The sequence below is a fragment of the Anomalospiza imberbis genome, chromosome 5 (genome assembly GCF_031753505.1).
Source record: "Anomalospiza imberbis isolate Cuckoo-Finch-1a 21T00152 chromosome 5, ASM3175350v1, whole genome shotgun sequence".
Taxonomy (NCBI): Eukaryota; Metazoa; Chordata; class Aves; order Passeriformes; family Viduidae; genus Anomalospiza; species Anomalospiza imberbis.
In genome coordinates, this window is record NC_089685.1 from 36,748,328 (window position 1) to 36,995,890 (window position 247,563).

At 40.5% G+C, this 247,563-nt stretch overlaps 4 protein-coding genes and 3 long non-coding RNA genes across 15 annotated transcripts; 1 reads left to right on the forward strand and 6 right to left on the reverse strand.

The window, feature by feature from the left end:
• Positions 1–14,329: 14,329 nt before the first annotated feature.
• On the reverse strand, positions 14,330–17,671 carry PHLDA1 (pleckstrin homology like domain family A member 1). Its single transcript, XM_068190254.1, has 2 exons — positions 17,056–17,671; positions 14,330–16,952 (listed from the first exon to the last, which is right to left on the reverse strand). Exon 1 carries the CDS (start codon positions 17,517–17,519, stop codon positions 17,061–17,063), a length of 459 nt encoding a protein of 152 aa, XP_068046355.1. The 5' UTR covers positions 17,520–17,671; the 3' UTR covers positions 14,330–16,952; positions 17,056–17,060.
• A 4,894-nt stretch (positions 17,672–22,565) lies between these two features.
• NAP1L1 (nucleosome assembly protein 1 like 1) lies at positions 22,566–92,899 on the reverse strand. Of its 2 annotated transcripts, XM_068190261.1 has the most exons (15): positions 92,891–92,899; positions 37,588–37,613; positions 36,822–36,910; positions 35,620–35,722; positions 34,333–34,474; positions 33,795–33,875; positions 33,436–33,564; positions 32,863–32,934; positions 32,102–32,241; positions 30,230–30,375; positions 30,126–30,145; positions 28,835–28,957; positions 27,571–27,603; positions 27,090–27,140; positions 22,566–25,358 (listed from the first exon to the last, which is right to left on the reverse strand). In XM_068190261.1, exons 2-15 carry the CDS (start codon positions 37,602–37,604, stop codon positions 25,323–25,325), a joined length of 1,182 nt encoding a protein of 393 aa, XP_068046362.1. In that variant the 5' UTR covers positions 37,605–37,613; positions 92,891–92,899; the 3' UTR covers positions 22,566–25,322. The 2 variants fall into 2 exon arrangements, with proteins under 2 accessions (XP_068046362.1, XP_068046363.1); XM_068190262.1 differs by lacking the exons at positions 27,090–27,140; positions 92,891–92,899 and having other exon boundaries at positions 37,588–37,729.
• On the forward strand, positions 57,191–61,870 carry LOC137474022 (uncharacterized). 2 transcript variants are annotated; one of them, XR_010999111.1, is made up of 3 exons: positions 57,191–59,555; positions 60,274–60,472; positions 61,628–61,870. It is a non-coding gene; the product is annotated as an uncharacterized lncRNA (long non-coding RNA). The 2 variants fall into 2 exon arrangements; XR_010999110.1 differs by having other exon boundaries at positions 57,196–59,555; positions 60,309–60,472.
• LOC137474023 (uncharacterized) lies at positions 85,296–89,312 on the reverse strand. Its single transcript, XR_010999112.1, has 2 exons — positions 86,128–89,312; positions 85,296–85,998 (listed from the first exon to the last, which is right to left on the reverse strand). It is a non-coding gene; the product is annotated as an uncharacterized lncRNA (long non-coding RNA).
• A 23,976-nt stretch (positions 92,900–116,875) lies between the features above and the next one.
• On the reverse strand, positions 116,876–118,975 carry BBS10 (Bardet-Biedl syndrome 10). Of its 2 annotated transcripts, XM_068190253.1 has the most exons (3): positions 118,745–118,972; positions 117,624–118,676; positions 116,876–117,563 (listed from the first exon to the last, which is right to left on the reverse strand). In XM_068190253.1, the coding sequence occupies exons 1-3, from the start codon at positions 118,933–118,935 to the stop codon at positions 116,903–116,905; spliced, it is 1,905 nt and encodes a 634-aa protein (XP_068046354.1). In that variant the 5' UTR covers positions 118,936–118,972; the 3' UTR covers positions 116,876–116,902. The 2 variants fall into 2 exon arrangements, with proteins under 2 accessions (XP_068046354.1, XP_068046353.1); XM_068190252.1 differs by having other exon boundaries at positions 116,876–118,676; positions 118,745–118,975.
• A 535-nt stretch (positions 118,976–119,510) lies between these two features.
• OSBPL8 (oxysterol binding protein like 8) lies at positions 119,511–201,817 on the reverse strand. Of its 6 annotated transcripts, none has more exons than XM_068190256.1 (24): positions 201,674–201,817; positions 172,863–172,966; positions 167,491–167,527; positions 163,576–163,707; positions 147,572–147,639; positions 144,163–144,243; positions 143,262–143,363; positions 142,371–142,574; positions 138,582–138,666; positions 137,301–137,472; positions 133,934–134,168; positions 132,384–132,568; positions 131,624–131,705; positions 130,832–130,930; positions 130,298–130,394; positions 129,855–129,953; positions 129,018–129,115; positions 128,253–128,342; positions 127,559–127,695; positions 127,045–127,230; positions 124,676–124,763; positions 124,141–124,243; positions 123,477–123,582; positions 119,511–123,249 (listed from the first exon to the last, which is right to left on the reverse strand). In XM_068190256.1, exons 2-24 carry the CDS (start codon positions 172,902–172,904, stop codon positions 123,114–123,116), a joined length of 2,664 nt encoding a protein of 887 aa, XP_068046357.1. In that variant the 5' UTR covers positions 172,905–172,966; positions 201,674–201,817; the 3' UTR covers positions 119,511–123,113. The 6 variants fall into 6 exon arrangements, with proteins under 6 accessions (XP_068046357.1, XP_068046356.1, XP_068046360.1 ...); XM_068190255.1 differs by having other exon boundaries at positions 163,576–163,710; XM_068190259.1 differs by lacking the exon at positions 201,674–201,817 and adding an exon at positions 164,459–164,551 and having other exon boundaries at positions 172,863–172,957.
• Positions 201,818–225,591: 23,774 nt separating this feature from the next.
• LOC137474992 (uncharacterized) lies at positions 225,592–226,908 on the reverse strand. The gene is made up of 2 exons (XR_010999614.1): positions 226,726–226,908; positions 225,592–226,107 (listed from the first exon to the last, which is right to left on the reverse strand). It is a non-coding gene; the product is annotated as an uncharacterized lncRNA (long non-coding RNA).
• Positions 226,909–247,563: the final 20,655 nt, after the last annotated feature.

A 247,563-nucleotide genomic window follows, 5' to 3' on the forward strand; every position in this document is an offset into this window, starting at 1 on the left:
GAATGGAGGGATTATATTTGTTAATACTGTTCCACAGTGCCCTGAATCCCTGAGGATGAACAATACCTGCTTGCATATGTGACAATCACTGTTGTGATTTGGGATTGACAATTGAAAATTACTGTGCCTCTTTGCTAATCACGGTGCAGCCATCAGCACTAAAAGCACTCAGCACTGCACCTTGCATTATTAAGACAACCATTGTGTTTCTGTGGTGATCAGAGGTGGCTATGGATTGTTTTCAGAGAAAACGATCGGGCCTTCAGATGTGTGAAATGCTGAGACTTCATGCTGCCAGTGTCAGTCACAACCAGCATGATGGCAGCAAGACCATCTCAGCTGCCCAAGCCACAGTGGCATCATTTGCAGGAGGCCAGAGGTGGGTACCCCATTTTGTGCTTTCCATTCTTAAATAAAGTCTCATTTCTCACTACTCTGGAGGCTCTCTGGAGGCTCCCATAGGCAGGGCTGTAGTGCCAATAGCCCATCACCCAGCCAAGACTGCCAGCAGCCACACTGCCCTTGTGGCCATGGTGGGTTGGTGGGCACAGTCCCTGCGCAGAGATGTGCCACAGAAGATGTCCAGCCAAGCCCTGCTGCAGGGGGAAAGCCATAATGCACAATCACAACTGTTTCCTGGCAGCCTCCAGCACTGCCAGCTGACAAGAGAGGTAGGATCCTCAAACAGGTTCAGCTTGTGTCATCCCATCAGTAGCAGTGCAGACCTTCAGCTGCCAGGGTCCTCCTCCTGCCTGAGGGCCCTCAAGGTCACGGTAAATGGAAGCTCTTTAGCTAAAGATAAGTTATTCCTGGAAGGAATGTATTCCTACACAGTGCAAGGGCAGCCAGAGGTGCCAGAGGTTTCTCCTATGCTCAGTGCAGCAAGCACTGTGCTTGGAAGCAGCTTGGCAGGAGGTGTGAGCCTCCCAGCCCTTGCACACCTCAGCCCGAGCCCTCCCCTAGGGAGCACACCATATGTTATCCCCTTGTAGCTCATCTCCCCTTTAATTAGATTTCCTGTCTTCAGCTAACAATTATTGCTGTAGGGCCATGGCCTTAGGTGGGAATGCAAAAGGCCGAGCAGAAGGTCCTGTGTGGCTCCAGGATGATGTTCAGATGGTTGCCCTGTCAGGGAAAGAGCTGGGAATATTATTTGGAAGTGGCTCACCCAGGAACCACCACCAGCTGACATGCTCCCCTTCTGCTTTTAGCCCCTCAAACCTCTGCCCTCTGACCGGACAAGCAGGGAGATATTGACTCCAGGTTTGGCAGGAGCACTCCCACACCAGGGTGGGGATGGGATGGACCTGCTTCCCTCTCAGATGTCTGACAGCCAAGAGGGACCAGGCATCTGTTCTAGGACTGGCCAGGCTCTCTTCCACCAAATGTGTCCGGATCCTGATGAACACTGGAGAAAACTCAGGCCTGCTCTCTGCACCTGTCCTGGCACTGCCAGCCCCACATATGCCCAGACAAAAGGGCATGATAGAAACCTCTAAAGGATCTGGTGAAGAAGGAGCCTGACTCGCCACTGCAGCTCCAAATAGTCCTAATGGCAGCAATAGAGAACACGGGGGAAACAGGGCAGCAAAAATAAACAGCTCTGCTCTGGAGGAAGTTCTGAACATTTTAGAGCTTGCAGCTGGGCAACTCTTCTGGAAAACATTTTAATACAGGGAACTAAATGTTTTCCCTGGAAGTCTGCACTAAAACTGGATCTCTTGAGTGAGAGGATGCATCCTTTAGGCAGTAATTTGCTGCCTAAAGGATGTTAGGCAGCAAATTTTTCAAAAGTGTTGAGGTGGATCATGTAAAACTTCTCTCAGCATCTCAGTCATTCCATTTTTTATGCTCTGCATTGAAGGGATGGGCTTGTTCCAAGTTTTTGCAGCCTATAACACAGCAGTACTATTCTGGCTTCTCAATGTTAATACAAAGATAAAACCCTGCAGCAGAATCACTTTTGCACTAACATGGAAACTTCATTCCAAGGGCTAATCAATCCAGTCTCATCTGTTTCATCAGGTCACTTCCCTTTGGAAAACCTCTCCCTCTCCACAACAAACGTAGCAAAGGCATTTCAAACACAAGTCCAACTTTATAACAGAGGAATGTGTGATAGGCTTCCCTCTGTCTTTTTGCCATGTGATAATTGATTAGCCATCAGGCAGTGATCTATTTGAGTCCTTGCAATACTTCTGGAAGAAGCAAGATTTCTCACAGACATGGTAGATGATACCTATAGAGCGTTTTAAGTAACTAAAGGTATTTGTGACTGGGGATGTGAAATGATGATGGTAACTTGGCTGCAATGTTCAAGGGTCACTAAGGATCTGAAGGTCTTTTGCTCGTAGATCGTTGCCTCTCCAGGCCGCTCTTCCATGACTCAGTCTGCAAACCAACCTCATTGCCACAGCCAGGAGGAAATGATTCATAAATACTGACCTTTCCCCTTGCCACCCCTGCAAAATGAGGTCTGTGTATAAGCACACACAGAGCTGGAGCCATGGGAATTACAACTAGATAAACCATCCACTGACGGCAACATCACGCAACCACTTCCTTGCCTGTGCTAATGGTGGAGATGTTTGCTGTGAGCCAGGCACACTCACAGGAGAACATAACAGGGGCAAAACAGACAAATTAGGCAAGGAGAAGGTGACTCAGACTAGGGGAGGTTGAAAAAGAAGGGTCAGAGGTGGATGGAATCCTTTGGAATCCTCTTTGCAATCCTCTTGGAATCCTCTTTGCAGATATTTAAAGTCAATGTCTCATTGAAAAATAGACATACTTAATAAAACTGATGTCCCTCATGCCACACACAGTCTATGGGATTCACAGTGTCAAGTCAGCAGTCATTAAAGAATAATATTTCTTTGTTATTATTTGCAACTTCCTCAGGACACAGGATGCCCAGCCTTGAGTTTGCAGCCTGTCATCGACCTGCTGCACAATCATGAAGTGATGAGGGGTTGGGACCCCAAAGCACTCTAAGCTCAAGCTCCTGTCTCAGGAGTGGGTGCAGCAGATGGGAGGCAAATGCAAGAGGGAAGGACAGATACCTCTTTGTCTCCCTTGCGAACTACCCTCATGACCTAGGAGGTCCTCCCCACTTCTAGGCAGACCGCTCATTGAAACTTCCCAGTTTAAGCATCCCAGAATTTATTTTGGTCTAAATACAAAGACAACCAAAAGGACCAAGGGTTTTCATTTCTTTATCACACTGTTTTGGGCTTCAAATCTGTTCAGCAGAGCATTATTCCAGGTCCTGCAGCATGCCTCATACAGCCATCACCAGAAATGCCTAATTAAACTAGTAGGAATGTCACCAGGACCTGGTAAAAGAGACTTGCTCCATAGTTTTAAGTCCATACTTCTGTGAGGAGTTGCCACAGAAAAAGACAGTGATGGCAAACTGTTCACTGTCCTTTAGTGAGTATGGTATCTAGGTACAAGTTGCTCTTCACGTACCAGATATAACAGAACCTCCACCTGTGGACACAGTGAGTGTGTACAGGGCATAACAGCCAGTGTGTACTCACAGGGAAAGCCACAGTCTTCAGAGGTGGGACTTCTCTTCAAGTTGAAGCATTAGGGTGGCCTCAGCTGCAGCACATAGTTGTGGCCAGCCTGCAGTGGGGTTGGCAGCCAGTCCCCAGTGTAGCAGGCTGCCATGGGCACTGCTGTGCTGGAATTCAGGGCGCCAGCCCCCAGGCAGCCAGCTCCCTGACCACCCAGTCCTACGCGTGACAGCATGAGGGCACAGACTTGCAGCTAGGGTGGGGCATGTAGGACCATGCAAAGGCTGATTAAGGACCTGCTCCTGCTTCCAGCACCCTGTGATGAATTTGGACTTCCACGTTTCTCCCCCAGCAGTGGCAATGTTTTTGCAAAGGAGGCAGCAGCTGTGAATCCACCCCAAGTGTGGGGTGCACAGGGTGCTGGCTGCCCAGGAGCAGGTAGCTGCCTGGCAGAGTATCCTCAGGCAGTTGTGTGGGTGGGACAGTGCCACCTCCTCCTTGGCCCTCCTTGTGGCAAGCACCCCCCCCTGCACAGCTTTCCTTGCAGGCTGCGTGGGACAGCGTGTCAGGGCTTGCAGGCAGACTCAGCCATAGCATAAATACAACTCTGGTTGCAAGGGCTGGCTCAGAGGCAGGGTGAGCAACAGAGGAGAAGACAGCTCAGTAATTATTTATGCTGCGCAAAGAATTATTAGGCAGCCGTTGGTAAGCAGGCAGAGGTACTGAGATAAGCCGGGTTTCATAGTTTAAGAGTTCTGGGGAACCAGTGACCAAGAGCAGCATTTCAGCTGCTTGGTGCCATTTAGACCCATCTCTGCCAGTATGACAGAGGTTTACCTTCCTCTCTGATGTTGTCAAAGCGTATTCTCAACTGCAGCATCCTGCAGAGAAATGTAAGTAAAGAGAAAGATAGCAAACTTCCATCATTATTTGAACAATACCTATTTTGTTGCCACTGACAAATGTTGAATTCCCAGAGACAATTGGGAAACTGGAACTGTGTTGAAATGGCTGCTAAAGACTTGGACCCAGGCCAGTTGTCCCTTCAAGGGTATACAACTGGGTACCACGTGCCAATTAAGCTCTTTCTTCATTGTCTAAACAAGCACTGGGGCTTCTTCTGGGACCAACAGGACTCATTTCTCAGAAATCATCTTATCAGAGGGTGAATACTCGAATATTTGGTACCTTTCCCTTTGGGTGCCTATATCTCCTCCCAATACCTGAGTAGCTAAAGCAAACTATGACAAATGCAACTGATTTTTTTAAAACATCTTTTTCATATCAAATATAAATTTAATAGGATTCTAAGCTTCCCATTTTGATCTCAGATTTCCTAAAGGGGCAAGTCCTTCAGAGAAGTCAGTGAAATTCTGTCACAGATTTCAGCAGTGCCATAATTACACCTCTAGAGCTTTATTCTTTATTTTCCTGAATGCCCCATTCACTGTAGCTGTTCTAAATTTTTGGAAGAGTTTAATCACTGCTGTTAGCATGGCAAAGGTGGCTGCACCAGAAACATGTTCACCTGGGGTTGAAGAGATCTCCATGGGTGGGGCCTACCTGAGGAAAGCCAGGTCTGGTCTTCACTAAAGTTTCCACCAGTGTGTTTTGAAGTCTCTTAGAAAGGCTCCCTCAGATATGGGCACTATCTGATTACGAGGCCAGGGAGAGGCCTTGGTGTCCCATACCCTCAAGACCTTTCATGGAGCTGCTGTGTTTGAGGTCACTGTTTCTTAAGCCATTTCACTAATGTGTCGCTCCCACCAAAGGACCGAGGCTCTCCCTGTTCCCCTGAGTAATGCTTAGGCTGAAGGGCAAATGTTAAAGTGTGGTGTGTCCTTCCCTCTGGGCCAGCCTGAGATCAAATTGCCAAGGAGGCCAAGCTGTAAGTCAGAGGAAGGAGGGTGAGTTATGCAGCCCCCTCCACCATCCACTTTCCATCAACATGTCAACTACAAACCCGCCCTCTGCAGAATAGCCTTGCAGGGTGCCAGGAGACCAGAGAGGAGGAATCCTGATGTGTCTATCAGAGACTCACCTCCTCTGTGGGCAGCTGGGCTCTGGCACCTGCCGTGGAGTCCTCTGTGTTCCATCACGCCCACGAGCAACCCTGGGGGTGCACGCATTTCCACTCCTGTGCACGCCTCCATGCACACTGAAGTACAGGCGTTAATTTCTCCACCAGAATAGACCCAAAAGCTTTGAAATCATCCAATATGAAAAATTCAAGCATTTCCTATGTCTTGAGCTGCAAGATGTAGAAATACGACAGCTTGTCAAGGGTGGGCAGTTACTGAACATCTCTGTCTGCTGAATAGACTATTTTTCCTCATTCCTAGCACTGCACTTGCACATGTTCTGCAAACGTGAAGGAACTGAACACCCTGAGTAGGTTGTGTGCAAACCTGGGGGCTGGAGATCTTTTTGAAGCTGCTGACAAATTTAAGAGCAAGGTTTCTTGGAGAAGGGAGGCAAAGTATACAAAAACTGAGCTTTCCTCTTCAAAAAACTAGTACAGGATATAAAGGGCTGGAGAAAAAGAGACAGTTTATAAAAGCTGAGGATTTTATGGGTTGAGAGTGGGCAGCAACTAATATAGTTCACTGCAGTTCTGAGATATTTAGCCCACTGGCATTGTAGCATCTAGCAACACTGCTAAATAGACCAGCAGTAGTAAATTTAAGATACAGCTTTCCCGTGTCATGTAGTCAACATCTGGGAGCTGAAAATAGCTGTATCCTGGTATGTCTTTGTGCACAGGAACAGGGTAGCCCCATGAGCAGCCCTAAATCTGGGCTAACCCTGCTAGCTCCAGAGAATGCTGTGCTATCAGAAGTTAGGTACCTGCATAAGAATCACACTGAACAAGACCTGGCTTGCATTGCATGACAAACTGGGAATTCTATCTTATAAAAGCATTTTTCTTTTCCAAATGGTACATACAAACCTTGCCACCCTGACCTTTCCCAGGCTACAGGTCAGTGAGGTACTGGATTTACAGCAGTTCTGTGAGGTCTAGGCTAAAGAAAGGCCACACACAGAGTATTGGAAGACCCATTAAGAGTATCACATAAATACCCTGTGCTTTTAGACCATTCCTGCCTTTCAGAGCACCATAACTCTTGCCTGCAGCAGTGATGGCAGCAAAGGCAAACCAGCTTTCACCTTAATCAATCACATGTGGAAAGCAATGCTAGCAGCTGTGAGAGGGGGAGCACCATCCCATCTCCTTAATGTCTGTGAAGGCTTTTCAGTGACTGCAACAAAGGTGTGGTAATAAAAAAGACCTTCTTGAAGGACACTGGTGCAGCAGTGCTGCTGTAGGTCTTTGCCTACCAAGTACCCCTGGGCCAGTTCGGTGCAGACTGTGACAGCTGAATTAAAAGCAAGCTCTAGCTATGCCATAATTTCATTTTACAAGGGCAAATCTAATGGAGAATGGCTGCGTACAGACTGAGCAGAGGACAACAGCTGCGGCTGCTCCAGGGCTACCATACCTTTAGGAGACACTAGCCTCATCAGTAAGGCGCACAGAGGGGGTGGGGGAGCAGCTGCTGTCATAGCTGGTCCCACTAAACGCTCATGCTCAACTCAGAGATTAGGAAAAGAAAAAAGAGGGCTGAAGAAAGACAAAGCATATCCAGAGCTCAGCAAAAGTAAATTACTTCTCCCAAATTCAGTTTGATTTAAGGTTTCAAATTTGAGTGAAAAAAATCCTTAAGTGAATATTCTGAAAATTAACCATTAAATCTGCTTAGATTCAGTTAAATTAAAACATTAGGGAATCAAAGGCAGCAGAATGATCTTTGTAGCCATGGCAGATTTGCCAATACATATAATCTTTACTTTTATGCAAGCTTTGCATTGTGCTAGATCTCTGCCATTGCCCAGACAAAAATGAAATACTACATTAAGGTTACCTGCATAAGCAGTCACCCTTTTGCACCCTTTTGTGTTTCAAAAGAGATTGCTGAGGATTTTCTACTGTCAGGAAAATTGACCAAGTTATTTAGAATTTCCTTTGAAAAGAAAATACCCTTTGGTAGATGGCTCTATGGCTGAAACCAGCAGAATTAGGGACAAACTAGGAAGACCCCAACCCTGCAAGTGAAGGATGGATGCTACAGTCCCACCCCTGGGATGACTAGGACCCAGCCCACTGGGCTAGGGGACCTCTGTCTTCAAGGTATGTTTACCTTGCACCTTCAGCTCAGAGTACCAATTTCCCCCAGCCCAATTCAAGACATGTCACTGGAGCAGTTTCTGAGGTTATTAGCAGCAGAACTGCAGGGTTAAAGGTGTTCTGAAGAGCCCTGTGAAGCTTTCAGACCTCATCCAGCTGCTCATTGCAGTGTTAGAGCTCACAGAACCCTGGTGAGGAATGGCAGCACTGGTGAAGCTGCCAGCAAGCCAGGGGCATGACACAGCCCAGGGGGGCTAGCTAGTGCCTTCAGTGTCATTTATGACAAAGCTTGTTTTGTGGGGCAGAAGCCTTTGGAGAGAGTGTGGCCCAGGAAGACTTCTCTGATCAGATGTACCTAGCAGAAGGACAGAGGTGAGTCCAGAGCCCATGCATGTGGCTGCCCCGAGTCACTCTGAGAGGCAGCTCCTGTCTGGGGAGCCCCTTCTCAGCCTCCCTCCCTGATGACTAAAGGATGATGCTCAGGGTGGCAGGCAGCTGATTGCCCCGTGGCTGCAGTTTCACAACTCTAGCCATCTGTGGGCCAGGCCTGCAAGCTTCTTAAGCCCTCAGGAAAACACATAGGAACACTTTCCAAATTGCTTGGGAGTGACTGTAGCGGCTTCCCTGGGGCAGCAGAAACTAAGTGCTCCTTTGCAGCTGCTGCTCTCAACTGTCTGGACTAAATCTTCAGCACAGGAACAGGCTCACCTGTCATCCTCTCCACTTATGCAAGCTACACTTTTATCTTAATGAGGAGGGGGTGGAAGGGGGAATGGCTAATTGTTCATAATTGTCATTATGTTATGGTGTCTTACTGCCATCTGAGCCACCAGATACCCCTTTCTCTTTGCACCCAACCATTCAGCTTGTGCCTGCAGAATCATAGTGTTTGCTTTGGGTTCTGCAGATGCCCAAGTCTGACTCCCTCTGACCAGAAAGAGGTCATCTGACCATCCCTCTCCATCCTCCTCAGTTCTGGAAGGACAGTCAGTTTATTTTAGAGGCCCAACCCCCACCCCCAAAACAGCAGCCTTTCCCCACGCCAGCTGGGTGCCCTGGTGAGGAATGCTGACAATCTGCTGTCCTGGAGCAGAGCTGTCAGCATTACTTCCCTACTGCTGAGCCCTCAGTCAACACTCACATAAAGGATAAGTATGCAGCCCACTGCCTTGTGACAAGAGCTGTAACTTTGTTTAGGAGCCAAGCACTAGGAAAGAGTACTAGGGAAACGTGGCTTAGTGGAACAGGAAATATTAACAATCTGTGATAAAAATGAAAGAAGCAGCCAGTACACATTTAACTCAGCTGGAGGCACAGCTCTATGACTGGCTGCGAGTAGCAGCAGGCTCTGAAAAAAGCAATAAAGAATAGCTTTTCCAGTTCAAGGCTAACTTTTAAAAGAACAGTAATTTTTCATGTGTTCATCTATATACAAGAAAAGCCCCTAAGCAAAGTCATCTGCATATTGCAGTAGCTGCTGGCACAGGAAAGGATATGGAGTTTTCAGGTCCACAGATGGTTGAAGGAACTGTTGTGAAAGCCCACAAAGATACAGTCACACAGCCCCATCGTGCTCCAGCAGCAAGTTAGGATAAGTGGGTTGGCTACTACAGCTTTGTCCACCAGTCAGTTTTGGTTTTTCCTGCTAGAAAAAAAATGGGATCAGTGTCTCTGACTAAAAGGATTTCTCTCAAAGCTCCTTCTTTCTCAGTGAAATGGTTAAGTGACAGCAGAATAGTAGAGAGAAGAAAAATTTTCCCCTCCCCTTTATTTTCTTTTGTGTGTTTTAGTCAAAGCAGGTATCAGGCTGAAAAGCTGTGTTAAAACTGGATTCATATCTAGAGTCCTTTCAAGTTATTATGGGGCTGATAACCTCTCTTTGTCCTTGTAATCCACAGTAAATAGAGGAGCTTAATCACTCAGGAAATAGGGAACAACTCACAGATCCCTTCTTTCCTAGTATGCTGTTTGCACAATGCCTGGTGCTGGGAATAGCCAGAAGCTGATTTTATAATCTGAAGTCATCCAAGACTCTGCTAAATCCCAAGTGAAGCCCAAGTGTTTCTGCCTTGCTCTTGTCTCCAAGGAGCAAGTAACTGCAACACAATAAATCTTTAAGGCTGGAACTTAAATGGCAAGGCAGTCACCCATTTAGGTCTCCATCCAAGGAGCCGTGGCACTGGCAGGGTGATTGGACACTGCATGTGTAGGTGACTGCAAGGAAGGTCTCTACCAAGCACAGCAAATGAAGCAGGCTCTGCTGTGAGAGGCAGCACTTCTCACACAGGGACAGGGACCCTGGCTATGGATGGCACACTGCTCTCTGGCTCCCAAAGCATGACCTTGGGCAGGCAGCATGGGCTCTCTGGTCCCGAGTTTCCTCTTCTCCAAAACAGAGATATGATATACAAGTGGGCTGAGAGCCTTGCAGAGAGGTGCTATCGCTGGTACGAATTATCTTCCCAGGCCCAGGTCCAAAGCACACAGCAACATGGAGAGCCATTTCCTCAAAGGACCCTGGCTCTGGCACCCAACCCAACAACAGGCCATATGTGTTCTCCAAGCTGCAGGTTCACGGCTATACTTTTACCTTGTAAATGACAGTAGGTGCCAAAGGTCCTAAAGGCTGAGTCTCAAAACCCAACAAAAATTACCAATAGTGAAATAATTTCCTCCTAGATGGTATATGACCCAGCTCTTGAGCCTCCTGCGAGTTACAATCAAAGCCATATGTACAGTCATAAATATCACAAATATTTACAAAACACAGACAAGATCTTAAAAACAAAAGCAGTCATTTCTTCATCTCACTGGAAGCCTTACAAAACATGGGGTAAATTGTCTCAATTGAAATATTCTGCTGACCACAGAGGGCTGTATGCTTCATTGTAATGGTTAGTCATTCTATACATATTTTCTGGTTCACTTAATCTACTACGGCTGCTCACAAACTATATCAAGGCAAATGTTAGGAAGTAGGGTCATTAGAAATTTTGTTTATGCAAAATCCACTGTGGTCATAGCACAATACAACACAAAAGGTAAATCCAACCCCCATTTGAACAGTAATTTCCCCTGCACTGGTGGCTGGCATAGCCAGAGACATCTAGGAGAAGACCAGGAAAGGCTGCAAAAGTGGCTAATTTAAATTTCCCGTGATGAGCCTCTACTGGGATACATATCTCTGCTTTCATATTTTTCTGAAAGCCTAAACAAAACCAAAAAAACCAAACACTTAAGCACAGAAACCTCACCCCCGGCTTTTTCTACAAGTCTGCTAAGGAAAACTTGTAGGTGCTGCAATCCAACCAGGCTGTTGAGGCAGAGCACAAGCTTCATGCAGATGCCAGCTGGCACTACAGCCTCACTTCTCAGTGCTTCATACAGGAGCTGATACCCCTTTCCTTGTAAATTCGGTGTGTACTATTAGGCCAAGACTCCAGAAGTAATCAAGCCCCATGCTGAGGTCCCAGGCAGCTCCCAGGTCCTTTGGGTGCCAGGACACCTTGAGGATGTTCAGCTCTTAGCAGGCCCAAAAGGCACCTCTGCTCATCTTCAGCACAGAAGGCATGAAGCAACACTGCGAGAAGTGTGTACCAGGGTCCTTACCTTACACATCAAGAATCCCACACTGCAAAGACAGAAAAAAACATAACAAACACCCATGGCACTATTCATAACTTTTTTTTTTTTTAACAATTATTTCAAATTTATAAAAGACAAGCTGGAAGTCTTTACGATGGTTGATTTTCTTTAAAAAAAATACGGGTAGGTGTGAAAAGAAATTTGGCACTTTCTAAAAAGAACTGAGATGCTCCTGATAGAAACAAGCACAGGAGTAAAGGCTTTCATTGAATTCTGGTTAGGGTTCAATTACAAAGCAAATTGTTCAGTTTCAGCTGTGCTGTGAATTCAGTGAAATTGCATTCTGGTCTAGATTTCATCTGGGGGAAGAGGGACACACACACACACATTTAGATGGGTCTTCTCTTGTATTTTGTTTTGCTCAAAAAGCATAGATATTATTTCATCTTCCTCTTCCTCTCCTCGTCATTTACTTGCGAAATATGAAAGGACAGAATGTCAGCGTTACCCTAATCACACCAATATTAATACTGACACAGATCATGGGCAAAGGTCTTGCTTTGGGGTTCCATTCCTGGGTTTTCTAAATCAAAAGAGAAGCAGCCACCATTTGTGAGAAAGGTCAACATCTGTCCCAGTCTGGAAAAATTCTAGTTGATTTCGATGCACTTTGAGTCAGATCCAGATTTTCTCTCTGTACCCCACATTGTACTTCAGATGAGAGAAAACGTAAGAGAAAACACTAGTAAGACAACATTCCCTGTCAGGAAAATAATGGCCTATTTCTAGGACCATTTCATATGGACCATAAATACATAAGCAGTCTTATTTCATATCCTCTTAATCAGAAGTTAAAGCAGAGAAGCATGTATTGATGCCCTTTTGTAAAGATATCACCATTTATGCTGGAGCAGAAACAACCACAAATTATAAAACTCTTGTTCTACTATATTTATGTCCTTACAAAGACACCACTGTTACTAAAAGCTTATAAGGGATACCTCTAACAGCTGTAAGCAACAGTGGGTCCTTGAATAGATAATAAATTTAGAAATGTTTAACTGACTTTTCAAAGCTGCTGAGCACCAGCACTTGTGAGAGGTCACATCTTTAAGCTATAATTTACATATCAATATTAAGTCCAAATGCCTATATTCTGGGGTGTTTGCTATTGAAAAGAGAATTTGTACTTGTTACAATAAAAACCTTCTTTTGGAAGAGGTTACTGACATTTCTCCAGTGAAGGCAAACAGCAACAACAAGTCTAGGTCAATGCATGATGTCACTGAAAGTAATACACCTTCAGCAGATGCTTGCAAAAGAGGACCTGCTGCAGTACAAATGCATATCAGGGGAGTCCAAGACATCTGAGCAGCTGCAGCTCTACAGAGAGCCCAAAGCAGCACATTTTTCTTGTTATACCTCATTTCTTTTCCCATGAAGCTAGAAAAGAACAGGTCAGAGTTTATGCCAGATGGTGGAAGTGGTTTTTTCTGGATTAATTTCAGGTTACTTGAAATTCAATCACAGTGTTTAAGATCTATGAAAAAGAGAAATAAGGCACATTTAATGCTACAGTTTAGACTCCTAATGTCACACAGAGCAAGGCATTTACAGGTAACAGTGATGAGCCTGAATTCTGTGTCCCAAAGACCTGCTCTACATGAACTGTGACACTGAGTGTTACAGAAATCAGCTCCTCTTGGTGTGGGTGCTCACACATCACACACTGCAAGAAGCAAAACTGAGAACTCTGAGTCTCATAATTGTGCTATATACAGAGAGATTAATTGGAGCATCTGAGTGGGTCTTCAGAGAGTACCTACCCAGGTTCAAAGTGCTCCTTTTAGGCTCTTAGATTGAGTTTAAGACATTGGAAAAGCTTAGACCAGGCTTTAATCACCACAAATAGCCCACCAAACAACCATTCTTCGAACATACTGAGAGCTCTTTCAATAGATACCTCTTTATTTGAAATGGAATGTATCTTGAAAAATATGAAAAATAAATTACATCTCTCAGAAATCATTTATGAGTCATATTTACACACAAATTTTTTTGGACAACACTGGTATTTCTGCTAACAAGAGGATATCTTTGTACATCACTGCAGCTATAATTCAGAAGCTGGCATTTGAATATTGTGAACCTTAAAAAAGAGGAATTATTTCAGGATGTCACAGCAACAACATCCATTTGATCTTCCTTTTCCCCCCAGTTCCTAAATTGTCTTGGTCACCACAGCTTGGATTTTCTTGCTGAATCTGCCCCTTGATTACTTTTTTTTAATTACAATAAGTAATCTTGACCTCTTTATGAACACTGTCCCCACTTTAGCTATCTATACCAAGCATTTGCCTGTATGTGTTTTACCAGCATTTTTATTTATTCTGTAATGAATTTATTTCAGCCATGTGCTGTCAGATTTCTTTTTGGGGTTTTTTTTTGAAGAGGAAGGACAACTTAATTTATTTACCTGCAAAGCTCCAATAAGATGGAGCATGATGTGCTGAACCTATTTTCATATCCATTGCTTACAAGGTAGTAACAGACAGTATTAAATCCAGATGTTCAAATGAAGACTATGCAGTAATAGAGGGCCAAGATGAAAAAAAAACCCAGAAGTACCTCTTATAACATGAAACAATTTTTTGGTCTAAAATTATTATCAGTCAAGAAAAAACAAAAAACAAACAAACAAACAAAACCCACCAAATTAAAAAAAAAAAAAAAAAAAAAACAAGACAACAAAACAAAAACAAAAAACCCCAAAGCCCAAGAAACCCCACACGCCATGGAATTCAGAGCGTGAGAAAGATGTCAGACTGTCCCCATCAGACAATTTAGCCTTATTTATACTGACAGGGCATGAGCCACATGGTCCAACTGTCCCCAGGGGACCCCAGCCAATTTGTTCCCATTCAGTTTCCAGGAGACAGTTCAGAGACACGACGAAAAAAGTTTGATCCTTACACCCATCCCACCCACTCAGGCTGGAGATATCAAGGTAGATTTTGTAATGTGACCACCTCTCACACTAAGAGGCTGGCTGACACCAAATTTTTTAAACAGGTAACACAGCAGGCAATGACAAGCAACAAATGTTTGTTGAACTACATCAGTCCAAAAGGTTTTCAGATCATCCTTCGGACCAACTTAAAACAAGAAAGATGAAAGTGGGGTATTGACCTTGAACCAGTGAAAAGAAATAGCAGATTCAAAATGAAAGTAGTTTCCTCATACCTTCATGTCAATTTTCTCACTAAAATTATCATCTTTAGCTTTCAAAGTACAAGTACTTCCAGAAGAACAGTAAAATTTCAGCTTTAGACTACATCCATAGACTTTTGTGGCATATAGAGGCTTGCATCCACTGAGGACAAGAATAACTGCCTCTCTCAGAGAAATACATGTGTCTCTGATCAAATAGAAATTAATTCTCATCAGTTACATTTATCCTTCAGTAGGCTAAAATGTATTTTAGTAGGTGACATTAGCAATACATCTGTACACCTGAAAAGGTGGATTAGTTTCTCAGTAAACTGTAGTTAATCACTCTAAAGAGAGGAACCAAATTACAAATTACAGTCTCTTTTGTGAGTCTTTGACTAGCTTATTAGAGAATCCCCTTGCAGCTCTAACATCCAAGCATTAGCAGAATGATAATGGCAGATGTACAGAGACGTGGAAATTGAGTATTATGATTGCCAAGCCAGCGAACCTAATTCTAGAAGATGCAGGGTACCTTCAATTTCAATTAATCGCAAAATAACAACTCTGTTAGGACAGCTGTAATCTACCACCCCAAGCTCTTCACACAGCCTTGTCGAAGGCCAGGTCGAAAAGAAGCGCTCAGAAGTAACTCCAGAGGATCGTCAGGGCTTTGATTCTGCACCATAACACGCTTTGCTTGTCTAGGTATGTGACCCTGACACCTGGGGGAAGGAACAAAAGACAAGGGCTAACACAGACCTCAACTTACTCCTTACAGGACTGAGCTTAATCTTAAGAGTGCAGAGGAAGGGACTGACGTACATAGTAGTGAATTCTACAATCTCCCTTTGAGTATCACTTCAGCTTTTTGCTTTAAATGCTTACAGAAATAAGCTTGCACCGAGAATGTAAGGCTCCTGCTGTCAAGTTACACCTCATTTACACAAAAAGCCTTGGATGTGTAGCTTTAAAAGATTTGTTTATATTAATGTAAATTGTAAAGGGGCCAAAAGCCATTTTCCTCAGCACACTAGCTAAAATAAATATCTCCATGGCTTTGACATTTTACCTTGGACCAGAGATAATGGACTACATCGCTCTGTCCCACTTGCAGCCTCCCCCTTTCATTTAAACCAGAGAACCTGGGTGGTAGCAGCACCCAACGTGAAGCCAGCCATCGTCAGAAGGGCCCTGTCCTAGAAAGCTCCCTGCCCATGCCCGCCTCCCCCTCTGCACTGGGCAAGGAGCTCTGACCTGCTCCCACCAGCATCAGCAGCCCAACTCCACTGACTTTTAAGAGGCAGAGAAACACACACCAGCTGTGCAATTAGCCCTTTGTTTTCCAACTTCACGGCTTCATCAATGTTTTTAGAGGGAAGATGGCACGCCTCTCTCAACATCTGACAGTGCTAAACACCAAAATTAATCTAGTTCATCTCAGCTAGAGAGCAACTTTCAGCTTATAAAAACTGTGACCAAAATAATCCATTTGCACACTGAAACATACATGAAGTTTTAAAGTATGGACTGCTTTAATGCAAGACATTAAAAAACTGCCATGAAAATGCAACACAGGTTGAGAGTCCAGTTCACTTGAAAACTGAGTGTGCAGAGGGAGCCCTGAACTAGGATGCTAAGAAACATTCATGAACACTTCCCAGCTCTGGCCCACCAGCCTAGGAGCAAGCACACCACACAGATAGCTGGAATCCAACTCAGATTCCTGTACCACAAAAGAAGTTGGTCAGATTCCTTCTGCTCATACACTAAACAGATTGGTTTTAATCTCAGAATAACAAGCAACATTGCTTTTTTGAATAGCCAAGCATGAATAACTTTTTATCATCTTCCACCACGTTTAATATTTAAAAAAAAATTAAATTAAGCCCCAGACTCTAATTGTTGTTCTCATTAGAGAAAATATGTTTCATATGCAGTACGGGTTTCGGGCAAATATTGAAACACACATCACATTTTCCATGCTGGTGGAATATAGAGTATTTTGGTAAAAAATTAATAACTTTTTTTGTCAAATTGGACACAGTCAGAGTACCCAGAACTTTTCCAATCTTTCAGGGAGCTAACATGCATATTGTTTTTTCCTTTACCTTTTTGATAGGGCCTACATTCAGAAATGTCTTGCAAATAATCCTTAAAAAATAAAAAGGAAAAAAAAAACCTAATAAATAAAATACATTAAAATAAAGTTACAGTACATCATGTCTCCTAGAAGTCCCATCGCACCAAAGGATCCTTTCCAAGGTTCATAAATAATGGATTTGAAATGCTTCTCGGCACCGAGGGCGGCAAACCAGCAGCAGCAGCTGGCTGAGGTTCAGGCTATTGAGCCGCTTCTCTCCGGTCTTTGCCCAGTTCCTGAGCCCCGGGAGCAGGTCCGCCACGAACGCGCTCTGTCCCTCTTCTCGGAAGCGCTCCGCGAACGTAACCTGCAGTGAGACAGAGAGCACAGAGGGCAGCCCGTCAGGCGAAGAGGCGGCGGCCGGGAGCCCCGCGGGTGCCGGTGCGGCGGGCGCGGTGCGGGGTCCGTACCTGCGCTAGGCGGAGTTGGAAGTGCCGCGGAGCCGCGACCCGTGGGGCGCCGCCAGGTGCTGCTGCTTCTGCCGGGTGGAGCGCACGGCCAGGATGGCCTGGCGGTTCTTGTACTGCACCATCTGCAGCGTGATCGCCGCGTTCCAGCCCTGCTCCTGTGCGCACCGAAAGTCGATCTCCTTCCCCTCGGCCATCACCACCGTGAAGTACACGTACTTGCCCTTCCGCTCCACGCAGTCCACCGTCTTCATGTTGGAGAAGTGAAGCTCCTTGATCTTGGCCGCCGGCTCGGCCGGCTGTGCCGGCTGCTGCTGCGGCGGCGGCGGGGGGGGGTGCTTGGGGGGGATGAGGAGCAGCCCCTCCTCGGTGAGGATACAGCGCTTCTTCTTCCAGAGCTGCAGCAGCCCGTCGCTCCTCTTCTCCAGCATGCCCTCCTTCACCGCCTTACAGCCGCTCTCAAGCATCCTTCTGGAAGGGTTAGACGGCCTCCGCCCGCAGGGACTGGGCTCGGGGTGCAAGCGGCACCAGCCGAGCACTCTCCGCCGGGCGCCGGCTCCGAGGCGGAGGGCCGGGAGCGCCCCGGCCCGCAGGAAGCGGAGCGGCTGCCGCCCGTGCCGCGGCGTGGCGAGCGGCGGGCGCTGCCGGAGCGGACGGCCGGGGTTGTCGGCGGGCTTTTCCCTCCCCTCCCGCTTTTGAACGCGCCTCTCCCACCCCAGAGTGACACCCAGCGGAAACAGCGGCTCCTCCCGCCCGCCGGCCGCGGGGAAGCCCAGCGCGGTGAGAGGAGCGGAGCCGGAGGCGCGGCGGGGCGGGGCGGGGGCTGCGCTCCCCGGCGGCAGCGAGCCCAGCCCGCCTCCCCGCCCCTCGCCCAAGGCTACGGCACAGCACGGCGGAGCTGCGGAGGGAAGGGGTTCCCCGCCGTAGTTAGCCAGCACTAGACTAATACAGAGAGATTACCAGGGCACAGCAAATGCCCGAAAGCGCTTCTTTGCCTTCCTCGGGGCGTTCCCGCACTATTTAGTTGAAATGTATTTCCCCAGCCTGCCTCCTTGGGCAAGAGCAGTAAAGTGCCCTCTTCTGCGTGTTTTCGATTCAAGCCCAGTAAAAGGGTGCCCGTTTCCAGTGGAACCCTGATATTTAAGAGATCATGGCTCCAATTAAAGAAAGCCTGAAAGAACTTGGTACCAGAGCTTGATCCCTATGCTGACGTGGGAAGCAGCAGCTTCAAGTGTATATATAAAATAAATCTTTGCCTTTTGCAGCAGTTTGAGTAATGTCTAAAAAGACATGTGTACCACTTCCCTAAGGAAACAGTAGGACTTCAGTACATGGAAATTGCAGAAGCAGACTAGGGAAAAAAAAAAAAAAAAAACAAAACAAAACCAAAAAAAAAAAAAAAAAAAAAAACAAACCAAAAACCAAACTGGTAAGCAGCTAGGAGCATTTTTATCACTCTGTTTTGCTGCCACACTTTTGCTTATTGTTTGGATTATCCCCCGAGGTTAGCTTTAGAATAAATTTGAGTAGAAAAGTAAAGTGACCTAAGGTTAATATGAAACTATTTAATTCTTAATTCTCTGATGTATTAGATGTAAATCAAAATCCCACATAGCTGAATTTGGCTGACAAAGCCAATGTAAACTGAATGCTAGAAGTTCCATACTATGTCTGAGAGCACTGTTTTTAAACATACATTTAACATGGCCATTAAAAAATCCTCCTCACATCAATCTTGGCAGCTAGGAAGCAGATCATGCTGCAGCATGTGCTGTGTTCTAACAGATTAGAGAAAAAAAAACATGAATAATGATACCTTCACTGGAGTTTATCTCTGATAACATATAATAAAGGATTTCCTCTTATAATGTTTCCTCTTGAAGTTCAAAGCTAATTTTGATAAATTGCTGAGGGGTAAACAATTTAAAGGCAGTAAAAGCAATTAAAATTTAGCTGGTTTACCCTTTTCGAGGTAACTGGAAAACACTCAGTAACAAAGGCAACATGACTAGCCATAAGATAGATGGAAAAGGAAATCAATATCCTAAACCATCTATTTATATAAAGAATAGTCCCTTCTCCTTAGAGCTGAATGGATACTGCAAGATAAAGGTTGTTCTCACAACCATTTCATGCCTATTTTAACAGAGACGCTAATTTTCGAAAGATATGAACACCATTCACCAATTGCCTCCACCAGCAGTTCACTGCTATTTGAACCTAAATTTCCTCACACAAATATCTCCAGCTGACTGTGCAAATATAAGGTGTCTCAAATATAGCTTAAGCAACGTAATAGAATTCCTGCCTTTCACCTGTGTTTTGCACCTATTTCTTTGCCTCTGATGAGGTCTCTGCTCATGTGACACACAATTTTGAAACTCTCCTACTAAAGCAAACTGGTTAAAATGCATTCACCTATACAGAACAGCTTAATAAAACACTGAGTTTATGTAAGGCATAGGACACTAGGCTAAACCTACAGAAGACCAATTTCTAACAATTCACCTGTTCAGTTTTGGTTGCTGCTCACTGCTGTAAGCTAACAGCTACTTGACTCCAGGTAAATGCACTTAACCAGTAGTGTGAAAACTCACATTAGATTTGAGAGTGCTACATGTTACACTGTAACAGCATTCAAAAAACTCTCCCCCCACTCCACCATTCTGCACTGTAACACTTAAATTATACAGATACAGGTTGTATTTTAATATCCTTAAGGTGAGCTTTTTCTCTTGTTCACAATACTGGCAGTAAACTGCAATTAATCATATGAAAAAACCGAGACTAGTGTGGAAGGCCAAATATTTTCAAACATACAGGAGAAAGAGACTAAGTTCATTCTATTTCGCCTTTCCATGACAAAGCACTGAAAGTCAGATTTTGAACCCAACTCCAAACACTGATGGACATACTCTTATATACAGCAGACTCACAGCACTCTTTATTCCTGGTGAAATTCACCTAAACATGTGGTCAGAAGCAAATACGCAAAACATCAATTTAAATTTGTACTATATAAGCCAACAAATATTAACAGCCATTTAAAACACACTGTTTGCCCAAAAATCCAGATCAGTCAAAAGCTACAAGACTAGTGCAAGATGAAATACTGGCAGTTCCATGATAAAAAGAACAAAATATTGTGCAGAATTTGCCAGTAAAGGATAACAAACTTTGTTTTCCTAGATGCAAGTCAAAACTGAACTTCTGCAAATGTTTCTTACATTAATATTTCGAGAAACCCCATTCAACAGTTAGGCACACTACAATATCACAATGAGATTTTACTTGATTTTTCTTGAAATATATATTTAAACCACTGCATTTATATTAAATGTTTCACATCTGCTACCATTATTGAAGTTCCAGTAAATACTAGGCAGGTTCTGCAGCCATTCCAGAAATAGCTGATGTGAAGATGCCTCCTACTGTCAAACCTGAAATACTACAGTCTGAAGATGTGACCTTGGGTGCAGACTTTTCCCGTCAGCAACTCCATCTCACAGATACCTGTGTATACCCCTCAGTAAATGAAGCATAAATGAAACATTTACCATGACAAACAACCACACTGCCCCAGGCCTTAGCATTCCCTAAAACCCTGGCAGTACCAAATAAACAAACTCTGGACAATTCACCTGCTATTGGCATAGCAGCTTCTCCAGCCTGGTTTTTTCAAAGTCCTTTGCACTTTCAAGGCACTGGTGGTTTTCCAAAAATATTCCAACTTAAGTTCACACGTTGTAGATAAAAACTAGGTGGGGTAAAGGAGCTTTTAAGATTCTCAGATTTGACCACTGCAGTAAAACATGCACTCAGAACAGTTTCTCCACTAGAGGGCAAATGTAAATCTGAGAAATTACTTCCCAACACTTGAGCACACTGAGACAAAGCTCATAACAGCAAATTCAGGACTCAAGCCCCTCCTGAGCTGCAGAGCCAACTTGTGTTGTCAATTCACAGGCTTTAGACACCTGTGAACACAAAAGCCCTTCTGCCATAGCCTCTCAAACCTTGTGTGCCTATCCCTGGTATACACAGGCACAGAAAAATATGAAATAATTAGCTTACCTGTGCTTGGTGTACCCTGTCTTGTCTGCTTTACTTGCTCTTATTTTCCTACAAAAACTGAGACACAGGCCACCTGTGGAAGACTACCAGGCCTGAGCAAAGGTCTGACAAGAGGATTTTAAGAGCAATGAGACAAATGCTGCGTAGAAAAACTTCTACCTCCTGTTGTTAGTGTACAGAAGTAAGACTTTACTATTTTCAGTAGATAATTTATGCTCAATTTAGGCAAAAGTCAATTATTTCAAAATCCTCTTGAAATCCTGTGGGGAACCTCACACACATTACTGAGCAGCTATTAAGAAATGAAACTGGAGATGTGGTTGCAACAACTGCTCAACTTCTCTGACCTGTAAAAGTCTTGGATTAGAGAAGATCACATCTGTACAGAAAAAAGGAGAAAGCGCTGTAGAGCTAAGTCTACCTACTCCAACATCCATGTGGCTCTAGACCTGACCAAGCAGACCATCAAGGCTGTTCATGCTTCCATTATCAGGCTGTCCCTTTTGTACTGAGGGGTGTAGCATTTTGTTTCCTTAAGCTGCTGAGAGACACAGCACAACAGAAGGCATTTGATAACAACTGCTGCACAGACAGCTTTGGAAATAGGAAACCTTTAGTGGAAAGGTTAATTGCTCATCTGCATATAAGTTTCTTACCAATTTCCAAATCAGGTTGACAACAATGGGCCTTGAAACAGGGAAAGTTTTGAGTACCAGCTTGAAGATGAACACATTAATTTTCTGCATTTTTCTATATTCTGCTGGCTTTTTCCATTTAAAAAGCAAAACATGTCAGAATTACAGTATCAGTTATTAGTTTCAGAAACATCAGTTTCAATAACCCAGAAGAGAAACTAAACCTATGAAGCTAGGAGACATTGGTAAGCAGTGTCGCTATGCCCAGTATTCAAATAATCCAAGGTAATACTTCTAACTGCACCTGACATCACTCTTCTCCAAAAAGTAAAACTTTGGAATGCTAAGCTTAAATCTGGGCTCCTTTATTTCAGGATGCTGTAATTTTATTTTTAACATGAACAGTTATATCAGACAGGCAAACTCTTCAGTTCTAATCTAGATTGCTAAAAACAACTATGAAAGAATTGCAAAGAAGCCTCCCTCTCCATCAAGCATAAACCCCAAAAACCCTTCCCTGTCATCCAAAGTCTCACTTAATTCTCTTCTTTCCTCCCACTTTCCCCCCCCCCCCGAAATAATTCTTCCTTCAATATAGCAAACAAAATTGGACACTATTTACACAGGTGTTAAATTATGGTGCATTTCTGCAACTGCTGTCAAAGACAGCAGTTTCTATTTCAGTGACATATTTTCCCAGCCAGAACCTGTTAAAAAGACAGCTTACCCTCCTCAAATACTGAAAGAGATTCTCTACACCTGGTACAAATGAAAGTGAAAAAAATGAGTCACAACACTCCAATTAATGTTGAAAGTTTAATGTTCCTGCTACATACTGCCTTTCAGAACTGCTAAACAAGAGTGTCATTGATAACAAAACTACAGTAAGCACCAGAGCAGTTTTAATTTAACCAATGCCATAAGAACTGGCACCTCATTTATATTCTTCTTTTTGCTGCAGTCTGGATAGCACAAGAACTGTTGATTTAGAACTAGCACATCAATCTGGAGAGAAGCTCACCAAAATCTGTCAATAGGATGTACTCATGACCCTGGATCTTGCAGGCTGCAGGTGTGCTCTGACATCTAACAACTCCCCTTTTCAAACATTGTATCCTATTTTGTGTAATGAAGGTGTCAAATGAGAAAGTAATCAAAGAGAAAGCCAAATTTGTCAAGTAGTGAATTTTGAAACTTACAACTTTTAACACTTAATTTTCTTTCTAAAATACAATTACCAGATGCTGTTAGCAAAAATGGGCTAGATCTAAGTAAGGACTTCAGAAGCTTCCCATATCCAGAGGTATGAACCCCAAAGCCCCATCTTAATGACTTTTCAAGCTCAGAACATACTGTCACCTTTTGGTCTCTACACGTTCTCAAGTTTAAACTTAATCCTGGGAGATGTTTAGAGAAGGGACCATGTGAAACCCAAACATCTGGCAGGGTCAGGGATAAAGGATAAGCATAAGCATATTCTGATACCACAAAAAACACAACCACATCAACTTTAACACATAGCTACTGAGAGTGCTTGTTAGCCTTTTGTAACTGCTTTTTCTATGCTATGATCTGTGTTACCTAAAAAACACCCAAGATCACAGCTTCAATGGTCCTACTTTACATACAGCTAAAGACAATGAGCTCCTTCTCCCAAATCCACGGATACCTGGAGAGGAGACAGATGAAGCCTGACAGGGATTCTGAAATAAAGCAGTATGGTATTTAGGCCTTCAAGGAATTAAAAAGAAAAATCAATAACAAAACTAAAACAGTTTACTCAGAGGACTAGACCCATATCTTCTTGAGGGGGGCTGAGGATTTAGAAGGGCACTTGGGATAAGCTTAATTCTGTATTACTTACCCTCCAGGCAAGAGACATGCTACAGAAACTCTTCCAGCAGCCCTATCCTCATGTGGTCATTGCCTCCTCCTTGCCCTGCTCTTTTCAAACCTTTATGGCTAAGTGTGTAAGTGGCACAAACAAGAAGTAGCTACTGCAGAAATAGATCCATGACTAACTGGACATTTCTTTCCAACACTACAAGGACTCTTCCATCCCTGAAAAAGCTATCTACTTGCTTAGAAGATCAGAATATATATATATATATAGTTGTGTGAAGGACAAGACAGCATGGTGTATGGTAGCATGCTACTGACTGGAAAAACTCACAATACATCAGTTCATAGCCTGTTTCAGCTCGGTGTGTTTAAATTTACATCTCACCAAGTACCTCCATTGCTAGGCTAAAGGCAAGGTAAGAACGAGACACGACAGATCTTCTAAGCCCATGTGTTTCAACTGACAAAAATATCCAATATGGACAAAGTATGAACCAGAATGTGCAAACACAAGCACAGTGAACAGAACATTAGGTGAAGAAAGCAGAATTCCTTTGGATTTGTTTCCTCATAGATGCTTGATACAGTGAGGACAAACTAGAACACAGCCATGTGTTTCCAGCACTCCCTTCAGCTGCAGGGCATGTTTTGACCTAGCTCCATCTGCACAGACTTAAAATCCAAGGCACTTCGCTCCAGATTTCATACTAATAGGCAATGCCTTAGAGTCAGGCACAGCAATACTGAAGTCCTTTATCAGATCTAGCCCCACTTCTAAGAACTTGTCTTCTCTAAAATGGCAGTGTGGACCCAATCATGGAAACATCAAGCTCAGATTCACAAGTATCACACTGCAAGTGCAAAGTACAGATCAAACTTTCCAAACTATTGTGTTTGTTTTTCAAATGCTATATAATTTACTTTTCAGTAATTATCAGCTTTTGTTTCTAGTAAAACATGAACTGCAGCATGTAAGATATGCATTACCAGTTTACACATGCAGATACACAAGTAATAAAACAAGACTAGCTTCTGAAAATACTAGGCTTTATTCACACCCCTGTGGTAAACAATAACCTTAATATGATGACTAGGTTTCATTTGTAGATCACTATGTCACATAAAATACAAAACCATAGCATAAACAAGCTGACAGTTATGAATGTTTAATGTGGTCTTGTTGGGAAATTAAAGAAGTTGTACTAGTCTTCTCAAGTAGTCAAATTCAAAATGCATCATCATCTCCTAGTTAGTACAAGTCACTGCCATTTCTATAACAGAGTAATGAAGGCACAGCTAGTGCAAGCAGACTTAAACCCGTTCAGACTACTGGGCTGAAAAAATACTTTGGTTGGTTCTTTAGGAGAGAGTTTTCTCTAAACAAATATTGGTCTCAGTTAACAGTTCTGATCATCTTCACAGCTGCAGTCTAATAGCTACATGACAAAGACTTCACAAGAACCAAACTATGTAGCAATGAATTAACATTCATGCTTTAGGGCATTTACTGCATTCTACATATTGGCAGAAAATTATACTGTTAAAATGCTAGGTAGATTGAACCTACATTTTAAACTGGTTCTTAAGTGTTCGATTTCTTTTTTTAACAAATTGGTTACTTAATTCTACCAAGATACAAAACATAAGGCTGTAAGTAACTAATAGTTGTGTTTAGGCTATTACAGTGCAGGTAATCCTCAAGGCCACAGACACACTGCTTCACTGCTGCTTGCATTCTGCTGGATTTTGATCCTTCTGTTGAGAAAAAAGGAAATACCAGTTTACAGAAGCAGTATTTAAGAACTATCAATATTGCTAAGCATGCTTTCTCAAGCTGCAATATTCTTCCAAAGTTCTTCCATTTTTTCCCTTGCATTAATTGTCTAGCATTAGCAACACTACTGTCTTTGGATGCAGCAATATCCACACTGCATTTATTTTGGCTTTGTTGGCACATAAGGATACAATCCAGAATAAAAACCTGTTCAGAACTAAGTGTGGTGAAGTACTCTAAAAGACACTGTAACTGGAAAAAGGAGAAGTGAGGTGCAGTAACAAACAACCCAGCTCAGAAGAAGCATGCAGACCCTCTTCACAGTTTCAGACAAAAGAAACTTCCTATGAGCAGTAACAAGAGCATGGCCTTATGGCAGAAGACACTGTAGAGCAATGCAATGAAATGCCAAATCACAGTTCCTAATGCTCTTTTGTAGTAAATTCCAGTTGTTAAAAAATTATAGCATGGAAAATTTCTCTGGTCTCGAAACAGCCAGCCAGTAATATGTCACAGTAATATGGGAATTCAAGAAAGTTTTTTGGAGGTGGGGGCAGAGTTCAGTTGCAGGTTTTGCTCTACCACCTTCCTTGGTCTGAACAGCTATTCTAGGACGACAGTGCTCCGATAAATTCAGCTGAGATTAGCTTGCACCACTACAGTACCACTACTATCTCTAGACTTTGAGCAGCTCTCTGAAACTGAGTATAGTTTAGCCCTTTCTCAGTTCTGTTTCACTGAGAAAAGCAATCTGAAATGGTGGAAATAAGTCCAACTTGCAGCTGTTTCATTTGGATTTCAAAACTTTCTTGACTAGAAACCAATTTGAACACACTACAGCAGATCTAACACCACCAAGATGGCTGTACATTTTGATCACAAGTTTGCACCCTGCCTTTCTATGTACAATGCTAAGATTATGTAATTTTCTCAACAGTTCTTTGACAGTAGCTCAAACCATTCCTACTGAAAAACACTCATTTGAAATGACAAGCTTTTTTAACAGCAGGTGTTTTGGAATGCTTCAGAGACTTCATGACTGCAACTTTCACCTACCACATCAGATGCTTTCAGGTGGCCAGATGTACCTTTCCCTCAGCTATTAAAAAGCTATGAATTGAGTGGCTCACAATTGTTTTTCCAGCCTGATTAGTGATTTTTCCCTTCCCAAGGAGTAAGAAAGCTCCCAGTTGCTCTTGGCTGTTCACATTTTAGGACTTGGCTGTAGATGCATTGCTGAACCTTGACTTCTGCTAACTCAAACAATGAAAGACTTGCCATTTACCTAACACAAAAGAGCATATTTTGTATTCTGCTGCGAAAACCTGTGCCAGAGCCAGCTTGTAGCAAGTTCCCCATAGCTAAAGCTGGATGACACAGTTCTCTCCATGTCCTTACAACCATTTTGCAATTTTAATCATTAGGCAGCAAATTGGTGCAAGACAAGTTTATAGAAAACCAAGCCTGACTAACCTCAGTGCTCAAAGCCAAAAGTTACTTTTACAAAATGACTCCTGGAGAAAGAACTTTGTAAAAGTTTCTCTACCAATTCTACTCTGTCATAATTAGGCCTGAAACAGCCTCAAAACATAACATGCTCACCCAGAGGAACTATTGGTTTAATACTTAAATAAAATCAAGATTCAACATACATAAAATGTTATATGTCTGTATGCATACACAAACTTTAAATATTCATTTTAATTCCTTACTTTTGGATCATAATCAGGATCATTTTCTTCATCTGCTTCTTCTTCTCCCTCCTGAAAGAAAACACTTAATATTTCTCTAGCTTATCCACATTCAGCTTCCGGAGCCATTTTCATGAAAATTAAGATTAAATTGTACTCAGAAATACATTCATTACCACTTTAAGTTATACATATTGTATTAGTTAATCCTCCATAATGCCCATCTTTTGACATCAGTGGCAGCTTAATTTTTTTAAGATACCTTAAAGGTTGTCTTAGCTTGGTTTGGGTTTTTTTGTTGTTGTTGTTGTCTTGCTGGTTGGTTGTTTTGTTTTTATGGGTTTTTAAATTATTCATCTGAAATCCACCAAACAATATGTTCTATCTTATTTCATAAGCAATTCTTAGTGTCCAGAGCACTCAAAAACTAAAGGAACTCTTAATTCTAGATAACAAACTACAACAGGTAAACTATTTGAATCAAGGGCATCTGTCATCTTACCTCATCATCTGCCTCTTCACCTTCTTCATCATACTAGAAAAGAAAATAAATAGTTTTGATAGCATCATAAATGAAGTCATCTATAGCTCAAGTAGATGTCAGAGACCACTCCATACTGTGATCTTAAGAGAATCATACAATGGTTTGGGTTGGATGGGGCCTTGAGGGTCATCTAGCTCTAACAACTCTGCCATGGGCAGGGAAACCTTCCACTAGACCAAGCTGCCCAGAATCTCATCCAACCTGGCCTTGAATATCTGCAGGGATGAGACAACACCCACAGTTTTTCTGGGCAACCTCTTCCAGTGTCTCACAACCCCCACAGTAAAGAATTTCTTCCTAATATCTAATCTAAACCTAGTCTCTTTTAATTTGAACCAAGAAGCTCCCGTATCTGTCAGATTTAAAAATACCTTTTGCATCAGCACGAGCAATGTTCAACTTCCCCTGGTGAGCTCTGTCAGAGCAGACTGTCCCCATTCCATGCAGCCCGGGAGGAGCTGATTACATTGCGGTACCACTTGGGGACGGCAGGGGACAGCGGCAACCCATCCTGTCAGTATCTCCCTCCTCCACAGCCCTAGCCAAGCCTTTGCAACAAGGGCCAACAATTCTAAAAATTTAGAAGACAGGATGTATCTAAGCCATTTTAACAGTCAAACTGTCCTTGTTAATGGAGGCAGCGACAGAAAAGAATTTTTTTATACCTATATATACCTGTATAAAGTTCTGAGGCTTCATGGTTTGACAATTTCAAGCTTAGCTCTTTTAAAACACTTAAGATTTTGCAGAACTTGCTTTGATTATTTTGGCATGCTTTGAATGTGCTTATCTAGCTTTTTTTTTTTTTTTTAATAAGAGTACTTTTAAAAAGGATGAGGCTCAAATCTCATAAAACTTCATAGCCCAATATCACGGTAAGTACAAAGAACAGGCTCAGCAGCTAGATAAAGTCTTATTTTTTTCTCTGGCAACTCATTACCGTTCCACAAAGTACTGGGTACACTTCCCTAGAAACGCCTTGTACACAAAATACTATTATGACATCCTCCAGATGATTAGATTCTACCACTGCTTTTGCCACAAAACTCTGAAGTCATTACTCCAAAGAAGAATTCTTTTTATGCTGCCTTTCCTGAATGATCTAGGAACCTCTACTGCAACTAATATCCCATTCTAAAGATACCAATGTAAGAAATTACCCAAGGTCTTTAAACAGCATTATTTCAAGGTTTTTAGTGTTCTGAATGAAGATTATACTTACATCATCATCATCATCTTCAATAGCTTCTCCAGTGAAGTACAGTACTGACCGGGGGACTATACGTTCACGCAAGAAATGACCTATTTCAAAGTCTGCAGCAAGGATTGCCTCGGAATCATCATCCTGTATAAAACAATATTATTTTCTGAACTATAGGATGCTAACTACTTTTGACACACACACACACAAGTTACATAGATTTTGATGTGGTCAGACTTACACAAATCCCATTACTGATTTTTTTGTTCCAGGAGCTGCTTTACAGAACTGAAACTGAGGGGCCAAGTTTGACACTTTGAATAGCCCATCTATATATATATATATACAGTGAGGAGCTGCTGCTTCAGTAAGCCAAATTATATACAATTCTGGAGTTTCTTTTGTTCCAAGTATAAAGATTATTTCATGTGTCCCATAGACTTTCAGTTCATCTGCACAATACTCTTAAATTCTTAAATAACTGAACAATAGCCTGGTGAGCCTATCACAATAAAGACTTTACAACGTACTTCTGATTCCTACAGGGCACCTCCGTCTTCATTCCCATTAGACAAAGACACTATTGAAGCACCTGAACACCTAAAAATGCTCTCTGAGCCAATCCTAGACTTTCACTCCTCTTGTTTTCATACCAAGTGTTCTGCTGTCTCCCATGTGAGCAATTACTTTCTTTTTAGGTTTTTTTTTTATCTAAATGTTATGAACATACAGCTTTTGGTGTCCATGCCAACTAGAGCCCTAACACCATGCTTCTGGAAGCTTTAATTTTGTATTTCTCACTCAAACTACATATTATATTCCTTACTGTTAAGTATTTTTGGTAGTTTTTCTCCTTACAAAAACATGGCTATTTGCCATAGTGAGCACACAGAAAAGCAGGCTCTTGCAATTTTCTGTTCTTGTTTTATTACTTTTAAGAGTTAACAGCTTGAGAAATTTTTAACAGCATAAAACACAAACTGGATACATTCAGCCATTAGATAAAATCATCCAAAGAACACCTGAAGGGAGAGACTTATACCACCCATTAGATCAAAGACTAATAATGTAGATCACTACATTTCTACAACTGTTAACAATCCACAAGGTACCTTTCAAGAAGCATCAACTATTAAAATTGACTGAACTAAACTCTACCATCCAACTCTAACACTCTTCCTAAAAGAAAACTCACATACTAGTCTTCGTAAGTACTCTCAGTTAAAGACAGAAGCAGTTGAAGCTGAAGCTGTTTAACAAATTCTAAAATTCCATAAACACTCCATCATAATTTTTAAATAAGCCAACTTACCAGGTCTCCACTTTCAGGAACTGTAAAGAAAGAACAGAAGAAACAAGTGAGTAAGATACATTCTACATCTTAAGTTAATACATGTAAACTAGTGTTCAGCTTACCTTCAGGAGGACTGAAGAAGTTGAAGAAAGAGTCATTGGAAACAGTTTTTGTCACCGTCCTGACTGTTCCACGGCCCTTATGTTTTTGCTTCTTCTTAATGGTTTTCAAAGTAACATTCTTTCCTTTTTTCCAGTCTATTTGGCAACTAAAGAATAAATAAAAAACAAATGACAGGGGAAAAAACCCACAACCACCTGCAGCTTAACACCATTCCCCCTTGTTACAAGTATCTACTAAGACCTTCACAACAGCAAGAGACACAGGGAAGAAAAATATTAAGCTAGTATTTATTCTCTTAAAATTCTTCTTTGAAAAGTCCTATCCTTTCATGAGTTTGTAGGTTGAGAACAAGAGTAACAGGTTCATTTTAGGATTATTTTCATCCAGAAGTTTTTTCTTTTCCACTCAATCTCTGAAATGCTAATTTTCATTAGCTACCAAGTACTGCCTAGTTTTCTATCAACAACTAGTATTGCACCATTTTTAGAGCCACCCATCCATTATAAAGCAATGTCATATTTGGGCATATTAGTAATATGCCAAAGTTCACCACACCTATCATTATAACCAATAAGTCCTTAAAGCAATACATCAAGCAGGCATGTAGTTTTTGGCTGCTTTTGTGTTGTTTGTGAGGGTTTTGTCTTCTTGTCTGGGTTTTGTTGTTTTGGGTTTTTTAAATTCTATCCTGCTTACAGAGCAAAATCATGCCTACAGATTTCCCTAACAGTCAAAGCATTCTGGCAACAAGTAAATGAAAAAGTCACATCAGTGAAACTAACTGCATTTGCCGAAGCTTCTGATTAGATTCTTTTACAGACTCAAAGAAATTGAGTGAGTTACTTTGGAACAAGAAGGGGCTGTCCTAGCTACAAGAGTAAACAAGGACTAGGAGTTAGTAATTTTAATGGAAGCAGTGGCATCTCACACCAAACTCTGCCAAGATTCCTGATTTTACAATCAGTCCAAACTGGGGAAAAAAAAAACAGTTTAATCAAAGCTACCCAAGCACTTAAAACTAGATCTTACAGGACTTTGCAAAATATGGTAAGTGACTGAGAAATAAAGAGGTAAATAAGTCAGTATGAGCAACTGGAGATTAAGTTAAGAGTAAAACCAACACTGACAGGCTGTAACTTAGTTGTTCTCACTCAGAAGAGCAGTCAGAACACTGGAAACTTGAACAGAAAAAACTATTGAACAGGCCCAAGTGTACTCATAAGAATAATTATGTATAACATAGTTTTCTCTCATCCCCCTGTTCACAAAGAAAGGGACATGGAGAAGAAATTACTTAACGAATTTAAAACAGAAGATTTCACTAAGAAAGGAGTGTGACAGCTATTTAAAAAGAGTAACCTGGAATTGTGATGACTATTCTCCATTTCTCAAATGGACAAACATTCAAAGGCAAATACTCAACGCTTATAAAACAAAAAGGACAACTGCAATATAAAAAGTATATCTGGAATAAACTGTGTGTCAGAAATACAAAAAGATTAAAAGAAGCAATCAAACAAATTCTAGCAAAAGCTATTCAGGCCTACTAAAAGATACCACCATCCACCTTTCAATTCACCTTTAGTGATTGCAGAACAGTATTTCTAAACAAATACTGACTACATTTTTAATTTCTATGCCTATATTATATATATGCTTATAAACTATGCTATAAAAATAATGGGTTTTTTTCTATATTGTATTAAAGTTATTGGTAACAACTAAAAAACTCATGTCAAACCTAGTTGCTCCCAAGTTACTAGAGGAAGTATCTTTTCCAGCATCTCCACAAGATGCTGTAAAACTCTACAGCTGGATAATGCTAAGGAAAAAACTGTTATATTGCCTTAAATCTATTTATTAGCACTTACCCTGTACAACCCATGATTTCTGGTCCATCAAAGGAAAAGGGATCAGAATCATCTGGCTCTGACCTCATTCTATACGTCTTTGTCAACACTTCATTTGTGAAGTAGTCATTTGGTTCAAAGTGAAATTCTAATGTGAAACTCTTAAAAAGAATTGCAGAACAGTAACTTTAGTTATTTACAAACACCTCTAGCTTCTTAACACCTAAATCCAAACAATACACATGCAACAGAATACAACTTTTTCCTATACACCCATAACTTATTCTAGAATTTGCTATCCAAGTTGTACAATAAATCTTCAAATATTTTCATTTACTTGATCTTGCACTTTCAGGTTATTATACTGCTTGCAATAATGACAGATCTCCCAGCACACAGATTTCCTGCTACTAATGTAGAGGGAGAATTTCTAAATTTAAAAATATTACAATTTAGAAAACTCTGATTTCTGCCAGGGAAATACATGAAATTACAGCAGTTACACAAAAAGTACCCAAAGGTATCAAAATGCAATGGTGAAGCCTAAGTTATCAGCTATTAAGGCAAATCTCATCAGAAGTTGAAGGTTAAATTTAGCATATGTTCATTCACAGGGTGATGCAAGACTAGCACTAGACCTTGTACTGCTTTGTCAGAAACAGCAGCTGTATTTTTTCTCATGATTTCCACGAGACAATTGGCTATCACAGACCATGTTGCTAAAATACAACTAATTCTTAAGATAACAAAAAAAGTCATCTTGTTTAATAAGTCAAACTAACCATAGGTTGTCCAACTTCTGAAAATTTCACTTTTATATCTTTTAAGTATTTCAGGATAGGTTCATCATGTTCCTGTAGAGAAAACACAGTCTATTTAATTTTCATAACATTCAATATCACACACATTTAAGGTCTCTCAGAGATAAAAAGCCACGTTAAGAAAAAGTTTTACTTAGAAAAAAAACCTTGTTACAACATTGAAATAGTTCCATGAACATGACCAGCAGATGGCAACAATGGCTTTTACAGAGTTCCCAATACAGTACACAACCAAAACACATGCAAACACCATGTAGAGTTTTTAGTTATGTCTAATACACTTTTCAAACACACTTCTGTAAGTACCTAAAACTTATTAGTATCGTAGAATACATTCAAGAAACAAAACAGCACGGAGGTTATTTCAGTGCTCCGTACTCTCACTTGAAAAGTTACCAGAGATGACATCCAAGTAACAGTTCCATTATTGCTCTCCAACAGATATATCAAGTATCATAGTGTTTCCACTGCTTTCTTAAAGACGCGTGGATTAATTACCAATGCAACTTTAAACAAAGCCAGACCACTGCCTACCTGAACCATATCACTGAGCAAGTCCACATTCTTGAATACTGTCAGCCAAAACTCAGGGATTCCTTTAGGGTCTTCTTTTTCTTCATCTTTTTTTTCTTCTTCAAGCTTAGCTTTCTCTTTCATTTCATCCTTGTGAGAAAATAAAAATATTGGGTTTCCTTAATTTTAAGAGTGCCCGTAAGGTTCATCAGTTCTTTGCTGATACCAGAGTCATGTGGATGTTTAAGCAACCATTAAGAATTATCATCATTATTAATAGCAAGTAATCATTACAAACTTTTTTTTTTAAACTTCAGCTTAATGAATCTTGTTTCATGCTAAAGCTTGAGATATTTATGACAGTTGATTAAGATACTCACTGAAATTTCTTCGTCAGCATCTGCTTTCCATTCACATTCTTCTTCTGTAGGTTCATAAATGGCATTGATGATTTCACTTCGCTGGAAGATTAAACCAAGAATATTTTCTAATTTCCTAGTCATTGCATTCAGCAATGCTCTAACCAATAAATTCCTAATCCTAAATTACACAATTAGTAATACATTAACTATCTACCTTTTCTTCTGGCTCTAGAAGATTGATTCAGCAGTTAGGAGGTTTTCAACACACTAAAATAAACACCAAAGTCCCAGAAAAGTTACAGTATCATCTGACATTTGCTTAATTAAAATGAGGTTTGATATACTTAAGTCATTTTGGTAACTATGGAAGAGACTTAACTTTTCACTCTCAATCTTAGTTGATATTAACTTGGATGGCAAAATTGTATCAATTGAATTAAAGGGCACATATGAGACCAAAGTCATTTGGAACATGAATAAGTTTTCTGGTTTTTTTATTCCCTTGTTGTATTTTAGATGAAGCTTTAAAGTACAAATCAGAATAGCACTAAAATACCTTGTCAAATAAGGGCTGATAGAGAGCAGCATACTTTCTTTCCAGCTCATGAACTTCCTCATAGAACTTTGCTTCTATCTGTGCACACTGAACTTGAAGGTTCTTGAGAGCATTCACACGTCTTTTAACAACTTTAGGCAAGCTGAAAAATTCAGTGACAGAACTGTTATTAACACTTTGCATTTTAAGCACATATTGATCTCTCCTTAACCAGTACCACAACACATTTTACACTCCCTTTCTTAAGCTTAAGAAAGTTTAAATCAAAGCTGCAACCAATTTCACCAACGAGACTGAAATCCTTAGCACAAGCTCTTAAACTGAGGCTCACAGTTAGAACCAGAGTATTCCAAATACCCGGGTAAATCATGAGAGAAATTTGTGCAATAAATCTTTCTCCTAAAAATAAGTTCTATATTATATATATTATATATATATATAATATAGAATATATAATAATAATATATAATATATACAATATATATATTATATATTCTATATATATATCTAAGTATCTATATCTCCTAAAAATAAGTTCTATAATGAGTAACAAAGTAAAATCATAGTATTGAGTACAACTAAGAAGCGTCTCACCATTCATTTCCTTGGTGTTATGAAAAAGTTCAAGATACTTGTGTTATTCTTTGTTTAGAAATTTAATCTTCAAAATTTGCTGCTTTGTTTCACTGAGCACAGCAGCTGATAGCACTGTCTTTAAACACACTGTCTGACCCAAAGTGAGCCAGAACTGATGTGCTAAATGTGCCACTGTATTAGAAATGTGTAAACGGAAAGCAATTACTGCATGCCTCATAAATGCAGATCAACTATGGAAAATTCTGGCAAGAATTCATAGCAAGTTTTGATACATGAGAAAACCACATGAAGTCCTGCTAATAGCATTCCTGTATCAGCTAATGCTTACAGTCTAAGCATAAAATGACTATATTAAGAGACACCAGGCCTCCAAGTCTATAGTTTAAATAACTGATGTTTCATGACCAAGGCAAAGCTACAAGAGATTCCAAGGAGCAGGAAAGTAGATCCTAAGAAGTGTGCCATACTGTAACTGCAGAGGAAAACATCAGCCACTGTAAATATTACCATTCTTTTCTCCATGAAACCTCAAATAAAAACTCTTCAATTCTGAGATGCACTACAGACAGACTATATTAGTTTTTCTGCTATCTGAGCAGCACAGTGCTTTATGAGTACTAATGCCATAGACAACATTGCTCAGAAAACGAACCATTTTAACACTCTGCTCATACTAAACAAATGCTGTACCTTTCTACATATCCTGCAGATGTTCCTACCAGACCGTCAAGTCTTTCCTGAAGGGCTGCAAGAATCTGAGGATTTTGCATCATCTGCACAGTCAACTGCCGAGCTAAATTAAAAAATAAGATTATGTAAGCACAAAGTGCATCTTTTGGACCAATCTTTAAAGAAAGAATTGTGCATAAAAAAAATTAGACAAGCAAGAATTACAGATGCAGAACAACTGTTTAGTCTCCCTACTACTAAAACATCTTTCTGATTTATAAAATCCGATTTCCCTCCAGGATTCCTAGAGTATAATTTCCCCTCTGATACTCACCTAAAATAGCTGGGAAATCACTGAAAATACACATTATTCATCTCTAGGTTCCTGTGGGACACCTGAATACTTACCATTTAATTACTATATACCATTTAATTACTTCAGGTAATGAATGTGTTCCCCAAAATTTTGCAATCTAGTTTTGAAAACACTTCTTTCAATAGATTAGCAAAGCATACCATCTTGAGCAAAATGTTTTATTTTAATGTTATTATTCTGTTCAAGCCAACATGTAGCATGGCATTATTAGAAGTCCAAGTAATTTTATTGCAGAGGTTATTAGTTATTTCTCTTTTGGCTAATTGCTCTTTAGATTCCATCTGTGTCCCCACACTTTAAATACAAAGCATGAGTAAGACTGTTCAGCACTGACAAAACAAGTATTTTAGTATGTGCTTATGTTTTTTGTTGAGGGGGAATAAAAAAGGATTTATTAATTTCAAGAGTAGTTAACACTAAAAGCATGATTTGTTCTGTTCACTGTCAACTCAGCAGCAAATTATTAGCAACTAATCAAAAGAAAGAGATACACGCACATATACGCACATTAATTTTTTATACCCAAAGCTTCACATGTGTGACGTTTTTAACTGTTTTCAGTTTTGAAATAATCCTGTTACATATCCACAATAATCCTGTCTTTTCCAATGATACAGGTGGCCAGTAGTGCCTGAACCTGGTATTAACCATGACTACAATGAGTAACTGCAAAAAACTAAAAAAATCAAACTATTTGAAAAAAAAACCCTTGCTTCAGAACTTAAACACAATTGCACATCTGAAATTGTTTTACCACTTCCTATTTTTTTTCAGTAAAAGCTTTTTAAAACGCTAACTAGAAAGTACATATCCTTAGAGGTTTAGAAACTCTTGGTCTCAACATTACCTTTGCTGTTGGCATCTTCACCAGTTTCTTCTTCTTCTACTTCTTCAACATCTTCCATGTCCTGCTGATCAAGTTCAGACTGCTCTTTGCTATTAGAAATATTCAATAACAGCACCAAGAAGTTAATTTTTTACTATAAGGAGCTTAAAGAGCTCAAACTAGATATTATGTGGGTAGAAACAAACTGTTGCATCTTTTGACCTATGACAAACAAGTCTTAATAGCCAAACAAAGCTAAATTTGTCTTCAAAGAATTTCATGTTTGACAATCCCAGAGCAGTTTAAAGAATTAGCAACTTTCCAGAATTACAAAGTTTTCTTTTATAAAAAATTCCTTTATCTCCTGCTCTTATCAACCAGTCAAAGCTTCTTTCTGCTCCACATATCTTCCTTAAGATATGCAGGCCTCGAGAACTGTGGGTAGGATCACCTACACTATACTTCTAATGCCACAAAATAAGAGCACTTGAAGTATACAAACCTACACGGAGTGAAACAATAGGAATGGGCAATCTTATCTTCTTTTCCCCTCCAGAATTCCAGCTAACATAGGAAGATGACTCATTCCTTCTTCCACTTTTTTGTTTACTTACAATTAAGATCACAAACCCATTTGTCATGAGCAACATACTGTAAACCTCAGATCTTGCCACAGTGCTCAAGGTCAGTATCTAGACCCTGCCTATCCAGTATCTGGAGAGCCCAGCCATGTCAAGTACAGCACAGAACACACTCAGAGCCTCAGTAACCTCCAGATTTTACTTACTTGTCTATGTCTGCCATTCTGCTAGATTTTGAACACTAGGAAAAAAAAAAAAGAAAAAACACATAAGAACAGCAGCACTAGATTTCAGTTATAACTCTATGGTCACATGCCATAATACTAAAAGAAACACAAACCATGTCAGTTTTATGAAACATGATAAATACATATTACAGTCTGAAGTGTGGCACATCTCCCTTGCACATTTTGAGCTCTCAGTCTAAAACACACAGAATTTTGAGACACTTTGTTCTGGTTTAGAACCTATAGATCTACTCCCATAAACTGAAGTACCAAGCACCAGCAAAATGCCATGTTGAGTTTTGGCTCTTAGGACTGTACTAATCACTGACTGAAAATTAGTCCAAAGTATAAAAGTTGAATACAACCTGAAAAAAATTGAAGCAAAATGGGTGCTGGTAACTGTTTACTCATTTCCAGCATGTGACTGCCAACAGAACATACAACTAAAACAATTTAAGAATGAAGATGCCTTTTTGTGGCTTTACTTTCAATCCCAACTTTACAAAACCAATCCAAGTCGTTCCTCAGAATAGCCACAATATTGTAACATTTTACCAAAAAAAAAATTATGCCAGATGCCAGGCTATTTAATGTGACTAATTCCCATGTTTAGAATGATCACAATTTTTTTAAATATCTCAGTAAAATCATAAAAATATTCCATACACAGTAACTAGAAACATTTAATATTGAGACTTATTGCAAAACTTGCATACCAAGAACCTATGTTCTCAAATATATTATAAAATGAGCAACATTTTCTACCAGCAAAACAGTACTTGGGAGCCTCTTCTCCAAAAAGATGTTTTAGGTAACTTGAAGCCTAATACTATGCACAAGAAAACACTGTCCCTTTATTACCATCTGCCAGTAATTCAGGAGGCTTCAACTACCAGGAATAATTTGCTGGTCCAGAAAGCAAGGACACCAATGCTTTAGAGTCTCCATTTTAGCTGCTCTCTTGTAAGCTAAACAAATTCAAGTTTCCTTCAGGAATTTCAACTCCTTACAATGCATTCAAATGGGAATTTTAGCTAAGTGTTGGATGGATGTGTTCCAGAAAAAGAGAAAACTGCATTTGATCTATCTGAAGTGTAACACAAAAACACAATCCCAGTAAGATCCGGATATTAACAGTCAATATGAAGAAACACCTTAGAATCTAAACTTCAGAAATAAACACCCACATTTTATGTAAATATAATCTAAATATGTTTTTTGTGGTTTCATAAGTACTTCCCAAGAATTACATGGAAAGAAGGTATCTGATATCCTCATTTAGGACAACAACTTCATAGTGCCAAATAAAGATCTAGAATGTAATCAAAAAGATTCAATTCCCTATATGCAGAAAAACTAGAGAACCAAGTCCATCTAGTTCAGAAAAATAATACAGTATTTGCTAATAAATAGGATGGCAGCACTGCTAAAAACCAAAGAACATCTAACAATTCAGTAAGAGGAATTACAGCAAAATTCTTGACTCATTTTATTTGGATCACATCTGCTTGTCTTGTGATTTCAGTTTTACCCATGTAACAATTCAGAAGACTCTCCTTTGCATACCATTCTCAAAGATAGCATGCACTGAAGACCTACAGAAACAAAGCACATTACAATTACAACTCTCACATCCAGGTCCCCATTTTACTTGAGCAATGTAACAATTAGCATTATTTTTGATGTACACAACATTGTATCCATGAAAAATATACTACTTTTTCCTTACACACTTCCTCTTAACCTGCTTTTTATGCAGGACCATTTCAAGGAGACTGACAGTACTGCTGTGCAAAAGAGCACAAGATGCATAGCTCATCTGCCTTTCATACGTTTTTCTGCAAGTGCAACACAGTGATGCTCCTTGCAGAGACCAGCATTTCCCTTCTCTGTTCTCCCTATCAAAAAAAGCTTTAATTTCCATAAAACAGAAGGTAGTCCTTTCAACAAACATGTGACCAGTGGCAGCACAAACCCTGTGGTCTCTCCAATTCAGTGGGCTAGATGAAACAATAGCTGAAACACCTTAGAGGTTTTCTGAAAGAGACCAACTTCCACAGTTCATTTAAACAATTTTTCCCAAATGAAGATTAGCTGAGACCAAATGATGCCGAAAAACTTTAAGAAGCATCCATCCCATCTCCAAAAAGGGCCATTAGCCAATACCTTGGAAAAAAGCAATGACATGGTAAGAATTCTCCCAGAAACACTTGTAGCTTTCAGTCAGAAAAAACACACTGTGTCAGAAGTGCAGGTATTTGACAATGTCATAACTTCTGAAATTAAAATTTGTTAAGTCTTCATTTTCCCCAAAACCCTACAGGTAAACTGATGATATCACTCAAGTTTCCCAGTTGTAATATTCAGATCAGAAATCAGTTTCAAGATTTTTCTACACTATGCAACTTTGTAGCAGAGAAAGTTTCACCAGCAGTCTCCTGTTATTGAATTCCTCACTGGGCCCTTGTTTTCACCTCTGAACAACTACCTGCCATCACAAACTTTCATCCACCCTTTCACTGTTCATCCTCTTTCCAAGATAATTTCTGATCATGCTAAAGGCATCAATCTCACTACAGCACCCTGTGGGACTCCAGCATCTGCCTCTCTCTCCTCATTGCAATGGGCAGTTATCACTCTCTGCTTCCTGGCTCTTAAAACAATCCCTGCAAGCACTGTATGGTTTCAAATTATGGCCCAGTTTACTCAAAGACTTTGAATAACATTCTTCAAAGATTTTTTTAAAATTAAAATAGACTGTATCAAGCAGCTGTCAGCTTCAGAGCCTCCCTCTGGTGTGTTTCTCTCTCTCATCCAATTTTTCCTATTCTCCTTGCAGCAGTCTTTTTCATGTCCCATCCTTTAATCTTCCCTCTATTTTTTACACAACTCAGTATCAGAATGTACACAGTTGGAAGAATTCTTCTGCAGACTGAGGAGATACCAGTGTCTGTCATGACAATTATCTGCCAGCTCTAGACAACTGTTCTTGAGTAAGGAGACTACAAGGCACTGCCAAGAAAACTACACTGGCAGACATTTAGGCTAATCTGTGCAACCCACTAGCATGGAAGAGATATAGTTGCATCACATTTTGTTTACTGTCATTTTCTTAAACCATAAGTTTCTCTGCAAACACAGCTCTACTGGCTAAAAAAACCCTAACAGAAACAAAAGTACTGCAGAAAAGCACTGAGAAAATGCATTCCTTAAGCCACTATCTCTGCACAATGCCCAGTTCAAGGTCCTAGTCTAGTCTTCAGAGTTTCAAATACACTACGTACCACAATCAATAACATTAGATCACTATAGTATTTATTTTGCAGTATCTCCCCAGCACTAAATATTTAAATGTAAAACTCATATCACTCCCCTCTCCATAAGACACAGCTGTCCTTCCCAGTTCATTCATAGGTTCATTTAGGTTCATTAACAGCAGCTACACCTTGGCATGTGAGCAACAAAACCATTAGCATCACTCCCTGAAGTAGTGCCAGGGAGATATCAGTTTACCAGTTGTCAGTGCAGGATTATAACAAACCAGGATACACCTGGTGTATTACTTCAAGCCTCAGTGTCCAGGTGACAGTTTTGGACTAAGATACTGCTTGGAATCTAGGCCTCCTGACTGCATGAAGAGGCTTATGAGCACTAATAAAGGGTAGTCTACATCCCTGTATAAAACCGGCATGCAAAAACCTTACTAGTAAAATATTTTATTTCCCTGTTACTTGAACAGCTACAGCCACTAACTGTTTGAATGCAGGAGATGGCATTATGGTCAAATACAGAGAAGCCTACAGGCTTTACTTACAATGTTTTGCTGCTCATTGTAAAAATATGCAGAAGAAAAGCAACAGTTATATTTTCAGGGCTTGAAAGAGAATGTGTAGGAAGTTCATGCTACAAAAAGAAGGCAAAATTACAAAAAAGCAAGCTACAGTGCAAGTTTCCTGTAAGTTAAATTTAAAACCTCTTCCATACAGGTACCTTAAGTCTGCCTGCCATCAAAAGAAAGCAGGTTCTTTATCAAAATGGAAAGGTTGGAAGACTTAATCCAGCACTAGCTTACCCACTGTTTTGAGTGCATCCTGCAGAATTACTAAAAATTAGCAAAACCCCCCTAAAATTTAAAACTTATCAAAACTGTGTGACAATTTGCTATTTTCATTAGGCTTAAAGGACACTTGATCTTGTCGTGTTTTTCAAGAAATGAAGTTTGATACAAGCAGTGTGTTCATGTGTTCATCCTCAAGTAAGTCATTAGTGAGCTTTCAGTTTTCAAGGGTTATCGTTTCTTCACTAAATGATTTTGCATAAGTGAAGACAGAAATACAAACTCCAAGTGTTCAGTGCCTCCTAATCTTTCCTTTATTCACACAGGAATGAACCAGATCTTGCACAGAGGCACCAGCCGTGTTACAGCTAGGACACAGGTTTGGTGAGAAGCCTTTTCTTTCTCAGATCAGCTTTACAGGTCCCAAGTAAGCACACCACTATTAGATTACCCGGACATCCGCTCGCCCTCAGGAAGACAGGTCACAGCGAGGTGAACTACAAGTCAGCTGAGGCAGCAAGACATTCCTGAGACACAGTTCCTCCAGCAAAACAACAGCATTTCTGCACAAGCCCCAAGGCTGGCAGGCTGAACACATCTCAGCTGTTCAGCATCTCTGAGCATACCACAAACAGTACCCATATCCTCCTTTTCAGGAAACACCTCTTCCCCTTCTCTAGACAAATTGCTCACACAGGAGGACAGCTAGTTGTATTAAAAAAATCATCAGGATTAAGTCTGGTAAACTATTGCAATATATGCAGAAACCAAAGGTACCAGACAAATGACATCATACCAGCCAAGTTCAACTCTCACTAAAGACTGGGAAACTCAAGAACAATACATTCACTAGAAGTTACTTCTAACTGATGTTCTTGCCTAGAATTCCAGGACAACTTGTAAGATTTCTCCTTACATAATCATCATTAAATACAGGAAACAAAAATTAAAATAGCGCAGACATCCATTAGCAAACACTCTTTGACTGCAGATGTTCAAAGTAATTGTCTGAGGTAGTTTGCTCAAAACCTCTAACAGAGGTTTGTAACTTTAAGGAGCTCAGATGCTCTGCACAGTGATCTTAAAGGTCTTTTCCAACCTAAACAATTATGTGAGAACTGAGTGAACTGTTTAAAAAGTGCACAGTACATGAGTTTCACACTTCAAATGTCTTGGTACTACAACCCCAAAAATGCATCACTCATTCCAAAACTGTTAGTAAAAGCTATGGTAGCAATCACTGGATAGGGAAATTGCTATGAGATAGAAGATCATACAGTTCAGTAGTAACTAAGAAAATTTAGCTCTTCTTCAAAAAGAAGCAACTCAATAATGTATCAGGTTAAAAATATCATTTTGAAAGGGAACAAAGCAGAAGACCGAGTGTTTCCTTTATACTTATGAGATCAAATTCATGCATCCATTACCACTAGCATGAAAACTGGTTATAAAACAAGGGGCTATTCTATCTATTATCATCCTGAGGGGACACCTCATCACTCCCTGCTAAAACCCAAAAGGAGGCTGCAGCTGGGTGGGGAGTGGTCTCTTCTCCCAGGTAAACAAGCAACAGGATAATAGGAAATGGCCTCAAGTTATGGCAGGGCATGTTTAGATGGGATATTATGAAAACTTTCTTCATTGAAAAGGTTGTCAGGCATTGAAACAAGCAGCCTAAGGAAGTGCTGCAATCACCATCCCTGGAACACATCAAAAGATGTGTTGATGTGGCACTTGGGGACACAGTTCAGCAGTGAACACAGCAGTGCTGAGTTAACAGCTGGACTCAGTCTTAGAGGAGAGGCCTTTTTCAACCTAAACAACTCCATGTTTCTATGATTAACACAGCAGCTAAACATGTTAAACAGATTATATCATTCATCTTAGGGAAAAAATATGCCTTCTTAGGAAAGCTGAAGGTCCAAAAAGAAAATCAATCTCAATCAAATGAGCAGATAAATGCAGTGCTAGAACATCAAAATACCTCATCTGTGTGATGAAAGACTTTATCAGCCATTGAACTCTCCAGAGACAATACCTTTATTAGTGCCCCAAAGTTATTCTGTTAACAAAAGATTTCTAACTGTTAATGTAGGAACAGAAATTGACAAAACTGATTTAAATTCGCAAATCTAGAAGAGATAATTAAAACTGTCTGCCCAAATACAAGCACAGAATACAGGAGTATGATATAATAAAGAATACAGTACTAATATAAAAGCTATTAAGTTCTGCATAAAGAGACTAAGGAGCTAATGGTCAGTGGAAGCAAGGAATTCAGGTGCCTCAATACAGCCACAAGAAGGTGACACTGGACCCTTGCAGTAACTCAAATCCCTTCATTTTGACACAACTTGCTGTGCTAGCACCAATTCATCCACTATGTGCAAAAGACACACACAGTTAACAGCAGAAATGCTAACTGGCATGACAACATATAGGAATCTTTAGCAGAAGCTGAAGTAAGGTGTCCTGACAAAGCAGAAAAGGGTAAGAAATTCAGACAAGAAGCGGCATTTCACGAAACACACTCAGAACAACTTCTAGCTATGCACATGAGCCTAAATATCTGAGATGGGAAGCACTCATATCATCACATGAGAGATGCATTCCTTTAATAAAGGGAACACCCAGGTTTTTTTTCTGAATGATCTTCAAGTCAGAGAAAGTAACCCTGCTGGAGAAGCTCATTGTAGTTCATCCTTAGCTATGCATAACCTTATAGCCCCTTCCTTTTATCAATGTTTGAATGATAGTAAAGTTAAAAAATGTTCAAAGCACTTCTTTGTACACTGTTAGACCTTCAGTTATACAAGTCACAGCAGGGTCAAGAGACAGAGGCTGTCACAGGCAAGTACCTTTTATAACACCTCATGGAAAGGGTTAGGCAAGTTTGAAGTTACTGTGAAACTGTACTGCTACATCTAGCTTATGGTAATACAGCAAAATTCAGAATCTGACTGTAGAGAACAAATAAACATGATAAAAACATTAGCATGCTGAACCAAGCAACACAACACAATTGAAACTGCTCTTTCCCCTTCAAGTGATATTATTTTGCACTCCCTATTAACTCCTGAGGTAAAGGCATCAACTTCAGCCACTTGCCAATGCAACCACTTCACTAGTGCTTGCAGGCCTCTGCACATTACATTTATACATGTTACAGCATGAAAACACATTTTCTGCCCTTTCAACTTAGAAGTGCTCTACACTTCTATGAGAATGTCAGTTGATAGGAAAAAGTCAAATTCTGCAAAACAAAACAGAGGGATAATATATGTAAGTAATATTATTACTTAGCTATTAGTAACTACAGGATTTGTTTTCATTCATGTGGAAACCCATTGTAAGCTTTCCCTTGAACTAATTTTTCAATCAGGAAATGAGGATTGATTCAACCAACAAATACTGAATTCCTCTCTTTGTAGTATTTTTACTGCATTTTAGACAGTGCCTGTTTACTCCTTCAGCAGAAAAGCGCCTCCATACAGAGGAGATGGACTACAAAATTACAAATTAAAATCAGGACTATTATCAAACTATATCTGCATGCTTGTCTATGCTACTGACCTGAGCTCCATGATCATGTTCTAAAAATAGAGTAATTAGCACACAATGTTGCCTTTGTTCTGAATGCCAAGATCCTGTAGCAGAAAACCTAACAATTTCTATTTAGAACAATCTTTTATTATTAGAGAAGTAACAAGTTTAAATCCAAACCTGGAAAAATTAACATGGATCTTTTTTGGTTTTTTTTTTAAACAACTACTCACTGTAGCTTTTTATGGTTTTACTTCCCATCATGATGATGGGAAGAACAGCAGCCATCCTAGAAGGCTGAAATTTAAAGTCTTCATGTTTAAAGAAATACTTGAAATTTCCTAAGACAGTGTTTCTCAGTATGGTTCATGTTGGTACAGGTATTCAGTTTGTTAAAAATGGCAAAGTAATAAAAAAAAATTGTGTTTTAACAAAATTCTTCAGGTAGCAGGGTGCACTGTAACAGCTTAAAAAAACCAAACTTGTGCATACCACAACATCAAACAATGGGAAAGAGAGCATTAATTGGCTGCCTAGATCACCACATAATCAAACACGACCATATTGGCAATTACATTGCTATCTGCAAAACTCACATGCTGCAGCATTTAAGTTTTTATCCAATTTGACTTCAAAAACATCTAAGCATCCTTATATGAAAAGAAAGTTACAAAATACTGAAAAATATGTACAGGTTTCAGAAGTGTGCTCCTTGCTAGAACATATGATGAATGCAATTTTAAATTCATTGACTAACCAAGAAGCCACTGAAATTCCTAAAATGTACTTAGCAACTTCTTTGTTAGCTTCCATTCAGTATTTTTACCATGGAAGCCAGGTCACTACTAGACTACCAATTTTAAAACGCAGTTTTCAATTAACAAGTTAGTATGCACAAAAAAAAGAATACAACCACAACTTTAACACATTTTGGAGGCTATTGGGATGAGATGTTACAACTGGCAGTAAAGACCCAACAGAAGAATGCCCATGGTTATGGTTTCAGCCAGTCACTTTCAAAAGAATACAGGTGCAGTTTAAAAAATAATTGTAAACATGTAGCGGGGCTACAGAGAACTTGATCCATGGAACTTGAGCACTGTTTGCAAAGTTATCTTCAGAAATACTCTCTTGTGAATTTCACTCAATCTTGCCTTTGGCACCAACATAGAAATATGTGATACCTCCAAAACACTGAAGATGGTGGTAAAAGAATCAAGAGGCTGTGTCATGATGATCTCACCAGTTCAAACATAGCAAGCATGTTTCTGACAAAGCCACCTTGCACACACAAGAACCAGCATAAAGCACTATACCAGTTCACACTTCAACATTCAAAGATGAGTTATTTCCAAAACAATAGTATCACAACTTAACAACTGCTTAAAAGGGTGACTCAAGTGAGGCAAAATAAATAGTATTGAAATCTGAAGTAACAAATAAAAAGATGCAATTCCAACTACTTTAGAATTCAAAAGGTCAAAAACCTGCTATGTAAAGACAAATATAATGGCATGCAGACCACTGAAGACTTCTACTCAACAAGCAGAAGTGGCAAGATCTGAAATAAATGCATGGTGACTAAAACATACAATTACAAAATATGATCATCCTGTACTTCAGTAATGTATCCTTAATGAAAATATTATATCCACTGCTCAACATTGAAGAGAGGAACTAGCTCAGTTAAGGGCCTAGCAACATGAATACCTGATCAACAGAAGCAGTTCACATTTTATATTAATAGTACTTGAAAGGAGAGTAACAAGAAATGACACAAAAATACATACATAAACAAGAAGTTCAAAAATAACTGATTCAAACTTGGTTTCAATATGAACAATTTTTTTCCATGTACCCTCTCTGTGCTCCTCAGCTCTTCAATGTCTGTCAGGTTTTTAACTAGAGCCTGAACTAAACCAAAACTTTCCTTCATGGGCAAGTCATCCCACAAGAAATCTGAAAGAACTGCTTCTCCTTCCTTTGAAACACTGCATATTAAACAATACCTAAATAAAGTAGTGGATTGAACCAATCATAGTGCAGATAGTCAGAAAAGATAACAAGCATTTTTGTTTCTATCCTGGGTCTTAGAAGTCAAGGAGTTTGTCCATTCCAGATTTCAGGCACCCATTTAGTCAAATCTCATAACAAGAATCCTCAACACTTGGTTAATTCTAGTATCTCTTATGTTTTGGGTGAAGTTTTCTTTGTTCGTTTGTTATTTGGTAGTGGTAGTGATAGTTTTTTACAGAATAAATGTAAAATCGTCAATTGAATGCTTCAAAGCTACAGCTAAATCCAAACCCCAGTTTTGCATCTAAAATTTGCTTTCACCTTTTGAACATAAAAACCTACCAAGGAGCAACTGGTAGTACTTTGTTCTATAGTCCTCAATGACCAATTGAAACAGTTGATGTGCAAACTGTCTGTTCATTATGGCAAGTTAAGATTTAAACTGAGACATCATCATTTCAAGCCATCTGTGCAGATGTACATTTAAGCACACAGCCTTCAAATGCATCTGTATTTTCCAGTACTAAAATCTAAACAGCTTTCCATCTAGGAAAGACCTGCAGTTTAACCTTTGACAAATAGTTAGGATGCAGATAATGTCTTCATTTAAGCAGATGATACAAATTCATTTAGAAGATTAATCTCATCAAGAAAATACAACTTACTTCATATCTTAAATAATTTATATTTTTAAGTAACTCTAGAGTACCAAAGGTAAATTAGCAAACTTTTTTTATCAACTGCAACTAAAGTTTTAATCTGCAATATGTGAAGTCTTCCTGAAAAATTAAGGTCAAAAGTTATGACTAAATACACAAGGCCACATCAGTAATTAGGATTTTTACTTCTGCATTAACTTTGCTGATTCAGAAAATAATATAATCATTTAGTGTAGGAAGCCCTCAAAGCCTCACACGTTGCTTCTAAATAGCTTAATTTTTCAGAAGGTCATCAAATGAATCCCCAAGCAACTTCTGTGATGCCTTCCAGGCGTGTCTGGTTTTCTAAACAAATACATTATGACACCAGACCTACTCTCCAGATTAACAATGTTGGGTGATGAGGAAATGCACTAACATCTGAGCTGAGTGAGAATCAGCTACATTGAATTAGCTTTAATTATAATCACTTTTGAACACTAAGTAATTTACAAATGAAAACTTGACCTATAAGCCTTAAACCCATCATCACAACCCTGCCTTGGATTAAACACATACTATGAAGTTCCACTCTATTATTTACTAGCCACCTCCCTAAGGAGAAGCTCAAAGGAATGCTGTTGTCCAGACCAGTTGAGAAGACTTCTCAGCTGTACTAAAATAAAACCAGCATTAAAAAGTCTCATTTCTGTCTGTAAAGTTCTGCCTTCTGTGTAAATGGCCATTAGTACCTCACAAATACCAAAGCACTCCCAGCTCATGGAAAATCGCAGAGCTTAAGTTGCACTGAATGTATATACGGACACAGAAAAACAAACAGGCATTGAAAGAGCACCTGCATCTCCATTTTCTGTAACCTGTCCAATTCCTGCAGTTTCCTTTAGAATCAGGTCCTTAGTTAGAGATATGCCATGTTTGCAGCTGTTTCACAAGAACCTGAATATGAACTGCATTACAACTACCTTAGTAAAAAGGTGAAGATATCAGAGACATGTTCATCATACCTGTTGTTCTACTGGAATAAACTGGCTTTCACCAAAGGATTGAACCAAAATTCCAAACAGATGATGTCTTATTCCCCTCCTAAGATTTTGCACTATTGAAATTAATACCCTCAAGCTATTTTATTCCCTGAAGGAATACAATTTCTGCCATGATTAAGTCAAGCTCTTCGTGTTACCATTGCTTTAACTTTTAGGAGCCTAGTGAATAAACAGGTTTTTATCAAATGTACAGGGTAAGCCAATGTTTCCTCATAGATGTGGAGCTCTGTATTAGAGGACACAGCCTCAGCCTGGAAGATCCAGGTCTCACTCAAGGTTGTGAAAACAAAGATTCATAACATCATGCTCACAGTGCCTTAGTTTCAGTTTCGCTTGTGCACACATGCTCAAAGCTAAGAAAAAAACCACACCACCCCTTTGCAGGGTGTTCAGTAAGCAGGTCACCCTAAGTTCCTCACCTGCTCCTAGGAATAGTTTGTGAGTGAGGTAGGGGGTAGATGATGCACAAGGATGGTGAGAGCATCACTGTGTATATGTAAACAGCGCTGCAGCAGATCTGGCACTTCTTCCAACACTGGGAGGGCAGTACAGATGCTGCACAGTACTGCTAAGTGCTTTCAACACTCACTTCCTAGCCTGGCCAAAGTCAGAGAAAGACCAGGAGCTCTGAAAAACACTAATCTACCACCTGTGCACAGGAGCAACATTCCACAATACTCAGTCCTGAGAAATCAAGAGTAAACGATATCCAAGACACAGAAAAGTGGAGGGCAATAAGACTGCTAACATCTATCACTCACAGGATTAAGAGGGACACACACACAAGCTCAGGCGTCAGTGGCCTGTTCTAAACACTTCTATCAATGTTTCAGGTACCCAAAGCCTGAGCAGCCTCAACTTCTGTCTGGTATAGAAGCATCCAAGTCACTTAAATTTCCATGTATGTATATTTTAAATGCTATCTTCCCCTACGGATTAATATAATTTCTGGATTTACAAGAGACTGGAAACAACTCAGCTTGCTTCAAAGTACAGTGCTTCTCTCATTCTTTAAAGAGTACCACTGTAAAATGGGCTCAGCAGGAAGGCTGCTAAAAAGCTACTAACATTTTTGTCAAGAACCACCTTCAGCAGTTCACAGCTTTAGGCCTTAACTCTTCCCTCAAGTTTAATTTCATGACTGTAATTAAAATTATCAGGCCCTATCTCCTGCCTGATTAATGTAGCATCTACCAGCAGATGTTAAAATCCCAAGAGGCACCGAGCAGAGGAGAGTATTTGTCATACCTTGCAGACACCATGCCCACTTCTCTTACCTGCCACAAATGAGCTAGAACGTGAAATGTTAAGTGTATCTCAACAGGACTTGAAACATACACCTAACTGCAGAGAGCTTGGAGATAAAGTGTGGAAGGTGCTGCTGTATTATTACTACACCAGTTGTTTGAAAAAAGGTTTGCGTTTTTTTTCTGCAAGCAAATGCAGAATTATTAATTTAATATTGAAAATCTCACAAGTATTGGCAGTGTAAGGACCCTAAACAGTCCATATAGAACAGACAGATTATGTTTTATATGTATATAGCTCTAGATGAATGCTGAACACAAGATAATATTTCCACTTGTAGTTACTAAATCCTCCAGGTAGTTTCTCAGCCTTCCGCGGGGACACTACTTAGGGTGATACCAGCTAACAGGCACCCAGAGAAGCGACATGTTGAACTCCCGGACACCACTCTGCCCTGAGGCAGGACGCGGGAGCTGCCCGTCTGCTGGCTGAATCTCTGGGTCCCCCTGCCAGCAGCACAGCACAGCACACCCGCGCCGCGGCTCCGCACGGGAGCGGGAACAAGGCGCGGGAGGCGGCACAAGGCCACGGCGCGCTGCCATCCGCCGCTGCCCGCTCCGCCATGTGCGCACACACCGCGCCGAGCCCCGCGCCGGACCGGCACCGAGCCCCTCCCGCGCCCTCCCCTTGGCCGGCCGGACGCTCAACCGCTCCTCCCCGCGCCGCTTTCCGGCCCCGCCACCCTCCCGGTCCCCGGCCGCGCCGGGCGCGGCCCCGTTCGGGCGCCCACGTGTTGCGGGGCCGACCCGCCTCCCCCCAGCGCCGGCCACGCCACGGGCCCCGGCCTAGCGCGGCCCGGGCGCTCCGCGGGGCGCAGCGGAGGGACGCGCCGGAGGCGGCGAGCAGCGCTGCTCGCTGCGGGCCCGGGGGGCGAGCAGCGGCGCAGCCGCCCCGCGGGCCGCGCGGGGGGGTATCCGGCGCGGCAAGGGCACCGCCGGCCCCCCGCGTCCCGCCAGCCCAGGGGCCCCGCTAGGCCGGGCCGGCATCCACGGCCTCCCCGCGAAGGGAGCGGGGGCCCGGCGCCCCCCGCCCGCCCCCCGTGCCCCCCACACCCCCGGCCCGGGGTGGCGGCGGCGGCCGCGCTCCGGCGGTACCTGCGCGGCCGGCGGGCGGCGGTGACTCAGGAGCAGCGAGGCGGAGGCGCCGCGCGGCCGGCGGTGAAAGGACCCGCGCTCCCGCCGCTCGCGCTCATATAGAATTAACGTCACCACGTAACCCCCCTCCCCCGCCGCCCGCGTCTCATGGCAACGCGAGCGCGCGCCCTCGCGCCGCCCGCCCGCCCCGCGAGCGCGCGCCGGCCGTTGGCCGAGGGCGGTTGGGCCCGAGCGGCGGCGCGCGCGGAGCCGCCCCCGGGGCGCGTGCCCAGGGCAACGCGCCCCGCGCCGCGGAGCGCCCCGCCGCTCGGGCCCAGCCGCCCGGTGCGGCCCGGCAGGAGCGGGGCGAGGGCGGACCCGCCCGCCCGTCGGCGTGTGATGCTGCCCCGACTGCTTCGGTGCTGCCGAAAGACCGAACTCGAGAGTTTCTGAAGGCACCTGAGCATAAATAGAAGTTGCTCGGACAGGTAAACTCTATTCACACAGGCCGCAGGTACCACAAAACCACAGTCAGTACTAGCTTACCTTGAAAAACCAAGCTGAGCACCGTGGTGGTTCATCAGTTTCGACCATTTCTGCCTTGGCTGGGGTGGACGGCCAAAGGCAGCAACAGCTCCAACCCTCCCATTTTCACTTGCCGTACTTGCCCGCCAGACTTGCTTTCCTGCAAATGCCTGTCGTGCCTGACTTCGAGCTCCAAGTAAAAGCCGTTCCTAAAACGGATTCCTTTCTAGCGTTTCTCTCCATGCTCATGGTCTTGAGTAATAGCACGTGGCACACTTGGAGAAGACATCTGTGATCTACACTAAACTTAGAGAAATGTAAATGTCTTTGAGACTTCTAACTCCCCTTGGCTGGAAGGAGCCAATGATTCCAAATACAATTAGGTGAGATGGCCGGGCGCATAGTGTGATGGCATAAGAGCTGTTTGCTGAGGATATATTGCCAAATACTTAATGTGTATTCTTTGGAATTTACCAAATTCTTCCATCTATTTGCCTGAATGTATCTATTTAAATAATGCAAATGACAACAGAAAGCAGAAGTAGTAAAAGTGGTGGATCTGCCAAGTATCTGCAATGCATTCTATATTAAGAACAAGGAAACTATAAAGGATTCTATTCCTTATGGTGCCACACCAGCTTTGTTCCAGTGTTTGGCAGTAAAATCTCGGCCCCCAAAACCAGATGTCTTTGTGGCAAATAAATCCCATCTGCAAGTCAGAAGTTTGTGGAGAGAACTTAAGGATGCCCTCCTATTCCCCAGCACACTGAATTTTTAAAGGTGGGCTTCTTTCTATCATTCAATTTTAAATAGTTTGAGACCACAAAGCTGTAAGGATGAAAGAGAAGGATCCAGGACAAGGATTGCACAGCATAGTCCAAGTGATAGGAATTAGGGAGAAACAGAGATGGAGATACCACATGATTCTAAGATAAAAATACCTGTACCCCCACTTGCAACCCTTTTAAAATTGTACTGGATACTAATGTCTTATTTATCCGAGGTGTTTGGTGCTTGGGAATATGAAGAGGGCAGAGGTGTACAGAAGGCATTTGGTAAAAATGAGCAGTCGATTGCTATTACTGCAACAACAATTATCTGCCATTGCAGGCGTTCCCTTTATTCAATCAGCTAAAGTGGCAATCAACTGTAAACAAGTGAGTCACAAGGCAGTGGCTCACCTTGCTTGTCTTTCTGAGATCTGCCACCTTGTGACATGCAGAACCCTGAGGTGACACCCAGCGACCCCTGTGAAGGGGTACAGAAGAAATGAGACACACAGAAGCCAGCAGTGTGGAGTAGAGAGCCTAAGGTAGTCAACAGCCACAGTTAAAGGCTGGGCACAAGTCTAACTGTGTCTAAGCTGGAAGCGTACCTCTAGGTTGGAGGGAAATGCCTTTTCAACCAGAATTCAGAAATGTCTTTTGGGGGTTTAAGTTAGTCAAGCAAGTCAGCCCCTTCTCATAAGACAAAATAAAACCAAAGTCCTTAACCAAGGGTTTTTCAGGAGTTTTTGAAGAACAATTAGGGAAACATTTTTCAATACGAAGCAGCTTCTGTGAACAGCTAGAAAGGAACAAATGACAGGATGTAAGGACACTGCTCCTGCTTCCACATGGCACCTGCCATCACAGATGTGTGGAAAGAGGAAAAGACAAACTTACTTCTTACCTGAATTGTATGCACATGCAAGCTCTATAGTTTGACTTGTTTTGCTGTCAAATGGTTTAACTTATCCTGACATTTGTACAGTCATGAAAATGACATAAAGAAACTTTTGTCAAATAGAGTTTTAATGGCTAATATATTTTTCTTTGCTTTTTGTCTGTTTCCCATGAGCATGCTCTGTAACTTGTAGTTTCGGTCTGTCTGGAGAGTTGAAGTACTGCCTTGGAATTGCACAGAGCATCATACTAATGCCATTTTTTGAATACTGGGAATAAAATCACTAGAGAATACCTTAGATATTGACATAGATATATTTTCCTTGTAAATGTGGTTTGTATTTTTTTAATATTACATCTTGACTCTTTTTTAAAAGACTCAGAACATGTGAGTAAGAAACATTCAGGTGTGGTTGCTGTGTGCACAGAGACACACCGTTTTCTCCCAGCTGGGTCAAAGAGCCTTGATAAGAGACACTAGGAGAACAGCCCTATGGCATAGAAGCTGGGATGTGTCTTCTGGGGACAGTGACTTGAGGTCAAATTGCTGCTCCAAATCAGCAGCAGAAGAGTTAGAATCAGGTCCCTCACGTGCTAGTTGAGTCTTACACATGGAGCTATGCAATAGCAGGGAATCTGACCTCTCCCTCAGTGCCTAGCACTATCAGGAATGCTCCCTTCTGCATCCTGCCCCCCAGAGCTTGCATCACTGACTCAGTCATTGCCTGTGGAGGGGGGCTCAAGCAGAGGCTGTGTCCAGAAGCCTGGAGGGCACTCAGGGACAGCGCACAGCTCTGGGTTTGTACATGGAGGGCCCTGAAGAAGGTCAAGCACCGATTCTGTTGTAGGAGGCTAAACCAGTATTTCTGTAACATGCTGTTGCAACAGATGAGTTTGGCACTGAGATCCAGGATCAGTCTTGCTAAGCACAGCATTCATCGTGCTTGTGCTGCATTCAGGCTACAGCCAAGCTAAAGCAGCACTGCCTTAGCTTAGAAAAATGTGTTGGTCATGAAGCTTAGTACGCTTACTTCAGATCAAGAACTCCACTGTGGCAGGTGATTCATTGAACATTAAAGCTGCTAATTTCATTCTCTTTTGTTCTACTAGAAAAATGCAGAAGGTCCTTAGTACAAACATGGATGTGATTACCTGAACACCTAGACACCCCTTCAGACTAGTAGGCACAGGTCTGGCACCTAAAAAAGGCTCAGTTTTACAGGATTTATGTCCTGCGCAGCACTACAAACCTGCAATGCATGAAAAGCTACAACTACACATTCTCTTCTGATCATGGCAGATTTCAGAACAGCTCGCCCTGAGTGTTTTCCAAAGGACCAATTGCCCAAGGTTACCCTCTCCTGAAATTCTGTTGGCAGATGTGAGCACTGAGTTACAGCAATGGATGATATGAGCACTCCTTGTGTACTTGTGTCTCTGGTAGCTGGCTGAACTACAATCACCATGGAAGTTATCATCAGTCACTGGAAATGAGAACGCTCACTGAACTATTTACAGAGCAAAAACTCCAAGTGTCACAAAGAAATGCCTTTTCCTCGGTACAATTTCAAACAGCACTGAAACCCTGTGCGGAACTATTAGGTTTATCAGTTCACCCTGAAAACAGAGAATTTCTTTAAAAAGATGAGATTGCTTTCTTGTGGCTAAAAGCAATTCTTTCAACTCTTACTGGACAATTATTCCAAATTAAATGGCTAGACAATGAATGACAGAGCACAGAGCTGGTTTGTTTTTCCATGTATTGTTTACTTTTTGCAGAGCTACTTGTTTTATAAAGGAAAACATCATCCCAGAAAGCAAGTCATAGTTTAGAAACAGTGCCACAGGCAGCATAGAAAGTTCTGCTGAGCTAACACATGGCAAATCATGCAAATCCCCCTGTAGAGCTGAATGAACAGCTCTCATAGGTTTCTGGTTTGCACTTCTGCTTTTGTGAGATGAGTGCAAATTTTCCCTCAGGGAACACAGGGGTAGCAGCAAACTAAAGAAATACAGTGTGTGTAACCTTTGACATACTGTAATAAAAGACAAAGAAAAATTACATTGTTTGAAAAAAAGTGAAATGCTGAAATAAGACTATATACTTTTTGATACAATAAACCTTTAACATCTTTCATTTTTCAATATTTTTTACTGTCCAGGGACCAAATTATGACTTTTCCTTACATTAGAGGGATTGCTCATAGATACAGAAGGTATAAATGAAAACTAACAGAAAGGAAAAAAAAAACCAAAAAAACAACCCAGACCTAGAGGAGAGATAGAGAAAATAGGGTATTGGTGTGTAGTGAAAAACTGGAGCTAAAGAAGTAAATTATTCAGGTGTATTGAAAACAATGAAGAAATGTATGTACTATTACTTTAGAGGTAGTACAGAAGTTAAAATCTCAAGTACAGCACACTTGATGTTTTTAGAGTCATTTCTAGGGGCTAGCATTCACTGCAAGTTTGAGTTTTTTTAAATATTGTACTTACTATGAAATAATTTTATTGGGAAAAATCAACAGAGCTAACTGAAATGTCACTGTAGAATAGATTTTTTAAAACAGCTGTATGTGAAAACTGATGAATTATTAACTCATTACATTAGAAAAAAAATTATAATATATATAAATTAAGTAATAAGAGGAAAAGAAGCTGTATCTCTTGTAGTGCCTGCGATTGGTGCTGATGTATCTAAACCTAAGACAGTATCTAACACTAACAGTAAAACTTTGTCCAGAGGGGTTCTTGTTTCTTGTATTATTGGTCACTTCACTTGATAAAATAAATGCCATGAAAATGGATAGCTATAGTCAAGGGGTTTGCTTTGGTCTCATAAGGATGTAAGTAATATATTGCTTAAAGGGTGTCCAATACCTTATACATAAAAGAAGGAAGCTCATTCCATTAAACTACTCATGTTCTTTGACCTTCTCAGGTTTAATGGTTTGGAGTTGGATTTGATTTGGTTTGGTTTTTATACAGTAAGAGAGTACACTAGCCATGCCAGAACTCTCTGTTATTAAAGTGCCCACAGTAGCACCCCTGGATATATATTCAGCCTCACAGTGAGGGAGGAAATGGTTTGGAACCATATGAAAAAAAAAAAAAAGCATCCCAAATAAGGGTGAAAAAACAATAGCCCATTCTTAAGGGCAGAATTCCCTCCCTGCTGTGTCCCCCTCTAAAAAAATCACAGATAGAGCAATTACAAACATTCCATTCAGATAATGTTCAATTGTTTAGTGTTATTCTTACTATTTCACTATCTCTTTATTACCGTTAATTTCAATGTTTGGAATTAAAAATCATAATAAAGCCAAATCCTACATTTTATAATCAAAAATATCAAAATAAAACTTTGACAATTTTAGCACTTTTGTCCCATACACACCTCAAATTGAAACATTTGTTTGTCCTTTTGGACAAGCAATTTATTTTCAATGAATTGACAATTGCAAATTTAATCTATGGCATTGATCTTTAAAATAAAAATTCTCAGCATCTCTAGTCAGAGCATGACCTGACACAAGACAGCTACTTCCTTCCCCTTTTATAGCCTGATTTCTCAAAAGATGATGAACCTTCAATGAGCACAGACACAGACACTACTTGCTTTGCTCAATGCATTTTTCTAAATGTCTGTTTTCTTCAGCAACATGAGCAAAACTTTTTTTTCCCCTGAAGGCAGGTGTCTTGGCACCACATAGCAGTAGAGAATACATGTGGAAAGAATTGTACCTACTCCAGTCAGCAAAAAAATTAAGGGTGCCTCAAAATTACAGTTCAAAACACAGCACTTGAAGTAGATGACATTCAAAGGCTGCTCTGCTGCATGGCAAAAGCCACATGTCAACTTAGGGATATTAACAAGCTTTATTAGGTAAATTTGTAAGAAATGGTGCATATTTAAAACTTTTGTATAAGGCTCATTTTCTCTCTTTGCTCCTGTACTGCTTCCTCTGTAGCTTTGGCTTGGGGCTAGAGTTGAGAGGAGTTAAAAGGAAAGGTAAGGATATTCCACTGAAGATCTTTGAGTTTGGGTCAATGGCTGCAGTATCTTGCATACAGATTCTTAGGACAGTCTGTCAGGGGCTGACACCAGTTCTGTCCCAGAGGGTGTCTGGAAGAGTTTGTACCAATGGGGTTCTCAGATGTTTAAATCCTGTTTACTGCAATAGCCAAAGCACACTTTTGACTGAAACCAGCAGTGCAGGACTGAAGGGAACCTTGAGCATATACACCCAAATAAGATAGTGCTAAGATAACAACATTATGAGGGAAACTCTCACACTTTTCGTGGTAAAAGACCTGCTTAGGGACCTACTTAGATGAATACCATAGAAGATAGGCCTGCAGAGAAGAGACATCCAGGTGAGTTTACTGATTTTTCAAGGACTCCCTCCTTGAAGCTTAAGAGCAGTCCATCCTGATTGCAGAAAGCCAAACAAAGGTGGCAGGAGGTCTTCATGGACAATGAGCTCCTCAAAAAACACTGTCATATAAAGGAAGCCTCACAAGAGGTGGGAGTAGGGATAGGAAACCTGTGAGGAATATAGAGATGCTGTCTCAGCATGCAAGAATAGCATTAGAAAAGGCAAAGCCTACCAGGACTTGAATCTGTTAAGGGACATGAAAGGCCACCAGAAGGACTTCTACAAGTGCCTCAGCAGGAAGGGCCCTGTGTTGAATAGGACAAACAAATGACACAAAAATGGCCAAGATGCACAATGCTGCCTTTGCCTCAATTTGCACAGATAAGATTTGCCTTCAGGAGTTCTAGGTCCCTGAAGACAGGGTGAAATTTTGGACCCAACAGCCTCCTGGGTTTCATCAGGTCTAGGGAGGTGTTCCTTCCCCTCTGGTCTGCCCTGATGAGATGCATCAGTAGTGCTGAGTCCTGTCCTGGGCTCTTTAGTAAGACAGTATACATACCAGCTCTGGAAAAGAGCTGTTCTGATTAGGTGACTGGGGCATCTGTCCTATGAGAAAAGGCTGAGAGAGCTGAGACTCTTTAGTCTTGAGAAGGGAAGGCTAAGAGCAATTTTATCAATATTTATGCACACCTGCCTGGGGGTAATAAAGAAGACAGAGCCAGACTCTTCTCAGTGGTGCCCAGTGAAAAGACAACAGGCAACAGACACAAATTGAAATATGGTAAATCTCATTTAAACATATAAGAAAAGTTATTCACTCTAAAAGTGAATGGCACAGCAGACCAGTTTGAATCCTTGGAGATACTCAAACCCCAACTGAGTACAGCCCACAGCAACCTGCTCTAGCTGTTCCTGCTTTGAGCAGGAGTTTAGACTAGATGACTATTCTGTGATTCTATGATATTTACATAAAAGCCTTGTTGACATTTGATGTTCAAGGATGTTAGATGGAAAAGCTGGGAAAAAACCTCTCAGCTTAAGTTTTCATTATGAAAAATGCAGTTTAATACCTTTAGTTTAAAACCACCAGAACAGTAGCACAGCATGCCTAACATACACAATGCTCACATGTCATCTGATTAATTCCAAAATGTCCATGAAGAAGGCAAATCAAAATCATTCACTGGAGTTTGCATGACAGATTTGCCTAGGGAAAGAAAGCACTCATACCTGGGGAAGTGGAAGTTGGCTATATTCTCTTATTTATTAGGTCACTTTCTAAAAAGCCACCCTGAGTCCCAGTTATAAATATCACATTTTAGTGTTCTGCAGGAAAGCAGACTGCTTCTGCATCATTTGGCCTTGTAATCTCTATACATTTCAAATCATATTTGTAGCCTAATTTAGGCTGTTTTCTTAAAAAAAAATACTGGTATTTAAAAGCTGATGGTACTGCTAAAACTGCTTTGACTTTTTTGCTTGTCATTCTGTTTTGTTGCTTTATTTTGATGCTTTTGCTTTTCATCTTTCTATATCTCCCACTGCAATAAGCAGACTTGGGAATCTTAAGAACTCTGTGGTATTGCTACATCAGCTGAAAAAGGATGCAGGGCAGAAACTAGGCAGAAAAATAAAGGGAAGTTGCAAAGTATGAGAGAAGAACAAAGGAGAGGAAGTTTGGTGAGTGAAGTAACCAAGTCTTTAAAAATAAGGTGGAATTAATTCCACCTGACTTCAGGTGTTCTCAACTTCACTCTTCTTTCCTGTGTTGCATTAATAATGGAGAAAGATAAGCCTTCATACAGTATAATTCACCTGGGCTGTTTTAATTGTTGGAGGGTGGGAGGACTTATACTCTAGAAATGCCTCTTTCTGCCTGTTGACAATACGAGGTCTAAAGGATGACCTCAAACATAAGTGTGTGCATTTAATGAATCCACATAAATTCTCTGGCACTATTTTCAACACCTAAAGTGAAGAACAGAAAGCTGAACATTAGAAGCAGTCTGGGCAGCTTGCACTGCCAAAGTTGAGTGCCCTAGAACACCTGGAACACAAATTGCCCAGGATATTTATTTTGCAAGATTAGTATTATTTTTCCTTTCTGTTTTGCACAGTGGTGTCTGGGTCTGAAATGCAGAGAGTATACTTACAGTCAGTAGGTTGTTTGGCTTGTGTTTGGATCTGTAAGCATAACATCTCTGCCCAATTTCACCTGGCTCCCTAAGTCCCTTTTCCTCAGGTGCTCCAGAATTATTCTGCTTTATGAGGTAGGTGTGGGCAGATGTGCAAATATTACATGATGTGTTTCTCTGTTCCCTTAGCACAGCTTTGTTGTTTTGGGGCAGATGTGGTGTTTGTCCTCAAGACACCTTTTCTTATTAATTTGCTTCTCCAGGAAGCAACATATCTTAATATTATTACTGATGCCAGAAGGACACTAAGGATGGTCAAGATTCCTGGAACGTCTAGATGATAGCCTAGAACTACTATGTGTATTTGTCCCTTGGGTGAACAAATCTGCATTGAGGTAGAAATACCTGTTTATAAAGCAGCATTTAAGCCTGGGGAATTAATCCAAACAAGACATCATACAGGTAAAGAGGCAATCTTCTGATGCAATAGTGAAGCTATGCAGCGAGAAAAGACAGAAAGCAGACTTGTTAATCCAAAAGCGCATCCGTTATGTAAACAACTTCTTGAAAAAACATCAATGTGGAATAGCTTTCTTTTTTTTTTTTTTTTTTTGTTTAGCTCAAAAGGAATAATAAATGATAGATAAAATAACAAGGAACTCAGAAGACATGGTGAAAAGAGCCTTTCTGCAAATCCCTTAAGGGATTCTGAAAAAAAAGTTACCCCACATGTCAAAGGCAAGATTTCTTCGATTTCTTCTTAACAGCTGATCATCCAGTCATTAATTCACTGCTAATGCACAATGAAAAATAATATGATTACAACATAAATAATTTATAAGGATTAGCCATCACTGAAAATACAGACATAGTTAAAAAAGATTCCCACCTTTTATTTAGGAATGGACAAGCATAATTACATTTGTTCTGTAAAAATCAGGTGTCCTATGTAAACGCAACAGTATACAATTAAATTTTATGACAAGTCTTAAGTAAATTCTAGAATTCAGATATTTCTAGGGAAGATTTGTCTGTTCACAAAGTAAATTTTACCTTGGAGTTCTTGTGATTTCTCTGCCAAACCAGTTTTACATTTAGGGTAACATATTGGTTTTAAATTATCCATAGCTACCCAAGCAGTGGAATTTCACATATCAATACATTATGTACCATAAAATACTAATATAAATATTTACTCCTATAAAGTAGTACATTTTATTTATTATGTAGTCCATCAGTAAAGCACTTTTTAAAAATATTGTTCCTTATTAGATATTCAGACATTAATATATTCATTAAAATATCATGGTATTTAAAAATACCTTGCATCTTATGTGGCATTTTATAACATTAAAGTGGAATTACTTGTATTAGAGGAATAGGAATACAATAATTAAGTAATTTGTAAATGGGATATAAATTCATAGGCAAGCAGTGCTCCAAATATTTATGAATGTCTAGCATGCTCAAAGCTCTAGTTTTTTTTTTTTTTGTAAATGGTAAAATATGAGTTGATGAAATACTGCTTTGCAAATATATGCTCTTGACAGTCAATGAACTGGAGGAATCCTGCTTCATTAAATTGATTGCTTACTCCAAAAATATCTCCATCTACAGCTCTTCCTCCCAAATCCCATGAGGCAGACGGCAGCAGCCAGCCACCCGAATGCTTTTCAGACTCACAGGATCGCATTAGATGCTGAGTATTCCAGCCATTCTTCTGTTCCTGCTGCCCTCATTCCTGCTGCCAAACAATCAGTCTAATCCCAGTCCTACTGACTCCTTGTCCTGTGCCAGAATGGGCAGTATTGCTGTGCTGCCCTCTGAACTCAGCCTCTTGCATTACTCTTCATTCTGGTGTGTGTGCCCTGCAGGCAGCTCAACTCTCCCTCCTGTGCGGTTCCCCTTGGTGCTGTACTGCAGCTCAGTGGGGTTTCTACCCCTGGCTCCTGGCTCCAGTTTTAGCCTTTGGTTCCTGTAATCAGTAACTGTGACTGATAATTGTTGTCTAAGATCTCACTAGCATTACACCTATTTGTTTCTGTACTCCCACCAAGGAACTGAAAACATCTCCTAGGTGGTGGCTGGGAAAGCAGGTACAGCAAAGTGCAGCTGCATGGACTTGAGGGTTCTGTGGGGAAAGATATACAAGTTTTTCAAACCATTAAACAATAACTATTTTCTATTTGAACTTTGGCACCTTAATAAAAGGCACTTTTGACATAGCTAAAATGAAAGAACAGCTTCAAAGGAAATAAGAATGTGTGGCCTCCTGAATTTTAATTCATTTGCTTCAGCTAATTAACTACACTGTCTATGTGTATAAATATGCTCTTTACTCTCTAGTTTACTTACCACTGTGGATTTTGGAGTTTTTGTTTGTTGTTTTTGTTGTGGGGTTTTTATTTGTTGGGTTTTTTTTTGCTGCCAGAGTGTTCTAGGAAAAAAATTGAAGCAGATGCACTGATAGATGATTGCAGGCCTAATTTTCTTCATGTATTACTCAGCAAGAAAAATAAAGAAGTTGGTTTATAGTCTGTGAAATGCTCACTTGTTGCTTTGGAATTAGATGGATATTGTCAAGACTGGTTGAAGTGTTTGAATAAGAGTCTGTACACTGCCAGAAATCTGTGGAAAAAAGCAAGTATTGAAAGTCCTGCATAGCCATTGGAAAAGGATTAAAAATCCCCCAGGATAAGCAGCAGCAGGAGAGACCTACACATCTTTGCAGTGGTCCTTGGAAGTACTCCTCTATAGATCCCAACCTGAACAGCTTGGCATCTTTCAGCCATACCTACAATTGCTTCTTGCTTTGATTTTTCATCCTGTTGGTGTGCAACTTTTGTTTAATGGGATTATTGCACTGGAACAGTATAATTGAAGTTATTTTCTTCCTTGGAATGAGCATGTGCATTCCATCTGCCTCATCTGCATTAGTCATGTTTGCTGGGAATATGCAGCCGTTAAGTGGGTCACTTGGAGCTGGATGGCATGCCATCAACCACACACAGTCCTTCCCAGTTCCCTCCCACATGCTGCTTTGATGCATTTGCCCTCATGGGTAGGACAGAGCACTTACTACTCTGTTCCAGTACTCCTGAGAACAGAGAGACATTATTCTGTACTATTTCTTATCTTGACAAATTAGTTTCTTCCTCCTGGAAACAGATATTTATGCTTGCAGCCCCACAAACTGCAGCTTGATGCTCCTTCTCCTTCTGTTCCCTCATCCTTTCCACAGGAGCCCAGAGCACTTCAGAAGTCCCTCCAGTAGGCACATGGCTACTAATGGCCACTGTGTAATTTTAGGGGAAAATCTTAGATTTGCAGGCTGTGTATCCTTTTCTTAACTTCATGGTTGTGGCATACATTTAGAACACTTTTCAGGGTTCTAGAGATTCCATTTGATCTGTGTGTTGCATTCAGAATAATCCCTATCAAGCATAGGTGGCATTTTGCAGGTGTCATAAATGAAATGTAGAGTTGCAAAAAACAAAAACCAATGCAAATTCTAATTTGAAGTATCTCTTATAAAGCACCAAACACATTTATGTAGGAAGAATGTAATTTTGAAATGATTTTGCAAAGGGAAGAGATGAGGCAGCTGGGAAAATGAGGCTACTTACTTGTTCTTGCTTCTCCTTTGCCCTGTCATTCCCTATCCTGCAGTTCACCAACAAGAGGTGACCCCTAGGGCAGGTCTTTTCTGTTCCCCACAGAGTCAATCTGAGAAGCAGGAGCTCCCCTATGCAGGAGAGTCATTTCATTAAGACCCCAACCAGCCCAGAGCCTTCAGCAGAGCAAAACCATTAAGAGCATCAGCCTGAGCATCTGGCAAGGATTTCCTGGATTACAGCTCAAACTGGTTTTACATCAAAGATGGCAGATGAACCTAGAGATTAAGATTTTCCTCTGTTTCTGGTGGATCTTACTGGAGGCTGTGCAAGCACTGTAAAGGGCCTAACCAGGTAGGATTGCTCATCCTGAAGGGTGAAGACAGACATGTACAGGGAATGTGTAGTCACCACCCCTCTTTGATGGCTTGTATATTTGACAGATAAAGTAATACACAGAACAAAGATAATCTCAGGTCCCTAAATTACCAGACTACATGGAACTTCAAAAGATAAGCACAGATTGCAGGATTTTAATGGCCAGAAATCTACTTGCAGTCATAGTATCATCAAAGACAATTCCATTTATAAAGGATAGTCAGGCCTTATAAGGAGACAAACTCCATTCTTTGCTCAGCACATGGTGTAAAACGATCAAAAAGAGGCAAAAATATTATGAGTAAGAAATGCGTAAGAAATTTCTGACTCTGCTGACGTCATCAATGCACTCATTAGCACCTTTTCAATTATTAATTGCTCTGGCTGCTGCTGTTATTACTGATCCATATTAATCCTCCAAGGAAGATGAGATGACAACACCGAGTCATGATGACCTTGTCTTTCCATATGCTACTGCTGGTCAGGAATTTTCCAGTGAAACAGCTGTTCACTGGAAAGTGTGAATTTTCAAAAAATATTCGTTTTTGTTGGAAATAAACACATTTCGTTGATTTCTGTTGGGAAAGTGGTTTTTGAGCTGACATGGCCTTTCTACAGCTGATATTTATGAAGAGGGTTTTTCCTGAGGACGTTTGATAAGTAGGTTCTCTTTCTTCCTGGCAATTCATAGAGTGAATGAGAGGAGACTGAAGAACACCTAGCACAGACTGCGTTCTAGGCTGGCCTACCTTCAAGACCAATTTTGCTTACACAGGCTTCACACAATATAGCAGATTAAAAAAATCCCAAACCTTAACAAAACAATAGGAAAATGATATCAACCTTTGTTATTTTCCTCATGAGTGCTTCAGACGTTCTGTAAGAGTCACTGCTGTGTGAGAAGGAAACATCAGAGATTAACCTTCAGACGCCATCAGTTCAACCAAATATAAAATTAAATCTGTTGTATTCTGAAAGAAATAGATTCTTCTTTTTTAATATACTTTAAAATGATTCAATTTATTTTTAATATATTTTAAAATACAGCTGTGTCATTTGGTTCAATATCTTCTTCTCGAAGTCCAACCAAGCTCCAGTAAACCGTGGAACAATACATAGATCTGTGTGCATTGAAATGCTTTATAGTATTTTAGTATAATTATAGGATTTTTGCCTTTCCTTTTCTTTTTTCCATACTCCTGCATGGTTCAGTGCTCTTTCTGTGTATTTAGCTGGGTAGTGGTTCTGAGCAACAAAGAATTATAAGTATGTGATTAATGGTTATATTGAAATGAACACATTTATCCAATTGGGAAAGTCTGCTGGAAGCCAACAGATCCAAGAAGATATTAACTCAGGCTTTGTTATCATCAAAGTTTTTATTCATCTTTGCATGTGAGATGAGTAGTGGTCTTTAGAAGGTTCCAGAGAAACAAAAGAGGTGTTCTTTTTAGTGTGAGAAACAAAGATCAGGAACAGCACGTTAATGGCCAGTGTGTGAGTTACAAGGTCAGAGTAGAGTCAGGCAAAAAATTGCTAGAAAAGGGAATGAATGGGATAGTAGATTCATGAAAGAAGAAGAAGATAGAAGGAAAACCAGAATAGAAATTGAGTGAAGATAAAAAGAGAAGGCTGAAATCTGGTTTTATAGACTGAAAGATGTAAGACATCATAATTTTATTAATTATTATTACTTTTTTTATTATTACAATTATTATGATTGCTAATGTTTCCTTTTCTTTAGCAATAATAGTACTAACAGAAATGTGAGGAGTTAGGACAAAAATCCCATAAAAATTGCAAAAGGCTCTTAAAGAGGGACAGGAATCTGCATAGGTGTTAATCAGTTTGGTTGTTGGGTAAAGTTTCTCCCACTTTCTATTCAAAAATTAGTGGAAAGTCAATATTTGTGCAGTGACCTGGAGGCAGGTGTTGTCTTGAATGAAATAAAACTAGGGCTGATCAAATAAATGTGAAAATTCTTCAAAAAATAGTTACCTGGCTCTGAGAAGGAAACCATTCAAGGTGTTACATTTTTCTGGATGCCAGAGATGTTTAATTTCCATTCCCAAGTCAGTAGCAGAGATGCTCAGGAGAGGATGCTCACATGCCAAAACTCTCCCTTTGCTCTCCAGAGTAGCATGGTTCTTAGGGAAAGGGTGTTCATGGTCTGAAAAATCTCCCAACCCAAAGCCACAAAGATGCTTGCAGGTTGGTCTGGAGTGGATTGCCTCCCAGGCACATTAAGAGACAGTGAAAGAACTAAGCTCAAGGCAAAAACTTGCATTTTGTATTTTTTGGAGGAGGAGACGATGCGTTGTCCTCATTTTGAATTTAGATATTTTTTAGAATGTAATTTTAATTTAATTTTATTTAAGCAGCTCCTAAATCACTTAAATAAATGAAATTTGAATTAAATAGACAATGACAAGAACAAGGGTGGTAGGAAGGAAACATGCTACCTACTTGTTTTCAGAGGAGTATCCTTTTTCATGGGAAGGACAAAGGAATCAGAATCCCTCTAAGAATGCTACTGAGCTCATAGCAGCTTAGAAGATCTAAAAAAAATTGCAGTAGAATTGTGTAAGAAAAAATATGGAGCAGCTGAAATAAAATGGGTACTTAGTCCTTAAAATCAGAATATCATCAGACAGAGCCTCTGTTTCATTTCAGCTCTCACAGGACACTGCTTTTGTTATTCACTCACGTTTTTTCAAGTCTCTTTTATTCCCCATCAAGGCAATTTAATAAAGCTGCATTGCCTGATAGGCCACAACTATGTTTCCTGAGCATTAAGTACAAGGAAATTCCCTGGACTTCCAGGTTTTGTTTACGTTCCTTTTTCTACAGCTTTATATCCACATGGGTAAGCACTTCAGTGCTGGAATTCACATTGCAAGTGTCCTGCACAAATGATCCCTCGTTATAAGAGAAATCTTAGCAAAGTACGTCCATTCAGTAATAATTTTGCTTCTCTGAAGAAGCACCAAATAATCCTAAGTAATAAAGAATTTTGCCTTTAGCTCTTTTCACCCTCATGGTTTCTTATGGGAAGAAGGAAGGAAGGAAGGAAGGAAGGAAAAGTGTGTTTTTCCCTTATTCATGTGAGTTTCAGTTCATGCTAAATGAGCAGAGATGATGTGCAGGTAGAGTGGATTTTTAGCAGTCAAGCAATTTGTCTGGGTAAGGTTTTCCCTCCTTAGTGCCATTTGGCACCATTATTTTTGGATGAGACATGTTAAAGAGAGAAGAAATGGGCTGTGTGAAAATATGCAGTACCAATGGCCTAGATGCCATTTCCATGTGAATTATATTAAATCTTCACTTCCAGGATGTCAAGCATTAGGGAACAAATGCAGACAATCCTAGTTTCTTCTCTGAAGGAGATAGTAAGTAAGAGCTCACACTTTTTGGAAGGTCAGATGGTGCATTAAAATCCCATAATTCCAACTTTGAGTAGGCAGTCCTTGCAGCAGCTGTAGAGATCATTCTGTACTTGTTCCCTTTTAGGTTGTTGTTTCTATATACACTCTTGGAAAGGAAAAAGATGTTCACAATACCTTGATCTGTTTATTTATAAATTGCCAGATCTTTGGCTGGAAGCATCCCAAGCACAAGGGAAAAAAACCACAACAAACTTAATATGGAATGCTATTGTTTAATTAAATGGGTTTGTGTTATCTTAGAATTTCTTTGCTAGTTTATTTTCTTTCCAGATTATAAAAAATATTCCATTAGCAGCAACATACTTGTGTTTCATAGTTGAAATTAATCTTCAAAAGAATGGAAGTTCTTACTAAAAATTATTTAATTTTATAAAATTTATGCAAAAAAATGACACCACTTTTGCATTTAGCTCTCATCCTCACAGTCTCCATTTACATTTTCAAGAGAATTTGGAGCTCAGAAAGGTGCCAGACTCACGGCACTGGAAGCCAAGGGCATTTCTTTCTGCTTTCATACTGCCATGCTGGTGAGGAGACTGAGGGTGTGTGGGAGGTTGGGAGGAGACACAGCCAGGGCAGGTGACCCCAGCTGACCAAAGGGATACTCCAGACCACCTGACATCATGCTCAGTGTATAAAGTGGGGGGAAGAAGGAGAAAGGGAGGGTCATTTGGAGTCATAGTTTTTGAAGCTTTTGTCTTCCCAAGTCACTGGTATACCTGATGGGACTCTCCTGGAGATGGCTGAACACCTGCCTGCCCATGGGAAGCAGTGAATTAATTCCTTGTTGTGCTTTGCTTCTGTGTGTGGCTTTTGCTTTCTCCAGTAAAAGTTCTTCATCTCAACCCACAAGTTCTCCTGTTTTTACTCTACTGATTCTCTCCCCAGTCCCGCTGGTGGGGGAGTGAATGAGCGGCTGTGAGGGTCTTGGCTGCTGGCTGGGCTTAAACCACAACAGCTGACAACTACAGCAAGTTACTGGGCTTGAAACTATTCCTGCAGGTGTGAGGAAGAGGACTGTCTTCCATCGGGGAGTTGCTATGTAATCTGACATTTCTGTAGTGCATCTCAAATTAAAGGTCCTCTTGAAAAATTCTGACTGGCAGTCCCAAAGAGGCATACTGGGGAGAAGGGAAAGAAACTAATAATCCATCCTGAAACTCCACCCTGAGACTGAATGAGGCTACCTGAGATGTGACAAGGGGCTTCCAAAGTCAGAGGGCATTCAGAGCCATTCATTTTTGCCATGTCTTGGCATGTGTACAAGAATTGAGTGTGGGGCATTGGTAGGTGAGAATGAAAAAAATTAAAGGCTCAATCTGCAGTTTGAGGAGAGGAACACGCTGAGAGGCACAGGGACATCAGCATGTGCATGTCTTGCTGGATTATTTGGCACTGTTTGTATTGGTTTCACGTGGCAGGGTCTTGATGTGAACTGAACAAAGCCCCCATTCCCCATCTCCCTGCACTGCTGGAGGGGAGAAGGAATCAGGAGTGAAGTTAAGCCTGGGAAGAAGGTGGGAAATGTGATTTATGATTTGGTTTTATTTCTCATTATCCTACTCTGATCTGATTGGCAATAAATTCAATCAACTTCCCCAAGCCAAGTCTGTTTTGCCTGTGACAGTAACAGGTGAGTGGTCTCTCCCTGTCCTTATTGCTAGCCAGCAGTCTTTGACTGTTTTCTGTCCAGCTGGAGAGAGGAGGGGAAGAGCAGCTTTGGAGGGCACACAGCAGCCAGCCAAGGTCAATCTACCACACTGTTACAACATTTCTACAAAGAAAAAGCCACTGCATTTCTTAGAAAGTGTCAAATTTTTATTGTTACTTTTTAAGGTAGCGTACTATATAGAGAATCTGTGTTGTAATTTGCTGTAATCCTTGCTGCATTAAAAGTTGTGTCTTGCTCAGCTGCACATATGCAATTTATGATGTGAAACACAATAACCCAGCTGACAGGATGTCACCAGTGTAATCCACGTAATCTATCTCAGACATTGGTTCCAATGGCAAATTTCTGATATAAATCTATGGCAGTGAGTGCAAACAAATTCAAGACAGATAAGATGACAAACACTGTGGTTCAACAGCTCATCAAATTATTTTGAGGTATTTTGTGAAGGCTTTTTAGTGAAATTTTGTCCAATTTTCTAAACTATTTCACGGAAGAATTAGATTACAGGGTTTGGGCAGGGTGTGTCTTTTTTTGCTGGGACAGCTTTGCAGTTAGCTAAAATGAGATTATACAAATTACCTTCTTGTTTGTATTACCTAGCTGTTTAATCCAACTTTTAAAAACGGGATGGAACTCAAAAGCTGTCTGGTCAGGACACCAGAACATAAATTGTTTGGGACAGCCCTTCAGAAGGTGATCTAAAAGATTGCTACTAATGAGTTTCCATGAAAATGAAATGTTAATTGCCATTAAGTAATTAATGGTCATAATACTGTCTTTAACTACTACTATCTCCTTTTACTATCTTGGGGCTGTGCCTATGGATACTACATACAAAAATACAATATGGAAAATGAAAATAAAAATAGGAATAGAAGATTTGGCATTCACTTTAGCAGAATATTTAAATGTCTGGTTTTCAGAAATTATTTCTATCCCATAGGAGAAAAAATGCATCTTGACATTTCAGGAACAGGTGAGAATATTGTCATTTTGGGCAGCAGCATAGTGGGCACAGGAAGCCTTACAGGCAAGATCTTTTTAACAAGTCACATAACCCGGCAAGCAAGCAAATACAAAAGGCAAAGTGTGATGATCTGGCTACTCGGAAATGAGTACAACTTAGGATCAAAAAGCCTTTTTATGAAACATGTGGAACAAGTTACCCATGGACCTGGATTCTGAAAATCTCCTTTTCCCTGCTATTATCACTTTCTGGCAGATGAACTCTTACTTTTCCACACTGCTGACTGCTCTCTTCTTTACCACAGCCCTCAGCTTGGTACCAGGGGAAGTTACTGAGCCCATGAACACCAGTGAATCTGCAAATAACTCCAGTGTTACCAACCAAATTACCTTTTATTTCCCCCAGGGGGAAAAAAAAAAGAAAAATAAGATAATTTGTCCTGAATAAATAGGTGGTTTGTTTTTGACTCAGCCAGGTGTCACAGCACTCTTTCAGGTCTCTTGGCTTTTTTTTCCCAGGAGCTGGACTTCACCTGCAAAACTGGGATTTGAATCCATATGTCCTCACTTGTTTTTTACTCTCCAGACCACCAGCATCGTGCATCTTTGTCTACACCCCTTTTTTTTCTGGGCTGTTTTGAAGTACCCAGTTCTAATGCAGTGTCATCCTACAAAGCACCCCAAGTTGATTATTTATTTCTTTGTATCAAGATAATGTTAAGGTACAGACCTTCAATAACAGGCAAACTAAGTTTTTGTCCTTTCTTCACTGAATTTTCTTCCCTCTCTATTTCTGAACCCGGCAGAATACAAAAACATGAGACACACATTTGCCTGAATACATCTCAGAGGGCACTGCAGCAGCTCGGGTGGTAAACACAGCCTCTCTCTTCATATTGACAAAGTAAAATAGGCCAACACTCTCTCAGAAGCTGCATAATCTGCAAAAGCTGCTGACTGTGGGTAGCAGATGCTTGTGATTATCCTAGATACAAAGGGAATTGGACCAAGGAGGTAAATAGGGGTCATAGGATCCAGGTATGCAAATGTAACATTAAAGATGACAAAATTGTGCTAAGGCAGATGCATGACTGACCAGTGGAAGGATCTGGTAAGGAAATTTGTAACACCAGCTTCATTTTTACCAACAGGAAAAAACCTCAGAAAGCTACAGTGACATGCATAGAGCAGCCCAGTAAGGTATTGTATAGTACAAGAGAAAGTACTTGGTCTCTGTATTCCTTTCTTTTGCTCTCTCTGGGTTCTTTTGTAGCACTCTATTGGTCAAAGCCACAGTGTCCTAGCAGGATAGACTGCAGGACAAGGAGCTGTGCTTTTTCCAGGGTCTGTGAGCTCTGCTGAGGACAGGGTGAGAGATTCTCCTGGCTGTATATTATGCCTTGTTTTCACAAATGCATCCTGAAAAAAAACAGAGTGCTTTGACTGCTAAAGTGCTTTTCCTTTGAACCTGACCCAGATCTTTCTAAACCGTCTCAGCTACAGAGCTAAGTGGAATGTGGCAAAATCCCACTGCTTGCCCTGGCACACAGCACACCTCCTGCTGCACGGCTGGAGTGAGAGCTCAGGGCAGCGGAGGTGGGCTCTGTGCTGCACACAGTCTGCACAAGCACTGCCAGGCACGGTGGGCATCTGTCTTGTCCCACTGCTGGCAGTGTGTTCCTGTGTTTTTACAGTGGCAGACCGTGACAGACATCTTCAAAGAAATGTTGCATTTGTTAATATTTAATCTGCATTACTGTGAGGTGGGATTCTGTGTATGGCATCCTCATGAAAATCCAGTGATACACTTTGGCTCAAGGTTTCACTGCAGTGTACTGGTTGAAGACCAGAGGTTATCTTTGTACTCCAGTGCATTGTTAGAACAGGATTTCAGAAACACAAGAAACAATAAAATAGGTGGGTTGGAAGCTGCCAGTGACCTTTCCCAAGGACTGACCTCCCCGGAAGTGTGTGGCAAGGATCCAGTACTGAAAGATGTGTTTCAAAGAGACAGCCAGCTGAAATCCTAGCCTGGTATAAGTACATGGCAGTTCTGATCAGCAGATTTCCACCTGGTTTGTGTAATAGGAAGGCTGAAGTGGAGATAACATTTCAGTTTTAAACATTGGGTTTCAAACATGGTAGCCAAACAGTGAGCAAAGTCTAATAATAAAAGCAGGACTTTGAGGACAGCAGAGTCAAGGTCTGTGTCTACTCTTACTCCAGGCTGGTTGGACAACCTTGGCAAAAACTTGGCATCAAGACATTCCAAGGCTGCACCAGAGAAAAGTAAATGGAAAGATGGAGCTTGCAGGAGACAGCTGTTCAAGGGTGGAGACAGGGCCATGGCATTAGTGTGAGACCAGGTGGGGGAGAGATGGCTTTTGGGGAAAGAGAATCAAACACACTACTGTTTGAAGAGCTTAGCTAGAAAATGACAGGTATTGACAGGTGGGAGGAGGGGAGGCATAATTCTCTCCCCCATTATAGCAAAATCAGTGTTCATTAAGGGCTGCAAAACACTGTTGAATATGCAGAGCCCCACCCAGGCTGCTAACAAAAATGTGAGCATATGGCTAGGATTATCCTATTATTATTTTTCAACATTCCCAGAAGTAAGATCAAAGGAAGAATCACTGTTCCACTGTAGATAAAAGGTCATTTTCTTTCTTAAATAAGAAGAGTGACTTTTTGCTCAAAGAATGGTTCAGTAGAAATAATTCCTATATAAGTGTCTAGAGGGCAAGGCTGGAAGTGCTCAAGTGAAATCCTAAGTTTTCAGAAAACCACAGCAAAATCATATTCTTCGATTGGTCGCAAGAGAGTGAAAGGAAAGGAATAGCACAGGTCTGTCCTAACCAAGCACCAGAGAATCAAGAGATGCTTATTGAAAGAGGTTTCCTAGTGGTTATTATGCTCTCAGAATGTGGCAGGGGGTGGGAAGCCAAAGAAAAAATATTAGAAGAGGCTGAATAAAAATGCAGCTATTTCCATTTCCCTAATCGTTATGAATTTTGAAAAGATGTTTCATCTTTTGAGCTAGACTAAATTACAGACAGGATGACAGATGGAGTTTGGGCTGAGTACAAGCTCTGCTGACATCAGACTGCAGGAATGCTACCAGTTTAGGGATTTAGGAATGCTACCATTCAAATACCATTTATTGATTAGTTTGCATAAAATCATGCTTTTGTCCCTCTTATATGAACTATGTGTGATTTTCTGATCAATGCTGAGTAGTGTTTAAGCAAGTGAAATTAACCAAACCTTGCTACAGTGGTGCAGCCGCTCTGCTTCTTTCTGATGTGTTTATTGCCTAGCTCCAGCCCAATCTCCTGGTTCCCTGCCATGCCAGTGTCCTCTTTTCCACCGGGAAAGTATCACTGTGCTGGGCCATGCAGTGAACATGTGGGCTTATCTTACACATCAGACCTCATGTGTAGCACATTAAGTTCATGAGAGGCCACGGCACAGGGAAGAAGCCCTGTTGCTGAGTGGCATTGAGGAGCCCGGCCATCTGCAGTTTACCAGAGATTGCATGGGCAGGCAGACTGGCACATGAGGCTGTGGGCTGGGAGGTGAAACTCAAGGACGGCACATTCTTCTGCTTGCCAGGGACTGAGAGTCAAGAAACAACTGTGGGTGGTCAAGACTGAAGAGCTCAGTCTTCTCCACCCCAGCCTTAGTCTTATTTTTGGAAAGGTGATGTGCTAACAAGGTCATAGTGTCCTGCTGTCCTATTGCTCCCAGCAGCAGCAGCATGCCCCTGCCCCTTTTCCTGATAGCTTTTTCTTTCTTATAACAAGGCCTGGAAATTACCTTGTCTTGCGATTCATTCTAACGCTCCCACTGCTGTAGCACCTGGTTTTCACAATGACCTGTCAAGGTATTAATCCTGGGAGGTCAGAAGCATCACATTGCCAGTGGAGCAAGGCAGGAGAAGAGGCACATCTGCAACTTGGAGCACAGTGTGGCCCAGCAAGTGCTGTGCTCCTGTTGACCCTGGTCCAGAACTGGGACCTTCTCAGCTGTGCCTGGCACGGTGCTGAGCGGGCTGCAGGCAGCTGGCTGGCACAGCCACCTCCCTGGGAGGCTCCCAGGCATGAGACTGCATGTGGTGACAAGATGCTACATCTGTGCCTTGCTCCACTGCTTGGACGTGCCCAGTAATGTCCCAAAGTTCTATTTTAGGACATCAATTCATCACCATTTTCAGGGTTATAGATACTCCAAATGGAAAAGACCTGGTAGCTCTTTTGACCATCCTTCTTGCCTAAAAAGGCTTATGGGAGCCACTGATTCCCGAATTTGCATCAGTCTTTCCAGGTGTTTTCTTTGCAGAAGTGTAAGCACATTGGCTGCAGATTTTACCTTACTTGCAGCCTCTGAATCAGACACACCAGTAGTAGCAGTGCTTAGGGGGAAGCAGGGAGCATCTGGGTGAAGGACAGGGCAAATCTGCGGGCAGTAGTATTCATTCTTCCTAATCTGCCTCATGATATTGATAGAAGAGAATAAGAAAGGAAAATGGCCTAATGTGTGACAATGTCATGCTTCTCTTTCATGCTCTCACCCTCCTGGTGCCTGATCAGATTTCCCAATGTTGGGACTGGATATGTTAGGTTTAATTCCTGATTTTGTCAGTCAAGGCGAATATCTGGAACTATTAACTCCATCTCTGGAATGTGATGAGGAAGCAGCTATCTTGCCTTTACATGCTTCAATATCATTGCCTCCTGCGGATTAGAAGAGCCTGTTTGATGGCTCTTAATCTGGGTTCTTAATTGGTTTTAGGAAATACACAGGTACTGCTCCCATTGCCGAACCAAGCACTTGCTTTGTTATGCAAAGACTCAGATTAGAGGACAGAGAAACAAGAACCTACTTGAGAGCTCCTTTATACCACTTTGCATCAGGAGTATTTTATCTGAGCCTGCAAGGGTTAACCTGGCACAGAGCTGCTGGGAACGAGAAGAGAAACAGGCCCCAGTACCATTTTTTTCTTGCTAGCAGCTAATTTCTCTTTTGGATTCTTCTGTTTCCCTGCTTCAAGAAGTTCCTGGCTCCTGAGAGAAGTCACAGGGAAACTCATTAAAAGTACAGCCTCCTGCCACCTCCATAAAGGAACCAAAACTCACATTAATGCTGGTGGGCTGGGAAGGTTTATAAAATATCTTAATGTGATTCTGCTGTTTGTTAAACACTGAAGGCAGAATACATAAACTAGGAAACAGAGAGCCTGGCACTCCTTGCTGGACCTATAGGATGATGGATGAGTGTTTGTTCTCAGTGCACTCAGCATTTCCCGGCTCCCATGCTAATTCAGCATTTCTGTGGGGCTGCCTTTGCTGCTGTGAGCAGCTGACGGTGAGCACTGGCAGTGCCTGGCTCTGCAGGGTAGGTGTGGCATTGCAGGGGACACCCCGGACAGAAATCTGACAGTGCCACACTGATCCTGACAACTAATATGCTTGGACAAAGCAGCAATTGCAGCAAAACCAGAGAAATCGATGCTGTTATCCTGCCCAGCAGGAGCTCTAAATGGACTAGGAGACTACCAGAAGCTGACCAAAACCTCGAATTTTTTCAAAGAATAAAATCCCTTTTCTTTAATGCAATATTCCTTTAAATTGGTGTTTGATTTTTTTCAGACAACTGAACAAACACAATAGCCGATGGAGACCCTGTTTCTTCTCCTGGCATGTTCGCAGCTGGAATGTGCAAAGCCTTAATCTACATTTATAAGAATGTTAGGAAGTATATTTACATTCAGTGTTGCTATGGAGGCTGAATGGTAAATAATTATGATCTCAATATACTGAGATGGTTGGCTAGATGTTAGTAATTGGTACTACAATACTTTTGTGTCATATTGCAATACTGAAAGATTTCTATAGGAAAATACCTGTTTGATGCATTAACACATACAACAAATACAGAATTTTACTGGTATAATCTACAGAACACTGAAGTCATTTATATGGAATTTGTTTTTAAAAAGAACAATTAATAAAATTATTCTTTTAGTATGACAAGGCATAATTTGCCAGGGACTGTCTAAGAACTAGGATATTTTTAAGTTACAGTTTGGGAAAAAGAATCCAACAGCTTTTCTAAAACATGTGTTCTGGGGTCAGCCCTTCAGTTATCACCTCAGTATGTGAGGGTGCCAATTAAATTTGGTGTTGACACAAATTTATGAGGTTTTGTTGGTCTGGGGACAGATAGTGGGGTGATAATTAGATGACCCAGAGGGCTGAAGTAGCAGGAATCAAATTGCATCTAGCAGAGCAAGGTGGAGGACCAGGTATCAGGGGACTAATAAAGTGGTAAACTCAGAGCACATCAGCTGGAAACTGCAGAGGAGGAGAAACACTTGGGTACAGCAGCCAAACTCAGGGAGACTACGTGCTGACCTCAAATGATCCCTGGGGACGTATTTCCAGAGGCAGGGAAATATGAGACAGTGGCTAACTTAAGGCGCTATAATAGTTTGATACAATGAATTATTAATATAATAAATGTTAGACATTATCAATACATGGAGACCAAACATAGAGCAGCACAGCAAACTCTCCCCTTCCTTTGGTGTGGAGTTTGTCCTGTTTCTGGTACAGCCACACGCCACTGCAGTGGATTGGATATGAAGAGCCATCTTATTCCTGGCTGGAATCTGCCCCACCTGCCTTTAAGGACATCCCCTACATCATCCAGACTCCTTTGTCAGAGCCTGCCACCCAGGCTTGCTCCAAAGTTGAAAAGGAGCAGGTATTTTAGGAGCTGCAATATGTCTGATCTATTTTAGACAGCTGCTCTGGGATAAGGCATATCATGTCCTGGAAGTGCCTATTTCACTCTGTTGCTAGACATCTACATCTGCTCCGAGAGCTCCCACCCTGCCTGCCATCAGCAGGCTCAGCCGAGCCCAGGCAGCCCAGCTGACTGTGGGAAAGTTTTGCTAAACAGACAGATTCCTCTCTGTATATTACTATTTTATTTACTTTTCAGGAGGGTGTTATTTACTTTGTTTTATTTTTGTTAAGAATCTCTAAATAGTTCAAGGGGTGAACTCTGAGTTTGAATTTTGAACTGCAAGTATGAATTTAAATACTTACTTGCTTAAGAATAAGTATTTTTGCTGGAAGCTTCTTGCAAAGAGTTCTTTGAAAAAAATATTTTAATTACTGTGGAGTTTATGCACTTGCTTTTAGAAAACTGGATTTTTTTTTCAGAAAATATATGATAGTTAGGGATTTCTAGCCCTGATCTAATTTAAGTAAGCTGGCTCTGAGTGTTTGTGAGAATCCCAGCTGCAGATTTTGGACCTCATTTTGACTGACACATTCTTAATTTCAGTATGGCAACAACTGAGAAAAAGCAAGATTTTAACATCTGTTATCATGGTTTTACAGCAGCAGCAGAAAATTCAGTTGCTGTTTCAGTCGTGCCCCATAAGTGATTGAAGGCCTGTTTTGCAAAGCAGCACAATGCCTGTGTACATTCCTGGGCTGATGTTATCTATTTGTTCATAGACTCATAGAATACTGGAATCATCAAATGGTTTGGGTTGGGAAGGCCCTTCAAAACCATCTAGTTTCAACCCCACAGCCACAGGCAGGGACACCTTTCACTAGACCAGGTTACTCAAAGCCCCATCCAACGTGACCTTGAACATTTCCAGAGCTGGGAAATTCACTTTCCCACATTTCCCAGAACAAGTACATTTGGGAACATGGAGCCTGTATATTGAGGACCAGGGCCTGAAGATGTACCAGTGCTTCCAAGAGAAAGCCACTTTTTCTTGGAAAATAAAGGAAAAGAATGTATATTACAGGTTTCACATTTCTGACTGTAATTGTGCCCCTTCCTTCACCATTGCTGAGGCACCAGCTCTGTCCCCAGGCAGACAGCCATTACTCATTACATCTAAGCCTTGCCATTATTTTGAGGCTTCAACATTAATTTTTTTTTGGCTCTGTTACGTTGTTTGAGGTGCTTTGAGGCAGTTCAGGCATCCACAGCGACATCCAGGCAGTGCAGACCTGCCCTGTATTCCTGCAGGTGATTCCCACTCACTGAAGAAATCCTGCTCAAGTAAACATTAGCAGCAGCACAAGTACAGAGCTGTATAACCAGACTGAACACCCTGGAAAATTTTGCCATCAAAAGAAAGACAGCTCTCTAGAGCTCTCCTTTTCATATTCATGAAAGATGGCAGAACTGCAGAGGAGTGAAAGTAAACACCATGCATAATTTAACAAGTATTGGCTGCGAAAATATTTTTAAGATTACCTGCAGAAGACCCAGAAAAATGTGACTAATTCATGTTGTGTGGTGTGGAAAACAAGAGAGCCCTCATGCAGTTTGCCATGCTGCCTGCCCCATGATACTGCTGAGTGATGGTACAGCTGGCGGTGCTGCTCTGGTGCAGCTGTGCCTGTCTCTGGTAGCCCTATTCCTACAGAGTGGTGGTGGTGGTGGTGTTGTTCTCAGTGCCATGCTTGGGCTCATGAGTGCACCTGCACCCCATTTCTACTGGCAGGCAGTACATCTGCTTCCTGCCTGTCCTGAGAGCCCAGCTATGTGGTTAGGAGAGCTGGATTTTGGCTGGGTTTCCCTGGCATCTGCCTCAGTGTTATTTCCATTTAGCTGTTCCTTACCATAGCTGAGTAAATGTTGCTAAAGGCAACTTTTTGACAGTTTGGGATTTGGGGTGGAGAAAGGATGGGAAAGAGTGGAAGTCCTGTTGGGATTCCATGTCTACCTACATACACCTGCTTTGAAATAAAAAGGAAAAATACAGAAGAAGGAGTATAAAGCACCATTTACTAGCAAGAAGCAGAAGACTGGCATTCCCTCCTGAGCTATATCCTCTCTCTAAAAGCAGCTAGAACACCTGCTTTCAAGGAAGAACAAGAAACCTGGATATTACTATTATTGGGTAGTTTCCTCTGGGTAAAATGTCTTTTGAACCTGTATTAAATGAAGGGGATGTTATGGTCTGAGAAATGAGTATTTACAATTATGCAAAAACTCTAGTCTTTTTAACATTAGCAAATAATCACTTCCAGCAACATGAATAGAAATAGAAAGCCTTTCTTAAATAGGCAAGGATTCCTGCATTCCAGTCTGGGTATATGGTTGGATTTTCTTCCAGTTTCAAGTTAGTGAAAATAAAGACTCATAGTGAAATAAAGGCCAGGAAGAGCAAGCAAAGCTAGGCCAAAACAAGGCCAAAAATCTTAAGGAATTTAATTTCAGAAACCAAGGATGGGAGGCACTGTTAGATGTTGCAGAGTGCAGTAGAGAGGCCATTGTCATTCCAAGCTGGGTTAATGCAAAGCCTCACAGCCTTGAGAAGGTTTGTTTTCTTTCTTCTTTCTGTACCATATAGAGATGGCCTTTGGGTAACCTGGGTGTACAGCAGAAGAAATGTCGAGAAATCAAACTGAGCTTCTTTCTTGGGGAATACCCATCAAGCTGCAAGAAAGAAAAGGTCACTATCTCTTTACAGGGTTTAAAAACATTCCCCAGATGCTATGACTGGTACAAAAGCAAAGACTGTGTAATTCTGGGGGAGCAGCAGTGGTCCTAGTGGTGTTTCTTTCCCTGTTCTCTGGAGAGAGAAGCCAATTAGAAAAATTAGATACATCTTTTAAATTCTTCTAACTGCATGAAGTGTAGGCTTTTCTATTTGCTGTTTTCTGTTGCTGGCACTTCAGTTGTTGGATGAATGATAATCACTGTGGGATTTCTGGAAAATTTAACATTACAAGACACCTCTTTCAGGACTGGTTGCAGGTAAGCTCTCCAGAGCACCATTTAATCAAATGGCTGTAGCCATGAATTATTTTTTCACTGGAAACCAGATAAATTTAAAAGAGTGAGGTGCTGAATCTTGAACACTCCAAAAACAGTGAACAAAAACTCCCGAGCTTCTTGAAAATTGCCTTGAGTTACTCAGATGTAATTAAACTTTCATTTTAATTTAAAAAAAAAAAGGAAATAGTTACGCTTTTACAAAAAGCTATTTTAAAAATTGGAACAGGCTGTTTCTCCTTAGCATTTTTGTCTGTGTTGAATGAAGTGTTACGGATCCAAATACAGCATCGCTCCCCTCCCTGTTTCAGGGCTGGGTGGGCACTGGGTGCTGAAAATCACACTTATGCAGGGTCTTCCAGGCAGGCACTTGGGAGCCCTTTGGAAACACCAGTCAGTATCTGGAGGTGAGATCATTAGGTATTGATAGCCATGTTGGTTTGGAGATGGCACAGAGAGCCCAAGGGATTAAGGATTGCACCTCATGCCTCCTCTTTGTGTACTGGAGGAATGCAGTGCCCAAGCAATGAATCTCTATGTGTTTGCACAGCTATCAACTGCACTAGTTGTCCCCAGCTTCTTCTCCAGCCAGGGCCATGCTCCTTCCAAAGGGATAGTGGGCAGAGCCGAGTGCCTGAGCACTGGGAGCTGACAATAGCTCCAGGGGGGTGTGTGTGCATGGGGGAAGGTGGAGGCACCCCCAGCACCTCATCCCTTACTGGCATGAGGGCAGGGCAGGGGCCAAAGCTGGCACGAGAGGAATCGCCCAACAGCTGAGTCCAAGTCCAGATGCAAAGAACCACCACAGCTGGGTGATTCACAGCCCTGCTTGACTCCATAAGAAACACAGCTGATCAAAAAAAATTCCACCCACATTTTATACAGAATAGAAAAAGGCCTGTTTTTCAAAATATGTTCGGTTTCTGCAGATTTTGTCAATAAGCCCAACACATACTCGTGCTTTAGGTTCCCAGACACCCACAGGTTTCCTCTGTGCCCTTGAGACGGAGTCAGGGCCCTCCCTCCTGCTGCTCCCTCTCCATGCAATGAACGTCACCAGTTTCCTTATGTCACAGGTGTGTGGTCAGGCTAAGGGCACAGAAGGCCAGTCTGGTAGTAAAAATGCAGGCACATATCCACTCTCAAATCCAAACGGCAAAGAAGAACTCTTTCTCCAGAAAACCATTGGCTGCAAAGGAAACAGTCCTGCTGCAAGCCCCTGCATGGGAGGTGCAAGTGAGTTTCTGCATGCAAACAGCAGAGTTCCCCTGGGAAAAGACTTTTACTATAATTCCCACCTCATCCATGTTTTTCTTTCAGCCTCTGTTCACTGTTAATTATTTTTTCAGACTCTACCAATTTCTCCTGTCTTTTTTACCCAGGCAATAGCTTCAAGGTACCTCAGCATTAATGGGCCTTGTGTTTATTTTTAGCTCTGCATCTCTTTAGTGTAGGAGAACCTGGTGGATGGCAAAATAAGTACCTCTAGCCATCATGAACAGATTCTGCCTCCAGTGCCCTTCCTGATACTAATTTGTCTTTTTTTTCAGTGAAGTGACAGTAAATACATGGTGGCCTGCTGCACAAGATGCAACATGTGCATCTCTGTGACAGGCACCTGCAGGCAGACACTACCTGGAAGGGCAGAAATGCTTCCAGCAAACCTTGGGACACCAGCTTCACCTCTCTGCAAGTGCACAGAAACAGCAGAGAATGGAAGAACACTCCAAAAGGATAAAATTCCCCAGTTCAAATTGCAGTCTACCCCTTTCACCCCAGCTGGAAGGACTTCATGAAAGGCATGTCAGTGCTGAAACACCCCAGAAAACATGAAACTGTACTGAAGGTCTAATTGGTGGTGAGGAGGGTTGAGACAAAATGCTCAGACAGGCACAGGGACAGCCCACAATAAGCCCCTGGGGTTCTGAGTAGAATTTGCCAAACAAGTTCCTGGCTCCGGCTTGTTGTGTCTGAAGCAGCTGTGTGCCAGCGCTGCAGGTGGTGCAGAGCCCTCAGCACTATGGCAAGACCTAGAAACAGAGCTCAAAGATGACAGCCCTAAATGATATGCACACACACTCTCCAAGCCATGAGAATTCCCAAAACAGGGAGGGACCAACCTGAAATCAAAAGGTATCTTCAATATCTCCAGGTACCACAGAGCAGGGCCAAGTGCCAGAATTATTGTCATTGGGGCAGAAAGAAAATCCATGAGCAGTGGAAATGGATAAAACTCACTTTGTGTTGAAGTAACTACACAGGAGGGTATAAGATGTCAGGGTGCAAGTCATCAGAGGAACTGCAGATGTTTCTAGGGCATGATTAGTCTCACCCCAAAGGAGATGTCAGCAGTCAGTCAGAGGAACTGTACCATTTCTCCATCTCAAGACTGCAAAGGTGCCTCCTTTTGTCATCTTAAGTGAACACTACCAGAGTGGTTCAGTCACCAGTGATTGTTGGGAAAAAAAATAAAGCCCCCAAAAACAATGTCATTAACCACTGCCCTTGGGTAGAGACAGATCTGTTAGGCTACAATACAAGAAATATAATTCTGTATGATGGGCCACAGCCTTGTAAAATAATTGTTACAATGTTTAGCACTGTAAGGCCAAGGAGGATCCTTTCCAGACCCAGTTATGGCTATTTGAGAAAACTCTCTTTGCTATATATAGGAATTTTTTCAAAGACATCAGTGTTCATTCAAAGGAGCTACAGGAAAAAAATATTTAAAAGGTCAAATCTGGACTTTTTTATTTAATTTAATTCCTTTAGTTTCCTTAAGCAATTGAGAAGTCTAAGGAAAGAACCAGATATATTTTATAGGGGTCTTAAATGAACAAAATTACCGATACATTTCTAAGACTTACTGTGTGTGCACAAGAACCCGGGGAGGTAGAAGAGGCCTTTCTAGGCAGCATCTGGACAAACCACACATGTTCTGGCAAAAGGATACAGGGTCCAACAGCAGGAGCTTTTACCTCTCCTCTGAGCAAGTGCTGCTCACAGGCTGCTGTTTGGCCTTGGGAATTTTAATGCATTTTGATTCTTTTTGAGGGTCATTTGAGAAGAGGTGAGCACATACAGGGTACCTGGAGTGGCAGGTCTGACTCAGCAGTGGCTTGATCACTGAGGTACCAAAGAGGGAGAGGCACCTTCATCGCTGCACCTTTCCCTGGTGTTGCAAGGGGACGGAGCTCCTTGTTCTCCCATCCACCCTCGCTGCTCCACCACCTTGAGGACTACACTGCTGCATTGCAAAACATCCACAGCCTTGTGAGGGGTTGTGCAATGGGCTTAGGAGATTGCTTGTCCACAAGAAACTCAAAAAGCTCCATAAAGTCAATATACATCAACACTAGTTTTATCTCCTTGAAAGCACATGTGTGGGAAGGGCTCACCAGCTGCACAGTTTCCCTTACAACTGTTTAACACATGATTTTTTGACCAGTGCTGTGGCATCTTTTAGTGGCCATGTCTGCCATGGTCCATGCTTGAATATTCCATCTTGGAAGAAGCATGCAATCCTGGAGCATAATGGTGTGATGTCACATTATCCAAGGGGTTGTACCCACTCACACCAGAAAAATGAAGAACCTGTGTGGCTTAATTAACTGGAACAGGGCTTATTCCTGCAGTTTTTGGTTGATCTGTTCAATGTTGGGCATGACTTTTCACCAGTGGGACACTCTTCTTGGGCTGGCATTTATTTTATACTGTGGTGGTTTTAAAGATCAAGGCTTTTCCTGACCATTTCCTAGACTAGTTTTTCATATTGACACCTGGGATCTGCAATGCAGAAGTGACACCACCACAGTGTTCCCTAAAGAGCTTCCAAAAAACTTTACTCACCATGTGTGGTCCCCTGCCAACAACTTAATCCAGCAGCTGGGAGCAGCACTGTGGCTTTGCTGGGCTGCAGTATGGCAGCCCAATTACAAGGAATACACAGCTCCCATGACTGATTTCCCAGCCCTGGCACCTTGCTGATTGCACAAACAAAAACCTGTGGATGAAGGCTGTGCCTCACATGACCTCTTTGCAGGATGCTGACACAGCAGTGTCCTGTGCAAGCAGCAGGAAAAGCAGAGCCAGGACAGGTCACCCCAGGACTGGGCCATGTTTGCATGGAGAAATGCCTTCTGACGAGTTCCTCTTTTCAACAGGCAGGTCTGCATGCTTATCTCTGGGGCTGAAGGCTTTCTTCAAAGCAGGCGCCAGAGAAAAACACCACCTGTACTTTGAATGCTCCTGGCCTCCTTCTGACCTTTCCTCAGCCCCTCTCCAGGAGTGAAATCTGGATGAAGGGGAAGAGAAGATTACCTCTCTCCTTTCATATCAGTAATTAAGTGCAAAGGGATAAGGAGAAAACTCTGGGATTTCTTCCAAGAGAGGCCAGGACAGGGGACTGGGAACTTCATGTGGGTAAAAGTGTGGAGGTCAGGAGGTCACCCAAACTGACGTAGTGCTGGGCAAGGATGGGTGAGCAAGCCCCATTCATCTTTGTTCCTCCAGTTGCAGGATTTTAATCATGCACAATGCAGGAACGTGCTGCATAGAGCAATTACTCATAAAGTCCATCCAACTCATGTATGAATGAATTCCAAAATATTAAGTTTGCCCTTAGCCCTTAATAAAGAACATGTTGAATCCCATTTGGATCATTGATTTTAAGTGAGAGCTCAATATCAAAATGCTTTTGACATATTTGCCACCTCTGTAGGTTGTAGAAATTATTTGCTGTTGCTGCATTTTTTATTTGGTCTCCTGACTCTGGGAGCAGAGTTGGCAGATGTGATCTCAGAGAGATCTCTCTGGTTACCCGATGGCTGGTCGCTGGCTTACAGGATGACAAGGTAATGAGATGTGCTTGCAGAAGGTGTCAGGAGCCCCTGTGCCACAGCCAGCCTCTTTGGGGAAAGCACACGGACTGGGCAGGAGAAAGACAAGGATTTGTCCACTCCTGTCAGCTCCACCCCATTTCACATTACAGAGGTCAGCACACATGCTAGGAGGACATGTATGCAAGTTCATGATGGGACTTGAAATTGAATGTAAAGCTTTTTTCAGTCTGGGGGAAAATATCTCACTGAATTGGATGGCTTTTGAACCCATTTTGGGTCCACACCATGCCACTAAAGGGAAACCAGTAAACTCTGTGAAAACTGTTCTGCAAAATTTTATAGTGCATTTTATGTCTTTTTTCATTTTTTAACAGCAGAACTCCACACCAGATGTTATTTCATCTTCTTGCTTTCCTTCCCTACTGTTGACAGTGATTCAAATCCACTGAGGGCAGAAAAGCCACACAAATACTTAGATGACGAAACATAAAGCTTAATACTTAGATAAAAACTTGAACAAAGATTAGGCAATTTCTAGTAATTAATACAAATCTATAAGTTTTATTGATGAACATTTCAGCCAAGAAATAAATTTTCTATATCTATAAAGTATTTTATAGAGTTATTTTCCCAAATTCCTTCATAGTCTTATAATTATCAAAGCTTGATGTGTTTTTATCTCCATAATGTAACTGCCGGCTGGGATCAGGAAGAAATGTATCTGTGTGTCATACAGATATGCTCTACTTTCCCCAGTGCATTCCAGTGTGGATTTGGTGTTTTGGAGGTGGTTTTTTGTGTGTTCTGTGGCTTCATAAATAGGTCACTGCTGAAGAACCAAGAAACGAGACCATAGGCAAATCCTGGTGTCACAGTTTATTCACTCCTGTGCAACATGGGGATGTGGGGGCATTCTCATTGAAGGGGGGTTAGACCAGGTTTCCTTTAGAGGTCCCTTCCAGCTCTAACTCTTCTATGATTCTATCCTGGCCTCTGGGTTAGTGACATCTTGGTCTTTATTCCCAAATCCGGTCTATTTTGCTGAGGATTAGGATAACATGATGGAAGTTTTTGCAGGAGTGTATTTTTGTGCCATGAAGTTGCTTCTCAGAGTCAAAAAGAAAGCCCGTGCTGGTGCAGGATTTGACTGCTGGTGATGAAGTATGATGCCATCTCAGAAACAGGGAAATTGAAGGAAGACATTCACACATGAGGTGTTGGCCCACCTGTCAGTTAGGCCACAGCTCTTCTGGAGAGGGGCAAGAAGGTGTTTATCCCCTTGAAGCCATGTGAAGACAGGGAGGAGAGGGCACACAGTGCTACAGAGACCAGCACCCTGTTTCAGATGGGACCGAGATGGGAATTGGAAAAGGGCCACCTGCTTGTTGGAGTTACGAGTCAATAAATCAGACATCAGGCAGGGAGATGCATTGCCTGCTATTGCTCGCAGGCCCCTGCGTGTGAGTTTGTGCAAAGGAAGGAATGATGACTGTGAGGGAGGATGCAGTAGAGGCTCTGCCAGTCATGCTGGATGTCCTTTGCATTGGGTGACCAAGCCAGGCCACAGACATGGAGCTGTAAATCCATGTGTCAATGCTGGAGCCAAGCCTGGCTGCCCAAGCTGACATGTAGTCCTGGCTATGAGGGCAGCAGGCTGTTCTGCAGGCACGTGGTGCAGGCAGGGGTCAGTGGGGGATGCACCTCTGGGACATAGGTGAAAAGATGCTCTGAGGGATTCCTGCAGGGAAACAGAAGGGCAAAGCATGAGGAAGGGCCTTTCCCCACCCAAGTGGGGATCTGCACATGGTGTGCAGTGTTGCACCCACCTAAAACCCCTTGTTGCCTTTCAGAGGGAAATGAGCATTACTGAAATGCTTTAAAGATGCTGTGTCATAATTCCCCCAACCCAAAATATACAGATGCTAAAGAGCACTTTGTGATGAATAAATGATGTGACAAAAAGGAACAAGAGTGAGTATGCAAGTGCTTCCTCCCGTCACATGCATGGGTTGAGCTCTTCCCTGCTGCTTCCTCAAAACCTCTTTACCCTTTCTGTTTTGTACTTGTGCAAGCATGCACCCTGTACTCTAATATAACCTATAGCCTTGCTTTATAATCCTCTGTTATCACTTCATTTTCCAGCATTTGACCACAGCACACTGCACAGCCTGACCCACCTCTGAAATAACTCATTTGAACTCTCTTTGAGGGGCTGACTCACAGCATGCCACAGCTGCTCGGTGCCTTTGTGTCCCTCTGCACTGCAATGAAAGCAGGGCATGGCACCCAGTGGGCTTCCTCCCACGGGTGGGCTCCTTCCCACAGCCCCCAAATTCACAATTACTTCTGCTGCTGCTGTGTAAATGAAAACTGCAGGATCAGAGCCCCAAGGGCTAGAAAATATTGTAGTGTTAACATTTATTCACTCTCCTTGGGCAACTCAGCTGGCAGGTCGTTAAGTAACAGCTGAGAAGGAGGCAGCAGGCAGGAGTGCTTGAGAAGAGAGAGTGAGAGGCTGGCAGTGGGAAGGAGGGGACTGATGGGGCTCACAGCAGGAGCTCCTAATTCTAAACCCTGAGCAATATGTGCTACTTGTCAGAGGCAAGCAATAGACGGGGAGACAGTAGTGGTTTTCATTTAATAGGGAAACATAATTTCTGCAAAATGCTGCCTGCAATATTTTGCCTCTCTGCAGCATAAGTGGTATTTGAGGGAGAGCTCAAGTGTTTGCAAGTCATTGAGCAGGAATAAAACATCTCTCATGTTTCTCCAAGTGCTTGACTGCCTGGGGAGCAGCCACTGGACTCATTGAGCCAAAGTCAGTGGGAATTTGACACTGTGGATCTACCAGCACCCATTTTCCAGGCAGTGTTCTCTATTCCTAGCAGCTGGGGATGTGTTGTATGGAACCCAGAGCAGTGTGGTAGCACAGGGCAGTGCAAGACAACCCAGCTCGTTAGCCTCCACCCAGAGCCAGGTTCCAGGGGCTCTGCTCACCCTGCCAACATCAGAGACAGGGCACAGGCAGCACAAGTAAAAGGAGATTTGGACATCTCCCAACTCCCCATCTGATTTTCCCACTTGGATTGCAAACCCTTCAAGTAGGGGTCATCACTAGAACCCAACCCAGAAATGTTTGGGTTTGGAGATAATCCAGTAATAACAGGAGATATTAGTTCTTCAGAAGGTTTGTTGCTGGATGCTCATCTTCTTGGAGGATTCATTATTGATGGTCTCCACGTGACTTTTTTCAGCAGTCTCTTTTAAGTTCAGTTACATGTTTCTTCATTTGTAGAGAAAGGAACTGAATGAATATGTCACCAGTTTGTCACTTTTTCATTCCTCTTTCTGCCATGGCCCTTCCTTTAATAGTCTGAACCAATTTTGGAGAAGTCTCTGATGTCATTGATGATCCATGGCCTCTGAGAACTGGAGAGCCAGCTACCAGTCAATGTGGGCTCGCTGTCACTACCCAGCAAAGAACAGTACTAACACAGGCAGTGCTGGAGCAAAGCTGATGATGTGCTGTACGATCTCCATCTGCTTCAAAAAATCCATTTTTAGTCCTTTTATTGATTACACTGACAGATCCTACCCCTGTTCAAGAGACATTTTAGGCTGAATTGAATGCAGCTATCAGATATAGAGATACCAAATATGTTACAAGAGAAAAACAATGAATCTTTAAAGCACTGGTGCCCTGCAAAGACACAACTTGTGACCTACCTCAGTGCCCTTAACTCGTGCAGAACAGCACTGTGCTCGGCCCAAGCCCTCAGTCCAGGCATTGGCATACCTCATCCTCGTTGCAAGGAAGAATAAATGAGGGCTGGGCTCACCCACAGCTGAGCAGTGGGTCCTCATTCTGGCTAAACATGTCATTGCATGAATAAAGAGGCAAATCTAGTTCAGCTTTGTCTCAACCTCACTGCTTCATTAGTGCCATGGAGCCTGGGAGAGGCAGCTCCTGGCTGGACAGCAGGAGTTCCAGATGGCAGCTCGGCTTTGTGCCTATTTTGCCACAGTTGGAGCCAGAACTAATGAAGAAAAGCCACCCAAAACCTTTTCGATTTTCCTTGAAGTCATTCCTGAACTTCCCTGGTTGGGCAAGAACAGTATGAGTGGGGAAGGACAAAAAAAAAAAAAAAAAAAGTCTCTCTCCTCTGTCAGTGAGAGGGAGGAAAAAAGATGAGGGTGGAATCACAAGGGTGAAATTAGCACTCTGCCAAAAGCCAGTCAGGAGTCCTCCATGGATTTCAGAATATGACAGAGAGAGGAAAACCCAACACATTAAATCTAGCCACACTTGAAAACTCTAGCACAAAATCATTTCTACTCAGATGCCAAACCTAAACTGTGGTGAGAGACTTTGTTTGGCTGGAGGTTGGGCTAGCAACACACTTGGTACCAGCTGCTGTGCAAATTGTGTTAGTGACTTCTGCTCAAAACACATATTGAGAGATGTTGCTCAAGCCATATAACTGTAATTTCTTATTAATTCTGGGCAAAAAACTCACTCAATGAAGGTGTTTCAATAATATTGCTTATTGCTTGAGTTAGGAACAGCCTAACAAAGAGCTAAACAAAGAGCCTGTTTACAGCCTGGCATGCAGGAAAGGCCATTGGCAAGGTTATAGCTCACAAACCCAGCAAAGTCACCTGGTGACTGCACATGTCCCTAGGAGAGCCTTCATCCTGCAGGATCAAAAGAAGCCTGGTGTAAATGGCTCTGCACTGCTAGCCCTGGAAGCACTGGAGAAGAAACTTTGATGTATGGAGGCTCTGGGCTTCTGGGCCTTCTGCTTGTAGGAGCAAGACAAGTAAAGCCATACTGGCCACTCTCGCTGGCTGTGGCTGATACAGCAGCTGAGCATCTCAACACCACAGGGATGGCTCAGAGCAAATGTCCCTGTCAGGCTGGTGCATCAATGGCTGAGCAGCTCAGAGACATGAGGTCCTCAAACCCCTGATCTGAATGCTCCTTGGATGATGGCAGTAATTCAGCACACACACTGGCAACTTGTCAGAGCCAGGCTGGGTCCAGCCTTTGCAGGCTGTCCTGTGCCTGTAATGAGGATCTTCCACAGCAGAGGCAACTTTGACAAGGCAGTGGTTTATGCCACCATGATCACTGACCAGGTAGATGTTGCTCCATGCCTGGCGAGCAACAGGGGCCAAATCACACACTAGGCAAATTCTCCAGAAAGAGAGTCCTATGGTTATGCTAAATTGAATCTTCCCACATCCAGCTGAGGCTTTTTGTTTAAAGTATCCATATGCTTGGATTTGGAGGCAGAAGATAGCTCTGCTTGAAATACACCCATCATAAATTAGAGCTCTTTATTTTATGCTCTACTCTTCTGATTTTATGACCATGAATGGTAACTTATGTCTGAAGAGATTTATTGCTTTGCTGTCACTCTCCTGTCACAGTGCCACCCAGCACCCAATGCTGGCACTCAGAGGTGTGCTGAGGCGTGCAACAGCACTGGGCAAAAACAGGCTGGGCTGGTTTTATTCCTGTGCTCATTATCATTTTAGATTTGTTAGATAGGTGGCCCTTGTGTGATGAAGTCAGAGCCAGGTTCAAGCAATATAAATTCAAATCCAAGCCATGCCTAATGTTTCCTGTGTTCTCTTCCGGAAGTTACATAAACTCCTAAGCTACAGAATGGAGATAAACTCTTCTAAAACTTTGCTGCCCCTAATACATTGTCTGGATTATCTGCTTAGTTTAGTCCCTTTGGACTGTTAGCTGCTTCTGCAGAGGTGTTTGCACATCTGGCTGTGAATTTGGCTGAAAACTTGCTCTCCACATGTGACAAGTCCAAGTCAATGAATAGCATTTACTCCTTCTGGCCTTCAGTAAGGTGAGAGGCTCCACAAAAAGCCTCTGCAGGGCTCGGGATGCAACAGCCCCTCTGCCAAACAGGAAACAGCAGCCAGGCACCACAGGCAACAGCTCAGTACAACAGACAAGCCAATGAGTGCATTACCAATAAAACTATGCTTTGGTGTAGCTGGAGAGAAAATGGATGGATGCTGGACCTAGACTGCTATGACATGACAAGAAGATCCTGTTGGGAATTTGTCATTCCTTAGATCCGTGTTCCTGCCCTCATACATCCCCAATGCTGTTCAAAATCATTGCTGGAGGGGGATCTGCAGCTTGTGCCCATCAACTGTCAGCAAATCATGGGCAGTGCTTGTGCTGAGGAGGTCAGGGTAGCTTGTGCCAGCTAAAACTTTGTCCTTCTGGCAAAAGCCATGTCAGGCAGTCAGGACATCCTACCCCAAGAGCAGAAGAAGTGGCAAGGCTGTGCTCTCATAACAGAGAGCAGATGACAGATCAGGGATATTTTATTTGTTTTAATTTGTGGTATGCAAATTCAGATGCTGCAGCAGATGTTCTGTAGTCTTTAGTCAGAATATGTTTTCTGAATGTCACTTTAGTGATCTTTCCTGGGTTTTTTTTGGTCAGGTTGGTGATCCTCTGCATTACATTTCTTTTTAGTGCTTCTTTTTTATTTAGTGGCAAAATATCCCATAAAACAAGCATTTATTCTTCTAGAGGATAGTGTGATCTGAATATCATCTGGCCTATTTTATGTTTTTTGTGAAAATATCCACAACTATATGCAAAGCTGATGTGGAGAGACTTCTAACAGTCATCTAGCTATGCAAAAAAAATCTTAAATTATTCCATTTGGGGAATTTCTACCGGAAAGATGACATGGAGTGATGCACTTCACTCAAGTGTCCTTGAAAATACTTCTTATCACATCTCTTTCATGTCAAGAAAGTGCTGCAAGCACTGATGGAAAAAAAAATCAGTATTCAATGTGCTTTCTGAGAGCTTTCCAGCAAACATACAGGAGTACAGCAAAAGCCTCTATTTAAATTTTAATATTTGCCTACAACTCCTCATCAGAAATCCAGATGTGCTGGAACTAGCAAGCTCCAGAAGGGCTGTAGCCAGCTAGCAAAGGGGCAAACATTCCCCTGTGCAAAAAAATAAAAAAAACAGTTTTCAATCTTGCAAAAAACACAGTAGCCCCTTTAGCTGGTCAAAAACCCAGAAAAAGGGCTGGATGCTTTCCCAGTCTTTCTCCTGGGAAATCCATGAATCAAGGGCTGGGGCATCATGTGCAACATCTCCATGGGTTGTATGGGTTGTGAGCTTATGGTCACGTGGGGAAAATTTCCATCCAAAGATGAGTGGGATCTTCCTCTGTAGCTCTGTGGGGACGCTGCAAAGCTCCCCTGTGAATGTGTTTGAGGGTTTGGTTGCTTCAGCCTCTGCTCATTATGACCATTCTCAGGGCTGCTTCTTCCAACAGGCTGTTTTCCTTCCTTCTGTGATCTAGGCTTCATTTTGTGTCATTCCTGAGTCTCATCTGAGCAAGAGAAATGTAAAAATCTTCTTTGTCTAGAAAATTATTTTAATTAGCAGTAATTTACTAAAGAGTTCTCATGTGAACAATGAGAAAAATTAGCATTACACATTGAAAATACATCCAAGTGACAAATGTGTTTCTTTTACAAGACAACGTTTGACTCACTTCAGTTTCAGTGGGTACTGGGAGATTAGTCTCTAGTAAATATGGTCCTGATCCAAAGCTGTCTTGCTGAAGGGGGCAACTGTCTGTTCATCCAAGTGAAATGTTGTTTCCTCTGACAAATGCTAAGCTCATCTGAAATCTCAATTTGAACCGATTTCTACAGCAAAGTTAGTGTGACAAAGGTATGATGCATCCAGACCGAGGGACTAGATGTCCCATCTAGCTTCCATCTAGGCGTCTCTGAAGCCAAGCCACCACCCACTGGTTCTGCATAAAGCTAAAATGTGGGCATTTTCATCCTATTTTCTGTGGCAGTGATCACAAAAACTTGAAGAAATTTCTAGGAGTACTGCTTATAGTGAGGGGAGCACAGGGTCAAAAGCAGAGGTTGATGATTTTGATCAGCTATTTGCATGGGGTTTGTTTTCTGTAGATCAAAGCAGGTACTCAGGTGGTGTGCACAACTGTGCATATGTTAATGTGTGCTCTCATATATATAACCTATGGAGGAGTTTGGTTGTCTGTGTGAACAATTAGTTGGGGAGGGGTTAGGAGGGATAGCAGCAGATTGCAGAGCAGCTTCAAACAACAGTTTGTATATGATAGAAGGAGCTGCTGTGTCCCTTGAAGGCAGGGAGGCCCTGCAGAGACACCTTCACAAATCAGAAGGCTGGGCAATTACCAGACACATGAAGTTCAACATGGAAAAGTGCTGAATTCTGCACCTGGGACAGGACAACCCTGGATGTAAAGACAGGCTGGGAAGTGAGATGCTGGAGTGTGCCATGAAAAGTGCCATGGAAAGGGGTCCTGATCAATGGAAAGTTGAAGATGAGTCAGCAGTGCCCTGGAAGCCAGGAGGGCCAGCCCTGTCCTGGGGGACATCAGGCACAGCATCGCCAGCTGTGCTCTGCTCTGGAGCAGCCTCATCTTGAATATTGTGTGAAGTTTCGGTCACTGCCATATAAGAAAGATGTTAAAGTATAAGAGAGTGCCCAAAGGAGGACAAGGATGGTGAAGAGCTATGAGGTGAAGCTGTGTGAGGAGTGGCTGAGCAAGCAACCTTGTTCAGCCTGGAGGAGAGTGAGGGGAGACCACATTGCAGTCTACTACTTCCTTGTGAGGGGAAGAGGAGGGGCTCCTCTCCTCTCTTCTCTGTGGTGACCAGTGACAGGACCTGAGGGAATGGCCTGAAGTTGTGTCAGGGGAAGTAGGGAAAGTTAGGTTTAGGTTAGGTTAGGTTAGGTATTAGGGAAAGATTCTTCATCCAGAGGGTGATTGGGCACTGGAACAGGCTCCCTAGGGCAGTGATCACAGCACCAAACCTGACAGAGTTCAAGAAGCCTTTGGACAACACTCTTGGGCACATGGTATGATTCTTGACGATGGTCTTGTCCAGGGCCAGGAGCTGGACTAAGTGATCCTTGTGGGTCCCTTCCAATTCAGCATATTCTGTGATTCTGTGAATATCTGCTTGTCAGTGATTGAAGTCAAGGAGAACAAAATGCCACAGTCCTGAGCGAGGATATCCCAGTTGTTCAGGCTTAACACTGCTTACTGCAGGGCAGGACTGGAATCATCATTATGGACAAAAATAAACCCCAGTTGTTGTTGGAAGCTTTCAGAACAAAAGCAGGCTCGGAGTACAGCCAGTACCCTTCTTCTTGGCTGTGTCTCCCCCAAGATACAGTTGGAAAGGCACAAAAAACTGAGATTTTAATTTTTTTAATTAGTCACAATGGTGTTTCCCCTCCATCTCACTTGTCTTCTCTAGAGGACTTGTTGGTGCCCACCATTTTTTGTTCACTACTATATTTCTATGAAGAAGGACACAATGCTAAGAAGGTTGTTGCCACTGCCATGGTCTAAGGTCAGAAGACAAGCAAGATTTGCAAGGAGGAGTAATGTCTTTTAGACCAAACAATACACTCAGAAAAAAATGAAGACACCCAAATGCCCCAAAACTTGCCTGCTCTTTTCTCCTGCCTCTGTCTGATGGTCTAATAAAAGCTATGAGTTCTCCTGACAGAGCCTGTCTCCTGATGCCTAGGGATGTTCACTTTACTCTTACACTTCTGGTGAGCATAGAGATTGCAGGGTACTTTGTCCCTACGTTCAGGAGTCCCATGAGAGCGTTCTCACATCCTTTGGTGAGTGCAGACCAAGAATTCCCAAGCAGGAGAGACCTCCCTGTTGTGCAAAGCAGTCTTTTGCACAGTCAGACACACTGAGGGCACTGAGCCACCTGGTCAGCTAATTGTCTCCAAATGCCTTCCAGCATGTATAGGCAAACTCCGGAGCACAGAAGCACTGTATATATTTAGTCATGTGCTGTGAGAAACACACAACCAGCCAGCTGCCTTTGTCCCCACCAGCCAGCCATACCAGCTAATATCTCTAAGCTGAGCCTGTTTCACCCTTGATGGTATTTAATAAATGATCTCTCTCCCTGTCCTTATCTCAACTCATGAACCTTTCATTAAACTTTCTCTTCTCTGTCCAGCTGCAGAGGGGAGTGAGCGAGAAGCTTTCATGTGTGCTTGGATCTGGCCAGCATCAAACCACAACAGTCAAGTCCCAGGCATGAGAATTGCACTGTTGGCTGGAAGAACCCTCAGTACACAGGCTAGTTTAATTGCAGAGGACCAGGCCCGCAGGGAGCTGTGGTTTTTTTCCATCCCAAGGCTATCCTGATTTGGGCTGTGCAGGTCAAACTGGACCCTGGTGAACACGGGCTGGGGTTTCCTTGGCCAGGTGCTCCTAACCTGTGGTCCCTGGGAAACTTGCTGCACTGGGGAGAGGGGCCACCAGCAGGAGCAGCTAGATGCAGGGGACATGAGGGATGAGACAGTATCCTGCTTTGCACTTTTGGAGTCCCTGTGAGCCTGGGCCCTGCAACTGGGTTCTGAGTACTGATGAAAGAGTAATTTCTCCTTCTGCCCTAAAGAGAGGGCAGAATGATTTCAGGTCCCTGCTAGCACTGCTGACACACCTTGGAGCAGCCACAGCTGAAAATGCTTGTTTCCTTGAGCAAGGATTAAATAGCTCACCAGAATAAGATTGCTGTGGTTTCTGACTTATTTCAATTTTGCAAAAAATATCAAAAGAAAAACCAGGGAAAGAGTTCACTTCCTCTTATAGTCAGATTGCTCTTTGGAAGCAGTGGCTGCAATGACCACTTGTCCCTGAGCTCCCTTCCCTCTCTCTGTGTTCTGGCTGAACAGGGCTGGACATGGGCAGCAAGGCAGTTCCTTTTGTGTGCTCAATTTTCACACCCACACATAAGCAGTTTTCTTTCACCTGTGGTCACATGTAGCATCATTCCATTTTAGGACTGACCTGGTATTTTATCAAAATTATGCAACTGATGCCTCTCCTCCTCCAAGTCATTTGAACTCTGGAAACTCATTTGGTTACTTCTTTTAATGCATGATGTCTGCTTCAGTTCTGAATTCCAATAAAGATGAGTAAACTGCAGAGGTCTGCTATGCAGAAAGAGCTGAAGTTATCTTTTTTCCAACCTGACAGGGAAAGGCCAGTATAAGCAATCTTGGACGAGACATACTCCAAGGACAAGGACAAGAGCTGGCAGAGACAGTGGGTGGCCTTGGCAAACCCAAGAGAAACCACAGCTCTGCTTTCACCTCAGGACTGTTCACCCTTCAACCTTGGCTGAGGGGGGAGCCCACAAACACTCCACATACCCCCACACTCCCCTCCTCGTGGTCTATGTTTTTTTCTTTCCATGTGCTAAAGCGAAACAGGCAGCCAGCAACTCCCAGGGCCTTTCCTCTTACAGCCAGGGGATATTTTTGGAGGTGGATTAGGTGGACTTGTTTGGTTGGCTTTTGCTTGTCTCGCACTGGATCAGATACCGGCGGCTCATCTTCCCAGGAGCAGAAAGCCTGGCAGGGAGCGTGCTGGTAGACATGGGTTAGCTGGCTTCCCTCTCCTTGGGCAAATTGCCTCTCTGCATAATGCCATATCCTTGGGGCTGGCATGTGCCAGGTAATCCATACTGCAGGATGACTCTGCTCCAGAGGTCCTGAGAGCAGCACTAAAATCATCAGCACTTGGGCAGTCAGTCAGGAGATGCAGCAGCCTCATTAACCTCCTATCCCAGCCAGAAGATGTCCTGAAGGAACCTAACCTCCAGATACCTTTAATTTTAGTCTGCACTGAGCTTCAGAAGGGTAAAATGAGAATCACTGTGGGTGACTCACCACTTCAAGAGTGTGACAGACAGTACCTGTGGCCACTGCCCTTTGCTGTGGATGGTGCTGCATGATGTCTGGGGTGGACCTGGAGCCCCCTGGTCCTGGCCAAGCAGCTGTGAGCCATGCCAGCCACAACACCACGAGCCCCTGGAGCAGCCACTCCGGGTCAAGGGGCTGCATGCTGCAGGAGGTGATTGCTCCCCCTGATGGCAAGGACCCACAGCAGGCAAGGGCATACAGACAGGGAGCAGCAGCAGAGCTGAGACTGGAGCAGACACCCCTGTAGGTTCTGATGCTGCATCAACACCATCAGAGCACATCACAGGCTGTGATGCCAAAGAATAAGCCACTTGAAGCAGAAGATCCATATCCCTCCTGAAAGCCCAAAAGGCATAACAAGACTGGTGTGCCATTCCCATTTTCAAGTTCTGGAGGACACACACATCTTGATAGTGGAGGCCTCGTGCGGCACTAACAGCATGGGCAGCTGCTTTTGGCTGATATGGTTGGGACTAAAGGCAAACTGATGTCCTCTGGGCTCTTCTTTCCAGCAAATAACAAGGGTATTCAAGATGATTTTCAAGCATTTGGGCAGCAGCAACAGCACAAGAGTAATTCTTTAGAGATAAAGGAGAGAAAGAAACAAAAAAATTGGCAATGGCAAACACCATTGGGAGGGCATCTTGTCAAAACAAAGCAAGAGGCAGCTGGGGCTCAGGACAGATGGGCTGCTTTTGCTCAGCTGTGATTTTGTTGTTTACACAGCCTCTGAAGCCAGCCTAGGTCACTGATCTCAGCTGTCAAGCACCAAGAGCCCTTGCTCTGAGGAGTTCAGAGGAGACTGCTCTCAGGCCAGCACAGACACACTTCCACAACATGAGGCAGACAGAGATTTGGTGTTAGGTGTTATTTCTTCTAGACCAGCCTTCCAAGCAAGGGCTGAGCTGCCAAGTACCCCCATTTAGACACTCCACCTGTATCCCTCTGGCAGTCTCAGGGACCAGGTTGATAGCTCTCGCGGTTAGAGTCAAAGCTTCTGTGAAACTCTCGCTTACCAAGCTGGAGTCAGCAATGCTGAGGCTTTGCTGGAGCTTCACAACAGCCATGGTGCAGTGATAGCACTTACTAACTAAGCAGAAAGTGAATTAAGGAGTCTATGTGAGCCAAACCCCCTTTGGTCACCTGTGTGTCCTCACCTACAGAAGATGCAAAGTGAAAACTTCCCATGCAGCAGACCTCCCAAATCACTTTCCCAATGCCAGTTTCTAGTCTCCAACTGACCAATGGGAAATGAGAGATTAACAGTATTCAAATGGCTGTGTGGTACTCCTCACAACACCATGGCACTCCTGCTGTTTGTTTACAGTCCAAAATGAGTCACTAACCTAGTACAGGTCTTCAGATGCCTGCGCGGCCCTTGCTGAACATTTTCCTGTGCTGACCATCCATCTTTGCATCCCTACCTCGGCCCACCACGTACCAGCCTTCTCCCCAAACCTGACTCTGTGCAGCAGGCGAGCTGCTCATTGAGACTGAGGGCATTGACCTGCATAGCCAGTTGAGCTGCTATTACACGTGAGTGTACATACACATACCTGTATCTGTGCACATGTATGCGTACATGTACACAGGGGCACACGTGCACTCCTCCTGTGTGTGGTCCAGAGTGGGCACAGAACCTTGTGCCCAGGGGCAGGAGGCTTTGTGCACACACGCTGCTTGCACAGGACCTGTCAGACCCTGATGGGTGCCGAGCCTTTCCTATGCAAACATGGTGCTCCAGAGGTGCAGAAACAGGGAGAGCTCCACCACCAAGCCATGACACCCCCACAAGGTTCCCTTCCATTGCCTTGGGCAAACACGTCTGAGTCTGGGTGCAGCATCCCTGGGGACAGAAGGTGACATGCCTTTTGTGCCCCATGGACAAAGCATATGTGTTCTCTGGCTAATTTAGCAGTGCCCACTGAAATGGGGACTGCTCCCCCGGCGTGGGCTGCTCGGGCCTGCTGAGGTGTCCCAGGATGACCGCGCTGCCCATGAGCAAGGCTGAGCTGGCAGGGGCGACGCTGGCTGCCTGCCGGGGCACAGCGTGTCCTGCCCCCTGCCAGGCCCGCAGCTCCCTCCAGCAGCCAATTCTCCAGCAAAGCTGCGGTGACACAGCAGAAAGAGCAGTGTTCACTCACAGAATCATCGCACGGCTCAAGCTGGAAGGGACCTTAAAGATCATCTCGTGCCATGCCACTGCTATCAGCAGGAACACCTTGCACTAGACCCGGTTGCTCAAAAACCCCATCCAGCCTGGCCTTGAGCACTTTCAGATGAATCTCCTTCCCCTTCTGGAAGGCAGAAGCGAGGGCCAAGCTGGATGTTCAGCTGTGTGACCAGACACCCCAGAGCCATGCATGGGCACCATGCAGGCAGGACTGGCAGGCAGAGGTCTCCTGGAGCCTGCCTGAAACACTCCAGCCTTAAGGTCCGTTCTAGGGGAGGTGAACCAACCAGGAGCTCATTTGGATCAGGCACCCACGAGCTGTGCAGCAATTTCTGCCTGAGCACTCATGCTTGTGCCACACTGTGGCCTGAATTAGTAGGGGAAAGGAACTTTGCATAGTACATTGAAGCAATCCCACAAATTCACATTTCAGTGAATTCACCTGTGTTCTTCAGAAACTGTCTCAGGGAACAGATGCTTTTATTATGTGCAGATGGGTTCAGGTGTTAAAACTGACACAAGTACAGGGTAGGACAGGTCTGTACCCATGCACAAAGAACAGGAAAATTTACTGCAAAAGACTGCTGTGGGAGACTTCCCTTGCAGTTGTCCTTCCCAGGTGTAAATGACATGATTTACTCAAACCCAGCTGAATCAGGTTTCTCGGTACTTGCAGCAGCCTTCCTGTGGAGACCTGGTGCAGGTGGGTGGCCTCCCCCAACCCATCTGCACCTGCATTCCTCCTTTGAAATCAAAGCTGTTGCTTTGGGCCGTGTAAAATGTGAAAACACCACAGGAGGAGACACCAGTGAGCAAGCAGCCTATTCCAAGAACTGGGCAGCTGGCCCTGACCAGCCTGTGGTACTCTGGGCACGGAACCCTTTGCAAATGTGGAGGCAAGCACTGTCTGTGTAATGTACAGTTGCCCTGGGTTTGTTACAACCAAAACATGCCAGCAGGCAAGCTGAACTGAATGGATTTACCCCATCTGAGGCAGGCGAGTTGCTCTCTCCTGGGACCACCCCTGCATGGACTTTGCACATGCACTCCACTGGTGTCAGCTCCCCAAAGTTTTATTCCAGATTCAGTTTCTTGGGAGGAAAAAATTGTTGCAACAGATGAGCTGACAGTGCATAGTATCTGCTTGTCATCTTAGGGATGGGTGAGGGAAGGAGAGAGGAAGAGTTGTAGGTGCACAAGGCAGATAAAAGGGAAAGAGAAAAAACCAAAAGTAGCCAAGATGAAAACAAAATAAATCCAAAAATACCCAACCAACCCCCCCAGAATTAAGCCAGTCAATCTGCCTCTCTTTGAAGCCAGTAATTCCTCTCTTTCACAGCTGATTTCTCACTTGCTTGATGCCAATTGCTCAGGCAGGAATTACCTAATTATAGGTTGAGTTTTCCTGGAGTTTGCCTTACTACTCAACTGTGCATGATTCCCTGGCAGCATCTGTGCCAGCAGCTACTATCGGCAGTCTTTGTATCTGGTGAGTGTGTTGCCTCTCCACAGGAGAGGTATGAGTAGGTTGCTCCCACTTTTCAGGAAGATTTTTGGTTGCAGGCCACACATGGCTGATAGCTCATGATTCCTGCTGTTGTCTTACAGTCAGGAGAAAATGGATAGTGAGATTGACTTCTTTCACTTTGTTTTCTTAATTATTTTCTATTCACTTAACTTAGGCAACAGTGTTCATCCTATAGCAGTTATTAAAGGCAAGGGAGAAAAAGCATGATAATGATTCATTCACGCAGAGCAAATTTTATAGGAAGGTTTCGTATATTTGTTCAGAAAAGGATTAAATTAAAACTCGAAGGGAAAAAAGCCAAAATTAAGAAAAAAACAGGGGTAGGCTGGGAAGGGGTAGTCAGAAGACAGAGAACTGGGTGGGAAGGTGAGGCACAGCAAGGCATCTGCTGTCAGCCATCAAAGATAAATTGGATTACATCACTGGATTACATTGTTTACATCATTCACACATACCTGAGGAGGTTGCTGCTGTTTAATCCATGGCTTCACCAGAAGAAAGGCTGGAGATTTCAGCAGCAACCCTATCCTTGTGCTTTTCTAATGCCAAGGGTTATTGTGGCATAGCATAAGCCAAACGCCATCACACCAGCTGCTTTCTCACCAGTCCAGAGGGTGAAGCACAGAGGAAAGCAGCTTCAGTGTTTGGCAGGAGCAAGCAGTGCCAGCAGGGGTTGGTGGCCAGATTGCCAGCCTAACTCCTCCTTCAGGCCCAGCTCCTGATGGCAGCTGAGCCTAGGTGAGGTTTTCATCCTGCACTACTTCACTCAGTGGATTTACAGACACAGGATTATTACCAGAGTAGTGCACAAGTATTGTAAAGATTTTTTCCTAACAAGTTAAAAAAGGAAATGTGAAAACATGGCTTTAGCTTTCCAAAATTAAAGCTGCTGTCCTGGGTACATCAAGGACAAACCCACACTTTTTGGGTGGGAAAAGGTGCCCTTTTCATTTGTATTTGCGTGATAGGAGCTGGCCGATTAAGATGCAATAAACAAGCAAATGTATTTTCCTATGTTTCTGGTTTGGATCTCATCAGGAAAGTACCTCTTTTTGCAGTGAAGAAAAGGCCAGAGAGAAATATTTACTGCAATAACTTGCTTTATATGCTTGGACTGGGTAAAGAAAGGCCTAGTCTGTACCCTGCTGTTCAGTAACAGCTCATTTCTAGGTCTCTGACTCATTTGGAGCACAGCAGCCATGTACATTGTTTACTGAACTGTGGCAAAACTGTGTGCAGTGCTTACAGATAATGCCTGATGCTTTGTAGTGTAGCAGGCAGCAAATGCCTGCTGTGGGTGATTTATACCTGAAGCAAAGCAGAGGTACAAAATAAAACTCAGAGTTGCAAGGACTTGGGGCTACTTCTGTAAGGGGAGAGAAGGCAGCAAACACATGAACTCCTCCTATCCACATGCACTGGAGGTACAGCTGGACCAACTTCTTTTCCAGAAGCATGACTGGACAGGTATAAATAGCAGGTTGTGCTCACAGAAATCAGCTGGGGAGAACAAACCAAAGTGGTGTCAGGGAAAGGGCCAGTTCTGAGGATACAACATGCAATACTTTAAAACATGGTGAGTAGGAGCACTTTGGTTGGGTAATTCACGTTACCTCTGCTGAGAAGGACAGCAATTCCTGCTCAAGATACCATGTTACTTTATGACAATGCAGCAAAAACATGCCTTCAGTATGAGTTTCAAAACCTGGAGATATGCCAGTCATTTAAAGGCTATTTGATCCCATAGCTTACCCAATAATGTCTGGACATGTGAGGCTGGCTGCTCCTTTGCTGGCACTGCGGGAGTACTATACAGACAGCAAGACGTGAAGGTTGTTGCAGCACTTGAGTGCCTCCTGCCACGGTGGCATTTGCCTGGTATCCATTCACAGGGCTTTGGAATGTGCTTTGCCATCCTTGCTCAGAGCCACTGCCATCCCTCACCTCAATGGCCTGGAGCCCCTGCAGCTGCACAAGTGCACCTTCCTCTGCCGATAACACGGGACACAGCCTGCCTGGGAGCGCTGCTCTGCTCTGCTTTCCATGACTGCTCAGGGCATCGAGCCTAAAATCAAGCTCCCTTTCCAAATGAGTCCTGAGGAACTGGGACCCCTGCAACCCAATCCTGAGATCTATTTTAAAAGAAAACCCTGCAAAAATTATCAACTAAGAAACACCATAGTCTTGATGGGTTGCTTGTAGTCACAGTGTACCACCTCTCGGAATGGGCTGGCAGGGATTTAAAACACTGACAATTAAACACAATCCATGGGTTTTGGTAGGACTTTTGAAAAGTATTTTTTGAGCAAAGCCTTGTGACAGAATACAGCTTTATTTTCAGCAACTTCTAATACTTTTGGGATTTAATTAATTATTTTCAGCCTTTTAAAATACAGATTTCAGTTTATTTCTTAGATATTATTCAATGTTTTCATTACTGTTAACTAAATCCAGGGAGCTTTTGGAGTTTTAGTCGGAATTAAGCCTTTATTCCTCATTGTTTTAAATGCATGGAAGTCAACCGAGTTGTTTTGTTTGATATTCTCCATGCCACGGTGAATTCTGTGCTGGTAGGACTGTAAATGGGCCATGTTGTTCATGAATTACTAATCCCTGTCACTCACATTTTCTGGGGAACACATGCTATGTTTAGTCTTCATATGTGGAAAAATAAAGCTGGAGAACTCTGAGGCTTTTTTTCTCACTAGGAGTCTTTAGAATATTCCCTAAAAATGATAATTCAAGTCAGATAGTTCAGTCACCAAGTGTTCTTCATTAACCATGGTGGAAATTAGACCCTTGAATTGAGAGGCTAATTAAGATAATTATATCTAAAGCCTGAAAGGAAACTATACAGTCATTTCTTAAAATCTCATTTGTCCTTATGTAAATCTGGACCAACTCCACTGTCATTTTCTGGATTTACACCCAAGTAATTGAAAGCTCTATTGAGCTCTTCTAAGCTCTCAATATCAGCAAAAGGCATTAAAGTAAAACAATTAACAGTCAGGCTGTGTTTTTCTCTGTTACTTCTAGATGAACTCAATATCACAATGCTCTTCTTTCCAAAGGTATTTTGCCATTCTGATGGATTACTTATTTAAGAAAAAAACAAACCAAAACCAATGATGTATTTTAGAGGGCTGTCACCAATTTAAATAGCTGCCAACTTTTATAACATTAGCAAATGAAGAGAGTTCCAGTGTCAATGTCAATGAAAAGTTCCAGTGTCAACTACTGCCTCCTCCAGGGGCGATGTTATTTTTGATGTGTTTTTCCTGTGGAAGGAACTTTCTCCTCTGCTGTTTCTTGTGACTGCTAACTGCACACTTAGTGCAGAGACCGCCACTTAGTAAAAAACACTAAGCAAATGCTGTATATGAACCAAGTAGGAAAGTGGATAAAGTGAGTGAAGAACACCATTTAATCATACACAATTATGAATTTTAGCAGTGTGCATTCATGTGCAGTCATTCCATGCAGTCATCAGGAAGGTGAGCCTTTCTTGGCCTATATTTACTAGGAGGGCTGGACAGATTTCTGACCACATTACACCCCCAGCCCATCCCATCAGCGATATCAGCTGTAGACAGAGTTGTGCCAGTTTGTCCTACACAGAGCAAATGTGAACTGAAAGGCAGCCTGCTAGACAGCTATGAAACACCAAGCCCTGCCATCTGCTTATATCTAATATCCAAAACCTGTCATGAGAAATGAGGAGAGCTCACAGCTCTCTCTGACCCAGCTCACCTAAGACAATTCCAGGAGGCATATACCCTCACATCTAAATTGTGCAGTCAGGCAGACATTAAAAAAGCTGAAGATCCAAACCCTGTCCATCACCAAAACTACCATGTTATTCCATACTTTGGATCTGATTTTTCCTCTCAACCTCAAAGAACTGGAGGAACCAAGAGCAGGAAGCAGCCTGGAGGAGACTGGATACTTCAGTTGCATACAGTTTACAAAAACACATTAACAGGAAAGAAAGAAGGGGATGGAAAGAAGGGTGCTGTAAGATAACAGCAGGACTACCAGTTCAGTCCAAGGGGCTCTCCAGTCTTTTAACCTGCTGGATGACACCTACAAAGCAAATGCTAGCTAAGCTTCTTGGGATTCCTGGTTCTTCCATCATCATTTCAAGACCAACAATGGAGGAAGCATGCACAACCTTTACCTGTTTTCACAGGCAGTATCTGGGATAGGAGGAAGGCCTCCAGGCAAAGAGAAAAGAAAGAGGCTTCCTTTCATCTGGGTCAAAAAAGAGATAGAGGGGAGCCAGGTTCATTTAGTAGAAAAGTACCTAAACTGCTTTTGCATACAGCTCTGAAGAGTATCCAGGATACCTGAAGCAGATGTGGCATCTGAGGCCAACAGTTGTTCTCATTACTGATACAAAGTGTTGTTTCTTTTTAAAAATTCTCCTCTTTAGAAGATTTTTCTAGTGCCACACACAGCAGAGAGAGACTGCCAACCTCGGCATAGGAGGCTGCCGCATCTCAGGGAATGTTAGCTCGCCTCTGGAAGACGGCCAGTTCTGTCTCCTGCAGTTCTGGCACCTCAGCAGGAACTGAGAGTTATTGCCTTGCAGACAGCAGATATAAACATGCAGGATGCTCTCAATGAAACCGGACACAAATGTAAATAGGCCCCCTCCATCCAATCCCTGACTCCTATTCCCGCTTCACAGCACTTGCACTCTGAATTCAAATTTAGGGACTCCATGCAAGTATTCCATCTCTGGAGTTCAACATCAGCCATTCCCAAATGCCCCTTCCCTTATAAACCTAAAACCTTCAAGTTGCCATCCTGTGAGAACCCAGGTTCTATAAAGTATCTTGAATTTAGGAAACAGAGGAGGTCTCCATTTCACCAAATGCAAAGGGAGTTTAAGGTCCAGGACTGTACACTCTGGGGTTTTTTCCATTTGTACTTGGGAATTCGATTTTCATATATTAGGGTAAATGACTGCAAGTGACTTCTTTCAGCAGCAGTAAGGCAAGGCAGCTTTCCATGGCCCAGGGCATTAAACCAGTCTGCCCCTCTGTGGCACAGCAAAGACAAAAAACCTTCCCCCCCTTTCCCAGTTCCATCAGTACTCTGACATTTATTGTCACCTGTGCACTGGTGGGATTTGGCTTCTCCAGTCAATCTCCTCTGCAGCAGCAATCAGATTTTAATCAAAATCTGTTGCTTGTTTTATGAGCAACAATAGACATCAACCTTCTTTTTTTTAACATAAAAGTGGGGGTTCAGTTGCTAATGGCATATGAATCAGTTCTCTCTGACTTTCCCATATAACCTTGAGGATAATTAATCAGCTTTTTAACACAATCATGCCTCTCTGTCCTTGTCTTTGCTGCTAGGATGTTCTGTCAAGGTACCTGTGGAAGTTCAAGTTCAAAGTCAGAGCATCATAACAACCTGGCTACAATTAACATATGTAATTTTATGAATAAGTATCTAATACTCTACACATTCAGAGTACATGAATTGCTATAGAAATGTCATTCTGTAAATTAAGTATTATACAGTGGACTCCCAAGCAACCCAAATCATCTCTCATAACACCCAAAAATGTTGCTTTTGGTCCATTGGAACAAATCAGAACAAAATTATTTCTTTATCTTTTGTAGATTAGGTCTGAAGGATTGAAATGGGGACTGGGATCCCAGATAAGTACCTGATTTTGACCTAGAGGTTTGTGTTGGAGCTGTTATCAGTGTAAAGTTATAAATTATAACTTGTTAGTTATAAGTTTCTAATATTTTTTTTAATGAGCTCCAGTATCTGTGAGAAAGAAGCAAAAGGTAAATTTCCACAGGTAAATGATAAATATGTCGGCATTGGACTCACTATCTTAATGGCAGTAGTAAGTCTTCCAAAGCATAGATTATTTCATGAAGACTGTTAAATTTTAGTAGTGAAAAGAGAATTAATGGCAAAACATTTTTATTGTGCTGGTGATTAACAGAAGCAAATATTGGAATTATGTGATTAATATAACCCAATAAATAGTCTCCATCTCCACGTTTCATCTTAACCCAGTGTTACACGAGAAGTCTGCTGCACACTTAACACAGGCTCCTAGCAAACCAAGTGACACGCTACGTAACAATTTGTTGTTCCCTAAAAAGTTAGACCTGGACTTGGATTAATGAACAAATAAATGAAAGATCTGGCTGCAAGGGGAGAAGAGAAAGTTTCCCAGGCAGTGATTTTCCATACACCTTTCCTTCACTGCTTTTAGGAGGCAGAGCTGGTGCCAGGCAGTATGGCAATACCCCTGGTTGGCTGACCATGGAGAATGTCATATCATTGACCAGGACATCATTATACCACACACAGGCCATGCCAGCTCTAGAAGGGAGGCAGCTTGCCCTTCAAGGCTGGCTCAGCCAGGGATACCAGGGCTTCCTTTGCACATTTCGGAAGTCACTGCAACCGGTCCTCGCTGGGCTACACAGCACATACCCTGATTTTCACAGAATCACATTTTCACTTGTTCCAAGATGCTTGGAGTTCAAATCACAAGCAATGGCTCAGAGAAATACAAAATATGGAGCTGCAGTATGGGAAAGGGAAGGGCTCATTATAACCACTGTATTATAAACATTTCTCTGTACTGCATGCAGAAATCCTTTACATGTGAGGGAGATGTTTTTTTATTAGAAGGGAAAGGAAAGTAGGAAATGGTGCTTGCTTCCTTATGAGCAACTCAGTTTTCCTACAGCAGTCATGGGTAAAGGAATACAATATGCAATATCCACAATCCTGATAGAAACAGTTTTCCTTACTCTATAAAAAGATAATTGAGAAACTGAGAGAATATATAATACATTACTTTTTTTTTTTTTACTTTTTTCTTTTTTTTCAGACAGACAATGATTGCACTTGCATCTCTTCTTGAATTCCCCATGATTTAAAGCACGCTCTGAAATCTTTATGAATATGAAGCCCACTAGTATCTCATGATGAAAAATTAATCACATGGGCATTAACTGAGTTACTCCAGGCTATGCAGTAAATCAGTGGCAGCAATGATAAAACCCTGGGGTCTTAAACTCTGCCTCCTCCTCTAGCTGATTATTGTCACTCCATGGTATTTAATAGCTATTCCAGCAGAAGACCAACTGTTGGTTTGTTATTTTTACAATAAATGCCTGTTATTGTGGAAAGTTTGAAAAGTCCTCAGCATTTGCTTTAAATTGAATATTCATATCTGCTGTTCTCTATTGAATCATTCAATGACTCTTAATCATCATTTTTGAATAGGGTGATTAAAAATTGTGAACAGATAAATATTAAGTCAAGAGAAATTCTGGCATCTAAGATTTTAACAAAACATGACAACTTTCAGCTTTGAGGAAAGAATATGGATAAGGAATGGCCAGTGTCTCCTGGCACATAAAAACTGTGCCAGGGAGGAAAATTACAGAGGGAAAACACATGTCACATTATGGAAACTAAAGAAAGGTACATGCACACATTTCTTCCTACAGACGTGGGTGTTTTTACGAGTGGAGCAAATTTATTCCAAGTTCAAAAGTGGAGCATTTGGAAAGCTCACGATGACAAGTGCAACACCATTAGGAGCTGTAGAGGCAGCATTTCAAGGCACTAGCATTTATTCTACCTTCTGACGTGAACACCCACTCATTCTGACAACAGGAATCCAGAGGGAATAATGATGAGAAATATATTTCTCTGCATTTCAATATAAATTCAGACTTCATTATAAACCTGAGCAATGTCAAAATGTAAAGGTACAGTTGTTTAAAAGCTGCACACTTCATGAGATGCTGCTGGTTCAGGATCCAATCCTAACCTCAGGCACAAATTGTTATAAAACTCCAGAAGAAAAAATCCACTAGTTTCCCCCAATGGTTCATGGAGTCAGATTTCCAAGATATTCAGAGATGTTTCCTACATTTTTATTATAATTTGATCTTTGCTGTTAAAATGCTACAGCCAAAGACAGTCAGTTACTGAATCAATAAAAGGCTTTTGAAATCATATATTAATCATATTTACAAAGCCCTAGAAACACCACAGAATAAATGGTTAAAACTCAAATATGTTAAATACAATAACAAGAAAATGACTGATGATCTTGTTCATTAATTTTAATTCAACCATGTTTGGTTTTTTTTTCAGCAGGAAAAGCAATGTGAACTATTATTTTAAAAAATCTGGTATCAATTATCTTCTGCTCTAAAGTGCTAGGCAGTTCGTTCTACTGGTCTGGTACTCTGTCAATTCTGTATCTTCTGTTTATAATTACTTGAATACATTTGGATTAGAGGTCTGGGGTCTGAATATGCAGAGGCTGAAACCTGCTGTTTTCAGCAGGGACAGACATTTTTCATAAGTGCTAGCTATTAAACAAACAAGATGCTACCAATACTGGATTGGTATTGGAGATGCTGGAAACCTATGATTTTTACGAGAATTGTTTCTCTTAAAATGTTTCAGTCTTATGAGAAGTCAGAACTACACAAGAAAATTACTTTTTCCCCACAATTCAATGAGGAGGCTAAAAGCACTGAACTCCTGCTATATTTCACTATGAAAAATAAGCTTGGAGGTCCTAGACAGGCTTTCTATGCTCTAACACAAGTAAATTTAGATTCATTATCTAAGGCCTAGCAGATGGCAAATTTATCAGCTGATGATTTATGGCTTAAATAAGAGTTCATACAATTATTTTCAAAGCAGTAAACCCAACAACTTCCCACTTCAGCCCTGTTATTCACCGGGTGCCCTGAAACACAAACCTGTGCAGGTTCCCCAGGCACAAGGCACCTCTCAAGCTCAAGCCCTGAGCCCCTCATCGCTGAGGCTGGGGAGCCAAACTCTGCATTGCTGATACCAGCCTGTACCTTTGAAAGACCTAAGAATCAAAGCACATTCCAGAGGCTCAGGACAGTGAGGACAAGATGTGCTATCTAAATAAATGTAATCCACACCCAGTCATTTCTTACCCACTCCTAGACACTGAGCTTCAGGAACAGAAATGTGAATCTTTATCTCAGGCTGTTGCAAGTTTACAGCCCAGGACACCTTGAGATATGTAGACAGACTGTCTCCACAGCTCCTAACACTTTCCAAGGTAGCTACTCCCCTACACCAAGACAGGAGAAAATCAGTTTTATGGATTTTATCTTTTTACACTTGGCAACTACAATCTACCAGTCTTCCAAGGGGAGAGGAGAACTTAATGTCTTCCCTTTGCTATTGCTTCTCCAGGGAGAAAGGTGTGGAAGCTGGGGCTGCTTCTCCCCATTCACATATCTGAGAGTCTATATTCTTCCTTCTGCACGACAGTCCTTTTCTATGTTCTATTCATCAATCAGCCTTCATCTTTCCTCCCTCTTCTTTTTGAAATGGGCCTTCTTATCTCCTGTCTTCTCCTTCTTTCCACCCACACACCCATGGAGTTATTACCATATTTCACTGCCTCATGATCTCTATAGTCAAGCAGAAAGAAAAAGCAATGACACAGGAGGGGAAGATTCCTGCTTTCTGCATGATTACACATTGGCTCCTCTTGTAACTTCTGCAGCACTTAGGATTCTAGCCCAGGTGGCAAACTTTTTAACAGAGGGGAGTCCTAGAACAAAATGATCCTGATACTACTTGCTAATTACTGCAAAGGCTTAAAACACGTCTCACTGAAAAATTCTGCAAGGTGACAAAAATGTCTCAGATTACAGGGAGTGTAATTTCCGATACTTGCTGCATTATAAGCACTGGTTGTTTGGAAATGCCAAAAAAACCCTCTCTGCTTACCTACCCCACAGCTTGCAAGATTTACTGAGCTGCTGAAATTCAATCCTAAACACTCTGGTAAGGTGAACTGTACCACATCCAATCTTGGCACCATAGGTCCCGTCTTTGTGTGACTGCTGGAGAGCAAGGGCAGAGCTACCTCCAGTACCAACAGGAATGGCAGCAGCAGCCCTGCTGTGGGGCACTGCTCCTCAGAATTATACTCCTAACAATAGGACAGTAGAAAACACTCGTGCCAATAACATCTCCAGTACAGTTAGCACTGGTAACAGATTTAAATTGTTTCAGCACTTTGTGACTATTTTGTACATTTCAGAACTGCCTCAGTAATTTAAAGTCTCAGAGTAGTTCTGAGTTTAGGAAAAAATTCCTGAGCAGTTTATTTGCTTCATGAATATAATCCAGCACTTTCTACAATCACTTTCAGTGCTCCAAAAGCAGTGGCATATAAATATAAACATTACACATGATCCCAGACATGTACCAAATCTAAAGTTAGTATCTCAGTGGATGTTACTCCAATCTAGAGCTGCCTGTTCCCCCATGTAAACAGAGAAAGCCCTGCTATGTATTTCCTCTCTGCATTCCAATTTTAAGGTAATATTTAATCAGATGCCTAGCCTGCAAAATGAAGACATCCACTGGAAGTAGGTCATGATTCTTATCAAAAGCAAGATCACCATGCTGGATGGTTTTACTAAGAATCTCAAAATAAGAACAGATTAAAAAATCTGTTCAGTAAAACAGTACCTTTTTAAAAATACCTTTAATGGAAAAGTTATCTTTTATAGTGATTTCTATTGTTGATGGCTTAGGACACAGCCATGCACGACAGAGCATTACTGATGTGTCCTTAATCCTGCACTGGACCAAAGCCTCAGTGTAACAGCTCTTTTATCTGCTGATGATTTTGTGAGAAACAAGCTGTTTGCTGAACCAGCACAAATGGCGTCCCTATGGAAAACTGGTTTGTTTTCTTTTTGTCAGGACTGTTTTTAAAAAGAGTACACTGCTTGATCTATTACAGGAATGAGAATTGCTTACAAAGTCTGGTCCTTTATTGAACCATATAATAAAGAAGGAGCTACTATGTATTACATCTATTACATTTTTGCTATTGTTTTTAGTTTCGGAATGCAAAAATTAGAATTCATATTTCTTATGAATTAGCTTAATATTCTATTCTATTAAGGGAGAAGTAATTTGCATAATCCTGTGCAATCTATTTCTAGTGTCATTAACAGAATACAAACGACACAAAATGATACTGCAAAACTATAACTGTGTTAATTACAGCCAGTGCATTTCCAAAGTGACTGGTGTTAAATTCATTACTCTCTTGTTTTGTTTAGTTTTAATAGCAATAATGGGATAAGTACTATAGTAAATAGAATATTTAATATTTGGGTTTACCAGTGACAAAACCACATAATTTCTTAGATGTCAAGATCAGAATTAATCTAAACAGAATTTTGCAACTGAACACTGAAAGTTTCTCTCTTAACATGAGATTTAAAAGAACCTGACTAGAAAAAACATATGCAAGAGGATAGATCAACCTAAAAAAGTATAGAAATAATTCAGCAATGAAATCAGAAATTTCTAATAGCAGATCTGTCATGTAACAAAAAGGAAATTTAGAACAGATGAATACAATTCTAGTGAAGTCCAGGAGACATATGCAAGTGAAGAATTTAATCTTCCTCAATCTTCTCACAGGATGTGATTAATCCCCTTCCTTTGGGTTCTGGAAGATGACTTCTAGAGATAGCAACAGAAACAATATAATTTTTCTGCATATAAAATATACAGAAAAATATAAAATATGCCACTATACAGTTATGTTCCTAAACAAAATGTTGTATTCTCCTAGCCTCTCTTACAAATGGGATTCAGCAGCATGAGATTTGTGGCACAACAGAACAATATTCTTTGTTGTGCCTGGTTCCTATTTAATGATGCACTCTCTATAGCTGCCAAAAATGCAGAAGGTCAGCTAAGCATGGATGAAAATGTAAGGCCACACTCAAGTTGCATAACCTCCACTAAAGAAGTTAAGCAATACCTGTTTGGTAACCAGGGAGAGCAGCGAGCACGGCCAAGGAAGGTGCTGAACAGTGAGGAGCTGGCGGGGTCAGCAATGGGGACGGCGGCTCCAGGACAGCTGGGGAGCAGAGGCTGCCTCAGTGTGGTCCCAGCACCTGCAAACCTCTGTTCAAACTTGACCCCCATACAAATCAACAAATAAAATACAGTGTTGTCGGGGTCGGATTGGCAAGATCCCAACAGTGTGAAAGTCCTTTTTCCCTAGCCTGGCAGCCAAGGAAGACGTCTCGAAGGCGTGAAGCTGAGTTTTCAAGGTTGTTTATTTCTTCTTATCTAAAATATTTTCTTTCTGACCTGCTGAGGTCCAGCTTGTACAGAAGCCATGGCAGTCTGCTGCGAGCCCCAGGCATCTCCCACATTATATACTCAAAATTACGTGTATCATGTTTACAGTTCCCATACCAATACCTAAAATCTTTGTTGGACAGTGTGTCCCTATCCTAGACCGATAGAAAAGTGTCACTATCACACTGAGACATGGAGGACAAGAAGAAACAAGAAAAGGCTAGGGCATGCCCAGATTCCTCCATATTGTATCCCTGATTTACATTCTAAAAAACCCCAAAAGTATACTTTTTCACCCTGTGTCAATTCCCTTATTTCACTACTTGAGACCTTTTGGCTTGTAATTCCTCATATAAGGTTGGCAGCCTCTCCCATGGGCTAAAATCAAAACCACTGGGGTTTTTGACTTGTTGCCAAGGTCTCTGAGCCCCCTGCCAGGGTCTCGAGACATCCAGAGCAGCCAAAGGGATGTTCTGGACTCTGACACAGTGTGTTCCTGTCATGTAAATAGATTATTCCTATTCTCAAGAACTGCATGCAGGAGGCAGTTTCAACCTAGTCTCACTGCACATTACTAGACACATATATTAAACCTGGGGTTTTTAAAATTTAAGAAAAAAAGAGAAACTACCTGCCTGTATATGTGAATCTGCTACCTAACAAATAGGATTACCTTGCTTAAAATATACCTACAAATCCCTGTGGGTAGGGTGAATGCCTTCAAAATATTCTGATGAATTTCATGTGGGGCAGAATCTAAGTTTGCTAAGGGCTACAGTAAGGCGAGTTAAACATCAAGATTTTTTTAAAGCCATTCTTTTAATCTTAGGCTACTGATGCCTTGAGAGGCTACTTGGAACTGAGGCTAGACAGAGTTAAAGGAATAAAGTAGGTATTTATTAAAAGGCCTTCAAAGGATACACCTTGGGCAGTACAAGAGCCCAGCCATGTCTCTACCCAAGATGGATGCAAGATGGATGTTCAGTCACACGTTTTCACACTTTTGTAAGTTTTGGTCGATTAGCATATTGGGGTTAATTGTCCAATTACAGCTTTAGGTTATGAAGTCCCATCCTCCCAGATTGCTCGCCTCAATTTGCTGTTGTTTATACTTTTTGGGCCTGAAGCTGCATCGGTGTCCTTGGGTCTCAGGCTGGAAAAGGATTGTTTTGTCTAACTAAACTATGAAGAGAACCAGCTAACACTTTATATGAAATTCACAGTTACAAACTAAGGCAGTACAGAATCTGAAAAATATGAAAGCTAAAACTTAAGGCATGACTATTAGCATCTGTATCCCTGAACTTTATGTTGTATTTCAAGACTGGATCTGAGTTGAAACACATGTCCACATGTACATAACTTCCACTTTGCATGGAGGCCAACCCATATTTAGAAATATAAAAATAATAGAATAATGGTGAAAACCAGAAATCATCTGTGTGAAACAGTGTATGAAGTAAAAGCCATAGTCTGTTACAACCCCAGTGAATGCCCCAGGCACACTGGTCCCTGTGGTTTTGAGTGAGTAAACATGTTGTCCCAAGCTGTCCCAGGTAACCTCTTTGGTCCCTATCACTGTGTCAAGAGATCAACTGTCCCCCTGCCAGAAGGCAAGCTACAGCTAGGACAGCTTTAAAAATTGGGATAGATGTCATGAGCTATTGCATACCTAGGCCTTAGGCACCAAGGAACATTAACAGCCCAAGCAGCCTCTGCAATGCGGGGCTGCTGCTGAAGCAGGTCAGAAACATCAGCAGAGAGGAAATGGCAGTGACAGCACCCAAGCCAGAGCCCAGAAGACAGACCGAGCTGCTCCTCAGGGCTACCAGCAGCCTTCCTCTTAAGGGGTAGATAGGATAGCAGTGAACCCAAAATATTTTCTAAGACAGATCATGGTTACATCTAGGCTAATTACTGGAGAAGGCTCCTAAGGATAAGGAAGAGCTGAATCCAGCAGTAAATCTGTTTTTCTCTCCAAACACTAAGTTAATGCTGTTTTTTTTCCCTTGAGGTTGTGCACATCTTGTAATGAGCTTAGAATCCAGGACTGGAACCAAACAGCCAAATCCTGAGCAAGCATCCACTTCTGCAGACCAGGTCAAAGAACGAAGGGACATTCCTCTCCAAGGTAAAAGGCTGCCATGATCCCAGTTCTGCAGACAGAACAGGGAAAGAGTGGTTCAAATTGGAAAATGGATCATTCATAAAATATAAAAGGACAGAGAAGTCATAGAAATATAATTCCTGCCTCGATGAATCTTCAGACTCAAGAGGTTTCACCAAAAACAGGTCAGAAAAAAAGTTTTATATAACTGTCATTTTTAAATTCTCCTTTGTATCTCTGGTATGCAAAAGTCAAAGTTCTATATATGATAAAATTTCTGGACTTTCTTCTTCCCAGTAAGAATGACACAATTTAAATCAAATGACCAGAGGGCTGTTCATGTACCAAAATATTTTTAACCTTTCAAAGAAACTACAGTAGATCTGAAAGTAACCAGATGTGCAAATGGTATAAAGTAACGTGAAATGACACAGTACTTTATTTAGACAGCACCTTGATTTGGAATACAAAAGCTGCTTCTGCAGAGAACCCCCACTGCTGCCAGGCTTCACATGTTCTATGCCACAGTTGTTACACTACCACAGAGCAAATCACTCCTCTCTGGCCAGCAAGTTGGTCAGTGGTTTGAAGAGAGTATTGCAGAAACTTGTGCATGAGCAAAACTGTCTCATCAGCTCACTACAGCAGTAAGATGCAGACCCAAGTGGCTGCTGAAGTGCCAGGGCTGGTGGGAGCTCCCGACGTCACCCAGGCAGAACAGGGCACCAGCTCTGAAACCTTCCATAACGGAGATTTCTCTTGGCTCACACTAGACCTGTCATATTAAGCACCTTCCAAGAGCACATGGCAGCAACAAGAATGGGATTCTCTTTCCTCCCTGTTTAATTCTCCACCACCCCCACACCTGCCAAAAGATTCTAACAAACAGAATTACTGGCCTTAGTTCTTTAGTAATCACTTTAGTGAGCCCTGAGTTTCACTATTATACTTCTGCACACATCTTTAAGACTGTATTCGTCAGGAAAAAAAAAATTATTACTGTGTTTTATATTGCCATGAATATATGCAAAATGTCAATGGAAAGTTGCAGTCAAAAGAAGCATTGCTGACAAAACACCTGAAAGAACTTTGGTAGTTTGAGTCTTCTGAAGAAACTGAAAAAGGAAAAGCCTAAATTAATGGAGGGGAAAAATCTCTTTTCTAGTTGTAATCACCTCAGGTATAGCAGGTAAATATGATTTATGCCTATGGTTTTAAACAGCCCCACTAAATTTTATGTAATGGTAGATTAAAAAAAATTTAAAAAACCATTACTCTCAGTATTATGCAACACTGGGAAGTGCACAGAGAACTAATTTGGTACCATTATCAGCTTCAGCTGGTCAAGTTACTCAAAAACCTCCTCAATCAAATCTGTAGTTTTGAGGACCCAGCAGAAAGGGAGGTACACATGCAGGTGCTTCTGGGCTTAAAGCAAATATTATTAGAGTGAAAATTCTAGGGAAAAAAGCATTAGGGAAAAACAGAACCAACCAAAAAACAAACCCAGAATAAAATCCCTAATGATCAAAGACTGAACTATCTCAGATTTTTCTAAAAGAACTGCCCTAGCGCCTGGGTAAACTTCTCCCGTAAGTACACAGACTTTTATATCAGGATCACAACTCAAACCATTGTAGTTAAAATTAAGAGTTGTACTATGCAATGTCATATAAACTACTTTTCCAGAGAAACTGTCAAAAAGTCATGGTATGAAATTAATTCTTAACTCTTCTAGTTCAACTGAAATTAACTCAATGGAAGATAAACATGCTGCATCTCCTATAAGAAAATTCTTCATTGGCATACAACCCAGTGGTTTACTGCTGCCTGCCCCAGTGCTGAATAAGCTAACAAGTTATATTTTCCCCTTAACAGTCAAAATCATGATGTATACAAAATATTTTTATTTATAAAAACCATTTAATCTGGCTAATTATGAAGACTACAAAATCCACCCCTTGGTTTGTAACTTGAAAGTTCAGTGGCTTGTGTCATACTGGCAACTTTTAACATGCCAAGAAAACAAATTACATCAAATTACATCTTTTGCCACCAAAAGAGGCAAAGCTGACCCTTGGCTTGAATGTACACAGGATCCTCAGCATGTGGATGGAGACTGCACTACACATCTTCTGCAGTGGAAATCGGCTACACTTCCTGACGCTCAAAATGTCAAGCTCATATTGTTCACAACCCAGTTTTCCACAGTCTCAGCTGGTTAGCCTTTATCTTCTAAGAGAAGCAGCACCTTTTAGTCTCTAGCAAGGACTTCTGAGGGTGTCCATTTGACAAGAAGACACAAGGAAACAACACATATAAAAATCATTCTTTATTAATGATTTCAAGTGTCATCTTCTGAGTCACAATCCTCAGTTTTTTGGAGCGGCCGCCTAATACCAATTACTAAGTCTATAGAGAGAAGCTCTGTAACACAATGAAGAACTGAGGTGACTAACTGGTATTTGCAATACACTGACTCTAAGCCTTCATTGTTTACAGGCAGTGGCTGATTTTTTCGGAGTAAATTAATGGCTTCAAGATAGAATTTGGTAAAGTCATCTCGTTCCGCTGTCCTGTATAAGGCCTTGGGAATACTTAGCAAAGCATCAGCAACCACGTTAGATACAGTGGTTACCTCTGACTGCTGACAGTGTTTTGCATAATCCTGAATATAATAATGTAAAAGGATTTCAAAGTAACCTCCCACTGGCAAAACTGATCCTGCTTCTATGAGGCAGTTGGAGTAATCCTGTGTAACACCTGCACAACTCTTCTCCTGTTTAAATGGAACTATATGGCAAGACATCTTCTCTAGACCTTTGCCAACATCGAGGCATTCACATGTAGTGACTGTATCAGTGTTATGTGCCACTAACACAGGAATGCTGTGGTTCTTTTGATTGTGGACCAGCAGATCACTTCTATCAGGCTCAGAAATTTTCCTCTCTGTTTCATCACTAAGTGCTTTCAGCTGACATTCAGAAACCTGGTTAGTATTACAAGTATTTTCTATTACCAGTTGTTTCTGAGTAGCCGAAGAACGCCAAGTATAAACATCTGAGGCATTGCTCTGGCTTTCACCTTCCGCTTTCCAATCCTGCCTCTGATCAACTGTTTTAAACAGCTGCTGCAGCATTGTGAACGCCTCTTGTAAAGCAGCAGCATGCTGCTTATTAACGCCATCGACCGGCCCACACAGGATCAGGCAATGGGGCTGGAAGGCACACACACTGGCCAAGCCAATGTGGACGCATCTCTTGGAGACGAGTAGCAAGGGCTGGCAAAATGTTACCACTGCAGTTTCGATTATTTCTCTGTCCATGTTATCACCAACAGGTGTGTAAGGGGAGACACCACTGATTTCGCTGATTAGGGCCATTTCTTCCGACGATAAGCACTCTACCACAGACACACCATATAATTTGGCACAGCAGATAACTACTTCTTCTTGCTTCACACTCGACAGTAACAGCTTAACGTTGTTACTCTGCAAGTGTTTCATTAAGGCTTCTGTCCTCTTAGCGATCCAGCGCAGGGAAGCCTGATACTGACCTTCGGAGTCTACAACAAACTCGACACCGGGGGCCGTCAGGGCGGGCTGCAAGGGCTCGGTGACGAGCAGGGCCCGCAGCTCCCCGTCCGTCGGGCAGTAGGCAGCGAAGTCCCTGCGGAGGACGATGCCGGGCAGGACCCTGGAGCTCGCCAGGGGCAGGCCGGGCACGGCGGCGTGCAGCTCCGCGAACCGCCGGCCGAGGAGCCGCAGCACCTGCGGGCGTGCGGCGGCGGTCGGGGCGCAGCGGCGGCACATCTCGGCGCAGAGCTGCGCCAGGCGTCGCCGCTCGCCGGGGCCCAGCCGGCCGCCCAGGTACGGCTCCAGCAGCGGCTCCAGCAGCGGCTCCAGCGACCCGGGCGGCGCCGGCCGCAGGTGCCGCCGCAGCCCCCGCGCCGCCACCCGCTCCAGCACTTGCGTCTCGAAGTCCCGCAGGGCCCGCCGCAGCCCGGCGCCGGCGCTCGCCGCCCGCAGCCCGCCCAGCACGGCCGCCAGCAGCACCACGAAGCTCTTGGCGCCGTCCCCCGTCGCGGCGCGGTGGCTGCAGGCGCGGGCCGCCATCACCCTGCGGGGACACGGCCAGCGTTAGGGAGCCGCCCCCTCCGGCCTCGCCCGGCCCTCCCGCCGCGGTACCTGGCCGCGGGCGGCTCCACGCTCAGCGCCTCCAGCAGCCGCCGCCCGTCCCGCGTCGGCATCGCCTCGCCCGTGGGCCGCAGCAGCAGAGCCCGCCCGCCCCGCGGCCCCAGCGCGCCGCGCACCGCGCCCGCCAGCGCCGCCGCCTCCTGCCACAACCGCGGCTGCTCCGGCCCGGCCGCCACCGCCATGGCCGCCGCGAGCGGGCCGCCCCTTCCGCCCGCCCGCCGAGCGTCACGGCCGCTGCCCGGGCAGCGGAGGGGAGGGACAGGGGGGATGGGGGAGCAGGAGCCGCGCGGGAGAGACTGAGGAGCGGGAGAGGGAGAGGGAGCGGGGCTGGGGAGCGGCGGATAGAGCCCAGAGAGGCGGAGGTGCGACACATCTTTATTGGAGGCGGGCCGTAACAGTCCAGATCCCTCACACAAAGCGGTGATCGCGGGTGGCGGACAGGGCGGGACACGCGGGACGGAGAAGCGGGCGCTGTGTCCTGAGGGCTAATTTTCTCGCTTGGCAGAGCGAAAGGCCGGGGTAGGGCATAAAGGAGAAAAAGTTCAGGAGAAAAAGCCCAAATAATCTCACCCCGAAGTTACATCGTTGAAGCTATTTTCTGTATTACCACTAAGTAGTGCAGCTTCACTGTAAACATTCCAAATCCTCCACTTCCGGCTCACCAGCCACAAAGAAGAAATAGTGTAATGTTTTAAGAACTGATTTTTTTCCCCCAGAGACTGACTAAGCAGGAACATCGGTTCTCAAACACAACAGCCCTCACAAAAGATCTGATACTATATATGGCACAAATTTGACAAATCTTTACATGTCTCTGAACAGCAGAGAAACCCATCAAGAAGGCACTGTTTACAATACTTGAATATCTGCTAAATTTTCTGTGATTTGCGGGTACTCCTGAAATAAAAATAATTAAAACTTAGAGATGTACAGAATTTTTGTTACACATTATTTACACAAACAATGGTAATAGCTAAAAATAAAAGTCTTTAAGAAACACTGAATTACAAGTCGTTTTCATAAACATGAATCTAGGAAGGAAAAAAAATTGCCAAAGGCACAGAAGGGCAGCAAACAACAAACAAAAAAAGAAGAAACCATAACCATTACATTTTACAAGACAACCTTGCAAATAATATATGAGATTTCACAAGTGGGAAGAAGGATATGAAAACCGGACTATACACCCTCATCAAATAATATCAATTATTTAAAAGAAATCAACACATGAAATTCAAGAAACATCATCTACTGAAAATGATACTTGTTGTATTTCACATGGCATATTTACTTTTTCTTAGCTTAGATTATCTGTACCCAATTAGGCAACCTGTACCTAAATGGCAAATTAAAGGCATAGAGTGCATCTGAAAACAAACCAACCCAACAAAACCACATGGCAAATTCTGCAGATATTTCCTGTACAAGGAAAAAAACCCAAACAAAACAGGATTTGGAAATCAAAATGTGAAAACAAGTGTTGTTATAAACTTTAAAAACTAGAAGGCCACAGCCCTCAAGCATCTGAAAACTGTACAATCAATTTTTATATATGTGCAGAGCTCAGTCTTACGCAGGTAGTAGTCAAGATCTATACAGCATGGCTAAAGAGGACAATGGCAACACACTAAAGAAAAGGATCCATACCTGTCTGTGACCAATTGTACAGTAAAAATTAGGGAAGAAGTTTCTCTGCTCTATTCAAATGAGGGAACATGAAAAATCCAGCAAAATAAGAATTACTAGGTTTTCACTGTACTTTTCAGAATTTATCTAATCATAAAGTCTCACAGAAGTCTGCAATTTTACTTTTCAAGAAGTTTCATCACATATCCTTTACCTTTCCAGATCATAACTAAAAACCACTTTTTCAACAGAATTCAACTCTAAAAAATAAGCTGAAAAGGAAAATAAGCATAAGGATTTTGTTTTGCTCTGTTCAAGTCTTTCACTCATCTTGAGCTAAGCATGAACTTCAGCTATGGAATATCTTTTTAGTCTGACATTGATCAACACCAAGCTGCCAGCCAGCCAGCTGGCTGGGTCAAATCCTGTCACTGCCATGTGGTCCATGTAAAAATACATGCAGGCTGTGTTATTCACTGCTCTTGAACAGAAGCGATTGAAAAAAATCAGCATAAAAAGGCAAAAGGACATTTCTATTTACAAGGAAGATAAAAGCTTGAAACTATCACTCAAGACTTTCAGCACCACAAATTTAGCAGAGTATTATTTTAAGGGATTGAATTTATTGCCCAAATCTCACTTATTGGATTATTCTCACATTCAGAGTATGTTTAAAGGCTTGTAATGGATCTTAAGACAGGTGAAGCTTTGACATCTGAATGCAATAATGAACAGACAAATTCCAGGCTAAGAATGTTAAAGTGAATGCCGTAATACTCTGCTTTCTTAATGCCATTTCATAAATGGGTAACAACTTCAGTTTCCATTTAGAGACTGAGGCATTTGTAATTATTTTGTTTATTTATGAAGGGACTTTCTATGTTCATAAATTTTACCCCATCAGCTGTAGATTTAAGAGAAATCCAACCAGATTTGGTCTCGCCCATGGCTACAAGATCTGGTTAACGTAACACATTCCAGAAAAATTATTCAAGACCAAACCATGCTAATGTGAAGCTGTACGAAATATGCTGAAGTTCACCGCTTACACAATAGACTTCTACACAGCTGAGGCCCACAGAAGAGGAAAGGTAAAAGAGAAGGGGAGGTGCATGAAAGTGTCAGCCACGGAAATATATAAGCGGGACAGATAAACGAGTAAACAGTATTTTTACTGAAAACTAGTTAGACTGATGCAGAACAGAAAGGCAGATCACCTGGAGAGTCAGGCTGCCCCAGGCAGAGGCATAACCTGGCCATGGCAAAAAGCCAAACATGACTTTCAAACTGTTCCACCGCCCAGGATGGATTTGATTCCTGAGAGGATCCTCTGAAAACAAATTTGGCTGTCTTTTGCATGGTGCCATTCATCATCCTGTTGTCTCACCTGGGGTACTGAAAATACTTTTTCATTTCTACAGCCCCTTTTTACCTTGGCATGCTTGACTGGCACAGGGAACTCACCAGATAAATACCAGCACTACATTTTTTGATGGAATTTTCCAAAATCTACACATGCATATATTTCTTCAAATAAAAAATGTCAGAAACCCTGGTTTTGAATTTAAACTTAAGCTTTGCATGAATTTGTATGGCTACAGCATACTAAGAAGGTGCATCCACGTATTCTGGTAGGTAGTATATACTTGCAGTTCAGAGGGATTTCAAACACTTGCATTTTCCTCTTATTTGTTTTGAGATATGTGGTGTTAGCCATCACACAATTTCTGAGCTTTCCCTGTGTAAACACACACATTTTCATTTGCAAGTCTACTCATGACAGTGCCTGAATCCTGTTCCACACTGCCTTTTGGAGATTCAGCTCAAGCCACACACTAAGCACACCCCTTGACATTTTGTTTCAAAAATGAGTCCTGGAATCAGCAGTCTGCTTACCATGACATGACATACACAAATGTAAATCCAAAGCTGTAGATTTTTCAAGACTTACAAACATACCAGAAATCCTTGACATTTGCAATTCATGAGCGAGTAGACCAAAACAGTACCTCCCCTGCTACTGTACTGTTAAAAATGTGCTCTGTACAGTGGATGTGGGAATGTTTTTAAGATGAATCTAAAGTTTTAAAACTATAAAACAGCTGGCTTACAAGCATACAGTAATTCAGGATAAAAACCTCATACTTCCAAAACCAATCAAGGACAGACATTATGTTGCAGATTTCCCAAAGACTTTTAGCTTTTTACTTGCCATTTCCTAACACACAAAATTTTTCATATAATAATGTATTTGTTTGACCTTAAACAAAAGTTTACTTTCAAACACTCAATGCCATTTACAAAAGCTGTTGGCTACTTCAAAAGTTTTTGTTACAAAAATGGTAAGTTTCTATGTAATGAAGTATGCCTGTTTATCATTCTACCATAGTAGGAATTGTATCCTACCTAGGGGGTCTGACCTCGGTGTTTAACTTGATCTATTCTGTGGTGAAGATTCATCAGTGTGACACAATATAAACACAAGGCTGATGTCATATGACTGCAAGACGGAGGCACACACCAGAAGCAAGAGTGTACTGGCACTTACACAATTCTTACTGCAACTGGGTAGACACAAGTATGATTCTGAATCATGAATGCTGAGGCAAAGTTCTTTAAGTTGTTGCTACACAGTTCTTGTACATAATATTGCATCATTTAAAGTCCAGCTTAAAATATGGTCCCCAGTAACAGTTTGATCATTCCAGTTCAAGAAGGCCCTTGTTCACACTTCTTATTTGAACATGACATTAATGATAAGCTGTAGCAGAACCATGAGTACAATGAATACATAGTGCTTAAACTGCAAGGAATGGTAGTCCCAGGGTGATGAATTAGAAGTGACTCTATTTCGTAGTGCCATGATCTCCCTGTAAGACAGAAAACAATATCCTGTAAATTACAAACTAGACAATTTGACATTTTCTACTATGTTCGGGCTCCCTAGAGAAGGCAGCTTTAGAGAAAAACTATGAAACATCAATGTGCTATCAATATTTGAGAAGAGTAAAGATACATACCAACCTGTAAGGGGGAAAAAAAATCCTATGAGATTACTATTCTCTAAGCCACTTTAAAGCATTTTAATTAGTACTACCTCTTAATGTCTTCCTGTGTTTCCTTTATAGACTCAATGGCACTCTGCAGTTCACCAAGGTCTGCCCCTTTTTTCCTTATTCTTGTATTATGCTTCATAAGTTGTGCTAGAAGGATACAAAAGCCAGGTGAAATTGATTGAAGTGACTGCTGCCATAAAAGGAACAAAGTATGAATGACTAACTAAACCTGTAGTAAAAATGAGGAGAAAATTTTCTAACTAGCTTCTATGGAAAACTTTATTTCAGAGTCACCTTTACCACAGGACAGCAACTTAAGTGCTCGAAATCTCTTTTAAACACTCATCATATTGTTTAGCTCCTGCAAACATTATCAACAACAAAAATCGACCCTCTAGCCACATACTAATCCACAAATAAAAGCAATTAACCTTTTAAGAAAGAAAACAGTTTATGACCACCATTCTTTTTCCCTAGATATTAAACATGTGCAGCACTTAAGCCTACCGACACTGCATTTAAAAAGACAGGAAAATTTGCAATTAAAAACACGAGCCATTCTGCTTCTTTGTTTTCCAGAACATGCTTCACATTGGATAGAACTAAAGCATTGTAAAAACATTGTACTAAGAGTATGTGTGACACTGAACTCTTCAGTTGTCAAATAAATTTATTATTTCTGTAAGAAAATGTATCTTTTTGTACCTTCACTCCCAGAGGAATCCTGATTATCAGGCTCTGGGGATGAGAAACCACACTCTCCTTTCTTCAGACTGGATGGCTTTAGTTTGATTTTTGGAACAGTAACCTAAAATTGATAAATTTATGTGTTATTTCCAGAGAACCATAATGGCAGGAAAGCAGCACATTCCAACAATGGCAGTTAAAAGCACAGTATCTAAGAGAAGTTAAATTTTTTTATGTATTAGTGCATGAAATGTATTTTTAACTGAATGAACTGAATGATTGAACTGAATTTTGTGCACCTTCCCATTTAAGGGAAAACACACAAACTGCTGAGCTCAAGTTGGCATATTTTATATTCCTATCCAATCAAGTAATTTCTACCACTTAGGATGCAACACAGAAGTGAGAGACTTTGTATGGACTGTGTAAATAACATTTTTGTAGGATAATAGCATTTCCCATCAATCACAATGCTCTAATGATCTTTATACATATAATGTATAATACATACAAGTTCCTGGATCTTACAAGTGCTATCAGAACTGAAACATACCATTGGTGTCCGATGTCGAACTTTTGTCTGGATTGTGCCATCTTTTTCAAACTGGATCATATCATTCAAAGGGTCCCATGGTCTGGTACTAGACAAAGTAAATATTATTAACACTACAGCAATTTAAATAGGAAATATTTCCTTGCTCAGACACTACTCAGTATGAAGAGGCTAAAACTTTCCCTATATAGAAATCAGACATGGCATCATGATCTTATCTTCTGCTTATGGTCCAGTCTTAACCTGCAGGGCCAAGAGAGGTAAAAAATAAACTTCATGTCCAGATCAAACCCCCTACCAGCTGACAGGAGTACAAACTATTACATTAACAATACCATTATGATTTTTTTTCTGCCAATCATATGTATTTTCAAACATGAAAGATTTCCTGCTTCAGATACAGTTGTTATTTTAGAACTACACGGATATTGGGGGAATTTAAAAATAGACTGCTTTTTGCCGAGTTCTCTTTTTTCCTTTTAAAAGATGCCTATGAAGGAGAGTTTAAGAATCAGTTATCTCAAACCTGCTTTCATCCCAAAGCGTCTAATGGTAATCAAGACTGGTTTCATGAGACACTAACAAGCTATGCACAGCTTTCTTGTTCTGATTTTTTAAGAGTGCTTTACCAATTACAGTCTGATACGGAATTAAAAAAAAAAAAACACTCACTGGAGAACAACAAGCAGCCAAAGGAAAATACCAACGTCACCACTGATATTACAGAGTTTTCAGGACAGAAACTGCAAGAGAGCTGCAGAAAGGATGTTTTGACGCAGAGCTTTAGCGAGAGTACACTAAGCGTGGATTTCCTTTCATGTCCTTCTGCACGCCTTTTAAATAGCTGTAGCTGTTTCAGATGTTGTGAACACAGACCTGCACTTACATCTTTCCTTAACATGACGTGAATTAAATGTCATCTGAGGTAACTGGGTTAAGAACTAGGCATTGCTCTCTTCTCTATTTGTAATCCAGATGCCTAAATCCATAATCCAGATACCTTAACAAATGCTCCAGCTCACTGAACACATCTTTCACAGTTAGTGTAGGAGATTGCTCTCTACACGGACCAGGTGGTGAGCATTATATGCTTGAAAGGGGAGAGAGGCTTTTTCCAGGGAATGTGTCAGTGCAGATTGCTTTCTGGCACGTAGCAAAATTTCTGTGGCACATCCTTGAAACACAAAGCCTCAAGGACATTGGGATACTGGGAATAACAGAGATTAACAAGATAGGTCTTAAAGTCTAACAGATTTCAAGTACAGTTCTCTTCCTAATAGTTTTGCACAGGTTTCAAGAGTATGGGCAGCCCATTCAACTGGACTGTTCACAACTCTTCCAACAGGAAGAGGCATCAACAGCACTAGCCGATTCAAAGCAAGAGAGGGTGCTTCACTGAGCATCTAGTTGGGAATTTCCATGCTGCATGATGTTTTCAGTCGTGAAAGTCTGCACAAACTTAATAAGAAACCAATAAAATTCATGGAAAATTAATTTACTGAGAGTTGTTAAATACAAAGATTGCTTGTTTGGTTCCAGGAAACCTCCAAGTTGCAAATTTGCTGGAGATGTATAGAGTACTCAGGATTCTTGTATTCTTCCCTGTACATACACTTAGGCTATGACCTCAATACCACCATTCTTGTACAGAAAGGTAAGGGCCTCCCAGGCTTAGCCATGGGAATATGCTTCCAGCATCCATGGATTCAAAGTTACTTGACTTTGTGTGTATCATCGTTGGCTATTTTACTTTTACAGTCTCTACAATACAGAAGCATGCTGGGTACTGAAAAAAAGTCAGCAGAACATGGGTGCTCTCTGAAAACCATCTCTAGTAAAGGGCTCAGCTTCAAGTTGACTTTTGCAACACTGGTGAGGACACAGAATGTATCTTTCCAGCAGTCAGGAAGACAGCTACATCTTCAGCTTCTGACCCAGAGCATCACACAAAGAGATTCACAGACACTAATGTGCAGAACAGATTTGACAGCCAGGAAGAGCCACATGGTCCCAGCATTAACTACTGCTGTAAAGCTGCTATTCTGTGAGTTATTCTAATATATAACAAATTAAATGGCTCAATCCAGCTATGCACGGGCTTCTCTGATTTTCAGACACTAGATTTTCTGATTTCCAGCTGGTATGCTCATATGTACCATATTTTCCAGTTTGGGAAAACCTGTGTAGATGTTCTGGGTCAGTCTAGGGGGAAGAAAGGGAGGAAAATGCACCCCCAAACTGCCATGCCCCAAAAAATCTAGAACACAGCAGAGCTATATTGTTATATGTAAATAAGCTATATGTATCAGTTCTTTTGCTGCTGAAACCACAGGAAGAGGCTTAGCAATGTTACCAACTGCAGGACTCACTCAGCATATTTATAGTGCCATTCTCCTGTGACTGAATCCTGATCAAACAGCTTGCATGTCCACTCTTCATCCTTAAGTTTCCTCTCTTTGGCACTCTTTCTCTGAGCTTCTTCCAGAATATATTTCTCCTGAGTAGCTTCTGTTTGGTCTTTATTATTTATTGCTTTTGTCACTTGTTGCCAAAGCCTGACAAATGAATAATATACAGAATCACCAGAGTCACAATCCAATTGACAAATAACTGCAAACAATTTCCTCAATTACAGGCTAAGTAAATGGACCACCCTCCAAAGAGAATATTACCATTTTAATAGATGTTTTATCTATATTTCTATCAAGATTTCCCTGATTGTAAGGTATATAAATAATGATCTTATATTTAACAGTGTTACTTTCTATTATCATCAAAGGCTAGTATCATCAAATATGGGAAAGCAATGATAATTTGCTTCTATTTTGGAGATTATGAGTTTTATTTTGGGAAAATAAATACATGGTTCTAAAGTGAACTTACTTCTCTGACTCAAAGTCATCTTGCTCTTCAAGCTTCACAGTGTATCTATGTAATCTACGCTGCTTTATATCAGATGTTGGGTTCCAGAAGGTCTCTGAAATCCCTGTCTTCTTGTCACTAATAATAACTTCACTGTCCTGCAACAGATATGATTGGTTTCTTAATTGTAATCATCTCAAAGAGTGTCAAAATAACAAAAAAACAAGTAATAAGCCTTTTTTTATTGTAAAAAGAATTTATTTTCTTTAGAATGCATGTAGTTAAGAATAATTAGATACGCTAAACTGAAAATTTAATTTCCACCTTCTGTGCTAAGTTCTAGCTTGCAACAGAGATGCAATGGAATCATTACCACATTAAAAAACGAGTGATGCCATGTCACCTCACCAGAAATGAAACAATCTTAAATATTTCATGCTGGTGCCATAAATATTCTTCATAGTACTAATGTATATACCAAAACATTTCACAAGATTGTGAAGAAACATTTCATGTTCTTCATAAACTACTTAAACTTTTCCACCTTTTAAGAACTGGAAATAGAACAATTTTGATTCTATACTTTCTGGAATACTTTCTGCAAAAGCAGTATTTCACTTCTTTTAAAACATGAGTCTTTTTTGTGTTTAAGTGCTATTTTCACCTGTCTCAACTGTCAGCCAGAATTTATAAAAGAGCATCACTCACTACTTACCCAGTGACCCTCTAAAAAAGCCAGAACTTCTTTGCCAAGCTTAATTCTCCCTGATATTTGGTTAACACTGTCATTGTTACCCAAAAAAGGCTGCAAAAGAAAAACAAATGGTTTCATGTTTTATTTTAATAACACATTATTTCTGTTTATCTGTTTAGTCTTAAGGAAAAATGTGAATTTATGAAATGTGCTGTAAACAGCCCTGATATCTTTAATATTGTATCTTCTACTTATTAATCTTAAAGAAGTCTAAAACCAGAGTAAGTAGTTTCTTCTTTCCTTCTTCTCAAAAGATTTTCTGAGTAAAAGTGTTGTCTAACAGATGTGGAAAGAACCCAGAAAATAATGCAGAAAACAGTGCCACAATATCCCGAAGGACACAGTCATTTGCTACACTAATTTCATGGCTTTGCCAAGGACCATTTGTTACTAGAGATTATCTTTTGTAGAAACAGCAACAACGACTGCCAGGGATTTTCTTTGCCCTTTTGACAGGCTGCACATGTATCCTGTGGACTGACAAAGCAAATTGTCAGTTAACGCAGCTTCCCAACTTTAATGTTTCCCTATAATTTTAACTGAATACAGTTTCTCTCTCCAAGTGCACATTTCTTGAAAACTGTTTTTTTATCAGTTTCCACCTCAAGGACAGCAAATGCATTTTTCAGAAGCCATCTAGAAGTAGTTCAGAAATCTTTGTTTAGTTTATGTGAATGGACATTATGTTCATTCTCCTTCTTGTGCCCACTCACAGTGTTCACAAACCTTGAGTTTGAATTCAATTGTTGCACTGTAGCCAGTTTTCTCACAGGTGATGTTGACTATTCCTCCAAGCTCTAAGGTCATTGTTCCGTAAAGAATCCCTGCAAGAGCAAGAGAAAAGAAAACCAAAAATAAAACAAAAACCCCCAGCTAAAACAAATGTTTTTAATTGAACAAAACAAAACCCCTAAATTACTTGGGTAAAATTCCTAGGGTAAACATACTTGTGCCAGAGGAAAAATTGTATTTTCAGATGACCCTTCCTGTGTTATTCTGTGTATTCTGAAAGGGAATTCTAGAGAATATGGGCAGACAATACTGAGTAAGTTACAACTTAAAAATGAGCAATTCTGCAATCTATTTTGTGCTATTACTGACCTTGCAGAAAACTTTACAAAGCACTGACCCATTCCCCATAGTGAAACTAAGGATAAATGTTCGTGATTTATAATCAAATCACACGGTGTTGCCTTTCATGCTTACAAGAAGAAAACAGTGGAAAAGCTCAAAGCTGCTCTAATAAAAGGCAACTCAAATAGTAAATTAATGTCGTGTAGTGACAGATAACTATGTATATACGCTCTTACTATTTCTTACTAGTTATGAAAAACAATGTTTTCCTGTGTCAAAATAAAACATGGCTTAAGCAACAGATGTATTTTTCTCCTGATAAAATATGTAGAAGCCTAGAGCCACCAATGTTGCCAATGTTCAGAACACTCTCCTCCAGATGACAGGCTTGAATCCAACACAGCACATTATTTAGAATAATAAACTATTTAGAATAACAAACTTATTTTCTCATAACTTTGCCATCTAGAGAATGAAAAGAACCGCTACCTTTACAATGGGCATATGGCATTGTCATTACATAATCTTCTCCCCTGTTTAGAAATGTTAGCCGTCCTTCTCCGTCAAGTATGGCAGATAATGAATTCCCTGAAATTCAAAGACAGACAGTCACATTTCTCACCCTGCAAGACAACAGTCAACACTCCCTAATAATTAAGCAATACAATTAAGAACATCAGTATATTTAACACTGCAACCTATCCTGTCTAGTGAAGCCACTAATAGACAGTGTCTCCAATAAAAATTAAAACACTCTAAAAATAGAAATTAAAATTCTGAAGACCAGTAGCAAAAACTTTGTAAGGAAAGGACAACACAACAACCAAAACACTCATCCTTCTAACAGCCTTCTTTCATCCACAAAACACAGCTCACGTGCACCAATTTTGCATCCCTCAATACATATACAACCAAAAAAACCCTTTATTTACCATAGAATTTTGATTTGGCCAGAATGCTACCACTAAGGCAAAAACCGTCCTTGCGGTTGCTAACATAGAAGGCAGATATTGGAGGATGATGTGACACCTGTTGGAAAAAAACCCCATATTTGAGAAAAACAAAAACAAGCAATATAGTAAATATAGTATAAACTTTGAGATAATAATGACAATGCAAAATTCAGGCTGCACATATTAGAATGCAGTTAATATATGTGAAGTTTTACTAAAATCTTTAAAGATCAAGCAACCACCTACTGAATTTTAAGAATTAAGAAAATCAGCACTTGACTTGTTCCAGGGGAAGAAGAACAGAAATACTGGAAACACCTTCCTCCCTCTCTCTCTTTAGGAAGGCACACTTAAAATAGACAACTGTAAGAAAACTATGCTCACCAGGAGAGGTTTTAGGATACTACTCATACACTTCAGTACATTTTCTGAAACTACTATAGCATTTAACTAGCACAAATGTACAATACATTTATTTTTTTAAAATTTATTTTTTCCAGTTATTGCATTTACCTGTTCTGCAATATAAAAAGTCTTGCTGTTTGTCCTTGGATGAATCCACATGCAGCGGAAAAACTCTCCAAGTATAGGATTGTACGGCTTTTTTAGTCCCTAAACAGAAATTGAATAGAGAGTAACCATACTGTGCATATACACAAGTCACAAAACATTTTATCAGTCTATCACTGAAGATAAGACACACAGGAAAAGAAATTGTCATAATATATATGCTGAAGTACATGGTACTTGATTTCATCATTTGAATATTATGCTCAATTAGTCTGCTCTTCACTCTAAGGAAATTATCATATTCAGTATATCCAGTAAACTATTCTACATGTAAGGACACACAGAATATAAGGTTTGTTTTGTTTTGCAGAATTATTGCAGAGCTTTTGTCTGAAGTTAGATTGCAAGTACTTTCTGTCAATACTATTTCCCAACAACATGACTATGAAGAGTGTTTAGTACAAAGCTAAATGAAGTGGTAGAAACATTAGTCCTCTAATTTCAGACTGTTATCACTGAAGAATGGTAAATATAGAACTGGCTCAACTTTATAAAAAAAAAAATTAGTTCAGCTTCTACTCCACGGGACAAATGCAATTGAATATAATCTATTTTAATCATGACTAGGGACCAAAAATTTCCATGTTGTGTTTGTGCAAACAATGAAAACATAACTTCGCTTTTTTAAAAAAGCAAAAAATATAAATTCAAAAAGAAAAACTTATTCCAGCATTATCCCTAGAGTCCTCAAACTAGACACAGTGACTGAAGACAAAATAATATATGAAAGTATACCTTTGGCTTTTTGTAGAATCCTGACAAATACCATTTCACTACTTTTTTCATGCGGTTATAAGCATTCTCTTCAAGAGCAGCTCTGTGAAACGGAACACACAGATCAAGTACCAGTATTGCATCATTTATAACATGCTATCAATTGTTGTGACATAGCTTGAATCTATGAGCTGACTAAAACAGGTCTGTGATTTGCACTACTGTAAAACTTCAAGCCTGATCTCACCAAATTTAAATTTCTCAAATAATTGTCTGAAAATTAAAGTCAAACTAAAATGCCAGAAATGGAACTTCCATATTTGAGTCTGTTCTTTGTAACATTAAATTCTGTCCCACCCTCACTCAAGTTCTTCCATTTATTCTTCTTTTTACTACCAGACTCCTTACATGCAGAGCTCTGAGCTGAATAATATTTCAATTTGCAGTACTTAATTTATTAGCTACATTTGAGCTGGCAACTGTAAATCTGGACAGAACACTGTATTAAAAATTAACTATCATTGGTTTCTCATTTTAAATACGCTTCTCGGAGAAAAAAAATTAAACTCATTTTCAGAAGTCATTCAACCCGTCTTCAGAAGCTAAACCAGAAATGCCTGCAACATGACTGCTATTAAATTATAAGAGGGGCCAGACTTCAAGATGTATCATATGAACTCTCAAGGCAGTTAGCTTTCAGGAAATGGAAATATCTCACACTGTTACTCTATTTTAATTTTAAAAAATGAAATTAAATGAAGAATGAAAACCAGAGACTTACTCAGACAGAAAGTCTGCATGGTAGTAGTAATCAGAGAGCTTGTCCAGGAAAGAGCGAGGTTCCAAAATAAATGTAGGCAGTACAACCTTGGACAAGTCCATTCCTGGCCGGACTTGCTTCAGTAGTGTCCAGATCAAACTTTTATTTTCTTCTGACACTTCTTCTGTCTGAGCAGCCTCACCTGCCTAGGATGAACCAAAAAACTGCTTATAGAAAGGAGAAAGCAAACAATCCTCCAGAAGACAGGTCAACACTTTCTAAGGTTGCAGTAAGAATGTAAAATGGATACTTAAACCATTCTGAGATGCTGAAACAACTTCAAAAGTTAGATCAAGTTTCTGTAAATACACTTATGATACATCTTTAATGAAGTATGATAAATTCAGCATTAAAAACTGCATTTATTTTCATCATCTCTAGGCTAGAAAATTTTGAGGTAGGATGCTGTTCAGAAATCCTTCCTTAGTCCTTTCCTAGGCATTACCTGCATTACTTTCTCTTCTCAAATGCAGGACTTAAATACCAAAGGGCTGTTCATTCTACCAGCTCTTCCCAACCATAAAAGCTGACATATCTATACTTTTCACTGCCTTGAATCCATCAGCAGCATCAGCAGTTTTCCTTAAAGAAAATACACCACTTAGGGGTAATTGAGCAAAACCAGCCGCCACACTCCATGCTCCTTTCTGTCCAAGAAGGAGGGAGATATTATCACATGTAGTCTCTGAAATCAAGAGGAATAGTTGTAGGAAAAGCAAGGAAAGGCATTGTTTCCAGAACAGTTCTAAAATGCAGACTCAAAAATTTGTCACTTAAAACTTCTCAGCTTTTTCTAAAACACTGCTTTGTCTAGACATGGTACTAGAAAGCACTAAAGCATCAGGTATTCAAGTTGCATGAGTATTAAAAAAAAAATCTCATAGTCATTTCTCTTAAGGAGAAAGAGATTTGTGAAAAGACTTACTTTAATTTCTGTTACTAAGATTTTTGGTTTACAAATCCCTGTCATGTTTGCCTGTATAGGCAAATACATAAAACAACCTGCAGAAGTGGAATAGCAGCTCTGGGGAATCACTGAAATGCAAGTTGACATCAGAAGCACACCAAGCCTTCCACTAAATTCTGCAGACTACAACTGCTTAACTTCTCTCTTGCAGGAAAAAAACCCAGAAGTGTCAGGTTGCATTCAAACCTTCAATTCGAAAATTTTTACTTGAAGAAAATAAATGGACTAAGTTAATAAAACTCAAACAGCAGTACCAACAAAAGAACAAATAGTCATGACAAACCTCTGCTGCAGGAGGCCCTTTCTGTACCTTCTGTATGAACAATATGCCAGGTAATTTCATTAGCTCTGTTAAAATCTCATATATTAGCACAAGAATGGCAAAGCAGAGCAGAATATGAGTGAACAGAACCTTTTCTATACATTATTACTGAATATATGAAAGCCAATCCTGCAAGTCAGCTTTCAAGTGTAGTCTGACCCTTAAAATATCAGCTTACTATTTGGAGAAGCTGCTTGCTCAGTACATCAACAGCACTTTTACCTCCCCAAGTTCTTCATGACTCTGTTCTAAGTAAGTAGTTTCCTTGATATCAATTGGTTCTGGATCAACATAAGAATCATCCTGTCGCTCCGATGTGTCACTGTCACTTTCTTCACTTTTCCCCAGTCCATCGTTATCAGATTCCTCGTGGTCATGGTCATTTTCCTTATCAGACTTGTCAGAGTATGTATCTTGATCTTTGAAGTGATGCCTTTCAATTTCACTGTCATTTAACCTATTGAAAACAAAGGCTAAATGAATCTTCAACTTTACAAAATTTCATTGTTTCCAAACCAGGATCTTAATAAAATACATACCGAAATTGCCAGTTTCAAGCCTGAGGTGGCAGCAGTGTCAAACTAGCCTTGCTGGAAACATGTAGGATGTATGCTTTTCTCACTGAACTGTCAAATAACACTGATGAGCCTGGTACATCAACCACCTCTTCTAGGAAGCCTATTCCAGTGTCTGACCATACGCTCAGTAAAAAAAATGCTCCCTAATGTCTGGTCTAAATCTCTTCTGATGATACTTTAAACCATTTCCATGCTTCTATACCAGAGAGAAGAATTCAGCACCTCCCTTTCCAGTTCCCCTCCTCAAAAAGCTGTAAGAGAGCTCTAAGTTTGCATCTCAGCCTCCTTTTCTCAAAAATAGACAAACTGAAAGTTCTCAGTCCCTCCTCACAGGCCATGCCTTCCAGCTCTTTAACAAGATTTGTTGCTCCTCCTCAGCTTATAGTAAAGAATCTTCATAACCTTTGTAAATTTTGGGGCCCAGAACTGCACATATCCCTGAAGGTGAGGCCACACAAATGTTGAATATAGCGGTATAGTCACCTCTCTTGACAGGTTAATGTCTGTTTGATGCACCCCAGGATGGTGTTTACCCTCTTGGCTGCCAGGGCTCACTGCTGACCCATGTTGATCCCTCTGTCAGACAGATTCCCCAGCCCCTTTCCACTTCCCCTCGTCTGGTCCTGTGCCCACCTCACGTCCAATAGTCACCTTGGGCCACCATGAGGGCAGGGCTGCTCCCAACCCACTCCTCTGCCAATTTATTCTTGTGCCTGCCATTACCCTGCCCTAGGGGCAGAATCAGGCATTTGGACTTTAATTCCATGCCACTGGTGATTCCCCAATTCTCTAATCTATGAAGATCCCTCTGCAAGGCCTCTCATCCCTTGAGAGAGTCAGCAGCACCTCCGTTTGGTATTGTCAGCAAATTTGCTAAGAGTGCATTCAACTCCTACATCCAGATCACTGATAAGAACACCGAACAGAACAGGCCCATGACTGAGCCCTGAGGGACGTTGCTGGTGTCACCAGCCAGATGTAGCCCCATTCACCACACTCCTTTGAGTCCTGCCATTCACCCAACCCAGTTCTTCAACCAGCACATGACGACCCTGCTCATCTCACAGCTGAATAATTTATCCAAAATGATCCTGTGAAAGACAATATCAAAAGCCTTATAAAATCCAGAAAAACTACACCCACTGCTTTACCTTCATCCAGTAGGCAACTGACCTTATCTTATGCAGAATATCTTATTAGCTAAACTTGACTTTCCCTATGCTGACTCTGCCTGGTGATTCATTGCTCTTGAAATGTCTTTCAACAGAACACAGTATGATCTTCTCCACAATTTTTCCATGTAGTGAGGTTAGACAAGTTCCTGGGTCTTTCCTCACGCCTTTCTTGTAAATCTGAATACTGTTGGTTAGTTTCCAGTTGGTGGGAACCTCCTCAGACTTCCCAGACCCTTGGTAGACAATTGAGAGGTATCCTATTGTAACATCCACTAGCTCCTCCACTACTTTGTGATGAATCACATCACACCACATAGACTTACAAACATTCAGCTGATACAACTGGTCTCTCATAATTTCAGTGCCCACAAATGAGAAAAATCACTGATCCTGCACTCACAGGCCTCCCAGGCAGCCCATTCAACAATTAATATTAATGACTGAGGCAGAAAAAAAAAAAAAAAAAAAAAAAAAAAGAAAAGCAGTGAACATGCTTGCTTTTTCTTTATCTCTATTTTTCAGGTGACTATCTTCAACAAGTATCAGTCCAATGTTTTCCTTGGACCTTCTCTTGCTATTAACCTACTTAAAAAAGCTCTCTCTCAGCTGAAGCTAAAATTGCTTTCACCTTTCTTCTCCCTCTTCTGACACCCAATTAAAGCTAGACCTGCCATTTTTGCTCCTTAGACAGTTAAGCACACTGAATACTCTAAGAATATGCTATACCAGAAGATGTACTTAATTAAAACATTAGTCTTAATTAAACTTAACAGCTGTAGCTAATTACTGTGATTGTAACCTTGGCCAGCAGTTGATATTAAACTACTATTCCAGAGTACAGATCTCCAATTGTACACAGCAGTCATATTGTTCCTATGAGTGAAAAGAAGGCACAAAGCTGCAGCTGAGCCAAGTTTGGTCATCTGGACAGGGCCTTTAATTGTTGCAGGGGGCAAGCATTTGCTTTTTTTGTGCTTTTCTCAGACCATTTATGCATTGCATAAAAATAATTGCATTTCTCCCACTCCAGGTCTCTCTCTGGGACAGCATACTCGTAACAGCAATACAAAATTCTTGCCCACCCAGAAAAGACAAATGGACAGCTAAATCTTCACTAAGTATACTGAACTGGTGGAAAGTTACTGAGGTGGATGCCAGAGAGGAGGCTGTAAACCCATGGGAGGCCTGTGCTGGAGCAGGCTCCTGGCAGGGACCTGCAGACCTGTTGGGAGACGAGCCAGTGCTGGAGTAGCGTCCTGGTAGGACCTGTGAAGCTTATGCTCACAAAAACCTGGCTGAAAGTATTTATTGAAATAATCAGGGAGTAACTCAAGGGCTCTCAGACATTAAATATCAGGTGATATAAAACAATCTTCACGTTAATGGATTTAATCATAAGGTGACAGAATTATTATTCATCCATCTGATGATTCATGCTGAAACCATTTAAATAAAGGATTATTCATTTCTTTAACTAAAGAACACCAATTTAAACTCAGTCTACTGACTTTTGTCACGTGTACTAAGGTTCTGATTTTCCGCTGAAGCTAACAAGAGACACCAACTTAAAATTTTCATTTTTTCTATTTTGAACAGTTCAACCAAACTTACTGATGCAATACTCAAAGTTCCTTGGACCAAATTTCCCCTGGATCCACTTTGCTTAAAAAAAGATTTTTTCATTTTATGTGCAGGGTGTAAAACACACTGCAATGCAGGCATATAAAGAGAACTCAGGAGCAAAAAACAAAATAGCAGCATTAGCCTCCCTGTGGCAAAATTATCACTACAAGGTTCTGCCCAAAAGCAATCGGGTTTAGTAATTAATTCACTTACGGTAAGTTTTCTCCACTGTGCAAGTTGTTAGCACGGAGCAGACCATAGAAAGAGACATGAGTACTGTCAGCTGAGGAGTTCAAATCATGTTCTTTGCCTTCCCTAATCATTGTACGTTTAAGCAGACTTGAACATTTCAGTGCCAGCTCCAAAGCATCCATCCAACACCTGCCTAAAGACAAATTTAGTATTAGACTAAAATGTAAGGATTTAACAGAACTGCATCCCCTTCTGTTTCCTAAGTGGGAAAATTAGCCCTTTGGGCCTGCTTGCATTGCCTTTGAAGACACACATCAGAGTTGTTCCACATTACGTGCATTGGATTTTACGGTCTGGTGGGGACATAAAAACAACTCACAACCACCCAGCTTCAGTACAAGGGGTGCTTCAGGGAAGGACAAGCAAAGTAAATCATGATTTTCTTAGAGCATATTCCAGCATTTCTTCCTTAATGCAAGTCTGGTTCCATTCAGGCCATGACTGTGGAATTTCCCTAAAGTTGCCTGCAGCCCTGCTCTAGTTTTGAAGACTAAGTAACCGCATGATTTCGCAAAATTTGTCCAAATAATATGATAATAGTGAGGAAAAAGAGCAATAAAGATAGCATATAAATAACATTTCAAAAGATAAAAAGCAGATATTCTAATTTTTTTAGCAAAACGTAACTGAAAATATTTGTGTATTTTTTCCCCTTCTTACTTTTTTTCCATGTATCTAATCCATTTCTCAATACAGAAGGCAGAAAGAGTCCTATCTTTAAAGTCTGCAGGGGTATGCCTAATTAAACAATAAATGAAAAGCACCTGCTAGAAACATCTACACAACAGTCTTAATTTTTTTTTCACATTGTAACTTGCACTGATCATCTTCCCAGTGAAGGGTGTTTACAAAACTACATTTTGAAGAAATTGTTACTACTAGATCTCTGTGCAACTGCTGCACTTAACACAGAAATGCTTTAATAAGAAAACATCTATATTAGCACTTTACATAGGCACTTGATATTTAGATATACATTAATATAGCTAAATCACAGATAACCATTTTCCCCTCCTCTACCCTGTCAGCAAAAGGCAACTACAAGATCAATAACTTTTCCTTTAAATCAATATTCTCCTTTAATAACCATGAAAAAAGTACTAGTACCAACATAACTGAATGCTCTAAATTAAAGGAGAACCTTAACAACAATTCAACTGCAATCAAAGTGCTGTAACAGACATGGTAAGACAATTGAAACCATCTTTCTCACTGCTGAAAATCAATGAAGTATCTATTTACCATCTGATTCTGAAGCAGCTCGGATTATCAAGTAACTGCTGGGCAACGGCAGAGTTATAGCACCAACTGCTTCACCTTTAGGACCCTTGAAATACACAAAACAAGAAACAGCATCAGATATTTTAATTCAGTTTTACAGTTTATCATTCAATGTAGTAAGAAGCTGACACCACTGCAGGGCTATTCACTGTCACTCAGCAACATCTAATGAAGACATGAATGGAAAGATGGACAGCCCTCTTTCACTGGATTTCTTCTTCAAAGACTGCATTCTAAGTATGGGACCCAATTCAAGCCCACTTTTCAAAAGAATGGTCTTTGTGGTTCAAAAATAATTTTAGTTTGGTTGGGTTTGTTTTTTTTTTTTTGTTTGGGTGAAGTTTTTTGATTTTTTTTTTTTTTTGGGGGGTGGTTTATTGGTGTATAAATCTGACATGGCCAAAGTTTTATTTTCTATTTACTATGAAGTTTTTCACATTTCACATTTAAATAAAAAATTCATAAGACTTTTCCATTTCTGTCAACCTTCATTTTGGAATAAAATGTTAAGTAACCATTATGAAGTCCCTTCCAAAAAAAGTTTATCTATGATAACTTTAAGACAACTGACAGGCAAAGAGGGCTGTATTAAACATACTTAAAGCTATTGCTGAAAGCTGGGTTAAGCCTGCCTAACTGATGACTTAATGTATTTTGATCTTTACTGATTTCCCCCAGAGAAACCTAATGGAAAGCCAATATAAGGCTTAGAAGAGGGAATTGGAAAGCCAGCAGAAGTTTTGAGCAAAAGCAGGTAAAGGCACATAATTTTAGAAGCAAGCAAATGAAACAGCCAGAACGTTTCTGAGGGCAAGAAGCAGGTAAAGGAGTAGTAGTCTTGGTGGCACTTAAATATCAATACAGACAAGCTAGTGCTGGTGTAAATGATGTTCAGAAACTCCTGAGGAGACAGTATAGAGTAACAGCAACTGGGTGCTAGAAACAAGATTCCAAACCTCAGTCTCCCACTGAGAGAGAGGAAAAATGTGCCTACAAAAAGTCTTTGGTGAAGCAGCAACCCTGGGATTAGGAGTCAGTGGGTACCAAGAACCAAGAGGGACAACTCCAGTGCATGACCACTCCTCACCTCAAGGGTGGGAAGGCAGGGAAGAAGCCCAATTTCACCTGAGGAGGGGAGAGCACCATGGCACCAGGCCGGGGTGGGAGAGGTGCTGGGGTGCTGCCAGCACTGTGCAAAGGCCTCAGCCACCAGAAGGCCTTGGAACTCTTGGGTCACAGGACACTGGGACAGACTAAGGGCAGACTTCTGCTCATGAGATCTGCCCCCGGATTTATACAGTGGGCACTTCAGGGTACGCTACTTACTCTGTACCACACAAACACAATTTATGAAGTATCTGGTTTTGCTATTTTATAATGCAAGAAAGTTACATTCCCTAAGTGTATTGATTAAAACCAAGTGAGTAATTTTTAGCTAAGTAGTATTTAAGTAAGTTGACTTATTTTATATAACTGCTCATGGATCTTGATTTCCTCTAACTGGTTACTATTCCAACAGCACTGGATATTTTCCTTTGGTATCACCCATTATGGTTTCAAAACCAATTTCCAGTAGTTAGTGATCTGTACAAGAGGCACAATAATTTCAGTTTGCTGGGTGACTTTATTTGGATTGTCTCTGTTTCTGCTGGAATGATGCTACTACTCCAAGCCAATGGTCAAGTTAAAAATTCCATTAGATTAAAAAATGTTGAGGTTTACTTCTTACAGAATATTCATGCCAATGAAACTCAAATTCCATGAACGTTGTTTCAAAGACAATGAAAACTGATACGTGGTCACCCCTGACTAAATTTACTCAGAAAAAATTATTTGCATTAACTTTTCTAATTATTAATTTCAGAAAACTGAAATGGCATCAGGACCAGGCACACAATGAAGGTACAGTGCATCAGCTACCTCTGAGTACAGGAGAAACATCAAAGACCACAGCAACAGGCTTAAGGGAGTATGTGAGGTGACTGGCCACAAACTACTGCAGAAGAGAGTTTACAGTCTGCCAGAAGGACACACCATGGGTAGGGTGCTCAAGAGAGAAAAATCTCCTGCAGTACTAATAGCTCTATATATGTTTTTTGCAATGCTACCTTTCTGCACTAACTGCAAACAAGACTCACTTTGCCTTGGACTTGAGGCTCTTTGTGGTAAATCTACTCTGGATCAATCAATTGCTATTACACTTATGCAAGTTTGCCTCATAATAATAAATCTGTAACTAGGACATTTTGATTGACTAGGTAAAAAAAGGCAGAAAAGGGGTTCAAACTTAAAGGCCTTTCATCTAATGGAATCCAGGAATTCTCAACTGCAAATAGCCATACCAAAATGAACAAATGCCACTCCAGCTCTCAGCACATTTAGAATGGACAATATCAACTTGTTCAGGTTCAAAATTTGACCTACCTTAAAAAAGTAAAAATCTGGTAGGGCATGTCCTCTAAATTCTAAATATCTAGTTAAAAAAACAAACAAATCCATTTCTCATTGCCAAGCAATAAAGAAATATAAGACTGATTTGTGATCTTCTGCAGACAGGCCACCATTTTGCAATCATAAATAAAGCACATTAACACCAAATGCTATAGCTTTGGAAAAGGATATGGAGTTTGTATTCTGCAAATGTGAGATCACCACTAATTACTAAGTTTGCCTAAGCAACAATAAAATAAAATTATTCAAAAGAAACTACAAGTGATTTGATCCAAGTTTGGTAAATTTAGGTAACACTGCTAAATCCAGAATGACCACAAGCATCAGGAATTATACTGACTTAGTTAAGAAAAGAATGACAAATCTAACACAGCATATTCTACAGATGTGACAATACATCTATATCAATTTAAGATTTAGAAGATAGCTACTAATTGTGATATTGTAAGATCCCTATTTTAGAAGGTATAATTAATTAATTAATTATAACAAGGGTCCTAATATTGTACAGTAATTTCATCTAAAGCAAGATGTTATTTTGGATGGAAAATATGTTCACTTGTGCTGTGTTTCCACATCCCCTCTCCACATGTAAACACAAAACAAGGACTAAAATAGTTTATCAGATTATAAACATTGAGTAAGAGCAAGCATTAAAGATCCTTACAAGATACTGAAACAAACCTTTGCTCTGCAGAACACACCTGTGCTTTTAAACACAGGTAAGAGCGGCTCACAGTATTATGCCATGTATGCCAAGGCAAACAGACATCAGAACTGAATTAAAACATTTATCTTCCTAACATCACAACAAAAAGGAACAAACTTGGCTAACAAGTTGCAATATGGGCTATTATTCCACAAGCAAGTAATCTGCTTTTTGAATCTTACAAGCAAATTGAACTAAGGTGACATTTTACTGCATAGAGTTGGACACCAAGAAATGTTTATAACAAAACTCCTTCATTTTAGTAAATCTCACCTTAATTTCTCAGATTTGACTGATGAAAAATATAATGTTTAACACACACACCTTTAATTTATGTGGTTGCCAGTGATGACATTAACCTTTTCAATGGCAACCCTTTGCACACCACACTTCTGAAGCTCTTTAAGTACACGGAGCAGCATAAATCAAATACTTTTTCTGATGAACTGGACTAGATGTTGAAGGCTTATATTCAGAATTAACACAAGCCACTGAAGTTGAAACAGAAAACACAGTTCAGCTTTTCATTGAGGTTGTCTTTACTTGTAGCTGATTGATGCTAGTCATGAACCATGCATGCTACCACTAACCTTTGTAGCCCATATGGTTTGCTCCAAAGGATGAAAAAGTTTGAAACAAAAGCCATCTTTTTTAGAAGGCCTCTCGATGAGTTCGCAAACATTCAGCAGCACTGTTCCTACCCACTGGTCATTTTTGGGAGTTTTGTAAAGAAGCAACACTCCTGGTTTCAGTACACACCACAGTTTGGTCCAGCTTTTCAAGGTACCACGAATCTAGAAGATCAATAGTTACAGTTATATCTTAGTGAAGCCAATACCAAAACCATCCCCTTCAACAAAATTAGAATTTAATTTTATTAGCTTTCATTTCAAAGCCAAGTTTATCAGGTCTTTTAAAAGCTTACCCAGATTTATTAAAGAATATAAGGGTATGCTTGGTCTCCTGTCTTGATGAATACTCAGTTCTACAAATGGGTATGCACACATCCTGATAGGGGAAGTATGACAATTCAACTGCACTACTGTTGATAATTCAACTGCTGTCTTTAAGACAGCAGCTAGTTCTTTAGAGAGGAAAAGAAAATTACCAGAAAAAGACAAAGAAACCTGCACTGAAATATCTGACTGAATTATTTTTGCCTTGTTATGTATATAACAGAGCCACTTCAAAGTGTAAAATGAGAAGGATAAAATGAGAACTGCAAAGCCAACTCATCCCAAATTGATGGCTATGCACACAACAATAATATGACTAGGGTGACTGCAGGGAGTGGGAGATAAGTTCCTCTATCAGTCCCCTGGGATTTGAGCACAGGTACCTTGGGCTGCAATTAGTGGCTTCTGTGCCTGTAGAAAAACATTAACAGTAAGTAAAAGATTGAGCCTTTTCTATTCTGGCCAGAAAGCAGCAAGCAACTAACTGCTCCATCTTCAACTCAGGTTTCACACTTGGATTCTGACCTTCAGCCAGTCAGCCATAACAATAACTGAGGGGTCCGTGATTGTGCTAAGTAATTCTTTTGTGGCTCTCTTCTTTTCTTCTCTGTAGTTTTTCTTTTGAACCTGTAAAAAATAATAAAAATGTTTACAATGTCATGGCCAAAAGGCAGTTATCAGCACAAAAAAGTATCAGCCAATACAATCTGAGGGGAAAACCTGCTAAATTCAATTTGCAGTACAGATATAGAAAAATAGCTTTAAAACAGAGTATTTGACTTCAAAGTGCGAACAATTACTTCAAGAATAGTTATGATGTAGCCAATTTCAGATTCTTCTGCAATTTTCTTTAAAAACTGAGGACTTTGAAGCTCCTCTTTAGAATCAAGGGGGAGGAAAAACCAACCAAACCAAATTCAAATATACAAGTACATTATCTCACCTGTGCTCTTTACCCACCAGTTATGTTTCCCCCTAGGAGAAATTTGCAGGAATGTACCTCCCTCACTTAAAGCCAAATAATTTTACATTTCTCTTGAAATGGTATCTACCAAACAGTGGAGATTGGTCTTGCTACAATACAGAGGGAACAAGATAGTAGGAATGCATTCAAATTGCTATTTTGATAATTCCATTTGTCATTTCATTGCATGTAGATGTCCTGAGGTCCCTCCCAATCTGAAATAAGCTATAATCTGAGTTATTCTACAATATTGCATCATCTTAAAGACTGCATTACAGAAGCTAGTATTCAAGTAAAAAAACAGTAAAATTTGAAGAGACTCAACAGCACAACTTCTCACAATATTTAAATATTCCCTAAGTCTCATCATTATTTGTCATTTTTGTCTTCTCATTAGAGAGTAAGGTAAAACTATGTGAATGTATTCATAGCCCTTGAGAAGTTACTAGGAAATTAATTCACCTTGAGAGATTCTTTTTTTGTAAGTTTGCTTGAAGATTGAGAGATGTCCTTCTCAGAGCCATTGAAAAGCTTGGATTCAGACTGAAATTCACAACACACATAATAAATAAATGACAGATACAATACTTTATTACTGATGCTGGCACTTTAGCAAGTGTTTGAAGTGCAACTATGTTTGTAAGGTTCCCATTCCCTCTCAGTTCTCTACTGCTTCCCCCTCCTTAAAACATCCCAAACAAACCAATAAACCACTTGTTGTAACATAAGCTGTTCACCACCTATTCATGGAGTCTCTTTTTGTAAGGGTTTATGGGAAAGAAGTCTGAGGTTTCTTCGGAAACAGCTGACCTACACACAGCAAGTATTTAGCTCATGCAGACTGTTACTAGACAGAGCATGCTTGAATAGTTAGGCATTATTTTAGCAGAGAGAGAATGTTTTAGGAGAATCCAGGTGTTTTAACACAGGAGTCATTCCCAGGATTTATGAATCAGAATATAGAATCAGCTCTCTCCATCCACAACTTGACAGCTTCTCCAAACAGACTGCTATAGAGGCACTTACCCTGTGACTCATGAAGGAAAATACAGCCTCTTCAGTCTAGGATTCAGTGCTCTATAAATCATCAGAGTACAACTGCCCACTAATGGCACTTGTTCTGCTCCTTGAACCCTAATTCCACGCTCTGATTACTTTGCAAGTCATGCTCAAGAAGCTCACGGTGGCGTGAGGCAGGGACAAGACCCAGGTTTGTTCGTGACACCCAAGTCTCGTTCATGCAGGACAATGAGCTGCCTCAGCACCACATGATTTCTCCCCCTGCCTCTCCCCCATGTCATGTAAGGTTCAAAGTTTGCTCCTAGAGGTTTGTTGCCTATTAGTTGAAAGGGAACTCAAGCCACCAAATATTCACACTGGGAACAGCACTCTTTAGAAAAAAAAAGAAGGGAAAAAGTGGAGTCTAAGAGGAGTCTGTGATAGAGTTTTCACATCAGTCCTAATGGAGGTCAGAGAACATTGAGGTGTTCATGTTCAGAGAACATAGGTATTCATTAAATACCAACTTCAGATATATCAGAAAGTTTGTATTTTTTTGTGCATTGAAACATAAGCCGGGTGGAGCCAAAACTTTTGCATTGTCAAAAAAAAAAAACAAAATAATTTAACATTCTAAACTGAGTATTCAATTCAAATTCAAGGACATTTTATCAAAACTGACCCTTAAGATGTTCCACATTTCAAATCAAAAACGACAGTGCAAAGTCTATTCAATGAATTTGTATTTTGGAATGCTATAAAATGATAGTCCAAAAATATTCAAGCTTTGAATAAAACTTATAGCTATAATAAAAGCAGTGCACTTGAGCATTCTCTTAACACTGAGGCTGCTCAAACAAAAGAAACAAAGCCTAAGGAGTCACAAGCTGTACAGAACAATTTAACCTGGATTCTACTTTACATCTTTAATTCAGAACTAAGACTTTACAGGAGTCAACTTAGCTACTGTAAAAAAAAGATATGTGCAATAACTGGCAAAAAGTAATTTTAGCTCAAAATTATTTTAATAAGTAAATCTTCTTTAACTTCTGTATCTGTCTTGAAAAAATGAAATATCTTGTAATAAAGGTATGCTTTTAACACTCAAAATTTAGCTTTAAGATGAGTGTACAACTTGAAATTAAATTCCTCTCTCTAGAATTTAAAGGAAATACAGTACTTTAAATGTAGTAACAGAAGAGGGGAAAAATGATTATCACTGTCATATAAGAAGAGCTAATGAACTCATTATGCAAGCTATAATGGAACAACTTAAGCAAAACATTCATAAATATTCTAGGTGCTCACCAACAGAAAGCTAAGGCAATCTAAAGGTCATGCATAGAAAAGCCCCAAACCAATAAGTTTCCCTACTTAAACTCATTTTCTCATTGTCTGTTTTAAAGCTCATTAATATGACACTGAGTAAAGGTTTATATTTAGCTGTTCAATATTATGAGACAGGTCAGCGATCTGTATCTTTTTAAGCCAGTAACCTTTTCACTGTTATACCCACACAAAGCAGATGGGATAAAAAATTTAGAAGAAAACACTTTAAGAGAACCTGCTGTAACTCCCAGCAAGGTACATTCAGTACCAGATTCCAGGCAAGTCCCATCACTGCTTTTCTATTCTCTCTTAGGAAGAAGGGCTGCTATTTCACTTCCATAAGTAAAATCAAGCCCCACATGCAGCAATTAAAAAAAGGGTGAATAAAAGCACATATTAGCAGAAGTATGAATATTGGTATCATCTTTGACAGAAAGACACAAAAAGATGTAATAGCAACGAACCCAAAGACTTAATATCCTGTTAAGAGAGCAACTAAGAAAAAAATAAATATAAGGGAGAGGAAAAGGGAATTGGATAGTCAAAGATATATGATTCTTGAGAGTCTGGAGTAAACCCAAGTCAAAAGAGAACCTATTAACTTGATTTCCAAGTCAAATTGATTTATAAATATTTTGATCACAAGAAAGCTGGATGGTAAAGTATACTTCCTTGATATTCCTGACAAGTGAGGTTCTAGGATGCAGTAAAGCAAAAAGATACAAAGTTTTGTGATTGCAAGTCACATGTAAGACCCCAACAGTTTGAAATGCTTAGCTACACACCACAAACTGCAGCATCAGCTGCAGACACTAAACTGCTTATCCCATTACAATTTCAATGACACCATTTAAGCCTGGAAATGCTACTATAATCTTTAAGGCTCTTAATTTTCCTTCAGTATCTTTATATTGTTTCTCCTTATGGCTTTGATATATCAAATACCACAGAAAAATTTGTGTCAAGACCTCGAGTGTAAACCCTGTCTTCAAGGGGTGTGACTGCCTGTGCCCAGGACAGAGTGCTGTGGGAACAGCTGTGTGCAAAAGCAGCAAAAAGCAGGAATTTCCCCCTTTCCCCTGGGAGCTAGCTGTGCTCCAGATCAGGTCTTCACTTTCCAGAGCAACCCACACCTGCTGCACCCCAACAATCTGTTTAAGTGTCTGTTACCACATTTGCCTCTTTAAAAAGACAGTGGACAGCATAGCAGAAAATAGAAAACCACACAGCTGGGTAAGTTAGAGCCTTTAAACTCTATGGCAAGGCAATTTCAAATCTATAGAAAGGCAATATCCCATTCCAAGACAACCGCAAGACGATTTCAAATTTAATTTTCACTACTTTGAACCACAGACTTGGATGTGATGTCATCCTGGGAATTGTATTAAGAGATTCCTTTTAATCTTTATCTATTGCTGAACCTGAAGAGTAATCTTCAAGATTATCTACAACAAAAGTTAAATATATTTCTCCTTATTTAAAAATGTGTAACTTCTTTACACACCAGAATTTTTAAGACCGGTCAGGAGGTTGTGTTCCTTACCTTGCTTTTTGACATAGAATATGCTGCATCGTCTTTTTGTGACGTATCATCCTTCCCTTTGTCAAAACCTTAAAGAAGAAACAGCATTGTTGCAAGTGATACAGAGTCAATAATAAAATTTATATGAACTAGCTTTTGAAAAAAATTTGCCAATGTGGTTAGCATAAAAAAGTACAAGTTGATCAGATTTTCAAACAGCATATACATACCAATCTAGCTCATCGGTTGAAAACATACCAGCTACTACCATATACACTAATTTAATACTTGCCACTAAGAGGCAAGAACAGTCCTCTGTATTTGGATAATGCTGCATATGATCCAGTAACTCGACGAAATGTAAATATAACATGCCAACTTCTGCCCTTTTATTTTCTCATTCTACCCTACCTGCACACATTCAGGCACAGAGAAGAGTACTAAATAAAGCCTTTTCTTGTTTGTTAATTTCTGAACCTTGCTGTAGCTAGATAATTGTTAAATACCATCTACATGAAAGCCAATCTGATTAAAATCACCAGTCAGGGTTTTTTTGCAAGAAAATGGACAAAGTTCCTTACATTAGACTTGAATTTATACTTTCAACTCGACACTGAAGAAGCATAACTACAAAGCTTTATATTAAAACAGGTGTCAAAATCCCACGTTCCTCTTCTGTGACAAACCCCACACTTTCCCAGTACCCAAAAAGCAAAGTAAGTCATTGTCCATGCGACAATGGAAAAAAAGGGACACAACTGGTATGAGTGCTGCCACACAGCTGCTCTGTGCCAGAGAACATATACCTAGAATCTGGCACCCTCTCACAGAAAAATTGCCTCCTGTGCTTACAAGACACAACATCTCACACGCTGATCTATTTTATTTGAAGAGGGTGGTGGCAGCATAATGCTTTTATAAACAGGAATAAAACAAATTGCACAAAGCATTTATCTCAGTAAGTCAGCATGCCATCGTTTACACACCCTCTGAAGAGGAGGCAGATGAGACCATGAGGTCAGGCATGGATTTCAGAACAGCCCAAGCAGCTGAGAAGCCTGTAACAAGGATGTCCAAGAGCTGTGCCTATGAGAGGGCACTGCACCAGCAGGGACACCCTGCACCCACAGACACAGCACCAGCAGTGTACCTATGGACACCACCAGTGCTTTGGAGCATCCCTCTGGGCATGGTCCTGACTTTGAAACAAAAATCGGTATTCTGATCCCTGAAATGAGAAGGCTTACCTGAGAAACTCCCTGATTTCACATTCTTCAGGGGAATGTGTTTATGTGAGGGGAAACTATGAGCTTTGAAAGAATTTTTAACTTTCTGTAGCAGTGTTGGGTTATTTTGTCCATAGTAGAAATTTTTTTTCTTATTATTATCTTCAGCCTTCCACAACTTATAATACTTAGAAACTCTAAGATAGAACTGATTCATTTGTCACAATTACACATCCCAGGAAGATTTATGGAGTTAAAGGGGCATTAGGTTGATTGCCAGGTTACATGAGAAATCTTAAGATTCCTCTTGATTTTGGTCTGGTAATCAGTCTTTTGAGAATTTTTCTCCTTTTATATTTATTACCTTGTGCAGATAGTCCTTTGTAAGACCAGATTTTTAAAAATTATATACCGAAGTACAATATCCCATTTTATGTTCACAGAAAGGAAGGCCTACATACCTTTACAAACAACATTCACACATCCTTATAGAAGCCCCACCTGGGGCATAGTTCATTAAATCCTTCATTTTTAAGTTCTTCTAACAAACCTGCAATAGATTTGTTCAGCTAATGAAAACCTGTTACATAGAAGACTATTTGACAACAAGAAAGGAGTACCTTGACGGGCATCCTTCTGGGATGCCTAGTACCACAGGATTTATAGTACTAGGGAATCCACAAAAAATCCAGACACCAGAAGCCACATTTCCTATATAATACCAAATGCAAGAGCATCTTTTCTACAGCACTAGTTATCAGGCATGAAACAAAGGTTGTCTAAAGCCTCAAAGGCTACGCTTGCCCTAGTTCACCGAGATGTTACTGGATTTGACGCCAGTCTTAGGCGGTCAAACACACACCAGAACCATAGCAGAGGCTTTCTTCTCATCCAATGCCCAAAAGAAATTCCTCAGAAGGAAGTAAATCTCACTGAAAATGCAACGCAGGCATTTTCTAATGACTTTCCCATTTTTGTTTATTTAATGGCATATACAGAAGCCTTAGTGAGAGGGAATCAGCAAGGAAGTGCTAAGTCGGGATTGTTCTTACAGAAGAGAACCTGGAACTCCAAGCTTGCATTCTGAAGCACAATAGTTTTAAGGACTTACATGCCCTGATGCAATAGACATATGTTTTTTATTTCCACAAACAAACTTCAAGGGCTTTTTTTTTTTTTGTTTCAAGTTTTTCCAATATTTATCAGTAGTGGTTTTGGGCTTAATATTTTAGCTTACTTGTTCTTTCCCACCCATCAGCAGCTCTTTAATGAAATAACGGGAGCCCATATTTCACAATGTAGAAATTCAGGTGTTGAAGACAGTCCCTTTCTGTAATTTCCTCTCTATTGAATCTTTGGAATTTATGTATCATTTTCTATCTACAATCCTGAAAGCACTCTTTAGAGTTAGGAGCACCACTACTGTACTCTCTAAAGCAGTTCTGACCATCAGCGATTGCTTTCAAAGCAACACTACACCTTAACAGGCTTTCTCCCAGTGTGACCTTCCTGATCTTAACAGCTCAGGTGCCATGGGCTCTGAAAGTTGATCCCAATGCCAGTGCAGTCAGCTACAGTTCATGGTATGACCCCAGAAGCCAAGGGAAACTGTCCATTAGTGAATTTCTACTGTGAGCACTCACCAATTCTTCCAAAATTTGCAGGTGAAAAATCTACATAGGCTTTCAGAGAGATTTAAGAGCCTGACAGAGGAACCAGAACCCTTGCATGCAAGAGGTCAATGAAACAAAATCGAAGAGTACTGCTTTAGAGATTGAGACAGATTATGAAGACAAAAACAAAAAAAAAACCACAAAAAAATTCAAAAGAAAAAGAAATTTCAAAACAAAAAAAATTTCAAAACACTGCTGTTGACAAAAAACAAGGCTATATACACTGCAAAATTAAAGATTATTTAGGATAAAGAGGGTAGCAGGGTACAGTTTAAAAAAAACCTGTCTAGGTAACAGATTTCAATGTTCAAGCATAACATACATTTTTTGAAGTTGCACCCACAATCTGTCCCTTCAGTCAATTTTGAAGGAAGGGAAAAGCCAAAACCAACCATATTACTCTTACATCTCGAATAATGGCTTTGTGCCTCTCAATAAATGCCACTGCAATTATGATACGTGAGAAAAATACATCAGAAAATAAGCATGTTACTTTTTAATGTCAGATCTATTTTATTCATAAAAGAAATAATTACTATCCACTGGAGGCTCTTTTTCAAATATACAAAGAAAACAGTAGAAAAGCAATGCAATGCATGAAAAGATCACAAATTGCAATCCAAGCAACAATATTACTGACTTCCAAGTGAAAAGAAAGGAACAGCCTGATTTGATTACTGGTGTGCATGTACAGTTTTGAGGAACAAATACTTCAGCTGGAAAATGCTTCTGGAAGAACTATGAGCTGTACTTAGTGGGAATTATCAATACTGGTGCTATATAATAAACACATCAGAAAAAGAAGAAAAATCTTTTTAAAGAATTGAACACAGGGAACCATAGTCTTTTTAACTGACTGACTTTCAAAAGCTTATTGACAACCAGATTTAAGAGTACAATCCCATATTAACTAATTCAGATTCCTCCATGGACTTCAAAAGCAAAGTAATCAGAAAAGTAAGCAAAGTCCTTTTATGTATTTTCTAACAGAAGTGTTTTCTTTTGTAAGCACCACAAAAAATTTAAAAAACCCAAAGACTGTCATTACTGTAATTATAGGAGTATATTTAAAACAGACAGTTACTCTTTGCCTAACCCAATCTGAAAGAGTATATAAAGAATGTTCATTAAGCATGCTAGGAATGTTGAAATTCTTCAGAGATATATGCAAGATTCCAAAAGAGCAAGCACTCTTTAATTCTATGTACACGCTTGAATTTTTTCATTAAAAACCGCTTTCCATTTGTTCTGCATTTTAAGTACGCATTCATTGTCTGCTTATGAACAGTGATCAGCTTTAGCTGCAGAATTCTATACAGAAAGGAAGCAAATACAAAATAAGACCCCTTCTTTTTTCCACAAATTACCAGACTACACATATTTATTTTAAAGGTAGGAAGCATCTCTCTAGTTGCCATGCTTTCAAGCTTTGAGACCTTTTATTTCATAAACAGCTTGAATAAAACTCAGTGTTAGATTCTTGGTAGAAGCTAATCATTTCCTGAAACAGAGTGAAAGGAAACATTCCAGGATAAAAAAAGTTCAATAAAACATGGTGTCTGCAACCTCCCCCATGGTCTGCACCCAAATCTGCTCTGGAGCTTCAGAACGAGGGCTTACAAATTCAGTGAGCCATGCTGCAGGAGGCACGCAATAGAAAGTGAAAACTATTTTATTCCCCCCTTTCCTTCCCCCCCAACATCCTGGCCCCGTGGGACTACACAATAAAGTGCATCTCTGCGCATGCACAAGACAAATCACACATCCAGAGCAATTCTGGAAAGAATGCACAGTTTGTACTATGTCTCCCTTCAGGAATGGGTGACCTTGCAACATGTTTTCAAGCACTGAGGCTTTCTGAAATAAACTGCTGAAATTCAGGTACCTGTGTCAGAAGTGCACATTATGAACAATGACATGCAATGACCTACAAATTCATTTCAATATTCCAGTACTGATTTTCAGGAAACAACAAATCTGAGCAGAAGGAGATTAAAGCCCTTTCAGGGGTTTTAAGTCTTCAAAATCTTGCACTACAGAATTTAGCAAGACTACATTTTTAGTCCTCATTTTCTATCTTGTCATTTTGTGTCAAACCATTGATGACCAGCCTGCAGATTTTCCAGTAGTTACAGCTAAATGAAAACCTTCTGCTGTACCTTACAATTTTAAAGTAGATCCATTATGTGTTTGTGGTGGAGGCGGGGGGCAGGGGAGGCAGTGGAAAGTACAAGAGAGGAAGGCATTTATAAACCACATCACAGAACCTCAGTCCTAAAAGCCTAAACAACCAGAACAAACATTCCAGTCAGTCTCAAATACACCAATGCATTTTAAAGTGAGATTTGTGGCAGTGTGAAAGCTAACTTACTCCTTTCCCTGTCTGCAAATTTTGCCACTATAAAGAGCGGTTATCTAAATGCATACAAGAATACTCTGATTTCTGACGACATTACTTTCATTCAAGCGTGAAAATTTCAGGTAGAAATTCTATTCGCTTCTGTACATTTTAAGAAATGCAAGACCGAAACAAACCTGGTAAAGCAGGAGAGAGCTCGTTATATCCGCCAAATGAAGCATTCCGGATGAGCTTTCGGCCATCAGCTCTTGGAGAAAAGACAGATGAAATCCCAGCACATGAAGAAAACCTACGTCGCACTGGACCTTCTTCCTTCATGAGTTAAGGTGTTTGTGTAAGGATTATGTTCTCTGTGAAAGCTGGTTAGCATAAGCTGCTTGGAGCAAGAGTGTTGCAGTAGCAGCCTTTTACCTCACATTCTGATGAGTAAGATACAAAAGAGGAAAAAAAAGAAACAAACGAAGGGCGCACATGAAAAATGCAGTGAAGAGACAGAGGCTGCCAAATCAGCAGCAAGCCAAGCAACACTATACTCCTCTCATCAAAGCTCTTAGGATGCTTAAAGTGGAATGGCTTTGCTTCAGCTCCTTTTTTCTGGGAAACACACCACATCTCATTTTTTACCTCTCAGTTTTAGTCCTACTCATTTCTATGTACACAAAAATGGTATTTATGTTTTAAGGATCCTTTAAATTGAGTTCCTATTAGTCTTTCAAGTCGCAAATTTATACTGCACAAAGGACAACTCATGAGCTTTGTGGCTTCCCTGTTTGAAATTGCGGTATACTATGGGAATCAGAAAAGGGAGTCAATCGTTTGCATTACACAGCCAAGTTGAACTTTCCTGTTCAGGCACTCACCTAACTAACTTTTGTCAACTGACTGCCATGGCCTCTACATCTTCATTTCTTATTTTTCTTTAAAAAGTGAGGCAATTGCTTTTTCTTCCTAAAACTGTCCCATATTTTTATAAACAAACCAGCCTGACTCATGGAAGAGCTGCCCTAAATAATCTCCACAAAAAAGGCTTTTTATTATTAATGCCCCAAATATTTTATTCAATGAATAAAACACTTAAATGGGCCACCTTAAATTTTAAACACAAGAAGTATTTCAGTAAACTGTAGTTCAAGACTAGAAATATGCTGATCCAAACTCCTCCTGCTGGCAGCTACCAGAACAAAGTCAAATAATCTCTTCCCAACCACCTTCATCCACTGCTTGTTACATCAGCAGCCTCTTTGCTGCAAGGACTAGTGTGCACAGCCACCCTCTTGCAAATGTGGAACTTCCTTCCTATTTGGTGCCTCTCTGCTCATCCCATTTTCCCCATCAAACCTTACTTCTGACAAAACAGGTTTGAAACCTTCTCTACTTAAAAACAGGACAAGAGGACACCAAGAATTGCCTTGAAAATAAGAACTTGAGTTCTTACCTTACTCCATACTCTCCTTTTCTTACCAAGTGAATCACATGCCATAAATTAAATCAACAGCAGCAGAACATGATTAACCCTCAAATAACACTATTTACCCTATGACCTTATACAAAGAAGTGTAGTTAACTTCCCAATATATGACAAGATAAAAACATGTATCAGAAAAAGCAAAGATGAGGCACAGATGACCATCAATAGAAACCACTGTATACTATATGAAAAACACAATTCACTTAAGCACAGGGAATAGGAAAAACTGGATAAGCGCCATGTATTCAGGCCTGTCGCTATTTATCCAATCCTGTGTCTCACACTTCCTTCAGTTGAAACAGTCGCAGCTAAAAAACTAAAGAAGTGGAGTGGCAGGGCAATGAGGAAGAAATGCAAGGAGGGAGAACACTAGCTTTTCTTCTGTTTGGTTTTGTTTTAATAAACACAGCTCCATATCACCTCTCCAAATCTGTCCTAACTACAAAACAGAGCAAATACCTTGGTCCAAATCTACTTATAATATGCATTTTTTTTTTCTAATTAAAAATCAAGAGAAAGCTGCAGTAGAACTCCCCTTACACACAGAAGGAACTGTATCCTCTCATTACAGACCTACCTTGCCCAGTTAATGGGGCTGTTATCTCCTCTTTCAGAGTCAGGGCTGTGACCCTGCCCAGGACACTGCTGACACTGGTATCTGGCCCTTTCCATGTCTCTCTCTTCTGGAATGGCCGGGTCACACAGACTGAAGGCAGGGGAGGCTCCTCCATCAGACACCCACACAGCACTTGGTCTGCATCTGCCCCCAGCTGCTGGGCCCTTCCTGCCAGCCCACCAGCTTGTTCCACAGCTGGGTCTTCTCTGCCACCTTATGTTCACGTTCCTAAGGAGCAGCTGTATTTCCAGGAGTTTCAGGAAACAACACAATCCTGAAGGCCTTTCCCTTACTTCTGTCCATGCCCTCTCAGGTCCCTTGACACTACTCATGTAGTCAAACTGTAAACAGGAATAGATGAAAATACTTATTTCTCCTTCCTATGCCCTTTTCTCCATTTACAACTGAAACTGAACTCTTTGGGTAGATAAAATTAAGAATTTCAATACAGATAATGTTACATTTCCCCTCTCTGAGGCTCTCTCCAGTCAAGGAAGCCGTTATCCAGGTATTCTAAGTACCTCCTGCTTTAGCTCAACAGCAACACAGGCTCTGAGTCCCTTACAAAAATATAACTCTGTCTCACGACTACAACAGAGAAGGAAAAGAAAAAATCTAATTTAAGCTTCCTCCTTCATCTCCTCACCCCTTTCCCCTGCAAAGACCAAAAAATCCCATAAATCCTTTTCATTCTTTTCTCCTTCCTAAAAATAAACTCGGACAGAATAGGTCCATCTACTGATGAAATCAGACCTTGTGATCTTAGACTAACATCCCAGGCAGCTTTCTATCTTTTTGATATTAGTTTGGAGTGCTTTAAAATTTATATACTTAGAAAACGCACTCTCATACACAGCTTAGAGGTTTACACATTTTCAGATACTCACAAACAGAACTACAGGCAAGTCCAACTGTGTAAGTCAGACATGGCAGAAAAGCCTGCATAAACAGCGAAGTATCTGCACTTTAGCTTAAAGGCATCAGGTGCATGACACAGTATCTATACATTAATATATGAGCTTTTTCATAACAAAAGTTTAAGTCACCGTAGGAGGCAGTAGACTAAGTATGCCACTGGAACAGAAAAAAAGTTTCCCAGTTTCTCTGTTTTATAAAACACCTATATCAATACACACAAAAAAAATCCCTACATAACTGAAATATTTAGTTCATGGATCTTGGGGCAGGAGGGTGGGGGGGAGCACAAGGGGAAGAATCCATTCTCAGTCAATCTCTTTAGAGAAGCAAAACTTATTTAATGTATTTATTTTTCTAAAGGACAGAACCCATTTCTCACATCAGATATTGAATCAGGGCTTCTTCAATAGTAAATAGTAAATGCTGGCTGAAAAACCAATCCTAATCCCGTGCTTAAGACATTCTTCCAGGATATTGCCTGGAGCAAAATGTAAAATCTCAGTGTACAAAACAAAGTCAAATAGAACATACGTGGAGTTCTGACAACTTGCAAACACTTTTGACAAAGTCTGGTTTTAGTTTTAAAACATTTCTCCAATGGAAAAATATTTACAGCTGAAAAAAACACAGTCTTAAAGAAGGTCTAGAAAGATCTCTCTAAATTGTAAAGGCATGAATTCAATGAAATTGAACTCAAAACATATTTATCTGGACTACCCAAATAAGGAATTTTCATTATAATGATCCTTTTCATAGAGATTTTACAAGTTTAGCATAACTAACACATTCTAAAAACTGATACTGATGCAGTAATACAGTACGTAGTAAGACTATGGATAGTGATGCAAAGTAAAAAAATAATCCTTTTCCCCTTATAGGTACCCAAGGAAAAGCCAAAATCTTCTTAAAACCAAACTCTGAACGCTAGAGAGAAAAGAAAGAGGAAGGAAAGCTTGGTGTAGTAGAGGAAGGCAGAAGCTTTTCAGACTTGCCCTGCAATTTTGACAGTAATTTGCCCTGACATTTCAACATTGCTACCTTTTCCAGTAGAGTTCTCTCCCCAGTCCGTGAAAAGGTCATAAATAATTCTCTGCGTGCAGTAGAGAATTATTTTGCAGCATGCAGAAAACAGAAAAAGCAAACAGGTTGACAATCATAGCTATGAAGGTTTTACCTGACAACTGATTTTCACATGTGGATTTGAAGTAAAAGTGTTTTTTCTCCTATTTAATATAAAGGGTATTAAAGATATACTTGCCTTCAGCATTGATATTTGATTCAGAAAAAAATTATACCTAAACCATGAGGCTACAAGTTGGAGAGTAGTTGAGAGAGGTAAATTTCTTTCACCAAATAGTCTTCTGTTCTCTGGTATTCCCAAGTCCAGTGCAGTTTAGCTGAGGAGTAATTCCAGAGGCAAGCCTGAGAGTGGTGACCAATGACCACCAAGACTCCCCATGCATTGCTGGTAACTGTACTCGCCTGCACCTCCTCACTTGCTAACAGCCTGTTCAGCTCCTCCCACACGGAGTAAATAGCTCTGCTCACTGCTCAGGTTTCAACATTGTCATCTCAACCCTTATAAAATTCTCAAAGTCATGGCAGGGGTTCAAGAAGGCCAGTCCTGCAGAGACTGTCATGAAGAAAGAGAACTTGTTTGAGATGTTTTACATCAATCACTGCTGTGTCTTTTAAACCCAGTACCACACTTCCATAAAACTATAACCCACACAGAAAAGCAGAATATGCAATTTACCCAAGCCACAAATACTGGGTGGAGTAGCATTTCAGAAACGGCAAGTTCTAATAAACACAATGACTTGCAGAGAGGAATGTGCCAGAGTATGCATGGCAGTAAGAAAGCAGAAGGTCAAGACAGTGTATTCAGGAGACTAACCACACAGCAGAACTTAAAACATTTTACAAGAAATTCAGTTTTATAACACAGACTAAGATCAGATTATTTAGATCTCAAGCTCCTTCTTCCTACTGTGACCAGAGCCTCACTCACATCCCATTTAAGACAAGCATCACTAAATTACTCCAAATAGGTTACACAGTTTTGTGGAACTGGGGCTTCACTTCCCCACTCTGTTGAAAACCTGGAAAGTGACCACCTGTGTCCCTAGGCTCAGGACCCCGCAGCAGAATTAACAGGCATTAATCTACTACCACCTAAAGAACAACCAGTGCCCATGGCTCCCACACACTGCTGATTACAAAATACTTCCTCATCATCAAAAGCAAGGCAAGACAAATTAAAATGCCTCCTAATAAAACAAGAAAGACTGTCTCCAAGCATGAGGACTTGCAAGGTTTTAGAAAGAATTCTTATGTGGCAGGAGAAAGCAAAAGCGTTAACATTTTTTTACGACACTAAATGCATTTACTCTTCAGAGAAGGTGCCTTGCTTCAGAAGCAATACTTATTGTTAATATTGAAGTATTAAGAAAAAAGCTTTTTGGAAAGCCTCAAGTAGACCTATAACAGTTCTTCTTTAGCAGTGAGACAATGAGACAGACTTATGGGAAGATGAACTGAAGTAACAAAGCATGACATGCTTCGTAATAAATTGTTCTTACTGTGTCAAGATAGTAAGTTATTTAGCCATTCTTCAGCTTCTCTATTCAAAGAACAGACACAGTGAAGGGAAAGAGGAGACTGCATGAAATTACTCCAGGACTAAGTCTGCCTACATGCAGAGAGTAAACACATAGGAAAGGTAAAAAGAAAAACAGAAATCACTATTTAAGATAAAATATAACCCAACTATCCAGGAAACAGCTTGGTTTTGAACCAGATAGATTGGCAAGATTTTGCCATCTGCAAGCCAAATACTCTTATCAAAAAGAATTACTAACACACTGAAAGCACTAGTTGAAAAAAAAAATACCAGCTCAAACTGGCATTTTAGCAGTAATCAACTCCCAGTGGAGTTACAGCCTCACCAGCTCAATGCATTACGGGCAGTGGGATTTCTTTCCCCAGCTTCAAGATCATTCCATATGAAAGAACAGGCTCTTGTGACCCCTTGGCAGAAATGTGCCCAAGTACCACAGCCATCTCAGGCAGAGCTGCTAATACTTCAAAAAGACTTTGAGTTCACTGTCGCAGGGCTGCATCTTTCCTTCTACTGGTCCACAGTAATTTGCCTTCCACTGACAGCTGGTTAAGGAGATGCACTGCTGTTTCTTCAGGGCTTCTTGCACACAGACCACCAGGAACCCAGAACAGGGATGACCAGTCAGGAACTCCAAGACCTTTGTTACTCTTCCCCAAAATCACCTTCACTTCCTTCCAATTCATGGTGATCATCATCATCGCTAGTAGACATGTAATTTTGTTTTCACTGTCAACCCTCATCCCTGCACCTAAGCCACTTCTGTTTCTCAGTCACGTAACACAATATATTTAAAATCACATTGCAAATTGAATTAACAACTACCACTGCTCTTCTGGAAAAGAACGGCAGATCCTGTTTCTTATTTCCTGTCGGGCTTCTTCTGGGCACACATATCCCACAAGGACACACCCACATTGTCACCTCATCTGCGTCTCACTGATGTTTTGAATAAAGACAGGAAAAATACAAAAAGTCTGACATTTTCAAGCCTTCTATTACAGAATTTTTAATAGTACTATCTTAACTAGATTCCTCTATTTACCACAAATATTGCTATTTAAGCATCTGTGATGTCTTCATAAAAAGTTTGAAATATGTTTTAAGAAAATATTGATACGTTAAAAACATTATTAATAATGTCTAAGGAGACTGCTGGCTTTTTTCATTAAATTTATGTGATCACTATTTCTGCACTAATTCATTTTATCAAAGAAATAAATCAGTATGCTTGAGTTAATAAGATTTACAGGAATTCAATTTACTAGGGATAATTTGACATAAACAGATGACATCAGCAAGCAGAGTTCTGCTCTACAACTTCTGAAAATGCAGTCTTGTACTTGGTATTTTTAATGTTAATTTTTAAACTGCAAAAAAAATAATTTTGCCAATTATTCCTTTTGGTCACATGCTAGGTTAAAAAAGGAAACATTCCAAAACTAAGTTTGATAAAGTTTAGTTGTTTGTTCATTAATAGCCGACATTTTTAACCACTGAATGCAAACACAGAATATGAGTTAAATTAGCATCATACTATCTGTGTGTCAGCTGCTAGAACTGAAAGATGATTTAGCACTACTAACATCTATATGCACTACACTTAAAAAAATATGGTCTTGGTGAGTTTGAAAGGCCATGCTGCCCACTGGCGCCCAAACACACACCATCCCACAAACATAAGCAAAGCTTCACAGATAAAGTAACTCTCTACAATCATTGAAGTTTCTATCAAAAGGCTACTGAATTATTTAGGTCCTACTCCAAGTCTGATAAGTCTAAATAAAATATTGAGCAAAAAAACATAGTATAACCATTTAGTCTGTTCAAGACACATTAGTTGTAGCATTATGATCAGAACTAGGCTATTCTGATGCTCTAGTTAACTACCTGATGGACAAGGCAGGAATAAGTTAAATCCACAAAAATTAAAATTAAGAGTCCATCTCAGGATCAATGCTATATATGGCCGAGTTAGTGTCTGGCCACTAAAATTCTAAACTTTCTACATGAACAAGTTAAAATCATAGTGGAAAAATCTCCACCATCCTTTTTTTTTTTTTTTAATACATTTCCATTAAACAATCTTGCTAAAGCTTCCTATGGAAGTGAGTATGACCTCCACACCTACACATGCCAGTCTGTAGCCTCACAGGTAAGCTACTTCAGCCTCAGAACTAAAGGACAGTGTAACTTCAAGGATTTTGTAAATATTTTGCAAAACAGCGCAAAGATCATATAGAACAGTGACATTTTAAATAGACTTTTGCTGAACAACCACTAGACAATGCTGCCAGATCAAAATGTACTTTACATTTATAAAATAAATCTGTATTGGACTCCAAGAAGAAGACCCCCATCTCTGTCTCACACAACATACTAAGCTCCATCTCACAAGAGTGCCAGGAAAATAGAAGCTTCCTGAAATCCAGAGCTGTGGTCAGAAATGAAAACACAGTATTTATACACAGCAACACCTAAAACGATAAAATACCACTTACAACTTTACATTGACATATTACATGGTTCTCTTTGTTCCAAATAAGTGACGAGTGGCTCAAACTGATGTTAAATGTTCACCTCCCCTCCCTCGCATTAAGACTTATTGTAGTTTTAACCATATTTGTAATTCTTGTCATTAGGATCTTACTTTAAAACACAAGCAGATTACACAAATTAAGCTTGTTCCAGTAGATTTGCCAAAAAATCGTCACCGAGCATGTCTGTCCCTAGACAGCTGCTGGACAGCCATGGTGGTTTCCACATGAACACCAAAGTTAGTGGTGGTTGTTCCAGAGACTGACCCATCACGGGCTTTGTTTCATTCTGACTCACCTGATTCTGAGCTACAAGTTCTATGCCTAAGTGGCCTTGCAACACAGGTGCTTTCTATTCAGGCAGCAGGAAACAACCTAGGTAAAAGTGGCCAAATAGCACTGCACAACATCCAACTGCCCAGCAGCAAAAGCTAAGTACTTGTGTCACAGTTCTCCCTCATATATATTTAATCAGTTCTTTGTAGACAGTAGCATATGTTTTCAGTTTTGATTCTCTGCTATTCTGTGCCTAGCATATCGAATTGTTTATTTACATTACTCATCTCCTAAGGATGACTTGAGTTGTCACCAACTATAAGTATTTCCATTTAGTTCCTTGTAAATGCCTAAAAAATTCTGTATCTAAACATTTCCTACCTCATTATACCATATCACAGACAGATAGTGAAAACCTTGGTTAACTGGATTTCAGTTACAACAGCCTCACTCCATCATATTAAGCTCTGTTCTACTTCATATTTTTCAGGCTTCCACTACATCTCTTTTTCTCCATTGTAATAAGCTCACATTTTCACCAGCACTGTAATTTTGCCATAGGAATAACTACCATTGAATATTCACCCCATTTTTAAATGTTGGTCAACCCACTCCATAAAAATCAGCTCCCAAGCCGTAGATAGGCTGCCAGACAGTAACTGTGGGCTGCTGAAGCCTAACCCACGTTGTACCATTTCTCTACTAAAATTTAATGCAAGCCAAATTTCTTGTCTCATCAAAGTACAGCCTTTTATCTAGCAGAACACCTGGAAAACTAAGTCAGTGATGACTGATGCTAAAAATGGCACAAATATATCTAACTGGCTTAAATTCACTTATATAAGCCCTAAAATATTCAGAAGAAAAAAAAATCTGGAGAGAAAACTTAATATCTGTAAGGAGCTTGAGGTAGGACAATCAAGTGCTTTTCAAGCCCATTTTAATGATTTTCCTATGAGTGAAAGTCCTGAAGAAACACTACAGTTTGACTTTATAACTTAGTGGGAACATCAGTATTAAAAGGAAGAGTTTATTAGAATATTCAAATACACTTAGATAACACCAGCATTTATGCAACACAGTACAGAGAGAAAATAACAAAAAGTTCTTTCAATTTTTATTTTTCAATTTAATAAAAATTATAAACGAGTTACATTTATATTATACAGAAAATATTTCCAGACTAAGCTTGACATAAGCCAGAGGACATCAAGTGCTGTTCCAGTGAGATAACACCAGGAATTAAAAAATATATCCAAGCTAGCTGTGTGTAGTACCAAAAATACTACCATAATAACTTTAAAATACACTAAAATACTCTCAGATTCAGCACAGTAATGACTGTCTTTGTTTAAAAGTTTTTTTCTTGTCTAATAGAACTGAATGGGAAAATAGAAATATGATTCAAACTTACCTAAGACACTGCCTTATAATCCTGAAACACTAATATCTTTGACAAAAACAAGCTATGGCAGTTAGGAAGACTCATATCAAAACCAGTTAAAAATATAAAACCATGTCAGGAACACTACTCATGAAAAAAATTAAAGGAAGAATGGATGACTAGCATGGCTGCCAATAGTAAAAGGGAAAAGAATATTAATTTTAAAAGCCTAAAGTTTTCACTAAGAACTTCAAACACCCCAAGAAAGATGTCCAATGATTTCCTGAGCAACACATGCAAGTAGTTTCAAATGTAAATAAGCACAAGGAGACCAACTATTGCTTGTTTATTTGTTTCTTGAATAGTCTATTAGCATGTCAGGTCTACTAATGAGTTTCACTTTCCATTCAGTCAGTTCTCATGGATCCACAGAGTTTGTTTTCCACAGGTTTAGCAAGGCAGAGAGACTGCTTGAAAGCTGGCAAAAAATAGTGTTGAGACTTTTTTTTTTCCTTTGTCTAAAGAGAAGGATCTTTCAGTAGAAGCAATTTAATTACTTCTTTATTACTGAAGTAATTTGAAGTATCTTTCCACAAAAGTTCCACTTATGATACATCATAACACAGCTGCATAAAGACACAACTTGAATACTGAGGAAAGAACGTTATTGTGGGTTTTACAGGACTACACAAATAATAATTTAACATCATATGAACTGCCCTCCCATCAAACAAATCATATCATGCCTTAATAAACTAGTGCATCATGTAATGCATTTTTTCCTGTTTCAGATTAACACAAAGATACAAATAATTACATGCAAATTTTTAATATGCTTTCTTCCTTCCCCTTTATTGTAAAAGGCAGTGATTTTGAACCAATATTTGGAACACATAATGTCAGAATTTCAGTTCTTTAAAACCTCTGTAAAAAATAACTTTGTCTTACCATGACTATGGGCAGTTCCTGGACTGAGACACGGTTGGAGTAACTCTTTGGTTGGAGTAAAATAGGCTTCTTTCACCTGGTGCTGATTCATTTTTCCCGGAGTTATAGGCTGGTCATCACTGTTTGTTACCACTGCTGAAATACAAAATGGATGCTCATTCAAAGATGTTATGTGCTTGTGCATAGATTTCTATTATGAACTTCACTGCTGTTTATGAAACTGGTATTCAACTGCACTGTTGCAAAACGTTTCATTCTAAAAACTGAGGTTTTCAAACCAGATATTTGGTTTGGAGAGGATGGCAGAAAGAAGCCAGTAAGACTGGTTTAAGACATGAGGCAAAAGATGAAAACAAAAATTAGCATGAGGTTGAAAAGGCTGATACTCAATAGAGATACAGCATTGAGCTGCTGCTTATCTTCTGAAATAGTTCTTTTCTTTGCCACTTTGAGATAGCTTTTGGTTTAACTAGCCTCAACTCAGTCACCCATGAAACAGCTTGCCAGATCAAGCTGTACCAACATCCCAGAAAGCTAAGATGAATGTCTGTATATACATCACAAGAAACAAGTCTTAACAATACAAATCATGTACAAATTCTGTCAAGGCAAAGGCTTAAACCACAAGAGTTACTCTCCTTGAACCTCATCAGTCTGAAAGACTTGTCTGGTGTTTTCCTACCTATTTCTAGGATCACCTGGCCAGCCATCCTGTTTTATAGTTTCTGTACATTTCATTAAGCTGCAGACAACAAAATTGTACCTTTTTCATAATCAAAGAATGACTGTCTCTGTAACACCTGTCAGGTGAAAGCAGATATACTGACAATGTGTTCAAAGAGGGAAACAGGCAATATTTACTAAAGAAAATACTGGAACTTACAACATGGATGATTTTAAGAGTTCCCAAGCTTTCCTTAAAAGTTCAGCAGAAGATTTGAGTCAAACCAAACAAGTTCTATTCTCTGGATGGACTCTGCAAAGTACAAAGGCCTTCTTAGCTTTATCACTACTCTTATTACAGTAGTGGAAACATTTTGCAGCAAAACCTGGAATGAACACAAAGCAGTATGAAAAAATAAAAAGGCGCTTGAGTGGCCAGAGAAGGGCAAGGAAGATAGTGAAGGGTCTGGAGCACAAGCCTGATGAGAATAGCTGAGAGAGCTGGGGCTGTTTAGCCTAGAGAAAAGGGGATTCAGAGTAGACTTTACTGATCTCTACCACTACTTGAAAGGTAGCTTTGCCCAAGTAACAAGTGACAGGACAAGAGGAAACAGCCTCAAGTTGTGGCATGAGAGGTTTAGATTGGATATTAGAAAAAATTTCTTCACCAGGGCTTCTCAAGCATTGGAAGAGGCTGCCCAGGGAAGTGTCGCCAATCCTGGAGGTATTTAAAAAGATGCACAGATGTAGCACTTGGGGACATGGTTTAGTGGTGGACTTGGCAATGCTGGGTTAACAGTTGGACTTGATTTTTAAATGTGTTTTCTATGAAGAATGCAAGGATTGCAGTACACCCACCTGTATTATTTTTCTACATCAGATGAGCCATCTAAAGCTCTGCTCCAGAAAAACTATACTCTATGTGAACTGCTGCTGAGGAAAAATATGTGAGGAAATGGACAAGACGAGCAACGAGCTCGTTTTACCAGTTCAGAATTCAAATCCATCAGTGCCAGAAGGCTGATATTTCAAAGTAGTGTCTGATTTTTGCTCTTCTTCTTGTATCAAACTAGCTGTTTATTGTTCTGCAACTACAAGTAAGGGAAAGGGGGGAGCAAGGCAGTTGCTGAAGTCTTGGGAAGAGACCATACCACAGAAGGCCTTGTATGTGAAAATAAAAGGGGGTAAGAAAACAGCTGCTTCACAGGTTTGCACAAAATTAGTCGCTGCAAGGAGTGAGCTATACTTGTTTTAAAGTTGTAAGGTGTACAGTGCACTGGAGGAGGACCAGCTTCCACCCAACTAGCTGAAAACTCCTTTTGACAAGCTACTGGCCACTTAGCTTCTGCAGGGATGGGATTTCTCAGCCTACTGTGGCCTGCAGGTGCCCCCACCAGCCCCTATGCCACTGTAGCAGGTGACACCGTGGGCTCCACAGCAGGAACTGCACTAGTCAACCCTCTCCTGAGTAACCTGTGCAGAAGGCTTGTTTGTGAATAGGCAGCAGGCAGCACGCAGCACTGCTAACTCTTTTTTAGGCTTTAAGCTTTGGGAATTCCAAAGGTTTCTTTAAGCTGTCACAATGCAGTAATTTCTCAGGCAGTAGTTGCCAGTAACCCGCAGCATAAGCAAGCTCTGCACACAAGTGCTACTAAAGCATGAACTACATTCAGCACTGGGGACTCTGTCACACTAACGGGACTACCAGCTTCAAGCTCACTGTAAAATTCATATTCCTTCATTAGGAGTCAATTAGGTCCTGCAACAACTCCTAGAACTGTCAGAAAGGCTCTTTTCCTACCAAACAGAGTTTATGTATCACCCAATATAGAATACCATGTGGCAAGCACTTCACATGCCTGGGTATTCAAGGTGAGCTTCTTAAACCAAGTGGGTTTTTGAGAAATTCCATCTAAAAAGCTGATGAATGATTGGCAGGAGAGTTTTTTTATCTCCTTTTTATACAAAGCAGCATAAAAGTACTAAACAAATAATTAAAAAAAAATCAGTTAAGAACATAAGTATTTATTCACATCATAGCAGCCACTAGGAGGAAGTTGTCCCCTCTCTTGCAAAATGCCTCATCCTAATGCTCAGACGTTTGTTCTGAGGTGAGAGAGAAGACAAGGCATTATTTTAGAGAATAAACAACAAATAGTAAATACCAAAGCCTCCTTGTGATTCTTTAGAGGTCACATTTCAATACCAAGAGAACTGTTGAGAATACATACTTTGTTCATATTCATCATGGTCATCAAATTACTAATATAAAAGTTTGTCAGTACAAGTCATACCTTAGAAGAAATATAAATTGGGGCCTTTACAGCCAATTTATTTCAGGTAAAGCTATGGAAAAAAAAATCTGAATAGTCAGATTCCCACTTCTGTTTCTATAATGAGCCTGTGAAAGTGCCTACACCACTGAAAATAGAACAAGGACATCATATACAGGAAGAGGTTGATTACAATTCAATTCAACATTGTTTTTTAATGTCTATAATAAGCTATATCAGCTAAAACCACAGCTTCTACACAGATTTCTCATAGAAAAAAAATAAACAATTTATGCCTGCACCTTTCTTTTTCCCACATAAACAAACTCTTAATCCTAGGCAAAATTGCTCTGCCAATACACTATCGTACTAATGCCCCCAAACCAATGACACCAAGTAAGTCTTTGGCTGCATGTAGGCACATACATACATCTGAAGTTTTCCCTAGCACTTCACCAGATCCAATCCTGAAGAATTACAGTATATATACACCTGTTCAATTCTGAATATGGAAAATTATTGAAATTAAGAGAACCACACATAGCACTAGAAATTAAGCTCAAAAATAAAACCTTTTCCTTAACCATTATTTCCATATCTTTGCTATATATATATATATATATATATATACACACACACACACTACAATAGCATTTCCAAGTTTTATTTCAAATTGACAAAAATAGCTTTTTCTCTTCCAGATAAATAATATAAAAGATTTCTTTTCCTGACCATGACTGGGAGAGGTGAAGAATAAACCTTTCCGACTAAAAAAATAAAAGCTACAGTAGGGAAGCATTTGGATGAGTGGTATGCCAGGCAAAATACTTTTCCAACAGCAAATTTTCATCACACTTCAACTACTCAATTATGATACAGAAGAAAACCTGGTATTTATCCCAGCAAATATATGCAAAGATACATGCTAACTACTCCGAACATATGTGCAAACATAATGCAGGAGAGAGGAGTCACTTACTTGATGGTCCAGGAGAGTCTCTGTTGTCACCATGATGCTGTGTACACATACAATTGAGGAATGAAGAACAGCAAACATAAAAATCCAGGCCAGGAAGAAGCAAGTGCATAAAAAGCAGCAGCAGCAGCGGGAAAGAAGGACAATGAAAACAGTGTTAGTTCATTACTAAAATACAACATGCACCTCAATGCCAAAGGCAAGACCTCAAGAGACTCCGCAGTTCAGAAAAGCTGAAGAAACAAATCTGACAAATATACCTATAGAAAAGCCATTATTAGAAGCCATCATTAGTAAACAGCAACTGTCTCAACCACTCCTTCTGAGTGGAATCTCTCCAGCAGCAATTTAGTGCTCATATGACTTGATACCCAGCATTTTTAAGAAATTTTAAGCTGGAGTGGTTTCAAAAGACTGAAGCTCTGAAGAAAGCTGAAATAACACAAAATGTTTCCAAAGCCACTCCGTTTTCAGAAAAGTGTTTTGGAAGAAAAAAAACCTTTAAAGCCATAAGTAATGTGCAAGCATCTACTAATGCTAAATCCAAGCCTAACTGCTTTTGCATACAAACACAAACTTAGCCACAGATTCAGCTCATCTACACACACAGGTAACATTTGAAATTGCTTAGGATGCAAGACAAACAGTGGAGTTTTAAGTTTAAGAGAATATTTTATATCTAAGTGTTTCCATAGAACCAAGTTGCATAAAATTTCTCTCCCACTGAATGCATCAAATATAGGCACTAAAGGAGGGTAACTACACAGTAATATCCTGTACGCCTTTCTGATATTTGATCTGGAATCTCTTAAATCCTTGCTAACCGAGACTACAATCAAGGCTAAGATCCCACTGTGCTCAGCCATGTACAGATAAAAGGCAAATTCCACTTATGTCTTTAAGGATTTACTGCATTTGAAATCTGTGAATAACAGAAAAGGAGAAAACAAAAATACTGATCAGCATAAACATTTCCTCCTTAAAAATAAAATAAATCTAAACATGACATATCTTTTAAATCCCAAATTTAAAATTTGTGCTCCATAAAGTAGTGAAATCCTTGCTCTGCTTTGAAGAGGATCCAATCTTGCCTCTCTTATCAGGACTTAACAGCAGGAAATGTAAGAAAGAAAAATCATAATCAAAATCTTTGCAAGCAGGAATGTTGCCTTGCACTCCTGACCTCAAAACACTGGTTATTTTTTTTTAATCTCTCACATCTGCCTAAGGGTGTTAAATTGTAAATTGACAGTGCAATGTGCAAATGCGAAGTACTGCAATGAATACACAGCAATTGCAGTACACATCATTGGAAAGGTGAGGGAACCCTTCTTTCACAATTCTGCACTTTCTGGAACAGGACTTGCCTGAACAGGAAAAACTGAAATAAAATATAAGCACAATTGCCAAATAACCTTCTATTCCTGTCAGAGACTAAATTCAGGTCAAAGAGTGAAACCCATGAACTTACCAGACAGGTTTGAGTAATAGTACATGAAATGTATTCAAGAATTCAGTGGCTTTCAAGGCAAGGTGTCTATTCTTAATGTACCGATAACATACTGCAGACTAGGAAACAGTTTATGTTCAGACTGGAACTGTCCTACCCTATGCTGATTTTAGATTCAAGAGAACAGTGGCTAACAAGAAGAGAACAAGAAGCCTGCACAAACTCTACAGAGATCCGGCAACTGACTGAAGGACTGGGAGCGCTGCTGCTCAGCACTGGGCTGCTTTTTGGTCACTGGGAGTTGGACAGCAAGAGAACAGAACTGGAAAAAGACACTGTGAACAGATACACAGGATCAGAAGTACCTGAGGCTCAGCCAGATGCTCACTCGCAGTGCGTTACTTACGTGTGGAAGAAGTAAGAGGGAAAAGGCACCGCAGCAGGTCCTGTCTCACTGCCTGCCCTGCAAGCAGCCCTGGCCAAGATACAACATGACACCAGAGAGCAGGGCAACCTGTCACCGAGATGGCGATGCATGGGCTTTTCATATAAATATTTCAGCATTGCATGGTTAATCCTATGAACTGGTACAAACAGCTCCTATGCCAGAGGCTGAAACACAAGCCTGTCTAATTCTGTCCTCTATCTTCTCCAATTGACATTCTGTTTACACACCAAACTCTCTCTGTTGCTGGCCAACCCCCTCTCTTCATCAGAGGTATTTGGGTCTGTGTATTTACCTAAAACCTGCAGAATATATATTTCTAAACATTGCTGCCAGATGTTAAGGTACTGAAATGAGACTATTTTGGCCAAAAAGACCTTTTCATTTTCCAATGGCCTATTGCACCTCTATCATCTGCAATTCGTATCACTGCAGACTGGGGTTCCAAAAAACTAAGGGAACAAACCACAACCATTTTACTACTTCAGGGTTTTCTCTGAAAAGAATGCTCTCAGGACATTCCTGTCCATCACCACCCACAGCTCTTATTCTAAATCTACAAAATTAAGATAAAAATACACATATTCCCAGAGGCACAACCTAGCCTTATTTTCACATTATATAATTTATGACTTTGATTGCAGATTGCAGAACAAGTCCTCTCACAGGTTCTCAACACTACATGATCGATTTCATTTCTAGAGGCACAAGTACTTTAAAATTTTGCTACCAAAATACATGAAGCCTAGTCCTCCTCCCAGTAAAGTTTTTGACTAAGACTTAGAAGTAAAACCAGCAATATAAAGCATCACATGAGACAGCAGCTGTAATTGTTTTTATAAAAAGGCAGTTCACGTGCTTCAAAAAAAGCACTATTTTTAGATGTTCATTTCTCAGAAAGCTTATAACAACTGCTGCTAAACTTTAAGTTGTATCTGCCAAGTTCTTCTAAAAAACAAAATCCTTTTCCTGGTGAATATTAGGCTAAAAGCAAAAGCATATGTCATGCTAGCATGTGTAAATCTCTTATTACAAATGTTTTTTTAAAACACTGTTTTTACAATCAAAACATACAGGTGAATTTTTAATAGTTTAAATGAACATTCTCAAGCCAAGTTTGAGTTTTCACCTTGCTGAAGAGACTTTCCCTGAAAACAGTCTCTGATACGTGTAAAACATTGAAATTAATCCAGTTAGATTAAATTCAGGACCACTGACCCAACCTACAAATCTGATCAATAAAAATGATTCAATGTTTCAAGGAAAAAAGGTACTTTTATGTCCGTTGAGGTATTAAGTAACAAGGACTGACATTGACTGTGCATGTTACATCACAGGCAAATTATTTGTTAAATGTACATCTTAGCAAAAATTAGAAGCGAATTACTAAAAAAATATTTCAAAAAAGAATGGTTTATACCATACATTTCCATGTAATGTTCTAAGTTCTGGGGAAGTGAGACTTGATTAAATTATTATTTTATAGAAAAGCAGACAAAAACTGTTCTCAAACAAGAACTCAGAGCATCTATTATTTTGCACTGTTTTAATGGTGTCAGACTACAAAAATAGTTTGCTGAGCTGTCACCATCTTTGTCTTTAAATTTATATTCAGTACATATCAACCTAACTGTTAGACAAGGAAGAGCATTTAATATAAGACTTTTCTCTGATACTGATTCTGCAAAGGAAAAAGCACAGCATTAAGGCCTGTGATCTACTCATCTTTTGTTCTTTAACAAGCCAGCAAAAAAAGCAAGCTAGAAAGCTGACACCTCTAAAAAAGGTTTTTTCAGATACCTCCTAGAAACGTCCAAAAGGACTTAAAAGTGGAGAAAAAATTTGATCAGTATTCCTTATGCACATTACAACACAAGTATTTCATTAATTTTATCATGACAATGGAACTTCAAAAAAAAAAAAAAAAAAAACCCTCCAACAAACAGATTGCACCTAAAAGTCTGGAATACCAAAAAATTTTAAACATGATTTCCAAAAAAATTAAATTTCGGGGAAGTGTCAGGATTTGCGTTGACTAAAGGTTTTCAAAACTACCAGGTCAATCTCTCTTAAAATACATATGGTATTTTTAATATTCAATTTTCACTTCTTTTACTATGATATACACTAAGCTGTATATTAGACTACCAAATAAGCTTTCAAAAATGTTTTGAACACCTGTAGTGCAACACACAAAACTTGATATTGCAACTGCAATTTAGACAATTACCCCACTGGCTGATATTTTGATAAGAAATGCTTAGACTAGCCTATTACAATACACCATCACTTTAAAAAAAAAAATTCTGAGATGACACTTCAGAAGCACATACGATGAAAGGCAATCTATCCTTACACTTAGCATTCTTCTAAAGGAATCTTGGTAAAACAGAGACTTATTTTGAGGTACGTTCTCTAAGATCATGCTATTCTGAAGGCATGTCACAAAAAGAAAAGTAGCACGTCTTAACATTACTTTGAAGTGTTTTGTAAGCTGGTACTTTTTTATATATTTTGAGGAAACAAGGAGCACAGCAACTGAACTGACAGCATTTTTTTAAAAAAATTATAATACCCTACTGCACAGTTGGCAGGTGATACTCATAAGTATGCTGCATCTGGGATATAAATGCATGGGCCATGTAGCAAACCAATAAATTTGTTCACTACAGAAAAAAGCCAATAATTTTCTTAATGCACTGCAAAGCAGTTTGTCTCCAAACTCACCACTTAAGATAAAAACAGTAATAAAACACTTGATCAAGTTAATAGCTCCACATAGTAGTTCAGTATCACAAATAAAGTTTGTCAGTAATGAGGTGTTAAATTTGACCTTCACCTCAGTTACAGAAAAACATATCCTATTTTGCCTTTGGGAGGCAGTGCTTTGGAAACTATAAAACATTTCCTGCTTCAGCCATTAAAGCATGTCTACATGACACAGCTTGTGGAAAAACTGGACTCTTAAATTATTTCAACATTTAAGATGATGATGATGAAGCACGACAGTACACACTAACCTCTCCTGTTTTTAAATTGTGCTTAGAAAGAGCTTCATTGCCTCAGAAATTTTATTATCAGTACAGATTATCAACACTTACATCTCAGATTACTCTGATAACATATAATTATCACTCCTTCTGTCTTTTCTGCTCCTCATTCCACCAAGAACAATATTTTTTTATTGTCCATAGTCACTAACTAGCAAAGTGCCAGTTAGATTAAGAGGAATACCTTTTTCCTTTGGGACTCTCAGACAAAATCCAAAAATCAAAACCAAAATCTGAAAGTTTTTTGACATTCAGCCCTCCTGCCATGAGAATCTAGTAAATGATAATGATACTACATAATATTCCAAATACATTCACAAGAAAAGTATCAACTCAAACTGAAAGAGCACAGATTGAAGTAATTTAACCCTCTCTCTGCAAAAATCTTCACATTCATCTCATTACACAAAGGTACACTTAAGTTACTCACTGAATTTCTATCCAGCTCCCCATCAACCAGAACGCTCTCCATGTTGCAAGGGCCTGTTCTCTGTCTCTATCGGTTAGAGTTCTTCCATCCTGCTACTCAAGATCCTAGAGAGGAAAAGAAAAATGTAATAATTTAATTCCAAGGGCTGAAATCCAGTAGAGAGCTACACTTTCCCTTCCGTTTTAAGATGCTAAATAGTCTCATGTAATAACAACCTCTGCATTTTACAGTACCTTGCAAAACATGAACATTTACCCAGAAAAATCAGCTTAGGAATGGAGAGAATAGTTTCAGATAAAATCGCCAAAACAAAAACTACTCACAGAGGCAAGCACTTACTTCTGCAAATAAAGAAGAGTTATGCAAAACAAAAGAAACCCACAGGTTTTGCCCTGTATTTCCCGTTGTTCCAGAGCTCCCAGCAGCACACCGCTCCCGCCCCACAGGCATGTGCACACCAACTGTTTGGGTACAAAACAAAGTTATTCTGGAGCAGCCAGAGTTGAGGGCTTCCTAGCATAACTCCAGAAACAGCTATGTATTGCTCTGTGGAACCAAAACACAAAAATTAAATAGTATGAGCAAGCCAGCACCTTCTGTGGCACAGCAGGCACTCATCTAGGGGTCACCACACACAGCGAGAAAGCAATGCCTCATTCTCTAGGCATTTCCTATTTACTTTTTTGCAAGAGAATCAAACCTACAATGAATCTTAGTATTAACAGCATATTTAAATTCATTGGCGAGACAAGCACACACACTGGAATCAAGCAAAACTTGGTGGAAAAAAAGTGCTTTAACCATGGATTTGTTAAGCAAGTTTCAGGAGAGGCACAGATCAAACTGGGATGCCTACTGAGATGTCCAGCTACAGCCCATCGCTCTGTCTCTGTCCAAGACCTCCATCCAAGAGGACAGCAGTGGAAGAGGAGGCTGTGCTTACCTGCTTGGATCAGCGCAGTCGGTATCGCGCAGGGACAAACCCTGTGCTCCCACCTTCCACAGAGCCACGCTCACTCTGCCCCTTCCACCAGCCACAGCAAGTGCTTCATCAGAGTATTACCCCAAGGACAATTTTCTTCTTTCCTTTTGTCTTGGGTGGGGTGAGGGGGCAGGAAGCAGCTAAATTACAAACTCAATTGCTAAGCCAACACTTGTGCAAGAGCAGGGGTAGCACGGAGATGGTGATTTTTTTTTTACACTATAATGTTTGCATATTGTGCTTAATCTATGCATCAAGCTAAAGGCAACTTTTAGTAAAAACAGATGAAGACACAAGGGTGAGGTGGGAAGACACATCACAGTACCTCCAGGGAACCTGAGGAACATCCTGAATGCAGGAGGATGGGAGAAAGGCAAACAGATAACCAGAATATACAGGATCTTCTGGTTCAAGGTCTGTCTCAGGAAATAGATACTCATGAAAACAAAGCTCACTAAAAAGAATAACCATTTATTCTACTGTTTCCAATGTTTTATTATAATTGGTTTTTGGGTTTGTATTTTGTAAAGCAAGTTAGAATTTTCCCTCAGGAAAAAACATACAGTATTAATACACTCTAGATAATTACTATAACATATGCCAGTAAACCACAAAAGGAACCATTAAAAATAGTTTAACAAAACTGTGTGCTAACAAAATTGCAAAGTTAAAAGTTTTCTATGACTTAGTCCAATGAACTGAGGAGGACCTTGCTCAAGCACCTGAGTGATTAACTGAAGTGGCATATAATTGGGAAGCATGGCTAGATGCTCTCATATAAATTAGAGACAGTAGACATCTGGAAGGAGGTGACTACAAGTTATCAATTTGCATTAACAAAAGGAAAGATGCCATTACCACAGAAAGAGGAATTCACCCTAAAGCTCTGTTTTCCAGAGCAACAGGCACTGCGACCCTTACCTTCCACACCCAAACATGAGATGCAGACCTGGGTGATGATTTTTGATGTCTGTTGCTTGTCATCTCTCCCCCACACACCCATTTTAGATTCTCTTATTAGCAGGAAATTCAGCAACATCAGACTGCATGCATATTCAATTTGCAGAAACACCAAACTCTTTTAAATAGGATGAAAAATGAGTGGCATTACAAACAGATGTGAGCACTGCTATTTGAAGCAGTTTTTCAGCTTTTTTTAGTTACACAAACTTGTAACCATACTCAAGTTATCTGAACAAAGAGATCTTTGCTGACAGGAACATTTAACCTGAAACACATTAAATCCATTTTTATATTTAATATTTTTAAACTCTTGCTTTTTATTGACAATGCTCCCAGGGTATTCTGCTCCTCCATCTGCTCACATGACCACAGCCTTCCTTATCTTAGTCTCAAGAGCAGTGCCATCAGACAGGTACCCTATGGTCTAATTCCCAGCATTCATAATCAGTTGTGGTCTCAAAGACTCAATACAGCATGCTCCCAAAGGCTGCAGAGAAGTTTTCTGGGAAAAGGAAGGAAAAAATTCTACCTGTTCATGTTTAAACAGTAAAGCAGATGCCGAAATGGTTAAGGACTACCTTCCCCCAAGCTGTTTAGCTTATGAGTAGACAGCCAGCTTGCCTTATTTTTCTTGGCAAAATGAAGGCTGAAAGTGAACAATATTGCTTCTGTTATATGCCAAAATAAATACAAAGGAAGGAAAAGGGCTCTCTCAGCAAAAGGATATTGCCAAAGAGTCAAATAAGTATGAAATTGGAGAACAGATTTATTTTGAAAATTACAGAATGCTTCTAACCATCTGAGCCCCAAAGCTTTGAAACAATTTTCCAAACAATGTAGGGAAGGGGAATTTTCTTATTTGTAAATGCAGCCAGGTTATTATGAAGGGTGCTTCCACAAGCAAGCAAGCTCTTTTCTACTTTAGCTAATCCAACCAGATTTGATTTAGATTTGAAGATACAACCCCAAATGTATGATTTTATTGATCTTGGGGGTTTTTTTAGCTTTTGGGGAATATTAATGACATGCTTTTGCTGCTCTCTGTTACATTCACAAGTGTTTGCAGTCTGGTCAGCTTGAGGTTTTAATTAACAAATGCTCCTTCACAATCTTAATGCTTAAAAGCTGAAGTGTTCAGGAGGGCACACACAAAATGAAATTATTTGAAAATAACTCTATAATGGCAGCCAGCTAGTCAGCTATTTTTCCTTTACAGATATTGGATACAATCAGGCACACAGAAAGGTACTACCAATCAGAAAAATCCTGCCACAAAATAAGTTCTTTCTCTCCAACTGTGAAGAAGGTTGAACAAGTCAAAAACATATATTCAAAGCAGAAAGGAAATGTCTTCTTCTTATCACACAATCCATAACCTGTCCTCTTAACACTTGTAGTCCATCTTATTTTTGCTGATGACACCAAACTGTGTGGTGCAGCTGACAAGCCGGAGGGAAGGGGTGCCATCCAGAGGACGCTGGCACACTTCAGAGTCTGTGTGAACCTCAGGACACCAGTTCAACAAGGCCAGATGCAAGGCCCTGCACCTGGGCTGGGGCTATCCCCAGGACAAATACTTGGAAGCACAAATACCCAAGGCTGGGTAGAAAATGGGTTGAGAACAGTCCTGAGGAAAAGGAATTGGGGGTACTGGTGGATGAAAACTAGACATGACCCAGCAACATGTGCTTTCAGCCTAGAAAGCAAATGTATCCTGGGCTGCATCAAAAGAAGTGTGGTCAGCAGGTCAGTCCACCAGGTCATTCACAAATCTACTTGACTTCTGCAATGTTCATATTTTATATTAGATATTAGAAAGAAATTATTTACTGTGAGGGTGGTGAGGCACCGCAACAGGCTGCCCAGAGCAGCTGTGGATGCCTCATCCCTGGAAGTGTTCAAGGCCAGGCTGGGTGGGGCTTTGAGCAACCTGGTCTAGTGGAAGATATTCCTGCCCATGGCAGGGAGATTGGAGCTAGATCATTTTTAAGGCCTTTCCAACCCAAAGCATTCTGTGGTTCCATGGTTTTAACAGATTGCTTCAGCCATTGCTAGTTTTTGTAACAATTTGGTTTTCAGTTCATTGCACATTGAGAATAGGAATATCCTCCTTAGGTCTCCCACAGAAGGACAGAATAATATGCTTCAATGAAAGCTACTATTCTACGTGAACAGGATCTCTTCTAACTATCTACACACATGCATACTGAAAGTCCTATGGGAAGAGATAAGAAGACAACTCCTATCATTAAAAAAATAACTTCAAAAGCCATAAAATGGATGTCTCAGTACTATGCTGTTACCCAATATTCTCTTAGATATAGTTACATGAACCACAGATCAAAAGCAGCACAATTTATGTGCCTTTGCCATGACAGAAACTGTGGTAGCAAGCTTTTGTTCAGTCCTATAGACATCAGTGAAGTTCTGCATTGACTTATATATTGTCTATGTTAACCACATTACATAAGCTTTTATTGCAGGGTATGTTTAACTAGATAAAGGGGTTATTAGGCAATGCAAGGCCCTTTTTCTGCCAGCATAACAAGAGGTCATCATCAAACATGATATTTGTTCTAGGCAGAAGAGAGTTTAGCCCTGACACTGTGGCAGTAATACACTATTGGTGGTATATTTATAATATTAAATCATAATCCAATTCACAAAAGGACTCTTCCTCCCCTTCTCCCACAAAAGATAAATTTCAGTTCAAACACTTCACTAAATCTGGACAGTTTCATCAAGAATCCCCACTGCCCCCACACAAATTTCTGAATTTCAGCCAAGGTGCAGCCACAAAGTGCAAGTGGTAGAGATGACTCCTGAATCTGATACATTTTCTTTTTAGTCAATGGACCAAGTTACTTGAACACCTGCATACTGTATTATATAGGCAGGTTTTAGCTTTCTTCCTAAGGACTATCACCTAGGGTTCTTAGATGGGGCAGGTGCACTGTGGCACTGTTTTGTGACCTGTTCCAGTATCACAGTACCCTCCTGCACTCCACAGCACCAAACCTCAAGACAAGGCCCAGCCTCACTGTGACCTGCCACTCGCTGCTGTCTCCTGACCCAGCCTTTCCAGAGGGGAAGTGTTCTCCTGGGCTCTGACCTACAAACTGACCTAAGCTCTGCTGGATGCCTGCCTTCTTTCCCTAAAGCCTAAAAGCAGTAGAAGCATTTAAATTGCCCAAGATGAGTATCAGATAAGAATATACTGCAATGTTTCTTTTTTTTTTTTAAGATGACACAAACATAACAATACATTGACTTTAAAGATCAATGTGGCAGCAAGAAAAGGCAAGGCACACTAGGAGAAAAGAAAACTAGTTGTTTACATTGATGTCAAGAAGGATAAAAATTCACCTAGGTCCTTGCTGGAAAGCAGAGTCACAACAGCACCAAAGAAATGCTATTTCACAGGGAATCAGAGAATGGTCCAGGTAGGAAAAGACCTCTGAAGGTCATCTTGTCCAAGCCCCTCTTTGCAGAAGGATGTCTAGACAGCTTTTACATATCTCCAAGGATGAGGACTACACAAACACCCTGGTCAACCTGTGCCAGTGCTTCGTCGCCCTTCAAAGTTAAAAAGCGTTCCTGATGCTGGGACGGAACTTCCCATGTTCCTGTTTGTGCCCACTGCCTCTTGTATCACTGAGCACCACTGGAAAGAACCTGTATCTGTCACTTTTATACCCTCCCTTCAGATATTTATACACATGGATGAGTTCACCCTGAGCTGTCTCTTCTCCAGGCTAAACAGACCCAGCTCTTCCAGCCTTTCCTCGCACAAGAGATGATCCAGGCCTTTGATAATCTTCTTTATGGCAAGGGCATGTTACTGACTCATGTTCAGCTGTCTGTCAGGATAACCAGTGAACTCCAGGTAAGCAGTTCTATAAGGTCCACAAGAAAGTTTAAGGTAACACTCTTGACAAAGGTATCTATGTGCTAAAACAAACAAAACAAACAAGTTTCCTAGGTATTGAGATCTAACTATAACAGTTACAGTTACCTATAACTCCTAAGAGGTATAGGATCAGTTTTAAGAGATTAAAGGAAATCTGTACCCTAAATCTAACTAGGGTGATCAAACCAAGGCTCTCAAAAAATCTAAGTGTCTTTCAGGCTGTCCTACAACTGCTGAAGATACTTTCACTTTGCTCCATGCAGCAGGGGAGCAACAATAGCACAGAAGGTAATAGAGGTAGCATGTCTCACTCTCAAGGCTCTTTGAACACAGTGCACCAGAGGAAGAGAAGCCTTCTGCTTGTAGCACAAGGCCACAGATCATCTTTCTCACCTAACAAGCCTGCACACCAAGTACACTTCATTATCAACCTACAGATCAGGCCAGCTCTTGCACATGACACAGTGCCACTGCATGCCAAGTACCCTGTGTTTGTTGAGATCAGTTCCAAGAAATCAGGAACTGAAGCAGAGTTACTGGTAAAAATGGAGGAGAGGTAACAGGGTCAAAAAATCAGTAGAAGACCTGGTAAACAAATAAATCACAAGTTTTTCCCGACTCTCAAAACAAAATTCTTAACTAACAAGAACTTGGAAGAACTAGGAACTGGTTGTATTCTGCAATTCTAGAAGACAAATCTGAGAGCTGAGAAAATCTTTAGGTTCAATTCCTACTACTGTGAAGTCAGTCCAAACAGGAGAGCTTGACAAAACCAGTAATTATATAGAAGTCATAGATGACAAGCTGCATAGTTACACTAACTCTGAATTGCAACGTTTGAATGCTCAAAAGTCTGCTACAAATATAAACACAGCAGAATCAACAACTGCCTGAAGTTCCCCAAGTACACTGTGATCACTTAATGCTATCAGCCACCAAATCTACCCTTATGAAACACTTCCTTCCACCCTGAGTTTCATCACCTGCCTTCTCATTTCCTGAATAAACAGTCCACATGCAGAGCAAGCTGTTTCCTCTGTTTCTGTATTGCTGTTTTCAGAAGGGGAAAAAATATCAAATACTAAACCACCAAAAAACCCCAGGAAAACTGAAATGTTTAAGAACAGGACTTGAAAACATCTCTCATCTGGAAAAAACCTGGCACAGTCCAGATACCTCAGCTATCTTTTGAGAGAGTTAGATGGCAATGAAGGCCAAGGAAAGCATAACAAACTTCTGAATACCCACTGCAACTTCCATTATTACTACCTTAAACTGAGTTCCACAAACTAACTTTTCCTGAAAAAAATGAAGGAGTACGGAAAATATGGTAAGATTCACATACGGGTACTAAATCCCAATATTCTCTTTAAAAGCTCAAGTTCCTAGGGTTCTGGAGCCCTTTGCCATTGAAATACACTTCAAAGCTCTCAAACTTATTCAGGTCTTCACGATAAGTAATCTGTTCCCATGACTCAAACGAGTTGTTGGTCTTAATAACAAAAATGTCTATTTCTTCACTTAAAAGCATCTAGTTACCTGCAGCATTATACACTTTGTCTCCACAAGCCATTTTTACCTAGGGTTCAGGCTAACTTTGGAGCACAAAAATAAGAGAGACAATAAACCACTGATTTTGTTCATTTAAGAGAGAATCTATGAAGCTCCATAAAATATTCAGATGATTTTTTTTTGTTTCATTGTGAAATAGGCAAAGAAGATTTATTCAAACCTTACAACACCAAATCTAGCATTGTATTTTTACATACTTTTTTTTTGTTAGTTTGCTACAGTACTAACCAGCAAAAATAACTAAGTATCATCATACACAACCATACAAGGTTAAATTTGCCAATGACAGTCTTGAGTTTGAATAAAAAAAAGATGGACTAAAACTAAGTGGTTGGAGACATGGCAAACCATATTCCTTTCAGAACTCCACCCTGTGATTTTCTTCCACATCTGTAAAGTTACCAATAATAGTCGCTCACACGGTACTCTCTGTCTTTCTCATCTCCCATTTTGGCAGCTGTATGAAGAGGCAGTGTGACACACTCTGCTGGAGACAGCTGGAAGGGATTAGGAGATTACCAGTCCTCCACATCTGGTCCACGTCTTACCACACTGAGGCTGAGGTTTTTCTGAAATGCCTGCAGATCCATCTGTGCAGGTGCTCCCTAACCGTCTTCCGTCAAGAGGAATCCCCACTATTGCAAATTATTTTAAACAGACACTCACAAAATGTGAATCATTCAAACTGAGCTAGGTCATGGCACTTCTGCAGGCCTGGCACTGCAGGGGTGACAAACAGCTGAGGGACACCTCTTCACTCACCTCCACTCCAACAAAAACAGCCTGGGTAAGCACACACTGTGTTACAGCTACAGACTCCCCCAACATCACCTGGAAACTACTTCAGGAAATGAAGGGAATCATGCCAAGGCAAAAAGAAAAGCAATGCTGTTGTTACAGGTTTTTCTGAAATGAACAAGTAAGATAAGTCAGCAAAGAGGTTTCCACAGCAAGATGGATAGGTGGCAGAACAAATCCTTCTGATGCTAATGCCAAAATTGAATCAGTTGCCCTCCTGAGAGAGCAAATAGACCTGGACTTCTTCTGCATGGAACTTTCCAAAACAAAACACAAGACTATGAAAAACATTTTGCGAATATAAGAATTAATTCATTGTGCAGAAAAAGCTTCAATAAGCCGATCTTAAAAGTCTACTTTAGTACATCAAATGATGTATCTAAACATTTTAGTTACAATGAGATCATCAATACAGAAATATTTTAAGTCTCATCTGCAGGTCAAGAATACCATCTACTTCATAAGGAATAAAGTTTCCGTAAGCTATTCTAAGAGTATTTATAAACTATTTCAAGTAATCATACTATTACAGATCAATGAATTATTAACTGCTAGATAAGCTGTATGTGACTAGGTGAGTGCATTTTACCTACTGCAAATCAAGTAATGTCAGCTTTAACTACCACAAAGTTTCTGCACCTCAGAAGCTGAAGTGATTTTTCTTGGACAAATAGGCACCAACACACAGACAGTTCACTGCCATATCAGGTGCTATTGCAGCCAACTTCCTAAATGGATCCTTAAGATTTTCCATTAAATTAATGATATGCCTCCAAAACTGAGCCAGTGCAAAGACCAATTTTCTAATGGCAATTCTACTAGGCTTTTAGTCCTTCCTTTGCACTATGTATTTTGCTACCTCTGAGAACTGAACAGAATGCCCAACCTATTTTCAAGGGTGAAAGAGACCTTAGGGCCTCTTTTAAATCCTCAGTTATTGAAAGGACATGCTAAGTGTCAGATCTCCCCAAGACCTACCAGCACACAACCACTTTTCTGTACACCAATGGCTGTTTCAGCAAAGTAAGGACTGAGATTACCTCTAAAATTAGCATCATGAATATAGGAACTCAGTTAAGAGAGTAACTACAATCCTAATTTCTGCTCTAAACTGAAATAAATAAAATAGAAAAATCAATTCAAGTTCCAAGAACAAAAATATGAAAGAAGTCTTAACCCAGACAAACAAGTTTCAGTTGAGCTGCGTTGGCTGTAATAGTTATGTTGTGTGGGAGGTTTCTAAAAAATAGGTTTTCTGCAGGCTTAAATGCGGATATTTCAAACAGGAACCTTATGTACAATTTAATTTTCTTATTTTAGCAGCAGTGTCTCTTCTTCATAATACAACAGAGTTGATGACATAATAAATGGCCTTTATTTAAATTTCTTTTGGCAAGTGCTAGAAGGTAGTTTATACAAGTTTAAGATACAGGATATCTGTACAAGAATATAAGAACAAAAGGTCAGAGTAGCCTACTGCAATAGGAAAAACCCTAGAAATCCTAACTTAAAGCTGCAGCAGGTTCAAACAGGAGCAACAGTATCTGGTTTACACATCATGGTTTATTAAAAAGTTTTAGAAAGTCTAATTTAGCTTTCCATTGGTTATGCCAAGTTTGGTTTTTTTCACTCTAAAGTAAAACGAGCTGATAAACCCAACTTTGCTTTTTAGATGTCAGTGCTGTTCTACCTGATCACAATTCAGGATCTTTTGTAGGTTTTTTGGCAGGGTTGGTTTTTTATTTGTGTTTGTTTATGGTTTGTGAAGTTTTTGGGAGGATCCTAGGGAGGAAAGTTGGAATTTTTTTGGGAGGTTTTTTGCTGTCATTCTGTGTGTTTTTTTAAATACAGGAGAAAAATATTACAAAGAGACTTCATACATGCTTAACAAGAACTAATGTTTTTAGCACCAAACAGCCAAGCTTGTCTTCTGAAGCTACTGAGTAATTGCTGACCAATTCTGATTTGGAACTGCTGCAACAATGTTGCATAGCTTTTAGTCTAATAGGATGAACCAATAATATTTAAACAATATAGCCTGATCCACAGGAACTGTACAACATTATTGCATTGCAGACTTGGCAAGTGACCTCTTGTTTACCTACTCATTTCTATTTAACAAATTACAAGCTCCTCTATGGCATTTCTTTGGGCAATGGGAAGCACCTGGCCTGCCACAACAAACAGCTGTGGACAAATCACAAGCATCATCAAGTGACAACTTACCTGTGATTCACAGCCCTCAGAAATCAGGTCAATATCACTGCCTAATGTAAGTCAGGCCACTGCTCACAGTACTTGCAACAAACAAGCAACTTACATAAAAATTATTTTTGACAGAGACGAAAATAGAAATCAAGCCTTTCACAGAATAAAGCCAGCCCTCAAGAACATAAATTAAACATATTTGTTCGCAAAACTATCCCATTTCTGAAGAGCAGAACGCCTTTTGCTCCCAGTACTGCAAGGAGACACCAAGACTTTTTATAACAAGAACCACGTATTATGAGAGTACTTTTAATGTTCTGCCTCAGGGACCAATATAGAAGATTCTATTTTTTCTGCTTCAATCAATTGAGAATGTGTCACGGCTGGGATAAAGGGTTCTGTTCCTTGACAGCCAGGGAGTGGTGGTAAGCATGGACAGGAAAAAAAAGTCTTGACACTTCCCTGGAAGTTATTTGAAATGCTTTGAAGAAGAAAACAAAGAGAGAAAAAAACTACATCCTAAACAAAGCATTATTCTGTTCAAGGCTAAACAAATATTTAATGGACAAGGAACCTCCTCCTGCTTTTCCACCCAGTCTACTCAAGTACTGGGAATTCTCTTTCCCCTAAAATGGTTTAATGGGGCCATCAGATAGCTTGAGCACGTGATTTAAAGTGAATACAATCCTCTCAGCTGTGCAATCCCCGTAGGACTGTGTGATAGGAAATTTGAATCCTGCCTCCCCACCATCCTCTAGCCAGCCCCTCAATAATCAGCTAGTTAAATGAGGTAGTTTAGGGGCAAGAGCCACCACACAGTTCAGGAATGCAGAAGACAGACACAAATGCTGGGAAGGAAGGATACAATACTTGTAAGCTCAAACAAATTCAATTCCTATTTTGATGATAAATAACAGAAAGAATAGTTCCAAAGGAGAATGTATTTCTTTTTGTAAAGTAAAAAACCTACATCCTTCTCTTTCACAGCATTATAATATTCCAATATTGTCCCCCAAACTGACAAGAATTACCAGGTAACAGCATTTTATAATTTACTCTCATATTTAAAATCACACACAATACCAAGATAACACAAGCTTAACTACCGAGATAATATTAGCATAAAGCAATTCAATACCCTGTATCTCTGCCAAAGAAGTTAACTACACCTCTATGTATAATGTTACACATTTTATTCCCTTGAAGGCAGCTTACACGTGTATTTCCAAGTCTAATGTGTAAGAAAAGAATGAAACACTAATTTCCATGCTTCACAAAGTAAATGAAGCCAGGCAGCAATAGCTTAGAAGCGGTAACTGGACAAAAATGTATGTCCCAACCTACCCAGAGTGTAAGTGTGCTCCTGGGGCACATTCCATCTCTGGTGCTCACTTTCACACACTGCACTGAGAAGTCAGAAGGAAGAAAAGTGCAGGTACTCATTTGGACTCCCTGCAGGAGCAGCTCTAGGAGTAACTGCCAGCACATGCTTCCAACCATGTGCAGGGCTAAAAGGGGTGACTGGAGGAGCCTTGTGTCCTGCACTTTCAATCCATTACTAAGTATCCAAAAACAGCTGTCACAGATACAAACCAGTCAACTTCAGCAGGTACAGTGTAGTTGCAACTAGAGTCTTTAACTTTTAAAAGTTATGTTTTGTCCAAGAAATCTTATAATGAACATGTAGCAGAGTGAAAATTTAATGGTTTGGGGTTCTTTTTTCTGAAATTGTAAAGCTAAAGCCCAAGTAATACTGATTTTAATGACAGCAACAAGCATGCAGAGCCTCTGATCTAAAAATCAGCTCGGCATACCTAATCTTTTCCATGAGTAAGGATTTCATTCCTTCATTTTGTAACCCTCAACAGAATTCAGAGAAGGATGAGCTGTATTTTTGATTATCACAATCTGAGAAAAAATACCATATGCCAGTAGTTCTTAATACAGTGGCACGTTTTACACTCCCACGATGGCTTCTAAGGCGGCTGTGAAATTCACAACTTTAGCTTTTTCACATCCAAATTGTCTGCAACAGACATGCAATAAGAAATTAGGGCTTGTAAGTCTAGGAGTGCTATTAACTTAATAAAATCCAGATTAAAAGTGAACAGCCAGCTAGATATTTCAAAGCCATTTATAAGCACCAAACTGTAAACTGAGACGCCCATCAAAACCACCTAACCAAGATAAGCACACAAACATTCCAGCTACAGCATGAAGTAATAAGCAAATTCCCCCAAGAGAAAAGCACTATGCCAACACTTCACATACAATGAGAATTGACTGTTCCCAAATTCTGATAAGTATAATTAACCTAACCCTGTCTTGGCCTTGATCATTAAACCTGAATTCATCGTGAAAACCAATTAAAATGCAAAGCAGTCTGTCTACTTTGGGACTGAAGAATAGCATTAATTCAAAAAAAAAGAAAAGAAGCATAGCACAATTGTCTCCTTAAACACCTTCAAGGATCTGTTAGCTGTTTTAGTAAATAAAAAAATAAATCACATTTTAACAAGAACTGAAAAATTCTTCAATTCTTCATGTAAATCCTGAAAATTTATGAAGGCAAAATTGAAGGTTTAACAGAAAAAATAGCCACAGAGAAAAAAGATAAAGATGATCTAGGTGGGCTATGAAGTTTGATTTTTCCTTTTCATGCTATTTTTAACAACAGATATTAATTGTACAGTTTTGGGAACTTTGTACAGTTCCCATTCAAAGAGCTTAACTACTCTCTTTCTCATTCATTCTGCCTTTTAGACTGACTACTGACAAGGAAATCTACTTATAATTTATGTCACCCAACCTGCTTTTTTTATGCCTGCCATTTTGCAATTAGCAGAACAACTAGACAGGCAGAAGGAGCTAGAACTCTCATTTTTCTTTCTATCTTCTTTCCTACATCATAGGTATCTACTCTTACAAAAAAAAAAACATGCCTACTTGCTAGGAAATTTAGATGCATGTGACTCTGATGATCATGTTTCTTCTTATAACTTTATTTCAACAGAAGGAAAAGCAGATAAAGTGATTTCTGATTTTCTAGTGAATCTGAGCTGATGAGTACCATTTTATAGTTACGGCTCAGTTTTAACATCAAAATTTTGTTTCCAGTGATATATTCCAGTGTTATATTTTAGTACAACTTCATTCACTACTGGAGTTATATTTTTAAATATACACAATATATTAACAGGTGTCTGTTCCAGTATTTCAACAAGCTTAAATTAGCTCTTCATTTTGAAAACAGGTCCTTTATGAATTAGCAGAAAGTCAGAATCATCTTCATGTCACATTTCATGCCTTATAACTTCCAAGGAGTTCTCTCGACGCTGTTCAGTTACCCTTGACAGTGCTGCAGATGGCAGTATTTCACAGAGCTCACCTCCCTGCTCTAACCTGCGGCTAAGGACTGCAATACAGGGAATACACTCTAAGGGTGCTGCAAGAATCTTCAGCTCAGGCATTTCCACAGCATTCCACATACGGTAAGAAAGTATACAAACGGCTTTAATTTGAAAAGCAACCTTCTTAGATGACTAAAGAAATGTACCATAACACCAGTCAAACAAAAACGTTAAGTTACTGCAGGTGAGAGCATCTTTAAAACAGTAATCCACAATAAACTGCTCCCTTGTATGGGATTTGAGCACACTCACACATTTTGTTTCAGATTACCAAAAGAAAAATCAAGTTTTCCATAGTAACCTCGTATTTCTGACTAGAAAGTGATGATCTAGTCTAGGTGTACATCTGGATCACCTGGACTTTTTATTTTACTTGAAATTGAGGCAATTTTTCTGAAAGTAATTGCCTGCACAGAAAATATCTCCATTTAATGCTAAAATATAGGTCTAGTCTGTCAGCAACACACTTTCCACGCAGAACCCCTCAAAAGCAGTCACTTTTTTCTGGAAGCTGACTGTTCACATCATGGCATGCACTGCACGAGCTTCACAGGAATGAACTAGCACTCACTCCTGGAAAACATAAGTAACATGAATCCAAGTATATATATTGCTTTGACTTCCAATTCCCTCTCTTCCTAAAACTTTATCAGGAGTTGAAAAAAGCAAAGTATGCTGTATCCCATTGCTACAACTCTTATGTCTTCTGCCACACATGCCAGAAGCAGACTGAAGGGCAAACTGTGCAAATCGCATACCACCATCATGGTTTCTACCCATTTCATTATGGGTAGAAAAATGACTCCATCACTAGCAAGTCAGTAGCTTTAGGAACCACCTCAACAGCAATTTCAATGCTCCCCCAGATAAAATCCATTTCCTAGCTGTTAGCCTCATTATGCATCTCAAGCAAAGTATATAATACTAGCTTCCAGGACACTGAGCATGCCAGCTTGTCTTTGTAATGCTCACAAATCAGAATCCATAGGAGTCTAGGATTTCTATTCCTTATAAGGAAGGACAGCCTGCTGAAGATCAAAATTACTGTCTTTCCTACTCAGCAAAACTTTTGCTGGGAACTAGAAGATGCATGAGACACCAGAAACAGTGATGAAAGAAGAGCAGAAGCCAAGACACAATAATATATCATCCTCATTAACTCAGGAAACAAAGTCCAAGGCTGTAATGGAGAGCAGACTGATACCACTGCATTCCACCAAGGTATCAGCAGTAGGGCTCCTACAAACACTGGTCAGAGCAAATAAACTTATGCTGATAACAACCTCCCTGGACTCAGTACTGGGAAGAGTAGAGTGTTACTAATTTTGCTTTATAGCTTATGCTTGCAGTAATTTGTTTGAGGAGGGAGGAGACATTGGCATAGGCACCTGTACTGCAGCTTCACTATTACAATAGCATGATCTTTGCAAGGTAAGCAGCAAAGTCTGTCATGCATGGGATTCAAGTAGAGACATTTAAAATTTTACAACTGCAAACTATTCACGCATCATGCAAGCTTCCATCAGTGAACACCTGTATTTTTCTCTAGAGAAAGTAAAGCAAAGCACAAGAATACAGAAGAATGCTGCTAGGTTTCTGAATTGCTAAGACAGGCAGAACAGCAGCAAAGAACAAAAGATAAATTTGCTGCTATATGTTTAAGTGAATGGAGAGAGGTGTGTGAGGCTAAAGATAGAACTTTTATGGACATACAATAAAGCTGGGATGGAGAAAAGATGTTGAGAAGAGTCAGACAATTATAACCAAAACAGTTAATGATACAGGGCCATCACCTAAAAGAGGACTATAGCAAGACAAATATGGAGATAAATGTATTTTTTTAAAATCACAGAACAAATTTCAAGCAAACATGACCCTGCAACAGGATGTCAACTAAGGCTGCCAGAGCTCAAGTGGGCTTTTGTTCAATACTGAGGGCAACAGCAGCATTGTGTCACAAGAAGAGGACAGATACTAAGACCTCACATTAAACTTGTTCAGCAATTACTTTTCGTTCCTCCACAATTTCCCCTGTCTGGGCTGCCCTGCTGCAGAACACACTGTGCAGATTGCAGGTGGTCAGCTATAGCAAGTTACAAGTCATTAAAACACCATCTGCTCCCTGACAAAAACAACAAATGAAAAAACACCAAAAATCCCCCACATCCCTTTCTTCCTTCCCTCCATCCAGAAGTTTACAGGCAGAGGTGCAAAATCAAACACCATCCCTATGAAGGCACTAAACTATGTTCAGAAAATTATTCTATGAGCCAAGAGCTTGCTTCCAAAACACTTCCCCCAACATCTTAAAGCCAAATGAATCACAACAGATGCTACTCATTTGGCAAGAAAGACAACCCAAGCTTCTTAAAATCTACATTTGTAAGACAGAAATATCTGCTAAGCAAGCAGTTTATGTTTTAATCACTTACAAGAAACTAGCAGTCAAAAAACCCCAACCAAACCACACCACCAAAACAACACCAAATTGTTTAAATGAAATTGTTAGCTAACAAAGGAAACTAATTCATTTCTTTAAACACACGGAAATGTCTACCAAATGCCTACAATGAATCACAGTTCAAGTTTACATGCAATAAAGCAGACATGCTTCATCCATCACTTTTGAACACTATACATTGAAATCAACACCAGGTCTCTCTCACTCTAATTTCCCTTTCCTCTTCCTGGGCTGCCAGCATAAATGCTTTTCTACATATTGAATTCACAAAAGGTCGACTGCCAGACAATATTCCACATACAGAATTAAAAGGAAAAACAAATTAAAACTCATTGTCTTTAGTTCTTAAGAACAATACACAGTGAAGTTACACTTAACACCATTTTCTTAAAATGCAACAAGCCTTAGCTTCCTGGAGTTTAAAATTAAACCCAAAAACCAAAAGAGAACCACTTTGAGAAGCCTGAGCCTCCTGCTGCTACGCAGCAATACCAAGTGTCCATGTTGTTACAGAAAAATTACTGGTTTTTTCTTCCAAAATAGACTAAGCCATCTAACGTTTCTCCTGGATCTTCATCTGCCAGATGCATAATATACTGTTGCAAGTTCTGATGAAGAAGACAGGAAGATATAATTTTTAACTTCTCAGCATGAGAAATGTCATGCTGGTAAATATTTCAGATGCATAATGAATTCCTGTACCTGTAATAAGAGGAAGTAGTCTGTTGTAAAATGCAGGCGAACTCGATGGGAAGAATGATGATGTCTGACTCCAGTTCAGAAGGCTGAATGATTTCTTTATTATAACAATGCTAAAATACATTAATATACTATATAGAGGAAGATACTAAAAACTACATGCTACTTTCTCTACCATATCTAACTATCAACTCGTGACCCTGTTCTCCAGAGTCCAGACACAGGTGGATCCAATTGGCCACCAGACTCAAACAATCTCACCAGAATCCAATCAAGCAATCACCCCAGGTAAACAATTCTCCAAGCACATTCCACATGAGAAAAACAAGGAGCAGAAATAGAAATTGTTTTCTCTTTCTCTCTGTGCACCTCTATGAAAAATCCTGAGAGAGAGAGAAATGTGCTTGACACAGTAGTCCACAAATTATTATCCAGAATAATTAAGGAACAGAGTTCAGAAATAAATCCATGTAAGGAAAGAAAGAATGAAAATGCAGGAAGACAGGCAAAGCTACATCTGCAATATCTTTGTCAGAGATTCCTACTGGCAAATATTTAATCTATATAGGATGCAAAGATAACAAATTTCTTCCCTTTTTGAATGAAAGACTACAGGTGATACTTTGAAGCATTCACAGACTGCAGCAACTGAAACAGTACAGCTCAATGTTGACTTCTGCCTTATTCTGTTCATGCCTCAATTTCATCTATGCTGCTAATATGGCAATTAACAAGACAGAGGTTATTTCAGTATGTTTACATTAAGAGATAACACAAGTCCTGTTCATAAGTAGGTTATATTTACAAAACAATCTATCAATCACAGAAGAAAGTGACATAAGATAAGCAAAAAACCCCAATTTTCGTTATTTCATACAGGATTAAATACAATTAGATAATTGATAAAATAAACAGCTAAAATGTGTACTGAAGGTCTTTTCTGGTCAATAAGTAACAAAAAAAAAATATTTACACTCAATAAATGGTACAACATACAGTCATCAATTTGTTACGCTTGAAAAATCACCACCACCTACCAGATATTTAATGTTCTTTTTGACATAAATCCAGCTCTGTTTAGGGAAGAAGGTAGAAATCAACAATAAGATATACAAGGAATCTTTTTAAGTGTACTGAAGACAGATATTTATATATAAATATATACTCATGGCTGTTTATAAGCCAAAAACAGGGGGAAAGTCCAAAAGCTTGTTTTAATTCAACAAGGTCTCTGAACACCAAAGTAGCACAACTTGTAACATGATCTGACAGTGACCAGAGCAGAGGTCTCCTACAAATTTAAAAAGAAAGCAAAGCAAAACCACCAAAAACACACCCTCTCAGACCACAGGTTTCATTTCCTTACACCAGGTCTTAGTTTACTTAGGAAGAAAGTATGCTTCCCTGCTCCAAGCTGACAGCCAAGCAGAGCGGATGACACTGAAAAACACGGATTATTAAGCTTCAAAGAAAAATATCCTCGTTCGTGCATGGAGATGAATACTGAGCAGTGTTTGAAGCACTGACAGTAAGTGGATATAGTTAATATTTAATTAAAGTAACTGACATGGTACAGATCCATCTGTATACTCAGGTTTATTTTTTGACAGTTTCTCCTTCACTTTATAGGGCAGCTCATTGCTCACTGCATTCTACCTCGATTAGAACCTATAAGCTTTCTGCTCAGTGCTCCTTTGCCCTAGCAGACTTTTTTTTTAATCAAAGGAGAAATGTTCTTATGAAGGAAGAACATTTATTCTTGTTGATGATTTCAGAATTGTATCTTAAAAATTCTGCTTACGCTCAGTAATTTTGTGCACTATTTAAATAGATGGAATTGTCATTTCTGATGGGGAAATGCTTTCTGCTTGCCATTATCACAGGCTTCAAATTCATGCTTTCCTCTGATGACCTTCTTTCCCAGGCACTTTAATATAGCTGCTTGCATTAAGGTTTATCCTGACCATTTTCAAGGCAGCACAGGTTTGTAACAGTTAATTACAATCCTGTTTGCAAGCTAGAATCAAGGTACTGTTTTTAAAAACAGCAAGCAGTAAATCTTTATTGGTAGCTTAGTGTGGAGTCCTTAATTCTGTGTACAAAACAAGATCCAAACGTCAGCTTATTGGCTTCCCTGCATAATCAAAGAGTACATTTTAATTACTGATGAGAAATTACGGATTTGTGATTTCAGCAGAGGAAATATGTATTGTAACATAAATCTTCCAGCCTCCAAGAGATCATAACAGACATCCCAGCAAGACCCTTAGTGTTAGAATTGTAACTTTTCATGTATATTGTGCAGATTCAATTTAGATTTTTTTAAGGCACTAATTGAAGTAGACATACCTTCAAAGTCTGCAATTTCCATCATACAGGTAAGCAAACTTGCTTTACTTACCTATACCAAAAACTACTTTTTTTTTTTTTCCTAAAGGAGTCTGCAAATAAAATGAAGGACTGCAGGTCACAGCCACCCTGACTGTTGGGTTGGGCTGAAGACCTAGCTGGGAGCCCTGCACTAAGAATTGTCAGCTCACAGTTTACACAAGGTTATCTCTTTCTAATATATTGCTACGACACTCTTACCTATGCAAATATATACATGCACACATGCAAATTATATTCTACAGGTTCAGCAAGTCCTTGCAGGAAAGCAGATTCTACATAGGCCCTGTATCACACCCAGACAGCACACACTACTGTCTAAGTAACACAGGCAAGCATACCACTTAAGGAAAAGAAAAAATAAACCCTCCTACAGCTAGTAGTCCTCCACAGTGTCTGATCTATCTGGAGAGAATATAAGGGTCTTGTCATGCCCTCTTGTAAAACTATGATCTCCTGAAAAACAGCTAAAGCCACAGTTAGTCAGACGGTGCCTAGAGCTACAAGAAATCGGACAGAAAATTCCCTTCAGCACTTTAATGGTGATTTTTGTAGGAGATCAAGGCAGAAGACAGATGGTAAGTACCCAGTAAAATTGGAACAGATAATGGAGCTGGAACTGCAGATGAAGGAGACAGGCCATATCTTACATGAAAAAGCAGCAATCCCAGATGTCTTTTCCTCAATAAAGCTAACTGAAGGAGGCCCTCACCATCCTACTTAAACAGACAAAAATAGGCAGAAGAGAAGCAAAAAGGCCACCTCAACATTGGCAGAGCAGCTGCTATAAGGTTAGGAAAGTGATGCAAGTGGTCTTCACTCACAAAAGATACATTAGCAATGTGCACATGACATCCACTTTAAGTATGTTAGACATCAGCTACCAAAGCATGGCCAGATGTTCAGTCACACTAAATCCTATCTGCTACTTCAGGTAACAATTTAACAGTATTCCTCAATCCTCCTCCTTTCCCTCTAGTGCATATTACCATAATTTTAGTGACTTTGCCTGAATTGGAAAAGTATATTATCAGGGACAAAAATCAGAAGCCAATACAGCAGTGTAAGGCTCCCCCGTAAGAAATTACAAAAGGATAGCAGCAGATTTTTTATTCAGAGAATCAATCATGATCAGCCACCTAGAGAGCTGGAAAATATGCAAGTCTAAAATCTAACATTGATATGGAAATTTCTCTTTATAGACCTTGTCCTTTGGCTGTCCAATATGAGACCTAAATGACTTCTCCTGTTGCAGAGACCTCTCTTTTTGTCTCCCAAAGTGGAAAGAGGGCATTAAAAATATGGAGCATTAAGAGAAGAGAGCATGTTTGCATTATCTTCTGCTGCAGCATAGCCAGTTACTCAACTGTACAGTCATGCTAGCTATATTTAACATGTTTTGCAAAATTACATTGTCTGGCATACCATACCCAAGAATAAATGTGTGGTGGCTGTATACTACACATAACAAACCCACTGAGATTAGTCAAAGCCAAATTTTCCCTCCATTTGGCCCAGGTTTACAGTGCAGACGATTAACCATGTTTAGCTGGTGTACAACATCTCCCTGTGCCAATATTGCTCAGAAGGAGAACAAGCTATTAGAAACAATGAATTGACACTGAGCTGATGCCAACTTGTGGCCCAAGTCTACAGAACTTTTCTTTTGCAGTTTTTCCTCCCAGTCACACTAATTTGACATCTTCAACAAATCTTTTTTAAGATTTTTTGTATTTAACTCTGTATCTAGACAAATCTTGTTTCCTCTAGGCTTGGATTCAATACGTTCATAATTACTCAAACGCTCCTTCCTAAAAGGAGCAATAGCTCCTTAGAATGGTCCTTAGCGGCAATGTAAGTGCCACTTCCAAGTCTCGTCATTTTCATCTTGTTAATGTTTCAACTCAGACCCACTCCTCTGTTTCTAGAACTGGTATACTAAAACACATTTAACACTTCCCTTAGGTACCAACCTGATGTCTTTGGCTACTTCATTCCATATTTATGCATGGACTATGTATTAATAAAATCATCATGTTTCAAGTACTTAAAATATATATTCTTTTTTTAAAGTTACTCCGTCTTCTTTATAAAAAAATCCAGTAATCTTGAGTCCAATAGTCCCTCAAGAAGTACAGTACAGCAGCTTCCAAGATGTGGAAAAATGACAGCACTAGCATTAGTTATATTAGAGTATTCAACTTCTACCAAAAAAAAATTAAATTATACATCCAACTATTTGAGGAAAAAGAGCGCTTGGTTGACTTCACAAGTACCCTTCACCTGAAAATGACCAAGGCCTGAAACAAAGCAGTTCTGGGGATTCGCACCATCTCGACCCAGCACCACTCCTACAATTTACATCTAATTTAGCTCCCAGTTGTAACTCTATGGAGCCAGTGTTCAGTACAGCACACAAATGCAGTTTCAGGCTCAGCAGCCATGGTGTAGGTGGCAAGGAGTCGGCACGACTGACATGGGTTCTACACAGGAAGCACGAAGATTATCTGTGCCTGTCTACAAAGCAGGAGATGCACCAATGGTAAACTGCCTAAGAACAAATAAATGCCTCCATCAAGAAGATGAGCCACCTCATTTCCATATGAAGTGGAAAATTCCATATTGAACCCCCCTACATGTGAGGGTGGGGATGAGGGAGAAGAAAAAGCTAAGTGGTTCACTCTTAAAAGTCAGGACCAAGCAAAAGACTATATGCATTGCTATAGTACCTCTGTTTAGACCAAAACATTTTCCTTGCATTATGTAATTAATTGCTCTGCTCTAAATAGAGAGCTAAACTGGCTCAGTTCCGTTCAGAGACACAAATAAACTTGTTCTTGTGATTGCCTTCCACTGGAAAAAGTACTGAAAGAAATAGCACAAGAGCTCTGATTACATCTAAAGCCTTCTAACAGAGCTCTTATGAGACAAAGATAAAGTCATGCAAGAAAAGAGACTGGTGACCTTCTACAGCCATGTTAAATATTTGCTTTCGTATTTGTTATGTATTTACTTTCAAACTGAAACTCCAGCATGTTTCAGTCCTTCTTTTAGACTAGTTGTCCAGTGAGGAACAGTAGGAAACCCACTCTCCTGGTACAGTATGGTGCTGCTGTATGTGAGAGCTGACAAACAACGAACTGCAGTTTTATGCAGACCCACTGCTTTAACGCCTAAACAATATTCTAACTATCTCTTCCATGCTAAAGAACAGTATTTGACTAATGCAGCACAAAGGTTCACAAGTTGTGCCAAAACCTCCACTGCAAATAAACTGCCTCCTCTTCTGGCAGCACCAGCATCCCACCACACAAAGAACAAACTTGCCACCCTGCTCCTCTCCACCACCCGTCCCCACACACACTGCAGGTCTCTTGGGCAGCCACCTCTGAGACCAGACAGGAACGTGGCTGCGAACACTATTTTTCCCTAACTCAAGTCATACACTCTGCAGTATTTTCATGCCCTGCAGAAACAAGCCATGGTATGGCCTGCTTTAAAGAAAAAAACAGTGACCCATAAGCAGCTATTTACATCAGAACTAAATAGCCAAGAATAAAGAAAAAATATGCTAATTAGTCCTGAAAAGAGTTTGTATCTGTCACCATGTACCCCCATAACAAGTGATCTTTTTACTACACTGCACCAGACCAGGGAAAACTACTGTTTCAAGTTTCTCAATTCAGTGCCATTTAAGTATCTAGTCATGTATTTACAGCATTAACACAATAATTTTTAAAACCTGCAAAGATTGCAAGACCAAAAAATATGAATATATTAACTAAAAAATTAGTTCAATGCAATATTGAAGCAAATGCCACCCATCTTTTACCTAAAAAAATGTATTCACTTTGCCCATAAAGGGTGCTTTTTACTACATATCTTAAAAGTAATTAGAAAAAAATCCACATGAAATTTCAAGCAAATGAACTTGCTGTGTACCTGGCCAAGTGTTTAATGAATCTTAATATATCACATTGCTCTTTCAGAATAAAGGCGGGAATCTTTTATAATTCATGAACTTGACACCAACTAAATCTATAACTTATTTTCACAAATCTTGTATCAACAATATGGCTCTCTTTTTAAGTATCACCATCCAGATGTAAGTAATAAACGGTCTTAACTCTACAAATCATCTGTAACAAAACATCTAAAGAACAGTCTTGAGGAAAAAATATGCCAATCACTGAGACGTGGCCCTCTAAGGTAGTTAGAAAAAGACCTACTGTACATGAGACAAAACCACATTTGGAAGGATGCTTCTGATACTTGAAGAGTCACTTAAACCACTCATGGGTGTTATTAATTACTCTGAGGTGGAATGAGAGGTAAAAAGTACCCTTTAATTTATTAAGCCTTGGGAATGCTCAGGAATAGATTAATACCCAAGCCACAGTCAAGGACCTAACTCAGTCTTAAGCAGGTGGTCTAATAAACAATCAGCTTTAAACATGTGATTTCTAAAAAAACTCATTGTCTCATGTGTAATTCCTTAAATAGCTAAAACTGTCAACCAAAAAAGTCTCCCTACAATACACGTTTTCCTAAGTTAAGCAAGAACACTCAATTTTTTTTCACATGTTTAAATGACCAGTATTATACCTGCACTTCCAAGTCCAAGCCTATGCAAAAGAAACTCACTGGTCTTTTGAAAGAACCTTCAAAATACTATGGCTTCCGTTTGCAGGCAAGAAAAAGATAACTCTGGAAGGAAACATGCTGGTTTTCCTTATCTCAACTGAATAGTCACATTAACAGCTTCTGCAGTACTGCAACACAAACACTGGGTGACAGGATTAAAGCACTGGCAAACAGCTGAACCTACAGACAGCATATCAACTAGCTCAAGCTTAGATGTAATGAGAACTCTTTCAAATGGATGAATGAATGGTTAAATTAAAAAAAAAAAAAAAAGTAAGATCAGATACACACATTCCCATACGGTGTCAAAGTCACTGTAACCTTAAGAACTTCTTGAGAGACAGACAGATGTAGCATTTTTAGTGGATGAATGATAAGTGCTATACCCTGTGCTGAGGGAACAAGCTGAGATAAAACCTCACATCCACAATTAAGAGTGTGAAGAAAATGAGGTTTATTTATTCCTCTCCTAACACCAGAAGTCCAAGCTATTTCCTCAAAGTGAAAATCTTACTTCCCAAATGCCTCCTACCATCTGTCAAACAGTTTTAGCTGTTCTCAGGAAGCTTCTTATGCTACTATACATGTTACATCTGCAACAGATTTCCTTCTTGTAGAGTACAGATGGGATTAAACACTGTTTTATAACAAATATAGCAAAATACTGCTCCAGATTTCAACTGTGTACAATCCAGAACCAGTTACTCTGAATAAAACACTCTTAACATATCTGCTACTAATCAGCGGCCTATTATGAGCACTGTTTCCCAAACTTCACTTACTGCATTTATAGAGCTCAACACTCGATATAGGCCTTCCTTTTAAAAGCCAATGCCAGCCCTCACAACATCACAGTCCACCATGGTCTGAAATTACCAAAATGAGACAAATCACCAGAAAAGCATGCAATTTGCTTTTCCCACAAGCTGGACAAGCATATGTTTTAAGACAAAGCTACACAGAGCTGCTTCTACTGCATCTAAATTGATGGGAGTTTCTTAGGCAGAGAAACTACCTCCTTAATTATAAGCTAATTTATAAAAACATACCCAAAGCAATGCAGATTCTTTAAGTCCAGGATCCAAGTTAGTCCACAAGGCAGCAACAAGAGATCTCCTCTACTAGTTATCAATACCATGAAGTACTTTTTCTTCATGATTTCAATACCATGAACTCATTTTTTTCTAGTTTTTGGTTACTAGACCTACTAGCACCTAGAAAACTTGTGCAAGTCACACTTGTCTAAATATTTGTTCACACATTCTCAAGAGAAGCAAGAGCCTTACAAAGCCCTTCACATTGCTCTAGCTTTAAACTCAGAGCATGATTCTCCACTTCGTATTAGTGGGAGAGGTGTAGGCAGCAGATAAAAGGAAGGGAACTATTTACCAGCTGAAGGATGGTAAACACAGAGGATATCAACCTGAAAGACAAGAGAACAGCAAAGGAATCACTCAAGCAAAATTCAGAGACAGTCCTCTACATTGAATCAAAGGTGTTGGGGAAAACATTTTTGGTCACTGTCAGGCTTTTTGTTGGGCTGGGTTTTTAAAACAAAACAAATGACCAACACTGTACCCATCATTTCTTCTGTCTTAAATAAGATTTACTTCTGAACTATATTACCATCAACCACCTGTTCTAATAGAAGATGATTGTAACTGCTGTCTAACAAACCAGAAAATATTAACTCATCATTCAACATCATTATGACCCCAACAGAATACTGAGGTGGGGGGAAAAAGAAAACTAAACAGTAAACGCAGGTCACTCAGGAAATCATCTAAAGAATCAATTCGCACTTAGAAGCAGTATTTTTAACTTCCACACCAATTCACCAAAACAGCCAAGGCAACGAACTACACTGCTTCACCCTTCCTGTGAAAACAGTGACTATACAAACACCTCCCTCAAAAAGCTTTCTGCTACTGCTCCTCCGCCTCCCAACCGTACATCTGCCGTAGAAGTAAGATCTTCATTAACAGCATAGTCTATTATGAAACACAATTTACCTGATCAAGATGTTCACTTTACAGTTCAGAGAACAGGATCAGCAATGTCTGTGTTTATACTGGAGAAAAACCCACACTTGTTGGGAGTAAGACTATGCTGTTTTCTACAGCTATCACTATTTCTTCACTGAAGGTCTTTTTTTTGTTTCCCTCACAATTCTCTGTTTTGTTGAACAATAAAAATTATTCTTCTGTGCTTAATCATAAATTTGAGTAATGTAGAGTTTTGATGCATGTTCATGAAAAAGGAAACTAACAGAACTAAAACCATATTGCTTGGCCCATTAAGAACTTTTAAGTATATGACATTATGTAAATTCTCCAACAAATTTATTTTCTGTTCTGAAGCAGAAGACCAAGAGACTAAGACATAAGTTATCTGACAGACAGCCTAAAGCAAGAGAAATCACACAGCACAGGAAGGGAGAAGGGAGAAAAGGCCCTTAGAAAACTCTCTTGCATGCTTCAGGAAACAGAATTAGTGGGAAATGCAGTGGGGAAGCAGGTGGTAAAGCAATAATCAGTGAAGAGATGAAAGCCTAATAACTGACTCAACACAGTTCATTAAAACTTGGCTGAGTGTTGTATGCAAAGATTTACTGGACAGAGAGGAGACTGGAACACAACTTCACAGAATACAAAGTATGCATACTTCCTTTACTAGGTAGTTGCACAACCATTTATTTGAAAGTGTAACAGCAGACCAGAGGAAAGAAAATGGGTACATGCTGCATCACCTCAGACCCTTCCCAATCACTTCAACAGAATTTAAGAAAAGGCCATCTAAAAATGAGCCATCTTCAATAAATTTCCTTTCTCCCAAAATTATTTTCCTTTCATTTCTGCATCTTGTTTCTCTTTGGAGCAAAACCTAAGATAATGCAGCAAGCATTGTTAAAAGAACAGGACCACTGAAGTCTGACTTTCTGTCCCAGTTCAGTTCCCCATAAAAAGTGTACGAGTCCAACATTGTTTCCTGCAACATCAGAAAATTCCTCCTTCTATTGTAAAAGTTAACAAACATCAACGAGCATTTATAGTAAATAGTTTGAGGTACTCTGAGGGTTTACACATGCAGCAGAGATATGAACTGGACAAACCTTTACTAAAAAGTAATTTTTTAACTAATTTGACAAAGTAGCACTTTTAAAAGGAGTTCTTTCCCTGACCCATGATTAAAGTAGAAAAAGGATTATGTATTGCTAGGCCTAAGCTACATCAGCCTCAAAATATTAGGTTTATTTACAACATGATTTTTAGAGTCTTTCCAAGCTAAATGATTCTAAGATCTTCACAACTCTACAAAAAAAAAAAAAAAAAGAAAGAAGAGGAGCCAAAGAATCCACAAATGACCACAATCACACATCTCTTTTTCCCTCAACTAGTTTCAATTCTGAAGTAGACACATCAAATCAGCATCTGGAAAGGAGGGCTCTATGGCCAGGTTTTGGAAAGTTGTATAATCACAATACAAATAACTTCGAAGTTCAGGAGTTTTGACTAAAAACTAGTACTAAGCTAAAACAACAAGTGACCTCAGAAGTTTGCAGGGAATTCGAAAACAAAACAGCACACAGAAAATTTCACCAGTCCATTCTACAGTTACCTGACAGCCAACAAAGCTATCTATGTTCTTCTCTTCTCATATTTTCCACATCACTGAAAACCAGAACTGCATCAACTTTAAACTCTCACTCAACGGACCTGACAAAGACAAGTGGGAAGCACTGCTCTCTACACAGACCTCTTGCTGCCCATCGTACTCACTGTAGATTAACAGCTGGGTACTAACTCCTGTCTTTTCCAAACTTCAAAACTGAGGTTGATAATTAACAAGCATTAGCAGAGTCCCGATTGCATTAACACTTAACAGATCACATAGATTTGTATTTCCTATGATTAAGCTGAAATCATTAAAGTTATTAAAGCTGCCAGATGAAAATCAACTCTTTTCAAAAGGTATCCTGATCTTTCAGTCCCAAGAACTCTGTTCTGGACAGTGGCAACCCAAAACACGTTAGAAGCATCCTCAGTGACACACTGAATTGATGGCTTGCCTCCTCTCAGGAGAAGAATTCTACAGCGCACTGCTACAACGCACAATTGGTGAACACCACTATTTCAAGCAACCGCGTGAACCTCATCTGAACGATCTCCTCTTTCTTTGAGCAAAACGCCCTTGGAGCCCAGGCTCTTTAGGAAGCGAGCCATTTGCAAGGCCTGCTAACAGAGATGCAGAAGCGCGGCTGGCAGCGCCACGGGACTGGGGACAGTAACTAGGTTTCGCTCCCCAGGGCACGGCTACAGCGCAAGCTTATTTTCCCAGTGCGAGGGGAAGGGGGTTACCGGCAGTCACGGGAGCTACATTTTAACTGCATTTAACGCGACCGGCTTCAACGGCGGCTTGCGGGCGGGCGGGCCCGAGGTGCGCGCACGGCACTGGCAACAGCCGGCCCGTGGCTGCGGAGCCCGGCTCTGCGGGGCCGTGCTGGCGGCCCGACACCGCACCGAGCCCCGCCCGCGGGTCCCAGCCCGGCCGGCGCCCAGCAACACTCACCGGGCCCGGCGCTACCGGAGACCCCCGGGGGCTCCCAGCAACCCCCTCCCGCCCGGCAGCCGGGGGGAGGCGGCACGCACGGCAGCGCGACCCCGGCGGGGACCCGAGCGGCACCTTGGCACACGCCCCCCGCCTCCCGTCCGCAGCCGCGGTCGCTGCGGCGCTGCCCCGGAGCCGCCGCTGCCCCGGAGCCGCCGCTGCCCTCACCTCTGCCCGCAGCAGGTCCGGCGGGAGGCGCGGAGGGGCGCCCGGCCGGTGCAGGGGAGGGGGCGGCGGCCGGGACCCCTCCCCTGCCGTCCCCTGCAGGCACAGGCTGCGCTGCCCCGCGCGGCACGGAGCGCTCCCGCTGCTGCCGCCGCGGCCCCGCCCGGTCGCCGCCTGATCCGCTCACCCGCCGCGGCGGGAGGCGCAGGCGCGGGCGGCGGCCCCGCCCCGCGGAGCTGCGCGTGGGCGGACGGGCGCGGTGCGGGGGGCGCGGGAGCCGCCGCGGCGCCGGGGATGGGGCCCGGGAGCTGCCGAGAGGAATCGCGTCTCTGCTGGGAGCCGCGAGCCGTGCAGAATGCGGGAGAAGCACGGGCTCGGGTGGCACGCCGGCCGTGTAACATCACCCAGCCTGGTGTTACGGGACAACTTAGGCAGCGGAAAAGCAGTAACAGTGGAAATAAAATGCGGTCTGAAGCATGCCCAAAAAACTGCAAGAGGTTGTCTCAGATTAGCATTACAACAGAAACCCCGCGTTGCTTTTTTTTTTTTTTTTTTTTTTTTTTGGCACCTCAAAATGTGACTTCTCAGAATCACAGAATCAATTAGGTTGGAAAATACCTCTGAGATCATCGAATCCAACCTATGACCCAACACCACCATCTCAATTAGACCATGGCACTGAGTGCCACATCTAGTCTTCTCAAAACACCTCCACGGGGCGGACGGTAGCTCCACCACCTCCCTGGCCAGCCCACTCCCATGTCTAATCTTTCTATGAAGAAATCCTTCCTAATGTCCAACTAAAACCTTTCCTGCTGCAACTTAAGGCTATGTCCTCTCGTCTTGTTGCTGGCTGCCTGGGAGGAGAGACTGACCCTCACCCAGCTGCATCCTCCTTTCAGGGAGCTGGAGACAGCATTAACGTTATCCCTGAACCTCTTCTTCTCCTAGCACTTTTAAACACGTCCTCGGTAATAAGAACCACCATGAGCAACTTACACATATTACTGTATTTTAAGTAACATCAGCATGTACCTCACGTTGTTATCACCTGCCAGTTGACAGTGCTGAAAACAGTTGCTAAATGCAGAGCATCTTCACTTACTTCAAGGGAAAGTACTGTCAGTGCTTTCAGAAGACATCTGGCACCTTCAGCACTGACCCTCAACGGGTGATGCAGAAAAGTTGACACAGGATTAATGTTTCCAACTCCAGAAATAAGTCTTTTGCTCCATCCAATTTTCATAAACTCATCGGCTGTATCTCAATTATGCAGCAGGGTGACTAGGAGTCCATTATCTTGGGCTAATGTTCCGCTCACAATCTTTTCATTCTGTTCCTTGGAATCAGAGTTAATTAAAAGGCTGACTATTCTTTCCTCAGTACTTTTTAATGCTTCTGTAGAAAGATGTGTATATATTCCTGGCTGTGGAAGATTGCTTTGTCTTCTCAGCAATGAGGTATAAAATGTTGAGTAATACAGAGAACATATCTAATGATGAAAACAAAATTGAAGTTTCTTTGTACAAAGCCTTTTATAATTAAACAATACTTCTTCCCAAAGGAGGGCTCTGGAACGAAATAGTTCACTCTGACAAGAGCCACTCACCCAGCCTTTCTTACTGTGGAGCTTTAATTCACAAGGGTGGTTGCAGTCTACAGAACAGACTGAGTCTAGCTTTGGGTGGCAGTCCTGCGCATGTGTGCAATTCATGACTCATCTATGTCTTGCCTTGTGACAGAGCAACGCTTTAAAAGCTATTTTCAAGGACACCATATTTCATACTTTAGCACTTCAAGAGCTCCACAAAAAACATGGAGTTCTTCAAGTCAGGCTAAACACCCGTGGAAAAGTCACAGTTTCTGATATACAAAGTATGTGTTATCAGGCTGTTGTGTGCAGCTGAGTGAGTATGCCAGGTGAATCCACACTATGCTTTTTGCTTCTTCTGGAGGGCACTGGTAAACCCTTGTTACTTGTTCCTCAGAGTGCTTTCCTAGCTTTATAGAGTTCTTGTATTTTTGTCTGAGACAGAAATGGGAGGCTGGCAGTGCACCAGAGTAGCAAGAGTTTATGGAGAACTCAGGCCTCTCCTCAGAGGGCTAACACTGAATCATAGGCATGCTGATGCTTTCATGGGTTGCACAATGCTGAATTATACCTCAGATATTTTTCATTAAAAGATCTCTTTCAGGGAAAATGGGGGTGAAGTGCTCTTCAAGTATCACAGCTTCAGATCTGAGGACACAGAGAACTGATGAGTAGCGGGAGTTTGCACCTTAGGATTGTCAGGTGGAGAAAATACTTAAGTACCACCACAAATACAGAGAATCATAGATGGTTTGGGTTGGAAGGGATCTTTAAAGGTCATCTAGTCCAAACTCCATGCCAAGTGCTGGGATACTTCCACCTAGACCAGGTTGTTCTCAGCCCCATCCAACATGGTCTTGAATGCTTACAAGAATGAGACATCAGCCACCTCTCTGGACAACCTGTTCCAATCCTTTACCGCCCTTCATTGTAAGGGATTTCTTCTTTATATCTAGTCTGATTCTGCCCTCATTCAGTTTAAATCCATTCTCCTTTATCCTATCACTACACACTCTTGTAAAAATTCTTTTCCCTGCTTTCTTGTTGGTCCCCTTTAGGTACTGGAAGGTGCCATAAGGTCTCCTGAGCCTCCTCCATGCTGAACAGCCTCAGCTCTCACAGCCTCATAGAAGATGTGCTCCACACCTCTGATCCTCTTCATGGCCTTCCTCTGGACTTTTTTCAGCAGGTCTAGATCCTTCTTATGCTGCAGATCTCAGAGCTGGATGCTCTGGACTAGGGAAAGCATTTGACTGCACTGTATACATCTGTGACCAGGAATAAACAAACAGGAAGCCCGCAGCTAGCAGAATGACAAAATTATCTATTTTTTTCCTGTAGAAACACCAGAACTACCAATCTTGTTAATATGAGGGTCAGAAAAAGGATGTGAAAATTGCTCCATGAAAGGGGAGAAGCTGCTTTCCATCTTTGATGTAGGCTTTTAATTAGGCCATATTTCCAACCCATTTAAAATAGTGGGGATTTAAGTAACTTATATGAGGATCTGGTGTTTGAGATTGTCAGGGAATGTTCCCTTAAGGAGAGGACTGTTTTTTAAGGGAAAGGTGAGTGGGGAGCCAAAATTGGTAACATACCTGTCAGGGCAGGTATCTCACTATCCAGGACCCACTCTCACATTCAGCTGAGCCAGACAGACCCAGAGACAGTCACAGTCAGACAGAAGTCCAGATCATAAGGCAACATCGCAATGAAGAGAGAAATGCAAGGTAAAGTCCAGAGCAAAACCCCTTTGTTGTGTTTAGGATGAGGTCCAGCAACCACCAAGGCACCAAGACCAGGCTGACATCAAGCCAGGCCAGAGGCTGAAGCTTGACTCGAGACTTCCTATCTCACAGATTTAATACTCTTTGAATACAGCTCAAGTAAGGAGCAAGGGCCCAGGGCTGTGCTTAAATAGAGCTCTTGGACCTATGGGTATAAGAAGAAGCTGCAGATGAGGCTGCTTACAGCCATTAGTGCACTCAGGACCACAAAGAGTTCATCTGGTCCCTTTTTTCCTTAAAGGATAAAATTTGCAATAATATATTGAAGCAAGCTTTTCATTTCAGCTACCCACAGCTGCTCCTTTCTGACTCAACTCTTGTGAAAGGAGGGGTGAATGGTGACAGAAGAGCTGTGTGCTAGACATGAAGCTGAGCCTCAGGAAGAACAACTTCCACCTGGAGTGTGGGAGCTTCTGGCAGTGCTGCCACCTCAAGGTTCGTTCCCAAGTGCATCTGTTCTCAGAAAACGAGATAAAATACTTCCGACTTAAAGGTGAACAACAAAAAGGTAGAGTGTTTTGTTTTGTGGTTGTGCATATCTTTGATTATGATATGCACATGATTAGGGCTGGTAGATGCTATGGGAACACAAAGAAGCTCTGTTCAAAAAGAAGATAAGAAAATTTGCATTATTCTTAGATAACCTGCTTGCAGAGTCGATAGAGGATATTCCTTGTAATCCTGCTGGGTGATGTCTGGGTGTATTATCTAGTGTTAATAGACACCACATGGGGCTTTACTGGTAAAGGAAAACAAAGACTAAAAGCAACAGCAGAGTCTGAAGTAAAGTGAGAATTCTGCAGTCCTGGCAAGGGAAACTTCTGCACACATTCACTTTATTTTTTGGTTTTTCTGAAGTGGATAGTGTTTCTTGCTACATCTACAGATGTAAAGAACTCTGACAACATGGGAAAAAATTAACAAAACCAGATAAAACCCCCTAGAAGTACTGTATTAAAATATTAAGAGGAAAAATAGAGCAGTTTTGTGTTTTCAGGGAAGGTGTCTTCCTTGCTCTTCCTTGGAAGTTTCAGCTTCCAACATCTGTCAAAGAGAACAGAGGCTTTAGTTCTCAGCTTTAAAAAATCCTTTTTAAAGTTAAAATTAGGACCTTTGTTCTAATTAACAAAACTTGGTTTTAATTAAAATGCAGCACGGGTTTGGCAGAGAAGCAAAAAGCTTTGTAGGTAAATGCTCACTTAGAGTGGTTTTAGCCTGTTCTGCTGGAAAGAAGCTCCGTTTTGGGTCCCTCCTTTGAGGGAGAGCCTTAGTGCTGCTGACAGAGCCATCATCAGCTCTGTGGCCTCTGAGCTCTTGTGGCCTCACTGCATAGCTTCGTGTTTTGGAGCAATTATCTGCATTCTGACATTAGTGAAATTAGAATTTTAATTAAAATTAGAAAGGACTATTATTGGGTGGTAAGTACATAGTACATGGTAGGAAGCAGTGTTTAGTAGCAGCCTTTTTATCACTGAGTTTGGTAATGAACAGTTGGTTTAGAACAAATGTTTTGAAGCTTTAAAACCATTGACATTGCTAATGATTTGAGTCTCTAATTAAAGTCAGCATATTTATGCTAATTAAAAATTAGGTTAAAATATTTCCACTTCGATTTTAAAAGCTGTATGGCAGGTATCTGAAGTATTTCTTATTTACAGTGCAGTAATTCTCACTGTCTTCAATTTCTTCACAGTTATGAATGCCATCCTTAGGAAATCACTTTTGCTGCAGTAATCCATCATTTACCCCAGTCATTCATGGGGCTAACATAAAAGAAGTTCAACTTAGTTTTCCACTTAGATCACATTTTTATTTTATTAGAGGCGGAACTACTCATTTTGTCACAGACCTTGGCACAGTAGAATGTTCCTCCTTCATTTAGATCTAAGCTTGTCTCTATGAGATATGTCAGTCCTGATTTTCTGCATTATATTTAGTTATTTAGGACATGATGTTACAAGATTTTTAATTCAACTCAGGCATTTTTCAAGTACCCGCCTATTTTTATTCTTTTGAATCACCAGTTCAAGTATACTTAGCCCTGATCTGGTTTGTCATTTCTGCAGTTTTCAGTATGCTCTTGTCTGACAAGTCCTCTTTAAACATCTGCTGTATCAGCTCCTCTTCTGTCTTGGAGAAGCTCCTTCCCCCCATGTGTCTGTTTATAGCCTCCAACTTTCATGTAGAGAACTTCACATTTCTCCTGTACAGTGAACTGAGCTTGATAGGATTATATTTAGCTGTATCAGTAGGATTTTAATCCAGTAATCCTGTTGAGAGAGAGTTCTTCCAGCAAGGAGACCTAATGCACCTGTTTCACCTGCCACTTAGCTTACACACCTTTGCAGTCAGTTTTCTCAGAACTCTTTGTATTAGTTTTGGTATTGTGAAGAAATAGAAAACAGCAATGCATCAACTCTTGCACTAAATGGTAAACAGGAAGGACGTAAAACATTCACATGGTACGGGATGTCGGTTCTTTCTGCCTGCTGCTGGGAAGCAGTGAATGAATTCCTTACTTTGCTTTGCTTCTATGCATGGCTTTTGTTTTCCCCATTAAAATCTCGTTATCTCAACCCACAAGTTTTCTCATTTTTGGATTCTCTCCCCATGCCACGGGGGAGGGGGGGTGTGAGTTGTAGAGTGAGCAGTTGCATGGAGCCAAGATGCTAGCCGGGGATAACCTGTTGGCACAATTCCTTTACCACATGCAAATTTTTTAGGAAGGAAGGAAGACATTCACATAAGAATGTGTAATCAGTAAGATCAGTATGCTCCAGGCTGAACCTTCTTTACCAGAATTTCTTGCTGATATGTTGTGTTTTCCTCAGTTACAGAATGGAATAAATATTCTTAAAGTAATAAACCTGTCTTTCAAACGGACAGAGCCTCCTTGTGGTGGGAGGAAGGGACCTCCATAGCTGTGGGGCTTCTTTCTGTTCCCTTGTCAAGTCAGTGCTCAATATCCACTGGTCCCTTCATTACAGGCTTTCTATCAAGGCTCTCTTCTGTTTCCTTTTGTGAGTGTTATTGTTCCCTGGGATGATTCTTGCACCTTGTTTTTTTTAAATAACTCTCTTCTATATCAGATGCAATGCCATTCTATAGACTAAATTTGGAAAAAGAAAGATAATTTAATTCAGGGTGAGTCCAGGCCCTCCCTTTTCTCAGACATATTTTGGATTGCTGGCTATGCAAGCCCATTCAGCTGGACCACAACATGTACAAATACGAGCTCCCTGTGACTAGCTGTTGAGTTTGATGCCTCAGTTGAAGCAGCAGCTACAACTGGTCCTTAGCAGATGCTGTGTCTCTGTAAACCTCCCTCTGACCCTTGATTGCCAGCTTGATTCATACCCTTAATGTATGTAGGCTTTATGTCTTTCCATTGTATGTCTTTAATGCATAGTCCTCAAAACACCTTCTATTTCCAGGCCTCATCTTAACCTTAAGCAGTGTTGGTCATGTCTCAGTTCCTTCATTTTTTTGGCAGATATCTATGTTCAGTTAGCTTGTAAATGCTTGGTCTCCAGCACATCATTACTGAAAACAAAACATGTATTCACTATTCAGGGTAGTTAAATAGTCAGTGCTTGGGGGATTTTGTCAAAGGAAGTGTACTGTCACATTTGATTTCTTCTCACAGATAAACATTAATTCAGTAAATTCAGATGTCTGTAAAGCACAGACATCTCTCAGAGTCTTGTTTGGATTTTATTTAGCAGTAGGGCAGTTGAATCAAGACTCCATCCACCTCTTCAAATGTGTGTTGTGATTACATGGTCTCCAGCCTGTCAGAAGCTTATGAAACATTTTCTAATCAGGGAAAGGCAACTCAAGCAATTTTCTCTCTTTCAGCTCTTGTACCACACAGTTCCTGTGTTATCTGACCCTTTGTTTATATCATAAAAAAGCCTGATACAGAGAAAACTATGCAAAAGTAACACACCCCATGTGTTTTCAGGCCCCTTCCATGTCATGCAATTCTATTTTGCATCCTTCATCATGTTTTCCTTTTCTTCTTAATATAAAAGGCCAGTGTCTCACATCTGGTCCTTGACAGGCTGATCTTGATATGCTGAGAGCTATGTTTATAGATGTAAACATCACAAATGAAATATGATGTGTATGCTCACCATTGCCCCAGCTACAGGAAACTTCTTGTCATTCCTCTCTGCTTGTAGCCTTGCTGTCTGCAAAGTTGGTTGGAAGTTGCCTACGTGGCTCTGCATTTCTGTCTTATGGAGTATCTGAGCTGTCTTTTCCTCTTGGGTTTTATTTGTGTGTGTGCAGATGTCATGAAACTTGTCCACGAGCAACAGCCTGAGTCCTGAACCCTTTATTTATTTGCAGAAGAGAATATACATAATCAAGGATGAGGGAAAATTCTAGAGGCTTGTGAAATGGAAATCACAGTGACCACCTTTGAAAGGATGGAAGGGAAGAAGGAAACAACCAAGGAAAATACACTTAGCCCCTTTTCCATTCCTAGAAATAGCCCAGCATAAGTCATCTATGTGTAACCCCTAGAAGATAATGAGGTAATGAGCAACAGCTGGAATTAATAAATCAGAATAAATCATGTGGAATTACCCTCCTTTTTTCTACTCAAGGAATTTTCTGAATGGGACAAAGTCAATATGATAAATTTTAAATTTGGTAATACCTCAGTAAGTACAAGGATACAAACTACATACAGCATCTGTAAAGTGGGAATATAATACATATTGAATTTTATTTTTCTGGTTTGAAAACCAGAAAAGTTGACAGAGGCTCCTGTGGATTTTAGAAAATGGATAACGGTAAAAGAATAGTATCCTTAATTTCATGTGCTTTATTGAAACAAATGTGAAAGTTCATGAAGTCCAGCCAGTCTACAGCTTTTATTTGCTGCCAGTCATGCACAGTCACCCTGGGGGAGGTAGTGTTTGATTGTGTGATTCCCTTCTCACTCCTTCCCTTCAGGCCTCTCTGGGGCTCATATCCCCAACATTTTACATGACATCACAAGCTGTAACAGAGGTGTTAAACACCTTTTCTTTCTGGTAAATCTATGGTTTTCTCCGGTACTGCAAAAATGGCTAGGCAGGCCATAGAATTGTTAGTAACACTATTCATATACATGCAAAAAATTCTAGAAAAAAAATGTTGCCTTTAAACAATTTTAAACTGAAAAATTCTAAAGTGCTACTGACTAAATCCAAACCAAATCTAGGTGCATTTGCATGTTTTTGCCCCTAAACACCCTCCCCTCTCTTCCATCAGGTAATATTTTTGTGTCTACTAAAAGCAGCCATCTGCCTATTGGTGATGGGGAGAGACTGCCTCTTACTAAACCTATCTGCAATGTGGCCCTATGTGGTGAAAACCAAAAACAAGGCAAAATACTTCCAGGTGCTCCATCCCTGCTCGTGCAAACACTTGTGAACAATAATGTAATCAAGCTAAGTTATTTTTGTCCCCAGAACTCTAAGTTTTTTCTTTAAAAAGAGAGAAAGTTCTCACGTAGGTGTTTTTTTCTATCTCTGCAAATCATGTACTGCTGCAAACATTTGTTGTGATACCAGCCTGTGAGGATGGTGATGGGTTGTGAAAATGCCTTGCCTTCTTAAGCAATCTTAATCAGAGGCACAAAGCTTTTTCCTTCTATTCCTATATTTGCAGAGACCTTAGTTGGAGGGCAGTCCCAGAAATATTTTTTCCAAAAGTGTATTCTTAGGGTGTTATCCAGGGTTTGGTGTGGGGTATTTTTTCCCCCTGTTAAGTTAGTATCGTAATGCCACAATGCCTAAATTCCACAGTGTTTGTATTTTCTCCTTTCCTCAATGTCAGGATTGTCTCAGCTTGCTCAGAATTTGTCAAGAATATTTGTCTGCATTAATGAAGATGCCCTTTATCTCTGGGCCCTCCCTTTGTGTTTGAATTATGGGACGAATTGTCTTTCTGATAAGTTTCCATGTTTATTTCAGTGTTTTCCAGCCTGTAGTTTTCAAGAGCTGTAGGGATACACTGCAATAGTCCTCTGTCTGGTTTAAGTCCCAAACATGATATTGCTTACCCAGATCCATGAGCCAGGGGCTGAGGAATAACAAAAAGACATTGTCAAACTTTCCATCCTGAAGTGCTAAAATAGAAGCGCTGTCAAATTTCTGATTAAATTCCATGGGGCCAGGATTTTACCCTTATCTGAAAGCCATGGTATTTCTCCTTCATGGTCAGTGTCTGGTTAAGTAGATAGACCTGACCCTGAACTCCAAGTCTAAACAACTAAGTCAAATATTTTGGTACAGTGTGAGTCTTGTTTGAATTACTACAATTTGGACTCATCTCTAATGTGCATAGGAAAAACAGTTTTGAAACACATGCTTTGTATGTCCCAAAACATGGGCTGGTGGCTTTTCAGAAGTAATATGAATTGTATTTCACTGTGGAGTGCATTTGCATGTTAATAGCAATATAATAATAAATATCTTCACAATATCTCCAATTTCTCTTTTTTCATAGACTGAAATATTGAAGTAGAAAGTCAAAGGATTTGACCCAAGTTCCACAGAATAAGCATGTCAGGATTTATGGCTGTTTCTCAAACAGAGGAAAACTTTACCCGGAAAAGGCTGTTATGTCTGTGAGTGATGCCTTGGGTACCCTCAGTAGGAGCTTCCTGCCTCAGCAAGGCTGAGCTAAATTACTCTTCCCAGGGAGCTCAAAATCTTCATTACAACTGATCTCAGTAGACCTCCACTATAGTTCACAGCCACCTGTGTACTGAAGGCTCCTCTTGCTGGTGTCAAGCCCAAATATAATGAATGGACTGTAGGATCAGTGTATGAAGCTGCAGATGGCTCCCATAAGCACTCTCACTTATCCTCTGTGCCCGACAATGCATAAATCACTAGCACCATCTGCCTGCTATTTCTATCAGCGCCTTGGGCATTTTAACTCATTAGGAGGTGGCAGGGAAATTAATCTCAAACAACAAGGAATTGCCAAAAAGCACAAGACTTTCAACTTGCAGGAAGACCAATGCCTCATCATTTTGCTGGCACACTTGCAGGAAGAAATGCCTGCTTCATTTTGTACTTTTATTGAGGTAGAGAACAGGCTATTAAAGGCCTGGGGTATCAGGCAGGAAATCCTCATTCCCTATTTTTCTGTGTTTTACAGTGAGAGAGAATGATGAAAGAGTCATATCCTAGCAAATCTCACCATCATTCTGTTTGGCCTGGAGTCACTTGCAGTCACCCCTGTGCTTGCCTGCTTACTATAAATGACAGTCAGAAAAAAAAGAATTCACAGCTTCTTACTCTGTTGCTGGCAACAGGAAGCTATTTTCACAATGCTTGTTAAGTATTTTGGGCTTTGGCTTGGATTTCTACAATCATGTCTGTAATAAATCCCATTAAAAGCAGATTAGTTGTGCTATATGTTTGTTCAAGGAAGTTTTTACTTAAGAAGGTGAATGAGGGAGCAAGACCAGATGAGGGGAATATTCAAAATTGTCTCAGCTACAGAAAGACAAGCAATGTGAGAGGATGCAGTCTAAGAGAGAAAAGGCTATAGGAAAAAAATATGGTGAACAGAAACCCTTAGGTTTTGTGAGGAAAAGAACTTGCAGGTGAGAGGAAGACATCTGTAGCTGGATCATGACTAAACTGAGTGGCTGTGGGAGACAGGGACTCTAAACTGCCAATTTGGTAAGGGAGGGCTCAGGTGAGAATTCTCATTTCTACTGGTGGGTGCAGGGGGTTTTTGCTAATTAAATATACTCAAAAGTTTGTCATGATGGTGACCTTCTTAACATGATTTGGAAACGGAATGAACATTCTCAGTGTCTGAATGCTTTACTAGCATCTGTTACCTTTAAAATTATCCCTGTTTTGATCTCTGAAGGTACCTTTTGTTTACTTACTGCTTATCCCCAGTGCAGGTATGTTCCCTGTGCTGTGTTCAGGCAGCAGTCCCGATTCAGACAGGTGAGGGTGTCCAAAACAAGCCAGGAAAGGCACCCTTCTCTTGCTCACTTCCTGGCTCTGACTGCATTTCTCAAACACTAGTGTTCTTCCAAACCCAGTTTTTGGGGATGTGTGGCCCTGCATGCATAAACCTGAGCAGTGTTGAGGTTCATAGGTGTCTAAGGAGCAAGAGTGATCAAAGAGCTATAAAACAAGGATGTGCTTAGTCATTTCACTCACAGGCCTATGAGTGAGAATGCATTTTTCTCTAACCTTGGTTTCCAGAATGATGGAAACATTAGCAATGAATTCCTCAAAAGAGATTTTTGCTGTTTTGAGCACTACCCAGTAAGATATTTCAAGTCTTGTCCATATAGAGAATTCAATTACATTCTTAGAAATTGTTTAATTATACCAGTGCAGGTCAATATGTATATTGCCCTAAATTGTTTTATGTTTATTTTTATCAAGTTGATGATCCAAACAAATAGCTGATAAAATTTGTGTGCGTGTCTGCAAAGGGATGTTACATCAGATAAACCAATTTAAGTCATAATTTACCAGGAGTAATATAGATGTGCCTGCAAGCAAGATTCTAGAGCGCATTTTCTGTCCTCACTTAAATGTCATAAGAATTAGCAGTTCTGCTTCTTCCAGTTTTTAATTTTTACATCTTTCCTGCATTTTCTTGCATATATGCATTTTAAATTATTTACAATGTTTCATTCTGATACTCTCTGAGAAAATCTACTATGTTGTTGTTTAGAATACCTTAGGCACACCAAGGGACTAATTTTGGTGCAAGCTATTTTACTAGCATTTTTTTTCAATTCTGTATGTGGCTTTAGATCAGAAGAACCTATTCCTGTTAAAATATAAAAGACTCCAGCATTATATTCTTACCTAGTTGTACAATGAAAACAAATTCTAATCTGCAGCAGTATCTTATACAAACAAAAATATCCTGCCTAATGCCCAATGCATTTTAGTCACGCAGATGTTTTATGGTAACTGCTGGATTGCTGCAAGTGCACAGAATAGTGGAGAGATAGTAGAGAGAGAGTGCACAGAATGAGTGGAGGCACATCTTGCAACTACCACTCCAGGCTGTAACTTTGCAATAAAGTCTCCCAGAGCCCTCATTCCCTGCCAGCACGTGCTTGACTTCCATTTTGCAAAAAATTCCGTAGAACTGAATGATCTGCCAGAGTTCGATTATTCCATCTTTGGATATGCTGCATAATACTTTTTTTTTTTTTTTTTTTTTAGCTGTTCAGGAAGGTACAAGCAGTGGGTTGGATGGATTTTCACCTTTTCAAAGAAAGGATTTTGGATTGTTAGATAAATGTCCTTTTACATGATTCTGTTTTATTATTCTAGGTATAAGATGCACAGAATGCAGAGTGAAACCTACTGCTTTCATTTATGTACTTGAGGAGAGGAATAATACACATGTGAGATCCAAGATAGTTCAGCTACTTTCTTGGGTTTTCATGTGCTCATTTTTGTTTTACTGTTTCCTAATGCAGACAGCTATATATTAGGCTACAAATCATTCTGCTTCTTTTGATGATTTTACTGCAGATGACTAAGGCAGAATAACCATGTCCAAAACAGGAGCCACATTGCTTTTGGTTTTCTTGCTTTACACATGGTAGAAAGAATAAAATACTATTTTTTAAACCTGTGACTTGCAGAGTTATCAAAGAGTTTGAGTCTTAGATTGTACATCATTATAAATACTGTTTAAAAACTAGCAGTCTAGATATGTATATGTTGGACATTGAGGTTACATTTGGGGCTTAAATAGTGAAACTGAGGAAGAATAGAGGAAAAAGACCGAGCCTGCAGGCATGTAGTGTGCTTGCATTTAAGAGCTGGTGTCCTGTGTTTAACACAGGGCACAAACACCATGTGGCAGGGATGGCAAATATGCCAACCTTCTGTCTTCTGTAATCAGGGTCTGCCATTGAATGCACTCACACAGGCAGGAATGTCACCATAATGTGTTCATCCTTCAGACAACTTGAACTGTGTTGAAACAGATATCAGGATGGCAAGATGGACAGAGAGGAACTGTTACCATGCTTTAAAGATGTAATGGGCACATGTTCTGTACTGGTTTGGGGTCTTAAAGAAGGCTGGCTGTGAAGAGGTTCCAAAGAAACGGATTCTTGGTGAGATATCTTGTCCCCCAACACAGCCAGCCCGTATTAGTCCTGCACAGCATTCCTTTCGCTGCAAGGGACAGGTAGTGCATGGGTCAGCGTTGCATTTATTGTGTACTTTAAGAAAAAAATAGTATCAAACTTCACAACAGGTTATGGAGTTAAGAGGCTTCCCCTTGTTTTCAGTCTCAGGTGGCCTTTGAAGTGTGAAGAGCATCAGCTGTGACAAGTGCTTTGTTCAGGTGGCTCGGTTCACCTGCAACACTGACCAGGATTTGAAGAGCTGACTAAAGCCATTTCTGTTCCCAGACAAAGGCACAGGTAGAATTGCTGGTCTTGCTTCCTAGGAATAAGCCAGTGGGAAATTGCAAAGTGATAAGTAAGGAGCTGTATTGGATTGGAGTGCTACTATTGAGTTAATTTTCTTCTATTCCGTTCCAGTCAGCATGCAAACGCTGCTTTTGAGAAACGTACTAGGTCAAGTCACCCTATACCTCAAGAAGTAATAAACTATGCTGAAGTAAACTTTTTTCCCCTGCATGCAGCTTCTAATTAGTAAAAATGACATTAGGCTATGTTTGCCTCATGTGAAGCAGAAGTGGGAATTAAAAAACAAATGTAAGGCCCAGGATATTAACATGTGTTAATATCGCATTTAATGTTAACACGCATACAACTGATTTTGACAATTTTTTTGTGCACACAGGATAATTAAATCGTCTTAAACTTTAAAATTAAAAAAAGTACTGAAACAACAATGAGAGGAGAACATGAGATGCAGGAAGAGGAGTAGTTACAGCTGCAGGAACCAGAGCGGATTTTCTTCACTCCAGCAGATGGCAGAACTTTCTCAGCTACAAACAGGCAACAGCCGGTTGAATCACCTGAAACCTGATCTTTCAAGAAGCAACATCCAGCCTTGACTTGCAGATCCCTGAAAAATCTGGTGGAGTTAGGAGTTCAATAGATAACAAAATAAATAATCTCTTCTGATGGAAGTTACCTGGCAGCACAGCCAGCAATAGTCCATACAGCTCAGATTTATTCTAGAGCTGAATTGTCATACCTTATTCCACAATACACTCAGAGCTTTTCCACATAGTTTTGACATGCAGTTGAGGAAGTTCAGACAAGCAAATGTGCTGAGTAGAAGGGTAGTAGAAGGATAGTCCAGCTTTTGTGACTGTTCTCAACATATATTTTCACCACTGATGAAGGTAGGATACTGGGCTAGATAGACCTTTGATATGACATCATATGGCTACTCCTACGATGCTTTGCTATGCTACTTACTCTAGTAAATTGTTTAAATAATGTGAGAAAATAATATTTTACTACAGATGTTTTTTAAGTCCTTGTTCACCACTATGCAGTAAAGCAGCTGCTGGGTAAGGCAACAGGATTTTAACTCCAGGCATCAATACCTTATTCTCCATACATCTTTTGACAAGTCACTTATCAGTGAGTTTTACAACTTTCTACTTGAAAATTTGGTGCAATGCCCTCAAGAGATAAAGTTATATTCTCTGGATGAATTTGTCTTTATTAGGTGCTCAGATACAATAGAGAAGAATTAGAATGATGACTAGGAAGATGGACTGTAAGCATGAACTCTTGATCTAAATACATCCTTTTAGCTAAACTTTGAAATAGTTCCTGAGATCTCATCTTCTAGAAGACATTGCATTTTATGTTTTTAATTATAACAATTAATTCTTGTTTTGTTGTTGAAACTGTTGTTTGAGGGTTTAGAGTAGGAAGGGTTTACTTCCACTGGGAACAGCAGTTATCAGGTGCTCATTCAGCTTGTGCCAAAATTGTTTTTTATTGTGTTTCTTGACTTTTATTATGATAAATAAATAGAATGTTTTTCAGCTACAGAAATATGTGGTCAAATACTTTTTTACAGAGTCCTGTTCTGGCCCATTTCTCATCTGATGTCCTATTCTTCAAGTCAGTTCATTAGAATTGATAGGCAGAGTGCTGTTCCCTGCTTTGCTACCAGCTTCTGTAGCCCAGATTGTAGCCCAGCTGTGAAACCCTACAATGAAAGTTAATTCTTCTGCCTGTACTCTCTTAATACAAGCAGAATTTTAGATAAGGATAGATAAGGATTCAAGAACTTTTTCCCCTCTCTTAGAGAAGGTAGAAGGAGAGGACTGAATGCAGTGTGGCTCTGTATTAATTCATACATTCTATTCAAAATCAAGGTCAGTGGAGAAGACAGAATGTCACTTAAAAAAATCAGCTGTCATATATTTCTTGTTCTTCTAATGAGCCACATTAATTAAGAGTAAGGAAGTACTAATTCATGTCTCCAAATGTGTAGGTTTTATTTATGCTGTTTGGCTTCTGAGGTGACCTTACCGTGTCCCTTTTGTGCAGGTTTAGAATGTGGATTAGCAGAATTCAAGGTTTGCCATGATACTTCTATTAGCAAGCTCTGAATAGATAGATATTCAACCATCTGTCACAAGCATTGCTGACAAGGTGGCCAAATTGCTCCTTCAGCTCTAGGATAGTAAGAGACCCTGAATAATTTTGCTGCAGCTTTTACTGTGCTCATTCCCAGCCATCTGCAGTCCCTGGAGCATCGTGGATGTCCCCTGAGCTTTTAAACCTATTTTCCATCTGTTGCCTTCCCACCTATCAGCAGTACTAGCATGCCCCAGGAGATTTTGCTGCTCTCACTGACAGTGAGAGCAACATTTGGAGCCTTGTGTTGTGTGCTGGTGCTGCTGGGAGCTGGCAGGCAAGCATCAGGAATTAACAGCTTCAGAGCCCTGCAGATTAGCGTTAGATTCAGAATTAGACTATGGCCAAAGCCATGTGCTAGTCCTCAAAATCGAGAAGATCACCTACAACCTTAAGAGTGTTAATGGGACCTGGAACCTGAATGTTCAGAGCTTTTAATATGATTCCCTGCACCATGGGTAGCCAGGCAGAGGGCAGAGCCTTGATTCCATTTTGCTGTACTTGCTGGTCAGAGCAGCTGAGGTAGCAAATCAAAAGCAATTTACTGCCCTGAGATCTGGGAATAAGGAGAAGGAGGAAGGGTGGAGGCAGATTTGCTATGTCTTCTGGACATAACTAGCTGCAAGATAGCCAGTTACCCCCTCAGTTGCTCAGACCTAAAGCCACAAGCACATCTGACCCCTCTGCATAGTGCAGAGGGAGTGGAGAGTGGAGGCAGATAGTTTATTGTGCTTTGGGGGATGGGATAATACTGGAGATGAAAAGAAGCTCTCAGAGCTAGTAGAGGGAGTGACTTGGGAATAATATACAAAAAAAAAAAAATTGATTTAATGATCTTACCTCAGGCCTGGGACAGAGTCCTAGAATTTATTAATCTTTCAGCTGTGCAGGCACTTTGATAGTTCATGGTTTCCATATAGGCTCTCCTTTCCTTGGTGCTTTACCTTGTAAGTTCTAAATCAGCCACATAGGAGGAAGACTGGAGAATGTCTCCATACATCCTTCTCACACCAGCCTCCTGTCACAGCTATGTTCACATATCCATGCTTCATGGAGAAATTACTGGTAATTCACTGAAAGCTGTATTGGAGTCCTCATTCTTATTTTCCCCTAGGTATTATAGTGCACCAGTAAACACCCAAACCGTTATTTCATAATCCTATTTTTATCTGTAAATGACTGCAGGAACTGGGATATTACATGATTGTGTTGAAATGATGGGATGGCATCAGGAATCATATCTTTGAAGCAGAAAGATTCTTTATGGGTAAGTTAGAGGCTGAGTAAGCCTAATGATAGGAAGGAAAGATAGATAAATGGATAGGGAGACATCCATCCACAGTTCCAGAAGCCAAAAAGGTGAAAAAGCAAGAATAGAGTAGAGCACAGCAAAACTCTTAAGACAGCAGAACTGAAAGTGGTTTGGTAAGGAGGTATTGTGAATGTTGTGCTGTAGCAATGCAGCACTGAATGTTGCCAACATAATTTGATTCACAACCATGTTGGGTAAAAATCTGACCCTTCACTGTGATCTTCAGAGCCTCTTTTGGGTAATGTGAACATCCAGGTTAGGAGGGGTTATGACCAGCCCCTGCAGGTGAGGGTAACTCAGGTTCTTGTTGATAGATCCTGCTTCTCCTCGGCCAGGGGGGTGCAAACCCGGCCCCAGCAAAGCACCCTGCAGCCTCTACAAATGGCTGATTGCTTCGAGTCATTAACCACTGACATTCCAGTCTCTCACAGGAGGCACTTCACTGGAAGGAACCCTCTCATACAGCTGAATTTAGGAAGAGCAGCTACCAGCACCAGCAAGGCATGCAGGCTCTTCTGCTGCCACCTTGCTGGTCACACAGAAGCTTCCCCATCCTGGCAGCTTCACTTGACTCCCTGGCATGAGTCAGTGCTTCTCAATGTTAAACAAGTTCTCTGCTGCCTTCCTGCTTTAGAGATGGAAATTGATATTTGGCAGGAGAATGGCATCATGTCAGATATTTGCTATTTTCTTGTCTTCTGACAACAGACCATTTTTGAAAAGGTTATAAAGCACTCTGGTAGCTCAGTTATTGTGAACTCCAGAAAGACTTGTCACAGAATGGTACCCATTTTCCCAAGAAATCTGATCTGCAGTAAGCACAGTTCTTGCCCAAGCTGAGATGTAGAGAGTAAAAACCTTGCAGATGCTGCTTCTGGCTGATGAAAACTTTGTGGTCCTTGATAAAAGAGCTGAGGGCAAAGAGCTGGCCTATTTGGGATTTTCAGGTCTCCTTCTACTGCATCAATGCTGGCAGCAACAGGACAAGAACTGGAGTACAGAAGGCAGTGGTGGGGAGGTGGAGCAGAATGGTGAAAAGGGGCAAGGTGCCTAGAAAGAAGACTGGAGAAAGGAGTTTTTGGAAGAGGACAAATGCTGGAACCTGTATAAAACTGGATAAAGATTTGACTGTTTCATGTACTTTGAGAAAGGAGTCTGGGATGCAAGAAAAATTAGTTTCTCCCAAGCAAAAGAAACCACATTGTGAAAGCATGAAAGACCAACAATCTATTTCTAAATAAGATGGAAACAAGACTCACAATAATTAACTAGTAATGGAAATTAGGAAGTACAGGAGACAGAGAAGAGGGACTAGCAATAAAATAGACCTGCAAAAATGTTGCTTGAAACATTTGGATACTGAGGGGGCAGAGGGAAGAGAAAAGGAAAGTAATTTAAAATATGTTTATCCATCATATTTTATGATGGACAAACAAAATAAACATAAAGATGACAAGAGCTCTCGTGAAGCTTTACAGAAGCTTCCAAACCAGAAGCTGCAGCTTCCTACACATGTGCAAGTCTTCACTACATGCATAGCTCATTCAGCTGCTCTTTCTAGAAGGGTTTGCACTTCAGCTTCCTACACTAATTGCTGAAGCACTGTTATGCCTGTGATTTATTTTATACTGTTGACAATTTAGAGGAACTATTTATTTTATATTGTTGACAATTTAGTGGTAGTGTTTGGTCATCAACATAATCATAAAAATTCTACCTTCACTTCTGAGTGTTCCTGGCACAATTAATAAAGGGAGGAATTTTAATTAACAGCATGCTGGTAATTTCATTATTTTTCCTCTGCAGAGCTCCTGCAGAAAGACTGAACAGGATTAACTGCAGAAATGGAAGAGGAGAATAAAAGAAGAAGAACAAAGAGAAAAGTGAAAATTGACTCCTTAGCAAATAGCTGTCTAATTAGGCACCATCTTGCACTGTGAATTAGATCAAGAGAAATTTAATCCCTGCTGCCCATCCATTGACTCCACCAGAGACAGAGCAGTGCTGAAGAAAGCCTTGGCATTCTCAAATATATGTTTCCTTTGTAGTAAACATGTAAATTAATTGTGCCTAGGTGGAAGAAAAATGAGATTCTGTTTTTAGTTCCGCTACCAACTTGCCAAAAAGATACTGTTTATATGGTTAACTTCTGTGTAGGATTATTTTTCTGCTCTGCTTCTGGACATCAGGAGTGAGACCTTGTTCCTTGTGCCAGGCCCAACTCTTTGGCCACACATATGTCCTTCAGGAGTTAAGGAGCACATTGCCTGGGATTGAGAAAAACAGGGATGGACAGAGCTCTCCATAACAGAGTGAGGTTTCCCATTCCTGTTGAGTACAGCACCTCCTTCTGCAGCAATTATGTTTTGTTTGCTGTTGATAAAAGCCTCTGTAAGAAACCACAAATGGACACACCGCTCCACCACACCTCTCAAAGCAAGCAGAAACTCTGTGAGTCCTTGTAGCTGCTGCTCCTGTGTTTCATCTTTGCAAAGCTTGTTTCATTGGAATACTGTATGGTCTCACTCACTAATGACTCTGAAACTCTTTTATCTTTGGAGGAAAGGCTTTACAATGACAAATATAATATTGCAATCCTATATTAATCTCTGGATGTCTGGTACAGATGGGACTAGAATTTGTGTGTGTTACCCAGTTCAATAAAGAGCAATGTAGTGTTCTCAGCAGATCCCTGAATGACCTTTCTAGACTTAAAAAAATTGCATATCCAGGTTATGCTTTTACAGCATGATCTTCTACTAATATTTTCTCCTTGACGGGAAACCAATACCAAATAACTCAAGTAAAGGAAGCTGTGTGTTTAGTAATGCTAGTCATCCCTGTCTAGCCCATCACCCTCTAATCAAAATCTCATTTCAGATGGTAGAACTATGTGAAAATGCTTTTCTTTTTAATTGTTGTTGTTATTGTTATTGTTTTTATTTTAAAAAGTGCTTATTTATTTGGTTTTTATTATGACTGTATATTTCCACTTGGCACTAAATGTCTTGCATTAATTATGGCATCTACCATGAACCTAACACCAAAGAAACCAGTTTAAATCAACACAATCCACTGGATGATGTTGTTATACTGCCCTCTAAACAGAAAGGTCCCCTTGGTCTCTTTTCAAATTTGCATATGCAAATTTCCTGATGAACCTCCATAGGTTTCCAAGGAGTACCAAAAAGGTAATACCTTAGAAAAGTAAGCAAGAGGCATGCATTCCTGAAAAGAACAATTATTTCTAAACTAGCAATTTTCTGCAAGAAGTAGTCAGTAAAGAAAGGCCACATCTTTCAAAAGGATATCTCCACAGGACACAAGTTTGGGTGGGAAGTAACCAGACCAATAAGCTAATGTGACACTGATGGATAGCTGCTACCCTCCTGGAAGAGATAAGGAGCAATGTATGCTCATTTCAACTTACAGAGACATGAGTAAAACTGATATGCACAAGAAAGTGTAATGTAAGTACAGAAAATCAATTTAAAAAATAATTATGATCTACAAAGTGTCTCTCTCAGTAACTTTTTAACCCTTTCTGATTTTGTTTTTGTGTTTCCAGACAGATCAAGGATTTAGAGAGCAAAGGTCAAATTAGAAGACACTTCAAACTGTAGTCTAACAGAAGGACCTGTACTTTTCATTATTTTCTTTGCCTTAAATTGTGGTTCTCAATTGGGGGGTGGGGGTGGGAGGAATTTATCACCTCCAATGCTCTCATTGTACTTCCGAGTTAATTTTTTGAGCCCTGCAGTCAGGAAATGTGTGTCTGCAGTGTGCCACAGGAAGCTGCACTTCCCAAAGCAGACCAAGAGAAGTGTGTCCCTTGGGCACACTCTCTCCTCTGTGTGATGGGGAAAGAGGCTGACTACATTTCACAGTGAAGGAAGACAGAGAATGATTCCAGTAATGTAATGAAGATGTTTGAATTCTCCTGAAGGGGAGGGTACCTTTGGGTCAGAACTGTTGGGTAGGGATATATTAGTGGAAACTCTAAGAAGCTGTCAGGCACCGAGACACTGACACTGGCAAGGAAAAGCAAATTAGAAGAATGTAATTGGTCCAAGTGAAGTAGTACTGGCTGAAAGTATGGATAGTTAGACTAGCTACTGGAGTGAATTTATACTAGTAATTTGACCCTTTCCACTCATTATGAAGTGAAACATAAGGCAGAGAACAGCTGAGATGCTGAATAAGATTCCTCATTATTCCAGTCAGTTCAAGTAGGGTAAGGAGCTGGAATGTATTTCAGAAGAGACAAAGAAAAAGGAAGACGCACGAGAGCCAATGTGCTAAGCTGTTGCCTCCCTTATAAGTGCAATATGGATATATTCACATAAAGGAGAAGAAATGTGAGGGAAATAGACCAGGAAGGTCTGAGATGACTCTCTGCTCTCAGGCAGGCAGGAGTGGCTGTCAGTAGTTGCTGTACTTCAAAAAGGGCCTTGATGCAGCGTTACTTTTGGCAGATGACCAAAGGGCATGAAAATGGCCCCTGACACACCAGTAACTAAACAGTATGTCCTCTTTGATGTGCTACTTCTTACTGATTTGGATGCATAAAACTTCAGTGCTGGAGCTAGATCCTAAAATCCACACACAGAAGTTAGCAACTTCTGTCTGTGTGGTGAGTCAGAAATGGGATGAAAACAAGCCTGTCTGCTGATAAGATGGGCTGAGGGAAACACAGCCGCAAAGAAAGCATCCTGCAGGGGATGTTCCCGAATTCAGCTCTCTCCCCATGCCAGGATGAACTCCCTTTTTCTCTTAGGCACCCAGTCTGACTTTTGGGTGCTCTCCCTCCCCACTCTGCCTTTTAGAGGGGCACAACAGAGAGGGAAATTTGATACTTTTGGGGCAAGGAAGAGCTTGCATATAGCTTAGTGAGGAGAGAAAGGCAAATCAAACCAAGCTCTCTTCACTGGGCTGCAGGTTCATGTTGCCTCTTGCTCTCTGATTTCCCTGCCTTGGAAATCTTTGCTGTATGCTGGCCCAGTTTTAACAGGCAGTCTGTATTATCTTTTCTTTTTTCTTATCTTCTTTGCTATCAATACCATGATAGATAATAGAAAAAAAAAAATTACTGTTATGTGATCAGGCACTGGACCAGGTTACCCAGGGAGGTGCTGGAGTCACAATTCCTGGAGGTGTTTAAGAGGCACCTGGATCTGGTACTGCGTGATGTGGTTCACTGTGGTCCAGTGGCAGTGCTGGGTGGATGGTTGGACTTGATGATATTAAAGGTATTTTCCAACCTTGATGATTCTGTGTGGGAACACCAAGACAGAGACTTGAATCAAGTTGCATACATCCTACTCTGCTGCCCCAGAAACTGAATTGCAGAAACCACTTCACTAGGCATGTCCTAAATATTTGAGAAGCTGATTTCACTCTTGCAAAACTTCTGCTGATTCAAGTGCACCCTGTTCAACGATAAAACTCATATTTAAATAAGTTTTCTTTGAAGAGTACATCCATGGAACTCTAATACCTAAGATTGATTTTTTTTTTAACTTGACATCTGGAACAGTTAAAATACCAATAGAAAACAATAATAATAAAAAAATGTTTTAATAAAAACATTGAAATATCACCTGATTGGTGAATCCATCTGTATTTGTGCACATTTTTATTTTAGTAACTAGCTCATGACATATGTTCTACCCTCTGCTTGGAAGGAAACAGTCATTTTCTGCACAATCATTTATTTATTTTAGCAGGGCCTCTAGTAATAAAATCAGCCGGGCAATGTTTCATGAAGAAGTAACTGCTTTTATAACCAGTTAAAAACTGAATCTCTCAAATAATGTTTTAGAAAAGTGACAGGGGAAAAATGAAGAGAGGACAAAAAGAAAGGCCTAATATATTTTTACTTTGAATCAAGTCTGTCAACCTATAAAATTTCCATTGCCTAATTTTTTAGGACACAAGACCTTGCCCTGACTGCCCACAACAGCTCTCATCATGGCAAACAGCAGCAGACTTGAGCTTTTAATAAAACGTGCATTTAACCAGATGAGACCTTGGGAAAACTTCCCCAAATCCCAACTATTCTGGGCTAGAGCAGCAGAAGTTTTTGTTAGAATTACACATCCCTTTGAGATGTGTAAGAAAAGCCTTGTGATGTGTAAAGAGTAGCCACTGTGTTTATAAGGGATGGTAAATGAATCCCTTTCCCACAGTGGCCATCTGTAATAATGTCACTTTAGAAGGATTACATGATCTTCCCCTTGCTTTTAGCCAGCATCATTTAGCCATGGAGGCCGTACAACACACACTTGCATGCAGAGCCTAAAGAAAAGGAACTCTTGAAGATCCTTGGGTTTCATCTCTTTCAGATTGCCTCAGCAGGCCTGACTGATAGTTTTCTTTCAATTTCTCTGTGTAAGAAAGCACAGTGCCTTGGCTTTGTAATCCACTGTTCACACAGACATCGCCTGCCACAAGCAGTGCTCTGCTAATCTGCTGGGACACTTCATCATTCAGAGGTGAAGGATGTTTCTTCATGCTTTGGCTGGGGGTGCCTTGGAAGCCTTTGGGTTAAAAGAGCAGAACAGTGAGACATAAGTGACAGTGGAACTTCAGAGCGATTCAGAGAGCTCAGTCTTGCACACAAAAGAGTGAAGTTAACCTGCTGTTGAGAAGATTCCACCTGTTACATTTTTGGCAGCCACTTTTCTGAGCTCTTCCACTATACTTCCCTGATGGGAACAGAATTTCTTGCAGAGCAGGGGTATTTTTCATAGAATCAAAGCTGAAAAGTTTGTTTTCTGCAACATAGTGTAATCTCTCTGTTATGCTACAGGCTATTCTCAGTCACATTTATACCAGGGCTGCTTTTCTGCACCCCTTTCTGCCTCCTGAAGGGATCAAATCCCAAGAGAAGGTCATACAAAACTGTCACAATATTGCAGGCCATTGTCCTTAATTATGTGTGATTTAAAAACACTGGCCTATCCTCCATGCTTTTTTTGAATGGAAAATTCTCTTTCCCTACTGATCATAGAAAAGTCCAATTTAATTTTGTCTTTACTCTATAGTTGGTGTGATCAATTCTTGCTTCTTAATAGGTGAAAAGCAATTCTGGTCTTGCAGAAGCAGTTCATCAGGATTCATATGTCCAGAAATAACTGGTGAAAGCAGCACCTATTGTAAGAGAGACAGAGAAGAGAGATTTTCAGGAAGACTGAAAATATTTTCTGGTTTTTAACACAGGAAAAAAAAAGAGAGAATATTTGATGTGACTGGCAGGTAAGGTTTTGTGTCATCAGGTCACCACCATAATGGAAATGAATTGGCAGCTTTTCTTCATGGGTGTAGTTAAATTGATGCAATGGTACCTAGCAACATTAATTCAAATAAAATGTTAAAAAGAAATGCAAAAAATGGAGGACAATCTTTTGAAGGTGATTATAATATCGTTCTTTTATACACATCTATAATGGTAAATTGTCATAAAAGACATTTTTGTGGAAACTGTGTTTATTTTTTTTTTCAGACCAGACATTAAGCATCTGCTGCCCCAATTGCCCTAAAATATAATTCCTCATCAGAAAATGAGATTTCTCCTGTGCAGAGCTTGCAAATTTTACTGCCTTTTACAACTCTAGCACTTACTGTGTATTTATACTTTTGATTATTCTATTCAGAAACTAACAATCTCATCATTAATAAATAAACCTTTTTTTTTCTCCACTGGGCATCTGCTGTTAAAAGAAGAGCTAATCTTGATGTGTTAGGTAAAGACACATGAATGAGACCAACATGCAGAAAGCTCAGAAATATCCAGACACGTTTAACACTGGCAGCCACTAACGAGACTGTCAAGTGCCTGTCGAATTTCAGATGTTTTCCTTGTGAGGCTTGGTAGTGCCTATGAGCACTGCCAACAGATTGTTAAAATAACCCCAGGAACACACCCTTTCTAGGTCAAAACCAACTGTGAAGCTGAGTGCACTGTAATTATAGTGCACTTAATGAGTTACAGCTTGAGCTAATCACACCCCACTGAACTAAAAAGCTGTAATTACAAGGGAGATAATGTGAGCTTGGCTGGATCTCCTATAGCAGCCTATGGCTTTGAGGGAAGGAAGCTTCATAGTCAGTTTGCTGGTCATTATAAGCTGGGGCTCAACTTGTCAAATTTGTAATTCAAGAGGTAAAATCAAGTTTGTGGTCAACAGAGAGCAAACCTTAGTAGTATATACTCAGCTAGTACAAAAATGTTCCCATTGAAGGTTTACTTGGAATTAATGATTTTTGGCAAATCAACCAACATGATACCAGTTTTATGATAGCATTGTGCTGTTTGAAGGAAGTTAATACAATTTATTGATGCAACTAAATACAGAACTGGGGCCTCTGTATTTTTCTAGTGTTCCATCTGTTCCTCTTATGTTCCACCTATGAAAGAGATGTCTGGATGAGTTATTAAATTTAGGGCTTCACATTTACTTCTTGATTTCCTGATTTTCTGAAAGTCTCAATTTTACTTTATATTTCTGGAAAGGTACAAAATGCTATTTAGGCAGATTTAACTTGGTACTACTAAATATTTAATTATTGGCTGGAGCTTAATGAGTGGATGGGTTTGGTTCTGTTTGTGATGCATATAGGCTGTGCTACAAGTAGAACATTTGACATATAGGACCTCCTTAGTACCACAGAAGTCCCACAGAGAACAGTTCACAAAAATAACTATACTAATCTACAACAAAATGCCAGACTGTTGTATTTGAGAGCCTCATGGTGACCTCCTCTTTATCAAGGAGCAAAGTTGTAATAAATATAAGTAAGATTGGCGGTGTTTAATTTATAGTTACCAAATATCAGCAGCCTGATCTAGTTGAAGCTGTCCCTGCTCATTGCAGGGAGCTTTGACTAGGTGACCTTTAAAGGTCCTCTCAACCCAAACTATTCAATGATGACATGAAAGAGGAAGAGACTGGAGAAGGAAAAGTCATTAATGAAATATTGGGTGGCTAACATAGCAGAGAAGTCATACTACATGGGATGTATCCAGGCTCTTGTTGGAACATTTCCAAAGACAGCCAGGGAGACAGTGGTCCCAGTAGTAATGGCTTTTAGTCGTGATCCACTCTTTTAATTGGTGGAGAACTGAATTTAGACTTTGTATTCATTGACACAGTATCACGTGCAAATTGTTCTGCTAGAAAAGTATCTGCTCCAAAACCTCCTGTCTACCACAAGTACCACTGTTGCTGTTAAACACAATCTGATAACTCAGTCAACTAAAATGCAGCTTTAAATTTAGAGCTTTTAGGTATTTCTTTTCACCAGGAGATGTTGCCATGTCACATTTTAGCTGTCACCTTTGGCCACTAGATCAGTGCAAGAGAAGTTGCTCTTGTTTTCAGGAAAATGTTCCTTACAGAAAAGGACCAGAAGTTCACTCATGCCAAAAAGCAGAGGATAATGGAGGAACATTATCCTGCAGGAACAGTGGGATGGAAACAGCTCATTGTGCTCCTAAGTGGAAGCCTGCATAACCTGTTCCCTCCTGGGGCCCATGAACCTCCAGCAGCAGGAAAGGAAGGTATCAAAGGGAACAGCTGCAATGGAACATCCCAGGATAAAAGACACCTGGGCAGAAAAGTGACTATGTGGCATACACAGTGCAGAGGGGTCTGCCTGAAGCCAAGTGTGGAAGCAGGGAGAGTCTGAGAAGGTCTCTCAAGAAGGGTTTCTGCCAGGGTGGATTTCAGTGAAATGACCTTATTCTGTGGTTGTTGTAGCTTCTCTCATTCTCAGGAGTTTTGGTTTTTTGTGGGTTTGTGGTTTTTTATTCTGTTTTTGGGTTGTTTGTGTTTTTCATTTGTTTGTTTCTTGGTTTTGGTTTTTTTTTTTTTGTTTTTTGTTTTTTGTTTTTTTTTTCCTCCTGCAAAGAGATGGAATAGAGATTTGCAGATGAGGTAGGAAGTCCTGCACATACTTGGCAGGTGGTCACCAGGAGATGGCACCTTCCAATGCAGAAGGTGATGCTCCTTTCTCCCAGTATTGCAACTTGTACACCAGGTTCTCTTGTGAAGAGGAGGGTTTGGTAACGAATGCTACATCATTCAGCCTCAGGAGTAACCAGGAGAGCCATGTTCAAATCCTTGTGCTAGGAGCTGAGTTATTCTTCAGAATCAGTGAACTTTCTTGTCAGCCCAGGCCCAAGAGGAAAAAGACTGCTATGTGAAGCCATACAAAGATTGGCTATTATCAGCTGGTGGAAAGCACTTATTGAGTCAACAGGTTTGCTGTAGGCACAAGGGAGTAAAGTCTCTTGAAGCCCTTCCACAAGCCCTCAGTCCTTGCATGATCAGTGTCTGCATGTTTTTGGTGAAATGTATGCCAGAAGAGAAAGGGCTATGATAACTATTGAGATTTTCATGATGCCCACATGGAAATGAGTGCCCATGAACTCATATCCTTAGCAGAAGCGATTGGTTAGGACTTTGGTTCATTTTATTAAAGTTTTACTTGTTTATAAGTATGAAGGCAAAAGAGCTGAAAATCTAGAGGATGAGAAGTACCATATAAACACAATATTCAACATAATTAGATATTTATATTTTACATATTGTATTTATAAACCCTGTGTTTGTATTTTGGCATTAAGGCACTGCATAAATGCAAATATTAAGCTAGTTCCAAAGCTTAGGTATTTTTTTATGCTATTAATAAGGTTGCAAAGTGGAGTTTTCTAAAATCTCCACTACAAATATCTGGCTTCATTTTTACAGTCTGAGTTTCGTTAGCAAAAACAATCAGTGTGTGAACAACGGTGGTTCTGCACTTGCCTTCCCCAGGAGTAGTCTCTCATTAACCTAAACTATAGCAGTTCCCTGGAGCCTCAAAGTGCTACAGCAGCATTGGAGCACTGCTGAGACAGGTGATGCAGGATTAAGCTACCTTCACCCACTGCATCACTGGAGACTTCCCAGGTTTTGTAGAGACCACTGTGTGTAAGATGACTTTCAAAACATCACTGTAACACAGAAAGGCCGTGCTCACTCAGGGCTTTGAAAAGCTTGATTTTGAGGCTGGGGATCAAGGTGGTCAGGCACTAGAAAAGGGATCCTCAGAGATTAAAGATTCTCCTTCCTTGGAGATGTTTAACTAACTCTTGATGGGATTCTGAACTATCTGCTCTAGCCATGCCTTCTTTGAGCAGGCAAATAGACAAGGTGTCCTCCAGAGGGCCCTTCTAGCTTGAATTATTCTATGACTCTATGATCTTGGCAGAAAATCCCTCTCTACTGGGTCATACATAGGAATTTAGATCATTTGTAGATAGCTAATAAAAGATGCTTTTATTGCCTTACTTGTTGGAAATACACTTGGTTTCTTGTTACTGTAACTCTCAACAGTGTCTGTACTTGTTTGACCCCACTGAGGAGGTAATAGAGGTCTCTGAGGCACACTATCCATATATATTTTATATATGTTTAATTTAAAGTCTGTGCTGCAGGATGGTGCTAGCTTTTTCCAATTTTCTCCTTTACCAGGGCATGTAAGTGTTTATGTCCTAAGCTATATAAGATAATAAGGAAAATAGCAAATTAGTTTCTTTAAGAAATTCTCGGCATTTTAATAACAGTACTCAGGCTGGAAATGTTTGAGTGCATACAGTGAAAGTTATTTGTAGTGCAAGGCCATTATGAGAATCAATGACACAGGTTTGAAAGCACAAAAGACTTGCATATTGTTCAGATAATTTTCAGGATACTATTTCCAATTCCTTTAAATGCATGGAGGAGTAAGATATTTGTGGTGTATCACTTCAGCGGGATTACATCTAGGATAATGTTGTCTGTCACTGTCAGCTGGGGGATATTTCAAGCCAAGACCCCAATTAATTGTATAATATTCATGAGCTATGCCTGTGTTATTTACAGGATTGCACTTCATAATAAACACAATTCTGTATTGCATGGTTAATGACAATCAACATAATTACTGTCACCTAGATAGAAAATTGCTTCTGAGTTATAATGAAGCATTTTACAAAAAAATAAAATTATTCCAAGACTTGAGATAACAGCTTTAATGGAACATTACTATTTTTTCCCTCCCCACTCTCTCCCCTCTTTTTTCTCCAAACTCCTGTACTTTTAAGGCAATTCACCTCAAATGTGCAATTTAGAAGACCATAATCAGCAAAGTGGAGGACTGGAAGGCCAGAATTTTTTAGGATGCTATCTTTGATGCATTCACATGTCTCTGGTTCATGCTTACTACAGTAGTAAAAACATTATCAAAATATAGAGAAGTCTGTGTGTATGTACATATACAATCTTATACATGCAACAGCATGACCAAATTCCTGTGTTCTATACTTTAAGGAAGAAAGAAAGTAAACTACTTGGTCAAGCTATTACTAGAGGTCCTTCTGTATCAACCCAGGGGGCATTTGATAGCTTCAGTCTGTTTTTTTAACAGGAAAGGGAAAACTGAAGGGAAATTAGTTTCACGAAAGGGAAATTGCATTCAGTTACATGGTCATGCAAGATTTGGGTAGCTTAAAATGGTGTAAACTCATCAATATGAAGAGCACTTCCTTTCCTTGCTCATGTTGTACAGCCAAAGGATGGCAGCAGCAGCATAATCCCCTCAGCCAGCAATTCCCTTGCATATGGAGATGTTACCACCTGCAGCTGGACCCTGCAGCTGCCCTGTTCTCACACAGCTTCTCTCTCTGCTTTTGTGTCTCATGTCAGTTTTACCCATCCAATTTTTCCAGAACTATTAATGCATTTTTAACCTCAATTGCTAGGTTATTTCCCAAACTGTATACCAACAGACATGTTTAATTTTAGCTACCAAGATCCTAGGTTTATTAAATTTTTTCAATCCTTGCTTCAATTTGCAGAACAGATGATCTTTCCTGAAATCCATTTCTCTTCCTTTACCCATCCTAAAAAAGTTAATATTCATGCTTCCCCAATTATTCCTTGTTGCAAGGAAGCAACCCTTAATCTCTGAGACCTCCTGTACCAGTATTAAGCACTAAACCACTGCCATAGATAAAAGTTCTAGGCACCTCTTAAAAATTATTTTATGGAAATTTGGGCTAGATTCCCCTTTTTGCTTTAGTCAGCATAGGGCTTACTTGAGAATGATTCATTCTTATATTTTCAGGATATATCATGAATGACAAGCTAAAAATCTTTCATCTCTTGTTTGTACATAGTTAGTGCAGCTTGTCGATAAGCAATTTGGATTTTGCCCAGTTGTTGCAATGAAAGGCTGAAACTTCTTGTTTAAGTGAAAAATATTTACCCTGTACAAATAATGGTATAGTAATTACATATGGATTCTGATCATGCTCATTTTGATTACATTGATTTTCTTGCACAGCCTAAGGATTATTTTTTATCTTATCTAGATATCATACATCTACTATAATTTCTTTTTTATTGAGTCACCACTGAACAAAGTTACCTTTTGATTTTTATTTGTGTGCATGTGTGTTTTGTTTGGTTATTGTATATTGCATTTGTATGGCAAGTGCTCTGGTAGCAGGGGAGTGTAGAGGCTCAGAGAAGCTGATTTTACTAACACCCCCCCTCCCCTCAGGCCACACTGTGACCTGAGGAGCTACAGGGGTGACATCAGAGAGAAGCTGCCAGAAGCTTCCTCCATATCCAATAGAGCCAATGCCAGCTGTCTCCAAAATGCTGTCCATGGCCAAACCAATCAGTGATGGAAGTAATGCCTCTGTGATAACATATTTAAGAAGTAAAGAAAAGTTATTGCGCAGAAGTAAACGCAACCGGAGAAGAGAGGAGTGAGACTGTGGGAAAAAAGTCTCTGCAGATACCAATGTCAGCGAGGAAGGAGAGGGAGGAGGTGTTCCAAGCACCAGAGCTGGGATTCTCCTGCAGCCTTTGGTGGAGGCAGGCTGCCTTTCTGCAGCTGATGGGGGTTCATGGGGATGCAGAGATCCACCTGCAGCCCATGGAGGAGACCCACGCTGGGGCAGGTGGATGCCCAAAAGAATGTTGTGACCCTGTGGGAAACCCGTGCTGGAACAGGCTCCTGGCAGGGACAGAGCCATAGGAAGAGGAGCCCACACTAGAGCAGGTTTGCTGGAAGGACTTGTGACCCTATGGGGGACCCACACTGGAGTGGCCTGTTCCTGAAGGACTGCACCATGAAAGGGAGCCATGCTGGATCAATTAATGAAGAACTAGCTTGTGGGAAGAACTGTTGGAGAAGCTTGTTGAGGATTCTGGAGCTGGAGAAGGACTCCTTTCCCTGAGGAAGAAGTAGTGGCAGAAATAACATGTGATGAACTGACTGTAACCTCCATTTCCATGTCCTTGCACTACTGAGCAGGAGGAGGTAGAGAATCAGGAATGAAATTTAGCCTGGAAAGGAGTGACAGGTGGAGAAAAGCTGTTTTTAAGATTTATTTTACTTCTCATTATCTTGCTCTGATTTTGATGGGTAATAAATACAGCTAATTTCCCTAAATGGAGTATGTTTTCCCTGTAATCGGTAGGTGATCTCTTGCCATCCTTATCTCAATTCATGAGCTTTTTCTCTTCCATATGCAACTGAGGAGGGGAGTGACAGAGTGGCTTTGATGGATACCAGTCCTTTCAGCGAGGTCAAACCACTACCCTTATGCTTTGTAGGCATTTTCATTCCTCCTCTGCTTGAACATAAGCAGTGAAAGCAAAGTTAATGAACTTTCCTAATTTCCTTGTCAGATGACTCAGGATGTTCATTGTGACACATGCAAGAGAAGAAGGGCATATTCACTTCAGGTAAGATTTAATGTTGACAGTCCATGAAGAGATAGAGAGAAAAAAACACACCACACAAATCAAGAAAAAAAGTAGGATTTCAGTTTGGAGAAAGAGGTGTCCAATATATATGAACAGATTTCAGAATAGTTAGCATAGTGACAATACTCAAAGCATGTTTTCATACACAATTGCTCAAAATGGATGTGCAAGCAAAAAAAGGGTATGAGTTCTGGGGAAAAAAAATACACAATGCACACTTTAGGTTTTGGAAACAAAGAAGTGGCATCCCTGTGCTTTTTGCCTGGGATTGAATATTTGTTGTTTCTTAGCAAAGCCAAGTGAGTGTGCATCTTCAGGAAGGGAGCTGAGCTCTGTTCAGCTGATTCCAAGTCAGCACTGCTACATCACACTCCGTTGTGCTTTACAGTCACAAAGGAGACATCTGAGGAAATAGATGAGGGATTCCTTTAGGGAATCTCTGGCTTAAAGCAAATGATAAAAAAAATTATGCTCTTCCAAAGGGGAAAATGAAGGAACAATCATGAAGGAAGGCACAGCACCTACATAAAAGAAAATCACTGAATCCCGCTGTAGGATAAAACCAATATTACATTTAGCAGCTCTGATGGGTGGTACTTGTTAATTAGTGCCAGATACAAACATCTTAACATCACTGTATGCCAGTTCAGTGAAGAATAGGAAAAGAAATAGGCAAAAAAATGTTCACTCTGAGGGTAAAACATGCAGCTGACTCATTTGCTTTGTAGCTAGTCAATGCTAAAAAAGTTTTTGAGCAACCAAGATGAGCATGGATGGTTAGGCAAGGGTCTATCAGGAAAATGCTAGGCTGAGTGGCCAGGAGGTTGGTGACATATACATTGATGACCTGAAAATTCTTTGCTAGAATCAAGTTACACTAAACCTTAAGAAAAGGGAAAAAAAAAGAGAGAGCTTGTTAGGGTAGTATTGGAAGTCTCAACCACCTGTACTGGGCAAGCAAAAGCCACCAAAATTAGGAGCATGAAAGTCAAACTGGATGGTTCTCCCAGTTCATAAGGAAAAAGAAATTCAAGCAAGATACAGGTTTTCCAGTCTAAATAAGCACCTTGTTAATTAGAGAAAAATTATGGGAGCGATGACACCAGTCCTGTAGATTGAGTACAGACTTGGACACTGCTTTATTAGCTGCTGCTTTGCAGCAGGAGGTGCTAGATTTTTAAAATCCCAGTAAGAAAGGCATTCAGATTCTGACAAGCAATGCTATTTATTAGCATCATGTTATCGAGAAAGACAGGTAGCTTAGATAATCCCATGTCCTTCCAGATGCTGCTGATGCTGTGTTGCAGAGCTTCAGACAAGCTTCCAGATCCCATCCGTGTAGAAGTTTACACCACCTTTTATTTTTTGTTAATTCCTGCTCTTTCAGGATTTTCTTAAAGCAAAACTGTATTCATTGTTTGTGCTGTCAGATAGAAAGGATGTTTCCAGAAGAACTTGCTGCAGTTTTAGATAAAGGCGAGGACATGCAGGTGGTGTGATTACCAAGCTGCTTGCAGGCTCCTCCGTTACAAGCAAGCACCCAAGTTCACCCTGCAGCAAAGGGACCTTTGCAGCACAGCACAGGTCAGTAAACCAAGCTGCAGCAGGGCACTCCTGCTCAGGTTGGATGCTGTGTGGATCCTCATGACTCAATGTATAGTGATCTTCTGGTCATGAACAGCGTCTGCTTGCTACATCTGCTTTCTGTAAATCAGTAGTCAGGTTTAGCATTGCTGTCACATACTTTATATAATTAGGCAAATTTTATGAGCAAATCATATAAAATTTACCACATGTAAGAAGGAATGCAATTGCATGTTAAATAGAGAAGGTAATTGCCTAAGTCAATCTTACAGTTCACTTGGCAGAATGATATATTTGGCACGTGTGAAGGAAGAACTTTAACTGAACCATAAAGATTAGAGAGGTTAAACCTCTGAAACACGGTTGCTGGCAGGTTTGGATGCTTTTCTCTGGAGACCCTTTAATAAAAAGCCCTGTATATTGGTCTACTTGTGCTGCGACAGCCATAAATATGTCAAGTGAAATGCAAGCTAATTAGAAAGCAGTTATTCGAGCTCTCCAGAGTGTATTAAGATGGAAAGTTCCACTCTCAGTCTACAACTTACGCCTTTCTTATTCAGTCCTATTTTCCTGTTGTATTGCAAGGATTCTCATCTCCATTCAGTGACAAGGCAGTATATCTGCAGACTTTTCAATGTAGATTCCTTTCTGTGGTCCTGCTGAGTACAAGTCATTGTCTGGGGAGAGTCAGTCACAAAAGTCCTTGAGGAAGCATGGCTTTAGCTCTTTTAGTCCATTCAAGATTCATTACCCCTTTCTCCCCCTTCACTAAATCAAACACACATGTCTCTTTGAAACTCAGAATTGGTGGAACTGGGCTACCTCCAGCTGGGGTTATGGGATTTATTAGACTTGCAAATGGTACTAAGTTCCTGCTGGTGCTATATGCTGCTCCCCAATGGGATAACATGGTACTGACTCCCCTACATTAAGGCTACTCAGTAAATTTACTTGGTGCATTTGGTAAAGCAAACAATCTAATGAGACCAGGTACATTTATTTAATGACAAGCAAGTTAGTTGGAGATAGGATGGTGAAATTATTCAGAACTGAACAAACAAAATTAAATTATATTTTATCTTTACATTACTGATATTTTTGAGATAAAATATAAATGCCTAGAGTCCTTATAATTAAACCACCCTCTTCTACAGCATTATCCTTTCCTGTGGTTCAGTTACTTGAGTAATATTTCAACTCTGGTTCTGTCTGCAAATTAATTCTAAGATAGGCTTGGTTGAGCTATTCCTTACAAGAGAAAATATTGGCTCTATTGAAGAGAACTGGCATTTCACTGCAGGTGCAGTTGGAAAATGGATTGTTTGTACACTGATCTTATTTCTCTTTATCTATAATTATGACCAATGCCCTCATCTCTCTTGAGCTTCTTTGAACACCACCAGTCAGAGAAGCAGCAAGTAGCCTAGATTGGGCTGGAGTGTTTGAGTCTTAAACTTTTGTATTTTCAAATTTAGGGAAATGGAAAGGGACTCTGGCCCATTTCACTACTGTTGAAGGTTATCTGGCTAGAATTTGACTGGAGTTGGAGCTAGATCTGTTGGAGGAGGAGAAGAGAGAAGCCTTTGAGATGGATGGTCTGCAGACTGGCTTTTGGGTGACTGTGAGGATGGGCTGCTTGGATGACTATGAGTCCTCAACTGTCTGGATATAATAGTGTAAGTGAACACAGAGATTAAGACTATCATTTCAGTTTTACACATTGAAGGCCTCACAGCGGAGGATCTGCAGAGGAGAGGGTAAGCTCCTTCTGGACTGGGTCAGGTGTAGGGACAGCACGGTAGTCGCTGCATTGATTGTGTGACTGAGTCAGGTTTTTGGGGCTGATGCACAAATCTCCCAGTCTTGCTATGCTTCTGGGAGAAGCAACTCTCAGGTCTGACCTTGAGCAGGTAAGCAGAGGACAAATGAGGGAAAGTGCTATCTCATATACGCCACAAAATTTGAGCTTCTTATTCCTGATATCCTCTGCTGTGGGGGATATTTGGCAATGGTACCACCAGGTATTGGCACAGAGAAAGGTCTGTGATCCACTTTCTCTGACATGTAATAGGATTGGCCACAACAAGAGCTAGGTCAGGACTACAGTCTGACAAATCTCTCAGGTCGCTGGCTGCAATATCTTGCTCACATTCCCATGGCGAAAATACTTGTCAGTTTTGGTGTTTATTTGAGGGTTAAATTTTTCCTTCATGTCAGATTGGCAGAGGCTCAGCAGCTTTTTGTTTCCTATAGGGCATAGTGCTGGGTCCATCTGCTAGAAATTCTCCAGGGATGTTTCACTAATGGCAGTGCTGTGCCTCTCTTATGTTCTCTTTAAAGTGATGCCATGGTGCAATTTTTGAGGCTTTTTGCCTTTTGCACTAGTGGTCTTGCATGGTCTCAAAGATTGCTTTGTGGTATAAGGTTTAGGTAAGGGAGAAGATACACTGAGGATCTGTCTGATGCTAATGTCGATGCCATGATGGTGTGATTGCAGGGAGTTCAGCTCAGTGATGCAGAGGCTCTTTGCCAGTTTCCACCTGCTGCCTCACACACAGTGAGCTCACAGATATTGTGTTCCCCTTTCTGTTTAATTTTCCTATTTATCTGATGCTCTTCAATTTTCTCGTCTTTACATACATGCTGCTCTGTCTGGTTAGAAGACTACCTAACAGTCTCAACAGAACATTGCTGAAATAATTGAATACGGTTAATAATAGCAACCTTGGAAATTATACTATTGTAACAATTCCTACCCATATCTTTAAATTCCTGAGTTAGCTTTGGAGCCAGTATTTCCACAAAGTGCTGGAGTTGGAGGTGAATGTTTCATATGGCTTGGAAGCTGTGACTATATGTTTTCAGATGAAACATGGCATTGTTTAGAACATAAATCACTTGGAGGCAGCAGCCATTAAATTGGGTCAGAACCAGTAAATCAATGCAAGCAGAGAGGATGTTAGTGAAAGTAATGTGATTTTTGTATTCAAATTCCCATGAACCACCGAGCCTAGAAAATAAACTGCTGTACATCTTTGGAAAGCTGGACTGGATGATTAGCCTTCTAGTGGCATACTGCACTGCTTTTTGTTCTTAAAGATACCCTGAGTCATCAATAGTCAATGAATTTTCAAATCAGGCAAACACACAGACTTTTTTCTGGACACAAGAGGATGTGTTCGGCATCTCAAGTGTCTTGAACCACTTACCGGATATCATCCAGCCCTGGTGAAATAAGGGCTACCCAGCAGGAGTAAATTGATCTTTAAATAAATAGGTTTTGCTCCTATAGTGTGGGAGAGTAAGAAATGCAGACTTAGGTATATATCTACCTAAGAAATTGTCTCATGGGGCTTTCTTTTCAAGGGGGTACGTGTGGTGTGTAAAGCTGCTGTTAAACATGCACCTCTGAGACAATGGCACTAATGGCACACCATGAATACAGTCTTCAGTTTTAACAGCAGCTGCTTGGTTAATTGCCTGATTGGTTTTCTAATTCTGTTTGCATTGTTCTTGGAAATATCCTTTATCTGCAAAGCCCTGGGGAAGAAAATATATTCTTTTCCATTTTTGAGTGTGTGGGCCAAAGCTTTGATGATACTCTTGACATTTCAAAGTCAGCGAAGTCAGAAGTCACTGCTTAACCACAGAGAAAGAAAAAATTATGGTTAGTACTGCACTTCAGATGCATGAGACCCCTTGTTCCCTTGCTGTAGCCTGCAGGCTGTACACATTCTGTAGCAGAAGATTTAGTACAAGTGAAAAATTACAAAGCAGTGCCTATATGATTAACAAACACTACATGAAAAAGAAAACTTTGTTTCAAGAGAATATGGGTGAGAAGTCCTCTATTCTTTCCCTAGCCACCCTTCTTTTCCTCTTTATGAAGGGTAGTCTTTAGTACCCTTCTTTCTCTATCGTTTTCTGCCCGTTGTAGTGGTTTGCCTGCAATTCTGTCTATTTCCTCCAAAGCTTTACAGACTCATATTATTTCCTTTCTACTCAAGGGTCTTTTCCTGGTTTCTCATGTGCCCCCCCACTCCTTAATTTGCACCTTGTCTGTTCCTCTTTTTATTCCTCAACTTATTTATTGAGATTGCTGCCAGGTTAAGGTAAGGCTACTGGCAGAGGGCAGGACCACACAGGTGAGCTCTTTAAAGAACAAATAACTTAGGATGCCATTAGGCTTCAGTAATCTGCACTGTGCCCTTGGAGAAAGCATTGAGCTTCACTAGTGCCTAATGCAATAAGCACAATGACAGAGTGGCAACTTGTCACTGGAGTAAAAAGGAAGAGCAGGTGCTGATCTCAGAGCATTGATTAATGGGAGTCTTAAGTAACTCAATTTATATTAATGTTATCATATTGTCTACCAGTGTTTGCAAAGGTACCCACTGATCCTTTCACTTAAAGAGGAGACCCCTGCAAATACTGGGCCTGCTTCACAGCTATCTGCTGAAATTTTGTGCCAGCAGAACTTCAGTGCTCTCAGTGGAGGTAGGGCAAGATGTGAGACCAGGAGAGGCAAACCTAGTCTGTACATTTTCTGAGTGTTTTCCAAAGTCTTCAGTTGTGTTTTCAGTCTCTTCATTTCTGTTCAAATTCAATTATTCATGTTTGACAGAACCTGCTCTGGCACTATTGTGCTTTTAAAAACTGAAAACTCCTCCAAGGTATAGTACAGAAAAAAACCCCAAACCCATGCTATTGCCCTTGAAGGAAACACTGCAAGGCTGCTGATTCTGTTATTTCAAGCAGACTGATAGCTTTTTGCCCTGTTGTGTCCATTCGTAGTTGCTGAATATATTCTAAAACATCTCAATTACTCTCTATTTTACAGACATTTTTATTAGATCTATAATCTCATGCCTCATATGCTCAGAGGGTCCTCAGTGCTCTGCCATTGCTAAACAATTATCAGAGGGATGTATTTTCTCCCTGATGGATTATAAGCTTTTCTTCCAGAGGCTAGATTTTATTGCACATTTTATGTCAGGACAGCAGAGGCTCGTTGTTTCTTCTTAATTGTTCCCATTAGAAGTCAAAAGCATAAATACAGAAAGAAAAGCTGGAATGATAATCCAGGCAAGAGAGCGTGAGCAATTTTTGATGTCCAACATTCTCATAAAAATTCATTTCATGTTCCTGCTGACCTCTTTCTTGTTGATTCATGGCAGATAAACAGAACACATATCTCTTTTTTCCTCTGTCACAATGCATCAGAGAGGCCAGGCTCCTCTCTTCGCCAGCCTCTTTACCACAGAATAACAGGCTACAGGGTGGCAGATAATTTTGCAAACTTTCATATTTTTGCTGTTCATTCTGCCCCTGCCTTTTACTTCATCCTCTTCATATCCTGAAAAACTTCACCCACCATGGGTAGTCTTAACTCCACAAAAATCACCACTGAAAAAGCATGTTAACACTGTCCCCAGAACAAGATATTTCAGATGTCGTGCTTGCACTTTCCACAGCAAAACTACACAGAAATATATTCCTGTCTTTCAGGTAAATGTGCCAAATTCATTAATCAGTTTTCTAATTAATATTAAGTCTAAACCTCCATCTTCTTTCCTCCAGTCATCACAGTAGCAATGTCATAGATAAATAAGACTTCTTAGAAGCATTGCACATGACGTGTTTCATTCATATATGGGCACTTTCAAATAGATATTTTAAGGAATATATATCTTAATGAATTGAAAGGACAGCATGTGAAGGAATCAGGCTAGACTTCTCAGTGTCAGTACTTGGGAGATTTCTTACCAGCTGGCTGCTATGAAGTTGCCAAGACTACAGACTGCTGACATTCTTTAGGATCAAAGGAGAAGATGAGGAACCCAGAAGTCAACAACACTTTGAGAAATGAAACAGCAAGACAATCACCATAGACTTAACATAGTTCATTCCTTACAGAAGCAAGTAAGAGTGTAGCATTAGATTTTTTACTAGAAGGCCAATCACTACAATGATTCTACTGATTTTACTGAAAAAAAATATAAGGCTTATGTCTGCAAAAGTCTCACAATTTGAGGCTACTGCTGCCAAGTTTTTTCATTTATTCTTCCTTCATTCTGAACACCTTCTTTGCCATGCATTTGACAAGCACTTGAAATACCACTACAAAACAAATGCACACATATTCAAGCCATCATCCTTTTGCATAAATGTATTATCTTCAGAAACACCTACATTACTTTGGAGCCAAAGCAATTTTTAAAAATATCACTCAGAGGAGTGATAGGGTAAAATTATATCACTCTCCAGTGGAGTGCCAAAGGCAGTAGCCTCTGTTGGGGGTCACCCATGAATTCTCCCATCCTAACAAAGTGTCTGGTAGTTTGATGTCTGAACAGTGTTATAACTTTCACAGGCAGGATGTAGGGTCTCTCTCACCACCATAGAAACTGGCTTTTATCTGCTTTAGGTGCATGAGAGAAGTTGGACCAGGTCCCTCATTAACCACCTATATCTCACCAGTAAAATTCTGAGATGCCTCATTCTTGCCAAGCAGCAAATTTGAGAAGGAGATAGATAGTCATGGTAAATATTAAAATATTTAGTGTTTCCAATTCACTCTTCGTTTTTTCCCACCCAATTTCTTGCAAAGGTTACCTATTGCCTCCTTCGCGATTCCGGCAGCTGCCTATGTGTAGGAAAACCCATGTCTTGGTAAGAAAGGAGCTTATAACCATAGATTTGAAGTGCTCAAGCCTAATAAGAGATAGCTTTCAGGTTTAGAACGACCACAACCCCGATGTTGTGAGTCTTCCTGTATTGCTTCTTTAAAAGAATAATACAGTTACATGTGGCTCCTTTTGGTATATTTTGCATTCCCCGTCTGCCTTCTATTTGAATCTACCCATGTCTTAGGATAGGAACTGAACATTTGTGAAGGGCAAACTATGAGAGCTGACTGAGTTTCCAGCCTAACAGCACAGTGCCTTACACAATTTAGTTTGCCATGAGTTGTGCTTCTGTGGGGCGACTGCATTCCAGTGTCTGAAGTCTCTTCATTTTCTCCTTTGAATTGAAGATCTCTTTTGATTTGTTGTCTCTCTCTTGTAAAAGTAACACTGTAAAAATGTTTGGGACTTGGTTCTGATGTGCATCTTTGACCACTTGCACAGCTGGCTCTGCATGATCCTGACCCCAAGCTTCACATGAACTGGCTCTGCTAATTCTGGAGCTGGGAGCCTTAGGGTGTTATCCAGCTGGCATCTGCAGAAGTGCTGCTGCGTTACTCCTTGTGCCATTCAATCAGCACAGTGGCTCCATGCTGCAGCAGAGGGATGCTCAAACTCAGGTCAGCCCACACCAGGGCTCTCTATGCCCGGCTCCATCCAGCAGAGCTCTGCCTGTCCCTCCTTGACACAGTAATACACAGAGAGGTTTTTAGGCAGTTTAGCTGGGTTTGATTCTCTGTATTTGGTTTTAATATTCTGCGAGTGACAGAACCAACCTTGTGATGATGGACAATTGTCTGCAGAAAGTGCAGGTTTAGATTGTGTATTTCTATGGTTTTATCTGCCTCAGTACACTACCTTGGGCAGAAATGATAGGAAAATATTTGACATACAATTGTGAGGGAAAATGGAGTCAGAGAGAGGATTTTATAGATCTACTCAGTACATGAGGACCCCAATGGTACCACCAGCCCTGACTGTCCCTTCCCACACTCCTGGGGCTCCCCCACACTGTCCACCCCATGTCAGCCCCCCAGGGCCATCAGTCCCTGCTCCAGAGATGGCACAGCAGCACCAGCCTGCAGCATCCTACAACTCTGTCCATCCTGTCCCTACCCCCAGGGCAGTGACTGGTGTTGGTGGCCCCCTGCTGTCCCTCTACCAGCCCAGTGTGTACCTAGGCAGCAGCAGCTCTGCTCCTTTGCCTGAAGCTGTAGGACATGACACTAGGAAAAATTATTGAGTTAAAAACTGGGAATGCCAGAGACAGGCTATCAAGCAAAATGAAGATATTAATAAGAAACTAAGCGTATGGCTACTAGGTCTGTATTATACATGTCATTTCACCTTCACAGAATCACCCCTTCTCCCTGTGAGAGAGGCAGGGACTGTGTTAGTGTTACACAGGGGAGCTCACATCTACACAACTGCCAGAGTATTCTCAGCTGCAAGATGCCGACCTGCAACTTCGCAGATGAAATTATTATTTTTGCTGTCAGCCCTCTCCTGCTCTATTAAAATTCAATTTTATGGTGCAACTTTCCCTATGGACATGTTTTGTTATTTGTTTCCAAGAGGTGACAGAAACATTTATGTGCTTCTAGCAAATGCTGAAACCTAAGAGAATGAGCTTATAAATTAGCAGCAGCATGCTTTAGTATAATAAACTCCTTACTTCTTTTGATACAATATATGACCATTTGTAGCAGTTTTAAAGCCCAGATATATACTCATCTATTAAATACCATTCTGTGTGCCAAACCTTTTACTTCCACTGTATTAAAGCATGAGTGAGCCTTTTTTCTTCTTCTTTTTCTTTTTCGGACCACTAAAAGCAGCAGCAGTAAATGAAACCCAAGATGACCTTGGTCCTGCAAGTTCAGAAGTGTTGCCACTTCCCATTACTATCAAGATGTGCAGTTAGAGTGCTGGGAAACCTCTTAAGTGATGATTCTCTTGAGAACAGGGGATGAGAGTCTTAAACTTTGCAGCAATTCAAGAGAAGTCTGCCTCATCAAGCTGCAAGAATCATCAATGCTATTTTGACTGTATTACCTCAGCATCCGAAGGGAGATAACACAGTCATTGCATTGAAAATGTCTTGGCATCTAGAGACTTTTTTTCAGAGAAGAATCGTGATAGAGGGTTAAATCATATGCCTCTTTCTGGAATGATCTACATTGCCCATTGTTTTTGATGTTTCTGATCAGGCATGGTTTTTGACTTTGATCTGCAAGCTCAGAAAGGCAGACTTGGAATAGTGCATCTGTAGATTGCCATCCTCTCCTAACCCAGATCTTTGCACAGCAGCTTAGAGCTGTGTAGCACAGCTGTCAGCTTTAATGTGACAGCTCAGTTTGCCTGCATTTATTCCAGAAACAGTGCCACTGGTTCATTCCCCACAGCTTCAAGATTTGATTATACCAACTATGCACCTCCTATACATTTTGATGTCTTTTATGATTCCCAAGCATACTGTCTAAACATACAACTTTCTGAACTCCAGGCTTGTGTTTTTTATAATCAAAGCATGATATTTGACATGGTGTACTGAATATTAGGGATGTTTGAGTTAGCATTTCAGATTAGCCATTTGCATCCAAACCTTATGAATGTTTGATGTATTTTACTTACTTTATTATTTTAAAGACTGGTTGTGGGGATTATTTCTTCATTTGGTTATACCTTCAGTATTCTGGCACTCCTTATATGAATCTAATAAAGGAATTTTCCCCCACTGTATCAATGAGTCAGTGGAAGAGGTTGCTGCTATGTATCCTTGCTTAGTCAAGGGCAGAAAACTGCTACCACTCTTTCCCATTAAAACAGAGTCAAAATTATATTGGCCCCTATGCTTAGAGTACTTGCCTGTGTGCAACTATTATTAATTCACCTCAAATTCAGCAAAAACCTACATAAGATGGTAATTCATGCAATATTTTCCGTCACAATTTTGGAAGTTTTTCATAAGTGCTGTTGGCTTATTTTGTCTGTCCTTAATTCCAGTAATATAATAAATCTAAAATACCTGCATGGCATGATTCAATAAGCCAATTAATTTTTCTCTAAAAAAAAAAAAAAAAAAAAAAAAAAAACACCCAAAAAAAACCTCAAGCAAAACCAACCATATAGAATTTAAACATCTCCCATGGAAAGCAAATAATCACCCCTGAGGTGATCAGGCAGTTGGACTAGATGATTATTGCAGGTCTCTTCAAACAGAGCACTTTTGTCTCTTGCTCTTCTCTAATATAAAAAACTTTCTGGATTTAATATTTCATTTTCTTTTTTACTACATTTGATAAAGTTTGTCTCTTTTATATTTTTTCCCTGTACTATTCCTTTTTTCTCCTCTTACATGAAAGCAAAGTACCTTTCATGCTCGATGAATGAGTAGGTCCATTCCTGGCGATACACCTCTTGTGACAATGGGCTCTACACATTCGCTGCCATGACCATGATGACAACAATTCCTCAAGAGGATTATAAAACAATAGTATTCTAGGACCATGCTATTTATAGAAGTATCTAATTAATTGATGTTTGGACATCACCTTGGTTACTGAAGATTATTTTAATTCAGCTAGAAAATTCTCATTTTTAAAGGGGAAGGGTGTTAGTCTACCATGTTTCTCAGAGCTTGCTTTATATCTGAGCAGAGAAAATATTTACTTCATTTGCTATAAAGTACCAAAAAGAATTCATTTATTGGCTTTCAACCAAAGACTGTAAATTAAACTCTTAAATGTTATTTTTCCCTTATTTTGTCATTCAGCCCACTTCAACCTAAATTCCTGAGGATGCAGTACTTCCATAAAACCATTGTTGAATATTTATTGCTTCCTTCTCAGTGACATCCTTTCAAAGTAGTGGAATTACTATTAATTGTATTTTATTGGTTTGCCACTGGTTTTCATTTTGGCAGTGAGTTTCTGCCTCAGCAACTGCCTGTGTTTCAAAAATTAATTCTTTGGATATATTCTGCACCTTCTCCAAAGACAGTTAAAATTATCAGCCCAACACAAAAGATGTAAAGAGAGGTGTGGGAGAGGACAAAGGATAATGAAGATGAAAATAGAAAAGGAAAAAAGTTCATAAAGTGCAATCCAGTCTTCAGTTTCAAGTCTGTTCATTTTCCTTTACAAATATGGAGCATAATCCATGTCAGCTGTTGTACAGGGCTGCATCACAGTAGTCCTGGGTTTCCCCAAAAAAATGAGCACAGGCAGATGTGTTAGCAGAACAAACTGGTACGTGTGGCATGTTACTGAATGTGCCAAGAACAAGCTCTGGGGGAAAACTCACAAGAGATTAACAGACTCAGGTAAGTTAAAAATTATTTTAGTGCACCTATTAGATCTACCTAGTCTAAGTAATGAGAACACTAAGTAATAGCCAATTTGACTGTAATGAACAAGGAAAGGAGAGATGGTCCTTTGACATAAAAGAGAGCAACAAAGTCATCCATGAGTATGATGTAGTATCAAGATCAGATATTTAAAACACAGTGAGTGGGAAACAGAACCATATCACCTTAAAGGGAAAAAAATGGGAATAAAAAGTCAAGTTAGATAACCCCACTCATCTTCTGCACTTTTAAATCAATGCAGAATTTGTCAGCAGTGGAATTGCATCAGCAAAGATAATCACCTAGGGAAATAATATGATTGCTTTATGTCACTCAAGGGCTATACATATTTCATGCTAATGAGATTATTTTGGCAGAAAAGAAATAGACAATAAAATGCAAAACCACAAAAAATGAAGAGCAAGGGTGCTATGCTTAGGAGCAGCTTATGCTTAGTGCTTACCTCTCTGTGTTCAAATACTAAGTAATGTTTCTACAAAAAACTCATTTGAAAGCAACAGAAGTGACAGAAAAAATCTCTCCAGAAAGAGGTATTGGATTGACAGGCTGATGTGCTTACTGTTTTGAAAGCACAACATTAATTTAGACATTTAGGATTCAGCAAATACAATTTATTCTTTTTTTTTTTTTTAATAGATGTCTAGCATCTTGCAGATTGTCCCTATTTTCTCTATGTGCTTATGTCATCAGCACTATATTTCAATAACTCTATGGGAAAATCTCCCCAAATATAATTTAATACAGGGATTTGGTGTCCAATTATACAGTGGGAAACTACATGTAGAAAAGGCTCCCTTTAAATGAAATGGGTGACAATTTCACCACTTGAAGGGCTTTTTCAGCTTCCAGTAGTCAAATGTAAAGTTTGTTCTCTTAGGGAAAGTGAGGGGGAAATAGTACAAATATATTATTTTTCTGATGTTTTATATCAAACATTGCCATTAGGCCTTTTTTTTAAGACTAGCAACCTCCTGGATTGTTTCTAAGGGAGCAAGAGGCTATGTAGCAAAAGAGAAGACTTCCTTAGGCAGATTCATCCTGTTCCATAAAAGCACCTATCCTTTGCAGAGCAGTAGACAATATTATGGCATATTTCCTATGCCACCAAAAGAAGCTTGCCCCCAGCAGATACACTCAGGGGTGGAGAAGAAGGTGACTTTCC

What these genes read in the sequence shown, in the direction of transcription:
- PHLDA1 (XM_068190254.1), bottom strand. Translation starts at nt 17,519, where the DNA reads ATGCTTGAGAGCGGCTGTAAGGCGGTGAAGGAGGGCATGCTGGAGAAG.
- NAP1L1 (XM_068190261.1), bottom strand. An exon ending in TGAAGATGCCAACAGCAAAG is followed by an intron (nt 35,723 to 36,821) that starts GTAATGTTGAGA and finishes TTTTTAATTTAG; the next exon opens with CTCGGCAGTTGACTGTGCAG. An exon ending in TGCTCAGTGATATGGTTCAG is followed by an intron (nt 32,935 to 33,435) that starts GTAGGCAGTGGT and finishes TTTTCTCTACAG; the next exon opens with GAACATGATGAACCTATCCT.
- BBS10 (XM_068190252.1), bottom strand. Translation starts at nt 118,935, where the DNA reads ATGGCGGTGGCGGCCGGGCCGGAGCAGCCGCGGTTGTGGCAGGAGGCG. An exon ending in GTGGAGCCGCCCGCGGCCAG is followed by an intron (nt 118,677 to 118,744) that starts GTACCGCGGCGG and finishes GTGTCCCCGCAG; the next exon opens with GGTGATGGCGGCCCGCGCCT.
- OSBPL8 (XM_068190255.1), bottom strand. Translation starts at nt 172,904, where the DNA reads ATGGAGAGCGTTCTGGTTGATGGGGAGCTGGATAGAAATTCA. An exon ending in AGCTGCTTCAGAATCAGATG is followed by an intron (nt 137,473 to 138,581) that starts GTAAATAGATAC and finishes ATTTGTCTTTAG; the next exon opens with GCAGGTGTTGGATGGATGCT. An exon ending in ACACAGGAAGACATTAAGAG is followed by an intron (nt 123,250 to 123,476) that starts GTAGTACTAATT and finishes TCTGTCTTACAG; the next exon opens with GGAGATCATGGCACTACGAA.